This window comes from Chroicocephalus ridibundus, chromosome 14 (genome assembly GCF_963924245.1).
Source record: "Chroicocephalus ridibundus chromosome 14, bChrRid1.1, whole genome shotgun sequence".
NCBI lineage: Eukaryota > Metazoa > Chordata > Aves > Charadriiformes > Laridae > Chroicocephalus > Chroicocephalus ridibundus.
Window position 1 is genome coordinate 10,162,500 of NC_086297.1, and position 243,793 is coordinate 10,406,292.

The following is a 243,793-nucleotide window of genomic DNA, read 5'->3' on the forward strand; positions in this document are numbered from 1 at the left end:
CTGACGTGCCCAGAGCAGGTGATCATAAGGGGTTCATTTTCTTATGAAAAAAGTCTAAAGTGTGCCATTTTTCCTGGCAGTTCTGAGGACGTGTCATTTCAAGGAGGAGAAGCACAATTAATGATCAGAACACATCAATATTCTACATTCTGGTTCTCTTCCTTCTGGGCTGCAAATCTGGATAGCTTCACAGAGAGAGAAAGTGGCAACTGTGATAACGAGTAATCTGCCCTGGGTGTGCTGCCTCCTGCCTTTGCCAGCAGCCTGGGAGCATCTGCTGCCAGAGGAATTTTATTTATTTATTTATTTATTTATTTATTTAAGGAATGAGGATTCCCAAACTTCTTCCAGAATACACACATCTCTATTTCACACCGCTCCTTACGAGCAAGTCTTCCCCCTCTATCCCAGCTGTAAATTTAAGGTTGTAGTTATAGCGGGACTGTCAGCAACAGTGAAACACAGGCTATGTTCGATCATCTTCAAACTTAAAAGAAAAAAAAAAAAGAGAGAGAGACACTGATACCTTGCCATGCCCTCCAGTAAGATATTTTGTTACTTAAAAATCACAGGAACAAAGATTATACTAAAAGCAGCTCAGGCGCCAGGGAAACGTGGGAGTTTGTTGCCTGATTTATTATGACTAGATGAAGATTTATACAGCATCCGTGATACGTGTGCGTCTGTAGCAACAGGGGGAGTTAAGGGGAAATCAGGAGTTTCTGCAAAAACTGATGTCTTACTAGATGAGGAATGTGCAAAGGGATTGCAGGGCACTGGATGTGCTTGGGCAGATGTTATTCCCAAGCTCCTGCTTGGTTTGTCCTACCCTAAACCAGGCTGAATTACGCTTCTTCTCTAATGAAGTTTCCTAGGGAAAAAGCATTCGCACCACAACAGCACACCGCACACAATGGCATTCTGCACAGCAAAAGGGATGGAGTGCTTTTCCTCCAGTTCCAGAGTGAATTTTAAGGCAGGAGTGAAGCGCTGAGCTGGGTGACTCCTGCTGGCTTCCCTGCGAGATTCCTCCACAACAGAGTAATTTTTTAAAATACATTTCGTTCCCCAAACAGCAGTCCAAAACTAGCTGACGAGAGAAAAGCAGATTAATTAAAAAAAAAAAAAAAAAAAAAGAGAGAAAATAAAAAGAACCTAAGGCACAGATCCTGCTCCCCACAGGAAGGGAGGGGTGAGGGAACGGGCAGCTCTGCACGCTGCAGTAGATGAAGGCAAACACAGTATTTTCAGGTACAAAAACCAAAGCTGGCCCAGCGCAAACTCCACAGGCTCTTTGCACAAATCTCAAAGCACTCAGAAAAGCAGAGTTTCAGCAAAATATGTGCTTATTGGCTTTGGTAATTTAAGTTCCTTTCTCTGGCCAGACAATCTTGTCTTAATGGTATCCTATTGGAGCTCCTCAAACTGCAACACGGACACCCGCGTGTCTAATGGTGTAGCTAATGGTGTAGTTAATGAAAAGAGCTGACTTTCCCCATTTCACAGTCCTCACTGTATGCCTTAAGTTTCTGATGATTAAATTGAAATGCCTATTAAAAAGAGGACTTTCTAAACATCAGTGCTGCACATCTTCTGATGACACCCCTTGAAATTTGGACTAGCCAAAATACAAACTTTAAGGCTTAGTCAACTTCTATTCATTCTCCTGAACTGGTAAAAGGAAAAACAAAAAGACAAAAAAAGACAAAAATAAGGCTACAATTTCTTACAATATTTTAACTTTCCATAAAGAGAATTTTAGTTTGAAATTTTGGTCTTCAAACTTAAGATATCTTAATATCATTACTTCCTGCTAGCACATCAGACCAAAAGGACATTGTCTAAACTAATTCCTCGGAAAATATACTCTGAAAAATGGAAGTCTGTGCTCCTGCAAAACACTTGGATTTTTCTGAGCAAGCATTTCCTGAAAGAAAACAGTTCGAGACAATTTTCAATCAGATTTTCAAGATCAAATTGTCACCAAGAAAGAAGAATGCAAAAATCTCTAGAGAATTTATTTATTGTTTGTTTCTTTTTTACATTTTGGCATTGATGCACACAGACAAGCAGTGGCATATAACAGACTTTCTTCCTTTACGGATCCCGTCACCATATTTAAAGCCGCTGTACAGTGAAAAGAATAATCCACGCAAGTCTGAAGTGTGAATTAAAAGTTAACTGAGTAAGATTTTCTCACAAGAACAAGACTGTTAAATCTACTCCTCCACTTATTAAAAAATCAGATGCTGCAGTATAATTTTTCTCTTCATTCGCCCTCCTCATCTGATCAGTAATGAGACAGTTTAACACATTTCCCAGGAATCTCGCTGCCTGGAATGGGAACACAAAAGGTCATTTTGATTCTTTCAGCTGTTAAAAAAGGAACATGTCCATCAAAAATGATCCATTAGGTCAGAGGGAGAACTGGATTTAAGAGATTATCAGCGTATTGGTGTATTATGCTTGTTATGATTGTAGTATTCCCACTACAATAAGCAGTACTTTAAATAAATTAATAGCGAGAATCACATGTGTCATTTGAGTTATTCCTACAGTGAATTTCGTGCTGAGGAAAGTTGCTCTATAGCACATCCCAGTGAAGGACTAGGGAGGGATCATAAACAACCACCATCTCCATAGGGGCGCCACTTTGCCCCAAGCCCACCTTATGTCCCCAGGAGAGCCAAGGACCCAGCCCAATCCAGCCCAAAGCCTGAAATTTCATTTTTAGCCTCATCTGCATTAGAAAAGCTTTCCTACTGATGCTTTAAATATACAGCAATCTCTGTTCCTGCAGAGGCAGCATATGGCAGTAGTGATGACTTATACCAGGCTGCCAAATAAAATCTGTCAGGCTCACAAAATTATTTTTGCCTCTGCAGCCACAGGCAGAGGGAGGGTTTGCTAACCTTCAGCGGGTACCGAGACCTCCGCTCTTCCAACTCCTGACAGACATACTTACGCCAACAAACTTTTCCCCTAGTAAAGTTAGCACGCTCCTGGCATGACTTTTTTTTGTTTTTCACCTCCCCTTCAAGATTTCCTACCAGAGCAACCCCACCATCAGCATATCCATCTTGAACCCTTCCTGCCCTCGATAAATACAGCCAGAGAGAATCCCATCTTCGCAGGTTGCTATAGATGCACTGCTGGCAGTGACCTTTCCCTGGCAGTTCCTCTCATTGCTCCACAATGATAAAAAGAGAAGAAGGGATGATGATAAATTAAGCAATTCTTTATTGGTTTTCCCCAATTACTGTAATAACTGCTAAAGTGAAAAGATTAAAGAGAAGTATTCCTGTTCCATCACAATACAACCTCCTCCCCAAAGAAATTCCCCACTTTGATGATCATGTAACATTTCTTGACACCGATGTCTAGAAACTTAACACCTAACATCCATTTCCGAAGTATCTGTTTAAATTCCAAGCACAGCACACACATAGCTGCACACAGATGTCAAGGACAGAGAACTTAAAAAAAATAATAATTTTAAGCAAATTAAAGATCATGACATTTTCAGATGCATCAGTGGCGGTAACCACATAGAATGCGTTGGGTTGGAAGGGACCTCTCAAGGCCATCTAGTCCAACCCCCCTGCAGTCAGCAGGGACATCTTCAACTGGATCAGGTTGCTCAGAGCCTCATCCAGCCTGGCCTTGAATGTCTCCAGGGATGGGGCCTCCACCCCCTCTCTGGGCAACCTGGGCCAGGGTCTCACCACCCTCAGTGGAAAGAACTTCTCCCTAATGTCTGATCTAACCCTGCCCTGCTCTAGTTTAAACCATTGCCCCTCGTCCTGTCGCTACATGCCCTTGCAAACAGCCCCTCCCCAGCTTTCCTGGAGCCCCTTCAGGGACTGGAGGGGGCTCTAAGGTCTCCCTGGAGCCATAGGGTACCAGTTCGTCTATTTATGTGCTCCACTGTGCAGCAATAGCTCAGAGCTCTCTGCAGACCTTTAAAATAATTTACGTGGGCTTTTATCCATGAACATGTGCATCACGTTTCTTTAAAAAAAAAAAATCACAAGGAGCTATAACCGAAAACAGATCACGTTTCTCAGCAACTGGCACCCTCTTTTGCTGACAGGGAAAAACATAATCAGTGCTAACATTTTGTTTCTGAAACACGGCTTCTATTGTCATCACAGTTTGACTCACCACACATAGGATCAGCCTGTAGTTGGCAGTTTTAATTTCCTGGTAGTGCAAACACGCGGCCTGGTTCCAAGCCCACAACTTGTCTACCAACGTAACACGTGAAGTGTCGTAAGCTTATATTTCAATTAAATAAACAGTCCGGATTCTCCGCTTTCAAGAGCCACAAACAATGTGATATCCCTGAGCTAAGTTCTTCGTTTATCACGCCGAGAGGTAAGTTAAATCCAAAATGGTGATTTTACAAATTCCATTTTATTGTTCTCTTTTTAAGATATACGACAGGCAGAGGAAACACAAATACAGAAGACTATTGGGATGCTTGCAAAGCTGCTGCATCAACATGTTTATTTACATGCTGCTGCCACTGGTACAGCAGTGTACTGTAGGTCCTGTATTTTAATGGCAACAGAAAAAAAAAAAAAATGCCCCAAATTCATCAGCCCAGTAGAACTAACTTGCAGCGACGGCAACTGATCCGGAATCGACACCCTTTCTCCATAAGAGAAGCTCACCTGGCTAAAGGTTAATTTTTAAAACAATCGGCTAAATGACTAGGAATTATATGCTAACATCACCAACCTAAAGGCCCGATAGCTCAAAGCCTGGGCTAATTAGCCCAGACAGAGAGCGGAGAGAAGGTCAGGGCGGACAAGATCACCTCCTGATGAAAGGAAAGCAGGGACCAGGTCTCCACGTTAAGTGAGATGCTCAAGTTGCTTTTATACTTCCAGATATTGCCTGCTGTGTTTCCCCTGGCAGTCGGGTGCCCTCTGCAAGGAGATGGGGTCAGGACCAGCTTTCGCTCACCAGTGGCTGCTGCATGGTGGGTTGCATCAGCTGGAATCGTCCTTCCTCTGCTGCCCTTTCTCCAGCATCACCAGCACAGCGGGACAGCATCTGGCTTGATATCCACCTTGAGTTCTGGGAGACTCTTCACGGGCTGAAAATAAAAATGGGTTGGCATGAAGCTTTTTTGCACCACCTAGAAGTCTGAAGTTTGTAACCAGCCCCCCAGGAAAGCTTTCTGGTGGGCTAAGGCAGATGTCTCCCTCTTGGTGTTGCTAGGAGGATTTTCTTGCTTTTAAATTGCTAGGTATGGGTTACAGGAGGGAATGCAACATCTGTGCAAAAAAGGCTCTTCAGTTCTAGCTTTGTACATCATGCAACACTTTGCAGTCCTTGTTTGCGACAAGGTCTCCGAATTGTATGGTGGCGCGAGGACAACAGCTTAAAGACAGGCTGATACCTTTGTAACCACGCTTCAAGCTCTAGTCTGGTCTTTGGTGGCATGGCCCTGGGAGAAAACCTCCTGTTTTTTCTCTCCCGGTGTGTTTCTGCAAAACAAGTCACGTCACTGTGGAAGAGGAAATATATCGTGCCCATATATCAAAAGGCAGCACATTGAGATGAAGGACTTTTCACACTGCCTTGCAAGCCACAACTCCTCTTTCCCTATAACCACTTGGAAACATCACTCCAGCAACCCAGAAAGCACACAAAAAAAAACCCAAACAACCCATCAGTTAATGTTCTTCCTAATGATCTATACAAATCTGGAAAGCAGACCTTTTCAATCAGAATGCACACTGCAGAGACAAGAGACAGGATTACCCCTTCAAATGCCAAGAAAATGAAGATTTTCTTCACCCTTTTTTCTTTGCCCCTGGAAGTCTCTCTAAGAGTTCAAGCAGTTAAAGAGGTAAACATTTTGGCCTCAAAGAAGGATGAAGTGATATTTAATCAGTAAAAGACTTTATCTTTACTGCCGATTGATTCTACCCATTGATTTTCAACAGTCAAAATCTATTTCACTGGAGGTCTGTATGCAGTCTAATTAAACCCACTTTCTCCCTCAGTTACTTAACAGAGTGCACAGAGACAGAATAACACCACTTTGAAAGGTCTGCAAGCTGCGGACTCGTACTTGTTTTGCTGGGATTGCAAAGCTGCCAGAGACCAGCCATTGGGTCTGAGGAGCAATAATATGGACGACGCTTTTTTACGTATATTGAACAACCCAGTTATTTCACAATCGGCTGCGCTGTGTTGGTTTATTCACCTGTTCTGCTGTTTAAAAATACAAAGGACGCAGCACTTAAATGTCATTACATGTGCTGCCACCAAATGAGCTCCAGAATCCTTTCCCATCTTCTGAAAGATCCCACCACCACCCCGCGCATCACGGTCGCCCCAGGGTTTGACAGACAAACAGAGCAGATCTGCACTCGTATAGGAACACGCTCCTTGCTGGTCACTGAGCATCGCACCACGTAAATACATCATTTGTGTTTAGCAATAGCTGTAAAGGGGAAAAGACTAGGAGCAAAAGAGGAAGCGGGTACCCCGCCATATCCACAGTAGTGTTGTAAGGAGCCAGGCACGTGAGAGACCAAGAGACACCCGTAATTTGAGAAAGGATTTTGTGGTGATTCCAAGGGGGTGATTCCGAGGAGGTGAGGGAAGACACAGGTAGTGCTGGATGAAGCAAGCTGTATCCAGACCACCAAGAAAGAAGAGGTGTTTCGTTAAGACTTATGGCTATCATTTTACTTTCTAATCCTTCTTTTCCAATGATATTTTGGCTTTTACTGGGTTGTCTGGCTCTTGCTAAGAGACCCCTGAAAGAAGGGGCCTTGTCGGAGAGAACTATGAGATTTAATAGCCTAATATAATACACGAGGGGCAATTTCAAAATGCTCTTCCATGAGAGGGAGGTTAAAGCACTGCTAGCCCTGTAATAAAAACAGCCTGCTGTCAGCTCAGACTGGATTTGGTCTTCAGCGCGGACTTCAAGAGAGGTGAGACTTTGTACCCCCCCTAACAACGCATCTCCCAGTCTTGTCTTCAGCACAAAACAAGAAAAAGTAACTTCAAAGTGATCTCTTTTTTCCTTCCAAAACAAAATTCTTTCTCAAAGGATTTTGAGTGTTGAAGGACATCACAACCCAAGAGGCTAGAGTCAGAGCACAGGCTTTTTAATGCCGATTTGCAGCCAGTGCTCTGGAAACCTGCAGCGACGGAAAGATGAGCTCCTTTGACCTAAGGTCTGAAATTCTCCAATTCAGACCACCACAGAGCTGCACTGTCTAATAACAAGCAACTACAAACTACAGCTTAGCTGTCTAGGGGCAGTTTGTCATAAAACCTTATCAAGCTTTTACCTAGCTTCCATTGCATCAATAAAAAAAAAAAAATTGAAAACACTCATGTTCTACAGTTTAACCATCAACATTTCCAGGATTCGGAAGGTCACAGGAAGGCTCTAGTGCATGAAACTTTCTTACCTTAGCTAAAAAAATAATCTTATAGTTAATTAACGTTAGTTAAAACGAAGAAATTGACCATTTATCTATAATTGCTTTACTCCATAAAATCATAGTTGTACCACAGGAACACTTATATACTGAAGCTACTAGTCGGTGGTTGACTTTTTTTAATGCCCAGACATTTTTCCATCAGAAAGATGTGGTTTTAGTAAAATAAATATTTTTATATGGAAAATACCATTTAAAAGGATACTAAAGCTATATTTTTAATAAATTAAACTTCATGGAAAACTGAACGACTTTCTGTTTTTAATCTGAGAACATAAGCACTCCCTTGGGAGAAAGGGAAGAAACTTAAAAGGTGAAAGGGAACAAAATCCAGAGAAGGAAAATGGAAAACTCAATACTTGCATCGCCAAAGTGGCACTGGGATTTTATAGCAAGCATGCTTTTGTTTAGGGACTGCTCTGAGAAGTACAGAAGGTGGAAGCATTTGGTCCAAATCTACAAAGTCAGAGGATCAAAACTCGGGAAGGCTCCCCTCTGCTGGCAACAGCCGCCAGAAGGAACCGGCTTCAGAACGGCAAAGGTTCGGAGCCAAAAGTGGTTTCTCTTACTCTGTGTAGGACTGTTTCACATCAAAACTGTCGTAATAGTGGTAACACACACATTCCCCCAGCTGTTAACACTCATTCACTTGTGCAAGTTGGGAGAGTAATTTCAAGATGGTTTTAAAGCCCAAAATGAAAAGCGAGGGGGCAAAGTGCACCAATACCAGCCTTTAGTCCACATAGACACCTTAATGCTCAGGGGGAGCAATACGGAAAATATCCAGACCTGGGCTGCAGTTTCTTACTTATTTCTTTGAGGGTTCCTTTATGCTGGATATCATTATTGAGCTTGGTTAATGAAGAGTCGAGCCTTTGCCTCCACACTAGACTGCATTTCTAAGATTGTTCATGGGAAGAGTCTGCTTCAAAGTAGGGATGTACTTTGAAAAGCACCAGAATGCAAGACATCTCCATGGGCTGCCTTTGTTTGTCACCTCTCACAGGCCCCAGAACCTACTGGCTAAGTCAACAAGAGAGAGCATCACACGCAACAACCTTTGTCTCTCAGCTCTGACATCTTTGTGGCATCTGTAACCCAAGATCAGTCCTCCCTTGTTCCTAGAATAAGGCCAGAAGAGAGACAAGACAGATATATTCTTAAATTCACCTTAACTAATATTAAAATGCAACCTTGTGAGGTCAGAGATACTCCCAATGAGAATAAATCAGCCAGATTTCCTTAATTTGCAAACCAGGCAATTAGAAGACCGTTCTTGTTTGTACACAGCGAAACAGTAGAAGCAGTCGAGCACAACTGTTGAATTATGATCACTCTTTCCAAGGCAAAACCACACCGATTTCTACATCGTGATGATTCTTCCATTCATGAGAGCTCATTCATCCCACATGGCAGTGGTGAGAATAGCTGTAAATCTTGACACTTCTCCCAGAAATGACTACACTTACAGAAGAGCACGCTGAAGTGAAAGGATAGTGTATTTTTCCTCTTCTTAGGATTCCTTTCTGGCTCATCCCTTCCAGTACCAAGTTTCAACAAATCCAAGAATTTCTGACATTGCAATAGCTCATTTTCTATCCCTGCCCTCAGGTTCCAGATGAGGGTTTCATTACAAGCTCCGTCCTCCCGGTCTTATTTCTCAAGTTTCAAGAATTTGAATGGAGGTGTTTAAATGCACAACTTTGTAAGGGGGTGGAAGGGAAGAAAACAAAATTTAAAAAAGAATTATCTGCTCTACCATTCCATTTCATTCAGAGACATCTTGCAAGAGATAATGAATTTGGAATACCAGTAAGATTGCATAATCCAGCCACCCACTATCAGGCTGCTTAGCACGAATTTGGCTATATTTTTCCCCTCGCCAAACTGTTCCTGCAGCAGGCCCCTGACTTGGCAGAAACGCGGCCGCTATTCTGGCTGTAGAACACATTTAAGGGGAACACTTTGTTCCACTGTGTCGAATTTATTCTCGGCAAACTCTTCCTTCCTGCTCACGGTGTCCCCTACTCCGGATAAAGCCACTGACACTGGAGCAGCCCCAGCTCATCCATCACCCAACGCCACAGCTCCACCGCACCATCTTTTGTGGGGAGTCTCGAACAAGTGGCAGAGACCTGTTGATGGAACGACCTCTCCTGCAATAACTCCTCTCAACGGGCAGCATGAAAAATGCTCAGCACAGGACTCATTTCAGATGGAGTGACAGGAGCCGCGCTTAGAGGTGGACCACCCGGCCAATCTTGGGTTTCTTTACAACTGTGACAAAGTCTTGTGTCCTCCTTCTGCCTCAGTTCCCTCAATACAAACTGCACATAAAAAAATCCCTATGAAAGGAACTGCCGGACAGAATTAATGCGGGGTTTCTTCTCTTTTTTTATTTTTCCCCTCACCTCAGCTCATCAGACCTGGAGACTGCTTTAACAACCTGCTCCTCTCTTGTCCAAGTTATCCTCACCTCCATTGAGACACAGCAACTAAAAAGGCAGTGGGAGGCATTTTGAACCCAGATCTCCAAAAGGGATTTGTTTGTTTGTTTTCGAACTTGTCAGAAGTGCCTGTTAATTCCACCTAGGAATCAGTGAAGTTGCTCATTATTCCTCAAACAAAGCTAGAAGACAAAAGCTTAAATACCTACGTGCTAGTACCAGGCTGCAGGCCTTTAAAATGTCCAGCAGAACAGTACAGTCAAACACGCCGCTCCCAAACTCAGAGCTCTTTTATGAGACAAAATTTTCATTGAAATGAAAGAAACAGATGTGCTTTGCCACAAAAAATGGAATAACACAACGTGTAACATTATCAGTGCTTATATCTAACCTTGCCTTAAAATCATTAACTTTTCTATAGCTTGCTTTGTGGCTGAGCACTTTCTATTCCACATGATGTTCTTCTGAACAGAAGAGCACTCTCAAGGGAATTTAGCCTAACGAGAGGAGTCTGTGATGACACTTAAAATCATCCATTTATCTTTTGAGAAGAAACAGCATAAGTACACTCCCCATACTCACAAATTTGCTTCAAGTTTGTTCTCCAGAATAAATTCAATCCCAGGCCAGCTCCATTAGCTTTGACTTTGGTGGCTTTATACCATGCTTGGTTGTTCTTCGCGAATCGGTTTGAGATCCCCCAACGGCTTGCACCTGAGAGCCATGGGACAGTAATTAACTCAGGGTTAACATCAGCTGGGTTCACAAATGAACAAGGGATGCAAAGGTTAAAGGCTCCACATCAATTCTGATGATATATCCACACAGAGACTGCCTTAAAGTGATTTGCAGTGATTAATAGGTGTTATGAGCTGGCAGAACCCGATACAGGCACACGCCAGAGTTAGGCTTCAATAGGAGAGAGGAGACCTGATGGCTTGACACATATAAAAATAGAACTCTCTTACTACATCTTCACTACATTTTCTGAGCCTGGCAGAACGCAAACAGCAGCCTCACATCTCTAAGCCAAAAACCCACCGAGGACATAGAATTATGTTTGGCTTCTACAGGAATCAACTGTTTTAACACCCCCATCATTTTTACACTTGTATTACTTCGGTGAACATTACACTTGTTGCTGCTCCTGAATCTACCAGCCAGACTGGGTTTTGTTCAGGGCTACCTAAATTGAAATTTTAGTAAAATGGCGGGTTTTGTTGATGATATACAGCAATAAATCTTGCTGTTTGGAATAGCAAATTTGTATTTCTCTGTTGAGAAATAACATGATCAGGAGAGAAAATAACAGAAAGCTCAATATCTAGCCTTCATATTGCTAGTTATTAGGAAAAAAAGAGAGACGCAGTAACTTTAAAGGAAGCACAGAGCCATTCTGCCAAACAAATGTCTTGACTTGAAAAATTACTAGCACTCTCTTACCTTGTTGATGAAGTCTCAAGTGAGCCTCAGACCTAAATTGTCCTATAAATGCAGCACGGCTTGAGCTCAGACCAGCACCTTAGGAAAACGCTTTGCGAAGTGCTTGAACTTAGTTTCGTTACTTACCAGTGAAGATGATTTAGGTTGATTGGTTTCTGAATGAAAGCAAAGGAGCTGAAATCATCCATTTAAGGTATCACCAGCCTCAGAAATTAAAGGTGAAGTCCTTGAAAAATCAGTGAGGATAAACAAAGTAAGCGGAAGAGTAGGAAGTAAAACTCGCACTATCCTGATGCTGGAACCCGTACACAGTGCAACAAGTAACTGGGGAAGTTACAGGCACTTTAAAAAGGTGATAGTTTTACAAAGCATGAATGTACATGTTCCGAATAAGTTTCAGGCTGGTTCTCAGTTGTATGGAGTTTGGGGACATTTCTAGTGAGAGCAAATGCATCAGGACTTAGTAACTGCTGAAACTACGTGAAAGAAGTATTGAAGAAATGTCCATATACACAACAGAGGCTGCAGGAAAACCCTTAACTCTGTCACTGCCTACCTTCTGACTTGGGAACTCATAGAATTTGTGTAAAACAGATTTTTGCAACATTATTTCTTAACTTTAAAAAGAAAGAAAAGAAAAAATGGAGGGGAGAATACTTCGGCAATCCACCCCAGGGACCCTGTGTCTGCAGGACCCAGCCCCTGCCATCCCAAGCCAGGGAAGTGGTGGTTGGAGCCCAGGGAGCCCAGGGTGAACTGCATCCCTGGCAGCAGTCATCAGCTGTCATCCTTGCCCGCATCCGCCAGCCAAGGGGAACGGGGAGGCTCCTCTCCAGAGGGCTTTGCAGCTGTTTATGGACAAGTGTCAAAGGCAGGGATTCGGGAATCCTGATTAGGAGCCGGATACTGGGGGTGAACATGCCTCAGGAGCTGCAGACCCTTTTCGGGAGCTGTTGGGATAGGCACTAATGCTACTCCAGACCTCGTTACCCCATTCCTAACTGCACAGCATGCCAGTTCTTAATCACCTCCCTCATCCCTCCTGCTCTGCCTCCTTGTGCCCTGGTCGCCAGCACCTCAGCTGGCTTTGCCCTCCTTTCTGTTGGGGATGGCAGAGGAGCACCAAGAGCCTGACGCCACAGACGCTCCCGGGGAGTGAAGTGGGGTGATTTGGGGAAATCCCTGGTCAGGTGTCTCAGCCCTAATCCTGCCCAGCCCGGACGCAGGCAGAACCTTCCTGGCGTGTATGAGAGAGGTGGCCGGTGCAGTGGAGCACAGTACAAGTGGGCGCAGAAACAGGGATGCACCTCCTGCACCGCAGTGTGTCCTGGCCAAACCCTGCCCGGACCAAACTCTTTAATTAGTCCATTTCTTCATGGAGGAAACGGCTTCCAAGGCAAAACATAATCAAAAGCAAACACCTAGCCTGGCAAAAGCCTGGAAAAGATCCCCACAAGCCAAACCCCAGATCTGGTGGGAAGTATGGAGCCACCTCAACCATCTCACCTCCACCTGTAGCTACGCCCCTCTCTGCTTCTTCGCTTCCACAACTCCGACATGCCGCTGCCCTCTGCCACCCCAGGCGTCCTCAGGCAGAGGAGGACACGCGTGCTGTCCCCAGCAAGCACAGCTGCTGCTGTGAGGGTGACCAGGGACACCTTCACTTCAGTGTCCCGCTTGGCTGCGCCCTACAAGCCTTTCCGTTTGCTCATTATCCGTTCACCATTGGCAGCCGCCAGCATGTTCAGCTAATTTGGCTTGGACTTGTCCCCCCCAGGCCCATAACACAACTCTAAACTTGCAGCAGAAACTTATACCAGAGTCAGAGTGCACGAAAGCCTGCTTCTCGCTCTGGCAGCAGAAACTTTGAATGTTTCTTAAATCAGACGCATCAAATGCTCTCAGCTCCATGTGGACTTTGATTTTCTTCCGCAGAGTTTCTGAAGCCTGCAGATAAAGCGATGTAAGATATCCTGCCAGAGCCGTAAAGCTTCAAACATCTTCAAACTATACAAAGACGGACGACTGCTTTTCAGCAGCCTATCTGGATTGCCTGGCTGGATTAAGCATGAGTAAACCCCTCTACCTTGCAGGGTAACACTTAGTGAATTTGCACATTTTCTGATGGTTGAAACACGAACCAGCCCAGTGTGAACAGCTGGAAGCATTAATGCGCAATAATGTAAAAGGCAGTCAAATACATCATAATGACTGTCACTCAGTCAGCAGTAGCTGTGTAATGTGAATAAGAAACGCATTAAATCTGTTCGAAATAATTGGCACTATGTGTTTATATAGGACTAGAGTTGCATATTAAAACACACCTGATTTATTCTTCATAAGCAATGAGTATTTACTACATCTGTGATGGCTGTATAGATTCAAACCTCATTTTTTAAAATGATTAATTGGTATTTAATTAGCATGCATTACCATACCAGTTATAGACATCCTAGTTGTGAATGCAAATATAATTCTAATAATTACATAACTAGTTATGCTTTCAAGAGCCTAATCCATAATGCAGTGCAGACAGCTTCCCTTGCCAGAGAAAAATCGCACGTAACACATACAGAGTAACATTTAAAAAGTGCTTCAATTCTCTTTTCAAAATGGGCTTGGGTCTAACCCAAGAATTTTTAGGCTTTCTACTGCTCGAGTGCAAAATTTATGTGCCACCGCCCTTCTCAAACCCAGTTACACAGCCCCACAGGCATTTTTGTTCCTGCTGGTTGGCACGTGCAAGGCCACACAAGACCACACCAGACTGCTAAGGGCTTGGTCGGTGCCGTACCTCAAGCTGATCCCGTGAGGATCCAAGGTGGGGTTCCTCATCCAAGCGCTCCGGTTGGCGGTATCCAGGCGAGTACCTGCAGCCCGGGGCAGGTCGGACCATCCATCCCACCTGGCTCAAATGCTGCCTTAGGGGGTTTGCCATTCTGCTCCCTCCCCTCTGGGGCCTCATAACAGCAATGGGAAACTAAGACATGGGATCCCAGCAGCAGATGTGGCTTTGACAGCCAATAACAAGGGGTTTCACAGCCTGAGCAAAGGGAACTATGACAGGTCAGGACTTGTTGCTGACAAGATGACTACGATAATGTTCAACGCCTTTCCTGCCCTGTCATCGGCACCTCCTTTTTCAATCGCTGTCTGCAATACATACATAAACCTCCACCCATGCGGAGGTTGTCTAATGAGCCTGAGCACTGAACAAGGCGCTGGGAGCTGCACAGGGACACTGGAGGGTTGCACTCGGCATCTGTTTTACAGCTCGGACCCCCAAAATTGTTTCAGTACCTAAATCCCGGTGATTTTCAATCAAATGTATGATCCTACATGTCTAAGTCCTTTAAAAAAAACAAAATATAGCCTTTTAAAAGCACATTAGACAGCTTGGAAAGACCTTTACATTGGCACACGTTCTAGGAGCAATGAAATTGCCTGTCTGAGGATCATCACAGCGGCTGGAAAAGGCTCTTCCTTTCGCTAAGATAGGCCTTTGTTATACTATTTGTAAGGCAGCTGCCTCTTTCAAATGCCCAGTTGATGCGTGAGGTTCTGGAGACGCGTGTTTGAATCTCAGCTGAGTAGCAGTGCTGTGACACTTCAAGGGCTCAGCAGAGGTGGCCCCTTCAAGCGATGTGCCAGGACAACTGCCAAACGTGAGCCAACATCTCAGCACTTCTCCGGGAGACAAATGCTCATATAGTCTCCTTCCCTTTCCTGGTGTGCTAATTCAAAGAGGCAGCGCAGAGAACAACCCTGGGGCCACTGGCAGCACAAAGACTAGGTGAATCAAGTAATAACACTCAGTGCTTGCATTCATCATTTTACCAGTATCTAAGAAAAGTCTCTAATACCCACCCCGAATCCCAGTGGTTCTGTCAGATACTCTCCCAATGTCTTTCCACTCCCTGCTACCACCAGGGAGATGTTCCTGAATGGGCTAGGAAGGGGTAGGGGGGAAGAGAGCTCTTTGGGAAGTGAACACCACCACGTCTTCTTCTATTTCCTCCCACTTAGGGAAGATGCTCCAGCCCACAGCTCACCAACGTGGACCCTGAAAGAGAAAGTTGATTATTTCCCCGGCAGAGAATACCTATCTTCTACCTATCCCTCATCCAAGCCGTAAGGGGTACAATGTAAGACTCTTTTTCGGCAGCCAAATCTCCGCTGGTGCTGATAGGTAAAACTGCACGTCCTCCCTCTGAGCTCTGAGGATGGCAGAGAAATCCCAGCCCCCTTTCTGCATTCAGCAAAAAAATCCACCCCCTAATTCGTGGCTGTGAAGAAAAACCATCAGGTCCAATTCTTTACTCCAACACCACCTCCCATCCGTTCTTTCCGAAGTCCCACACCTCACACGCACATGTTTCTGGCCCCATTTTTGCCAACTTAGAGATATTTCTACTTCTACCTGTAGCTCAGGGTACGGGAACTCTCCTGCAACGCTGTACAGGACTAAACAACAACCCTGCTTCCAAGTCCAGGTACACCTCGCAAGAACATGAATACACTCTCTGTGTCTCTAATCAGAAGCCTAGAAAAACAGATTTCTGTAGCTCAGGCCAAAGACATACAACGTCCTTTCAACCTCCCTGCTGTTAGGTGGGAGCTTGCAGCTCGGTGGGAGGAAGAGGGGACGGGAGCCACTGGCCTCAGTGCACCCCAGAGCATCCTACAGCTGCAGCTAACGGGGGCGAAAAGGCTGCATTTGTCAGTCTGACAAAAACGACCCCGAGATGTGGCATTTTCTCCAAGTTCAGTGACTCCCCACGCGGAGCTTCCTCTCCCCGAGCGATGCTCCCGCAGCCCTTTATCCGGATCTCTCCGCTTCCCACCGACAGGAACAAAAAGCCCGAAGCTATTCAGCTGCGCTGACCAGGCTTTCCCTCCCCGGACTCTGCCTGTGACATGTTTATCTTTCATTTCTCCCGCTGAGCCCAGCGCAGGAAAAGCCTGCTGAAGATAAATCCCCTCTTTTTTAAATGTTAAATTTTAATAGAAGTAGTTTTTACTCGAAGCTTTGCTGATCACTCATGGAGAATCATAAAGCCTTTGGTTTATAAACAATTGCACTTGGATCGTCTGGTCTCTCTTTTTGTCATGCCTCGCTCTTTATCTTCTAGAGGTTACTGAAGTGGCTTCCGTCAGTTATCGCTCAAAAGAACCATTTGATTGTGCTTGTTCAATGCAGCCACACATCTCTCTATCATCGCTGCCAGAGTCGTCCCAACAGTCATTACCAAATAAATGCCTGACCATCATAAGCAGTAGCAAATTTACCGCAGGAAGGATGACGGAAGGTAGGAGAGCTCTTTATGGGTCCCGCATTCGTGCCGTACCACTCACCCAAATGGGGAAAAAGAGCTTTCACCCTATTTTGGCATGGCTGCAGGAATGCATTGACTCTGCAAATACTGACTCAGCCTTGGAGATACGTTCTTCGCATCAAACCCACCGCCCGGGGAAGCGCACATCAATAAAGTGTCTCTTCTGGAGACACCTAGACAATCCCAGTGCCCAGGACCAGCAACCCCCCCTGTACCCATCCTAGGTACATTTCATATTTAAAGGAAGCATTAACATTGCATGTTTTGAGAGCAAATGCCTATGAATTATTGCAGACAGTTAAAGCAAAGGCACGAATTCCCATCAGGAAGGAAGAAATAGTTTTATGGCTGTGAAGCTTTGTGGAGCCAGGAACATGCCCACTGCAATGTGAGCTGATCATACGGCACAGCAGATTTTGATGTTCTCTTTGCCATATGTCACGTACTTCAGAGCTTTTGTGCAAACTGCCAGGAGACAAGAAAAACATACTATTACTGGGGGAAAATTAAATATTCCATTTTCTAGACAAACTGTAGGGGCCTGAGCTCTGGGCTGTCTTCAGTAATAAAAGTATTAGTGTTTTTACATAAATATGCTGGTCCAGTTCCAGGCTGATTAGTAAAGAATTGTAAATGTACCTGGCTATCTGCAGCCTGCAGGGAAAAAGCTGTGCTCCTAGTGATTGTTCTTAAGTCTTTGAGTTTCTGAACACTGATTTTCTGATTGTCTACAAGTTGCCATGAAATTAAAAAAAATGGGTCCAACCCCCTCTGTTTGTAAACAAACAAACAGATCCCCCTGGTTCCTTTATCACTGTTCCTCTCCGGTGCTTCTGCTTATCCTCAGCATCCTCCAGCCGGCACGGTGACATGCAGGAGACAGTCCCTGGGGACCAAACCTCTCCAGCGCGGCGTGACCGAGGAGCTGGCAGCAGCTGGTGGCACACGGCCATGGCACCCTGCAGCTTCTCGGGCACGGTCCCTCTGCCCGGGGAGCCCGGCCGGCTCCCAGTCCCACGGGAGCTCCGGCAGCACAGCACTGGGTGGGAAAACGACTGGGGCGATGCGGTTTTGAAGATCATTTCAGGACTGGAAGTAGAGCACACGGAGTAAATCCTCTGCTCTGTTTGGTCAAGGCTTTTAAAAATCAAGTTTAACGCAGATCTAAAGAGAGACAAAGTCTGATCCAAAGGCAATGGAAAAATCAGAACAAAGCGACTTCATTGCTCTCACTAAAGCCTATGTAAGACCCCACCCAGCTGGAGTTTTCACTGGCTGAAATCCCCTTTCAGCAGCAACATCTGACAGTGACAGACTCTGACACGTACCCTCAAATAATTAAGCCAGAGAAACATTAGAATAAAAAAAAAATAACACATAGTTCTCAGCTTCCCCAGAAGCACTAAAATCTGGAGGCAAAACTCAGCTTACAGATAAAACTGGCAGCGATAAGAGTCCCCGGCTGGTGCTGCCAGGCCGCTCGTGGTCTCCTTTCCTGCATAACACCCCCCTGCACGGAGCATCCCTCCGAGGAGCTTGGGAGGAAGAAATCTATAGGAGGAGGCAGATAATGAGGAGAGAAATGAGTAAGCGGAGGCGAGTGGGTTTGAGTCACTCACACAGCCATCACCCTCACCCCGAGAGCTGTGCCAGGAGTCAAAGTGAGCTCTGGGTGCTGCCGTGCGATGCTCCGAGTGCAGTTACTGCTGGAAGAGGTTTAAATAATCCATCCTGAAAAGGATGCTGTGCTGCCAGCCTCCAAGGCAGACTCACCGCTCAGTTCAAACATCCCCAAAGCTGGACCCAGCTCTGGGCTGAACCTCTGTTCAGAGGAGGGGATAGAAGTTCCTGTTTGGTGTTTAATCGCCAGCTTCCTCCAAAACCCACTGAAATCCAGGGAAAAGCTCCCGCTGACTCAAGTGAGCTCTGACCCAGACACTAAGCAGGAGGCTTGACTGGGAATTGTTTCTCTGGCGAAAGGAGATTCCTCGGGCTTCCACCCTTTTCTCACATCTGTCAAGAGTTTTTATATAATTCTTATGAAACCAAGATGAAAAAACATCCGTTTTCCTATTAACCGTTCCTCCAAAAGCAAGCAGGAGTTTCCCTCTCAGCCGTGCAGGGTCGCCATCCCCGCAGCAGCCGCCTGCTCCCCATCAGCTCCTCCTGCGGCCGCTCTCCTGAAACGCAGACCGTTCACCTGAAGGTAATTTCTCTGTGTGGGCAGGGAAAAATTGCAGAAGCCAGGAAATAGAAGAGAGCTTCCAGTATCTGAAGCCCTTTATTCACAAGAGGCTGAGTTGTGGTGATGAAAGCAAGCCGAAGGTTTTGCATACTCCAAGTGGAGTTTAGACTGTAGAAAGAGCTGATCCTTCTTTGCATTTTTTTATAGAAAATATCTCTTTTTGTAGAAAGAGCTGGTCCTTCATTGCATCCTGGGCTGCATCAAAAGAAGCATGGCCAGCAGATCCAGAGAGGGGATTCTCCTCCTTTACTCTGGTGAGACCCCACCTGGAGCACTGTGTCCAGCTCCGGAGCCCCCCGGAGATGATCCAAGGGCTGGAGCCCCTCTGCTGTGAGGACAGGCTGAGAGAATTGGGGGGTTCAGCCTGGAGAAGAGAAGGCTCCGCGGAGACCTTCCAGTCCCTGAAGGGGCTCCAGGAAAGCTGGGGAGGGGCTGTTTGCAAGGGCATGTAGCGACAGGACGAGGGGCAATGGTTTAAACTAGAGCAGGGCAGGTTTAGATCAGACATTAGGAAGAAGTTTTTTCCACTGAGGGTGGTGAGACACTGGCCCAGGTTGCCCAGAGAGGTGGGGGAGGCCCCATCCCTGGAGACATTCAAGGCCAGGCTGGATGAGGCTCTGAGCAACCTGATCCAGTTGAAGATGTCCCTGCTGACTGCAGGGGGTTGGACTAGATGGCCTTGAGAGGTCCCTTCCAACCCAACACATTCTATCATTCTTTGGGGGAGAAATTCGCAGATACAAAGGCTGTAATTTTTCCCTCAGTAGAATGGGGTACTTGATGTGACTAAAAGCCTTCCTACCTTGAACGAAAACAAACCAAACACCAAGAGCAGCACTGCACAGAGCATGCAACTTCCAGAGCTTCTTCAGCAACACAAAAGGTATCTCAGGTTGCCAAATCAAACCTGCTGCTAGCCCTGGCCACGCCCCGTGCTCTTCGGGTCACATCTCTGCCAGCTGTTTGGCACCGTCACCGCAGTACAGATCCTGTGTTGTATAATAACAACAAAAAAAAAACCTCCAGGAGCCAGTACTGTCTCCTTTGTACTCGCATGCCTGGTGAAGAAGGATGATTTTTATTAAATTTTTTTTTCAGTGTGCAATTCTGTCTTTAAGGTGGGGGAGAAAAAGTTCAAATCTAAGGGTAATGGTGGTTTGAGTTTCCACAGGAAATGAGTTGGGGTTATTAACGTGTATTTTTTCCGTTGTAAAATGATCTCTTCTCAAATGCTCTAACACAAGAAGATCCTAAAAATCCTGCCAGAGCCCTTACTGCTCAAAGTCCCTATAATAGCATGCAATTTACACTCTTCCTCTCCTGCAAAAACCAAGGACAAAGCCTTTGATCTCCCGCCTTTTCTCGTGGCCCGCTGTAGTCTCTGCCAGGCATGATCTTCAGCACTGACGATCTCGGGCTTATTGCAGCATTCTGCAGAAGCTTTGATGGCTTTGGATGTACGAGAGGTGAGGAGCAGATTTTCTGGACTCAAATTTATTAGGTGGTTGCTTGCAGTTATATGAACTTGGACTCAGCAAGCCTGGCTGTGCCTTGCTGTAGGAAGCCTGCGGCGTGTCTCCTCGGGTAGCCAGCCCCACCGGCCAGATTCTCCGTGGGGGCAAATCCATGCGGCATCTCAGACCGTCCACTGCCAGTGACTCGACTCTTCACAGGTGGCAGCAGGGAAGAGAGCGTGACACATTTGCTCAGGAGCGCTGTGGTTGAGAGGTACAAGGGCAAGTCCCTCCTATGTCCCTTATGTCTGGGAGGGCTTTTAAAAACCCCACTCAGTGACATTGCTGAAATAACGCTGTCTGAAACCTGTGACGTAGCCTTCTTCAGAGATCTTGGAGAGGGTGCAGGTTCTCTCCAGTGACTCCTCCAGCGCTAGGACATTGGCCTCTTAAACATCTGAGTGGGGAGAGAGAACTCTATAATTAAATTATACCTGTAAATTTAAATTTAAGGGCATGATCAACTGTATAAGACAGATGTAAACCTAAGTGTTAATGACAAGCTTTCAGAAGCGGTGGATGAAGTTGGCTTTTGCTTATAGCTTTGCAGATCGGGAGTGACTCCGCTGAGCTCAGTGGGTGATGCTGTGCACGGCCCATGGTTTTAAATAATCCTTTGCACCTGAGTGACGGATCTGGTTCAGAAACAATTTCAAAGACAGATGAAGACCTGTACATATTATTGCAGAGCGTAAACATTGTTCCAATGAGATTCAATTGCCGAGCTGCAGAGATTATGTATTAGCGTGTTAGTAACTTGAGAAAAGGTTCTGCGTGGCGAACACTATTGAGTTAAGCAATGCAGCCAAATCCATCTCTGGGCATCCCATGGGATATTATGCTGCAGTTGCTTTCGATACCTCCTTGTCATCCACTTCCACTACAACATTACATTCCATTTACAGGCTCTAAACTAACAGATGATAACTTTGAGCCTCCAAATTCAGGATTAAGAAATGAATGTATGGATCTCATCTGACAGCACGTGTTTGGGATCTAACAAACCTCACCCTTGGGCTTCTCCGGAGCCGGCTCAGTCTCTGCCTTTCTCACGTGGATGCTGTATCAAGACCTCTCTGAACTTGGCCAAAGCTAAATACTTTCCTGATGCTTTGCCAAGTGACCGGTTAAGCCTTTTCACTTCCTGCTGAGCAGGAATCTGACGGGAAGGGCAGTGGCCGTGTGGTGACAGGGCACAAGAACCTCAGAAGAAACAGGGGTGCTCGCCTGGCCAGAATTAGCCCAACTAAAAGCAATCCCACCCAAAGGCTGGATCTGTGCACCACAGCATCGGTGCACTCGGAGCTGACGGATGCCGAGAAGGGGGCAAAGGCGGCATTTCACACGTTCCCTACCCTGAACTGCAAAATTCACTCTCGGCTCTAAAATTCCACCCAGAAGGCGCTTCAGGGGAACAAGAGCTTACGGTGACGGTCCCTAACAGGGAGCCTCTGCTTCCAAACACTCGCTGCCTCCCTCTTGCCCGGCCAGCACTTAGTTTTGAAGCCTGTCACAGCTGAACGGAGCAATGAGAGATGCCTTTCAATTCGCCAAGACTACAGCTTTCAGCCGCCCACATCTACGCTCTGACCTTCATACCCAAACAAAGGAACACCGGCTATTCACCCAGTAAACCAGGGCGTTTATAAAAAAAGACATTGGACATGGCTACTCAAGCAGCCCTCATCATCTAGGCTGCTATTATCTACTTCTTAATGAGCAGACAATTTTGTTAGGAAATTCAAAAATTAGGCACCGAGCACCTGAAAAAAATTCCTATTCAAAAACAGACAATAAAATGCAAAATGGAGCTATATTTTAAGACGGCTGGGTGTGGTTTTGTGCATTAGCACAAATGCCTCCAGAGGGGAAATTTTGCACACGAAATACATTATTAATCGTTTTCATATCAGCACTTTTTAGATATTCCAAGGAAAACCGCATGGGGATTAACAGATTTTGAGGTTCATAAAAGACAATTTGCTCCTTGATGGCTTGGCTTTGTGTGCAGTGTGTCCCTGAGGACTTATTCTGACAGTAAGTCTGCACCAAGCTCCACATTTCTATTTGATTAAAATGCGTCTTCCAGAAAGGCACTTGCAGTCTTTACTTAGGCATCTGGAGAAATGGAAAATCCACCACTTCTTCTGGTAGCTTGTCACCCACACTGCTGAAAAATGTGTATCTTCTGTACACAGACAAACAGAAAACATCAGTATTCCAAGCCTCCTGCGTGGTCCCCTTTCTAATTCTGATCGATGGCGGTTGTTGTACGCTCCAGACCCAATTCCACCAGGCATCGGGTGCTACGCCGCTTCTCGCGGGCGTGCAGAAAGGACTGGGTGCGCTGCGAGGGCAGAGCAGGGGAGGGGAGAAGCGCTGCTTGCTCAGAGAACAGGCTTCGCTCTGCTGCAGAACAACTTCAGGCAGCAAACTATTTTTTAAGAGTTTACCAGGAGTAAGTTCCCATGGCTACATGTGAGTATCCTATGTGTTTAAGAAAACAAGCGTCCCGCAGACCCACTAATGCTTCGTGCTGCTCAATTCAATATCCTTCTACTGGAAGGAAAAAAGGGAGGTTGAAATTAAGTTCTTTGTTTAGAAGAAGCACCGCCCTGCTTATCTCTACCATCTCCTGTGATCACCCAAAACAAATCAGGTAACATGGCCAGACAACAAAATATCTATTCTATTCCCTTTTGTCCTGGCCAAAAAACAAAACAGCACAGAGAAAAGCTTCAAAAAGCTTCAAAGAGGAGACTGGACTCTCTCTGCAAAAGTTGCGTGCAACCTAATTCTCAGAGACGATCTATTTATGCCAAGCCCGGATCTTACTCGGGGTCTGTGGCAGTCAGTCCCCCTGACTGCCATGCAGGCAGGATTTGGCCCCGGTAAAGCATCCGCCCGCATTCCCAGCTGCCGGGCCCAGCTGCCGCAGAGGAATGCAGGGCTGCCGAGGGCGCTGGCATGGGACGCAGCCCCAACTTCCAGTCAAAAAAAAAAAAAAAAAAAATCTCCATCTCAGCGCCTGGATCTAAACTTTGCGGTGCAATAGCTGAATCTGATAAAGCAAAGCCCTGCCTGACAATAATTCAATTTAGATTCTCCTCCCTCACCAGCATTCAAATCATGTTCGAACCAGCTACTTTATTGAATGTAGCTTTAAGCATTTGGAGAGTTTTGTAGAGATACACGTAAATTCATGAGCAGTATGAATAGGAAAGCAGAGTTACGCTTACGTGTGTTAATTTTGCCGCTAATTACAACCGAGTATTCAATACAATGTTTTTATAGGGCTGAATCCTGCTCCTACGAGTCAACAAGAGTTTCACCACTTTGCAGCATGCCACAGGGAATGAGATGACAGTTTGCACAAAAGCACTTTGAGGAGGGATTAAAACCAGCAAATAAACATATAGCAGTCATTTCAGCACTCTGGTATAAGCAGAAATGTTTGAAGGCATAAAAGCCAGTTAATTCCTATTGGAAATCAATGGGAGCTGAGGAAATACAGCACTCATACCCCTGAAAGCTGTCCTTTCACTATGGATTGCCCTAATCTCTGCTTTCTCTAAAGTAAGATTGAAACGTAAGGCTCTCATTGATTTTGCAACTGTCCCCAGATTTCTTATCTGTTTGGAAAAGTTGCCTCTAAACCTCATTCATCGAACGCTGTACTTCACCCTCTTCAGGTGCATCAGCCGTCACTAAAGCTCAAATTTAGATCTGACCATAGCATTGCTGTGCTATTCAGAGCAAAATCCAAAATACAAGCTATTTCCAGGAAGAAAAGAGGCTATTTCAGTGCCAGGTTTGTATCCAGCTCCACCTAAGCCTGTCTCCGGGTGTATCTGAAACACTACTGTTGTCTCCCTGAGACACCCGGGCTATCTCCAGTTCTCCTGGTTGCCCACCGAGATTTCTTCGACTGATGAAGCAAAGCACCGAGTTCCCATCGCCGAAGGGAAAAGCCAAAGGACGGCAGAGTGGCCGGGAAAACTTTTTAGGAAGCTCCCAGCGCCTACATCTGCCTGCCGGCTTCTGTTTCCCGGGGCGGGGGGGGGGGCGGGCAGGGGGCGGGGGGGTGGCATTGGGCACGGAGAGCTTCAAGTTTGTCCCCAGCTCGGGGACCGCGTCCCCCCCGGTCCGTTTATCCCCAGCTCGGGGAGCTCGTCCCCGCCGGGTTCCCCCCCCGATCCGTTTGCCTCCAGCTCGGGAAGCCCGTCCCCGCCGGGCCCCCAGCGGGGTGTCCTCCTCTTCCCACCGGGGTGTCCCCCCTCCCCGCTCCGGCCCCCTCCGCCCCGTCTCCGGAGCTGCCGCGGGGGCCCCGCACGGAACCGCCTCCTCCGGGACGGCACCTGCCCGCCCCGCTCCGCCCCGCCGGCCCCGCACCGGCTCGGGGGGTCCCCGCTCTCCCTCCGGAGGCGGCGGAGGGGGGAGCCCCGGCGGGGCGGGGGGCGGCGGCGGCCCTTCCCCCGAGGGCACCGCCCTGCCTCCCGCGGGGGGCGGAGCGGCCGCCGGCGGGGCCGGGAGCTGCGGGGCCGGTGCGAGGTTGCGGGGCCGCCGCCGCCGCCCATGGAGCCCAACGGGACGGCGGCGGCGGGGGGGGGCAACGCCTCGGCGGCGGCGGGGGGCGGCGGCGGCGGGGGTCCCCCCGGGGGCGGCCCGCTGCTCATCCCCTCGGCCTTCGGGACGGTGCTGTCGGTGATGTACGTGGCCGGGGTGGCGGGCAACGTCTACACGCTGGTGGTGATGTGCCACTCGGCGCGCTGCGCCGCCCCCATGTACAGCTCCATCGTCAGCCTGGCCCTGGCCGACCTCCTCTACCTCTCCACCATCCCCTTCATCGTCTGCACCTACCTGGCCCAGGACTGGTACTTCGGGGACCTGGGGTGCCGCATCCTGCTCAGCCTGGACCTGCTCACCATGCACGCCAGCATCTTCACCCTCACCCTCATGTGCACCGAGCGCTACCTGGCCGTCACCCGGCCCCTGGACACCCTGAAGCGGTCGCACGGCTACCGGAAGGTCACGGCGGGGGCCGTTTGGTCGGTCTCGCTGCTCCTTACTCTGCCCATGATGCTGATGGTCACCTTGACTGAGGGGGGCAAGGCAGAGGGCAAGGTGAAGAGGATGTGTGCGCCCACCTGGAGCGTGGACGCCTACCGGACCTACCTGACGGTGCTCTTCAGCACCAGCATCATGGCCCCGGGAATCATCATTGGCTTCCTCTACACGCGCCTGGCCAGGACCTACCTGGAATCCCAGAGGAACCCCCCCCACAAGGAGAAGAGCAAGAGATCCCCCCGGCAGAAGGTCCTCATCATGATTTTCAGCATCGTGCTGGTCTTCTGGGCCTGCTTCCTGCCATTTTGGATCTGGCAGCTGGTACGACTCTACAGCAGCTCCCTGCAGCTCACCACCCAAACCCAAAAGTGCATTAACTACCTGGTGACCTGCCTGACCTACAGCAACAGCTGCATCAACCCCTTCCTCTACACCTTGCTCACCAAAAACTACCGGGAGTACCTGCGCAACAGGCACCGCAACTTCTACAGGTTCACATCCTCCTTTCGCAAGAGGGGCTCCAACCTGCAGTGCTCCTGGGGACGGTCCATGTCCTCCAGCAACCAGTACGACTACAGCTCGGAGGCACTGGGCATGGCCACGCTGAAGGACAAGTGAGGGAGAGGAGGCGCTCCGGAGACACCGGGACCAGCAGAGCACCTGGCCAAGGTAGGGCTTTGGGACTCCTTAGCCTTGCAGGGTCCTCAAAACTCATTTCTGGTGGTGACTATGTAGTTAGGGGCAAGAAGTTGCCTACACCCAAGTCCTGTGAGATGCAGTTGAATTTCTGTCTGGCTTCGGGCTGTCAGGGGGGTTCTGCTGGGAGCCAGCAGCCAGCCAGGACAAATTCTTCTGGGTTTTGGGTGCAGAAGACGAGGTGGATGCTTTCTTCAGTTCCGCCGCAAATTCTTTTCACAGTTTGCTGAGTTTTGCCCAGCTCCAGCTCTGCACCGTTTCTCCTGTGTGGTTTCTCAGTGCTGTCCTCAGGCTACAGCTGGGTCAGATCCACAAAAGTCTGAAATTGTCCTGGTATTGCTTAATTTAGCTGCAAGCCTCGGGTTTCCCCTTTATATTGTCTGTTTCTAGAGTGTGTAAAGAGACCTTTAAGCCCCTTTTCCTATTTCCTGTTACATTATCGTGCACTACAGTTCCATCAAGCTTAAAGTCTCTATTTTAAAATTCATTGCAGCAGCACTTTGAACTCCAAGCATTCACAAACCACAAGGTAAGCTGTCAGAAACCACAGGATTACCTAAAAAAAACCCTTGTAATTTTTTAAGGTTTCTACCTAAGGTGATTTGAATTTGCCACTGATTTATTTTTTTTTTAAGTTGGTCCCTTTCTCAACAGGGCTTGAAAAACTGAAAATTTACCTGGGAAAGAAAGAACAATATCTTATGATCCGATCACTCAAAGACCTGAGGCTCTAAGAAAAATGACTGAGTCCTGTATCATGAGACTTACCATAAAAGGGACAAATTTATTCATGACATTTCATCAAAAGCTTTTTGCCTCAATGTATTTGTTCATTTTCTTCCCACTTAGCGTCTCATAGCAAACCTTCACCACAGATGCTAGGGATGCCTGTAAGCATCTAAACAATTGTAAGACCTCAATTTATAAAATAAATGCCCATTAAAAAGTGGACCGTCACCAGGTTTCCCCTGGCATGGTCTCTTCACCCAGCTCAGGGGGAGTGTATTTACCGGGGTATTTACAGCTGCCGTACCCAGCTGTTCCCTGGAGAGCTCACGTATGTGGGGATGAAGCTGGGTTCAATATTCCTCTTTCCTGCTCTGGGACAGACTCCGGGGATGAGTAAAGCATGGTACAAGGTGCATAAACTATTGCCAGCAGCTCGCGATGCCCAGGGACTTTGAAACAGCAGGCAGTTGCTTAAGGAACAGTCATTTCCACTTTCTTATGGCATGCCCTGACCCAATCCGCTCGAGAGGCGTCCCGCTCCGGCCCCGCAGTGTCACTGGGGTCCTGTGTCCTTGGGTGATCCTCTGCTGTCACGCGCCAAACTTTAGCGTACGTTTGTGCTACGGCGGAGACACGCGGCGCGGACACCGCAGCCAAGGGTTGGGAGCAGAGCACAGGGCGCAGCAGCAGGAAAACAAACTCTTCAGGGCACGTGTTGGATGGAGACCAGGGAAGCGTGTTCCTGTGCCGGCAGTCAGGCGTTCTTCTTATAAATGCAGTTGTTGGGATGCTGTTCAGGGAGGGGAAAGTAAGTGACGCCTTAGAATCGCTTGTATTGCTTTTAACCACAGGAATGCCTTCGGAACACTGGCGAGCACTTCGTCATGTTCCAGTATTGCGTATTGTGCCGAGCTGGGCAGTATAACTAGACCTATAAATAGCATAAATAGACCTAAGGGTGCCCATTTCCTTAGGAAACAGGGGGACTAACCCACAGTTCACGTTGGGAATTGGCAGGGAGAGCGGGCTTCGACAGTTTTTAGGAACAATTTTCAGGAACTAATTCACTTTTTAATTATTCATTCTGAAGTCATTGTTACTTTCCCTATGCTTCCCATTTCCGAGGCTGGAAGTCACTCCCCTGTAAGAATAACAAAGATAAGCCTGAACTCAAAAGGCGGTGTGGGAAGGCAGCAGTACGTGCGTCATCTGCGAGGGCTGCTCCACCATCCTGCTCTCGGGGGGCATCACCCTGCGGCCAGACAGACACGCTGGCAGAGCCCAGCATGGCTGCGTCCCTTCCAGGTGATGCACGTGCCATTTGCCCACCTCTGAGAGAAAACAAAATATTATTTCCTTATGGCTATAGAAAGAAAAACCCACCTTGATTTGGATCTTGACCTGACACCGTACTGATGTGTCTTGATTTCCATTGCCTGGCCTGAGGAGAAGGTCCTTGGAAAGCCACTTAGCCACCACGGTGCTACAAGGCTGCTATAGGATGGATGATTACGTATACCTATTGACAGGTGTGAAAGGAGAAGCAGATGATGGAAGAGCTGTAGAGGTATCAAAAAGAGTTAATGGGAATACTCTTTCTGCTTTAAAAAAACCCACATTAAAACATTGAAGGCCAAACAGTCTAAAAACATAGTTATTAATAAGAAAGGGAAGCTGACGAGGAGTCACGCCTAGGAAAAAAGGGATGAAAATGCAGAGCAGATGAGATCTACGCTCTAACCTAATGCGGGATAAGCAAACAGAAGGGTTTGATTTGCGGTACGCTTCCCAAGACGTCCCATCAGTCCCCAGAAGGGATTCTGCTGCTCTGCTCAGCGTCACAAGCGGCGCGTAGGGGATGTGCTTTCTGTGCCACATCATCAGAGCATTCAACATCAAAGGGTTGATGGAGGAGCATCCAGATGAAAGGCAAAATATTGGATATGTGTCACTCAACAGGTTTTTCAACCAGTACGTGCTTCAGCCCGGTGCCATCCCAGTGCTGCTCCTCTCTGCCATCAGGCTCTGAGAAACCCACACAAGGTTAACGAGGGAACCAGTGAATTTGATGACACCCACCAAGCATGTCGTTGGGGCAGAGGAGTGCCCATTTAACATGCAAAACTGGCCAGCAATCGGAAGATGCTGCTGTGTGTGATGAGTGACGGCTCCTCAGCACGACATGGTGCACAGCTTCGCAAACACGGCTCCTCAGCCGCCACTTGCACTCCTGGGGACCAGAGCTCAATTTAAAAGAGTAATTACATAAACAACATCCCTCTTATTGTCCCATCAGACCAGTTAAACTGCCAAAAGTCAGTAGGTTTGACCCACTTCATAAACATCCCGCAAGAGCAGATGTTTTAACTGAGTTCCTGGTGTCTGCAATTGGGCAAGCCTTGGCTCTTCTGGGTGTCCTCATGGCTTGGAAATGAGGAGACAGTCTCCATGGATCTTCCTTTAACAACAAAACCAAATTAATCTGGTAGTTGGCTTTGGAAGGGGATTGCTGCTGCCTGTCCATAGCACAGAGTCCTGTCCGGGGCTGACACAACCTTTAAGTTAACCCATAAACTTTGCCTGCGGCGGACCCAGTGTATTCCAGGGAGGGTGTTGGGTTGGCTTTGGTAGGATCTCAGCATTCATAACCACATCTCCCTGCGTACAGGCCACGCAAAACTGCGGTAGAGCAGCTTGGGCTATTTTCTACGCGAGGGAGAGGTATTACCTGTCCTCGACACTGGAAGGGATGAGTCAGGACTACCCAAAATAATGAGATGAAACCCACACCTTTCCGCCACAACCAGAGGCTGCCAAAGCGTCTGAAAATTGAGATAGACGCAAAACCAGAATCCAGATGATGGGACTTTGCAAACTCTACGTATCTTGTCACTTATGGTAAATCTGAAGCGTCTCAGGCCAGAGCTGAAATAACAACAGGAAAGTCAGTTGGGCTGTAACTGAGCAAAATGTGGTGATTTCCGTGAAAACAATTTTACTTTTGCTATTCTCCTGCATTCCAAGAAAGCAATCAATGTCTACCCTGGGATCATTTATCGTACCCAAATCATTGTAATCCCGGGGGTTTTAATGTGGTTTTTTTTTATTATAAATGATATTTTGCTGATTCAGTGACACAGGTAGTCCTTCAGCAAAATGGGAAATGGCAATTTTAGGGAAGGCGACAGCGTTTTGTTATTGGGGCAGCGGTTGTCACTGCAAAACTCCAGCCATGCTTTACCAGAAAGAAAATAGTTTAATCACTAGAAAATCTTTTCCAACACTCCTTAGGGTTTAGGTTTTATGACCAAAGAAAACGCAAACCCACAAACAACCCAGACTGTGAAGGAAACGCAGTTTCATCCTGAGTGCTCTTCCCTTCCTTTAATCTAAGGTAGCGGCTGCTGCAGCAATGGCAATTTTTCTGCTTTCACTTGAAAGGAGAAAACACTGTTTTTTTGCGGGACAAGTGAGAATGGTGGTTTTCCCCAGACACAGGAGAATCCATTTGAACCTTACTGAATTTTTGAAGCCTTTACATTCAATCACACATTTTTGATCATCTTTCTCCTCACTTTGTAAAACCAAATTTGCAATAAACGCTCGAAAGCCCCACATTACAATTTAACCATGAGCGCGGGCAAATCATTAACATTTTAGCTCCTATTTTAGCAGTCGTGTTTGGTGCTCAGCGTGTGATTGAATACCAGGGAAGCCAGTGAAATAAGGTGATTTTATGAGCACTTTGTACCTTGGGCGGCACGAACGGCACGGCTTGCGTTAAGCGCGGAGAACAGGCGGGATGCCTGAGTTCGTGACCTGTTCCCCATCAGCACGACGAGAGGAGAAAGTGCGTAAACCTCACATCCGCGCCCAGCCCTCGAGCCATGGGAGCAGATAACGCAGCGCCTGAGAAAATCCTCCAGGCAGCCCCAAAAAGTCTTCGCCGGGAAGTTTGACCGCTCCGGGGACGCTCGGCTCTTCCCGTCGTATTTCTGAGTCCCTCTGGTGGCAGCAGCAATCTTCCATCTGAGGAGGAAAATTGGCTTTTTAGTTTAAGCTTTTAAACAGAGCGGTTGGATGCAACTGGGGCACAACCAAACTATGTAACAGCGTTTAATGTCTTTAAAGTATAACGTTGCTACAACATATGAAGGGGAAAAGTCTGTTGTGAAGAGAAATCCTACTTAAAAGTGCTAACTTTCCTCTCCCTCCCTCTGTGACGAACCCCGAGTAACTTTATCCCCATCACTTTGCGCAGCATCCTCACTGCCAGCACCCACGGAAACACCCGGAGCCGGTGACTAAGGACAGTTTAGCCCCGCTGGGGTTTTTTGCCTTATAATATTGGTTGTTACTGTTAGTTTCAAGTTTTTCTGGGCAATTGGAGAGTTAATTGCTGTGGCTTATAAGAAATACATTGCTTTGTCTTCAAAATTGTAGCAGCAGCTTCACGGGATATATGTACCCTTTAAAGTAATTGCTATTCTTGTTACACGAGATTTTTGCCCTTGTTTGGGAATGTATTTAAAGCACAGCAGAGAGAAAGGATGCGCCGGTTGGTAGCAAGGTGTCGGGGTAGCACGGCATCAGCAAAATTGCTGCAACATTTTCCTTTTTTTCCCCACCCAAGAAAGGGACAATTAAAAGAGGAAAGGGAGAAATGAATCCTGAAGAATTCTTCTGGCATTTAGGCTCTACTTTTCTTGCTCCCTCCATTTATAATTTTAATTTAAATGAAACATTTTTGTGAACACTAGGAACGTTTCTACAGTGGGAAAAAAGGTGCAGAGTTAAGAAGCATTCATTGAATTTATTAGAGGAGGCTGAACTTCAGTATTGCGGAAGATCCCACCCAAACCCCTCCATCAAGATACCTGTAGGGAAAGTAGTAAATAAACTTGTGCAAAATCAAACGACCCAGCACTAGTAGCCGTGTTTAGCAGAGGGTACAGTTCTAAAACCAACGCGGTGCTAATGCTGGAGAAGTAAAATCTAAGTTTGTTTCAGCTTGTTTAGGCCAGTGTCTCTCTGAGATGTCGTTACCCTTTCCTAGTGCATTCCCGTCAGGATCTTGAATTCAGCTCCTGAATTCTTAACTAAAACCAAACATGATTTCATCCAAACAAAGCAAGGGAGATTCCTGAAGCTAAATGTGGTGTGTCCATAAACACAGCCTTTTGGAGACAGTTACCGCTTCATACATGGGCTCCCGCAAACCTCACCCTTTGGTGGGACATCCATCAAACGCACAACGCTTTCACGCCTTTTATGTTTTTGAAATATCAGGTTGACATTTGAGAAGCACAAGGCTGGCTCTTGCAAGAAGCCTCCCAGGAAAAGGCGTTACATAGCAATTACTTCTCAGGCTACGTTGAACTTCTCTTTCAAAAATCTGGAAGGATGGAGAAGGTAAATTAAGTGCAATGGAGTAATACTGAAAGGGGAGAGACAGCGGCACTCTTGAAGGCACATGTCGAGGGAGGACACCTAAACCTTCAGGGACACGCAGGTCCCACCAGAGAAGCTGAGCTCCCGCAGCATCCTCCCTCTGGGGAGCAGGGGCTGGCAGCCAGCTCCCAGCACCGCACCACTCAAAATCCCAGTAATCCCTCTGATTTAAATTGAGTTTCTGCTTTTTCGTTATAACAGGTTTGGTTTTTTTTTCCTTTCATTTTACACTGTAGAAGGGAATATCTCACAGAAATGGCATTATTATAAAATCAGATAGAGCCTTGATTACCTCTAGCCACTGCATTTTGAAAGCAGGTTTCAGCCCCTGGGCGGTGTTCAGATGAAGGAGCAGTAGCAGGATGAGACACGGACGAGACGGGGAGGCTGCAGCAGCACCCGCCTGCACCGTGCCTGGCGGTGGCAGCCGTTATCTGATCCCACCCAAGTGTGTGTATTTATCTTCCTTCACATCACCTGCTGGTGGGGACTCCCTGCCATTCATCCCAAAAGCACTAGTGCTGTTGATAAGTAACCCAGGCAGGCTTAGAGCAAGATAGCTAATAAAATCCAGAAGAGATTTACAAGGATTTCGATGTTGGAGATGCCTATCGAGGCAGCACTCGCCATTGGAGACGCAGAAAGAGATGATCTGAAATGGGGGAAGCTCAGAAGTCCTGGCTTCTCGTACAAAATCACTGCTGACTTGCACTGTGACCTCGGGGGAGACGCTTATTCTTGTGCTGCTGGTCATTAACTGCCTGAAAAACAGCGATGCCATTTCCATCGTCTGCACAAGTGTTTTAAGACATCGCTGATGTGCGTGAAATGTTTTGAGAGCCTTGGATGAGAGGTGCTACCTGCAGAAGGGAAAAGCTCTCCTCGTAGGGATAACTTGCGGTTCAGGTTAGCTGTTAGTGGTCGAACAGAGATGTTTGTGTGCCAGAAGAACAACTCTGGTTTTGATTAACGGCAGTGGGTTGGCAAATATGATCATGTAGCCCACGGCTGTGCTGGGCTGCCTTCGCTGGGAACACGGCTGAAATGAGTCTCCTGATAAAAGCATCATCGTTTCAGTGCATCAATACCCGCTCTAAAGCCCCTCCTCAGGGGGGAAATGATAGCAGGAGATACGGTAGAGAAGCAAAATCTTTCTTCTTTGCTTCCTGGGAGCCTCTTGTTCCCCGCGTTTCGGGCTGGGGTCAGTGGGGGTGAAGGCAGAGCATCCCTCCCCGGCAGAGCCCATGCCGCACCCTGCTCCAATGGCAGGATCTTGGTGCAGAGGAGGCTGAATAGAAGGAATTATCCCAACACTCGTCACCGATTGCTAAACACAGCAGAGCTTCCCTGTCATTTTGTCGTTGGCATCTTTTTAGAATGATTAAATCTGCCGAGGAACCTCCGCCTGCCTGAGGCACAGCACGAGTAATTCCCAACAACAGAAGCAGAGGAAACAGCAGCCCGGTGACTTTGCTTGGCTGTTTTCATTTGTTTGTTTGTTTTAATAGGAAGGCGAGTTTATTATGGCAAACATCTCGCAAACTTCAAAGGGCCGCCTCTATCTTTGCAGCAGCTTCTCTTAGGCAGGATGAGCAAGTGAAGCTCCACAGCCGACGGTGCCCAGTGTTTGGGGAGAAGCTGCTTTCAGAGCTGGTTCAAATGGGGGCGACCACAGTGGAGGGATGGGGACAGAGTTGGAGCATCGCTTGGTCTTTTACCTCCATGCATATCTGTGAATATTTTCTCTGCCAGGCGCTGTGTGCCCTGGGTATTCAGTATCTATCTCTGTTATTCAGAAGAAAAAAGCTGTAAGAAGTCTTGGGTTTAGTCAAATAAAAGACAAGAAAAAACTTTGTAACTTCATGGCCTCGGGAAACTGTTTGTGTCCCCCCCGACTCGAGTCCTCGTGTTCCCAGCCCCGGAGGGACAAGAATGGCCTTGGGCGTGGGGACAAGAAACTATGCTCCCTGCAAAATGCAAAAGGGAAATAGTGACCGTGTCACACTGATTTACTCATTAATCTTAACGTGAGCACAGAGAAATGGCTTTAGGCTGAGAGGAGGCCTAGGAAGGCAATACTACATCAGCTCCACGCTACCTCTAATAATAAGCCTTCGCACCTGGTGTGAGAAGGGGACGGGGAAGAGTCGGGCACCCCAAGGGGCTCCAGAGGAGAGCACGTGCCCCGCCACTGGCGGTTCCTCGAAATCTCGCCTCCCGTCAGGATCTCAGTGCAGAACCAGCATTCGGTCCGACAGCCGGACGCCTCCAGTCGAGACGCAGCCAAGTCCCAGCTTGACTTCCCCGCGAACCCTCCTCTGCTCTCGCGCCGCTACGGTGCTCGCAGGCGAAGGCGGAACGGGGGCTGCCGGCCCCGCTCACGGCACGGGGTGAGGGCTACGGACCAGAGCAGGCAACGGGACGGGGCATCTCTGCCCTTTGGGAGTGTCAGGGCCGGGAAAGAAAGAGAGGAGCTCGCTGGCACGAGCACGTTAGCTTAGATCTTGAAAAAAAGCATCAAAGCAGCATCTTAATAAGCATTTTTGTCTTCTGTCACATTCTTGAGTAAATGTTTATCTTGTGGAGCTCTGAGGCATGTGTTTCAGGCTGTCTGTGGAGGGTCTGTCTGTAATTACAGACTTCATCCCGGGACCTGCCTTAACGACTGCGCCTTCCCGTCGTTCTCCATAGACGGAGTCTCCTGCCCACGTCGAAGAGAGCTTTAACAGAAACATCATGGATCAAACGTGACTGTTTAGGTTATTTGTTCAGTAGAAATATGTGCTTGTTTTTAGCATGTTGCTGTCTTTGGCATTCTTACTTCAATGTTACCATTTTATTTTTCTTCTGTCTCCGCATGTTCTGTCCTTTCTTTGGGTTACGTTTCCTTCTCAGCAACAAGCTGCAGCCTCTCCCAGGGTCTCTGCTTCCACCTCGCTTTGCTCCAAAGCTGAAAGCACCACCCGTCGGACTCTGTAACAGCCCAGAGAGAGAGTTTCAAGGCTTTGGGGAAATTTTACACCTCTTGAATTTCAAATCTGCTGTGTCAGGTTGCCCGCAGAGAAGGCAGAAGTCTCTATTGATTTGCACGACCTAATCAGAGAGCGGGCATGTTCCCGCAAGTGTGTTTGCTATAAGCAAATCCTTCAACTACGTTAGAGGAGTTATGTTTATATAGCTAGGAGTATCATTTGACAAGCTTTTCCTTTACTGTTGCTCCAGCTTCAGCCTTCTCTCTCCCCTCATTTAGACTGGTACATCTGGTTTTGCAGCCTTATGGTTTTAAAGGATTAAGCCGTTTTACTTTATAGGGTTGGGTGGTGGATTTTTTTCCAATCCAGCCAAAAATAATTATTTCTTGTCCTGATCCGATTCACTGTCCACCCCCAGGCAGCTAAACCGATACAGCTGATGGGCCGTGAAAAGAAGTGCCTGTGAAGCATCATCTTCAAATCTGTTTTAAAAATCAGGACACGGGTGAAAAGCTTCGATGCACTTGAGCTTGTTCTTGCTTAAAATATTGCTCAGACCAGTAAATGGCTGGATTCACAATCCAACGTCGTGTACCCTGCCGCAACTAGAAATACCGTTAAGGCTTGTGTTCTCAGAGGATTTGGGCTTTACCTTCAGTTTTCTCCTTCCTGGTCAGTGCGTGAGGCAGCGGCTTCCCTCTCTCGAGATGCACATTCATCCGGGGGGAGGTTTTGTAAAGCCTTGTGAGGCAGGATAACCATCAGGAACCTTTACATCTTTGCCAGAGCACCCATGAAAACACATTCCTGCAGCTTCGATCCGCACCACTAACTTTTTATGGTGGATCTTCAGCCTGGAAGGGACTACACCCTTACGGACGCAGCGTGGGGAGCAGTTTTCCATACGTGGCCTCTGAACCTGCGGGGCTTTTTTTCCCTGTTCGGTTTTCAATTATTTGATTCATGGACTGCATTTCCCGGCACAGTAACAGCTGGTGGTTTCGGAGGCTGCAGTTGGCGAGGGCAGTGCCTGGGATGGATAGTAATTACTTGCTGAGCGCGTTACAATTGTTCAGTTATTGAATAATTTGGAAAGGCAAGCAGGGGGAATGTTTGGTTAATTAAGAGCTCGTTTAATGACTGCTAAATTTTGCCTTCCACAACAGTACTCACCTTCCCTGGATGTGGAAACCTTTGCGTACCCACGTTATTTACCTTCCGGGGGAAGCAGGAACGCTTTCTCTCCAGTCTTCGGCTTCAGTCACCGCGGTGGCACTGGCTCCTCACCTGGAGGTGCCACGGCTTTGGTCCTTGTTCCCTGCTAGCTGCGACAGGCGGCTTCATGGGCATTAAGATCTCTCTGAAGCTGCCACCAGACTCCAGTGAGATGTTTAATTAGACAGAGCTCATCTGTAAGCCCTCAGGCACAAATTCTCATCCGATGAAAAAAAGTGACATTACAGACCGGCCAGCAAAGTATGAGCATTTAACAGAGCCCAGCAGGTGCGAGCTGAACAGCTTTCGAGCCCTTGGCATTTGCCGGTGCTGCTGATTTAACACAGTTGCTGGGGACAGGTTTCTTCTGTTTGAGGTTTTTGATCATTTAGGGCTTAGGAAGCAAGTTTATCACCCAGAGGATGCTTTCTGGAGCCTGGACTAACTTCCAGGGGCTCTGGGGAGCCTGCAAGGCAGTGCTCAGGACAAAGAAAAAAGCACATACAGCTTATTGTCATGTCTTTACTGTTGCACCAAGAACATCAAGTATCTGCGTGAGAATTCAGGCAGGCTTGTAACTGAAAGGATTTTATTTGAGGACTTCTGAGGCGAGTTTTGACGGAAGAACTATTTGGGAAGTAGCATTTGACTCAAGATGAGTACAACTTAATTATAAACAATTAGTGAACAGATTTTAAAGAATCATTTTGCTTTGGGCTTTTATCCTTGATCTAGATTAATGTAACGCACGATACTCTTCACGCACAGCATCAGCCGGGTGTAACTACCACCGCAGATACGCCTGTGGGACGTGGCTGTCACTGGCACGTACTGGTGAGACGGGTCCCCTCCTCCCAGCGTGGAAATCAAGCCCCGATGTCCCGAAAGGAGAAAAAAGCAAAGCTTTGAAACCCTCGCTGACCACAGGCAGATTTATCCCCTTTGCACTTCCAAAGTGAAAAATGTTTAGAGCCTCCAAGAGCTAGCGGCTCCTCCAGTCCTGCCCGTAGCACGCACGAAAACAACGAGGAGGAAGAGTCTGTACTGACCCTCCTGCTCCACACTATGCTTCAGGACAAAGTAAACTTACTTTTTCTGCTAGGGAGAAGGCAGTACAATAAGCCAGATCTTGTACGTCTGGAGACATACCGGTCTTTTACAAAGGCATCCATGAACTTCTTGTATGTTGATTTTAGTTTAAATGCTGGGGAAAAAAAAAAAAAAAAAAAAAAAAAAAGGAAAATAATTTTTAATAGGCTTTTTAGAGCAAACTCTGCAAGGTAAATTCTGCAAAACAGAAGAGCTGTCAAAGCGGGTTGATTTTAAAACCTGACAACCTTGACAGCCCCCTTGCAGCAGCACGAAGCCACGTCGCTTCTGCAGTTACCCGTGGTTACAAAATTGTTGAACGAAATGGAATGCAAACCTGCCGGCGGCTGTAACTCTCAAACAGGCAGAACAAGTGATCTGGAACGATAACTAGTCGAGTGCTCCGCTGCATCCTTAATTGAATATTTAGCCAAACTGCTCCAAATTAGCGGAGCTCGTCCACTCTGAGTCTGGGCTGCTGAGGAGATGAGGAAGCTCCTGGTGGGATCTAGTAGATTTTAAATATTCTTTTCATTTTTTCCTTTAACAAGAGGGCAAGGCATAAGGCAGCTCTTCAAGAGATCTGTGATTGCGAGTAGAGAAGTGTTACGGGATATTCTCTCCCTGCTCCAAGGAAAAAGTCTCAAGTTAACATATGGGCTAGAATTAGTTTTTTTCTCTTCAATTAGTAATTTCTTCTAAATTAATAAGGCTGAGACATCTACTTTAGGAAAACAATTAAACAGTACATCAATAAAACAGCTACCTAAAACCAGGCAAAGTGGTTCCTTAATTGAAGTTTTTCTAACTGTTCTTCTTGAAATGTCCTTCTTTAAGGCTTTACGCAAAACATTTCTGCAAATTAGTTTATCAGGTTTCAGGGGAGCTTTAAATTTAAAAAAAAAAGTTTGTTTTAACTGTTCGGTCTTGCCTTTGCGCTTTCTGGCCCTTCCTGCTGGGCATCTCCGAGGTTTCTGTGGATTTGTGTCACTGAGGCAGCCACACGCTGATTCCGTTCCCCTAAGCTTTCTGCTGGATTTTGGCGGTACTGTGCTGGGAAGAGGGTGACAGCAATGCTGCCAGGAGCTTTTCTTCCTGCTAAGCATCCCTGCCAAAGCATCCTTCTGCAGCACACCAGGGCAGCGTGGATTTTCTGCCTCTCCTGTCAAGCCTCCTTTCCTTAACGGTACCCAAGAAGCTACAAAAAGTCAAAACTACGGAGTTCTCTCAGCAAAGGACGGCTGGAGAAGTGCTGCAAAATGATCTCAACTCTTGATACTACGTGAAATCTCTCTAAAAAACTATTTCAGTCTCTTCTTGTGAAGGGTTCCCACACTCCGCTGAAGTCCCTGGGCCATCAGTCAGTTTTACCTTTCCCCATCACGTGTAACCACATAATATCAGTCCCCATCAAGTGCCATTTGGGATGTTGGACCTTGCTGGTCAGCACTCGCTGTTACCCGGATTTAGCAGCTGCTCCTTCTCAGCACCTCTTCAGCAGCAGGTCTCATCCTTCCCATCGCCTGCAGTGTCTTGCTGGGTCCCACAAAAGAGCCCAAATATTATCTCCCGTTCCCCCGCAGAGCCTTTTCTGCCGCCACCCCCTCCTTAGAGTCTCCAGAGCTGGCAGATGTGTCCTCCCCGTCCCAGCTGCTGACTGCATTTTGGACTTGACAGCCAGAGCGCCCCATCCAGCCCTCACCATACCCTGAACCTCCTCCTGGGGTGGTCTCTACCGCCCGCCTTCTGAGGGGCCGAGGCACACGAGGGCTTTCTTGGCTTCCTACGTGGGAGCGTGTGCAGTCAGAATTCTTGAAAGCGGCGGTTTTACTGCTTCTTCCCAACATAAACCGGACAAATTGATGGAGTCCTGGCCCCCGAGGATAAACACCATCTCCGCTGTTTAGAGTAACTGTCTCCTGGAAGGGGGAAGGTGGCGCGGAGCTGACACCCTCGCTGCTGGGGAGCTGCCCCGGGGTAGCGGGAGGTGCCCATGGGCTGGTGGCTCTGCCCCAGCAGAAACCTGCCCCTGCTGTCAGGCATGAACCGGAGCAGTCCCTGAGGAGGATTACGACTAGAAGATGTCCACAGTTAACTCAGGTACCATAATAACAACCTTAAACTTCTTTTGCAGAAACGCAGAGGACTAGCAATCTGAGTCACTCATAAACGTTCCTGCCAAGGGCTGGTTTAAGCCTGTGCCCAAACACAGAGGTCTCAGCCCAGGGCCAGGGGGGTTGGAACTAGATGATCTTTAAGGTCCCTTCCAACCTAAACCATTCTGTGATTCTATGATTTTAGTTGCAATATACACGGTTTTATGGAGTTTTCATATTTCACATTAGTTTCAGCTTTTTAGCTGTTTAGGAATGGTAAATCCTCATGTGGTTAGGACGCATTCTTGGCTATTATCTCTGAAAAGAACTTTAATATTAGTGGTTGGGCTAGTACTTTTGAAGGAGACTAAGATTAGATAAGCTCATTAAGTCACGCATTCTTTCCACACCTGCATTCTTCCCAACCAAATAACATTTCTCGATTGCAAGGCAGCTAATTTAGAGACCAATTTTACTTGTCGCACTGATACGACCCGGAACCACTGGCGTGCTCCATGAGCAAAGCTGGCTCAGATGCACACATGCTGTCCTCACCTTTCAGGGCCTTGGACACGACTGGGAAACCGTTGTCTCCTAAGTGATGGAGTCTGGTGTGGCTGTACTACTTGGAACGTGTTCAGCGAGCATGCCGTCGCTCTTAGACAACTACAATCTTATCCATTTAAGACGATTTTGCAATATCCTAGTCCTGTCCCCACCTCTGTCTTCTCCGTACCCCGGGGAAGCCGCCCAGCGCTTCGGCAGCGGCCGTGGGTGTCCAGAGCAAGTGGAGGCCGCAGCCTTAGGAGGCAGGTTAACAACCAACCGAGTCTTCTCCCCTGCCGCAGGTCCATCCCCCGCGCGTCCGTCCACAGCTAGGAGGAAAGAAACAAGTTCAATAACCCCTGATGGGCAGGGGAGAGGCAGACAATGACATTTACTTTTGAAGTTAATTGATCCACGTGCTCATTCAGTCCATTTCATTTGTTTAAAACAAGGCTTTAAGGCTTTCTCTTGTGTTGTTTGGGTTTTTTTTCAGTTCTGTCAAATGGTCTAATAAGAGGCTACTCCTGTTCCTTGCGCCCCTTGCCATGTTTGTAACTTTAATACGTAAGCCATTCTAAGTGCACACACAGTTACAGCGCTATTACAGCTCTCAAACACCTTCACCGAGTCACAAAGCTGCCCTGACCAGAGGACAGAATAATTAATTTAGACCTGAACATCTCAAGAGCATCTCCCTGTACAATTCAGCTATGGAAAGGCTTTTGATTACTGCCCGCCTGTGCATGCTTTATGGCTGAAGTATTTAATTTAAGGAGAATTATTCGGAAGAGGACAAGTTTTAATGGCCGGCGCCAAAGCCTAAATAAAAGTCTGAGGTACAGAGTCGGAACGTGCTTAACTGGTATTGAAAGTGATAATTTTTGCAGCATGCTGGAATTCACTGACTCACAAACCATCTGGAGATGCTAAAAGCATTTAGAAAACAAAGTCAAGAAGTCTCCAGTTGTTGAGGTTCCAGTTGTTGAGGTGAAAACACCAAGGCTCAAAGGCAGCTGTGAAGATGGAAGACTCCGAGGCTCCTGGCACTAATAAGTGCGACGTGAGCGAGCGCCTTCCTCACCTCCCGAGCTGGGTGCTCTCAGCTGGGCGCTCTGGGAGAGGAGATCAGCCTTCCTGAGAAACCCACGTGCATTTATTCTGTGCCTCTGCTGAGGCGGAGAGATGAGATTCTTCCAGCCTGCACGTGGTCTGAACAGACAAAGATCTCCAGATTGTGTCTATAACTAGAAAGTGAGCAGGGAGGGACTAGATTTCGAGATACGGTGCAAGCATGAAACAGCAGAGCAGAACCTGAGTGGAGAGTACTGAGGAGCAGGTGCGTATCTCCTACACCTCAACTAAAGGATTACAAAATGAGTAAGACTTTGACCTTTCTTATGGTTCAAAAAACCCCACAGTTTTCAAACCTTTTCTTTTTTCTTTTCACCAAGGGGAAGATTTCTGCATACGTCTCTATATTTATGAATTCAGTCTTAATTTCTTCTTGGATTGTTTCTTATTTACAAGTTTAAATTCTGTCTAGTGCCAGAAAAGGTACAATAGATAGATGCTACACGTGGAGGACACCATCATCTAAAAAAGGCCGAGCTGATACACAAGGTACACACAGAAGAAAGCTTAATTTGCTATTTTTTAAATGGACGGATGCAGCATGACTTAACTTTTTGAGCATACTCAACCTTGACTATTAGTTCAAACAGAACACGGGCAGGATAAATAGCTGAAGTAAATGGTATCGAGGAAGAAAGTTCAAAGTTTTGTGAAGGGTTTTAACAGCAAGAGCGTTGCTGCCTGGGAGCTCCCAGTTCCCAGTTCTTTGTCTGATCTTCTAATGAAAGAATAAAGCAGGTGAAGGGAGGGGGGAAAACATCAGTTCAACATTGATACGGATGTTTCAGTGTGGGAGAAATCTCCTGTAGCTGCTCTCTGCCTAACACCATCTTAAATTTAACTTACCCCTTCTGTTGTATTTCTTTTTTCATACTAGTAAACGACAGTTTATTTTGATCATACTCCTCCCTGTGGAAAGGAATACCTGCCTAAGTAATTTCTGTCTCCCTTTAAAATGAAGAGACAAATGAGAAAAAACACATTTATGGCCACACAACTGTCATAGTAAAGTAGAAATAGTCCAAGTGCAAGATCACTTTTCTCACTTTTGTGTTGAGAAGCGCGAGGGCTAAATGGGCGTAGAGTTTGTCTGGTTTCACAGCAGTGGCAGCGTTTCAGGTTTTGAATCACCTGGTGAAACGTGACCTTCTTTTTACGGGGTTATTCAGTGAATCACATTTAAAGCCTTAATATGCAGAGAGGACACCCAGAACATGTATCTTCAGTAACATAAATCAGAAATAAAAACATTTGCCTGCTAGAGGGAATGGAAGAAACTACCACCCAGATCCAAGACATGCAGAACTGCTCCATTTATTCCCCCCAGATTTAACGGTCTGGCTGGGAAGTTAATATGGTGAGGAGGTCATCTCCAAGGTGTGAAGCCACCCAGAGACATTAACCTGGCAGTGAAGAGCAGTCTCAAAATAAAACATCAAGGTTTTTTTCTGTGGAGTCAGCAGCAAATCGTCCAGGTTTCTACATAAACAACTTAACATAATTGCATAAACTGAGCAATGAGGAGGAGACAAACTCTTAAGATATCTGTCCAGAAAATTCATGCCTCAATAACCTAGTTGGCTTTTTTTTGGTTGTTAACATAAGAATAGCAAGGGTATCCATTTCTAAAATTAGCTTTTTGAACACTGGAGGCCTCTTACAAGAAATTTCCAGAAACAAGTAACAGGAACGCTCCATAAATCTCAGCTTCTCTCTATAAATAAAATATTTCCTTCAAAAAAGTCACCATGGTTTCAGGCACACGCTCCTTCTGTACTTCTACACCACTGAGTCTTCAGCGTGAAGTCTCGGGTGAAGGTCTCAGTGAAATTCTTTATTAATAATATATCTCACCTGGCAGCTCATTGATTCAACCAGTCCAGAGTCCTTAGACAGCCTCGGGATTATCCAGCAGTAAACCTAGGTACTTTGAGGTTTTTTGCTTTGTTTGCATGCATCTAAAGGTTACAAAAATAAAGGAGATAATACTTCCAGGCTGCTTTATTGATTTCGCAAGGACAACTATCCAAGCGAGGCATTTCTTGTGATCCTGCGGTCGGATCTGCACGCGTAGCATCCCCTGCAGTCAATGAGCGTTCACAAAGGAGCAGCTCTACCAGCAGTTCCATAGTGCAGAACAGTCACTGGCAAAGCACAGAGAGAGAAAAAACCCCAGCAGTTTCTCTAGTATCTGTTTCCAAATTCAGGACTCGCTGTCCACAAGTTATCATGAACGACAAGAATTCTCAACAGCAGACAACGCTGATCCCTATATCTTGTCATTATTTCAGCTATACAGGAAAACAGGCAAGATGGAAATAAGTATCTCTGAAATAAAGGGTGTTGTTTCAAGTATGAATAACGCCTGTAATGGAAGAAAAATAAGGGAGCTTTTGGAAAAAATGAACGCTGAAAAATCTCAGAAATTGAGCAATGCTTGACATTTCCACCACTGTTAGAAATTCTTTTTTAATACACCACACGGCCTAAAAGGGTTATAGGAAAAAGCTAGCTCCTTTTCAGTTCTAACGAGCCAGTCTGTGAATAAATAACAGACTGAGCTTATGTACCCTACTCAATATTATGCTACAGGTAAAAGCATAAGTAGGCTGGGACACAACTGAGAGAAGAAATAAGTGATTTGAGGGGAGATGGTGGACGCAATCAAAGCAAGATGTGCAGTTTGGAAACAGGACAGTTATTTTCTTTGGACAGACTTACCTGAAAAGCTTTAGTACGAGTCACCAACACTCACATGGAAGATAAAAAAATGTCTACTCGGGTACTTTAGGGATAAATTGATGATCATTAGAAGAGAGCTGACTGGCAGGTCTCAGCAAACGTGACGTAAAATCAGCTTTCAGCTTCCTAAGAAGGTTTACAAGGACAGAGATAAGGCAGAGCGTGCTGTTGTTCTTCATGGTGTTTTACAAGGAGCAGTAGACGCTCACCGGAGAATCGCCCACCACTTTACGATGGCCGTCTGAGCCGCGCTTCCCGAGAAGACTGCCTTTCTGAATGAGGCTGAGGCCATCAACACATGCCAGAGCCATCTGCGGTTCAGAAGGGAAATAACTCTTCTGCTGCTCTTGGAATGCTCGCTTGGATTCCGCACAGGAGACTCAAAAAGGAGAGACAGGAGTTGAGATTTTTATTTTTTTTTCTTGGGTGAGGGAAGAGGAAGAGGCTGGCTGGTTGTATTTTTTATTTTTCCCCTCAAAGAGCCCTCCAGCAACATTTCCTGCTTTTCTTCCTAGAATTTACACAAGACAAAACTATCGCACAAAGGTACACATGAGCGTGTTGGAGAGATCCATTTCACGTGTAAACACTGTGTAAGGATAGCTGGATGTAGAAGGAATGTGAGGAACTCCATATTAAAAACAAAGTCATCTTTATTTACTGGGGAAAGGAAAGCTATAAAGGAGAAAATTCAAATGTATTAAGAATTGCAGTGGAAGAAGAAACAAACCCAGATTTTCTTGACAGCATAGTCATTACCAATGCTATTTCAGCTACGCTTCTATTATAATGTGCACATCATTATGTACTATAGCCTTGAAGAGTACCCTGCTGAGATGCTGACCTTATAAATAAAAATAAATAAGACATGAAGCTAAGTTTCTGCTAGCAGTCCAAATTAAAATCTTTTTGTAAACAGAGTGTCCTTATAAACATTTCTGGACTTGAAATTCATTAGGTGGAGCTCAGAATATTTCAGGTGGACAATACGTATTCAGGAAAATCTCAGCATAAAACGTACCTTTCCAAAACCTTCAGTTGATTTATGGGGAATTAAAAAACACAGTGATTCCACAACTGCTCACACAATGAAAATGTTATACACGAGAAATGCCAAGAAGTCGACTCAGTCCTTCTAGAATCATGTCATAGGGGATAAAAAATTAAAATAAAATGCATGGTACAGGACTGAAAGCTAGGTTTACACTAAAAACCGAATCTCATCACATACCCGTTAGTTTTACAAAAGTTCCTGATATTCCCCAAAACCTTTGAATGGAAAGATAGCTTAAAACGTAGTACAAGTTCACAGAAGTCCTCAGGAAGCTTCAGTCAGTCCCTTTGCAGGGATTCAGACTCTGGCTTGCTCTCCTGCCATGTTTTCTATTTCACCCTGGGCCTTTTCACACAAGGAGGCTTTACCTTTCCTTATAAATATTTTTTGCTTTCAAAATACAAATCAACATTCCCAGATACTTGTAACAAGTATGCTTTCAGGTACAAGGCTGTAAATTTAACTTCAGGACTTGGCCCCAATTCACGCTGAACATATACTGACCTTTCTTGACTTCGTTTGAACCGTGAGCGCTCTTTACAAAGGTTCTCACACGACTGGGAAACATCAAGGCAAATTCGGCCGTCACCATGTGCTCAATTAAAAGCACTTGTCTGCAGCAGCTTGTTGTCAGATTTATGCTAGTTTAACAGAACAAATCCTGTCCTCGGCGTAATTGGAGTTCTGGGAAACAGCCCTGCGTTTCCCAGTAGCAACAGACAGGCTGAACCTGAAAGAGGACAGACAGAAATTGAAGTATTTCCAATTCAGAATTATCTGTCCAGAACTGGGGAGAGATACCATTAATAAAAAGTTATTCGGGGTATTTCAGTGGACTAAAATAAATTAAGCCAAGTTTATTTCTAATCATCAGTGAATTCTGCAAATTCCACTTGGCCCCAGGAACATCAGCCCTTCTGCAATTACTGTTTTCCTGCTGGAGGCTACGTTCAGAATCTTTTAGATTGCACTGTATTTCCTAATTTGCTGTTTACTTTCTTCATAGATCAAGATATTGCTTTTAGTAGTCCGGATACTGAAGCTTCAAATAGAGAAATCCTGGTTGGTACTGAAACATCAAGTATAGCAAATTGTTGTACTTCTTTCAAAAGATGAATTCTCTTACCAGGTACAGCGCATGTGTTTTTCCACAAATTATATCTGACAGGTTTGGTGATCATATTGAACACATTACTGAAGCTTAAACACTCCAAAAGACAAATACCAACTTGATTTTATTTCTGAATGACAGTTCATAGCACGACAGACGCTCCGCGTTCAGGAGATATTGCAATACACGGGATCTTCAAAGGATGAAAATCTGGGGGAAGATGAGCTGAGATTTCCCCCACGGTCTAGCACGATCTTGTTAAGCAGTATTTTATAGAGGGCAGCTCCGAACGTGCCAGTTTCATTTAGTGCAACTCAAAGCCTGCATGACAGAAGTGACTAACAAACACTTTTAAAGGTGGCAAAGCCATTTATAAGCCCGTGCTGCAGAGTGGCGACAGGACTTGCAGTGAAGTTAAGATTTTGGAGCCTAGGACCTCAAGCTGGAGAACCCCAACCCAAACCCACACCAGTCCATTCATATTTAGATTTCACTGCTACCAGGTACTTTTGTGGAAAAGGCCCTACATTTAAATCTCAAGGGAATGGGAAACGAGTTTTAAGCCAGTAAAGCAGTTGCTGAGGGTCTTGGTCAGTGTTCTCACAGACTTACAACTTGGGTGTAATGCAAATTTCTTGGAATGAACAGGCTTTGAGGCAAATATTTAGATATGGAACCCAACTGACTTTATTATTTTTTTCCTAGCATCCAGCCATTTTAACAATTCTTCCTTGTTAGCACAGACAAGGAAGCCTTTTTCAGGTTTGAGAACAAAGAAATGAAATTACAGAAGACTAATCTTGCTGATGTGCCAAAGGAGAACACTCACAACTGAACGAGTTCAAGAATCCTGTCATCATTCCTCTTTATATTGAGCTTCAGTGTAATCCCCTCAATACTTATTATTTCCATAAAAGGATAGATAAAAAAGCGCACATTTCCAGATTTTCAAAGTGTTTCACAGAAATTATATAGACTATCAATAAAACAAATCAATATGTTTGCTTCAGAATTTGATTGAGAAAAAAAAATCAGGTTTCCTACCATTTACTTATCAACGTGCTGACCCACAAAGTCTTTGCTTGTAATAAGAAAGCAAGGTGGTTGGCAAGATTACACATTTGTTTGTTATTTTCTGTACTGCAGTGCAATCATCCCCTCTTCTCTGAAGTCCTTGCAATTTATTATTCAAGGAACACCACAGACTAATGGTCCTAGTTAATAGAAAAAACATCTTCATGCTAAACTGAAAGAGAGAAGTCCAAAAAGAGCTACTGAGAGACTTTCTGAAACAGATAAAACATTGCTTTGGACAAGATAAAACACAGTATTTCACAACAGAAGATCTGTAGTTGTGTCAACAATAACAAGAAAAACCAAGCTTCCTTCGACTTGGTCTTAAGATTACATTTCGGCCCAGTAAATAGATGTTTTCAAGTGTTTTACAATCAAGCTCCAGCTTCAGACCATATCAATTTAAAGCGTAGGTGGACACCAGCTTCCCTCAGACCCCACAGTCCAGGGGTCCGTGTGGTTTTGTCACCCAGCCTTCCACGCAGCCAGCCAGGGCTTACGGGATCGAGACTAAGGAAGCCAGAACTGGCCTATGGAAAAAACACAACAAAAGTAGCTTTTTCCTCAGCTGTGCCCCTCCCAAACCCCACTGCCCTTCCTGGCAATTAGGTATCGATGAACCCAGAGCAAGGACCCATTACCTCCACCCAGCTCTTTTTTAATATTTACTTAACATACAGGGTTACATCACCAAGCCATCTCCATAAAGAGCTCGTAATAACCCAGACACACCAGGCTTCCAACCAAGAGATGGATCATATTCATTAAGACCCAAAGAAAACGAGGTGAGTTGGGAATGCTGCGTTTTGATCAACGGGATCTAATGCAGTGCCATTCCCTAGCACAAAGCATCTGTAACCCAAAAGCAACAGGCTTTCTGGCCAACGAGGGAATTGTATTTCTGACTTTGTATTAACTAGTCCCCAGTTGTAGCAGAAAACATCTGTAGTAATTCAATAAAAAAAAGAAAAATTCAAGTAAGTACCAGCAGTCAAACCACAGGTGTATTGCCCACTAACGCCCACGCTAAGGAGAACGCACGCCTCTGAACAGTAGATACGTTCAAAAGAATAACTCTCATCCTGTAACTGAAGAGACTAAATAAACGGGCAGCAGCAGCATGGGGAGTCATATCAAGACATTGTCCAAAATATTGTTTGTATCTTTTAAACTGAAGAATTTAAAAAAATAATTGGAAAAAAAAAAAAAAAGAGAGCCCACTCTGGAACTTTTCTTTGTAGCCTATCCCTTTAGGACACGAAGGCAAACCATTTTCAGAATACACCAAATTCAAGATGGTCTTTAAGGCACCGTTTGCAACATTTATGGGAAAGGGCATGTGAAAACAAAGTGTGTTATAATATATTAATACAGCTGGGAAATTGTAATTGAATGTGAGGTTACAAGAGATGTTCTCTCCCTTTTTCCTCTCCTCTTGCAGGGCTTCTCTCATTCAATTTGACCTCGTATTCCATCCCTGGAGGAATTACGTCAAGACTGGATCCCCAATGCCATGGTCTGGGTTGCAAGTGAAGGAGATGGTGATGGCATAGCGAGTGCCCCAGTGAACCTTTTCCACCCGATGAAGGTTCTCCGATCCAGAGGTGAAAAAGGAAACCCGGCCTGCAAAGACAAGAGTATTTAATCAGTGACGTGGAGTTTGGCACTCTGCTATCAGCTCTCTCCACAGTTTTGCTGTTGTCTCAGTTCGACTGTTCCCCACCTACCTGAGAGCCCATAGGTCATCGCAAAGACAAACTGTTATGAGCTTATGCTGCACTCCAACAGCTTTATGTACTGTTTAAAACATACATTAATCCTTTGTGCTACAGAACTGGAGACATAATTCCACCATATCTCATAGTTTATAAAAGGCAGGAGGACGCAGAGAACATCTGAGGCCAGTTCTTAGTCACCTCAATTAAAAAAAGAAACTCTAGTGGCTGTCAGCAAAGCGTATTGATTTCCTCCCTGCTCCCCTTCTAGTCTGGGCTCTAATTTTAGACCAAAGGAGGAGGAAGTACTACCAAGGTGGCAAAAAGTCTTCAGTGAAAGAAATGCTCAGCAGGTTTACGAGCAGCTGTGGCAGCTTATCAGCATTGTACTAAGTATTTGCTAAAGCTTTTTGTGCAGTCTGATCACTCACTGTTCAGCCTGGTTAGAAAGGTACATATCAGACATATACAAATTAATTTTTGTTAGAAAGAGCCACTCCATGAATGCATTGGCTTGGAAATTCTTTTATAGATGCAAGTGCTCGCTTCTGTGCTTCATCCCCTCCAAGCATTGACCACCACCCCACCTGGTTCTCCAGGCCTGAGGTGGCATGAAGGTGAAATGCAGTTACTTTGATGACAGCGGAGGTACATTAGCATCCCACTTGATGAAACAGCAGAATGGAGCCCTCTACGCTTTGACATTTTCTGAGAACGTCGAAGTTCGACGTTTAGCAAGTAACTCAGAACTGACGCAACTCTGTAGGACTGCTCAAGTTCTCCTGGGAAAGCCCGTCATACTCATATGCACAGCTGGTTTAGCCCAATAGCATATGGTTTTCCTACTCAGGCTTCCCTCTCCCTGTTCAAATTAGATTAAAGTTTGTTAAAAAGCTTATCATAGGAAACTCCTATTGACAATCTAACTCCGCCTGGGACTCATTCACAATCAGGCAAAATCAAACACTTAGGTGCCTACTTAAAATTTGCACAACAACAAGATAAACTATTCCAGGTATTACATGATCTCCGCTGCAGAAAGAGGCACCAGACACGTAGCTGGTTTTCTCTTCTAAAAGTGATCCAAAAGATCCAGAAGTTCTTTTGCTTGCATACGGGAGCATTTGAACAAAACTGGACTGGCCTCATGGAGCTGAGTTTAGCCCCTGATCTCTGAGGTCCATCTGAGCAGCCTCTGTGTCCCTCGCACCTTCAGTTGCAGTTCACATTTAATCTCTTATAGTTGACATAGTCTCTCATAACTGCCAAGCAAAAGTCATATCATACTCTTCTCTGCCTGTGGCTGCACATCGGTAATTGGTAGTGCTATATATATATAAGTAGATTCATTCATATGCATAGTTCACTTACACCTTGGTGTGCCGCTTTCCTGGATGAAAGACTAAATGAAGGCAGTGTCCTATCCTGTGAGTGTTGCAATGAACAGCGCTGCCCTCAAGGATTTCGTACAGAGTCCCATTGTCATGAGTGTTTGTTGGGTTTTTGTTGTGGTTTTCTTTTTTTCTTTTAAATCTTATTTCAACATCATTCAAGTACTTTATTATCGGTCCCTTATTTACTCACCCAAAGCTTTGCCTTAAACTGATTTTCAGGCATTTTTGTTTGATCTCTTATTAGAAGTAGTAGTAATTCAGAGTTAGAGAAGTTTCAGTGTATTGTTTAAGCCAGTTAAATGGGATTTTTTTGGCTATACAGAATGTCTTTTAATTTCTTTCTTTAATAAATATGTCTTCACATATAAGGTATCTTATAGCTCCTTGTGCATCTGGTCCCATGTGTGTCAATTGGGGTCTCTGAAAACTGACTGCAGGCTTGCTCAGTGACTCGAAGATACTTCTTCCTCACTTGGAAACAATTTCTTTTAAACTAACTTCCACTGCAAAATTTTGAAGGAAAAGCACACTCTCCCCATGGTACACTCTTTTTAATAGTATAAATGTCTAAAATAGAGGGTAAAGAATGTTACCTCCCATCCCGTCTGACAAAACCTTCAAGGAATATTTGGCCATATCATTATCTGGAGACTCCTGGGGAAAGACACGAGTTAAAATCCCGCTGTACCATTACCAGATAGGATGACTTGTAGGACTTTCAAGCACACCAAGACTGGACCCTTCATAATCTTGCTTCAATACACAGTACATGGAAACCACTTCAAAAGTTAATCACTACAAGAAAGGAAGCAGGTCAGGACTAAGCAAGTTCCTTAAGAAATTGTCGACCTACTCCTAGGTTATAACCTGTCCTTGTTCTAGCCCGTTGTTTTGATCAATTTTGAGTTAAGATTTTAAACCTCAAAATTCCAAGCTGTTAACCACATTAGCAAGTTAGTAGGGTCCTATGCAATATAGGTCTGGTTTTAGCTGTGAGATCACATTTGAATTTTTTAAAGCAAACTTTTTTTTTTTTTTTTAAGAGTTACTTACCATCTCCTGATGAAACATTTTTGAGTGACAAAGGCTCAGGAGAAAGTGTGTAAAATTCTAATCCCATTTCCTTTCTCCTTTTCTTTTGTTATTTAACAACAGCCTCAAATCAGTCTTTTCCATTTTCTTCTCCCCTCCTCTGACCTGCCTGCACAGATTTTTCCAACATGCTTTTCTGCTCCACTAAGGAAACCTTGACTACTACCTCCTGGCACATAATTTCAGTTTGATTTATGAACACTTACTGTTAAAAGTGTAAGCTTTTTTGACATCACAAGCTACCACCCAATATATTTTTATAGTACATTTTCTAACCAGAAAAAGAAAGTGTTTAATCCCTGGTCCTCAAGGGACGAATTTTTAAGAGAGGAAGAAAAAGCAAAGGCATCATCTCCTGATTTGAGGCTGCTGCTTCGAAGCTTTTGGAAAGAGGCCAGCCTGAGCTACGTTCTGAAGGATGAAAATTGGAATGGAGGTGTCCTGGTGCTAGAAGTGATGCCAAGGGTAAAACACAAAGGATTTGAGTTTTGCCACTGAGATAAATCCATAGTCTGAAGAGTATTTCATCTTGATTGGGAACATTTGACTCATTTTCCCCAGTCACTGCAAGATGCTAAAACCCCCACTGCTTCTTTAGTTCCACGATGCTTTGAGCAGTACCTCTGCCTCAAGGAAGAGTTTCAGATCCGTAAGTTACAATGAACCATAGCCTGCCTTCTCACATCTACTGTTTATCATCTCCTCCTCACCTCCACCTTCCATTCCACAAGAAGTCCATCGGGCAGAGCACACCACAGCAATTAACTGCAGCACACCAGAGCATTTAGTGCTTTTAACACTTGGACATACAGCCCCCATGTTAGATAAAAATACATTTTGTGGGTACTTCTATCCATGCTCTTTCCTCTTTTCTGCCCACAAACACTTAACATTTCTTTATAGTTGTTCCCAAGTGGCTTCAAGATTTCCATCAGGCTGCCTAGTAATCGAGGCGTGAGCTGTACTCCAGCCTAGTCCCCACGGAAGAGTGCCACAATGGACTAGAGGAAGTTCCTCCCACACAAATGCACTTGTTCTGACCTTTCTTATTAGAAGAGCAAAACACCAAAGAATTGGAAAGATTTGCAGTGACCTCAGAGCTGCAGGAGCCTGTTTCTAAGTGATTAGCTTGCCTGCATATCTCTACAGGAACAGAAGTAATCAATCCTTGCCTTTCATCTCTGTTTGACAACAATACCTCAATCGACAGCTTGCTTTCTCTACTTTCCACGCTTGCTCTACTTTGCAGCATTAAGTGCTAGAAAGTGCATTTCAAGATGGAGTTTGGTCCAATAAAAGCTCAGCTGCTGAGCTGCTGTTCCTTGCAGACTGCAGGAAGTGTTCCTGTGATGCGGTCGGTCCCCTTCCCCGTTCACAGATACACCTCCAGCTCTGCTTCTGTATGAAGATTAGCCATGAGTTTCAGCCACAGGTGGAGCTGCTTCTCAGTCCCTTCTTTCTGCAGCCCTTAAGCATCCACACAAGTTTTTAAGACTTAAGAGTAAGCAAAGGATAAATTATATTGGGGATGAAAGAAGTAATGACGTGGAGAAGTCAGGTGCAAACTCATTTAAATACACCACTCTCTCACACTGATTCAGGACAAGAACTGCTAACAAGCTCAGCACCACAGCATCCATCCAAACTGCGCCCGGTCTTCCATGGCGCTGACACAAGTCAAGCTCTTAAACGCTGTCAGGCTGAGAAAGGCTTGTGATGTGAAAAACAGGAGAGGTCTCACTCCTCTCACAGGGAGCAAGACCTTAGTCCTATTAGAGGTAACCACTTATTGTCCTGATTTTTTGAGAGTCAGTTTTTGCACTGATCCATAGGAATCATTATTTCTGAAGACATGCAAGTGCCACTCACAAGCTCCACTGCTATGAATTTCATATGATCCTAATTTAGATGAAGCAACACCATTATTTTCAGGAATAATACTCTAACAAGCAGCAAAAACAACGGATACTTCAATTTGCAGCAATTATGTCCCATTTAATTACTCAAACAAAACCCCTGTATTAACCATGAGCTTTTGGTTTTCCCTGCTTTTGCTTTCCTAGGTTTTAATCACATCCATAATTGCCCCTTTAGCAATGAATTCTTTTTAGGTGTACTCACAAAATATAAGCGCTGGAAGAAGCAGCATACAGGTGAGAGAATTATGCATTCAGCTGTGCGTCGCAGTAAGTCGTCAGTATTTCCATAAGGTTTGCTCCCAGGAGATTTTATCCATGTTGAATTTTAACATCCAGTTGCACTTCCATAAACAAGCTGCCTACGATTTGCTACCTAACCCCAGTATACATGGGAGGAATATACAAAGGGAACAACTTTCAATAACAACTATGCCCTTGACACATAATTGTGACTTCAACAAAACCACTCTCCCATTTGTTTCCTTGTCTCCAAAATGAAGCTAGTACTGACCTATTCTAAAAAGGTTACTGCGAAAATTAATTAGTAAGCACCATTGCAATACTTTGTAGTTAACACACATTGTGTATTACAAGTATTGTAAAAAAAAAAAAATATCCTCTGTTGTCCTCATTCTGGCAAGAGAAAAAGTAGCAAGGCATGCCAGATGAAATTATAACACAATGGAGGGAATATATGAAAGGATTTTGAGATCCATACAAAATATTAACATACCACAATGCTTGTAAGAAAAAAATACTACAAGATTATTACACCTCTAATATTATAAATTAATTGCATAACTTAGGGAACTGGACCAGATGACATCCCAAGGTCTCTTTCAACCTTTCTCAAATCAAGGCCAACTGTTAAATTATATCCAACTTTGAGTTCTATCAGGTTGCTCAGGGTCATATCATTAGCACATACGAGTGCAGCATTCAGATACTGACGTTTCCCAGGTCTGTCTCAGACACGCATATTTTGCTACCCTCATGTCTCCTGTGCTTGATTTCTGGGCAGGGGGCATGGAGTAGATGACCTCCAGAGGTCCCCTCCAACCTCAGTTGTTCTGATTACTCATGGGACAGGCCATTCACATTAATATCATCTTTGGCAATCACTTTGTGCTTGCAGCTCGCCTGTTTTGCCACTGGATTCCAAGCCCCTTCACACTCCCATCCTTCACATGAGACTACCCCTTCTGCTTTCTTGGCAGCATCCTTCTGGCCCTTCCAGTTTAATTCGCTCCCAAGTTTCCTCATAAACATCTTGGGTCATGAGAACATCAAGGAGAAACCGCAAGTTACGTGTTAATTGCCTCAACCAACACTCAATCATGCAAGGGAACAATAACCGTCCCCTTGCTGCCCTTCCTGGTCTGCTTAAACTGCGCCTGGAGACCAGGGAAGGGCAGGGGCTGCCCCCGCCTGGTGCCAGGACAGGGAAGGGACACAAAGCAGGGCTGGGGGACCATAAGAGGTCTCACCTCCCATCATCCACGGCAGCTGGATGGGGGCACTGGGAAGACCGAGCTGCTGCTCAGAAGGAAATGAAGCAACTCATCTGCCTGATTAAAAAGGAAGCAGGAATGGTTTATTTGTCACTACAGATCTATTCAGCATCTTTCATCTTATGCACTGACAGCTTTGACTGTCTGCTTAACATTTATCAGTTGCAAATGTCGGTCGGTAAAGAAGGAAAAACCGCATCTGATCTGCTGAGTGACACCTAGACAGAAGCACTGTTGGGGAAACTGCACAAATACATTTCTGTTCTCATCCTTGTCATCTGTTGAGGCTGAATTAGCAATTAATCCTAATGTAAAGTGTCCAAGAAAAAAACACCATATCATTAGGCAAGTAACTGGATAATACTATTTTCTATAACTGCACAATAAAACTTATTTAACATATATACTTATTCAATTACTTATAAGTAAACGTTGAATGGGGAGAGCTTTAAGCAAGTCCTTACTTAAACCCCACAAAAGTAACCTGGAATGACAAGGGCGCTCATCTGGGGTGAAGAGAGGGCACAAGCTTCGATGAAGAATTATGCTACATGTATGCCAAGCACAGAAGCATAAAGAAGCCTGGGGCCTAAAAACACCCCAAGCCTGCAATGGGGATCTAATGAAGCCTAGTTACAAGTTTGTCCCAAATTTATTTACTAGACGTAGAAATTACTTGCTGTTATAAATAACAATCACTGATGCACACAGCGAATTCTCCCCCAGCCAGCTTGTCATTTGTAGAAGTGTTATCAATCCTTTTAAAAGTACTTGCCGCTATTTTAAATTCAGAAGCACCTGGACTGAAAAGTTCCAAATTACAGTTTCTAAAAGAAAAGAAGTGAACTTAATTATTTCCTACTAAAATTACATGAGCATTTTTAGACGACTTCAACAGAATCCCTGCCTGCTTCTCTCCTATCAGCGCAGTTGGTTGTTGAAAATAAAAGGAGTTCCTGCTCTGTACATTATGTTCAAAGGTGTGACAACCTAGCGAAGTATTTAGAGGTCTCTCCCCAAATCACAGTTAGAGTCTCACTGAGGCCTTTTGGCTCCATTTCTTCTCCCTGCAGCCAAGAGAAGGCAGGGACATCACCTCTGCTCTGCCTTCCAGGTCTCCCCTCTGCTCTCAGCCTCCCCCAGCTGATACTGCCGGCCCCGCTCTCCCACACCAGGGCACTCTGCGCACCTGCAGAAGGTTTCCAAGTCTGACTCCTACCAAAAGTTGTCACCAAGAGAGGCCTTTAAGAACAAAGCATTGCAATTCCAATCACATGAAACACCTCTGGATCATCTATTTTACTTTTCTTGGCCTTGCTAAGTGTGATACATTTAATAGAGTCAAATCACACAGGTGCCAGAATCCTAGGTTTTGGACTTTCAATGGAGGAATAATTCATCCTTACATTTAGTAAGTCACTGAAGCATAAACACAAGGGTAACTTCTGCTGCTCATTGCTTATTCAAAAAGTGGCCTTTAAACAAGAAGATGTCATGATAGCACCTACGGTGTGTGACGTTAACACTCACAAAGCTTAGGAACCAGGAACTGAAGCATCATTACCGAACTATACAGCGTAACACAGCTGAACCAGCAGTTAATTTGGTATTTTGTTTTACTTTATCTGTTACATCGCCTGAATTTCATCAAGCAACTGGCTGAAACTGATTTTCCTCTGCTCCCTCTTTATGCCTTCAACTTTGCTGCATATTTGTCTAGCAGTATCAAATCAAATTTGTGAAATATTGGCTTGCATAAGCTCTACATAAAACAAAGTCCTGTGCAGCAAGCAATGAAAAACAGATAAGGTGCATGCTACATGTGTTCATTTATAACTAAGTATTTTACACCAGGGAAAAAAGCCTTAGAGGCCAATTCTCAGTATTGCCAATGCTCTGTGGAACTGTAACACAAGACCTCTGTTTAGCTCCCCCGACACTCCTCAGTCCCTTCAACGGTCCAGGCAGTGTAAAGTCACCCTTACTGCCCTCAGTAACAGATGCCCTCAACAAAACGGTGTATTTTGTATGAAGAAGTTCATATAAGCAGCGTGTGACATGCAGGTCTGACCTGCACCTCCCAGGTACCCATTGCTTTATGGGCCCAGTTAAAAGATTATTTCATTTAACACCGTCATAAACCTACCATCAAGCACCACTGGAATACAAAACCAGAGTCTGGAAGACAGTTGTCTTTCCACAGAAGACAAAACACAAAGCAAAAGAAAACCTTCAGAGTTCTACAAAGAAATGAGGAGCTATTGAGCTATTTTCTGCGTGGTTTTGTCACAATTGCAACAAGTCCTCCTTTTTCTACCACTTTTCTTTGCAATCATCTTCCCAGTCCCAGACACAATTTGTGATTAGTGTTGCAAATCAGTAAGAATTGCTCTCCTACAACCTGCGAGCTTCACATAGCTCATTATGACTGCAGCTGCTAATGCCAGCTCCATTTATTTTTCTCTAGGACCAAAAGCTCCTTCTGTGGATTTTTTTTTTTTTTTAATCATTCTCAACTTTCAGTTTGATTTAACATCACGATGTGCTCTAGTTTTACTGACTGGAGCAAAACTAAACCTAGGAATGCTCAATTATCACGATCTAGACCGGATCTGGATGACGCAGATCGGATGTAGAGAAAAATCAGGCTACCTATACTCTAGGTGGGGAAAAAAAAAATCCCCTGTGCCATGATACAAGAGGGATTACTAAATATATGCCTTTAAACACATTTCTCACACCGTGTGTTAATGGTGTTGTAGGACTTCTGAATCTGGAAGTATTACTTTTCATGTCATTGCACTTTGTGTCACTCCCCTGCACTCCCTCACCCTTTAGTATTCAGTTCCTCCAAACTGATTTTTTTTTTAAAGACCACAATAAAATAAAGATATGACAAATTCCCACCATTTAAAGTACTGCAATTATTCTCATGATTACAGGATCTGACAGGCATGTGATATCTAACCACTGCAATAAAACTACACTTATCTCCGTGAACGTACACACAGACACCCTGAAACCCAGTCCTGCACTATGAGAGCGCTATTTGTGCATTCTTAAATGTATGCTTTTCCTTACCCCAGCAGAAAAACTAATGGCTCAGGCTTTGAGCATAGACTTTTTTCCATTCTAAATGAAGGATAACCCAAGTTCCCAAATAGCTCATACCTTCATCTCAAGTATTTTTACACTTTCAGAATCACACACTTCTGACAGCTATGAAAATATGCAAAGTTTGATATTCAAGGAAGAGTCACATTTCACTCTCCAATGCACAGAATTAATTTTGCACCATAAATTATTTGCTACCACAGACAGACAGAAGAAGTGATTGTGACCTTTCCTTCTACCCTTATATAATAAACAACTTGTATGGAGAACAAACACCTTTGTGAGTTGAAAATAAGTGCAGGAAAGCTGACCTTAAAATGCACATGCAAATAGGGAACACAAAACTTGTACTGAGATTTCATTCCAGCTGCAGGGTTTCATCTACCCTGTATCAAAAAGTGAGTGAAGTCTGTGACCTATCTAACATTGCCAGTCCCCAAATTCACACAAGACTCTCCAAAATTATGACGTTTTAAATACAATTTATACTGGCAAATTTAGTAGCAGCAGAAAGCATACCAATTTTATCACTGAATAAGGAATGCCTTGATGTCTGCCATTTATTCTTAACCCCCCTATATCTATCGAAGGTTATTAAACAAGGTCTCAGGCAGGTAAAGGTAAGTTTTATGTGGAAAGGGCCATGGGTTTCGTTTTGAAGGACCTCATTCTAAACATTTTGCCACTTGAACAGAGCTACCCATGGTGTAAAGGACAGAAGAAAATGCTAATATAACACTTTTGGAAATAAAATTCACTTAGACATTTAAAAGCAACAGATACAACTTCAGAACTGTTTCTTTGTCCAGAAAAAAAAAGTTTTCTTTTCAAAGTAGTATTTTACTTGGCATTAAGGATTCTCTTACTCATGGTACAGTGAGTGTCTTGCTGCAGACAGAGGTCCGGACTTAACTCAAAAGACACACAGATACTTCTGAAGCCCATCAGGACACAAGAAAAGTGTGTTCCTTAATGCCACATTTGGTTGAGGATTAGACAAAGGTCTGTACATGTGAATTGGCACCACAGTGGTGACTTGTTCACGTCCACTAAAGAAAAAATTCTCTTAGCCTTTAGGTTAATTCCTTCTTAAAGATAGAGGCATTTGTTAATAATTGAACTAGACAATTTTATAGCCCATGCTACAAATTATATTGAGATTTTCACTCATATATGTGAGAATTGGGACTTGCAGACTTTTTACACAATCCACCAGAGATACATTTTAGAGAAGTGATGCGTTTTAAAATTAGGCTCCACTTCTAACAAAATAGTTTTCCCTGTCCCCAACTGTCTGGTTAAGACTGATCCTTAAGCACTAAGTGCTATGGAAGCATTTGAAGCAGCAGCGGGACTTGCCTACGCAGCACTCCCAAACCTAGGAAATCCCAATGTTTTCTTTTTAATTGTCTTTTTTTTTTTTGTATTTCAAATTACTGCTTTTCTGCTCTGCTGCATCAGTAACAATGCCTTTCTGTTCCCTACTGTAAAGCCTGACCCTTTAACAAATTACTGCTTACAGAAAAAGGAACATGCTCATTTTGGCACACGGTACCAGGTTCCCAAAATGCAGACTAACTTTGAGACAACAAAGAAGTGCCAGGTTTTGGAAATGAAATGGCATTAGCAATATGGAGAAGCTAAGTTAGCTGTCATGCACTAAAACTGAACCAGCAATTACAACAGTCATCTCAAAAAAAGCCTGAATCTCCTACATGAAAAGGAGAAAAGCTTATCAATGCATGGTTTTAAAAGTGGGCTGGAGTGACAAGTGAAGCACAAGGGTTCAGAAGAAGCATAAAAAAACCCCACACCACGAAGAAAACAACACTGCAAAGGAACATTCTGTACATGAAAAATATATCAACTTGTACCAGCAACAGAAAACACCCTGGAGTCATTCCCTTGTTCACAAGCTGCATTTTATCAGCCAGAGGAAAACAGCCTTTATGTTGTGCTTCCCCTCTAAGGCTTTTCTCCTTGTCTCCCAGGACATCAGCAGTTATTCAGATCGCACCGCACGTACTGACACAACCATGGGATCCCCGAGAACTGTGTTTAGACAGAGGAGTGTGTTATGAAGGTGTAACTTGCATTAAACTTAAGTTTTCTGTTGTGTACATGTAGCACATCTGATCTTTCAAAACAGGCCATTCCGTACAAGCTTTGCATGGTTGGTTTAGAAGGTGTGTTGAGCCAGCTCTGTGGCACGCTCACTGTCACTGCAACCACCCGTGAAAGGGAAGGGCCAAAAGCAGGTGCTGGTAAAAGTTTTTCTGTACTTTATCTGCACCCCCTTCCTCCCCAAGAACGACAAAGAGCAAATACCTTGCAGCAGAGCCTGAAAATTAATCGGATGGGGCTGAACGTAAGCAATTTCACAGTTGCAGACTTTTCAAAATTAAGTCAGGGGCACACTGAATACAGCAATTGGACCGAGTGCCCCCGTAGTGTGCAAGGAGACAACTGTCCTCCCAGCCACGTAGAATTCAACGATGATTTCTACAGCTATAAAAACATATTAATCTTAGAATTGCACCTGGAAAGGAAATTGTTTAGTGTGGTCCCTTTCAAAATACTGTTGGCAGCATTTTGCTAAAGATGATACTTTCAGTTTAGGGTTTATTTCCAACCACAAAAGCCAAAAATAATCAAGCACAAAATTCTTGATACCAAACCCAGAATGCGGATAATCTCAGAGCTTATCAATGCTGGTGAGTGGATCGCTATGATCCGTAAGTCTAAAAACTCCACACTCATCTCCCATTTGCAGGCAGCAGTACTCCAAAGGCAGTTCTGCTTGGGGTTACGCCTGTCAGCAGACAATTACTGATCCTGTCTTTAAATGAGTACATTTCCATCTTTCTCTCTTGGAAGAGATGGAACACAGTAGGAATACAAAGTTGTCCTTGATTATTTTTTTCCTGCGGAAGCGTGACTGGTCTTGCATTACAAAAGGTTACACTGCTGTAAGCTCAGTACTCACCTGCCAGACAGATGAGTTGAAGCTGAGCTCTTTCTTCCTAAGCATATTGCCCCAAAATAATTCCAGTTTAAAATGATCCACATTAGAAAAATCTTAAACCAGCCGTAAGGAAAGGATTTATTATTTTTTTTTAAAGTATAACTGACAGCCATCAGAATGCTCATCCCTGTCAGATCCACTGAAAGCAGGTGTGGACTTATAACCAAGTTACTGTGGTTCATCATGTTACTGCAGGTTGGCAGGGCTGTGGTAATCAATCATCTTCACACCCAGCCCACTACCGTTACAGGGTATTAAGGCCCAACTTGAACAGCAAAGGAGTTTCCGGCTAGACAGTCTAAAGTAAGTCGCTTTATTTGGGATTTGCTGCAGTCACACAGTTATCTTTGCTCTTGAGACGTAGGGACCTGCTAAGCTGTCATAACTGGATTGCAGTTCTAAACCCTACAGCTTTCAAGGAAGTCACTTTGTGTGGCTTAACTCCAGATATTTCAAACTGTGGCCCCATTTTAACCTTTTTTAATCTTTACTTTCTATGTAATCAATCTAAAGACAAAATGCTACGTTATTCCACAGTTACTACTGACACAAAACAAAGTCCCACTACATCTGCCAGTCCACCCAGTTAATAAATGGCACAGTTTGGCTGGTCTCAAAGCAGCCAAACCAAGACTCTTACCTGCACGAGGCTCTATCGTCTTGTTGGAACCTGTGTCCATAAACACAAACCGTCCACCACCAAAATCTTCAGTGTAGTCCGAGAGATAGAGCAGTGAAGTATAGTCAAAAGAGCCATACGTCACCTAGGAATAAGACAACATCACCAAAAATTACCAATTTCTCCTCTCATCTCTGCAGAGCACAAATAATTAAGCAGATGGACCTGATGGGTTTTTCTAATGTTCCAGATCTCATATATTTAATAAAGGCATCTCAAAGTTGAGAACACTCTTTTCTAGAAAGGATATATGTTTACTAGTCTATTCTATTCACACACACCCTACATACAAGACTAGCACGTTAAGTTTATTATTACAGTTTCCATAATTAAAGAAGTGCTCCTATTGATTTCTGTCACCTTGTGTCTACTAAACAGCTAGCGAAACCCAACAGAGCATCAGAAGTTACACTTCTGCATTATATCAAACATACAGAAGGGCGCGGATCTATTTATCCTATTTCAAGATAAAATTTCACCATAAGGTTAACGACACCCAAGAACAGCCTTTGACTAATTATTGCCGCCCATTATCTCATCCTGGTTATAGGTTTTTGGAAACCTCACCTTTTACTCTTTCACCAACTACCACACAGGAGCTTCATGGTACCACTGAATCAGACCTTCCAAGTAAACACGCCTTTGTTGGGGGAACTTCTTTCCATAAAAGTTTTGTTTAAAAACCTTCAAATGTGACTTTCAAAGTCTCTGCTTCTTCTCAGCCTACAGACCAAACACCCTGTTTTTAAGTATAACAAGGTGATTTTCCTTCCTTTTAAAGTACTCTTTTTGCCTGATACATATGTTGAAGATGGAGAAAAGATATACTATATATTACTGCTCAGAGTGAAGCTATCTAAATATTCAACACTGAGTTTAGCTGATTCTGAAAATATTTCCTTTTCATATCTACATGTCACCAACGACTAAAAATATACTTAAAATCAATAGCTGTATTGTCCAGTTTCTTTACAGTATATCACAACTCGATCGAGTTCTGCCTTACACTGCCAAACAGTGAAATGCGCAGCACAGTAGTACTGTATAAATATATTGCAGAGTGTTTTGACTGACCTGGTGACTGTTAGAGGTAGGTGCTACTCCCAAACTTCAAAGTTTTCTAAATATTTTCAATTTTGTTCTAAGTTACATTCATTAGTGCCAGTTAAGTTTTGGCTCAACAGCAGTTGTACATATTATTCTGTAAGGGCAATGACTAAGAGAACATAGCAGCAGATGGAATAGGAAGACATTTTCGTTCTTCCTCATTTTATTATTTTGACCAAAAGGGCTTAAAGGAAAAAAGCCAAGTCTGGTGATATACTGCACTACACAGCTCAAATCACAAGAATGAAAGAAATGTTTTGGTGATCCCCTTCTCCTCATATTTACCCAACCCTTAGCAGGGTACCCAACCCTTAGTAGCAATACAAGGCAATAAGTGGGAATTAATGAGCACGTGGTACCGCAGCACCTCAAAACAGCCATTCTACAGCCCTCTGATCAGCCTGGCAAAGCTATTTCCACCTTCATTGATTTGGGAGTAAAACTTCCAGCCAAGTTTAAGGAAGTCTTTGGGGCAGCAAAGGCATCAGCATAGTGAAGAAGTTGGTTCAACTCATACTTGAAAGTCAAACGCATTAGACTTGTTTCTCTGAGTGCAGCAATCTTTGCTCCGTCAGTGCGCTCTCCATCCTCCCCAAGGAGGCTTTACCAACTCCGAACTGTCAGGATTGACTACAAACCATTTTAGCCTAACCAAACACATCTGATTTCTACAGATGATTAATTTGAGGAACCAAGTATGCTATGGAAAATGGCTTTTCTGTTCTTGTTCATTACCAACTCTCAGAAGGCAGCCAGGCCTGAGAAACACAATGCTATGGAAAGGAGGCACTAAGTTATACTCAGCTATTCATAATGCTAGAAGTCCCCTGTGTATATCAAATGTATTTGTTACCCTGGTAATGACTTCCAATACCAGCAAGGCTAATAATTGAACCAGAAGTTCAGACCATGTGAAAAAAAGCTGTCATTAAACCCAGGCAATAAGCCATGCAGGCACACTGCAGCAAATCAAGTTTCTAGAGCTCCTTATGAACAATTGATTCAAAATATACAGGCATTTCTATTCAGCCTGGTACTTCATACAGTTAGCATGCTCTTTTTGAGCACCCTTTACCCAAATAAGTCAAAACACGGCTAATATTTAATGGTAGATGCTTATAATGATATTTATATGATGCTTTTTTTAAAGGCTATTATAAATACAATTAATTGTCAGAATGAGCCAGCGACATTTTGCAGTAGGGCACCCATGGGTTTTTGAGTGACACATGTTTGTATGCAATTAAACAACTGCAGAACATACAATAGGCCTGCAGTTACTAAGAAAGATATGTAGGACAGCATCCTCTGCTTTCCATTGCAGAAGAAGATACAAACATATATTCGCTTTCCAATCAGCAAAGGTCTAACATGGTATCTTGCAGAAATAAGAGTCAAAACTGCTGTTTTCCTGTAAGCCTGTACCTATCTCTGTGCAGATAATCACAAAAATAGCCTTGATAGCAGCTTCCAGTGTTCCATATATTGGTCGTATATCCTTAGCAGACAATGTAAGACATCAATAGCATGTCTCTCAATTACAAGGGGCTGTAGGTGAGCCAAGGTAACAGGTTTGAGCAGAAAAGAATAAACTTCCTCGTATTTCAAAGACAATGCTGTCCTAAGGCAGAAGTGAGGCCTCTTGAGGTATTTCATTATATGTCTAACACTACAAGGGGTAGAAAAAGTAGAGTGAGAAGTCAGCTTGACCAGAGAGCAGCTGGTATCAGCAATGGCCTCGGAGGCAGCGGAGAGAGGCTGCCAGGAGGGTTAGGGAGATGGAGAACGTACGGCAGGGAAGGAGACTTGAAGGTTTGGCTTCTTCAGCTTAAACAAAGGCTGAAAGGGTATTGCTACCCATAAATACATGGGAATGGGAGAAGAGGGGGAAAAAAAATAGCTATAAACTGATCATGAACAAGTTTAGGCTAAAAAAAATTCTCAAGAAAATTTGCACTGAAGTCCTGGAACAGCTCTGATGTAAGAAATTCAAGGAAAACAAACCAAAATTGACCTTATGGCAGAGCCTGACAGTTCTGTGAAGGATGACAGGATCCTCGCCCAGGCAGGGGACTGCAGAAATCTTCAAGTCCTGCATCACTTCTATTAGAGAACATTATAAGACTATACCGCTGTCAGAGTTGGGCATGCAACAGCCATTCCATTATAAATCAGACATTTGAAAGGCTCAGTTCCAAACAAATTCCATGCAAGATGAAACTCCATATCTTAAGCCAACACTCCGTTTGATTTAGATGCTTATAAATTCAACAAGATTAAATGAGTCATTTGGGTGATTTCAGGGTTTCCATTCCTATGTAATAAAACCCAAATACGTTTTAGGGAAAAAAAACTAAGCCTCAGGGAAACACAATAGATCTGTGCTACTCTATTATGCAGTTAAAATATTCCAAACCAAGGAGACATCCAGATTGAAAAAAATATAACTGCAATAGACTCTGCAATACAGGGAAAAAGGCAAGAGTGACATATAGAAGCCTATAAGTGACAAGAAGCCTATAACTTTGAACCAACAGTGTCAGACTTTGAAATAAAGAATGTGTCAGATTCATTTTCCAAAGGCTTGATTTTTACCTTTCTTTTGGAAAGAGTAAAGGGGGAAAAAATTCTGAAGTCTTCTAGGAACAACCTTCACTGTTCAGTTATTATGCAGAAATACGTGAAGTGGTTTGTCCTATCCCAAAGGGAAAGCATAAATAATGATACAACGCAAAAGCATCCAACAAACTGGCAAGTTTTTTTTAACATGCTCAGTTTTACTGATTTTTCTTCAGCTCCCTAGTATTCACACTTAGTTTGGAGGCCACATACTTCCCTAATCTGAAAAGTATTTCCTACCTCAGATCAATAGCAACGCATTTTTTTCCCTTGCTTTCAACTGGAAAGTCTGGAAGTGGTAAGTGAAACTTAGTTTGTTGGAGAAATTAAAATAGGAGGCAGGCTGACTGCCCTGAAGACAACCTGTGAAGACGACAACTTCTATCTTATTTAGCCTTCTCCAAAATATTTTCTGACCTACTGACCTTCTACTTGAATTCTGTCTCCTGCACAGCCCGATTAACTATAAATACTTTTTTACCTCCTTCTAAACACATAGCAATATAGATACAGATATACATGATGTACACCTACAGTAGGCTAAAATTAAACGTAGATATATTCCACACATACTGTAACGTCTTCTCTAAGCCATGATCTGGCAAACACGTACGTGAATGCTGCATCCCCAGATAGCTCCGTTCCAATTGCACTGAAGGGGAAAATGATGCCAGACTTTTTGACACAAACACAAGTTCGAGAAGAGAGAGGAGTTAGAGGCTTGTTTGTGCAGCAAGGAAAGCATTCAAATTAACCCCTTGATGCCAGTTCGAGTGAGCGATGTACAGACATGAAGGCAGACAGCATCCAGTAGCATTGATGCGTGATGATGTAATTTGGACTTTCATGATGGACATGAAGTGAACGGGATCAAGGATGTATCTCTACCAGACCCTATTTAAAGCATCATTAGCCTCATCCAAACTCTCAATTTTCAACCAGGCAACACAAACAACTAGCATTTAAACCCAAGAAGTAACTGTATTATCTGGCAATAGCTGAAGTCCTTTATCCTAGATAAGGGATGAGCCACTGAGCTGGAGCAGTTTCCACACGAATGATCCCAGCTCATAGTGCCTTGTCCATCTCTCTCCAACACCCTCTGCGCTGGCAACAGCATTTGCTCCATGTGAAGACCAAAGAGTGAGAAATGGACCCCCAAACCATGAGCTCAAGAAGCACTTACAAGTCTGCTCTAGGTCTGGATTCCACAGCACCCACAAAGCCCCTTCTCTGTGGCTGGGGACCAAGGAAGTTCTGTTCCCTTGCGGTCCCCCCCAAAAAATGAAAGGGAATTGATCCACACAGGGCTCCCAGCTCAGCATGCAATGTTGTGTCACGACAGCACAGACAGCAGCCCAACTTTGGCACACTCACATGCAATCCTTACTGCAAGAACATTCTTGAACAAGAATGCTAATAACCACACTAAAATATATTCAAACCTGAAATATAAGTTTAAGGCGCAGACACAGAGCACTGCCATGGTTTGAATGCTTTCGCTTTACCTGTACTGGCAACTCACTGCAGAAGTCAGCCACTATAGAAATGAAAAATGGTCAAGCTACTTACATAAAATAAACAGGACAAGCTACAGTTTTAACTCCCGGTGTGCTCTAAACAATACTTCTCTCAAAAAATACCTTGAAATTTAGCATGTCATATCTTCATATTTTGGGGGGCCAAGTTCTACACGATTACAAACACGGTGTTTGGTAACTGCCCCAAGTGGAATAATTATCTCTTCACTGCTGTCATAAATCAGACTACTCAATTATTCAGTATAGAAACTATTAAGGTTTAGGTTACACATAGCAAGTTTAAGAGCCCACATTTTGTGTTTGTTTTGTTTTTGAAGGTGAGGGTGGGTTAGAAAAAGCCAAGGCCAATCAGTTGATGTATGTGGTCCCTGAGCAGACAGCCTGCGAGATAAACAAAGTGTGGACAAAACAGATGGATAAAACCAGCAAAATGTCTAGCCTGCTGTCCATCATGTACAGGCAATGTCAGGATGCCATAACAGAGAAGCAGCTTCTACAAAGGAAATAAATTATCTTCATGGAAACAGATCGGCTTCTGAATGACAAAATAACTTGTACATTAAAGGAGAAATTCAGGTAGAAACACCTAACCGTAAGGTTATCCAGCGCCTTATTCATTTACCATGCAAAATGCATGCACGAAATAGTAAAGGGAATATTGGCAAGCCTAATGCTTGTGCAGACACAAATCTCATTATAGGAATAAATCCCAGTCTAACATTCTAAAATACGCTTTTTTGGGCTGAAATAAAAAAGTGGAGAAAATAGCCATCAGCTACTGAAATTTACTGCTTTCTTTTCTCTTGTGGCAGTCAAATTCAGTTCTCTGACAGAGTGGAAACACTATGAGGAACGTATGAATTTACTGCACTGTACACAGACAGAATCCCTAGTTTATCTGGCATCTCTTGGAAAGGAGGGCAACGCGTGATGGAATTCTTATGAACCCCCCCAGCACAATTTGCTCCCTACAACCAGTTCCCACCAGCACTTAGTCAAAAGAAACTGTATCTCAAAACTAGTTCTCTGGTTCTAGGTCCACTCCTATTCAACGGTTACATCGCAGCTTTTTAAACAAGAAGCATCCAAAAGCTGCTCTCATCTTTAGGACTGCAAATTACACCCTGCATTACTTTCTTCTTTCAAAGAGTGGCTGTATCAGTTACCACTGTCACCACATTTTCTAAATGTAAGTGGCTTCTGCCTACATGACACGAAAGGGCACAGGACCTTACACTAATGTTACGAGCAACGGCAGACATTGTTCTTCTCTCAGACTGACTTTTTCCAGGAAATATTTTCAAAGCAAGGAATATTTCTCCGATTTTTGATCTAGATGATTCAGGTCATAAACTTCATGAGTACACTGCCCACATACAGACTCTAGCACTGAGGCGTTAACTTAGATTTTGATGGGATAAGTTTTGGCTCCATCTTGGTTGATCCATGACTCTAGAGTGACTCTGATTTTTAAATCCTGAAGACATGAAATGTGGGTATTCTGGTGAGGGGTTTTTTTTGATTGTTTGGGTGGTTTTGTTTAGGTTTTTTCCTATTTGATTCTGCTACACTGCGTGGAACCTTTGAACTCAGTTAAATTCAGAAATAAATGATTTGGGATTGGCATTGAGTTTAAGTCCATTGAGAAATGCGAAGTATTAAGCTACGAGCCTACAGGTAGAAGACTGTGCAGTTAAAAGAAAGTTGCAATACTTCCATTCTAAAAACAAAAAACCATCCAATTATTGAAAGAGGGTTCCACATCCCCATTGAAGAACATGCAGTAAAAGTGCCTCAATTCACATATGAACAAAATATAAGTCTTAAGCATTTATCAAGAGGCGCAGATCAACTAACAGACCACTTGAAATAGCTCCCGCTAGACCTAGCTGAAAGTGATACCCTAACTGGAAACGTAGGTTTGATGAAATGGAAACACTTTGTAGGTGCAGGTCGATTTAATTAATGTTTCTGACAAAAAAGATTCCCGAGTAGTCGCTCATGCAATTTATTAATTCTAGTAGAACTAAAGTAGAGAAAATAAGATAAAAAGGAATGTAATGGCCTATGTTTCTAAAACTCACTTACCCTTCCATTAGCTTTATCCTCCAAAGGATTTTTACAAGCACCAGTTTTCAAACATGTTTGACTGATTGTTTAATGTAAAATGACTTCCAAACAATCTAATAATAACAGGAAACATTTGCATCCCATCTCAGCCTCCTACTTACCTTGTCAACGTGTGGGTGCCAGTATTCATCGTGTGTTGTCTTGGCTTCTGTGTTGTTTATTCTCGAGAAGAACGTTGGCTTAGTCAGGTACATGGAAGCAGAGCTGATACCAAATGCCTGAGCAATCCTCTGTTGAATTCTCTGTCTCACATCGCTGCAAAGAACACAACATGCTACGTGACACCCCTCTCCTGCTGCTTCTGTATTCTCCTTCATTCACCATTATCACTTCTTTAGAGCTCGGCTTCGTCCTCAGATGATAAACCCTGGGGAACATATACCCATACTCTCTCTCTTATTTTGCCTTAATACAGCAGATCTACTACATAAGAAAAAAACCAAACAAAAAACCCCAGTGTTTTGGGTTGGTGTTTGTTGTTTTGCCTTTTTTTAAGTCTCAGAATATCAAGAACAGTAAACTATCTGTCTCCTGTGGCCTAGATTTTAAAATTTCTTTGTTAAGCAGTCTGTTTTCCTGAAAAACTCCATGCATATCTCACTGTTTATTAACTACTGAAAAGATTAAAAACTCTTTCACATATATATTTTTAATCCAAAGCCAGTAACTAGAAAGTTGTATTTTCAAAAAGGGTTGCCTCTGAAGAGCCTTCAACTATTTTTACACTAATTTTAACTAACCAATGAAGTCCCTGGTACCATGAAACTCAGGGTTCTCTGTCAACATACATATTGGTATCACAACCAGGTTTTCCTTAAAAATGAATACAAGATGACTTTCCCAACTATTTTTAAAACATTTAACCAAACTATTCCTATCTGGGCTATTCCTGTGTTTCTTGGGATACAGGAAGAACAGGATTTTTATTTTTAAGATAATTAAAGTAGAAGTCTAGTAATGACATATGTGTTACTATACAGAACTGCTTATGTAGCAACATACATCTTTCAGGACAAATATTGCTGCATACAGGGCTATCGAGGACTGCCAGCCCTAGTTCAGTCAACAGCACTTTTAAAGAGGAAAAAAATTTGTGATTAATGAGAAATACCACTGGCAAATCCACCAGTAAACACATACGGCTAGTATTTAACTTTGAGGGAATTTAAAAGACAGCAAAGAATGCAATAACACAATGAGAGGAAACTAAAACATTGTTTGGTTTTTTTTTTTAAATGTAGTCCTCTATGCTTCTTAAAATCTTTATACTGTTTTCTCCCAAGTTTAACACATTCTTAGCTATTGCATTAGCTTTCCTTTTCTTCTGTGCCAGGTGCTTCAAAAGCAGCCCACAAATGAGATACTCTGAGTAAGCACACTTCTGAAGTTGTGCATAGAATAACATTAGTAGTTTTGCATCTTTTCTGCATCAGACATTTCTCCACCGGGTAGTACTGAACTTCACCATAATTGTCAAAAAAAGTTTTTCCCCAAGTATTTCTCTAGGGAACTTAAACAGTGACTAAGCAAAAGTGATAGAACTAAAGCCAAACCTACAGTGTTAGGTTGTGAAAGTCACCTCTTAAAAAAAAGCTATTTCCACAAGTACTAAAAAAATCCTAAATAGTCATTCTGTTCACATCTTGTCCCTCACAAATATTTAAAAAAAAAAAAACACATACAGATTTGATTTTTAACCTGTCTCACTTTACATTTCTAGGGCTCTAAGCTTTAGGAGTCAAACCAAACTATTTCACATGTGAAGTATCAAAACCATTAAACCAAGTTAGAGGTGAGCTCTTCAGGTGTTTACATGGCTGCATGAACCGAGGCTTCAAGTTGAGAGCTACACAGTGGGAGAGTCTGTACAACTGACCTCAGGAAAGGATCTACAGGTCCTTCCTCATGCCAGTGGGAGCCTGATCTCTGTCTTCTTTCTTTCCAAGAGACAGGATTTCAACAGAGGCTGCCTTATGTTTCCCAAAAAGCATTAAATGTAATTACTCATTTCACCTCATGATGAATTGAGGGCAGCTGGCACTTTGAACAACCCAACGCAAGAATTAATAGCCTAACCCACAAATACTAAAGCAGCATATTCCCTGGCTCTGAGACCGGGCGACCACTCACACCAGCCAGCTGGAACAGATCTACTCTGGAGTACTTGGGCCACAGTCTTGACATAACTTTAAATCTCCAGTAGTTGTATTGCTCTCTAAGCAGCACCGCTTCCTCTTTCTGCCTGATTCCTTTTCCACTTTTAAAAGTTTTCTATTAAGCCTGGATGTCTGGTGTTTATAAGGCTCCGTTAAAGCTTCACTCCTCTTCGAGACTTACATGCAATGGCTTTGGGCAAGACCACATGTTTTGCAAACCAAGTAAGAAGAAAAGCTACTCAACTCTTCCCGAAAGACAACAACAGCAGCCAGAAGTCTACTGGTTTGGACCAGCCAATGGGTTATCAGAAGAAAAGGAAAATAAACTCAGTTTAAGTATGCTGCCAAGAGAAAATAAGCATATCTTTCATAAGACAAGTTTGTTTTTTCCTGTTTATAAATCAAGTAGGCAGGGAAAGTAATGGAAGACAGAGTAATGAAGCAGTTGAGGTCTAAAAGCATGAGTTTAGGTGCTACCCTGGTCTCATGCAAGCAGTTGCCTTCAGCTGACCGAGGTAGCTGGGTTTTGGGTATGTAAACGTACCGCTGGCCTCTTGCTTCCCTGTGTCCTATTGGCTTTAAGTATAACTTTTACTCACAGTAGCTTCAAGTGCATGAGGTGCCAACCTTGCGTTTCTTCAATTGACTCGTGTGCTCCTGCTTCCCTAGGAGCTGTCATCCTCCATATCACAGCATCACTCAAAAACTTAAGACAATCATGGCACATATAGCAGACTAACATGAATTTTATGCACATAATTTGCCATTCAAGAAAACAAATGGTAAGCTATCAAAGAGTCCCACTGATTGTAACTTCTTGGACTAGGCTTCAAAAAGCAGGTGTTTCCCCTTTGCACTTAGAGCTGTGCTAACACGTAATACAGACACACCACGGCAGCACAGCAAGCTTATAGCAACAGCCTTTTCCTCCAAGAAAGGGATCAACAGGCAAAAGAATACTGACTATTCACACCGGAGCTCAATGAGCAAGAGAGGTTAACTTGTCTGTAATAAAAAGTTGAAAGTAACGAAGCAAAAGTTTTTTTCCTTTGATGTGCAAGGCTGCAAAGTCAGAAAAGAGTTAAGTCTCAGGGGGAGAAGACACTTAATCTTCTAGCTTGCCTTCAGTGCTCTCAAACATATTTGTGAGAGCTGATGAACAACCAGATTATTTTTTTAGGGCCTAATCCAGCATATGCTGAAGTCAGTAGGAAGTCATTTATTAATTTCAATGAACTCCACATCCAACATGGAAAAAACAAGCAAAGTAACCTAAACTCATATACTGGTCACTAGAAACAAGACCCCTTTCCCACAAGCTTTGTCCTTAAGGAAAGCCCTTCACAGGATGGCCTTTCTAAAGGGAAATGGTAGGGACAGAATGGAAATATTCAATCCTGGATTTTTTTTTTTTCATTCCTATTGTACACACAACAAAAAATACATGTCATCTACATTGCTGTAAATTGGGTATGCCCAAAGTTCAGGCTTGAATAAGAGGTAGAACAGAAACCTATGTAACATACGATAGAGCAAAGAGTGACAGGCCATCTCAGCCTCCTTATTTCTTCACATCCTGTGGATGCTCTTAAATTTTTCAGCATGAAATACTATCCTGACACACAAAGTGCCATCCGATACACCTCCAACAAATGCCCAAGCAGTTTATATTTAATACAAACTATTAAACTGGAAAAACTGTGCCTACAAATATGCACAACATTTATTACACTGTGATGCAGTGCAATAAATAACCCAATTATAACTAAACTAAAAAAGGCACATCAGTCATGAATAAACTGCAGATTTCCACTGATGTTTGAATGAATAACCCATATGGCAGAGATTTGCTGGAAACAAGCTCCAAAGAGCGTTACCTTTAAGTGCCTAAATGCTTTTTCTTACTTAAGTATGTACCATACTGCTCAAAAGCTCCGGAAACTCCATGAAATTGCTAGTTGAGTCAGCACACACATTATTTCTACACATACATGGTGTTTAATACCTACTTTCTAATAATGTGACATCAGTCAAGTCAACTATGTAGGCACTATAACCTAGAGAAGAAAATGTAAAATATGCAAGGGAAGACTTGTTTCTCAGTGCATGTGAATAACAACCAGGACTTCTGACTTTGTCATAGGTAAGTGGCTGCTGTTCAAAATAAGTTTGAGAAAGCCACACGAAATATAAAATAATTTAATGCTTAATGTAAGGGGTGGGGGAGAATTAAGGTGCAGAATACTGATCTTATTAGAAAATATTGCATTGCACTACTTTGACTAATGACAAGTAGATCTTGGCTTGTAGCTGCCATAAGAACGTGTAAAAAACATCCATTTACAAGTTTGGCACCAAAGGCAAAGATAACTGTGTGCTGCAGAAAGTATGTTTTGCAGGGTTCTTCGCAATGATCTTGGGTGCCCTTCGTTCCACACGGTCACATTTACCGCTTGCAGGAGTCACCAACAGGTTGACGAACTTGTCAGTGCAAACACGAACTCTGCTTCGAGCTCCATAAGATGTCTTGTGTCCCTCTTCGCGACAGCGAATTAAACACTACACATAGGCATGACATGTTTACCTTGCAGTACGAGCAGAGGCATGACTTCTTTTAGAGACCAGCGTGTTCCTTAGAATCCTACAAAGCACGTATCTGAACACATGCGTCTGTGTACTCTAGCTCATTCTGTGCCCAGCATGTGCCAAATACAGCACTTAGCTGTTTTCAAAACTAGCATAAAGTCACTTTTTAGCCTACAAAAAAAAAAACCCAACCACTCTTCTGTACAGCCTGCTTTCCATTGACTTGGCCATTTCAACAGTTACCAATACCACGACTGCACGTTTTTCTTTCGCTTACCTGCTATTCCAGATGCAGCCTATTGGTAAAATATTTAAGGACAAACATGTTGTACTTCACGTGTAAATCATGTGACAAGATAAGGCACATTTCAGCTTAGAAGGTGCTATCAAGGAAGGAATGAATGAGCCCAGGAACTCTGGCTACCTTGGATCTGGTACAGTAAAAGCCACAGTGTTCCCTCAGCCACTCCTGATACGCACCCAGCAGAATCAGGAGGCTCAGGCGGGAGCATCCCCTCCCTTCTTGATCCTGACCCACTCATTCTTCATACTTTTTCCTCCATGTCCCCCATATATCAAAAACTGTCAGGAGAGCTCTGGCATACTATAGCAAGCCAGGAAGTACTTCTTCACGCTGGAGAATATAAGCATTCATTTTCATAAACACAGCAACTATTCTATCACTCATGCCGCTTAGGGCATACACTGGCTCTGAGCAGATGTCCTAAACAGAGCTCTGCTACGGCAATAAATATATGAGTACAGCACCCAAGTCAACAGTGTAAGTGACAAATGGATCCCTCCCAGAACCCGTCAGTAGCAGCCACTGGATATTTCATATTATCCAGTGACTCGGTTCACAGCGCACAGGCCAGACTCAGGGAAAGGCAGAGGAGAACTCCCTGAAAAAGTCATATCATCACCTATAAAAGCAGATACTGAAGTCTGTTTTGGAGTCAGGGTGATGAGGAAGAAAAAAAAAAGCCAATGAAGTAGCTACAAGTCTAAGGAAGATACAACTTAAGAGAAAGGATGTTCGCTAACTTGTGAAGTTGCCAGCTTAATGGATCAGCGGCAGCATAAAGGACTGAGTAAGAGAACTAAAAGTGCCACAGAAAAGTTTCTGTAAGATACAAGCTCTGCCAAACCAGCAAAAAAAATGCACTGTTAGAAGTCACTTGCAAAGTGTGATTCAAGTATGGTGACAGGAACGCTCAAAGCTTTGCAAAACCACACAACTTCTCCAGCCCCCTGGTGAGCATCTCTGCACTGCTCCGGAGAAAAGCACCAAAGGCAGCAGAAGCAGACAAAGCAACAATCTCCTGCAGCCAGGAAGTTTTAACAGAAATCACACATGCAGAATAAATGAAGGGAGAAAGCAAACTATCAGCTCTTCCTCTGCTCTTTCTATGCCTCTATCTTTATAAGTTGTAAAACTCTTGGAATAAATCTTTGATAGTGCCATTTGCCACTGAAGTCACAAGCCTTAAACCAAGCCTCCAGATTTAAAGGTCTTTCTTCTGGATAAAGACACTTCTATTATGTGAAACAAGAGGAATTGCTGTAATATGCCTGGCAGATGGTGGTTAAAGCATCAGACTACAAACCGTAATTGATTCTGAAGCAACATAATTTTGACAGAGACAGTTTAGAAACCAGCCTCCTGGCTCAGAATGCCTACTCGGATTTGTTATTATTGCAATCAGTAACACTTAGACATGAATTACGTTTAGTTATTTCTCTCCAGAGTGTAGTTTTAAACTGACCCTGGTAGGTAAGTGAAAGTAATGAAGATAAATGCTCCCAAGAATAGCATAAAATCATTCATTAAGGACATACAGTCCATGTTAAAGCACTTAATAATATATTTTGTATGAGATTCATATCCAGCAGACTAAAACATTCCCTATATTGGCCTGAAATACCAAAGGAATATTGATATTGCCTAGCAGCTGTCTCATCTTACAGTGTAAGGATGAGAAATCCATAAAAATTAGTGAAAATCTGAATGTTTGTTTTCATGTGAAACAAATATTCTTTGGCAATACACTCCCTACACACACACTTCTACAGATTCTTTAATCTTCTACAGAATGTTAGGCAAAATAAAGACTGTTTTCAAAGTATTCTCTGCTATTTTGGTGAGGCAGAAACCATGTATTTTCTTTATATAGTCAAAGTTCAAAAATAATCAAGGAAGTGTCTCATTTTTTGTGATTTTGGGGGCAGAAGTAAACGCGTTTTAAAGAAGTTAATCTATAAAGACAACAGTATCTAAAAATGGTTATTGAATACAAATAAGCTTCGAAGTGGTGGATATTTAAAGACAAATAAAATTACTACACTAATAAAACTAATAAACATATTTGGCTACTTAATATTACTTCCACCACTAGAGGGAGGTCATATTCCTTCACAAAAGCAAGAAAAAAAGGCAAAAAGAGTTAAAATGCTCAAGGCAGGTACATTTTAAATTATGAGAAAGCAACTGAAATGTATAACTAAAGATTTATTGTGTCTAGTCAACAAAGAATGCTTGTTCCTAAACTTTGGCCACACACCTTCACAGACACATGGAACTCATTACATTTGTTGTCTTCGTTAAGTATATGAGCAGGTCTCCAGGAAAGCTCAAAGGATCAGATGCCAAAGCTATTACATTATAGCACTATTTCATATTCTGAGTTCTTAAGGGGAAAGTATGCTCTGCTTCTCCAGCCAGAACATTAGTAATTTGAAGTCCTTCCACTTCCTGCTTTAGCATTTTTAATGCTTTGCTGCACTTCACCCAAAAAACCACCAAGTTCCTAACGCAGTAATAGTATAGGATTGTCTTTACCGTCTAGCACAACATCTCTTGGATAACATGTGTGCTGCTACCATCATTCTGGTTATGCTTACACCATCAACACTGTCCTGACACTGGCAATGCAGCTAAGTTCAAAGCAACAAATGTTATTTATCAGGTAGCCACCAAAAGGTCCTTTTACTTATTTTCCTCAAGGCATCTTCATTCTCACAGAGATCACTATTTTGAGCTGCAAATTCAATTGTATGTCTGAATCCAAAGCATAATTCCCTCCCAACCTGCACTCTACGAAAAAAAACCCCATAAAGTTATGTTTTGTGGTTCAGTCAGCAATTACTGAAAATCTTTACCGATATAATGCAAAATCCTCTTCTGTGAAGATGTCTTGAATTTTGTCCCCAAAGTACCTGAAAAATTAAACAACAGTCTAAAAGAGGAATTGCTGAATCAGACAGCCATCTGTGCTGCACCCACAATCAATACATGAAAACACAATACAAAAGAAATCCTACAAACGTTTTTGAGCGTGATGTTTCCAAAGCATTGCTCAAAGATTAAATGTTAAAAAGATTAAAGGATCAAGATGCAGCAACTGATAATGGAATTCCCCAGGCGCGAAGAGTCCCCTCCCACACCATGAAATAAGCACATGGATTCAAGTTTTTAAGAGTTCAGACTATTTGATTTTTTCCACCGCTGACAAACTACATTATAACCATGAAAAAAATACTATTATTTACTGATGCAAGAAGAACTCTGAAAATAAAGGTAATGGTAGCTTTCAAAGAGCCCAGTTCAACAAAAGATCAGTTTTCACGCCACAGAAGTTTTTTTTAACTGGTCATGGAAACTGGTGAATCTAACCAACTCCTCCAGTTTGTCATTACTAACTCCAGCCCACAGGGCTTGAGGAATCTGAAGAGGCAATGAGCCCTGAAGTGTAGGATAACAAGAGAGGCAGCAAGCCACCCTCCCGTTTTACCTGTACAGATTAACAAAATGCTTCCCCAGTGACAGAGCTCCAGAGTGCAAGTCCAAAATTGATGCCTGCAAAAAGAAACAAAAAAAATGTAGGAAAGAGAGCATGAAAAGGTTTTATCGTTATTTAGCTATGACCTTTAATAACTGTCCCAAGTTGGCTCTCACTTTCCCCAGCCTACCAAGTAAAAATATTAGTTTCTAGCATTTGGGTTCACAATACTAACGCTTACTTTCAACTACAGACCTCCCCCAGTTTGCTGTATGGATGCACAAAAGATTAAAGCAATATGAAGAAAGCACAGGACTGCTATTCCCAAGATTCAAGTCTGACACAGAGATTTGCCAGAGTCTTCCTCCATGGGCTGGGAGTAAGACACCGGGTACCTGGATCCCTTCTTGAAGGCATTTCCCTTCCACACAAAGATGACTAATTTTCCAATATTTGTGAAGCGCTCAAATAGCAGCACTAATATTTATCTTGCCCAACATTTGTTATTAAAACTTCTCCTTCACCATGAGTTCCTGTGTACTTCTCATATTTAATACGGCCATAAAAGTCTGTTTAAAAGAACAATTCTAATTCTAAGGCTTACTAAAGCCAAACTTTCTTCTCCCCAATTTCTAAACCGCTGTAAAAGAAAACCAAAGAGTAAAGAGTTTTTACATATGACAATTCAATCCACTTCATCCAATTCAGGCCAAACACTTCTGCTGAGCTCCAGACCAAGCTAAAGAGATTAGTATTCAGATTTGCCAGGACAGAGCACTACTCTAAATTATTTCTCTAAATTGAATAAAGTACACTTTTGTATCTCAATCACTGTCCACAAAATACACGTTTGTTTTGCATCAGTTAAACAGTATTTAAAAATATGACTGCTTAGTAATATTTTTTTTTATACACAGAACTATCACGTAGCAAACAGTTAATTAACCTGACCAGCACCAAAGTAATGACACCTTTGATATACAATATCCAGGCAAAAGCACTCATCTTGGAATTTAGCATTTCGTGAAGCACCACATACCATTCACATTATTCTAACAAAATCCAAACAACAATAATACCACTAGGTGAGCTGCCTGGAAAGAACGATAACTTCCATCTTACCAGCAAGAAGAATTCCTGGGCATGGTTGGAACAGCACCGTTAGAAGCCACTTTCTGTCTTTACCCAGAGGCAGACCGGGTAGGGAATGAGCTGCAGAACTCATCAGTGCCTGGCCACGTCAGAGCTGCAATGCCAGGCTGGGGACATGGCTGCACCTCCACCCTGGTCCCAAAGCACCCTTCTTCCTCCTCCTCTGGGTCAATTTGGAGGAGGACACCCATGACCATCTCTCAGCAAAAGAAAATTGCTGCAGGCTCAGTTGCTCTGAGCTTCAGAGCTAAATGAGAACTCCACTAAAATCTCATTTTAAAAGGAATAACGTCAGCCTTCTTTTAATAACACACACAAATCATTTTAATGACCCTTGAACAACGCTTTAAAAATACATAAAGTAACAAGCTATTCAAGTGGACATAGCATGAGCTTTTCAGACCTCCCCTTCCCATTGAAGTCCTCCAAAAGCTCCAGAGGACTGTTCGGGAAACAGGTAATCTCACACTTCATGCAAGAGCAGCTCTTGTAATAAGCTTTACTCAAGCTTCAGAAGCAAAATATTTTTATTAATTGGTTTCTGGTTCTGTACCATAATCTAAGCTACAGCTAGAAGTATAAAACTGCTCCTGTGTAGCTTCAAAAATATACTTGTGATCACACTGAAGCAGATTATAAGGAGAAGTAGCAGGACATGTCTGAAAAGATGAATTTAATTTTTTTTAAAATTGCCTTTCAAATACATTCCATATGCTTTCCAAACATACACATTTCTTCTTACTCTTCAAGCACCAGATGATTACAGTTGGGAAGATCCAAAGTGACCAAATGAATCAATAAGAGACACCCCCAAGAACTATAGATACTCATAGCTGAAGAGATAACAGCTACAATACAAAGCCTAGAAAGGCCAGATGAAGACAACTGAAAAGGGAATCTGACAAAAAAATAATGTTTTTCAGGGTTGTTTCAGACAGGGGGAAACAACTGAGTGCCAAACATCGACAGGGACTTGATTACGCACGAGCACAGAGCTATTTGTTTAACAGCTACCTTGGAGAGAAACTGAAACACATTTACTTTGGCCACTGCCACTTCAGAACATTACGCATTTTCAGCATCATTTCCTACACTGAGACAAATACCTTGGTGGAAGCCTGTGTCAACACCGTTACTTCACGTTCAGCTATCTGATGAAGCGTCAGCCCGCAAGCCAGGCCAGCGTTCCCAGGCTGAAAGCTCTACAAGGTTTATCTACAGATGGCAGGAACACTGCAATCACACATACCCACACACCTGTTTCCGAGACAGTGCTTAACAGAACTGCCACAATATCCTTGTTTACAGAACTCTATGGAAAGGAAGTTGAACTTCCTTTAAAAAAAAAGTACATGTTCTTTTGGACCTTCAACCTTGCCAGTCCCACATTCTCCACCCTCTCACTGCTAAAATGTTTCAAAGAGAACATGCAAATAACCACCGTTTCTCAGCCTGTGGTAAAAGGATGATTTTCCCCATCTTACAAAGCAGGAGGCCCTGCCTTTGATCCTCACTAAAAAGGACTCCCAACCATTAAATATGCATTTACTTCTACAGCAATTCCTCCACCCCTTGAAAAGTTTTAAGTGATACTTGTAAAGGAAACAGCACACCGCCCAAAAGAAAAAAAAAAAGCAAAAAAACCCTTACTTCTACTTGCCTATAGAGGAGCTGGCAGCACTCAGAACCATCCCCATTCCTCCTGGGGGAACGCTCACACACTCGAGCTAAGAGGGAAGAGCAATGGAGGTTCTACATGGCCACCAACTCCCAGGCAGCATCAAACTGGCCGTCACTGCAGGCAGTCTTACGGACCCTCGAAACAATCCCACCTGGAAATACCCTTCCCTACCTGAATCTTGAGAGCAGACAGACAAGGGTTACGTTCTTAGGGTAATGCCTCTTAAAAGTTACACTGAGTAATTATGAGACACAAGAGTAACCAATCTAATTTATGCATCATTCAGATTGCAGGAGGCAGAGATTATTACTGTGGAAATTAAATGCACTATTTGGCTCTGGAATCCAGTACAAGTTCACACTAAACTCAGACTAGCCACAGCCAGCTCCTGTGGAGTTAAGTCCAGTTACCCACACCAACACACCGCGGTGGGCAAGCTGAAAGGCCGCTGCCAAGCATGTCTTTCACTCTCACACGCACGTGTTTCCTAAGGGCTATCAGGAGGCTAATTAGGAAGGAAGAAAACCGTGCAGCCTGTTGTGGAGGTATAACCACAGGACAAGTATTAGGCAGAGGCTTTCTCTTCCCCCTGGAAAGGCAGAGCCGACAGCGGTTTGAGGACGGCAGAGTTGGGTTGGGAGGGCTGAAAGCAGAATAAGGAGGGATGCGGTCTGCAGAACCACTGTTCTGTGCACAGCTCAGCGGGCCCACAACAGAAACCCTTTGGTGGCATCACAGCTACACAGGTTGTTTGAGTCTCCCAGAGATTCAGAAATTTAATTTTCCCCCTGCAAGAGGGAGCTCTGGGCAGCTACTCCTGGCAATTCCGCCACCACCCAGGAGACAGACTACAGCTGGCTGCACCAAGGGAGTGCTTTTCTGGGGCTTCTAAATAAACACCAATAGACCTGATAGTAAACGAGTCGTTTCATTTACACTGAAGAGATGTTATGACGGCAGCACCTACAAAGACGTGAATGAGTGAGTCATGACTAAAGTGGGAACGCCAGCAGCGGCAGCGTGCAAGAAAATATTAGGTAGGGGAGAAAGGGAAAGGTCATTATCTTTATACAGAGGAAAAAAACCTTAAGCTGAGGCAAACATCAAGAGAACTAATGTGATTTATACTCTGTTCCTCATCACAGAATGTGAAACTATTTCACAGAGACATACAAAGGAAAGCAGGATACCGGTGGAGAAGATGCTCCTGTTTGGATTCTGTTCAAAGTTAAAGTAGAATATTACAATGGCCTCTTCTAGCCTCACTCTATGTGTGTGTAAATAAAAATAAACCTAGGAAAAATTACAAAGAAAAATAAGAAAGCAAGCTCAGCATGACAACTGGGGCATGACTCCTGGGAGACTTCAATAATTCAGATGTTTGCCAGGACTTTCTCAACACAAAAGGATGGAAAGGGAAACAAGGTTTATTGCTATACTTCAGTGCTCCAGGGAAGCAGAAAAGGCAGCAAGCAAAGGGGGGAGAGAATTTACAGTCACAAACTGCAAGTTTAGGTCTTTAATAAATTATATCCAAACACACAGACACAAATCCACTTCTGCGAGTTCAAAAATATAACAGGAAAAAAAATACCAGATGTTGCTTAAAAAGGGGCTAAGAAGAAATCAGAGAGAATGAAAATGCAGTCTGTACCCCAGTAGAAATCTGAAGAAGTTTTATTTGGAACAGTAGAGAGATCAAAGCGGCTAAAGAAAGAATTAAACAGAAACAAGGAGTTATTTAAGGAATTTTTAAGGAAAAAAGTAGTCTTAGAATAACAGATATAATTGGACAGAATTATCCAAACACTCTAAAGCCTAAGAAATTTAAAGCAACAAGCCAGACCTAACCCAACAGGCTTGAAGCTTGAGAGGCAGACAGGCAGAGTAGGTAGATGAAGTAAGACTTGGAACATTTTGTATGCTATGCACATAAGAGATTTGAGAAGATAAAAGGCTCAAATGAAGAAAGACAGTTTCATCTGTACTTCATCAGCACACATCCATCAGTATTTAATGATATCTGAGAGCCAAGATAGCACTATTGGGATAAAGTTCACTCCACAACACAGGGAATACAAGCACGCACATCGAAAAAGAAAGAAGAAAACGGGGAACAGGCATAAAAGAATCTAAGTAAAGAGACTGTATTTAAAGGCTTCTCCTAAACGCGATCTCCCAGAAACACTGGTCAGCTCTTGTTTTTAGCTTCTTTCAGTGTTTATCCACTATTTTGGATAAGGCCTCAATGCAAAAATACACAACTTTTCTTCTTGCAGCTTTCCCTAAGGGGTAACAGCACGCAATAACTTTTTCACGTTTACAGATTATAAGAAATGTGAGAAGGCTTGGATGAGAGCCCAGACCTCTCAAAGGACATCAGATTCCTTAACACGCTTACTTTATTGCAGCCATACAGTCATCTCCCCACTAACACCCCCACTTTAAAAAACCTCACAGTGATGTTTCCAAAATGATGGATGGATTTATATTTGTCTGATATTCTGGCTTATTGTCCAGTAAGCCAGCGCAGGACCTCTGCCCAGCTCTGTGCATTGGGCAGCAAGTTTACCTCCCCTCACGTCTCTTCCAAGCTTTCTCTGCCTCAGTTTCCCCAGTTCCCTGACCCCCAGCTGGACATTAGCTTTCTGCAGTTGAAATCCATGAAGCTGTCTGTGTTATACACTGCCCTTCTAATCCCCTCTTTGTGGAAGTCTAAGAAATAAAAAAAAATAAATCACATATAGGTCCTAAAAGAACAGGATCGGAAACCCACTCGATAGCATGAGTGACAGGAGTTAAGCCGGAGCTCCCGAGAGGCAGAGTAATCTAGGCAAAATGGCAGATTATGCAACCACAGAACTGAAAAAAAGCCAAGGGACTCTGACAGAACATGCTAAATCTTTTAAATATATTGTTTCAGATGGTCAGCACTGCTTAAATTTCTCAGGTTATATTTTTTGCAGGTCTTCCTCACCAAGCATAAGGACAATAAAGTCTTATTTTATTTTTTTTTCATTGAAACCTTTCTCCTTTTCCGCTAATGTATGTCCTAATTCAGCAGATGCCTAAAAAAGCAATTGTGTTTACAAACACTCAAGAAACAGTTTCTGTTCATACACAAAAACATCCTGAGAACAAAGAAGTGGGAAAGAAATTAAAACAAACGTGCTTGTTAAAGAAGCGGGCTTGTTTTTGTTTAATGAATATTATTCAAAAGTCCACTTAAGACTTACGTGTCATTTTTTGTCACTACACCAGACCAACGTTTACGTGATGCTGTGAACCACTGATTTAGTTTCAGAAGCTAAACTTGAACAGTTCTGCTATAGTAACTGTTTCCAGATGGAGAAGACAAAAATCAGTTCAAGAGAGGCGCTAGAAATAACTAAATTGAATAACAGGAAATGTCAACTGTATTGTAGAAGTCACAAATTACACTGCTAGCAGAAGTAGTAATAGGAGATAAAATAACCTTCCAAACAATTTCTTTTTTTCCCAAGTCTGAATGGAAAGAAAAATTCTCCGTCTCCTCTCCTCAAGCCCCAAAAATGCATTTATAATCTTGCCTTGGCAGTAAAAGAATGTAAGAAGTAACAGGACACTGCTCACCCCTCCATCAGATCCTCCCAAGGACAGTCCCCTCTCTGCTATTCTGCAGGCAAAACAATAACCTCAATGAGAACTGAAGTCTGATTACTTTGTCCTTTAATGTCATTATTTACAACTTGTAACTCTTCAGTAAGTGGTATTTGATGCATCAGATATAACCTGATTGAGTTAATAGAAGCTGCCATTTATTTGAGACCAAATCTTGCAGCCTATCATAAAATCAAAGCATCTATGTTGCAGAACGCTTCAGAGCTTGTAGCCCCCCTTCCATAAACCTCCCAAAAACATTGTCTTTCGAATACATTCTGGTCAAGATTAAACATTAAAAAACCCAAACAACAGATCATGTTTCTTAGGGGAAGTAAAAGTAAACTTGTCCAACGCAGAAATGATCTACCAAAATCAGGAGCCCGACTGAATTTGAAATCAGAGTGGCCAGCCCGACTAGTGAACAAAGCACTTGTACTTCGCCTATCGCTTTGAGCATTGCCGTGATATTCCCCACTTATATGATTATCAAGTGCAAATCACACTCAAAGAGGCTGATAACTTTAACTGCATAATTTGGCAGTGTCCCCTACTATTTGATTAAAACTCACCACTTAATGTTTATAGAGAACAACAGGGTCAGCACTAGCTCCTAATTACCCAGAAAGACTCAGCTGAAAGGAGGCTTATGTTGTTTTGTTCTGTTTTTAAAGGCCAAGTGGAACAGAGGGCCAAGTGAAAATCCTTTAAAACTTATTATTTTCCTTGTTTTCTCTACAACACTCATGCCCCACAGAGCTAGGCAGGCTCTGTATGAAAGAGACCTGCCTCCACTACAGCAAAAAATGCAAAATAGCTTCAAAAAAGTTTAGCGTTTTAACCAGTTTAACCCATCCTCCGTCAGCTAATGAGCTTTGTGCTACACCTTAGACACTGGCGCACTGTCATTAAAGTAAGCGCTTGTAAAAGTTAAGAGCTAAAAGACAATTACCTACGGATTCTTTCAGCTTCTTCCCTTGTGATTACTGTGTCAGTCACACCTCTTCCACACCTTCTAGGAGTGCACCCTGGAACATACAGAGAAAGAGAAAAAAAGAAGCGATCATCTTTCAAACAGAGTTCAAAACAAGTCTCTATTAATATTCTCCTACTCCCCTTTCAGATTCACAACATTCAGAAGGGATATTGGCAATCTTTTTAGAGCACCTAAACTACAAGAAAGTGACACCTCCATTTTGATGTGTTCTGCACTGCAGTTATCAGAGGAAAGACTAACCAGCCAGCGTCACTGTTGCCTCCGCACAGACTCAAGTCCCCAGGACTCATCTAAGCTGCATCACTTTCCCTGCTATGGCTGGTTGGTATAATTCAGGGGAATTACACCAACTAAGCTGACAAGTTATCTCCTCCTATGTCCATCACGCAATCCAACAGAATGCGGATGATCTGAAAGGAATGAATCCCAAAGCCCACAGCAGCACAGCCACTGGAGATGCGGCTGTCACACACATATCCCAGAGCCTCCAGTGCTGAGGTTAGGCAGAATGCACGGCAGTCCTGTGCCTTTAAGAACAAGCTACTTTTCCTGTTGATCTGAAAATAATTCCTAGAAACCTTAAGTTTGTAACAAATTCTGGGATTACAATTCACTTACTGATGTTCCTTTGCACTTCTGCCACTTCAAGCTAGAGAAGACTGCCTTTTTTAGCTAGGTGCTGTCAGACACACGTGTATCTCAGTGCACATGCAGCAAGACAGATAGACCCAGTGATTTTTCCCTTCTGCCCAAGGCCAGTAGAGAAAACAAAAGTTCCTGTTCATATAACAGGACTTTAAAAGGAGGATGATCTAAAATGATTTAATCTTACACTCTATTCTAGCCTCCAAACAGGCAAGGCAAGAACTGGAAAGCTCAACAGTGCCACATGGATCCTTCCATCTCAGGCTGGCAGTTCCAAAATCAGCCAGGATCTCTAGCAACTAAACCCCCTTAATATCATGTGTCCATATACAAAGTGTTCTCTATTACAGTCCAAGTAAGTCTTCAACTCAGACAAAGGTCCAGTACAGACCACTCCTCAGTACAATACAACAACATGAAAAGAGTTCCGCCCCAAAACCACAGAGTCTTAACAGGATAAAGAAACTCAATTGTCCTGGAGAAAAAGTGAGCTGCAGAAGACAAGACATACTTGGATGCAGACTGCAGTGGACGTAACAGAGCACCACCATGCTAATAACAGAAAAGAGAGAATGTCACTCAGACAGGGGCGAGATCACTACTTGACAAAAGAAAAAACTGGAAGAAATGGCTAGAACACAAATAGTTCAAGCCCTGAAGAAGATACTACTAATAACAAGGGCTCCTGAATAGGTATAGGATCTTTATGTAGTATCAATACATGCTAGTTCACGTATTAACACAAAGAACTGATTTTAACTTATCTTTCAGCGTTCAACCCTAAATCATGCAGGTTATTAACAGATTCCTGTAGTCAAGCACTAAGAACTAATGTATTTGTCCACTGGAAGTCACTGGGAAAAGCAATGGTAACAAAAAAAAAAAGCAATGAATTTGAACGTTCCGACCATACTGCCAGGAGAATAAAAGCATCTTATTTCAGACTCGCTCAACCTTCTTTCCCCCAAACACAAGTCAAAAGGAAACAAATAACATTCTGTATGGGGTGTCTATACAAATATACCTTGAAGGGCAGCTTTTTAATATGAGACATTGCACAAAATTGTCTTGAAGCACACAGCTTAGACATACATAATAAAAAAAGTCTCTTAAAATTCACCACTAAGAAATCCAACATTCAATTTTAAAGGCTCATGGGAAAAAGCCAGCAGTAAGAGTTCCAGGTGATGAATATATGAAAGTTCTTATAAAATCAGAAGTCTGGACCACAAAAGTCTTTAGGCAAGAAGATCAATTCTGAGCCACCAGAGACCTTGGGTTGTCACAGCCGGCACTTAATGGGGAAGCTCCATATATAGATGTAAAGCCACAGAAAAGTTGGGATGAGTGTATTTTCTGACATCTGCCAATACACTTACTGTTGCTGAACTGAGCTCCTCTTCAAGGATTATTTGCTCATTAGAACATAAGAGAGGGGGTGAAAAACTCCTGGAAAGAAATCAATCAAATCACCCATGCAAGTCAAAAGCTCTGATCAAAAGCAACTAATGATAACAACGACCACAGACTGACAGAAAGAGAAATTTTGCCACAGCAAGCACTGATGATTTGGAGGAATTTCCACTCCATCTTACTGGATATATCCTGACACAGCTCCAATTATACCACTGTTTCAAGAAGAGAGAGAAGCAATGAGAGATGTGTGGGTGAATGGGCTGAGTACTGACAATATACGGAATTACACACACAGTTTCCTTGCTTGGGAAGAGGAGTCCCGTGTTTGATGTATGCTTAAATTGAAGTCAAAGGCACCCACACCAAGCAGACTTTAAACACAGATAAAGGTCAGGAAACCAACTGGATTATAACCCCGATAAGTCATTGTGTTTTCTGACTACCCAGCAACAATTCACTCAAGCTGGCTCAAGATTCAGATTCCAGGGAGCACACACTGAGCTATTTGAAGATGACCTAGGAAAATAGCAGTCCAAAACAGCGCTAGAGATTACATTCTTAAGCATTCATTTATCAGTGCCAGCACAGAACCCAGTGACAAGAATGAACCAGAACCACTGCTCCCACACCTCACTTTGCTCTTCTTGACCCTGCAAGCAAAAGAAACAAGTAGAATCAAAACATACCATTCATCAGAAACCATAGTGGCTTGATATTAAAAAAAGCACCATAAAAATTACAAATTCTGGCAGCAGCCCAAAGTTGCTTTGCATATTAAAGAACAACACTTCGCAATAAAGTACCAGTTCCAAAGGTACAGAATTCAAACCAACAAGGGCTTTACAGGCAGAAAATTGTTCTAAATTACAAATCTGGGAGGGAGCGGAGAGAGGGGGAGCTTCTGTGCCATGTTTCAGACACACTGTAAATACTCCCCTCTGCAACCAGAAAGGCTAGGCAAAGTTTTTGTGGAAGTTCTTGCATTTTTCAGTCTCAGTTCCAGGAACCGACAATTTGCAAGTTAAACGCTGCAGATCTTGCAATAAACATGCAAGCATTGGAAATGCCCTGTTCCTCTGGAGCCTATGACCCAGCGGTTCTGAAAAGCAACAAGTAGTAGCCAGCAAACACTGCAAACTATTTCTTGTCTGCCCTAACAAAAAAGTATACATTTTATATTGCTATGTCTTAAAGGCTCCATCATATGTTCAGCAGCGGCAGATTAAAATCAGTTATTCACTGCTGAATGCCAGGCTGAAGAGCATCTCAGAAGCCCATCGACAATTGATGAGACATCTCTGCCTCCAGGCCAACAAATACTCACCCAAAGAGCGAGACAGATGGCTGAGGCAATAACAGCTTCCAGCACCCAATTCTAAACTCAGATGCATATAAAAAAAACAGCCAAAGAGGGACCAATTTGGGTTCCCATAACTGAAAAAACTTTAGCAAACATTTTGTTAGTACCTGTAAGATCCACTCAACAATTTGCAGAACAATAATCATCGGTCACAAATCATGTAACAAACTCCACACTGTACCCAATGTTCCCTTGGGTATAAAGACGCAAACAATGTTACGAAGCACAAGTTTGCATACTGGCAGTACACTTTTTTATAGTCCTGTTAAAAAATAGGATTAAAAAAGGCTGAGGTAACAGGCTGATAGAAAAAATGAGATTTTAAGGGGTCTGGAGAAAGCTGAACACAGAAAAACAAGAAAGTTCTCTTGGCTAATAGAGACAGGAAAAGGGGAATGACTTTCCTTCTGCCATTGAAAAGGTCTCTAATGCTTGAATAGCAAATAAAATTGTCTTAGACATGAGGGAAAGCTGGCGTTCAAGGAGAGAACAGGTAGGAAAGTATAAATTCAATGGAATATTTCAATACTCCAGGACAAACGGGTCTAAACAGAATTTTCTTGTACAACATTCTGCAAAAAGGACACTAGCAAAGACTTCTGATTCCAGAAAAGACTGGTGCTCGCTATTTCCAGCCACAAACAACAGCACAGATCTTAACCTTTTGGAAACGTTGGTACTGGAGAGTTCAGATTTGTCAGAACTACAGTTATGTGTCTAGGGCCTCTGACAAAGAGCTGGCAAAGACAGTACTGGAAGCAGGAGGCGTTCTGAAGGCAACTGCAGCAGCTTTTCCAAACTGAGTAGAAAAACAAGAAAAAGATAGTCCAGCATAAAGTCAGGCAGGTACCAACAGTACGGCACAAACACTGGATGAATGCTAAGGAAAAATGAGAACAGTCTGTTTGTTTGAAAACAATTTTAGCATTAAGAAATGCATCATCTTTGTCTAAGACACCATGGAACATGGAAGCACTGAAGTACTAAAAGCAAACTCAGAGAATCTGCACTCAGGAGAAATTCAGTAATGTTAAGTACCCAGTAGCTTCCACAAATTTGTGCCTAACAGACACAAAATCATTCACTTATTAGATAAGGCACTTGGCTTTGGATCCAAGAGTTGTATTTTTTCAACCAAGGTAAAGGAGGAACATACCAAAACATGGAAAAACACTGTGGCCCCCACAGCCCCAGTGCTCCTGTTCAGTGCACAGAAAACAGATGGTAAGTGCCTAAACTGCAGCTTTGTCTTCCACTCAGAGTGGTACTTGGCCAAGAACAACACACTGCCAAGACCAGGATGATTCACTTGAGAAAAAAAGCCCCATCATGATGCTCCCCTAATGCAATCCATCTGAAAGCAGGACAAGAGGAGGCAAGGATTTATTGTATGCTATTCCTATAACCACACCAGCAGTCTAGGTGCTAGACCTTTTCCTCCACTGCTCACAGACTTTTCTGCTTTCCACATTCACCGATCCAGTCTCCGGAAAAGCATCCTAAAGCTGTCTCCTGGGCAGTGAGCATGGATACTTCATGAACTGACACAGCATGTCAACACACATAAGAGACTGGGCAGGAGTTTCATCAGACACACCAGTAGCCACAGTAGTTGTAAAGTAGTTAACCATGTCTCCAGACAGTAGAAATAGTCAAGATCTGGCCACAGAGTTCAGAACACAGATGAGACTGTGCTCACAGAACACCCTATCTTCTGCAAATATAACAAGTGCTTGGCCTCCGAAAAATAACACATTTTATTTCTGTGTGAAGCATGTTTACTGGCAGGCAGTGCTATGGAAATAAAACCACTGCTCTGACACCAACTATCCTATCATTTGAAGCAAACTAGAAGCTCGGTTGCACTAATTCAGTTGGAAGCAAGGACAGGTGCATAAATAAAAAGCTCATCTTAGCTGTGGAAACTTTACAGCTGAACATCAGACACCTAGTGATGACAGGAATGTGCCTCCTTCGGACACAGAGCCAGCACCTGCGGATGTCAAGCCAGAGTAAAGACAGAAGACGAAGAGCTATTGAGTGACAGAAAGCTATTTCAAACAAAGTGACTAAAGCTTCGGTGCTCAATCAGGTTTGGCAGAGAACCCTAATCCACATTTACTGTCTCACTAAGCTATGGGTAACACCCGCATGGAGCGAGGAGCTCAGCTTTGAGGGGCGAGCAAGGCTCAGCAGCTCACCACCACCCTCTTGCGGGCACCGAGCTGGAGACAAGAGGTAAAAAACCAAGAGCGAAGTTCAGTATCACAGCACGGTTTCAATTAACCTTTTAAAACAGATGTTCACACATTTCTCATACCACTGATCTCCTTCTGAAAGCATAGCATAGGGAAACACATGTGAAAACATCTGCTAAAAACCAAAATCAATGGCATAAGTTAAGAAACAGGAGCAAGCAAACATCCGATTAGAACAGCAGAACACAAACTCACAGAACATGACTCCCCTTTGCTCCTCCTGGGTTGATGCCAGCTGTGCCAACCATCCTCATATAAAGCCGAGAGAGGTCATACTTCACCCTGCAGTTCGCATTTGCAGAGCTTGCTCCCCACAGCATCACGAGATTAGAGAACACATTCATTCCTCTTCACAGGCACTTCCTTGAAGTTCCTGCCTTCCTTATGACGGAAAGAATAACTGATGGAATTGCCCAGACCACAAGTCCACAGCTCAGAAAATTCCTCTTGCAAACCAGGGAAGGGAAAAATAAGGTTCTGTTGGTTTGGGGGATTTCTTTTGAAAAGCAAAAGCTCTAGTAGCAGAATGCAGTTTTAGCCTTAGTTTTAGCCTTAGCCACAACTACCAAATCTAGGGCAACACTGGCTGCGCAGTTTTCTCTGGCCTTGGCACTATGCAAATAAAGGTAGAAGCAGTTTCTCCTTATAGTAACTATGAAAAGTTAGAGCACGTGCTTTTATGCGTTCAGTCAAAAAACCCTACTGAGGAAGATTTCTTGCTGGTAGCTTCCTGACAGCATTTTCTCGTCCTCAATAACACTTGGGATGCATCTTCTAAAAAGGATACTTCAGTAGCAGCACTGGGGAACAGCTGTCTGACCACACACCTTTTGACCAACAGAACCAGGACCAGCCACCTGAACAGGACAGGGGAAATTACCTCCACATCTTTATGGCACCACACCCAGGCTGCAGTTTGATGAACACTTTCTACCAAAATTGGCACTGGAAGAAAGTTAGAAATCATAAAGTCATAGAACAGCCCAGGTTGGAAGGGACCTCGAAAGATCATCTGATTCAGCCTCTTACAGGGCTTGGATGAGATTATTAGCACCATGTTCAATCACATCTTGAAAGTCTCCAGTCATAGGGACGCTACCACATCCCCAGGGAGGTTGTTCTCTCTGTAAAAAAATTTTATCTTCTATCAAGATGAACCTTGCCCAGTGCAACTTGTACCCACTGCCCCATCTTTCTCCATGTGGCTCCTTGTGAAGGAGCCTCTTTGTGGCTGCCCTTTAAGTACTGGAATACTGTGATGTGGTCCCCTCTGAGCCCTCTCTTCTCCAGGAGAAAGGGACCAGACTCCTCCAGTCTTTCCTCACAGGGCAGGTTCTCCAGCCCCTTGACCATCTTTGTTCTTCCTCAGCTCCAAGCAGCTTCTTCCAGCCTCCAGCTTTGTGTCAGCAAGTGTTTTGTCAGCCACATAATGAACAACATAAGACAACTGATTTGGCTAAAAGCTAACTCAGAAATATTTTTTTTTGATACAATAGCTTATCAGCCAACACACAGCTAGACATACAGGTATGCTGACAAAAAGCAAGAGCAGAGGTGCTTTCTGGCAGCAGTACCACCTCAAAATGCTCATCAAGATACACTTTGCAAACCTGAAAGAGGACAGCAGCATAGTTCAGCCATGCAAACTGCAAGTTAGTCTCACTACTCTTCACCACTCTTTCTCTAGAGGATCCAACATCAACACTCCAAAGAAATAAGTGCCAGGTGAAACAAATACCAATTTGGCAGAAAACAGGCTCAGCTGAAAGACATAAAGACAGAGAAGTACTCTGCAGCAGAATCAAAAGCTGCCAGCATACACCCACCCTCAAAACAAGCATATCAGAATCTGGTATTTGTGCCATTACCGTATGCTAGCAGTACAGACAATATCCTAAATCAGTTCTGTTCCACACCCTGCATGGTGTTTACCAGTAACAAACTCACCCACAAGCCTATCACAGGAATCAACAGAATATGAGAAGACACTAGAAACAGGTTTAGCAAAAGGTTTATTTCATACAGCCTAGGCAAAGCAGCTTCAGAAGAAGATTATGTAGGAATGACAGAAAAACCTCTCAGATGCAACAACTGCTGGGCTGGCCCAAGAGGCATGAATATTTGGGGATTTAAACAATGCACCCAGGGACCAGGTGTTAGAAACACAGGAGTTTTGCAATACAAATGTGGTTTAACAGACTCAGACAGCAGTCAGCCCGCTATGGTCCCCTGAAGACTACTTCACCCCACTTCAGGCAATCCTACCCAAATACCTTCAAATCTTTTGTGGCTGTCATAGTCCTCAGAGCAGGGGACCTCAATGAACTTGTCCTGCAGGCTGTCCCTGTGATGAGCCAGCACCTCCGTGACCCCATCCTCAGTGCTCAGGTAGCTCCAGCTCAGGAGGCCACCGACAGCAGCAGAGGAGAGGAGCAACGCTGCCTTCAGCCACCTCCACCACGACTCTTGCTGGCCTTTGCTCTTCTTGGCACTAGGGAGGGAGCAGAGCGACAGCCCCAGGTAAGCAAACGACTTCACCACCCCCCAGCCACCGAGGAGCGGCTTCACCCCACCTGATACCAGGGGGACCCGGTCATGGGCCAGCACCCGTACAACTGACCGCTCCTTTTGAATATACACGCACGTATTTACAAATACACGCAACATTTGTTCCTCTTTCACGCCCGGGCGTTACAGGCCGCCTTCCCACAGGAGCTCCCGCAGGCCGCTCTCTCAGCCCGCCGGGCCCGGGCACAGCCACCCCCAGGGACAGCGGCCACCACTGCCGGCGGGGGGTGCCTGCTGCCGCCCCCGGCCGCTGCCCCCAGCCCCGGCCGGTACCTGCCGTGGCGGCGGCCCCCGCGGCCCGGCCCCGCCGCCGTCCCGCCGCCCTCGGGGCCGCGCGGCGCCGCCCGCCGCTGTGCAGCCATCGCGCCCGCCGACACGGAGCGATGCGCTCGGCCCGCCTCTCCCGCCTGCCAGGCGAAAGCAGTCGGCGGCCGAGCACAGACGCGTCAGACAAACAGGCAAGGCCAATCCATCACAGCCCCGATGCGGAAGCAGCAGCGGGGCCTCACTGGGACGGAGGGACAACCCTCGGACACAAGAGCCAGTACAGAGGGACGCGGACGAGTGCTTTATACCGGGGTACCGCGGCGGCGGCGGCAGGCCAAAGCAATCGATGCGGACCGGCGGTGCGGCGGCCGGCCTTGGTGGGCGCAGTCGTGAGCAATCGAGGCCAGAGCGACGGCATGCAGCGAACATGGCGGCAGACATGACGACGGGCGGGCCCCGGCGGCGCCTGGTACACCTGGACCTGAAGGGCGCCCCTCCCCGCGCCGCCTACCTGGCGGAGGTGAGGGGGTGTGAGGGGACGTGAGGGAGTGTGAGGGAGCGGCGGGGGCTCTCCGGCCCTCCCCGGTCCGGCCCCACCGCCCGTCTTCCCTCCCGCCCCTCAGGTACTGCCGCTGCTCCGCGCCTTGGGCGCCAGCGGGCTGCTGCTGGAGTACGAGGACACCTTCCCTTACGCGGGGCCGCTGGGGCCGCTGCGGGCCCCGCACGCCTACAGGTACCGGCCGTGGGGGGGCCTGGGGGGATCCGCCGGGCCGGGCCGGGCCCTGAGGTCTCGCTCTTCCCCGCAGCCCCGGGGAGGTGAGGGCGGTGCTGAGCCAGGCCCGGGCGCAGGGGCTGGAGGTGGTGCCGCTGGTGCAGACCTTCGGGCACATGGAGGTGAGCAGCGGCCGGGCAGCAGCGTGCCTTCGACGCCTGGGAGCGCTGGGGGGGTGAGGGGGGGGGATTTGCTGGGAAATTTCTGTCATAACTCCCGGTGCCCCCATTATCCAGCTCCCCACGGTCTGGACAGCAGGATGATACTGCACTGAGTGCTCCGTTTCCCTCACCTCGTGAGGTGCTTCGTGGTCAGAGACCCGTGCGGCGCTGTGAAGCAGCATCTGTGCCCCTCCTAGCCGTACCACCCCCCCACAGCCCCAGCGAGAGGCCTTGTGCAGCCCCCCGTGCTCACACACAGACAACAGCCAGGTTTTGGCAGAACAACTCTTGGCAGAGCCCTGGTGACACAAGAGGACACTGCTGTCGCCTTCAGTTTGCGGTTGTTCCCCGAGCTCTCCTTTCTCTTGCAGTTCGTGCTGAAGCACAAAGAGTTCGCTCATCTCCGGGAGGTGAAGGTGTTTCCCAATGCCCTCAACCCGCACAAGGAGGAGTCGTTGGCCCTGGTCAAAGCCATGATTGACCAAGTCATGGCACTGCACAAAGACTTGAAATGGTTTCACATCGGATGTGATGAGGTGGGACTTCTCTTGAGCCAGGAGTTTTTTTCTGTTGAGGAATGATGGTAAGGGCCGAGGCATCTGCATTTCAGTGGTATCCAGGCCATGCTTGGTAGGATTTGAGGGACAGAAAACACCAACGCAAGCCAGTGTAGAAAAGTCTTTTTGACAATAAATTATTCTAGTAGCACAGAATGTCATTTCTGTTGATGTGAGTGTAATATTGAAAGTATTGAAAGCAGTTTCTTAATGCTAACTCAGCATTTGGGTTTAGGTCAAATGAGTGTTTAAAGTGAGATATCAATTGGAGGCATTCATTAAGAATCATGTGAGTTTGGATGTAAGATGTTGGCTCATTGTTCTGGACAACTTATTCAAAGTAAGCCCTTTTGTGGTGGCAAGTGTTGGGTTTTATCTCTTGGTAGTTCATCTCCTTCAGGAGGAGAACCTTGAGTTTCTATAGCCATCCCTATGTCACGCAGATGCCTAAAATTCTTTGTGATCACCTTAACTGCACAGATATTAGTTTAGTAATTTGTATCCTGTTGTGTGGGAACTGATAGCAAGGTTAGATAGGGATCTGCAAGCTTTTATAAAGCAAAATACTATTTATGTAGACTAAATGTGTCTTAGATAAAACCTGCTCTAAAGCAGCAAAGAGTTCTAAATGCATATCCAGCTTAACAGGCCCAGGTCCACTCTGTATAGGACCAAGTATGCCGAGGCCACTCTTGGACATGCCCCCAAGTCACTTCTATATTCAGGTACAAATGATCTCCTCCAAGTCGGGAACTTCATTTTATGTAATTCAGGACTTTCTGAGTTGCTAGATTTGAACTGAGCAAATCTGGTGAGAGCTATTTCCAAGGACAAACCTTGCAAAGCCAAATACAGCAAGCATTAATTATTAATTGTAGTTTCTGTAGGAAAATTCCCTTACGTGATGCATTTATTCCTGGCCACAGTCTCCTGCAGACTGGTAGAAATGCTTGCAGTGTCTTCAGCACCAAGAGATGCTTTTAAATACGTCCGCTCAGCGTCTCACATCTGTGCAATAGGTTTTGAATATTGTATGATTTCATGATACTGGGTCCAACTCGTTCCCCCTATTCCTAAACAAGAAGTCAGGATTATTTGCTTGACATTTCAGGTCTACTACCTCGGCGAAGGAGAGGAGTCAAAGCAGTGGCTGCAGCAACAAGACAACACTCCGGAGAAGCTGTGCTTATCCCACATAAAAGCAGTTGCAAGTTGTGTGGCCTCATCGTACCCCAGCGTGACGCCCATCGTGTGGGATGATATGCTGAGAGGGATAAGTGAGGAAACACTGGCAGGTGTGTGATCAATGAGGGGGTGAGTCATATTTTGTAGCATACAAAAAAGTTTACACAACCGGTTAAAACACATTTTTTGGCAGCTGAAAATAATGAAAACAACAAATCTGAGAATAGTTGAGATATGATCCATTTGACGTGACAGTAGAGACGTTTAGTCCTTGGCTGTGGCACAGACTTTCTGTATGACTCTGGGCAAGTCTCAACACATACACTTTGGTTTTCCATCTGGTAATACACAGCGACAAACAAAACAGTCATCGTGCAGTGGTTGCCATCAATTCTACTTTCTTTACACATTAAAAAAACCCCAACTATTAGCATTTGTGGTCTCAGTCTAAATTTCTGTGCCTCTCACCACCTTCTAATGTTAGTTCTTGCTCTGTGCAGCATCTGGTTCCAGCTGTGCAGGCTCCCACGGAGAAGCTGTGACCCTGTGAGCATCTTTGACGGTGTATGTGATGATAGGGCACATCATGAGGAGCTCTGATACTGAATTGTGGGGTATCACCAAGACCTTGACGTCACAAGTCTTGTTTGTTGAAAAATATGAAACCACTGCAAAAATTTGACTAAGTCCCAGCACAGAGTTCCAGCATTTTCAGAGCCACCTTATGTGTCTGCTCTAAACTGATGTAGACAAGACCATGAAGAGCTGTGTAGCTCCTCCAGCAGTGACTGACCTATTCGTGGTTTTAATGGTAGGAAATCATGCCAAAAAATGCAGATGGGACACATGCAGTTTCCGCAAGAGCAGCACAGCGTCTAGCTAAGTGCACTCTACTGCCACAGGCAATAACAGACTAAACAAATTAAAATGGGATCCTGTTAAAACTAGTTATAAAGGGAACTGAAACTAAACCTATATCTTTATTTGTACTTCAAAGGCATCTTGAAAAGCTAAGTTCTGTGCAATCACAGCTGAGACAATCTCTAACTTAAAAGCTTGAATATTTTCTTTGAATTTAGCTGAAATCTTGGGCGTACAGTTTGCAGCTCCACCAGTTCAACCCAGCAGGTGTACAGATAGATTCAAGGGACTAAGAATGAGATGGGCTTGGGGTGGGTGGGTTCTCCGATTAAGTGTCGCTGCTGATCCACATTAGTGGTTTCAAGATGTCTAAGGACATCGTGGCCACTGGCATGTGAACACGTGTGTTCAAAGCCCTGGCCAGGCTGAAAATGCCCAGGGGCACTTCATCTGTAAATGAAGAATTCTAGTGACAAGCCATAGTTCTAGTCACGTGCTACTGCACCAATAGTATGTACTTAATTCTGACTTTTAACTGCCTGTTTTCCATTACTTAGAAGAACTCTGTTCCTTTCAGAGTCTGGGGTCCCGCAGCTTGTGCAGCCGATGATCTGGGACTATGCAGCAGACCTGGACGTGGAGGGCAAAGGTTTGTACTTCCCTGCTGAGCTGCTTATAAGAAGCAAAGAGCTCTGGTACCTGTTAAGCGAAATAGCCAAAATAGTATGATTAAAACATACTTAGTTGGACACCAAAAAATTCTATTTTTGGTGAATTGCTTTTTATTGCTTTAGTAGAATAAACATAGTCCTTGTTTGATTTCACAGAACAGTTGCTATTATTTATCTTCTTTTTCTATTTATGCTTCTCCTGTGAAGCACTTGCATTGTCTGCTGCTTAATTCTTTTCAAACGGGCTATGGAATCACTGATGGGAGGCTGAGAGGTTTTTCACAAGCACTGTTACATTAACTCTCCTTGCATTAAAACCAGTGGGAGCAGGTAGCTCCCTGTTGAACAGCTCTGCAAAAGAAGCTTCAAGGCTTCAGACGTTTATAGGATTCAAAGGAAGAACTCCTAAGGGCTCCAGTTGCGCATCTAACATGCATACAAGTTATTTCTTTGTTGAAAGAAGAATCAGTTGTCAGATGTTGTGCATGCTTGTTGCACGCCCACAGTAATTTAGCAATTCAAGGGAATGGAATATAGTAACTGGGCACATGAAAATAGGAGGGCAGCCACCGAGACGGGTTGCTCAGAGAGCATGTCAAATCTCCTCTCCTTGCTGATGCTCAAAACTTGACGAGACAAGGCTCAGCCTGTTGTAACTGGACCCGGGTTCCTGTTAATTGGAGCGTTACAGTCAAGGCTGAAAATGGAGACAAACTTGTCCTGTAAGTGTTCTTTTGTGTCTTATTGCAGTGCATCTCATAGAGAAGTATCGTAGATGTGGCTTCTCCAAGGTGTGGTTTGCTAGTGCTTTTAAAGGAGCTACGGGAGTGAATCAGTCTCTAACGCTTATTGGACACCACTTAAAAAACCATCTTCAGTGGCTGAAGGTGGCAAGCAATAGCCCCGCTGATGTCCTTGAAGGTATCGCCCTGACCGGCTGGCAAAGGTAAGGAACATCTTTTTAAATGGTTCCGAGGATCACGTGGAAGCAAACTTCCACCCCAAAAACTCCCTGAGAGGTACAAGGTGGCTGGGGATTCAGAAGGGAACTTTGCAGCCCTGCAGTCCTCCTTGTCGGCTACTGCTGGGCCTCACGCACTGACTGTGGAGGGCGATTTCAGAGTTCCAGTCGGCTGCCGTGGCGTTAATCAGCCGGAGCAATTGTTTTGGCAGATGCCAACAGCAGCAGATTGGGTTTGAAGGCTTGAATGTACTTTGTGCCACCTTGAGCTGCTTGTAGACAGCGTAGTTAATGGATGGTGTACATCTGAATGTCTAAAGTGAATTCAAATAGAATGATGTTGCATAAGAGAGAAGAACTTGTTAATGTGGTGAAGAAATAAAAGGTTTTTATGCAGCAGTCAGGAGGTCTAAGGGAATACCAGAGAACTGAATTCCAATTTCTGACCCTAATTTGGCTTGTGGAAGTAATTTGCTTTGTATCTGTTCTTATTCCTAAAACAGGAATAGTGTTTCAGAGATAGAAGGTCCCTTCTCTGAGACAGAAACCGATATTTCTAGAAGTCTTTGAATTTTAATGATTGAAGTATTAAAACTTCCCACTTGTTTAGCATGTTCTATCAGTAAAATGTCTAATTAATGAATATGTTCTTATTTAGGTATGATCACTTCTCTGTTTTGTGTGAGCTTCTCCCTGTGGCAATTCCGTCCCTGGCTGTGTGTCTGCAGGCACTGGAGAACGGTACAATGACAACCTTATTCTCTCTCAGCTAATGCCTAGCACAAGAGGGAAGTGACCTTGCCCTAAGGTTGGCACAGGCTTCTTATATTTTGAGGTGGTGTGACTCTCTGATTGTGGTCTGAATTATGAACAATAAATTATGCATCTTTCACGTTTGCGATACAAGATTTAGATCTCATTTACATGTAAACAATTAGTTTTAACTAATCAATTTTCTTATAATTGGTCTAGGTAGCACAGTCTGGTGAAATACTTCCTTTAGTTTCTGGTTTCTTTACAGGCGGTTGCCAATAGAATTTTTATTTTTGTCTTTCTGCGTTTCTTAGTTTCAAAATAAAACCCCCACAACCTACTTGTTCTTAACTACGGCACTAAAAATATTCAGCACGCTGAATGGCAAGCCCGTAGCTAGGAAGTGCTTTCCCTAGCACAAGACAGTTGTGTGAAAGACAACGTACTCCTCCCACTCTCAAGTTTTTTTCCTTGCTCTATTTCCATTTTACCTTTTAAAAAATCTTCATCCAAGGAGAACTACTGAGCCAATGCTGAGTACTCCAGAAAAAAACACTTCAATGAACGTTTTTGGTTATTTAGGTTCCTTTTACTTATTTCCACTGTCTTCTAGGTGGCTATTCTGAAAAGACTAAAGAAAATGTGGAAAAGCTCCTGGGAATGTCCAACCTGGAAACTGAAACTTTCATGAGGTAAAATTCCAGCTGTGGGATTCGGATGCTTCTTGTTGTGTGGTAAGTTCAGACAGTAACGGATCCTCTTTGGACAGCACGAGCCTGGGCACCTTTCCTGGGAGCGATATCCTTACGCTTGTGACGCAAGTTAGTTTCTACCTCAAGTCATCAGTGGATGAACTTCTAGAGAGGAACAGGTGAGAGGCGGCTTACGTTGATTCTGGGGCTGTCTGCAGGGGTGTGGGGGCTCTGTCATCTCCAAATGGGGCATTCGTTCATGGAATTCCCTCAAGGTGATTAGTCACCGAAACATCAAGCTCTGCATTTCAGGCATCGCATCCCGATACACTGGCGCCTCAGCAGAACGTAATGCTTAGATGCAAATGTATAGTGTTTCAGCAAAATGCCTAAACACTATGTGCTGCCTTATTTCAAGAATCAAGTTCCTTGCCGAATTAAATCTTAACTGTTATTTAAAGTTAAAATGATTTTTTTTTAAAAGGCGCAGTTACAAAAAAAGGAGCTTGAAATGAAATTTACATTGCAACAGGTGATCAGCTATTCTCATCTGCCAGGGACAGCCTTTTACAAGCTAGTTCCAAAGATATGTTCAATTTAGAAGAGTTAAATTTACTTTTTCCTTAAGCATCGTCTCTGGGCAGTTCAGCTAACGCCCTATCGCCGCCCTGTCAGCTTACAAACACGTATTTCACTGCTGTTTCACGCAGTGCTCGTACTAACACCCGTTTTCAGATACGTCACAGGCTGGTTCAGCCCCTACCACAGAAAAAGGAAGATTATTCATCCTATAATAATGCACCACTTCCAGCCGGATGCAGTAAGGTAACACCACTTATTTTGCATTATAGAGGAAATACAGTCTGTCGTGTTTTGGGTGCTCAAGTACATATAGTTTTGAGTCCTTGCCTCTTTCTATAATTAATTCTGAAGCAATACAAACTATTTGTAATGTGGTTTTAAACAGAAGAACGTGTTTATCTTTGCCTTCTGTTGAGCAAGTTCTTTGAGTACAAGGACAAAATTGGTCTCGGAAAAGCTCTCCCTTGTACACGGCATCACTCCAATACAGAGCTGCTGCCTCTGCAGAGGCGTTGGCCTCACGTAGGAGCTGCCCGTGGGCCAGGCAGGGCTTGGAATAAAACCTGTCCCCTTTCCCCTGCTCCCTTGATCTCTTTATGCTTTTCAGATTCATGCTAATTCACAATAAATGGCCAATTTATACATTTTTTTTGCTGTGATAAGGTGAATATCCAACTGCATCCACTCTTCCTGATTAAAAACCAGAATTAAATTCCCAACAAGTCTCACCGTGGGTTTCAGTTACACTTAAAATGTTTATAGTGGTTTTTTGAGCTCACATTTCAGTACTTTAAAAGTCAATGCACAAGAAAAGTGCCAAGATTCATGGTACTTAAACACAAACAGCATCAACCTTTTGCCATCTGCACAAAACCAAGTCCTTTGAGCTTTTGTAATAGATGCTTCTTTTCCTGTAAAGACATTTTAAGGCCCGTACTCACTTTAAAAAGCGCAGTAAGGTGTCCTCCCTCGAGGCAGAGCAGAGCTGCAGATGTGATTGTTTCTTCCTTCTGCGCAGTCTCCTCTCCAAGTGGAACGCCGTGGTGCAAGACCTCCAGGCAGCCATGCAGCAAGTTTTCCACGACTGCACTGTGGAGGAGTGGATGGAGGAGAACGTCCACCCCAGCCTCCAGAAGCTGCAGCAAGTGGTGGATGATTTAGATAAAGCAATAAAAGCACAAAATTAGGGGCGTTTCAACTCCTCTGTCTTATTCCGTGGGAAAACGTGGCTACCGGAAATCTGCAACTAGGCATGTAGCAAGAGTTTGTCATCTTGAGAGTTGAATCAAGAACTGTGATTAAAGAAAAGTGACCTGAAGGCATAAAGGAATTTATTAGCGTAGTAGGCTTCAACTCTGTTTTAATTTTCCTGTCTTAACACGTTGCTGAGCCTTAAATCACCTGCCCTGTAAGTCAGATTTACTCCTTGTGCATAACAGCACAGGAGTGAGTCAGAACTCAGCTGTATTACAAGGCAGGAGAAAAAAAGTTTCTTCCAAATCAAGTGTTTGTAGTAATAGACTTTCTTAAATTATGGTGACCTGGAGAAGTTCCACAAGTTCTACTCTAGTCAGTAGCCAGCGTGTCCTCCCTTTGCAATTTTGAAATGCATAAAGCCATTGGGCCTAAATCACGCTTTGATTAGCTTCCGATCAGGAAATCACCATCCGGCTTTTGGCCGAAGTCGGAGCAAGGACCTGCTGCCTGGATGCTCCCTGGGGTGCAGCAGACTCTGACAGTGACAGCACAGCGCGAGGGAGCTCCAGAAAAGGGGCTTGTTACCAACAGTGAAGGGGAGACCTGGACTTTGAGGGAAAACTGCCTCAGCACATGGGGCTGCTCGGCCGTTCCCCAAAGCACCACCCAAGCCAAGCCCAGTTTCACGCCCACAGAGAAGCCCCATCCCAGTCACTTCATGGCATCTACTTTGCTCTGCAAACCCTGCCTGAGACCACAGGTCTGTCCACATCTGAAGCACGACTGAAGTCTACTGAATATGAGGAAAAAGTGATGGTTTATTCTGCTTTAATGATGAACTTTTAATAGTGCATAGCAATATATTTTGTGGACTTAACTGGAGCGTTAAGATAATCACAATGGAAAATCATTCCAGGCTGGTGAAGTACACTACTTTGCCATGACTAATAAAAACGTTCTTTACTTGTTTGCTTCATTTATTGCTTTCTTAAAAGCCTTATTTCGGAAGCACAAGTACCAATATTTTCTTGGAACAATCTATTATAAAGAGAACAGGTGTAAATACAGAAAGTACAAGTAGTGCAGCATAAGACAAATTTTAACTTGTTTAATGAGAGCTACAGGAGTTAGGTCCACATGCAAGTTTTTATCTAAAAAAGAATCAATTGCTATGTACACTTTAGTGACAAAATTCACATACCTTGAACTAAACAGGATCTTAATTTATTTTACTTTAATAAATCCTTTGATACTCAAAATGTTGTGGTAACTTTGGTTGGTTGGTTATTTTGCATGTGGCAGTTGGTTTGGTTTAAAGGGGCAAAATTGCAAATATATTCCCCAGTGGAGAGTTGGATATATCGGCTTATAAACCGAGAGCTGGACTGCTGTAAAAGTGAAAGCAGGGTCAGTAATGAGCTAAGTATTTGGGCTTCATCTACTCCGTCCTCCCCCCCATTAACTCCTTCAGTAGGTCTGTGCCAAGCAGTAATTTAGACAGCCATTAATATTTTAAAACATTTTAATTAAAAACAATATAAAAGACTACAGTGACAAAAAACAAGTTATCAAAGTTCATTTTATCAATGGACTTTTTTTTTTAAAAAAAAAGACAATAAACAAGCCCTTGCTGAAATTCTACTTGCAATTTTCAAGTAGAAAAGCAACTTCTAAACATTTTGAGAAGTATTTTTGCCTCTCAGCAATCTACTGCAGTGTCAGAACTAGCGCACTCTATGTAAGCCAGCTTAGCTTTTGGTATCTGCGTAACTTCATAAATACAGTACACGAGTCACATCCCACCTATAGAGTATAAATACTTCCATTTTCTTTTGAGACTTGTACAGTTGATCCTAGTTACTGGAATACCTCATTTTGTGAGCCAGCAGAATATTAGATTATGGCTTAGATAATGCAGCTTCCTCCCTTTGTACAGCTGCAGCGCAGTGTGAGAGCCGAGGCCGTGATCCCACCTAACCACAGACATGCAGGTAACGGCGAACACGCTACTGGGGTTTAAGCTGAAGCATCTGCCAAACGGCGTTTAACATACACTTAGATTAAGGGAGATAAAGTGTTGGCTTCATGGAGCAGGGGGGTGATCAAACTTAAAGATCTTTTATGCAGGTTTTCAAGTAATTTGTAAGGCAAACTACAACTGTCTAGTCTCAAGGTACTAGACAGCCTGAGATGCAAAAACCTTAACAAATACATCTGTACTACTCTTCTAGGAGCGTCTCATTTCCTAACCAAAACTAGTTTTTCACATCATTGCTTTTAGTACAAGCCACACTGCATCAGGCAGACAAGGCTACGTTTACTGGGCCTTTCCATATGCTAGGCCCAGGAGAAGTGAGGAAAACCATCCAAAAAAGCCCTCAGCAAAATGGTAAAAAGCAGCAAGAGGCTGAGAGAAAGGACTAGTGGAAGAGGGAAGAACAGAACCTGTCCCCAGTTGGCACCTGCTGTTCCCAGCCGTTCCTTCAAGCTGCATCGCACCACTGAGGAGTCTGCAGACTCTGACGTAACCAAATCCATGTTAACAGCAATTTGCAAATTTAATTTTCCATGCACACAGTTACTGCAAAACATGAAAATCTGGATATGTCTTCAAGTACAAAAGACAAACAGTTTTTGAAGATGGGAAGCTCAAAACCTAGATCAAGAGAAATACACATCAGCCTGTGATACACATTCCCGTGAGGCCTGCGGGCGCCAGGCTGTGCCAGCCTTCGCCCGCACTGTGGGTCAGAACCACCGTGAGCTCCCGGTTGTACGGGCCAGCCAGCAGCACCCGGCACTCGGCCTGTGGCCAGGACACGCTGCACAGGAATTTACTGACTCCCCGGTTGTTTGATCAGCCAGCAGTGTCAGACACACAGCACGCAGCCGGGACCCACCAAACTTGAAGAATTTACTCACTCAGCCTTCGCATCAGCTCAGTCCAGGGAACTCCGGCTCCCGTTTGGAACTGTACCGGTTTGTACCGTGACAGTGCCACAAGAGGCAAAATGGAAACAGCACAAGAGAGGAGTGCACCAGCAGTTCCACAGGAAAGGCCGAGGAGTCTAAATATTCCTCCCAGACACACAGCACATGCCAGCAGCCATCCCTCTCCCCACTACCTGTCTATAGGGCAACACTATAGAACACCTCTAAAGAGATGATCATCTGACATCAACTCAAAACACAACTTACTCCACAGAATGTATTTTAAGCTATGTTATATCTTACTATAGGTTATTCCCCCTTCTAGGGATTCTGAATTTTCCTCATATTGCTTTGGGCTTTGTATAATGATATTGCATAGTCCATACGCACACACATTACTAACGTGAAGGATGTAGAGCAAGCTAGAGGCACAGAAGAGCTCAGCAGAAGCAGGGCACATGATGCAGTGCAGGGTTAGATCCACAGTCGTACCTTTCTAAAGCTGATTTTTAACTGGAAAAAAACACAGCATGGCAGTATCTTCCACAGAATGTTAGCTCTCATAGAAATACAAAAGAAATCCAGTGCAGCCAAGATTGCGCACAGGTAGTTTTGTCCGTTTCCTCCATGGCCAAATCCGCAGGCTCAGAATGTAAGTGCAATGCGCGTCCGTACCATGGGCTCCCTCTGAAGAGCCTTGCTACAAAGCAGCGGGTACCTGCAGGCTGAGCTCTTTTGCTTACGTTGTCCCATTAAATACTCTTCCCGTATTTCTTACTGGAAGTCCTCACAACACCTGACATTCTCATTTTACACAGTGCTGGGGGGAAGAAGAGTTCTCCAAATTCCCAATCTCGTTCTCCTCTCTCTAAAATGAGTGTCACCCAGGGTACGTATTACAGTAGATTTAAATGAAGAACTCTACGAAGTGTTACACCCTGCAATATTTTTTTTTTAAGCAGGATTGATATTATTCTTAGCTTACAGCTGTGCTTCAGAATAAAGGCCGAATTTAGCTAATTGCCTGCAATCTCATTTTCCCACATTTGTACACAGCAGCTTCCCAATTCCAGTGATGGTGGGATGGAGATTGAAAGCCACATGATTAGCCCCCCCAACTCAGAGGGCTTCACAAGCAGCTCTATCAGCAGAGGTCTGCTTTGACACCTGATGTGATTACAAGTTTCTTTCTTATTTAACAGAAATAGACCCACTTCTGTGCTGCAGTCAAGCTGCATCAACAGCTACCTCCCTGCGACAGTCCAATGACCCTTTCAAAGCGACAGTAAGAGCACTTTGTCTCACGGTTCCCATACTGGGTCTAAGTGGCTGGAGGAGAAATCTCAGTACAACCCGTTCTTGGGTGAGATAAGCACATACTTAGTTTCCGATACAGCCATAACACAGCACACAACAAGACACAACTTCTGCTGAAATCTTTTTAGAGCTTTCTCTTCTGTAGAGGTAGAGCGCTTTGAAACAAGAATACAGGTTAAGTCCCAAAGAAGCTGCTGCCAGAAGACATTTGCTGCTGGCCAAACGTGAAAGGGGAACACAGTTACTTTGTACCCCCTTCAGATCTCCTAGAAGTAACAGCTTAAATATTTTCTAATTCAGGTCTTAAGACCATATAACTCCTAAATAAAACCTAGTGAACTTTAAGACAAGCAGTTTTAGCACGTTGAAGGCATTTTCATCTCTTTAAAACTTTTTTCTTGTACTGACAAGTTGATACAGGCACGATGAAGTTTTAGTTTCTAGACAGAACATGTTGGCTAATGGAGGTAGCTTTTACTTCAAAAAATATCTTGGAAAATTCATATTTCAACCATTTGTGAAACCGTTTGTCAAAACAGACAATACTACACACCCCTGGAGTAAAACTTGGATGCAAGTCAAACATTGGATCTATCCCAGCTATCTTAAAAATTATTTAGCACTTTGGTACCATTTCAAGTGAGGAAATACTAAACAAATCTAGGCTGCCACATTGTTTGACGTCAGTTTTCTCCCTACCTAAAGTAACAGATGGTCTTTCCTTCCTTTCTAAATACACAGTTAAAATAGTAAATGTTGAGGTCTAGAAATAGGTTCTTTTATCTTGGGGTAGTCTATGCTTAGAAGTTAAGCAGAATAGAATTAAGCTAGAACACCCCAAAGATGTTGAATCATCAACATGATCAGTTTTTGTTTACTGTTTATGGCTCCTTGGCAAGCACAAGAGAAGTAAGACAGTGTAACAAGTTGATCAGCCTGGTGTTTCTAATTCCAAGACAGTAACTGCAACTTTAATTTCCACTGGTATCTTAGTGGCGAGTCAGTAGTAGAGAATGTAAAAGTGCCACTATCCCGCATCACCTAATTGCATATATTAAGCTGCTTAAAACCAATTTCACAATATACTCAGTCATTTATAACATCTCAAGAAAAACCTCAAAGCATTGTGTTATGCATTACAAATTCAACTCTTCTGCATTTGTATACTGTACCTGCAGCAGATGTTTACATCTGTATCGCCACTTCATTAATGGCAAAGCAATAAGTGATTTCAAACCCATTCATTAATAAATAACTATTCCTAGACAAGTTGGATGAGCTGACAAAGTTCAAAAGCCAGCAGTGTCCACATGCAGGAACTGAGGCAAAGGAACAAATAAACCAGAATTTGCTTTGGACCCTACAATGGCAATACCAGGAGCGTGGATCTTGAAGCAGTTTATCACTAAAAAAGGTGCCCTAGGACAAATTCCTCCCATTACACATGCACATGTAGAGAAATGCCCAGGTCAAGATTGTGAGGATTTCTTTTTCTGAAGAACGATCAGTGTATTTTCCAGATGTTTGAACGCCTCTGCTTTCTTCAGCTCATGACGACTATTAATATTTATCCTGTGGTTCATCTGCATCACTAGCCTCTGTTTCGCTACTCTGAGAGAGATCTTGTTGGCTCTCTACTCTGTCCAGTTCCAGAAAACTAGTAATGAGTTTGGCAATTGCTTCCACATCACTGTGGAAAAGAAAAAACAACGTAAGGGTTAGTGGAACTGTGGGGTTGACAAGGACAGGACATTGATTCTTGAGAATAACTGCATGAAGGGCCAGTCAACATATGGAATAGAGTATGACTGACAGCATCCCACTTGCGAAGGCACACCAAGCCAAGCCATTACTTCCACATCGCAACCAGTCAATCCTTTTCCCCACAGTCCCTACTGCAAGATTTCTGATTATCGATGCTTAAAATAAATCCTGTTAACTGATAAATACACTGAATGTTTGCAAAATAGAATTAATCACCTCTGCCTTTGCACAGCTGAGCTAGTGAAGGTAACTACAGCAGACTTGCAACACTAAAGGGTTCTTAGATATCTAAATATGATCAGTCTCCTGATGAGAGATGGTGTTACCCAAATGTCTGCAACTGAAAGCATTAAAGGATTTTTAAAAGTTAAACTGAGTAACACAAAGTCATATCAGCAAGTATGAAAATGGATCTGAGTCAATACCTGACAATTACTGATCAACATGATTGGTATTTCCCACCTTACACATTCTAATTAAAAAAAAAAGTCCACACTGCACCTTCTACAGCCCAGCACTGCACTCTGAGTCAGTGGGTGTGAAAATCCAGTGGCAAATCGCAGCACAACCAGGTAACCCTTCCCAAAATACCGCACAGTCTCCTCTTCCACGTTCACATCTCGGATCTCATTCAGTAGAGCCACTACTGTAAACAGATGTGGAAAACAAAGTAATCTATTAGCATTACAGTAAACTCTCAGCTCTGCTGAGACTCCATACTCTTGAGTACTATTGCTCTGATCCCATACAACCGGGGCAGTCCTGCAATAGCAAATACCTGAGCGATTCATATCGAACAAACAAGGAGGGACTACAGCACACACTAGCTGGTATAGGCCCTAACGAACAAGAAACACTGCCCCCAGAAATTGGGGACCACTAGTTTATTACTTATGTTTCCCACTTTAATGACAGTTTTAACTATTTTTCTGTACAGAGCAGGTAAGTGTGTTAAGTTTACTGAGACTGAACAAATACTAAAAGATTTAACTGTTTGAACATCTGCAGATCTCTGGGTCCCCACATTAACAGTACTTGAAACAGATATTACCAAATAACCTCTTGGGAAGAGACATGCTCAGCTCCCCAACATATAAACACACCCTACAGAAAAGTTCAGAAATATTAAACAGCCTTCTCTCCACATCTCTTATCTTCCATCTCCAAAATGGACTGTTTAAAAAACCAATTCAACTTAAGGACATTCCAAATTTTGTCAGTGGTCTAAGCATATTGAGAGTTGGTTTGATTTAGACTAGCAAGTAGAATAAAAAACATCTGCCATTGAAAAGGATCCTACTTTAGTTTGCAATAAAGCTCCCGTCTCACAGTGACTCAGCCAAGTCACACATTATACCTCAACTTTTGTTACTCCCACAGGAAGCTCCGAAGAAATTAGATGCTGCATTAAGATGAGCCTACTGAATATGCTGGCTTAAATACATATTATATATCTGCAAGATATAACATGCCTGCTTGCACATGATATCTAAAGATTCGCCTGCTACCAAAACCAGATTAGAATATAGAAGTCTCAACTCCTGAATCCACAAAGTTTAAGTTTTTCACCAGTCCCACCTGCAAAGCAGGCTAGCCAAGGGAAATACAAACCTGCACATTAACATCCCAAAGGAATGGCTAAGACTATAATGGAAAGCAATGTGTAAACCTAATTACTCTGGATTAAAATAACTAACAAGATGCATTCAGCACCCTAACCTGAAAAAGCAGTTGGGTCCTGAGAGGTAAATTACATCTGCTGCTTGGGAACAAAAGTGATCTGGAAACAGATGTGACTAATTTGAGTACAGAACTCCAGAGAAGCTTATTAAATGGGCACGTATGCTTTTCTTCTGTCTGCTCACCACATTTGCTACCACAGATACTGCTTTCTCACCTTGTTCATTGCCTCCTTTTGAGAAGGTCAGTATTTTTTTGTAAAGATTGAATGTTTTTAGGCAGACTGTTCCCTTGTTCTTATCAAATACAGCTTCCTGTAAAATTGAAAAACAAAAAAAAAAAAATCAAGATTTTCTTAAAAACACCATCAGTAGCTATGCTTCAAAGTAAAATAAAAATAGTTACAAAGGAAAACACAGTAACACAGAAAAATACAGCTATTTTAGAGATGTTCCGCTATTACTAGACTGTGAAAATCACAATCTTGCTCCTGGCTTTAATAGAGACTTTTCCAGAACTCCCACATTACTTCTAAAAGGAAGTCAAAGCTGGTTTCATTGCCCACCTTGCCACATTCCTTACATAGGAAAAAACTTGCCTGGAGTCAGATGTGAACACTAACTTGGAGCTCCTTTAATTTTCACTTTTGATGTACACATTTGGCCTACAGTATAAGCATAGAGTGAACATAAATTCTAGCTACACTTTTCACTAACACAGTAACTAACACCAAAGTTCCAGTGTTGGAACTACATGGGCCAGGCTGACACTAGATTTAAAATATCCCTATCGATGAAAAGAAGCTGTCTCATATGTGTGGGTTGCTTATTCCAATAACAACTCAGGTGAGTAAGGTGACAAGCCTATATAGCAGGTTATTGGTCTCAGTCCAACTCCCAACAAATCAGCATCCACAAGATTATAAACCAGCTCCAAACGCACCACTCTTTTCCCAGTGGAAAACAGCTGAGCAGCCTGAAAGGTTAGAGCTACCCCGGTTTGTCATTAACTGGCACAGTAAGTACAAATCACATTGCAGCAGCTGAATGTGACATTCTTTCTCCCTTTTTTATATAAGAGGAACAAAAGGCCACAAAATAGTTTAGGGCAAATCTCCCCTTAAAGAACACTCTTGTATTTCACATCACATTTTCACACTTGCGTAGTGAAAGAATTACTGCCCTAATTCTAGTCCTAGTACAGCAACCCCAAAGGGTTTCCTCAAAACCAAAAGCATAACTCATCTGTTTGGACTGAGCAAAGGCACAGGGCTGCTGGAATCAGCATCTGACAACTGGTCCCAAACTTGCACGACCTCATTTCCCTGAGTTCAGCGTCTTACCTCCCACTGCTCCAGATTCTGCGCTGCCACAAAGAAACACCCGGCCATATAGAAGAGCTTCCATGCCAAGCTGTCTGAACAATGCAAAAAAAATGCACAAATTCAGAGTGGTTTTTGCCTTCTTTAGTATTCAAACAGTTAGCCTTAAAAGCAACATGCTCCCTTGAAAGACAGCAAAAGAAAAAAGGTTTCTCTGATGCAACATTTTTGCCTTTAGTTGTAAAGCAAGCTATTTTACAGTGCTCTCCCAGGATAAAAATACAGAAAATCTTCACATATTTTTCAAAGACTCCATCTACACTGGACTCCAAACTGTGCAGAATTATAACCATATGTATTATTGGCAAGGTTGTAACATCACTACACGCCTTTCTCTTCCCTAAAAGCACAGGCATCTTAAAAGGCATCCACAAAACTCTCAACCTGCTCCCAACTATCATATATTTCTGCTGCAGAGGACAAAGGTAAGGGACAATGGAAATTCATTGAAGCAAACATGTTTCTTCATAAAAGGAAGCAGTCAGCCCTCTTGACAAACAAATATTTGCATTTTATGTCCTGGAAATGTTAACATATAGCAGCCTAATCAATTTGCTTACTCAGACTTTTACTGAAAGCAGAATAGAACTGTGATAAGTATTGTTTCAGAAAACTTTGTTGCAATATCTTAAGAAAAAAAAGGCTGATATAGCTGGCATCTCAAGCAGCTTTCACTGGACTTTGCTCTTGAAGTAAAAATACATTGATTATATTGGTAGTATACTCCTACACACTATTAATTTTAAAATTTGATGTTAATAGGACACAGCAAGAGAATCACAGGACAGCCTGCAGGACAAATTCCGCAGATGGAAGGACACCTGACATTTGGTTCCATGCACTCTATTGCAGGGGGGAAGGAAGCAGCAGTAGCTGTCTGTTCCCTAAAGGTGTTTTCATGAGTAATCTCTGCCAGTGATGATTTAACAGTTTCCAGAGAAATAGAGCACTTCCATCAAAGGCAAGGTAATCATTTCATTATGGTGGCAAATAATCATTATCTGTCTTCCCAGGAGAGCCGTGAGGACCAGCTAATCACATTTATAAAACACTCTGAAAGTACAAAATACCAGAGAGTACTAAATATCATTATTAAAAATACTCTTGCAAATGGAAAGGGAGGCTGAGTAAGAAATAGAGCATTAAAGCACAGTAAGTCATACACAGGCAACAATTATTATTGGATTTTAATATTCACACCACAAAGCTGATAGGTACCTATCAGCTACCCTTAAGGCAGCTGATAGGTACCTATCAGCTACCCTTAAGGCCAGACAGAAGCTGCAGAGAGGAGTCATCAGCATGAAAAACAGATCAACGGGAAATAAACAATTCCTAAAAAAAAAAAAGATAGGCCATTACCTGCACTATAATAAGCGGCAGCCAAACCTATGGAGGCTATTCCTAGGATGAAAGGGGAGAGAATTAAGATAAACAAGTAGCTCGAACCATCTAAAATTCCTTGATGAAAAACATATGAATATTCACAAGTTCATCACTTTTCAAAAAAGGGACAAATGTGATTACAACATTGATCACTGTATAAGAGAGTCAGTTATTTTTCTCTGAACTCAGTATAAAAACCCTCCCATTCTGCAAAGACACTCAAGAGCACAGGAGCTGAGATCTGAAATAAAAGGTCATGACAGAATCAGGAACGGAACTTCGGAGGGACTCTCAACATAACCATTACACCATACTTCCTCTTGAGTGCAATACAACTTTGAGCATGCTAACATAAACACTACAACAGTTATTTTTCCCCTCTAAGTGCTCTGTGGAGCCAGGAGAACGCTTCTGCAATAAAGTTGTGTCCTCCTGTTGAGGAAGCAGCAGTGGAAGAGTGCCTCTTGCCCCAGAGTGGTGCTGCAACTGCAAAGATCTTGTCTCGATGAGAGTGTGACAAGACAGCATCACTGAACGCAATGACAACGTTGTGGTGATACTGCAACGGGATCTACTCAGCTGGAAAGCAGGATATGCCACATTTTCCCCACCAATGCTCTCAGTGTGGTCCTAAGTAGTACCACTCCCTATGTTTTTTTCCCGCATATTCAGTAGAGTTTAAAAAAAGATGCCCTTCAGAACATCCTGTATGACTTCCTATTTCATACACACAGTACCGTTAAGAGTTCACTGTCAACCACACACAAGATCTAACCCCAGCACCGCTCTACTGAAGATTTTTCCATTTCTGAAAGCCTGTATTTTTTTCAACATAAGTATGCATCCCCTTCAGAAGCTTCACATTTATATTGCTATATAGCATTATAATAAGCTTTCTTTTCTTCATCTTCCAGGACTCCCTTAAAATTCTGTCCATGAGCCTCTGAGGCGCTGCAGATGACAGACTGAAAAGTTACCAGTCTCACAGCAAAACTGCCACACTGAGGAGGAGACTTCAGACTGACTGAGCGGCTACGCTAAAGGAGACTTTCAAGGCATGATGATTCCTCTTCTTCAAAGAAAAATGCCTAAAGACAGGCATCTCAGAGGCTCTTTCAGGAATTTATTCTGTGACCCCCTTCCTTTAAAACAAGCTCTGAAATAAACTGAGGAATATTACAGTCTTACCAACAAAGAGAGACCAGGATCGGATGCCAGGTGACCTCTTCAGATGAAGATAGGAACTTGTGCGGTTTTCAACCAGCATGTACATCTTCGGAAGAAACTGTCAACAGCCCAGTCTGACTCATGAAACCTCAATAACAAAAAAAAAAGAAGATAATTAAGAATTTAAAATCATTGCTGACTCCAACACTCTCCCTTCTTAGCATTCGTCAGGACTTATCAAGTCTTAATCTAGACTACAAAAGATGTTCAGGGTAAGAAGATAGTCTTTTTTTCACAGGAAAAGCAATATGCACACTTAAAAACTGCAAAGAAAAACTGCCATGCAGAGACTTGCACAACAACAGGAATTTGAACTCTTTGAGAAACTTGTCATTTTGGGAATAAAAGCCTCTTCCTTTCTATCACACCAACATTCCAGAAGAAAATGTGAAAAACAAGAACCCAGAACAATGTTGTTGCTAATTCATGCACACTTAAAACAAATAGAACAGCAAGAGCAACAGAAAGTTCTTTGACAGCATTTTTCCTGCTAACTGCAAAGGCTGCCGTGAGGGGCCAGCCTGGCAGGCGAGGCAGGACAGCACAGCCTTCTGCAACACAGACCTTGGGCCTCTCATCTCTGAAGGCAGACCATCAAGGGTTACAGCCTCTGCCTAGCAGTGCCACTGTCACATAATGCCATATACAGCATCCCCATCTTTCAAGACAACTCAAGAACAAAACCAGGACCTTCCAACAAGTCTGTTTGTCTCTCACCAATAAGACTGGACCTTCAGCCTAGTCAGAAAGTAATAGTAGAGATTAAAAAGACAGGTACTAATTAAAAACAGTAAGAGCTGGGCAATCCCAGCCAGCATTTTCAGCAAGTTCTTACTACTTACAGCACAAAATTGTTTGAATTCTGGCATGATTGCGAGCTCCACTGGAAAACTCAGTCCTACCCTAACACACTCAGCACAAGCATAAAGACCAATTTGTACAAGATGCCAGAAACATAAGAGGACCCAGCTGACCTCTCAGAATTGTCACTAGAGAAAGGGACAGGCTGCTTACTGCTTCTCTTGCACCAATTGGTAGAGATGCACATAAATACAGTAAAAGTAAATGGGAAATGAAAGCATGCGCTAAGCATTGCGTCATAGTGTTTGCAGGGCATAATCAAGAATATCTACTGTTTTGCTCTTTTGTGTTACAGTCTTCATACGACTTAAGATACGGGGTTTAAGCGGACTTCCTCAAAAGGTATTTCTAAAAAGGAACTTTTCTGATCAGTGTGATGAAGCAAAATGCCTGGGAAGCATTCTGGGAACTGCTTGAGCACTAAAGTGAAAACAATGAACACCAACCCCTTCTATTGACTTGGCACTTTAATGATTCAATAGCCAACTCTTCTGCCCACTGAACCAGCTCGTAGGAGGCTGGCATTAAGCTGTTGTTGGCTGCCCATGATAACAGGCTTCCAGAAGAATGCCAACATTCAATGGGTTTTTGAATAACCACGAAAAACACCTAGAGAGCAGGCCCAAGCACATCCAGGTTATTACAGAGGAAAAGTATGCAATTTTTAGTCCTTAAGTCATCTCGTTGTTCTTAGATACTACCTGACACTCCTGCAATTCTGCACTGACTGGCTAGTTTAGATATAGACCTCCAGGGGATTATTTTTTTTTTCCCCATTTAATAAAGCAGATTTAGACAAGTCTTTTCAGTTAAATAAAGAGTACATATGACTTTGGTTTTAATCTCTTAGCCACACATCTGAGAGAATCTGAAACCAAGCAACAAAACCACTTGTGCATAAGGCATGCTCCATCTCCTCCGGATGTCAAGCATCAAATTTTAATTTTCATATGACTCCTGTGACTTGCTCTCAATATACCGGAAAGTATTTCAGTACATACAAAGCCTTCTCCTGCCTGCAACCTAAAAAATATCAACAAGTCCTCAAATACATAAAGACGACTGCAGAAACCTGTCCTTATTTCACAAACAGCACATCCTACTTAAAACACAATTTGCATACATGCCCGTTCAATCCATTAACATGAACTTCAATATTCACATACCATATTTATTCAGTGAACTCCAATCATGCAAATGCCAGTGTCAGCTTAATGTTGGACACTCAAAGTCAATGACAGCTGCTTGCGAGATAGGTGCCTCAGGGAATAAAAAGCACCAAAGCAGCTTCTTAAGTTTACACTTGATAAAGTCGGTCATAAATGTGCCTTTATGTGAACACAAAGGTTTTACTATGACAATTTTACGATTACAGAGAGAGAGGGGTATCTTTGGGCTGCTAATTTTGCTTGAATTTGTTGAGTTTTACATTAAACCAAGGCCAGGCTGGATGAGGCTTTCAGCAACTTGGTCCAGCGTCCCTCCCCAGGGTAGCGGGTGGGACTTGGTGATCTTTAAGGTCCCTTCTGACCCGAACCATTCTGTGATTCTATTATTCAGCACCGAAATAAACACTCATATACTTCCTCCAAGCTCTGCACTGAGGGTGAGCTACCCTCAAACAAGCACCCCAAAAGCTTCACTGCAACCGTCGATCGAGCTAGGGCCGTGCCCTGGGCTGAGCTTCCTGTACTTCCCCCCGCTCCCAGCGCCCGCCTCCCCCAGGAGACCCCAGCACCAACCGCTCTCCCCTCACCGCGCGTCCCGCCACCAGGGGACGGGGCTACAGCTACTGCCCAACGCCGAACAACCCGCAGGGTGAGCCGGGTCTCGGCGCCAGCGGCCCTCAACAGGCCGACGGGGCAACGGCCCCCGGCCGACACAACGGCTCCTCAGGCGCTCCCGAGCACGGGCAGCCCGGGAGGGGCCGCCGGCGGCTCCCTGAAGGACGGCGCGGCTCTCCACAGCGCTAGGTCCCCACCACCCCTTCCGCGGACAGACCCGCCTACAGCCTACGCCTCAGCCCACCCCGGGACAGACCAGCACGCCTTCAAGCCTGCCCCAGTACCTACCCGGGCGCGCTGTGAGTGGGATAGAACGGCCCCGCACCTCCGCCTCCTGCAGCCCTAGAGCTGAGCGGCCACTGGAGCGCGCCGGCGCGACGCCTAGCTGAAGGAGGAGCGGATGCGCCGACGGCCATTTTGAGTGAGGGCAGAGAGGCGGGTAAATAATCCGCCCCGCCTCCCGCGGCTTTATGTGGGAGTGGGACAGGAAGAGCCTCACCCAAGATGGCGGCGCGCTGCCCCCATTCAAGATGGTGGACAGGCCTGTGGATGCTGCCTAAGTAAGAGTGTCGACGTTTCCTTAGGTTGTATGCTTTAACTGTATCGTAAAAGTTATTCCAAATAGGACTTTTGATACTTAGGGGGGGGGGTTTGCTGTCAGGGTTTTTTTTTTTTTTTAAATAGTAGTAAATTGCATTAGTGTTGCTACTTGATGTTAGTTTTATCACAAGTTTTGTGGAAGAATAGGCAACTTCAAACAAAGGGGACAGCTCTCTGCTTACACGTATTAGTTATTCACAGGGATACATACCCATAAATAAACACATACACACATGAGTTTCTTATTTCACTCTATTTCAATTGAATGCAATGCATTTTGGGGTAACTGTTTGTTAACAGAATCCTGGAAAAAGAACTAATGCCGTTGTTCAAAAACCGGGGGGGGGGGGGGGGGGGGAATTACAAAGCAGAAATAACAGTGATAATCTTACAGGTTTAACATTGATGTGACTTTCTGTGAATTGTATGTCAACTGATGGCTTGGGTTTGGAAAACTTGTTGGTTGGGGAGGAAAGGTTCTCATTCACTTGAAATAATGATTTTCCTGTTGTGGACCATAGGTTACGTTTTAAAAGACCTTTGTGTTTGTAGCTCAGTTAAACATCATTCACATGTCAAAGCTGTTCCTGTTCAATCCATTAGAGCAACTACTCATGTCATCTTTGGGACAAAATGGGTAAAATGTGGACATCTGTAGTTTAGCTTAACTGCTTAAATTCCCTTTATGTAAGCCAATGCGTAACTTCATCTATAAATAATATTTGGTCCTCTCTCAGTTGCACAGGAATAGGGTCCTTCCTGAATGACATACTTAATTTTTGTTTTTTTTCCTAATGTGAACCCAGATATTCCAGAGTGTTTGCTCAAGGCCATAGTAGAAGTTTGTTCAGCTGCTCCTGAACATCATTGTTGGTGAATAGTAACGGAGTTTTTGATCAGTGTTTTTCATAATAGCCCAAAGTGAACTATCTGAAGATAGGGGAAAAAAACTCACACCCCATGGTATGGACTTAAGTAGTGGAAAATACAAACTGATGTGTAATTTCCATAACTATCTTAATGAGAAAAGGCCATGAGGAACTGCAAGAATGAATTGGCATGGTTGTGAGTCATGAGGTACCAGCTGCTGGATTTGGATGAGAAATGGGAAGTAATAAGCATCACGTGTTCTCAACCCAAACAAGCAGCTGACTGAGTCTTCTGCGAAGAAATTTAAGTATAAGCAGTTGGTCAGTCAGCTTTTATAAGCAACCAGTTTCTCTGGAAACCAAGTGTTAAGCCATTTTGAGTGATAGAAGACAAAAGATTTCTTGTGTCTAGAGTAGAAAGAAATAAGAACCTCTGCTCAATATAAACCATACAGCATATCACTCTGTTTTATTCTTGTTACTATTTGCAAAAATATTAGCAACTGTATAGTTCTCCAGTTCTGCAAAGACCACAGTAGGATAACCTGATATGACAATTTAATTATGAAATTAGAGAGAAATTATTTCAGCTATGGGAAATACATGCACGCAAAGTCAAGCATTTGTCCAAACTGGAATATGGCAAAGATCCTTGGAAGCTTCTGGTATTGATCAATGGTTCTTATAACCCTTTTCCTGCAATTACCTGGGGATTTTACACCACCGCTTTGAAGTAGGTAAGTGTCGTTATGCCTACCAATTGAAAAAAGGAAGAAGAAATACACTTTAAAAGCCTGATCTTGGATTTAAAGAACAGCATGAATTCCAAAACACGTTGTTGCAGAAACACACACTATTTGCCAGAAGAAACATTCAGAAATATGTAATTGACTATTTGTAGACTTTTTGCTTGATAATATAAAAATAGATTTCTGTAAGGCATTGTATAGTAAATACACCTGTAACTTTTTTGTCATTGATCTAAAACCAAGAACATGCAGATATAACAGAACTGGCCTTTATTTTACATTAGTTTGACACTACTTATATTTCTGCTCCTTTTTCCTAATTTCAGACCATTTTCATAAATACTCTTTTCTAGCTCCTTGTACTTTTTTTTCCCCCTGAGGTCTTAAACTTAAAATTTCAGCTGTGCAGTAAGCATGTGATCTTATTAGCATGCCAGGATGAAATTCCTAGTGTGCTTGATTTTAAGCAGTTGGTTGGCAACCGTCACCAAAGCGGTGTTGTTTTGGGCAGGGCTGAATTAGCTGTGGTCCCTGTTAAGAATGAGATCATCCCATTGAGCTCTGTGTGGTGCCCCACTGACCTCTATGGGAACAGTGTGTATGAAGCCTGGGGAGAACTAATTTCATGGAATACATGTTTACCAGCTGTAACTAAGATTTATTGCCTAATTCTGACAGCTGTTGAGTGGCATATGCTGTCACTGACTTGAGGAGGTGTTTACAGCCTGCAATATCTTGCTGGACCAATGCATAACCTTTAAAGCTTGCTGAAGTTGTTTGCAGCATACTGTTTTCATAGAGAAATACTTAGTTTTCTATTTCATTCTTGGTGTAAATGCCTTAGGTGCAGGTATAAATGTTAAATGTAGCAATGGAGGCCAAATACATCAAGAGAGGCCATAAAAGCAAGTAACACTTATAAGTACTACCTACTGTTGACATAGCAAAGCTGTTATTTTGTGGTTTTTTTTGGAAATAGCCTTTGCAAAGGTACTGTTACCTCCCCAGGGGCAGATTAAAACAGGATGGTGCTTTCTTTTCTCAGGTTGTCAGGCACCGGTGCTGATGGTGATTGATCTGATGCACTGTGGGAAAATGGCATAAATAGCTAATGGAGAGCAGAAATTGCTCTTGGCAAAAAAATAAATGGGACATCTAATTAACTAATGATTACACAAGTATAATCTTATACCATGCATTGAAACATTGATTCTTTGCACGCTCTTCAGTTTGTACAAGTTTTTGCTCTTTTTTTGTTTGAATTCTTAAATTGAAATTAATTCAGTCCAGGTATTCCTAAAGCAGAGGATGAAGTAGGTATACTTAACTTGTGTACCTAAGATGTCCTCAATGTTTCAGTGTTTCTGCAAGTGTTTCAATTTTCACTTAGTTATCTGTTTTTCATTGTGAATGTAAAGAAATATGAGGGAAACCAAAATATTTTAAATATGATCTGTGCAGAGTTACAGAAATATCCAAAACTGTCATGTCTTTTGAAGAGTCACTATATCAAGTTTAGATAATAAATGTAAGCATAATCATCAAAGTGTGAAACAGAAGGATTTTTGCGGTGCCTTTAAGTGCAAATCTCAACACATTCCTAATTTAGAACTGTCATCTGTGCTATTGCTGTATTTCTCAATGCAACTATGCCTATTGTATCCTTGTGGAATATGTTGCGAGATTGCAGTTTTTTTAGCATGAAAATATTCATCCAAGGGAACAGGCAACAAGATGTCAGCTAATGCTGCATTCCAGCTATTCTGTAGGAAACCTGGATTCTCACGTTGCACAGGGATTGCTCTAGAGTGATTGTAGTGCCTTTAAAAAAACTTGCATTAATGTACAAATGTGAAATGTGAAAGCATTTTGAATGAAGATAGCAGAAGCACAGAAAATTATTACCAAAGCTATTACATTTTTTTTTACCTCAAGCCAGGATTAGTGATATTTTTCCAGGGTATATGTAAAGCAGTATCAGCTTATTTTTCTTTAAATGGGCAGTAAGAAAGTGTTTCTGTTTGCTTTCATTATGGTAAAACTAAGGAATTCCTGGTTTTCTTGACCTCAATGATAACTCACCTGTCTGTAAATTAAAAAAAAAATTATTTTTACATTCTGCTCTGAGGTTATCTTAAAACACTAATTAATTTGATTGTGAAATCTTTAACAGCCAAATCCACAAACATTTGCCTCTCTGGACTGTGATGTCTGTTACAGAGAGTTGCAGTGAAAGAAGCATTTAGAGTTATGTCCTTGGGCAACCAACTTCTGCAGCCGTGACTGTCTCTGGTTCCTGTACAGCGCTGCCATTTGTGCTGGAAAAAACCTTGTCTCTGGATTAGAGTGTTAGACCTTGCCCGTGACAGGAGGGGATTTACCCACTGCACTAGATAAAGGAAAGTTGCACTTCAGACAGGAAACTGCATCTCTGCTGGAAGTTCTGTGTTTTAACTTCTAAAATGTCATTTTCTACTTGAAAAACTTCTCTGTGCAGCTGTAGGTGTGCGCTTCTATGTGTCTGTTCAAATGGATGGGGGGGCGGGTTAAACGAGTGAGCAAAATGTGGATTAAATCTTTCTGTTTAAATGTTATAACCCGAGGTTTAGAAAGACAGCTGGTCTGACATAAATCGTAAGCATCTTGATAATTTGGGGCCTGTGATGTTGTGGAAGGCTGATGTGTATGTTTAATAGCGCTGAACATAAGGATTTATACCTGCCTGGGAACGGCATCACTGATAACTTGGATTTTGTTACAGAAATGGGAAATCACGGCATATTAGTTAAATAAAATGGTAACGATACTGTATTTAGTAACTTCCATGGTGTTATTTTATTTAAAAGGGACTGAGAGAAAACAAAAATCAGGGGAAAATATCTTTATATGCTCTTAACTGCAGAGTATGTTTTAAAAAATATGCAAAGAAGCTAGAGAGCAGCCTCAAACCTTTGGCGAACGCCGCACAGAGCTGCCGTCCGTGGCGTTATTCCCCTCCTCTGCAGGGAGGCCAAGCCCGGACCCGCCGTGCATCACCACCGGGGGCCGGGGCGGTGCCTGGGGGTCACACCCGCCCGCTCCCCGTTTTCCTACCGGAGATTCAGGGCCCGTGGAGGAGGGGGGTTCCCCGCCGTGGGGTGGCTCCGCGGCGGCGCGCTGCCGGCGGCGGCTACGTGCCGAGGCGCAGGTCCGCAGCGAGCGCCGCCGGGCGGGGGGCGGGGAGGCGGCGTCGGGCCCAGCCGGGGACCTGCCGGCGGGGAGGCGGCGGTGGGCGCGGCGCGGCCCGCCCCGCCCGCCGCTGCGGCCAGCTCGGCGACTGCCCGCCTCCGCCTGCCGGGGACGCCACTCACCGCGGCGGCGAGGTAGGGTGTGCGGCTCTCCGTCCCCCGGTTTGGGCTGGTTCCCCCTCCCCCGTGGAGCCGGTGAGCTGCAGTTTGTGGCCGCTCTCCCGTCACCCCTGTGTCGGTGGCGAGCCCCGCTCTGCCCGGGACGGCGCTCGGTGCCTCCCCCCCAACCCCCAGCTCCACGTAACGGGCCGGGGCGATGGGGGCCCGCGGGGTAGGGACGGCGGCGCTTGTTGGTTAATTACAGGCTAGTAAATTGCGGAGCACGTGAGGGGCGCGGCGGGGCCGCCCCCGCCCCAGGGGCCGTACTGGCGGCGGGGGCGATAAGAGGGGCGGGAGGCGGGCACGGCAACAAAGGGCGGCGGGGAGGGGAGGGAGAGAGGGGGGGTTGGCGGTTGTCCGCGGGGGACTCACCTGCCCGCCCCGCTTTGCTCCTGTCCCGCAGCCCCGGCGGCGAGGAGCGCTCGGTGGCCGCGCCAGGGCCGGGCCGCGCCGGCGGGACCGCAAATGAAGTGCGAGAATTGCACCAAAAAGGTGAGTGCGGCGGGGACGGGGCCTCGGGCGGCGGAGCGCGGTGTTTGACCACCCCGTCCCGGTTTGCGGCTGCCGGCTCCAAGGTCAGCGGCCTGCCCGGCGGCCGGAGCCGACAGGACTCCCTCATGCCGGGCCGGCCGCGGCAGCGCCCCGGGCAGCCCTATCGTCGGGACGGTGTCGCCATGGAGCCACCCGGTCGGGACAGTATCGTCCCGGTCGCGACCTGAACGCACGGGTTCTGCTGCGCTTTGTGTAATCTTCCCCTGGGCATTAACAAAAAACCTCTCAGAACTGTAAAACTGATGAAGCAAGTGCATTTCTGAGGAATTATTTTCCCGTCCTTTGAAAACAAGGCGTTGTGTGTAAGGATGTCGATTTAACGCTGCCAAAAACTGTAAAAGAGCTGTGTTAGCTTCTGATGATACAAACAGTTCTGCAAAGATGTTCTTACTCAACGGTGATCATATTTAGTGTAATACATATATTTTATGCTTTGTTTCAGGAATGCAGTAAAAAACAGAAAAATGATGATACGCAAAGTACGTCTGTTGATCCATTGAGTTCAAATGATGGTTTTGAAGAGGTAACATTCCTTCTAAAAACTGTAATATATTCTTTATTTGTTGTCTTTTTTTGTTGTGTATCCCAAAGGACATTCTAAGTGGAGAACTCTCAAGTACTAAATATAACGCTAATCGACAAGCAGTTGTAAGTAATTATGAATGCTTCGAGGCATCTTACAGTGTGTGAATCAAGAATCTTTAAAAAAGATTAAATAACCCCCCCTTACTATGCAAATGCAAAACAGAAATTAAAGTTCTAAAAAAGTATATTTTTTTTTTAGTGTCAGAAATCTTACATCAGGCCTTCAAAACAGAGACAGGGCTGGTAAGGAAAAAAGAAGGGGATTGACAGCAAAAGTGCACAAAATGTCTTATTTTTTTATATTAGACAGATCAGCTACTGTTCTTCAACACATAACTGTTTCCCTGAGGGTGGGGGTTTAATTGAGGGATTTTTGTATAGGTTTTTTGCAAGTAGCCTGGTTATATTGAGCTTCTGTCCAAGTATTCCTTCTTCCCACAGAGCAGCTGCCAGTGGTATCATAAGCACAAAACTCTTGATCTTACAGTATATGGTCAGTGTAATTGTGGCACTGCATCCTGTTTGGTTTACCTCATGGTAAAAAGCCATCTTGTGGTTACAGACGCATCTGGCTATTAAAGACGTTTAATAGTTCAAGTAAAAGTTTTCTCAGTTGCTTGGTGGGTTGCTGGGGGCTGTTACTAGAACGTGGCAAAAGCAGGGGGTTGGAACTAGGTGATCTTTAAGGTCCCTTCCAACCCGAACCGTTCTGCGTGAACTAGAGGGCTAAGTTTAGTTCTATGTTTACACTTAAACATTTTGCAGTTTCATGGTAATAATAGGAGCAGAGCCATGAAGAAGGATGGAACAAATTATTTTGATTACTTCTAAATAATCGTGGATGTTATGCAAGTGTCACGGATTGGCTTGTTTTAAATGAAACAGTGACAGCATGTTTGCCTTCAGCTGGGTCATTGCAGAGGTCTTGAAAATTGGTCGATCATTATTAAATACTCGTTTACCTTTCTTTTCCCCCCCCAGAAAGATGAGTTTCATACATTGGCTAATGCTAAAACACTCCTTAGCGACTGCCTAGCTTGTGACAATTGTATGACATCAGAAGAAGGAGCCAGAGTTTTCCAACAGAATCAGAAGGAGCTCTTTCGTATTCTTAACCTTAATAAGGTAAAGTGACACAAACAATAACACTCTGTTTTCTGTGAGGAGGAGGAAATTACAGAATCACTAAGCAGCTTGGCTTCCCAAGGCAGATACTGTGAAGATTTGCCAGGATATACTTTGTCCAAAGAGGAAGTGAAAACTTCAGGCAAGATGAACACTGAAGTGCTTAAAATAATTTTGCAGTAGAGATGCAAGATCATGGCACTTAACCTAAATTCTAGAGGAAAGTTACTGCACCTGCAGAAGCAATATTTTTTTGAAAATGTAACTACCTCATTGCTGTAATAACAAATTAGTCTGTGGTTCAGTGTTTATACTCATACCTTTGTTACTGGGACTGTTCTGGGTGTTCCTGGTGACAATATGTCCACATAATATAAAGTTTTCAAGGCAAGTTTTTGAAAGTAGAATTGTTTTTAATATATGTTTGAGCTGACTGTATTTGCGACAGAATTTTTTTGTACAAATTCTTAGCAAGAAGTGTTCTACTCCTGTCTTATTTTCTGCTGAGATCTGGATTTCCTGGAAGCTAGTTGCTATGTACGGTGCTCAGATTATTAGATCTTGGTAGCGATTTAATTATTTTAGTTCTGCTCCAGACTTCTGTGTTCTTGTTTAGCATGCAAAAGCTACTAGAATTGATGTTTTTTCTTAATCTGTACATAAGTGTCATACACAAGAGGATTCATTACATAGTGATTCAGTTTTCTTACAACTACTTTAACTCTCCATATAGTATAATGTTATCGTACGTGAGAAAAAGAGAAGAAAAGGAGGAAAAAAAAATCTTTTGGGTTGCGCAGGTCCTATTAAGAGAGAGCCTGAAGTCTATAATAGGGAGGCAGCCAGGTGCCTTGATCAGAAAGTTGGGGGTCCGATGTAAGCAAGTTGGACCTGGGGACGACAGTGAGCAAGGGAGATGCTTTGCAGGCTTGAAGGGCCATTATATGGCATTTAGGGTGTGTAAGTATGGTCCATGTAAACTGTGGTCCCTGATGTTTTGAGGGTGAGACTTGTCTGTACGATAGTCCTGGTTTGTCTTCCAGGGGTTCCACTGGTGTGAAAAACATCCCAACTAAAACACAAGATTCATCTTCAAATAAATGTCACAGTAATGAGAGCTTTACAGTTGCACACCATCATGGGTATTTCCAAAGGGTTCTTCAGTGCAACCAACATGGGTTTGTTGTGGGTCTGATCTTACCAGTTTCCCTCAACAGCTTTAATGATAGAGACACAGGAGCCTTAACAAAGGATCAGATCTGTAATTTGCTGGGTTAGATTTGTAACTTCAAATGCACATGCTCCTGTAAACATTAGTTTATTTATTAATATTTAAACATACAGCTTTTTTCATATTTGCTAGAATGTCATAGGTGCTGAATGTCTCTTAAGTTTCCTTGTGCCATTAGGAGACTAGCCACACAATTGTCCTAGGAGGGATGGATTTCCATGAGTATAGAACAGAAACATCACCAGATGATTAGCCTTGAAGACTGCCAGGATCAGAGGAACATCCTGTCCTGCCCTTGGGAAGCTCGCTAGTTTTTTCATAGGGATTCTAATGATACGGCCTACTGAAGCATAGGACACTGAGGAATAATTCCAGGAGTTGAAAAGGGAGGGAAAGTAGGGAGCCTTATCCTGTTGTAATAACATACCTTGTTTCTTTCGTTTTTGTTTTGTTTACCAGAAATGTGATACCTCAAAACACAAAGTGTTGGTAGTGTCTATATGCCCTCAGTCATTGCCTTATTTTGCTGCTAAATTCAATCTCTCTGTGAATGATGCAGCCAAGAGACTCTGTGGTTTCCTCAAAAGTCTCGGTAAGTTTGGGTTTGTTATGATGGTGGAGCAGAAAGGGGAGATTATTTTAGGATTTTGCTTCCTCAGCAGAATTCTTTGTTAGGCAGTCATAAAGTGCCATTGCACAATCTAGTTTAGAGTTTGAAACGTGTGCTCAGTGATATTAATGACAGTGCACCAGTATGACACACGCCGGTTGCAGAAATGGCGGCATTATCCTGTTGGTAGTAAAGGTCACAGAACAGAAAGGCGTTACAGAGCTGTATTAAAAACCTTTGCTACCAAGAAACCAAGGAGGGTTTGGTCATGAGCTTCAAGATGATTTCCCCTTGTTTTGTAACTTGAGAGAGGAGGGCGTTGTTATCCTAAATGCTTTCCAGTCCGTTTGACACACTATATCTCTAGAAGATTGACAGTTCTGTTTTTTCTGCAACTTGAAATGACATGCAAGAACTGTTGTACCTGTCTATTTCATGTTAAAGCTGTATTTCCTTTGTTCTTGCTATATATATATGCTATATATACAAAGTTTTAGTTAAAAAACAAACAAAAAACCCACTTTGCCTATAGGTTTGGGGTTTTTTATGTACTTGAGGGAAGACAGAAAAGGAGAGGAATAAACCTAAAATAAAAAAGTTTATACTCTTTCCTCTCTAATATATGTATATATTTTTTCATTTCTCATAGGTTTTGTGCATCTCAGTACACGGTATATTTTCTTCATCTAAAAGGAACGCTAAGTTCTGGTGGGCCCTAGTTTTCTTAGAATGCGTTCATTATCTATGCTTCACTTGCTGCAGGGACGTGCTCGCTATTACGTAGGCCAAGGGGGAGTATGTCGCTAAACAGGCAGACAAAAGGTCTCTGCTGCGTTGGTGATAGGCTCATGTACCTTGGCAGACAACTTCAGCAGTGGAACATATGCCTCTTAGCTGATATATTTCCTGTGGATAATGATATGTGACTTCAGCACGTCTGGAAAAGAATGCTCCTTTTCAAGAGTCACTGCATATAGCCCAGGAGCTGTGACATCCCACTCCATTAAATAAAAAGCCAGTATGCGCTGAATGGGAAGCTTCTTGTAAAGAGGCAGACAACTATTTGAAGTGTTGCTAGTCAGCATTAGCAAGCTGGTGGTCCTTTTAAATTCAGGACATAGAAGATAGCTTTTCAATATATGGCTTTTATTCTTGACTCTACTGTTTGTGAAAATTTGGAGAGGGGAAGGAATATACTCGTTAACCCCAGAAGATTTTTTGTAGACCTGGAACTTGGGAAGAAGCCTGTGAGATGGAAAGTGTTCTAGTAATTCACTTTTCCTTACTGTTTTTTTTTTTTTCATAGGGGTGCATTATGTATTTGACACCACTATAGCTGCTGACTTCAGTATCCTGGAGAGCCAGAGGGAATTTGTGCAGCGGTATCAACGGAGGAACCAGGAGGAGCATGCCTTACCAATGTTTGCCTCTGCTTGCCCTGGTGAGAACTGGTTTCTCCAACCTTCAGCACTTCAGCCTAGTCTCATTGGAACTACCAGGGAACTAAGGAAGGGGTGGTTTCATCTGGGAGCCTTACATAACTTACAGCATTTTAGCTTTGCTTTTGGGAGATACCAAATATTGCACACAGTACTTGTTACCAGTAGCACTGATCGTCCTTGGTGCATTGCTAGATGGGCTTGTTTTTCATGGGCTGTTGGGAGAGCAGAATTTCTTTCCAACAAGCATCAGCAGCTTTCTCATATGCAAGTGAGGTGCCACAGCTGTAAATGTGAACCATGCAGACAAAGAACGGGTGTAGTCATGCTGGATAAGGCACATGCTAATTCAGTGTAGGGCATTACCCAGCCAGATATAAAGGTTGCAGTAAATCAGTAAATTCCCTATCTGCATCTTACAGTTGTTTGGAGCTCTGTAAAAGGTGAGGGCTGTAAATTCTATTGTTGCTCTTCAAAAAAAAAAAAAAACCCACCAAAAAAACCCCTTGCTGTAGTCCATGACTTCTGATAAACCAAAGAACCTGAACTGATGATTTCCTGTGCTAGCGGTTATATGTGGTATTTATTAGTCAGTTGTATTTCCTGTCACTTCTATAAAATAAGCATATATCACATAGGAATCTCTGGATAATGAAGCTATGGTACAGAAGCACTGAGGGTTTTAGCGCTTTGTGTAAGACCTTAGGAGAAATTAATCGTAAGTGGAATTGAGGAGCTGGGGCTGCTGCTTGTGCATCCAGACTGCAGAGTTTAAGGTGGTGTTTCCCTATTGAAAAGAGTCTTTAAGGAACTTTGCTCGCTGATATAATTAAACCACAGCCACTGTTATCTTAAGCAAAGCTTTGCCGCTTAAGCCTAGGGGAAAGTAGCAAGTGGCATTGCTCTTAATGACTGTGAGATGGTTATATCTAACACTTGCAAAATAATTCTCACTTGAAGTGTCACAGACTTGACTCACTAAATGTCTTGTTTCTGAGAATTTTGCACCTGATGCTCTTTTATGAACAGAACCTGCACTTATCACAACTGGAAAGATGTAGAATGTTCAGTCATTGTTTACTTTTTCCATTTGTTAGCACACTGTCATTTCAGCTTAAGTATGATAAGTCACATTCCTAAGAAAGAAGTATCAAAAAGGAGGCAAAAGTAACTCCTTTGCTTAATATCCCCCTCAACTTCACCCTAAAGCTCATGGTGTTGCTTTTCAAAAGCCTAATAAAAATACAAAAATATTTCTTTCTAGCTTTGAAATAACTTAAGTGGATTGCATTCTTGAAAGAAACATTACAGTGACAAGAGAGTGAGTTAGAGTTGTATTTAGCGATCCTCAGAATCTGCTGTTGTCATTGATTTAAAGTTTAAATACTGTTATTTTAATTGTACTTCTGTTTGTTCTGTGTATTCTGTAGTAGAGGTATCTGGGTTACGCTTTAGGAACTACATATAAGAGGAAAAGCCTCTTCCCCCCCGCCCCATCCGTACTGTTATCTTGGTGTTGCCTCCTATCTTCAGGAGCAGACATACTGTATGTTGCTTTTTTTTTATGTAAAACCTCTGAAGTTGAAACAACCCCCTATTACTTGGCTTTGTCTTGTTTGTGGTTTATTGAAAATTCAAAACCTCAGGATTTCTTCTAGAACTTTTTCTGAGATCATGTTAATTTTCTTCATCTTGAATCAGAACTCAGATTATCTGCTGCTCCCATGGGAAATATTTTTAAATAGTTAATGGAGTACTTTTCTTTTCCTTGTCTGTTCTACAAAAGATTGTGTTTTCAGTGCTAGCTATGGTGTTAGCTGTCAGCTGTGGTACAGATGTTAGCAGAATCACGGGTGCTTTTCATTTCTGGAAAACTGAACTGAAACATCACTGTAAACCCATTCTGAAAGCATATGGTATTTCATTCCCATTGACAGCAATTACAGGGGAAAAAAAATCATGATCAGTCGTTTTTAAAGTAACATTGTTTGCTGTGTTTCCTGACATTAACTGTCTGAGTGCATTTTCTGTTCCTCATTCTCCTTCCTCTCTACCCCTAGATGACATAAATTTGTCCCAGAAATGTTGTTTACTGGGTGTGTTTATCACCAAATTTTTTTTTTTTTATATAGCTCTGTCGATACAAGGTCAACATGAACTCAAGTATAACTGCTTTGCTCTTACTTATCTTTGAGTGTAACTTTGCCTAAAAATATCACCCTCTGCAGGAGTGGTGTGTGGTGTAAAATCTACCACGAGCAAAAGAGCGTAGCCCGTATAGTCCCAGAACCTGATAAAAGGGCAGTTTATTGTCTCAGTCTTAATTCTTCTTACCTTCTCCTGCTGCTCTCTTAAAAGAAAGTGAGGTAATTTAGGGGGAGTTTGTTTCCTGTTGAAAGTCCAACCGTGTAACTACCGATTGTATATGTAGTATCTCATAAGTAATCAGTTCTGTTCCTTAATTTACTGAACTGGTAAGCAACACGAAGCACTTGCTCTGGGAACCGGCCAGCATTTTTCATGCCTTGCCAGCCTCGGTGAACTGCTAGAACAGGTCAGCAGCTTACAGCTTTAGTAGGAAGAGCGTAACTATTGAGGATTCAAACGCCTCTGTCCCGGTCAACTAAAGTAATTCCCTTTTACAGGAATGGGGTTTTATAGTAGTGAAAGTTTTCTTAGTTTTTCTGCACTTCGTACTAATGCATAGCTATTCATAGCATGCATCTTTGTGATCTACTCACAATAAGCTACTAAAAATAACATTTTGAAGTACATCTGTAAGAATTTATACAGTGATTTGTAGGGGTTGTTGTCCTTTGATGCTAACACAAGCGAGCAAACGGCCGAGAATCTGAATGAATTTATGCAGGGTGTAGTTGGGTACGGATGTTCATTGATATAAGAACTGGGTATCTTTGGCTTCCTGTAACTGTGGCGCTGGAATTCATCCCTGTCAGTGAGTAGGCAGAAGCAGCCAGCACATATGTGACGTGCAGATAAATGCCCCGTGTTGCTCATTCACTAAGGCTGCTTAGATAATTAAACAGTGACTAATGGTCGTTGTGGAGCTGGAACTACTAGACGCTTGTTCTGCCTACTGCAAGGAAAGAAACAATTTAAGAAATTGCTTTGGGCAATACCTGCCAGACATCTCTTGGGATTTAGTGGAATTTCCTTACAGTTCGTGACTACAATACCTACATCGTTCCAATTCTGAAACTGCCCTCATGGCAGGAGTGCTGTGGTGATTAATGGTAATCACAGTTGCAGTTTAAGGGAAGGACCTTCCAGAAATGCTGCTAATGTACAAGGCAGAATGTTTTTAAAAATTGCCCTTGTTTTGTTTGAAGCAGTTTTTGTTCTATTTTGACATCACTTGAGACTAAAGCCATTTAAGAAATAGGATATACATATCACGCAGAGGATGCTAATACGGCCTTTGTACCAAGCACCAATAAATTAAGTCCTTGGCTGCAGGTAATATCTTGGACTTAAAATCCTAGTTGAGGTTGGACATTAAACAAACTTCCTATTCAGAGTCTAGTAATTCAGCCCAGCTCTGACATGTAAATCTATAGTCCCTTGCTTTTTCTACAACAGAAATGAAAGCTCGTTGAGGATTATATATGTTTTTGAGATTTTCTGTGGAGACCAGTTATCTGTTAATCTTGAAGCCTGTACTTTAACAAGAATTGTGAATATTTAAATAGCTGGAGGATCCTCATGTTTCCCTAATACTTTTTCATTTTCATCAGTAAAACTTTATTACTGGGAAAACGACTTCTGTGCCATATAGAGACAAACGATCTGAACATGGCTTGGATCCAGTTTTGTGCTGTTGTTGGCCTGTGTGGCAGTGTTCTGACTTAAACATTACCAGGTGTTTATACATCTGTGTTCATTTCAAGCTTAAGCATTAACCTACAGGTTTTACCTTTCCTGGGCAGCATGTACTTCACAGCAATTTTTCTCTTTTATGTCTTTTTAGTCTGAAGATAAAAGGCTTCAGTGCAATATCTTTCACTATTTCTTAGCACCAAAGGTAGCACGCTTCCCTAGAAGGCTGTCCCTAACACTTCTGCATGATTTGGGTTCACAGTTCACGTAGATGAAGCAAAAAGTTCAGAATCCTTGCTGTGAAAGACTCTGGGCTGTTTTCTGTAGGAGTTACCGTGCCTAAGAAAGAATTGCACCCCCTGAATATCTTAATCTGTTCATTTGTCAGTTCCTGGAAGGTGGGGAATAATAGAAGGGCTGTGGCTATTGGGGGTGGTGTGAACATACATAGCTTGTCATAGCAGAGGTGCTGAAGGAGTCTGGTGAAAGGGAGGGTGACTCTTGAGTAACTAAGAATGTTGAATACAGAGAGATTTCAGTTGATTGCTCTGTGTGTGGTTGAGTGTGGGGGTGTGTCTGAAGAAGGTGTGGCTACTCTAACAATAGTAAAAGAAGCCATTTTTTTCCAGGCTTAATCCATGTGCATCTTGTGATAATGCTTTCATGTGACTCCTGTTCTAGAGGAGGCAAGCTGGGGGCACAGGTACTAAATCTCAGGAAACAGAAGGTTACAGTTAAGCAGCTGAACAGAGCACACTTGTTGTAGTATCTGGTGATCCAAGGGCTGAGGTGTAGAAAGTCAACTTACTCTTTGTTAGCTGGGGTCCTGGTCTTTCTACTGTGTTAAATCTATGTGTTAGAAAGGCTGTAATAGGTCATGAAGTTCACAGTGGCTTCTAGGTCTAGAATTGATGACACAGTCAATTATTGATAGCCAACTGTAAAACATTATTAACAGAGCCTTGAGGTTTCCTGCAGTTTCCAAGGTGGGGCTTCCAGCCTATGCAGAAATGTCCTACTGTGAAGGTGTCTTCATTTTTAAAAGTTGTTCTATAACTGCTGCCACTTTACTATGCTTATGTGCCACTTCACCATATAAGTGCGATTTCTGTCATTCTAGGTTGGATCCGGTATGCTGAAAGGGTACTTACCAATCTTGTGACCTCTCACATTTGCACTGCAAAGTCTCCACAGCAGATCATGGGCTCCCTGGTGAAAGGCTACTTTGCCAGGCAGCAGGTTTGATTTATTTTTACCACTATACTCTTCTAAAAAGATGGGCTAGTAGGTTTCAATACTGAAATACGGATCTTAGTGTACTATAAAGTGATAAAGCATCTCCCTGAATTGTTTGTCCTTTACTTGAAGAATAAATGGTGCTCAGTTGCTACACAAGTGCCCATGATAAGAAGAATGTACAAAGAACTTCATTTCATGCAGTGCGGTGTGAGCTGGCAGCAATTCTTGTGCTCCCAGTGCTACATGGATTTAGGTATTTATGGATAAAATTAAATCCAGGGTAGCTAAAGAGAGTCTTGTTAAATGCTGCCTGTGTCGTTCTATAGCACAGCCAAAACAGGAGTGGAGGAGAACAATGTAGAAATTGCCCTGTTGTCTGGGATCAGTAAAAGCGTTGTGTCCTAGAAACTAACCTTTGTATCTTCCCAATTTTGTATGTTGAAAAAGTCACAGTTCTTTTTACGTACCATACTTAAATTTAACTGCATCCACATTATATAGAGAACTACTGCTATGTCGACATAGATACAGAAATATTGATGGGCTTGCTGTGGATGAAAGTAAATGACTGATGGCTGAAAAGCTGAATTCCGAAGACCTGACTTGAATTCACTTTCTAAGGTGATCAAAAGCTGCAGAAAATGTGATCTGAAGGAATAAGTTGAAGTTTCATCCAGAAGTCTGACTTTGGATGTTTGTTGCTGATGCTTTGTGACTTCTGGCAAGTCACTTCATCTGTGTGCAGCAGCCTTTCAACTTAATTGTTAGGGATTGATTACTAGTATTACCTGCATAGGGTTTATGATGATGTTTTCATCCCTGTTGTCCTTCAAGCTGTCTTTTGCTCTTCATGAAGTTCTCTCTTATATTCCACAGAACTTGTCTCCTGATAAAATCTTCCATGTAATTGTGGCGCCTTGTTATGACAAAAAACTGGAAGCCTTGCGGGAAGACTTCTACACTGCCTTGTATAATTCGCAAGAAGTTGATTGTGTTCTGACATCAGGTTAAATCTTCTTTAAACTTACTATTTATAAAGATATAAGTGGATCACTGTTGTTAGAATAGCCTTTATGTCGGACTTTCCTTTTTTTTCAACTATGCTTTAATTGTAAGGTTGGCTTTTTTCTGCTTTAAAATGAAGTACAGGTTTTTGTGCTACTGGTAGTATAGGTATTGTATGGGGAATTCAAAGCGAAAAATACTTCCCTTCCAAGTTGATGTTCACCTGAAAACGAGGTTCAGGTATTGGTTTTTGTCAGCCTCTTGAGAAAGGTAAGAGTTACGCAAATCTATTAAAAATCACTGTCTTGTTTGTCTGTGGTCATTATTTAATTTCCACTGGGATTATTCGTAACATCCCAAAGGCATAGCACCAGTGGTTTCTGGTGTGGCTCTTGTCTTTAGGCTTAATGTCCAAACTACGTATCCTCCTTTTTCCCCTGCGGTGTAGAAATGTCTTCCAAACTTCACCTAACAGAAAGGCTAAGGATAGCACTATGCAAAATTTGGAGTGAGCTGAAGGCCCTTTTCTTCAGGGCTGGAAGTGTCTTGGTCAGTGGAGGGAACTGACTCTAGTAAGAATTGGAGAGTGTGACTGTAAGCACATGTGTTGGGATATTGATCTCTCTAACAGAGGCACAGCATGTGCATTTTGCTTTGTGTTGAAAGTAAAATGTCATATGTTTTCCTACAGGTGAAATTGTCCAAATAATGGAACAGAAAAATGTGTCTATGAAAGATGTGACTGAAGTAGCTGTAGATAGTTTGTAAGTAGTTTTGTTGTGGATTGCTTCCTTATTTTGATGATAAACGATAACACCTTTGAGTATATTCAACATAAATGTAAAACTCCTCAAAAGAGTGTTTTTTTCTTTTTAAAGAAAAAAAGCCTGCATCAAAGCCTGAGTATACTAAAGCCTCATCCTTTATACAGTGGCCAAAAAAACCTGAAAGTATTCTCTTAGGTGTTTGTTGCTATATATAAAAGTAATATGAAACAGATAATATAAAACTCTATATACTGTCTTGATACAAAGCAGATAATTGGAGGTAATGACCTCTACCTAGTGACTCCTTTAAAATTTATGATTTTTGAAGCTTTGTGTAGCTCCTTATTTATATCTTAATGCAGTAATTACAGATTTGACTATATCAAGTTCACGACTTGCTAGTGAGTGTGTCAGGGTGCCGACCCCATTCAGAGCTCTCCTGTGCTGGAGCTCATGTAAAGCTGAACAGTCTCATCTGCCCCCCTCCAACTGTCTGGCCTCGCACAAAGATGCTGGGATGCAATCATGGGCTTGACCATCTGTTCTGTGCTTCCCTCATTCAGAGCAGCATCTTGACAGTAAATTTCCACTTCCCCTAATATGTTAATGTAAAATTGGTAGAAGTAGCAGCCTTTCAGGAGATGGTAATTTATTTTTTTTCATACTGAAGACACCAGTTAGTTTTTCAAGATTAAAGTTGAAACATGCTTTAGATGAAAATCACACAAAGCATCGAAGAGATTTTGTTTACTCGCTGTCTGGCTGCTCAGAAAGCAGCATGCATGTTGTTTTAATTCTCAGGCTTAGTTACAAAGGCTGGTCTCGCTGCTCACGGATCTTTGCTCAAGTGTGACAGATGTTACTTGGTATCTTTACAAAGTGGTGGTAGTGGAGCAATGAACATGCTTTCTTGCACAAAACAGAAAGCTCTCCTGGAAATTTTCTAAAATTGCTTTTCACTTGGCTTGGTGTCCTGCTTGGACCTTGCCTAGGCTGGAGAAAGGTAAGTGGTACACTACTGGTTTTGTAGTGTAGCTCCTATGATTACTTCTACCAATGATTGCCTCACATAATGAGAATTACGTAAATCAGGTTCTTAAGGACATCATCACTTAGGGATGGCCATTTATTTCTAAATCAGGCTGTCCAATGAAAGAACAAGCTCTTACTCAGAATATACCTGCTTTATTGGATGAATTTATATTGGAAAATAATGTTAGATTTTCAAAGGACTAATCTGATAATACCAGTTCAAGCTGTGAGACCTGATGACAGTTTTTGCTCTTCTGGGGTCTTAAAAGTAGATTTTGTAGAGAAATTTACGTAACTTCTCAAAACAAGTTCTAGCACAGAAGCAATTTGTGGTGAAGTACTCAGTATTAAAAAAGTGGTGTGAACAAAGTAACTTGTGTTTGAGTTCTCAACTCACTTTTGTAGCTGGAGAATGCTAACAAATAGCTGGCTAAAATTAGGAGGCGCATCATGAAGCAAGATCATCCAAGGTTATAAAAAAAGTTGCAGTACTTATTAAGTAAATGCAATGGCGTGGCATAGAGGGACAGACATACTGAATTTATAAACTGCAGCTCTTTAGTGATTAAAATACTTCTCTGTCATTAGTACAACTTCAGCATTCGGTTTTTAGTAAGGTGTTTGCTGTGGTAATTTTCACTTTGGTTTTGTGGTTGAGTGCTGTGCCCAGGCTGCTGCTCAGGCAAGAGCTAGCAATGTAGGCCAGGAAAGGTCATGTCTGGAGGTTCTGGGAAGAAGGTAATAAGACTACATCTAGAGAGGCTTTTACATGTAAAAGCAAAGGACATAATCTGTCCATTGGCTGAACAAAGATTAATATCTCTTCCTGAAATCAGCATTACACCACACCCCTATCAATTTCTGCTTTGCCGGAAAGGAACACGAGCCTGGAGAGCTGCAGTCTTCGGCCGTCAGCGGGACGCAGCCCAGTACGGTTTATGCTACAGCCACTCGTGCCTGTCAGTACTCTGTTTTTAACTGAGGCACAGGTCAACCTCCAGGTGAATGCTATGCCCACGGGATATGATTTCACTGACTTTCTTTCCTGAACTATAGCATTTTACATTAAAGGTAGAGTGTTCTAGCCTGGTTGCAACTGCACTGATTCGGTCGTATTTTAGTGGTACAGTGTTCTAGACTCACAAACAGTTCCTGGAGCACAAGTGTTTGTGAGCGGAGGCTTAGAACTTCTCTTTTACGTTCTTGGGGTCTAAAAATGATTTTTTTTTTTTCCCCAAAATGTCTCCTGAGCGGTGTGAATGGCTGTTAACCAAGCGTTTAGGCTGTGCTGAGTGTGCATTCTTATAAACTACTGTTGCTTGAGGTTTCTAAAAATGGAAAGCCCTACGTCCTTTTATATTTTTATTTTATTTTTTCCTGCATCTTACTAAACAGTTTAATTTTTTTTAAGATGTAACATATAAAAATCTTACTATGTTCTCAATCACTGCTATAAAACGTTTTTGAGGGGGGGAGAGATAGAGAAGGGGAAAAACATACTACTTAAGTGAAGGAATGAAATTTTGGAGTTGATCTCTCTTTCTGGTTTTTCCTAAGGTTTGATGAAATAAAGGAGGGAGATGTAGTAAGGCATGACGGGAAGAGATCCGATGGTTACTTGGAGCACATCTTTAAACATGCTGCGAAGGAGCTTTTTGGTGTGGATGTCAAAGAAATCACCTACAAAGCATTAAAGTAAGCTAGAGTTTTATATCCTTGTTATGTAGGATGGGGTAGTTTGCACTAGAGTGAACCCTAATGCAGTTATTGCTAACCTGGTTCATTTGCTGATACGCAATTACATATTATAAACCTGTAAATTTGTGGCTGTAAAGTAGCTCTTGAAAACTTCAGTTTTTATTGGTAACTTACCTGCCCTTAAAAATTAAGTATAATTGTATTCTGAAAATGCCACCCCAACTTCTGCTTAACTTGTTTTAGAAATTGGAAGAGTTCACCTTAATCTCACTGTTATCCTTGTTCTGTTCTCTTTGGAGCATCTGAACACAAACTGACGCAGTTGGATCATCCCTTTGGTAATGCAGGGGTTTAAAATGCTCTCTGTGTTATCTTTATAGGAACAAGGACTTTCAAGAAGTTACTCTTGAAAAGGATGGTGAGACAGTGCTGCGTTTTGCAGCAGCGTATGGCTTTAGAAATATCCAAAACATGGTTCTGAAGTTGAAAAAAGGAAAGTTTTTGTACCATTTTGTAGAAGTCCTTGCCTGCCCAGGAGGTAAGAATAATTGTGGATCCACAGTCGTTCCGCATGCGTATCTTGAATCTCAAAGGAAGGTTTTCTTACGGAGAGGCATTTAATTTTATTCCCTCTTAATTCTCTTCGTAATAATCTAAAATGTGTACTATTTAGTGAATGGTCCAGAACACCAATTACATGTGTGGGGTTGGCTCAGAAATTGATTGGGTTTTCTAAAATTAACCACAATGTTTCTTGTTCTTTTCTGACCTATAAATAAGTGACAGCATGGCTCTTGCAATTATGTCAAACCTCAGAGGAAATACTCTGAAATGGTGTTGTCAAGGGCAAGAAAAGACAAGGAACATAATTAAGATCATAAAACCGTGAAGAAGGCAGAGAAAGGTTGTTGATACAGAAACCTCACTTACATTAAGATGTTGTTGATGTTTGAGTCACTTTAAGTAAATACAAATAGCAGCTTGGGGTGGGTAGTTTATATAAACAGACGTTTTTTCTTTAGAGAAGTATGAAAAAAAAATCCAAGCTAATATAATCTTTTTCTTCATATCAAATCTTCATCATCCCTGTGGCTTTTTTCTCCACCCCCCACCCCACCCACCCCCACCCTAAGGGTGCCTAAATGGAAAAGGTCAGGCACAAACTGAAGATGGAAAACCGGACAAAGCACTGCTTAACCAGATGGAAGAAGTGTATGCTGCAATACCTGTTAGACTTCCAGAAACCAACATGCACGTACAACAGATGTACCAGGACTGGCTGGAAGGCATGGACTCTAAGAAGGTCCAGGAAACTTTGCACACCAAATACAGCGCAGTAAATCAAACAGCAAGCAATCTGGATATCAAATGGTAATAAATCAAACTTGCAAAAGATTTGCTTAGGTTAGTTACAGATTCAGCACTGGAAACATTCTATGCAATCGCAGATGCTATGCACTAGCCGAGTGTACGAATGAGACGCTTCCTAATCGTGGATTATTACTTGTGAAGAACCATTGCTTTTTGAAAACAGAAAGAGAAGTCTCCGAAAGCCCTGGTTCCTGCCATTGTCCTTTAACTTTTACTGTGTGTAATCTCCTGTGTATAATGGATTTCTTTATTCAAAAATGTGATCTTGCAAGGTACATAAGCACTTTCTGCCAGGTGCAGGGGGTGTATTTCCTGATGAAGCTACTCCCTACAAAGCTACAAAATGGGCTTCCCCAAGAAGGCGAGATTATTTTACTCCTACTCCTAGATATGCAAACCCTTTCATCGTAGGAAAACAGTCATGATGAATTTCAATGTTGTTGCAGTTGTTTTGAAGTAACTTGAGATTGATTTGCCTCGTTAACAAAAAAAACCCTTTACAGGCACGAGTGTATATATGGAAAAGTGTAATGAATTTAAGTATGCCTTCTATCCAGATTTTAACAAAAACTATTCGGTTCCAAACTAGAGCTACTGTTCCTTACTGATGCAGTATTTTGTAAGGAACAGGATGCTTCATATAAACTGATCTTGGGAAACTAATGCTAAATGGTTATAATGCAATCTGTCATTAAAAATAGTTCCAAATACGTTGGCTGATACAAAAAGAGAACTTTTCTTTCCTTGTAAGTTTTCTTAGAAACTTGCAGCTAGGAAGAGTGGTGCTGCTTTCTGTGTCTGGCTTTATGAGAGTGAAACATGCACGTGCACTGTCAGGTGAGCACATGCATGCTACAACTTTGCTAGATTTGCCGAGCCAGACTTAACAGCACTTTAGTAGTTCGGTACACAGAATAACAGATTGGGGTTTTTTTTAATTTATCTCCTCGTTGACAGACTTCTGTAAAAATAACTTTCATGGAGTGCCTCTGAAAAAAATACTTAGCAATGCTTCTGAGCCCATCAGAGTTACTATGTATTGGCATCATGAATTTGATGCACTTATTTTTAAATATGCTTTAGAGGTTTCATTTAACAGACATCTTAAAGCTTGCATGCAAATACCACTTTTCTGCAACTTCATGAGTTGTCAGAGGGTTATTCAAGAATGTGATGGACACAAAAAAAAAATCAAACTACTGCCAAACTTCAGATTTTCTTAGTAGCATCAAATTTGTTCACGATTAGTGGCTGTTTGAAGGTAGCAAAGTTTAAGGTTTCCTTTTCCAGTCTGAAAGAGTGGATGGGCTTTTTTAATTATTTCAGGCAGTGTTTGAATGAATCTCCTTGTATTATTACAGCTGCTTGTGTGAGTAAGATCTAATACTGCGAAAACCTGTGTATGTTTGAAATCTGCGTTTAACTTGAACACAGTGGATGGGATAAAGGCATCGGTGAAAGCAATGCAAGTTCTTGCATTGGCTGAACAACAGAGGCTCAAATGGAGAGAGACAGCGTTAAATATGTTACCCTGATGACAAGAGATAGTTCTCTTCATGGGAAGCTGTTAATAGAATTGCAGCTTTCAGTTGGACCTCCACCTAAATAACAAAACACTTTCACTTTGAGGGATGTTTTCTTTCAAGTGCAAATGAATTTGATTACTGTGCTACCTGAATGCACACAGCGAGATTATACCCACCAATTAGCCTTTGTAAGTCGTTCCTTGTTGTAATAAAAACATACTTACTTGGTGCAATATCAGAACATCTACAGAAATCTACCTCTGTACAGGAAGGGAGTCCAGAAATCGTGGGAAGACGTATGTATAGCTGAAACTAATAAATGTCTGCTAAAGAAAGATGGTGGTGTTGCATGAAATTACTTCTAGAAGCAACATCCAGCTCCTTTAGTCTGATTTTTTTCTTCATCTGTCATGATCTTCTCCAAAAACTTCAGCAGAATTACCTTGTAATAAAGTGGTCTTGTTCTGTTTGTATAGACGTATGTTTCTATGTATATATGGTTTATAGTTTGATGGCATGTTTAAATTATATTGCTTCAGTCCTTTGTATAGTACGCTTATTTTTTTATGTGCATATACTAGATGAAATGGTACAAGAAGAGTTGTTTGCTTTTCTGATGAAATCTTCACTAAACTACACAAGAGCTGCCTTGCTATTCTGAAATGATACCCTTGAACTGTTTGTATGACTTGAAAAATACTCATCTTGTGTAGGTGGCATTGCTGTACATGTTCTCTTTTGCCGTTATGCTTGCCTGGTCACTGGAGAGCCTCACTCTTCCCGTGCCGGTGGGAACCCTGGGAACAGGCCAGTAGATGAAATAAATCTGTCTACAATACACTGCGGTGCGCTCCCACTACAAGGGACATGGGTGACTCAGTGCATAAAATAAACTTTTTTTTTCAGTTGAACCCACCATTTCTTCTATCTACTAAAGTGTTTTAACCTATATTGAGATAGTAGGAATGTAAAAAATCTATTAGAGTATTTGTCTACTGCAGTAGTCTTTTTTTAAAGACAAGGCAGGCATCTAACTGGGCAGTTTTTAGCAGCTTAGGTGGAATGTATGTATTATAACTAGTGACTTACAGTGACTGATGCTTGTCTTTTTTTGGTCAGTTTTTGTTTTATGAGACTTTTTGGAGTAAAACTGATTTTAAGTTTTTAAAGCCCTTTTTTTTAAAGTGCCAGCTTAGTGAAAAAAAAAAAAAAAAAGTTTTTTTTTCCCTTAACTGTAATAAGTCTTTCCCCCTCTACCTTCTTTCACTAAAATTTTAACATATATCAGAAAACCCTGTTGCAACTTCATATATAGTGAAATACTTGCTTAAGATTTGATTCTGGCTATCAAATCTGCAGTTGGGAAGTCTGTCATTGTAGACAATGTGTGTTTCTAGCCACACTTTCTGAAACTACAGCATTGTTTAGTTCCCTGATAGGATTTTGGCAACGAATAATTTTCACTGCTACTGCCTTTTCAGCAGTGGGAAAGTTCCTTGTGTGGTCACAGCCATAGTGCTTTACTTCTCTGTTGAATATTGTGCCGAGACAATCTTGTCTCTAGATGATTTTTAGAAAAGACTAAATTGGAGGGATTGCAGGAAAGTAATTGGAAGCGTTAAATTAATTTGGAAATGGCCTTAGGGTATTATTGGCTTGAGCACGTCAAGTGCTTGATGCCTTGGGTTCCAGTACTTTATTCTGAGGCTGCTACAACAAGGGATACGTGTTGTGAAGTATTTTTGCTATGCCTTCTCCAGTAAGTTTGCCTCAGCCACAGCACCTTGTGTTTGTCCACTATAGTTAATGAACATGGGCAGACATGGGCTATGCCATCACTTAGAATAATGGATATATCTGTATGCCGCAGTCTCAACTGGATTATATTTGGACAATGTTCAGTTACCAAAATTTTGGTGCTTTGTATTCAAATGGAGCATGACCATGAATTGTCCTAAATAAATCTTGATACTGAATTATGTATTGATTCTGTCTCATTCCATATAAAAGCTTAGCTCTTTAGGTATACCTTTGTTTTAACATAGATGTTTGTCTGCTGAATTTAGCATGAATACCTAGTAAGTCTGTAACTAATACTCTATCAGCTATTCGTGAGTATTCTGGATTCCAGCTACACTTCAAACTGTGATAAATGGAAGGAAATGTTGCTGGATAGCAGTAGGAAATGGTAATTTGCTCTCTTGGATTGTAAAATAATATATTGAATTGTTGCAAGGCAGACAAGTATCTAGTGGCTTTAAGGCTCTCTTAACCTGTGAAGGATGGTGTTGCTGCATGAAGCCAATCTATAGAAGTCAACTAGTTATGCTGAAGTTTGCTATATACAGTTATTTAAAACACTGGTGCACAAGAAACAGTAAAGATAACGTGTTTGTGTGTAGCCTGATACTTAAAAAGACAGTTAAGGGAAAGGCATAGAACAGAGACGTTGTTGTGTAAACAAATGACTAGTAAGGACAGGTTTTGAGGAGGGGTGCCGAGATGTTAGTATGTCCTTAGCTATTCTTGAAATGTAAATTAAATAATGAGGATTTGTGTCAGCAAAGCAGACGTTTAAATTGTGCAGAGTTCAATCTGTGAGATTATACCCACTGTGAAACAATTCCATTTCTGTCCCTGTCTTCCAAGTGAATAGTTGGGCAAACCTGAAAACTAATGTCCAAATTTTGCACATTAATCTACTGAAAATCAGATTCTCCTCAGTGTGAATGACTTTTTTTTCCCCCTCAAAAAAGACTTAAGGTAGATGATATAAAACAATGGTAAAGTGTCACGAAAGACCAAATTAAATTGTAGTACAAACTATTTAAAAATTAAAGTAATCATCTTTGATCTTTTTGTCAAATGTATAGCTATTCATTCAATTTAAGAAAATCAGGAATAATGTGATACGTAGTCCAGGTCAAGGAAAAAGCCTTTGGCGTTCAGCTCCTGGAGCTTTACCCCCATTTTGGTCTGTACCCTGCTGTGCTGCGCTGTCACCTCGCAGTTTGTCCCTGGGACGGTTTATAATTGATGCTGTGGGTGCAGAAGTGCGTACCTTCTACAGCCAGCGCAGGCCCGGCGAAAAAGTGAAGGCCGATATTCAGGTTCTACCGAGATTTGAACTCGGATCGCTGGATTCAAAGTCCAGAGTGCTAACCATTACACCATAGAACCGCGTGGTGGCACTCGTTTCCGCGAGGCTGGAGAATAAATCTATAGCAAACAAACCTCCTTGGGAAAACCCTTGCTGTGCTTCCTGAGCATCTTAGATGGCTGGCCGAGAGCTTAATGCAACCTAAAGATTCGTATTTATTCTGCCTTTCTGCAACATTAATTATCTTCGTGGTATAATGACGATTATGATAATAATAATAATATTGGTGGTATGATAATAAGATGCAACATCAGAAAGCGAATACAAACAGCAGGAGAACATCTTTCAGGCACATAAACCGAGTCCTCACATGTGCACCTGAGTTGAGCGGGCTGCATCGTGCTTTTCTGATGCGTAATTCAGAATTATGTTTCCACACAGGTCATTCAGTGTAGAAATAAATTACTTACGTTTCAGTATACTATGACATGTCTGAAATTTTTCGGATAAAACACAAACAATTAGCATAATTCTATGCTTTCTGTGTCTTTGACTTTAAATACGTTTTTCAGGTAGCACGGCACGTCAGTAGGTTATGGCAATCCAAAAGCCCATGAAAAACACAGCTTCCCTTAAACTCATTCTCCATGATCAATTGCCAGTAAAAGCATCTCCCCCTGCACAAAAGCTTTAGGTTCCACCGAGATTTGAACTCGGATCGCTGGATTCAGAGTCCAGAGTGCTAACCATTACACCATGGAACCGCTGAAAGTGACCCCCGGAACCGCTCCTATTCACCGCATCTTACACGAAAGAAATCAAAACTCTTCTTTCTGCGAGTTCATAAATACACTCTTTGATTGACTTCTCTGCTATGTATTCTGCATGTATAAATTCTATGCACGAATTCCATTCTTCCTTTATCACAACATTTTACAGCACTGAAAATAACGCACATTTAGAGGTACTTTAACATTTCTCAGATCATGCGACTTAAAGCTTCAATATAGACTTTCAATACAATGTGCACTGACTTTTACTTCATATTTGTATACTCGTTTTGTTTTCATGCATTTTGGGCTGGGCATTTGCCTGCTATATTAGAGAAGAAGCAGGGGCCATTGTCACAACTGTTGTTTTAGTTTGACAGGTTTTTTTCCTCTCTTGGCATTACTTGACCAGTGCATAGGTAATAATTAAACAGGCAAAACATCGAAAAACCACAAACATATGCAAGGAGCTTTTTATGCATAATTAAAGGCATGGATCTGTTGGAGCGGGTCCAGAGGAGGCCACAAAGATGCTGGGAGGGCTGGAGCCCCTCTGCTGTGAGGACACGCTGAGAGAGTTGGGAGGGTTCAGCCTGGAGAAGAGAAGGCTCCGGGGAGACCTCAGAGCCCCTTCCAGTCCCTAAAGGGGCTCCAGGAAAGCTGGGGAGGGACTCTGGATCAGGGAGGGGAGCCATAGGACAAGGGGGAACGGTTTTAAACTGGAAGAGGAGAGATTTAGATGAAATCTCAGGAAGAAATTCTTTCCTGTGAGGGTGGTGAGACACTGAGTTTAAAACTAAAAGAGGCGAGATTCAGACTAGATGTAAGGAAGAAATTTGTTATGATGAGGGTGATAAGACACTGGCCCAGGTTGCTCAGAGAAGCTGTGGATGCTCCATCCCTGGAAACATTCCAGGTCAGTTTGGACAGGGGTTTGAGCAACCTGATCTGGTGGAAGACGTCCCTGCTCATTGCAGTTGGGTCGCACTAGTTGGCCTTTAAATGTCCCTTACAACCCTACTATTCTGTGATTCTGTGAAATCACCAAATCACACTAGAAGAAAATGTTGTTGTCATCATACCACGGGGTGTCTTGTGCTTCCTTCACTTGCACCCGCTACACTACATGTTGCCAGCACGGTTTGGGAAAAATAAGTATTTACAACACCAACCAAATGAGCACCCATAAACACGCAACCAGCAGAAAATGAACAAAATGAACCAAATGAACCAGCTAGCAGAGGATGGTTTCGATCCATCGACCTCTGGGTTATGGGCCCAGCACGCTTCCGCTGCGCCACTCTGCTGCTTAACAAAAAACAGTGGTCCCGCCCAGCCTTAACCCTACCCGAGCCGCCCTGCCGCCCCTGCTCACCGTCCCCAGAGTGCTTTGCGCGTATTTGCATGCAGTGGGGTCACAGTCTCCGCTGGCTGCGCCCCCCCCCGCCGACCGCCCCCCGCCCCGCCGGGGCAGCAGGGACGCGGGATACCGCGGTACGGCCCCTGCGCAAACCCACCGCCGCGGCTCCCCGGACACCGGGGTCACCCTGTCCGGCAGGGACTGAGATCCTGGGGTTATAAATAGTCCAGGACAAGGAGTAGCATTTGTGCTCGCTTCGGCAGCACATATACTAAAATTGGAACGATACAGAGAAGATTAGCATGGCCCCTGCGCAAGGATGACACGCAAATTCGTGAAGCGTTCCATATTTTTCACCGCCCTATTAGCCCTCCAACACGCCCCGCAGAGCACAGTTCCATAGTTTTTTCCCACCCTTTAACCCTCCAACACCCCCCGCAGAGCACAGTCAGCATGGTAGGGACTGCTCTGGTTCGTGTCTCCTTCCTTTCATACTCCTGCCCTGTGCCCGCTGACCTGGAAGGACAGGGACTGCAGCCCAGGTACTCCTGTCAGGGCACCTTACCTGACTCCACATCCTCCCTGCGCTGTGTGGGGCTCCTCCTCATGCCGAGCTCCTCAGGCTCAGGGCTAAACACACAGCTTGCTCCACAAGCTTTCTTTAGCCCCTGCACCAACTGCACTACTACGTCACAAATTTACTATGGTTGCTGCAGACAAATCACTCAGAACATTAGAAAGTCTCTCATGAGCTTTTTGGCCCTCCAAGGACTTGCCTCAGGACTCAAAGGACATTGATGCCACTGGCCACCACCTTTTTGTATTTTATCAAGTTTTGTTTCCCATGTTCCATTCTCTCTCATTCTTTTCTCTGGACACGGCACAGTGTGGGTCCTGGCACTGAAAAGCCTCTCCTGCTCGCTGGATGCCACATGTTGCAAAGAGCCTTCTCTCTCTCTGTTCCCCACTCCTACCATCACAGTCCGTGCTGGATTCAGCGCTGACTCAGCTCATGCTGTCACTGAGAAAATCCGTGTCACTCTCCGCCTCAACTATGCACACGTGCTCTGTTTTACTTCTCATTCTGTTTGTAAATAATTGCAGGCCTCTTCCCATAAAACGGTTTAGGTTAGAAGGGACCTTAAAGATCACCTAGTTCCAATTCCATCTGCCTCACTGAGTGAATCTGGACGTTTGCGAGACGGACCCCGGAGTCTCGGCCCTGAAGGAGCGCCGGCTGGGCCGGGGCCGTCCCGAGACCCGCGTCCGCGCGCCCGCCACCGCCTCAGTGCTGTCAGGCGCGCGGCCCTTCCCGCCTCAGGCGGGGGCGGGAGGAGCGGCTCTGTGGCGTCATCAGCGCTGCGCCTACTCCCGTGTCACGTGGCGGGGGCGGCCCGGCCTCATGAGGGCGGGAAGCGCCAGACCGAGGCTGGGTGCTGAGGCGGTGTCGGCCCGCTCCGGGGCTCGGCTCTCCCGCTCCTGACTCGCCGGGGTGTGGGCAGCGGGTATCGGTGCGAGGCTGCCGCCCCGTGGGTCTGGGGGAGCTCCACAGGCGGAGCTGCGGCCTCCTCAGGCCCTGTTGCGCATCCCTGTCAGGATTTTTGCCCCCAAATGTTTTTATTTTTGTGCGGGTCTTCTTAAGCAAAGCAAGCCCTCTCGCTGTCTTGAATTTTGTAACCAGAAGTGGTATTGCGGTGTAGTTAACCAAGTAATCTCTGCTCACGTGTTGACAGAAGTGGGATCCTGCTCCATCAAACTAGCGGTGTGACAGCATAAAGAGGTGGAAGTATTGTGTTGGTGCAGTAAATAGTACTTTTACATTTAGTTAGAACCGTTGTAAAAACAGCAAAAAGCTTTAGCTGCTTGCTAAACTGTTAGAACAGGGGAGGATTTGGCAAAAATGGCAGCACTGAAGGCAGAAGTACAATCCAAAGGTACCGATGGCCAAATACCTCAACTTCCCTTGTTTAAAGATGTGTGTAGCAAAGCATTGAATCCATGGGCTATTTATCTTAAAGACAGAAAATTACTGTAAGAAAAATGAATTATTTTTAAAAGGCCTTTTACGAATAGGCAGTGCTTTTTTGGTTTTGGCATTAGGAATTTTGTTTCTATTCAATCTGAATTCTGTGATGGGGTGAGTGAAGCTAAATGAGGTGGATGGATGCTTTTTGGAAGAAAAAGCAGAACAGAAGCAGATGGTGAGGGGGAGAAAGTAAAAATAGGAAACATGAAGCAAATTATTGTTAGAGATGGTGTTTTGCTGTAGTGAAAATGTGCTACCTTATTGGTTTGATTACTCTGCTTGTGCTGTTCCAGTTCTGGGTTCTTTACCCAGTGTGCAAGAAACCTATCAACACACAGAGTTGAGATAGTTGTTTACTTCATGTCTGCATGGAGATGCACAAAACTAGCACACCCAGCTAAAATCGTGGTTGGTATTTATACAGTTAAATGCAACAGCTGTATCTAATATTCACCTCCCAGCTAGCCATTGGCTAGCTTCTTTCTTGCCTCAACTTAAAACAGCTCCTTTTAAATTCACTGTGATGTTCAGAAAGCAAGAGGCTTATTTGGATAGGGGGCTTTTTCTAGCTAGGAGGTGTGGTTTTCACATTGTAATGAGATTATAATGAGACAGTTCAACTTCAGTGCACAAATTTGGGGGACTTGGCTAATTAGGGTGAAAATGATACTGGTTCTCAAGGATGCATGTGACACTTTTCAATGATCTGTGTGATATATGTCTGTAACTTCCAACCTTCTTCCGTCCTTCCTTGAGACTCCCACTAGGTTTCATTATCTCAGTACGCTCTCTCTTAAACATTGTCACCATAACCTTAAACCATTATTCCTCACTTGTTTGACTGTTCCTTCAAACTTTTTTTTTTACTTCAAGTTTTCTGCATGAAAGTTTTTATTGTGTTAGGTGCTATGCAGCATCATTTAGTTGCTTTTTAATATAAAAAATATTGTTAATTTTTTGCAGATATGACAACTTTGATGAAAGACTGAAGATGTGAAGCTCGTGTGAAAGAACTGAGATGTGATGAATCATCTTCAGCAGTGATTGATAAACGTAAGAAATTCTACTTTTGTATTAGCTTGTTCACACAGATCAAGATGCATTGAGAATGCAGGTCTTGCTAGACTTCTGTACAGCTAATTTTTCTTAAATATACTTAGAATATACTAGTTCCTATTTTGTATCATGAAGGCCCAAATGACTGAGAAGTCATTTTTGAAAATGAACATGCTTTCTGAAAGTCTACACCTTAAACCTTTGTGTCAATCTATCTTTTGTATCCTGTTCTTAATAAATTGTGTTGTTATGAGAGCATTAAGGATTTTAACACAAGCAAAGAGTCTTGTGGAATGAATTGTGTAGTGATAAATCTTGTGCTTTTCCATCGTATTCTTAGTTTTCTCTTTATATAGTTGCCACTGATTCTGTTTCAGGTTAGAAGGGAAACAGACCGGTTAAAGCTCTTGATGATGAGAGACTTGGTCTTTGTGGGGGGGCTAATTAATGTCACTGCTGTGCTCTATTTTTTAAAGGGGTATCAGTATTGCACTGGAACATCGAAATACATGACTTTGTGCTAGGGTCATAAATCAATTTTTGTCTAGGAATAACATTTTTGTAAAAACTGGCTCAAAAAGTAAAGTAAAGAATCACTGTAGTATGATATTATAAAACCCAAAATATTAAGTGGGATCTAAAAGGGATTCAGTTCATGGAGCACATGTCTTTCCATGCCTGCTTAACGTAATGGTTTGGATCCACCTTCTTGTTTTCAAAGTCTTTAATTCACTGATAACTGGAAACTGGGAGAATATACCAGATCAAGCATCCCCATGCATTCTGGAAATGGGATACTTAGCTAGATAAACTTGGTCTCTGCATGATTTTTATTCTATATAAATTACTTACTATATGAAGAAGTCTGTATTTGCATTTCCAGGGAGCAGTTTTTCAATTCTGTCTCACAAATATATATATAAAACATGAAATAAATGGGGTATTTTAACATATTGCTGGGTTTACTGATTACTCTTATAGCAAAATAGGGCATTTTATATTGAAAATTACATGCTTCAGGAGCCAGTGGGCTTCATAAGGTTTTAAGGTACATTACTGCTGTGCTTACATTTGGAAGCTAAATATGCAGGGGCTCAAAGAGCAGAAGTTTGCTCTGGAAACTAATAAAGCACAGTAAAATATTTATCAGCAGGAAGGTGACAGTATAGCCAGGATTTTCAGTGAGAAGCTGATGATAAGAGGAGTGAGTGAGTTTAACTAATGTAGCGGAGAGACTGCTATGAACTATATAAACCTCTTAAATTCTTTCCTGTGTGACCGCAGTTGCGGTTCAGGAGGAGGCAGCATGCTGCACCTGGTGCCTTCAGATACATTTCTTTGCATTGCTGTGGAATGCTTAACCTTTGCTGAGCCTGGGGTATCGGCTTTGAAATTTCATTCCTAAGTGGCAGCTGCTGCTGCTGCTTTTTAACATACACTTCATTGTACTGGGAATGCATGTTTATTAAAGGACTTGGGTGAAACAGTTCAGGGGCAAAATATTAACCTTACTGACATGCACATCCAAGTGGTAAAATCAGCATTAATGGAAATATTGATGGGATTAAAAGCATTCCCATGCTGTCTCTCACACAGCCAGAATCGGCTGAAGTAGGAGAAATTAATACTGACCAGCAGGCTTCCTTAATGAGAGGAACAGAAAAAAACACATATATGGCAAGATACATTAACTTAAAAAGCTTTGGTTTTTTTTTTTATCAATTTATTCATTATTGAGAACACAGACGTGCACCTTTACTTTTAAATGCTGTTTTTAACTTTACAAGCATAACAGCAGTAGCTTGCTTAACTTACTAACTTAGCATAAAAGGTGAGTCGGGGCATACTTCCTTTTGTTTCAAAATGACTTGGTGGAAGTAAACATTGTTAGTACCTCCTTGCTTCTCCCAGCAGCTTTGTGATTTCAAGATAAACAGAAATTTATAAGCACACAACAGCTTTTAGTGGTTAACACAGTTCCAGTATTTGGAATGTTTATCTACTTATGCAGACGATAACTATATTTGTGAAGGCAGTCAGAAGAAGCTAAGTATGAAAAGCCCCATAAATAGTCATATTTACTTGGAAACAGTATGACCATGTGTATATTTTACAGAAATAATGGTGATAGAGGAGGAATTATCTCATATTTAAATGAAAACAGTAAAATACAAGGAATTACTTTTATGTACGTGTATCACTAAGAATTTGTGCTATTTTGAGAGAATGTTTAATTATGAAATTCTTTTAGAACTTACTTCTCTATTAATTCACACACTAAAATGTATCATGAAAATCTGCTCACATACTGTTGTTGTAAATCATAAAAGACAGTGAAATGTATTTCAGGGCATGGTGGCCTTTTTTCTTCAGTTCTTTATTTTCAAGCTATGTAAATGTTGGACAAAAACCAAACAAAAGATTTTGTTTCGGTCATTCAGCTGATTCGGCAAATGCAAATAAATATTTCGGTAAGTCTCCAGTCATCTACTAGTTCTTGAACTTGTTTGACTCGTTCCTGTGAGTCTACCAAAATTGGCAGTAGAAATAATAAAAAAAAAAATTGGCAGGTATGATTGTAGCTCTTGTTGTTTAGATAAAATTATCCATGAATTTTGCTAGCGACCTTGGTCTGTCTTTTTAGTCATTTATTTAAAAATGCAGTTTATGTAAGCAGAAGTGTGTGGAAGCGCTAAGAAACTGGCAGAACGCATGCTGTGTGCAGTGTCATTATTAGAATACACAGATTCCAAACTTATGTTCCAAATTTTTCCTTGTGTTACTGATTTAGTATTTCCTTTCCAACAGGAAATCCAGATTTCCAACGTTTTCTGCTCTGCAGAGGAAGACTCTGGTTTTGTCTCCAAATCCACGGCCTTTCAGAAGGTAAAATTGTAATATCGTATTTTGGCAATTCGTGCTGGGAATTGTTGGCTGGAAGACCAGTGTGGTTTTATTGTTCGTAGCACATTTACTGGAGTTTGTTGTTAAATGAATATTTAAAAAGTGCGTTGGCGTTACCTGCTTCCCCGCGGCTCCCGTGACCCGCAGCAGCAGGTGTTACCTCACGCTCCCTTTCGGCTGTAGTGAATTGCGTGGTCTAACACTTCACACAGGCTTTGAGCCGCTTTCCTTAGCACCGGTGCGGGACCATCACGGAGCGCGCCTTGCCGACGTCAGCGTGACGCAATACTAAAGGAGGCCGTTCCTCGCGCGGGGCGGGACTAAGCTGTGACGCCGTCAGCTCCGGTGCCGCTGTCGCTGCTGCGTCATCAGCGCGCGCCGGTCACGTGCCCCGTATTTATTTTCCCCCTCGTCGCTGCCGGTGCGGCGGGGCCGGTGAGTGGCCGACTTCAGCGGCCTCCCCGGGGGCAAGGGGCGGAAGGCGGCGGGGCCTGCCTGGAAGCGCGCGCGTCCCCAGCCGCCTCCGTGGAGAGACGGGGCGGGAGCGGGCCGAGCCCCCGGCGGGGCGGGGGGCAGGTGCCGCCGGGCCTTCCTTCGGGCGCGGGGCCGGGAGCGGGCGGGAGCCGCTCTCATCTCTAGCGGTTTGGGTTCTCATCGCCGTGATGATTCCGAGCGCTGAGGTGCAGCCCGCTGCTCCGAGCCGCGTCTCACTAAACAGTCTGCTCGTTACTCCTAGGCTTACAATGTCGCTGCCGGCAAAGAGATGTGGAAGGCCGCCTGTCTTGTCTTTTCTGGAAAAGAAAAAGAGAAAACAAAGCCTTGATAGGAGAAGGGGGAAAACGAGGATTTATGTGGGGAGTCATATTGACCGCTGGTTGACACTTAAAGAAAAGCTGGATTTCAGAAATGATGCAGAAGTGGCGGGGTTTTTACTGGATTTGTGAGTAGACTGTCACAATGCTCCCCTGTTTGCTAATGCCAAGTAAATAATTCTTAGCATTAATACCAACTGTGTATTTTCTTTCTAGGTATGACAGCTATGACCCATTGTCAAAAGCTCCGATCCGTTCCCTTCCCCAGGGCGTGAGAAGACTTACTGTGAAAGAGGAGCAAGTGTTGTCAGGCAGCACTTCTTTAATAGCAGCTGACGGAACGTTAGTAGCTCTCTTTGTATGTGAAGGGTGGATGAAATGTTTTTCTTGATAGTACTTTAAAAGACTGTAGCTGACATTTCAAGGAAGTGGGGCAGACCTTTTATAAGTAAGGGGAAAGCATACAGCTAATTTTATTAAAATGGAAGATTATTTGATAGCCTTTGTAGAACAGCTTATGTATTTCTTTTGTTATTTGTATCACTGAGCACATAATACTAGTCCAGATGAAATAGAAACAAAAGTTTTTTGCAGAGAAAATGTTTCAATTAACAATTTGGGTTGAATTTGCAGGTATGACAATGATGACCAGTTGTCTAAAGAATCTGCTTGTTCTGCACTCGGAGATGTGAGAATTGTAACTGTGAAAGAAGAGAGAGAGATGCCGCATGGCTGCTTGTCAACAGAGACAGATGACACGTTAGTGATACTATGGTTTTTTTTTCCTGTTTTGCATTTGAAAATATTTTGCATTGATTTTGATTATCACTTTTAATTTTGTGTATTAGAAACTCACATCATTCATGCTCTCATTCATTATCTAAAAACATCTTGGTACATACTGGTTGGTCCAGTCCTTCTGAGGCAAGAATCTGAGAGAGATTTTGGAAAAGTTGCAAGACTCTTAGGAGTACACACAGCAAACTTGCTTGTTCAGTGACTGCCATCCTTAATTGTGTACAAGATTCATAGTGGAACAAGAAAATAGCCAGTACTTTACACATATCCCAGTCACTTTAGTAAGCAGTTAGATTTTTACAGTAGTACAGTCTCCAGCCAAGTGCAATTGCATGTGCTTTAACCTTTCTCAAAAGAAAAATGTTTCATTGTTGACTGAGTGATATTACATACCAAGTGACGTGTTAACCTATCTAAAAATAGTGCCGCGCTCAACGAGGCAACTACACCATCAGTCGACTGCTGATTTCTTTTACTGCAGTGTCATCAGTAACTGAGGCATTCACAGTTGAGATCAGAGGAGCCTCAAATAGGTATGCTTGTCCATTACTCTTTATTTAGGTTTCAATTATCCACATCAGTGTTACTGAATAATTGTAATTTTGTCCATGTCTTAGTTATCTGACCTTTAAAAAAATGTATCTTTTAATGTGTGCAGGGGGCCACTGAGAAGCTAGGACATTGCATTGGCATTGCATGGTGTGTCCAAACCCCTCGCTAATACGGTGAAGTATGTAACGTGTGTAGCATGTTTGTCTGAATCTTGTTTTTCCACTGTGTGTTTGCTTGTGACTTTCCTAATTCTTCTTACTTTTGATTTTAGTAGGTGAACAAGTTGGGGTTCTGAAAGGAATTCTGTGGCACAGAAGAATTCTTGGAAGCTAGGTCAGGAGAAAATAAATACCAGTGCTGATGAAGCTGACAAATACAAGTACATTCTTCAAAATAGCATTTTTTTTCTGGCAATATAATTTAGTTTGGAGTGCAACAATAAGTGAACTCCTGGGACTGACTTGATACAGGTGAGACAGAGGATTTGTTCTTAATAGATTGCTTATTTCAGCCTCTGAGATGTGAGAAATACTGTGAAAAGTTGTTTGGTATGAGAGAAACTTTCTGCTTCCCTAAAAGGTAAGGTATATGATGCTTTGCTATAGTCTCACGATATCTATGTGAAGAGGCTGGACAAATGACCAGGCATGTATGCAGTGGTAATTGTATAAAGCTAAGAAATGACAGTTGTATAAGAATAGAGATTAAAAAGCTAGAAGGCTTTCATGGGACGGACTTCCTAGGGCATACCGCGTTATTCTAGGGAATATTTACTTACCAGGAGTAGTTGTATGACCTCTCTATGAGGAAAATAATTGTTTTGTGTTTCAGTGTTTGAACACCACAGTACAGCAGCGCGGTAGAGTGATGATGTTATAGAGGGATTCTTACTAGCTGTGGGATATCCATACAGTGCTCGAGTGATTTGCCCACAGTCATGTTGGTAGCTGAACTTTGGGTCTTAAAAGTAAGACTAAGCTCGAATTATTGATTCAGTGTTTTAGATGTGTGGGCAAAATTCTTAACTGTTGTAGAAGATAGTGGTTTTCCTTTGGAAAGGAACAGTGGTTATGTTAATGTATACTTTTATTTTAATTCTTGTTTTTTAAAGGTGTGGTACTGCACTTCCTATTGAAGGGTGGAGATGAAGGCAGGTATTTCCTGCTTTCCAGGCATCTGGGTGTTATATTTTCCCATCGCTGTTATTGTTTTGGGCCTGACGGAGTACATCTCTTCATGTACTGGGGCCAGTACATGAAAGGCCAGGAAAAGAACAAGGTCTCGTTGAAGGGGCTTTATTAACAACTTCTGAATTACTAGTTATAAAGCAGCTGTTGTACTCTAGGCCTTCTGCTATCTAGTCTAGTTTAGGTTGGCTAAACACTAACCATTGAGGAACTGCAAATCTCAAAGATAACGGAGCAAGAACACCATTGATGAAGCAGGTGAATTTAAGTGTTAATGTTTGGTTTCTGTGTTGTTTATGGAGCCTTGCCTGATGGTGTTAGCTTTCAGAGGAGGTGGAGAAACAGTGAGGGAGTCAAGTCGCAGGGATTTCAAGATTCCTACCAGGTGAAATGGCACGGAGTTTTTGAACTCTGGCTTTTGGGAAGAGTTGGAATGTTGAAATAACACAGGAAGAGAAGAATGTATGGAAATCTTATTTAAAGTATTATTAGCAGGGCATAGCCAAAGGGAAGTGTTACTGAGCCATGTCCAGTTAGGTTCCTGAATACCTTCAGTTCTTCTCTAATGTTTCTGTTATTAACTTCCAACTTTAACATTTAGAATACTAACCAAGCTTGATTCAAATTATTTTTCTGGGTTACGTGTAACAAGTGCAAAACTGTCAAAGCAGATAATAAACAATTTATTGTTTTTTCTTTAATGTTTCTTACTTACTCTGACATTAAAATTGAAGAATGATGAGTCGAAGTAGTTGAATAGGGTTTTTTGAGAAGGCTTTAGGGGATTTGGGATTCTTTTACTTCTGCATTATTCTGAGTGATGGTTATTCAAAAACTCCTTTAGCTGGACCTTTATCAATGGGACAGATTCTCCTGATAGAACTGACTTTCCTGGGATTTGGTTACGGAATGTGTCTTTTTGCCTTGGTTCACTAAGAAATGAAACAGAATACAAATACGCAATAAATACTTGAAAGTGTCACAGCAGTTTGGTGAGGAAAACTGAAACCTGTCAGATGAGTTGGTGTCAGTCAGTAGTAAAGGATTAGTTGGGAAGCCCCTACTTTGAAGGTAGGCTTCAGCTTCAGCCTCTCCTAAAATGAGTAGCAACTCCTTTTATAACAATTTTTGCGACGTAATTTTTCTCACAGTCATGGGATCTTGCAGGAGTCTGTATTGCAGAACCTCTATTTATCTTAACTAGTCTACTGTCTGAAAAGTTGTACAATTGCTGTCCAGTCAAGGCAGTTGTAAAGTGTAATTCCCTAACTTGGGAAGAAAATAATCTTGAGGAAACATCCAGCAAACTGTAAACGCTGAAGACTTACCATGACACTAGTGTGAACAGCTGAGGAGTTTCTTGAGAAGCAGGAAAGTAAAACTTAAATTCCATTTAAAAGAAAAAGGGAGGTGGGGGGGAAATAACCTGCGTCATAGGACGGCTTCCTGTGCTCTACCAACAAATTGATTTTCAATGCTTTGTTTTGAATAGTCTGCATTCAAACTAAGTCTGGCCAAAGTATAAAATAATTATTAATTGAACTAAAAGACTCTGCATGTATTGGTTTTGATCTTCAGCATTCACAGTTTGTTTTTAATTAAAAAAAAAAAACCACACACATGCCACCACCACCCCCTGACAAACCACAATCTGTGGTTACTTCACTGATGTAACTTGAAAGTGAATGTGTAACACTGCTTTTCCTTACAGAAAATTGAGTGCTTAGTCTAAGACACTTAATTAAATAATTTACTTTATTGTAATGCTAAATGTTGATCTGTATTTCACTATAGTGGAAACCTATGTATATGCATCATAAAAGCAGAAGATGTTGGTCTGATTATATGTATTACACATACAAAAGCACAATGGAATTATTGTAATATTTTCCATTATTTCAAAGTTAAAAGGTTATATTAGGGGAATGTACTTGCCTAGACATACTGTGTGAAACAAGGCAAACATATTTCATATTGAGATATTTAAATGTCACACGGTAACTGTTACCATTGTGTTACTTTTCAGGGTGACCAGCAAGAAGAAAATCGAGCTCTTGCATAACAGTACTGGGGCAGGTTTTGTTCCCTTTTGATTTTGCTGTGAGAGTATTGTGAACTATAAAGAACTACTGTAAGTTGTATGAAATCATGTTACTTGTTGAACAGCACATTAAACTTAATTACCTAAAGTTTTGTTGTGTTATGTTAACATTAATAAAGTGCGTGGAGCGGATTATTTCACTGTGAGAGTCTGTATGTAGTTCTCGGAAGGGCAACAAGAAACAACAAGCCAAAATGCTAAAAGGTATTGTTCAAGCTTATTCAGAATTTATTAACTTTCTGTAGGTTGCCTTAATGAAGGAGTTCCTCACATTTTGTTTAAAACTCAAAAGGCTAAAATAAAAACAACATTCTAATAGCAGTTGCAGCATCAAGCATGCTTCCATCCTGATTGCCTTTCTGGGAATGCTTTTTCTTAGGAAACAAACTTAACATATCCCACATACCGGAAGGTATTCTTGCAGGTTAATGATGCACTTAAAAATGATGGGTAAAAATACTGGACTACATAGCATGTTGTGTCAGTGCCTTCTAAAAAATGAGTAATCGAGATCAGATATTACGTCGTTTATCTAAATGTATTTTCATTACTGGATAATGTGATCTCTTGTTTTGGCTTTGGATACTACTTAAGCTGATTAATGATGCCTCTTAATTTTTTCTTTTCTTAACAAAGATGAAATAAGTGTGGAGTAGTTTCAGTAACCGAAGTTCAACAGAATAGCGTTGGCAGTTCTGAATTTGTTTTGTAGTTACTAAGTATGAGTAATCCTGGAAAGTTTTTAACTGAGAAACTGTGAAATTAGTATGGTTGTATTCAATATATGTTTGTCAGAAGGACAGAAACTCCCAGTCTTCTGATTTTTTTTTTTCCCATTAACTATACACTTTCATAAGTGTTTAGGTCTTGATCTTACAGTATTCAAGCCAGCTGGGTTTTCCCACCAACTTACATTAGAACAGCCTCTCTCTATAGAGGAATTCCCCTAATTAGGTCATTACACTCAACACTCAGTTTTTTTAATGAGCTGCTTCACTTCGCCTGCTGTAAGAACCTGCTTCTCCTAAATATTCTTTTGTTGCTTTCGAAGTATAAAAATTCAACATTATCTTATTAACAATATCTCTTTTGCCAAGTGTTGCAGAGGTAGCTGCTTTTTTTTTAATTGTTGAAGATCATTTGTTGATGCTGTCTCAAAATGGAAACACCACTTCCCATGTCTGTGTTCTCTCTTTGCTCTGTAGCTTTCAGATTTTTCTTTGACTGCCAAGCAGTCGTTCATGGAAATGACTCAGTTTGGCTCACAGAAAAAGTACGACTAGTGACAGCAGTTCTCACTGAAGTGTCCTTCAGTGCTCTCGGATTTTCTGTTGTCAGTGTCATCACACTGAAAAGGGAAGAAGACTCTGCCTTTAGTATAATCAGTTACACTTTCCTCCAAAGTCTACACGATCAGCAGAAGAATCTGCAACTGGAGCAGCTTATTGCAGTGAGGAGCTCTGCCCTTCTGTGGCATTTGAGCACCATCTCGTCAGTCTGTTCAGTCTCATTCTTGTGCCTTTATAAAAGCACACTAAAAATATTTATTTAATGACTTATTCTTGTGGAAGTAAACTGATACTGCAAATGCATGATATTTTAAGGTGTGCTCACTACATGAAATTACTGCTAGAATGATTATTCTGGTGCATAGTACTTGAATATAGTATGATTCAGCCCATACTAATGTGCTTCCCCCAAAACCTCCCATTAGACTTTTCAAGAGAAAAGTAGACTTTTTAAAATGTCCTTTTGTAATGTTATAATATGCATGGATGGTATATTTTTGGGTTCTTACATCAACATGTGCTTTTGAATATCTGACTTCTGTAGAGTAGAATATTATCATTAGTATTTTCCAGTAAATTTTGCAGAATAGTGAATGGTGATGATTCTGAAACAAAGTTCTTGCTTCTGCCAAGAATGTGACAAGAGCAAGGGCTATGCTTTTGTCAAAACAGCTGAGTAAGTGTTTCTGCACCCATGGGTCTATGGGAATTGCTGAACTTGAATATGTTCAAATGTCAGCACTCAATCTATAAAAATTGTTTACGCTGTTGTTCCAATGTTACATTAAGAATATACACTTAGAAGAATTGCTTTAAGCAAAATATCCAGTTGGGTTCTTGGCAATACTGAGTATAGGTTCTGACCTAAGTAATGTGAAAATGAGAATAATTTTCTATATGGGTTTGTAGTGAAAGGTAAACAGTAAAAACACTGATTTTTTTTTTTTTTTTTTTCATTTTGTGCTTGTAATGTGGCTTTACTGTCCCGGTTGGTGTCCCTAGGACTGTGGTTCTGTCAAATCTTTTGAAATGTGAGTGTTTAAGTATGTAAACTGGGAAACCCAAATAAGAACGGGTTCTGTGTTGGAACGTACATTTCAAACCATTATCTAAAGAACTTAAGTTACAATGCAGCAGTTTTCATACTACTAATGGAAACTTCCTAGTCCATTATTTTACCTTTACAAGAAGTAATTTTCTAAAACCACAATAATTACAATTGTGCTCTTAGTTCAATTAACTTAGTATTACATGAAAACTTAATATGTTTTGTTCAGGAAAGGTGATTTGTTCTATATTGTGACTTGCTTGTGTAGTAAAAAAACCTACAACACTTGTTTTTTAAAAAAAAACACACCAAAAAAAACCAAAAAAAAAAAAAACACCAAAAAAACCCCACCCAGCTCTTGTAGCTTTCTTTGTGAAAAAAATAGTTTTGTAGATTGTCACCTACACCACTTGGGGAGGAGGAGAGTGGAGCTGAGGTGAGACAGACTGGCGTATGTTACTCCAGAAAGTAATAGTGCTTCAACACCCTATTTTCTTGTCATTTAGAATGGCTGTTTAATTCTTCAGCTCTTTTCTTATTCGGAATGCCTGTCTGTAAGGCTTGGTCATACAGTCAAAAGGTCAGGAGGCAGCTGAATGCTGTACCTATACACATTATTTAAGAATGTAACAAGGATGGAGGAATCTGGTTTTATTCTGAATTCTTCAGGCTTAGTAGATCATCTTGTTCAAGTTGCTTCTCTTTCCTCTTTTTTATCTTGTGTTAAAATAGGAGTGAGTTCCAAATGTAACTTCTATAAGGCATGATTGCTTGCCTGTAAAAAAGATTTAATAGTATGAAATACTATCATAAGTGTGTTGATACTTGTCATTACTTTTTCAAGAAATGTTTATGTCCTGTGTCTGTTAGTGACATGTCCTTTGGGCTTCTAACTCAAGGCATCCTGAAGGAGTTTCAACACCGTGTCATGCTCAGCACATTCTCATGAGTCACTGCTGAAAATACTGAGCAGTGGATGTCAGAAGGGAAAATGCATCAAAGGAGGAATTCTGAAGGTAGGAGTAGTGGAGTTTCAGTTTGAGATGTGTAAATTAAATGTGGGTTAGAGAGGAATGGTGAACCTGAACGTTTTTTGTGGTTTGGGTGGTTACCTGTCTCAGGACAAACCTACTTCCTCTCTCTTCTGATGTCTCAGCAGAAGCAATTAATACTTCATCCCTTTGTAATTCCAGAGAGATTCCTCACCGCTACAGGAGTCAAAGATCTGGGTAGTGAGGACTGTGTTTTCATGAAGCTGAGGATTCAGCAGATAAACTGGATACTTGTGAGATCAGATAGAGCTGGTGAGAAGTTTTACGTCTTTGCCACCTCACTTAGGTCATAAAGCAATACTTTCTTCTGTACTTCTTATGTATAAATGTAAAACTGGTGTGTATTTAAGGTATCAAAATCCGTCTACCACTCAGTGATGTTGGTAATCTTGCTTCGCATGCAGTATTCAGTGTAGGTTTATCTATAGACTCGCTAGGGCATCTAGAATGAAAGAGGGCAGGTGTGTTTGAGTGTATGTATGTGTATACAAACACACTCCCACTCTCTGTTTTATTTTATAAAACCATAAAGTAACATGGATTGGAAGTGACCTCTGAAGGTCATCTCATCCATCCTTCTGCTCCAAGCAGGGCTGATGTTGGGTTTGGATCAGGTTACTCGGGCCTTGGCGAGCTGAGTTTTGATAATCTCCAAGTATTTTGTAGAATTTTGAAATGTTTAATAGAACACAGGACCCAGAATGTAAGATCCATCTTGCATTACTGTTTCCCATTTTTCTTTATTTACTGTTATTGTGGTAGTCAAAGTCCTGATTCACAGTTTTTAAGGTATGTGACCTGACAGTATGGGGATGCTTAAAATATGTTTATGTGGACACCTAAATTATACAACTACAGCCAATTACTGATTTTAATAGTTTTGTGCTAAATGTGCAGGTGGAGAACATTTTAAGATGTATCACAAAGACCCTACTTTCTCTGGCTTTAAGAGAGCATGTAGTCTGAAGTGAAATGACCACAGATAACGTGTTAAGTATTCTTTCTTATATGATTATTATTATGTTTGGTGTTTGTAATCAGCTTGCGTTTATATTAGTGAAAAAACTTTGCTGAATAGGCTCTGAATATGGAGTAGGTAAAGACATTGAAAAATCAAGGTATCTCCTATGGAGATACAATGCCACTTAAAAAGTTAAGCTTGATTTCAGCTACATTGGTTCTCTGGCTTTTAATAGGCAAAAACTGCGTATGTGTATCTCTTGACAGAAAAATGGTTTTTAGATATTTTAAAGCTAACTAAAGAAGTAATTGTTTTTCTTGATAGGCTGTTGTACCTTTCTGATGTTAGTGTGTTTTCCTGTTCTTTATCTCAACCCTCAGTAGTAAAATATCCTCGGGATATCTGTGAAATCTTCAAATAGGAGGAACCTTGCCAGCTGAAGTGATGGGTTAAGTTTGGGGTCTGGAACTAAACTGGAGTGGAGAAGGTCTTCTGTAATAGATGATGAAAAACTACTCATGGATAATAGAGTGCAACATATTTAATATATCCCAATATATTTAATATATCCCAATGACTTGTCCTTCCTTTTCTTATCCAGAAAGACAGATGAAAGTACAGGTTGCAGTAGATGATTCTCAAAGGTGAAAATGATTCTTGTCTTCTAACATCCCGATTCAGTATGTTAGTGAGGTCTCACAACTATGAGCTTGGAGAACATTTGAGCACAAATGCCTCAATAGATTGCATTTTTGTTGTGAACTTGGATATACAGACAGCCGTGGAGGTAGCAACAGGTGTGTTTTTATGTACGTGTAAAAAACATAACTGTTCTTGTAATTAGTTGTATCTGTTGTCTACCTATATCTAAAGTAGTCCTAAATGAGCATTTTTTTTTTTTAAAGTCTGGTCATAAGATAAAGATTTGCATAACTTTATTTCAAGATCGATGAATTTGGTGCAAACATACATACCTACAGGGATAAGGTATTTTTTATCTTTTTAAGATAGCTTCCAAAAGCCATAGCCAGAAGACGACCCCTAATCAAAGTCTAGAAATGCTCTAGTGAGTGTGCATAGTGTTCCTGTCAGCTTTTTATACCGAGACTGCTTATTGCCAGGCTATCTATTCAGGGTAACGGGAACACCGGGGAGTCTGCGGGGTGTTTGCGAGGGGAGGCCAGGGCTCGCGTTTCAGCAGCGGGGCTCGGGCAGCTGCTCTTCTGGGCGTTTATTCTGGTCTCACCACGGCCTGTCCCCCTGAGAGCACACACTCTGCGAGTCCCTCTGGTCAGCTGGGTACAGGAACTCCTCTGGCTACAAAAACTCACCCTCAAAATGGTGTTGTCATTTTTCTTCATTCCTGTCATTTCCTTAATCTGGTTTGTTGCTTAGTCATACAAACATCTGCTGGCGCAACGGGCGGTGCTGTGGGGACGGGAACTAGTGGCAAGCACAGGAAATGACAATACCATTGTGAGCTTGCTAGTGAACTGTTGGCTAAATATTTATCTGTGACACAAAATACCTTTTAACCTTGTAGTCGTTCATAAATGTATTGAGGAAAACACTGATCCAGTTACTTAAACTATTACGTGAAATTATTCTGGGATTTTAGGCAAATAATACCTACTTTCAGTGACAAATTAAAAACCTATTGAGCATTAGAAATAGAATATTAAGGGTTTAACTTAAAATTATGAGCTTCCAGAATGCTGTTTTTAAGAAGTTTTTTCTTCATTTGCCCACTTTGCCTCATCCCATTCTTAAAAAAATATAAAACCAAAACCCAAAACAAACTGACATGGGGCGGGGGGGTGGTGGTGTGGAGTTTGTGAGGATACTTAGTAGACGTTTTAAATTCACTTATTTCAAATTCTGATTACTTCCTGATATCAGATCTTTTTTTTTTTGTTGTGTAAAATGGCAAAGGTAGATTCCAGAAAGCAATGTAGTGTTGATGCAGTTAATGGTGTAGTGAAACCGTGAGTTCTCAAAGAGGGTAAGTTTTCTATTTAAAGTTCTGTGTTGGGAATTGGAGGGGGGGGTGTGTGTGTGGAGATCATTAGATACAAATGTGTTCCTGTTTTGGATGTCCAGGGATTCTTTCTTGTCTCCTGCATACCTCCATTCTCATCTTGTTTTATTCCATCACGGTTTCTGGGTGATGAATAGTAGTACACTGTATGCATCTGTATTGTGGTGTGGTTTTTTTCTTCCCATTTTGTGTACTAAAACCCTGCCTGGGGAATTACTGAAACTCTTATATGGGAAATAATAGCCTTTCAGTCTTTTCTTACAAAGGAAGAAAAACAATGGAGGATGACTTTCAGCTACACGTACATTTTTAGGTTTGTGTTAAGGCGGACAGATTCACAGATGTCTCATTTTTCAGAAAAAGTTGAAAATCTGTGAATGAAAAAAGGTATCTGTAGAAATAACTGAAGACTGTTGCTGGTGTTAACTACAGGAAGCATGTTCTTACCTGTATTTATTTGGTTTTTTGTTTAATCAAAATAGAGGAGAAATGAAAGAATAAGAATGTATAACATCATGTGACATTACAGAAACGCGCTTTGCTTGTACAGGGACTATTAGAATGGGAGACTTAAAAAGCCTCTGAGGTAGTATGTTACCAAATGCAGTACTGACAGGTGTTCTCATACTAACACAAACTAAATTCATAACGCTGCCTTCAAAGCTTGTCCAACCTGAGAGTGGGCCAAAGTTCCCCCCTTTGAAATTAAAAAATACGCATTTATATTGATTGTTTCTATTAAAAGCTAGAGGAAGTAAAACACACAAAAAACCCCACCCAAAGGTCAGTCAGACAGGAAGACCATCACTGATCCCGAACTTACAAATAAAATCATTACTGGAGATCTCTGTATAGGACAAAGTAAATGCATTGAGTTACTTGTCACAGGTCAGTTTGCATAATTGTGCTTACATCAGTAATCAGTTTGATTCCTGCAAATGGCTTCTTACTAAGTGTTTTCTGGGGAGGAAAAAAAAAAAGCTTTATTAAGCAAAATAAAGGCATTTTGAATGAATAGTGCCATTAGGGATGTGATGGGAGAAAATACAAATAGACACTTGAAACTGATTGGTAGAAAGTTGAATCCATGAAGCCTGCCAACACACTAATTAAACCATTGTGTTGCTGGTTTTATATTAATTGAACTTTTCAAGTTATCTACCAGCACTGACCAACCACAAGGAAGTGAAAGCAGTCTGCAGTGTAGGATTTGTGTAGCAGCTCTATTTATAGACATGTTCTAAAATTAATATCCTTATGGGGAGAAGTGTTTTGCAAAAATATTTTGAATTAGAAAAGTTAATGGTGGTGTGTGAAAGTTGACTGATTTGAATTGTAAGTTTGTGCGTGTGGGAGAAAGGGAAATGCGTATACTTTAGCTGCAGCCTACTAATATTTCAACTCAACTTCTACTCCCAGTTTTTAGTTTTGTTTATATCTTAGGATCCTGTTAGAAAATGGCTAGGTTTTTTTCCCCATGATTAGGTTTTACGGTTGCTATATTAGCATGTTGTATTTTCAGTAGTAAACTGCAAAGCTTTTCTACTCAGCAAGTTTCAGGTTGCATAAACAGCTTATGATAAGACCAGAAAGTCTCACAGCTGATGCTATGGTTTATGCTATGCAGTTGATGCATCTTGCTTTTTTTTTCTCTAGTGCTGTTGTCCGTCCTCAGAAAAGCTTCATTTTTTATGTGTGTGTATCTATATATTACATGTATATAAATGCTTCTGTTCGTGTTAGCTTTCCACGACTTCTGCTGAGAAAACTTTTTTCAGTTTTTTTCTGAGCAACGTGTTCATTTTTCCTTGACCCATCTTTGCATCTTACTCAGTTATTTAGTAATAAGCAATGAAGTTCCTCTTGGCAACAGGGCTGGCTTACAAAATGCTGTGTAATAAATGTCACTCAAGAATATCGGTAAGAAACTTCAGATCCTAGTCACAAGGGGGGTTGTTTATTTGCTGGTTGGAATGTCGCATCATTCCTTTTCTGAGAATGAAATGCAAATAGAAGAGTCTCATCTCAAATTAACCGCAGAGTAATTCAATTAGCAAAATAAATTGAGGTAGAGTAGGATGTGAGCTTTGAAGAACTTGAGTCCTCAGAGGAGAGATTTATTCCTCTGTCTGTTGGACATCTGTCAGCAATTACTATCTCTGAGCATCAGTGGCTTTTTGATTACAGACTTGCTGGCTGGCTGCTCTCTTACACACCTTCTGTAGTGGGCTTTCTGACTGCTAAGAATCATCTTCATTTTTCTGCTCCTGATCTTGATATTTCAGTGACTCTGTGTTGGTATTCTGAATATCCGCGGAAGGGAACCATTTTTCTCATGTGTTGCTCTGTTCTTCCCTGAGGGACTGACCTTTACAGTGGTTACTGTACATGACCCAGGTGAAAATTTAGAAGTGATATCTTTCTGCCTCAACATTCTTTTCTCTTTGTAGTAGATGTAAATCGGGTTTTGGTGGGGTTTTTTTTGATATTTGTACAACTTTTTTTTCAGACCAGTCTCTGCTACCCTTCATGTATTGCCAGGCATGTTAAGATCTCGTGAATCTTGAAGACTCCTGTCTGTCCTGTCAGAAATGCTTGTAGTTCTCCCCCCTCTTTTGGAGGTTGCTTGAACACTTCATGATTTGCAAGGGACTCAAACATAATCTGTCCAGCACAGCATTTGTTTACATTTTTTTCTAAATTATTTTAAAGTGCTTTTTCTTGTTCAGATCTCTTCTGTAGTCTTTCAGTTTTATCATCATCCAGTTTGGGAGAAAATAATCAGTTAATTCCACCACATTCAGATTTCTGTAGATCTGTTTTCTTTCTCTGGCTGCCCACGAAGAAATTGGTTTACAAGAAGAAACTTTTCAAGTGTTCCTCTCCCCAAAAGTTCATAGTGTGACTTTCTCTCCCATCTATCGAATCTTTAAATTACTTATGTTTTGAAGATTAGGTGCAAACTTACATAAGTTTCACTGAAAAAGACATTAAATACAACCATCGTTCTGAATATTTTGAGATTTATTAGGAACATAAGAAAATCTATTGGGCCAGTCCCAAGGCGTACGTACTTCAGCATCTTGTTTCTGTGTTCAGGAAAAAGAGATTTGCAAGCAGCTCCATCTTATGCCACTGTTATAAATGCAATTGCAGCAAGACCAATTCTTGCTAGGTTTTGTATAAGTGGAGAAAAGAGGTGGTCCTTGTATTTTAATACATTCTAATAGTGATGGAAAACTTACTATTTTAAGTTGTTCAGGCTTTGGCTATGCAATTAAAAATACTAATAATGTTAAATACTTTGTATGGATATAAAAAATACTGCTGCTATCATCATATTCCTTACAGGATCTTTCTTTGTGTTTTGAATTCAGACAATTTTCTTTCTTAGAGATAGAAATATCTGTTTATGGAACATGATGTTGTTCTCACTGTGCTTGTGCCTCCTTATATTATTTCAATAACATTTGTCTCTACTGAAAACAATTGCAATTCCTTAACCTTTGTGTAATAGTGTTTTCATACCTCACCATCTCAGAAACTCTTCTCTGAACTTTGCTTAGTTCTGTAGTTATCCTTTTGGACAGAGTAAGAAGTATTTCAGAGAAGACAGACACAAAGAAAAATATGTCTCTCTTTTTCACTGTTCTTTTCTTTTTGGCTTTCTGTTGGCTGAGAGAATGGCATTGATTTTAAAAAACAAAAACCAGACCGGTTTTGATAAAAGCTTCATTCCTCTCCTCCTGAAATGACGAATCTCAATAAGAATGCTCAGTCATGAAAAGAGTATTTTAAAGTATGTTTTTCTTATTGATGCTTATTACTTTACACTTGGGTTTAATTTGCCTTTGGTTATCTCTTTCATTTAACTTAGTCACATTTCTGTAATTCCTGTCTGGTTTTGATTAATGTAAATCATTTTCTCATTTGCCTATCCTGTCTTACACTCCCCACTCCCACTTGTCTGCTATTTTCTGCCAACCGAAGTACGACTTCTATTACTGTTTTTGTAGAACTTGCACCTGCCATGTACAATCGTGGTAGCACTGCAGTTACAACCTTCAGATGCCTGAAACATCTTTTCCAGATAAAATGGACGTTGGCAGCTTAATCTCCTTTTTTTTGGTTTTTTGCAAGGTTTAGTTTGTTTATGATACCATCTCATAAGTTACGTGACATGGGAGTGCTAAAAGGAGACTGAAAAAGAATTCAGCTCAAAATTAAGGAAGAGTAAAAACTCTGTCGTGGTGAATAGACTTGATGTGTTCTAGTGAGGCTGTTCCTCTAAAGGCAAGTGCAAGCCTTAGTTTTTGTAGAAGGCTACCTCATGTTATTCAAATACGTACAGCTGTGTATGCGTAGAAAATATTCAATACAATTTGAGCTCTCGAAGAATTAAAAAGCCACAAAGATGCTTCCCACAGTGATGTTGCAGGACTGACCTATTCTGACAGCAAAAATGGAAAAGTCAGTTAGGTCTCAGTATGTTTTAACAGGTACTTGTCAGTGTTTACTTAAAACAGTTGTTATACATCCGTTGATCAAGCAAAGAGATAGGATGAACATACAGTGGCAAAGAAAATGGCAAATTAACTTTTCAAGTGAATTCAAGTCAATTCAAGGCCAAGTTGGACAGGGCAGCGTGGTCTAGTGGGAGGTGTCCCTGCCCAGGGCAGGGGGGGTGGAACTGGGTGATCTTTAAGGTCCCTTCCAATCCAAACCATTCTGTGATTCTATAAACTTGAAGAAAAATCGTATGGTAGAATTGTGCTTAAATGGGGTTGTAACTTATAGCAGTAACTCATGATCAACATTAAATACAGTTAGGTGTTGCAACTGGGAAATTTCAGTTTCTCCAATTATGCTTCATGACTTCATAGTGGTAGAACTCTTGTTGTTTCAAAGTGGTTAACAAAACATGAAAAATGCTTTTGAATGATCAGGTCCAATTTTAAACACAAAATAGAAGCATGAAGATTGATTATCTACTTATTTAGGAGAGATGATACATCACACAAGGCCAAACGGCAAAGTAATGGGCGTTTCGCATTTTTACTTAACGTAGAGTAATGCCGTGGCGGCTTTTAAAAACCCTTCTGTGGTGTCGGATTTAGAGCTGCTTCATGCTTTTACCTCAGCTTCGCGCTGATGCTTTTTTCCTCACAGGAGACACCGGGGCCGCGCTCCCGACGCCGCCCACGGCCCCGCTGTGTTTACAAACACTTGTCACCGGCAAAGCGGAGCTGGGCTCCGCCCGCATCCCCGGGCGGCTCGATCGGCGGCACCCCGCAGAGCCCGCCGCCCTCTGCCGCTCTTAACCCGCCGCCGCCATCAGCCGTTGGGGGCGCGGGGCAGGCTGGGTAGAAGGGCGGGAAGCGCGCGGCGGGCTGAGGGGAGCGAGGGGTTCCTGTCAGGCGGGGGGCGGCCTTCTCCTGTCCCGCTCCTCCCGGTAAAATGACTGGTTTTTGACTTGTACGGCAGTGATTTGCATTCTCTCCGAGGTCAGTAGTAGGCTAACAAGCGACTGGTCGAGGTTAAAGGCTTTTTTTGCCATCCTCCCTGTTCCCCCTCCAAAAAAAGCCTGTTAATCTGGGATGTTTTAGGCATTTTTATGAGTATTACTTTTTCCATTCTTCATTACTTAAAGAGATCCTTAACAAAGAAAAACCAAAACAACCCTATAAAAGTAACTTTTGAGGTATAACTATTTTCTCCTGTAATTTTTAAAGTCAACTCAGGAATTCTCTGGGTATGTAAGTAGGGAGCTTCACACCATCCCGACCGTTCACTATTTTTAGTATTTTGCAGAAATTACATGCTTTTTTAACAGTTTCCCCTTGACCAAAATGCATTTGTAAGGAAGATTACTAAATCGCAGCACGAGTGCTACTAAGTTTTACACACGCCATTAAATTTAAGCATGTAAAGAGCTCCAGTATGGTTATCGGGATTACCGTGTGTAAAATGTGGTTGTACATGGCAGTGGTTTTGAGGCTGCAATGGAGGAAGTTGTTACCGCTTTCAGGGGGCTTCTCACCTAGTAAATAGCAAAAAACGTGCACTTGTCAGGTGCGGGATATCAATATGTGAAATCTTTCTTCACTTGGTTGTGCAGGTTTTGGTATTTGAAGTGCTTGTCTTGTTAAATCGCATATGAATGTTACTGAGAAGTGACTTTGCGAATCTACTTTGTAGGATTTTGTTTAACAAAAATCAAATCTTACTGAAAGCTTGTGACACTGGCTGTAATAAAAAAATTATTGATAACTCCTAATGGCTTTTAAAAGCTGTTTAATGCTGGTTGTGTCAAAGTAAGTAATTAGGGTCATTTAATCTACTTGATCATTCATCAAGTTCCTCCGGTAGTATTCCATGCTTTTGGAACTGTGAAAATGTTCATCTTGAGAAGGCTGCTTCACCACTTCGTAGCCCTCAGTATAGAGCACATATATATGTAATAAGAAAACTGAAGAAAGCAAGCTTGATTACATGACAGTTTACAAGTACAAGCAGACTGTAAAGGAACGCCCTTGTGTTGCTATAGCATGAGCTTCAAGAAAAAAAGAACACATCTAAAAATATGAAGTCATTTAAGGGAAGTTTGGTCAAATAAAATGGTATTAATAGATTAGACCTTGCGTAGTACTTTGACATTTATATTAAATTTAGATTGTTTTAAGTTTAGATGATGGAGATAAAGTCTGCTGAGTCTTAATTTCTGTGATGCAGTCAAGTGCTGCTGTGTAATTTGATGTAGACTGAGTAACATAGGGCTACTTAGCTCAAAGCACCAGAAGTGTGGAATTACACTGAGTGCTTTGAGACCTTGTTTAGCATCAGTGGCAATTGCAGTAACTCGGTGCCACAGAAGATTGAGTTTTGGTCAGTAACTTGTAGCCCTAGTTCTGTCCTGAATGGTTAAGGTGGACCCAAAGCAGACAGAGGAAAAGAATGTCTTGTGCTTGCCCTCAATTGGCAGGGGAAAAAAAAAAGTGTGGAATAGTACGTATCTGCTAGGCAGCTCCAACATCAGGACCAGGTTATGTTCAAGGAGTGGATTTCTGGGGAACCCAGACACCCAGAACAGCACTGGAGAATTCTGTGTAAGCATGAGTCGTTCCACCGCGTCTAGCTGCTCTGTTTCGTGCTCTATACAAGAGAGAACAGAACTGCAAGTGGGCAGGTTGGAATGACCTGTAACTGTGCAATTTTCTATGGTCACAAAGAAAGTGACTAAATCTGCACCAATTTAGAGAAACATGGGCAGAAAGATCTCAGCTGCCCTCCTAAAATGAATATAGCTTCTGACAATGGGATTTGCTGTTCTACAGTGTTGGTAATACAAAGTAAGTAAACAGACTTTCTGCTGGTGTTCAGTCACTTCTTATAGAGTAACATACAGATCGTTGGATGCTTGAAAAGTGGTTTCAGTGTATATTAGAAAACTTGGCCCAGCATTCTATGTCAATAGCTGTGTTCTCTATGCTGTGCCATTATGAAAAGAACAGGAAGGCGTATTAGCTTTGTGAATTTCGTACTGGATGTTATTAATAAATTAATGCAAATTAACAAAGTTATGATCCACATAACGGAAAACGTTAAAGTGGCATTAATGCCTTTAGCTTTTGCAAACTGAGCAACCATAAGAGTGGTGGAAAGTACTGCTGGCCTGATGGGAATCCACCTGGCTGCTCTCCCAAGCTGCCTGTTTTCTGTCTCTCTGTGGGGGTGTGTTAGGAGATGGAAATCCATTGGTAATTTTCAGCCGGCATACCCCTCAGGATCCCTAACCGATTGTTAGCCAAGCAGGCACAACATTTCCATAGTCGCAGCAGAGCCAAGAGATAAAAAAAAAAAGCTGAGAATCAGGGAGTCGTAACTGGCTCTCTGATGCTCCACATTTTCTGTGCCAAACATATGTTGGTATAAAAGAAAGTCTGATTCTAAATACCAAAGTGTGGGCAAGATTTAACTAAAGTTTTCTGTAAAAGAAACCAAAGCTCTAAATTGTTGCTATATTTTACTGCATCTGACATGCGTATGTATAAATGGACTTACAGACAGTATGGAATTATGTTGTTTCTGCTTATAACAAGTGCTGATACAATCACAAGGGTAAAAATAAGGTTTGCTGTAACTTTGCAGGTAGCAGGCACCGTGTTCTGTTCCTAAACACACAAAATATTTCTACAGTTAAAAATCTGTTGCCTCAAAACAGATGTTTGAATTTCAAATTTACTATTATGTGTTTGTTAGCGAGTTGATTGTTTTTGTCCAGAGCATAAAAATGTTTTTAAAGATTATTTTCAGTTCCTGCAGAGCATGTGTACGCCACTGAAGAAAGTACTTAAATGTCTTCTGGATTAATAAATAGTAGTGAACTTCAATACAGTAAAAAAAAAAAACCCAAAACTCAATTAAACAACAAAAAACCCTTTCTAAATGAAAAATGCTTGAAAATACAGTACGGCTATCTGGGCTGTTACAATGAAGTGTTTGCAATGTTTATATTTGTATATAGGCATAAATATGTTTTAGCATCCTCTTCACAGTTTATAGCCAGGAGTGTTTTCTTAATTGTTTACTCCTCAATTCTGACAGAGTGCCTGCTCCCTGTCGCGGGTAGAGAGGAGCACGCAGACACTTCTAGAAGATTTTGCTCAGGTGGAACATTCTCATTGCAGATGCTGTTTGACAAACAGAGCACAATTAATGTTGTCTTTTCGGTAACCTGTAGTATTTTAAAGTCAGAGCCACTGCTGTGCGTTCTTGACCCGTTTATCCCCTGCCTCTGACATGTCCCACCTGTGCCACTTTCTCTCCTGTGTGCTGTGACCCTTGGGCAGCAGTGCCAGGCTGCAGCAGCAGTTGGGTTTTGTTGTGCGAGATTGCTTGCTTTTACTCTTTTGTGCCCTAGTTCCTATGAGAAAACTAGGACTGAGCCGAGTGAGGTGCGTGCACAAGTACACAGCCTGACTTACCTGAAACTTTTAAATTTAGAGCACTGTACTTGTTTCACGTCAAGATGGGGCGTTACCTCTAGTTTAACATAACCCTTAAAAAGCCATCAGATGTGTATGATGTGTCTTTTGTCATTGTATGTGTATGCTGTCTTTTGAGGCTAAATTTGAGGAGTTACAAACTACCTTGCAGGTGGCAGCCTACTCTCTAGCAACGTTTGGGTTCTTGTGTTTATTTTATCCTTAATAATTCCCCCCTCTCTCCCCTGTGGCACTCTCCGCCGGGCGAAAAAAAAGGTGTCCGTGGGCTGCGGTGGGTGCCGGCGGCCTCCTCCCGGGGGTGCCAGTGGGAGCGGGCGGCAGCCGCCCGGCCTCTCCCGCAGGTGCCCGGAGCCCCGCCGCCGCCCCGGCCCTGCGGGAGCAAGGCGGTGTGGGGAGGAAGATGGCAGGCCGGCCAGCCCCGCTGGGCTGAGCGGGCAGCTCCGTGCTGCCCTGCCCTGCCTTCCTCCCCGCCGCTCTGCTAGGGCCCGGCGCAGCCCTTCTCCCGCCGCCGGGGGCACGAGGGCCGCTCCGCTCCGCCGCGCGCGGCTCTGCTCCGTGTTTTCCGGGCCTTTCCCGTGTTCTCGGGCCCCGACAGTCGAACGTGCTGCGCGGCGCTGGCCTCGGCGCCGCTCGCCATTGGCCGCGCCGCCATAGCCCCATGGGCGTGCGGGCCGCGCATTGGCCCGGCGCCGCCGTCCATCAGCCGGCGGTGGACTGCGTCAGGTTGGGTTGAGCGGCGTCCCCTTCCCTGCCTGTGTCTGGCGGCGGCTGCGGCTGCGGGGCCGGTGCGGGCGGAGGGGCGCAGCGGAGGGCGGCCCGCTCCCTCGCTCGCTAAGATGGCGGCGGCGGCGGCGGCGGCGGCCGTGGCGCGGCTGGAGGGCCGGGAGTTCGAGTACCTCATGAAGAAGCGCTCGGTGACCATCGGCCGCAACTCGTCGCAGGGCTCGGTGGACGTGAGCATGGGCCACTCCAGCTTCATCTCCCGGCGCCACCTGGAGATCTTCACCGCCGCTCCCCCGCCGCCGCCACCGGCCGGCGCGGACGGGCCACCGCCTCCGCCTCAGGCGGACCCCGCAGCTGCCGCCGGCGGCGGCGGAGGGGACTTCTACCTGCGCTGCCTCGGCAAGAACGGCGTCTTCGTGGACGGCGTGTTCCAGAGGCGGGGGGCGCCGCCGCTGCAGCTGCCCCGAGTGTGAGTAAAGCGGGGGCTGGGCCTGCTGTCCTCCCCCGTCACATCGGGGCCCGCCGGGCCGGGCCCGGGCCCGGGCCCGGGCCCACCCGCCGGCGCCTCGCCGCGCCGGGCTGCCCCGTCCTCCCCGGGAGGACTGGCTGCCGCGGCGGGGATGGTGCCATTGCTCATCCGCGCCGGTTGTCCCCGTTGCCGTTTGGCCGGCACATGGTGTGTGACAGGCGGGGAACCGACCCCATCCTGGCGACACACGCGAGCGGTGCCTGAGGCCTCCTTCCCTGGCAGCCCTTCTCCCGGGCACCGGCGCCTCTGCTTGCTGCCCTCGGATGTGTCCTTCCTCCGGTGGCTCGGGCCCCGCCGGCACATCCACCTCCCACTCCAGCCCCTCCGGCAGCCGGTGGTACAGGTGGGAAGCGTGAGACCCCGGCAGCGCCGGGGCTGCTGGTTGACAAATGGTCACCCCGCTCCTGTGCTGTGTCTCACACGTAGCAGTATCTGTTGTGAGTTTGGGAGCAAATCCGTCAGCAGCAGTGCTTGGAGGTATTGTAATTAACAAATAGAATTGGATACACCCTTGAGTATTGTTTACGTGCTTCAAAGGAAACCAGTCAAGTGGTTATCCACATATCTGGGATTTCTGAATTTAAGATCAGTGCCAAGTAAATCTTGTAACACCCTTGATGCTTTTGGAGAGTGTAGGGGGTTGTTTTGTGCATGTGATTGCCTTCTGATTTTGTGCCTGATTTTCTTGCCTCTTTGGCTAATTGTAACGTTTATTTGTATGGGTAAACAGAATCATCCACGTGAAATACTTCTGCTAGTCTTAGTGTTTTAAAATGTGTTTCCTTACTTGACAACAAATGTATTAAGAGTTTGTAAATAATAATACATTCCTTTACCATTACCAAACATTAACTGTCTTCGCAAAATAATTTTCTAGGGCAGTACGTAAGGTCTACCTAATATGATTAAGGATATGTCAAACTGTAAATAAGTAGTCTTTATGTTTTGAGGAGTCGCATGTAGGAAAAGTGAAGGCGTTTTAGTTTAGAGTATTTTAGCTGTCTTGACTAAGAAATGTCCAAAAGGTTATGAGTGTTTTAGCTTTATAAAACATGTGCCATTAATGACACAGTCTTAGTGGCCTTACAGGTTTTTAAAGTGTGTTTAGGACATTGATGATGTGTATTTTCCACTTTGACATATTAATGTTAGTTTCCCTGCCTGGTTCCTCTGTGAAAATCAAATTGTCTTACCTTTCTGCTTTCTAGGAAATGCTCATTCTGAAAGGGTTTAACAGTGCCAGTATGTGTGGAGTTGTATAATCATGAATACAGTTGGATGACTTGTTTGACCTTTAACTGTAGCTTCTATTTTTGCTTTCTGCTTTTTAATATTAATAATCACTTGGCGTGTGGTTAATCTATATTTTAATCTAACGCATTTATGAAATATAGATCAAATACTTTTTTCTTTGTAAAGAGTCTGGTATAATACGCTAATTGCAAGCAAGTCATTGTGCATTTTATATGTTGATTGCAAACAGTCTAGAACTAGTTCGAGTAATTTAGTCAGTAGCATTCAGTTAAATGCTTAAGACTTCAGGAAAAGTACCGAAGAAAATCTGAAGGATTTTTTGTGTGCCGCTTTTTTATTGAACAATGATGAAAACTTCTGTGCAGTTACAATTTCTTTGTGAGCGTATGTGGGTGGTGTTACAGAAACTAGCATTTGCTTGAAACTGCCTGTGTTTAGTGATCACAGCATTTCTTAGACTGCACACTAGTAGCCTTCAGTTTCAAGATCTGTAAGCTGGTTGAAGTAGTTATCTCCTGGTTACAAAATGTAGGTGTGATCTCCATCAAGCCTTGTAAATAAAGGGTGGCATACCTTCAGTCCTGGCTAGAAACAATGGAGCAGTGTGTACACTGGGCGAACTGGGGTTTCTTTAGTCAACAGGCGTAGGGATGAGTTTTATCTTGAAGGGCAGGCAAAATCTACAGGGTCATAGATTAGTGATTAAGATCAAATTCTGCTTTATTGCTTTTTTTTAAAAAAATAATCTTTTTATAAAAGGAAAGTCTTATTGGAGTTTTATAGGGAAATAGTTTCATTATTTGCAGAGCTTTTTTTTTCTTTTTTTCTTTTTTTCCTTATACACAGGAGTCTTCAGGCAAATTCAAAGCAGACGTTATCTGCTTATAGCAAGTCATTACTGTGAATTACTGATGACTAATATTGTTTGTAGCAGTGTTCTTGAGTTTCATTGTAGATTTAACTGGTCACACTGAAGATGATCTCCTGGATTTTAAGAATCAAAACTTAGTTATTTCAGCATAATGTAAACATCAATTAACCATTGAAACATTATTGGAAATAAAGTAATTTTGGTGTGAGTTCAAGATTGATGATTGCTAACCTCCAGCTCAAGTAATCTCTAGATCTATTTTTGTTGTTGTTGTTTAAGCCTACTATGTTGCCAGTAATATGCTTTGCCTATGACTGCACAATCATGTGAAATTTTCATGGCAGGTGAAGTTTAAAAAAATCAGGATGGCCTGTTCCTTCTGTTTGTTTTGAAATGATCTTGGAAGCCAAGAATGGAGGGTCCATCTCTGTTTTGTCTAATTAATAGTGACTTACAGATGACTCCAAGCAAAATATTGTTACAGACTTGAAATGTCTTATTTAATTGTTGGTAATTAATTGTATGTAGTTCCAGGGTCCTTGGCCTTTTTTTTTTTTTCTTTATTTCAGCACAGTGTTTAAATATGATTGCATTAATAAGGTTATTGAACTTCCTGGTTTTGGAAGGGAAAAACAGAAATACAACTTTGTAGTCTCCTGGAGAACACATGTTTTTAAGATCTGGGGAAATTAAGTTAGTAATGTTAGAGTATACTTTATCTGTAATAAAGGCATCTTTCTTTCTACAGGTATACATGCCATGAAACATGGAATTACTGTGCATTAAGATAACTGTTCTGGTTGCTATTTTTAATGCTTCCCTGGAAGCCTCACTCACAATTCAAATGTTTAAGTTATCAAGCAGGAGGTAGTAGCAGTGGGAAGTGTGTTTTTGTTTTTCCAATTCTTGACAGACTCACATACGTACTTGTGTATATACAACCCAGCTGTCATCTTGTTAGATGAATAAAATAGGGGCTGGGGGGAAAATAGCAATTTTTTTGTTCATGTCCAGTAAGTAACTCTCCTGTTAATGTCATAGCACACTGGGATGAAAGAGGTTTTAGAGTCTCCTGTTAAATACACACAAATCAAAGCAGTTCAATTAGTCTTTTACAGCCGCCTTTAAGATGTGTGGACTATCACTCTCCAGTTCATAAAGTTCTTGTTCTTTAATTGGTTGCATTTGATGCTTGTCAGATTTCCCCCGACTTCAGTGAAAGCATTGATGGGATATATTGCTAGGTAAACAATAACATTAATATTTGACTTTTGAGGTACTTGGCTTGAAAAATACCTTTTGCGCTGGGCAGGGCAGCAGTTGTTGACAGAGCTCTTGTAGGCAGCTTTTGGAGAGGCGGTATTCCAGACAGATGTAATTGATGCAGCTGGAAAAAGCAGACTGACTTCTGGGTACAACTTGTCTCTGAATAAGTTTTTTTTGTTTTATTACTACTTCTGGGTTTCTTGGATGTTTGTTGTCTACTAGCGTTTTGAATTCATGAAGATCCTGACATCTCGGGCTTGACCGCTTCAAGACAATGTCTTGTTCATTTTGACAAAACCATATACTGATTTGTGAATCATAAACAAGATACCATTAACATAAAAACAGCATTTCTGAGACAAAGCAAAGATGCATCTCATCCATTACCTGCCCCCAAGAGTAGTCAGTAGCAGGTGCCTAGGGAGGAGCATAAAAATGGGTAAAGGCAAATGGTTGCGTTTCCCTTGTTTTTTCTTTTGTATGCCAGAGTCAGAGTTGATATCTTTTTGCGTTAAAGCCATTTACTGTTTGCATTTTTTCTCTCTTTTTTAAAAAACAATTTTTTTTTTAAATCCCCGTGAACTTCTTGTATCTATAGCATCCTTGGGCAGTGAGTTCCGCAACATAATTGGAGCCCGCGCTGGGAAAAATATCCCTTTTTGCTGAGTTTTTTGAACTTGACACGTAGTAATTTCATTTGATGCAACTTAAGTTAGCTCTTTTATAATAAGAGGCAGTAAATAATTCTCCCATTCTGCCATTTATTTTGCAGACTTCTTTACATTACTAAGTATGGGAGCTCTTACGGTAAACCATGTCGAATATGTTATGCTTAACATCTACTAACTAATCCGAAGTCAAGACTATATGGCTGCAAACTAAAAATTTCTTTGTTGTTCTCATGCTTCTCCTCCTAGTATACAGAGGGCTGAATCAATATTCTTAGTTTGGTCTTGTGGTATGGATCTACAAAGTGGGGTTATTATTGCCTTTTAAGTAGTAGATGTTTTTCTGCCATTGAAAGCCATTAGATTCTGAGCAAGGATCGAGGATGTCTGTTCACTAAGTAAATTCCTTGGAAAAGTTTATTGTGTTCGGCATTACCTGAGCAGGAAATAGCACAACAGATTGTAGAGAATGTCTGATGTATCAGTTCACTTCTTTCTATCCTCTTATTGCAGTTACTTAAATTACATGCAAAGTTGTGATTGCTGGATGAGTTAGAGCTGTGGCTGCATGCGTGCTCAATGAAAATTTCTCACTGGAAACAACTGAGGTTTGGCTTAACAGTTGGGGTGAATGGATCATAACATCTCCTTAGGTAATGTTCCTTGCCTAGCTCAGGAAGAATGTTCTTTGCTTGTTTATAGCTTATGGTTTATGTCTTAAAGATTTTCTTTATGAATATAAGTGTTAGATACTTGAAGAAATCAAACACGCTTTTTTCAAGGAATATATTTGTAAGTATAGATTAATACCTCAGTCCAGATTGGCACCTGCTTTTTCCCTTTCTTGACAACGCTTTTGGTAGATACAGTTGCTCTTAAGGAAGACAGCTGGCTGAAATGTTTTTGAGACCTTGTGATTGATTTGTATTCAGAGGAGTATTTTGGAGTTCCGTACTGGTTGTATTAAAACTATGATTTACTTACAAATTATCTCTAAGCATAAAACTAAGAAATGTTGGACTTGGCCTTGACTTATGAATCAGGCTCCAGAAACTTTTATTTACTTTCTTTAGCAGACACCATGCCCCATGCTGTAATGACTAATAAGGTTAATTCGGTTGTGTTTATAGGTGTTTTTTTGGCTACTTTAAAGTAGGATTTGCAAATGTCAAGCTCAGTAGCAGTAGTGTCTCATGTAAGCAGATCTGATTGAAAAGGAACGTGGGAGTAAGAAGGTAGAGCACATATTATTTGAAATGAAAATAAGAGAGATGAGTGTAAAGTTTCTATAGTCATAATTTGTGTTACAGTTGTTTCTGTCATCTCATTTTTTTTGTATTTCCCTCTCAATTGCACACACCTTATGAGTGATTTTTTTTTTCTTTTTAATTTTTGCTACTGAAACAGCATTACAAATTGTCATACACCAGTCAGATAGTTGAGGTAAAGCTTGAACATTTTGAACAATTTATATTTGAATTCATTTGCACTTGCCCTGCTTTTTCTGTTGGTATGGTTGATATGTATATGAAACTTCATTACCCAATTCTACAGTTTTACTGATCTTACAAATGTCCTTACATCTGTAGTTAGTAATACATTCTTTCTATAGTTATATGAAATCCTATAAACTGGGAAATCATCTTAAAAATTGGTGATTTCTTTGTCATCTGTTACGTTCCAGTTCTATAACAGAAGCAAGATTACTGTTGTTGTGGTTTAAAGGTGCAAAGTCAGTGTTAAAACTGTCTGTTCCAAGAATCTCTAGTGGTAAGAGTTTTGAGATTCTTACCTTCAATTATAATAATGAGGTAAGAGATACGTAACTCAACTATTCTTTGCTTTGCACTGTTTAAATGAAAATACAATACTGATCTTTGGTCGTGAAATGCACTATGTTTGAGTAGGAAGAGACGACTTTTGCTATTGGATAAGTTAATAAAGAAATAAGTTAATCTTTCACCCTTGCTCTTCAAAATAAATGTGTATGATTAATTTCCTTATAATTAGGAAATGACATTGTCCTGTTAATATTAGTCCTTCATGAAGGTAGATGTGTTTTAGAGAATAATTCTGCTGTGGAAGAGTTCTGCTGTTGGTTTTGTTTTGGGATTTGTTTGTTGGGGTTTTTTTTTGAGCATGTATAATTATCATGCACAAAGCAAAAGATTTTTTCACGGTCATGCCTAAGCTATTCAAAATAACGTGATTGTGCATCTCACTCGCTGTATTTTTCAGTAAATTCAGCAGTGCCTTCAAGACCTCACAAGTCACTTTAACTTATGTAAAATTATGTAAAAACGCTAAAAAAAATTACAAAGAAAATTACAAGTTTGTCATGTGTTAGTGGAGGCCATCTCTTTTGCAGCCTTTAAGGAGTTTTCACAACAGTCCTGTGTTTACTAATAAGCTGTTGTCTTTCATGGAACTTCCTACTGAAATATTGGGAAGGTGGTGGTTTTATCTACTGTCTTGCTTGTTTTCATGATAAAAAGTTGATATGTAGTGACATTTGTTTCCTGCGACTTCCTGCCTTTAAGGAGTTTTTTGACCTAGATAAAGCAGTCGGAGGGGAGGAACCGTGTTTATTCTGCAGCTATTCCACATTGGATGGCATAGAAAATAAACGTTACATTCTTCAGTTAAGATTTCATAACTACTGTTTTATCACTGTAGGGTGCTGAGGCTTTAGTAAGTTACTTGAAGAGCTAGTGCAAATCTTTGTAATTTTCTAATACATCATTTTTTTATAGGGCTAAAGAAGGTCTATACATGATTGGAGTCTGTTTCTTTGCATTTGTTTGCATGATTGTGCTGCAGCTACTGCATGGGCTTCTGTGCTGTTCTGTCCTCATTAGTACTGCGAATCGTAAACTTTTACAAAGCATCATCTTCATGTATGCTGTACAGTTGAGTATTTGTGGGAGTGAAATTTTCGTTATTCAAAATTTCAGAATGTCTTAATGAATATTTATTTGAACACATCACCTTTTTGTTTGTCCATGTGCACCAAATAAAATGAAAAACATGAGCAGATTGACAAACAGTTATGTCCGTGCTAAACTAAACATTCCTGTTGACTTCAGCAAGACAGCTCATGTGGATAAAGATGCATATGGAGTTGAGCATTTGTAGAATCAGAGCTGTAAAATAAAAAAGCCAGAGACATGTCATTATCTGAGCTTTATGAAGCATTGCAAAGTTAGTATAAAGTTGTTTGGAATTAATTTTAATTCAGTGTTAATTTAAGGTTTTACTTTAAGAATTATGGAAGGGACCTCTAGCCAAACTCCTGCTGCAAGCAAAGTGACTTTTAGATCAGACTGCTCAGGACTTTGTCCGTTGGAATTCTGGGTATGTCCAGGGATGGAGAAGTTCTAACTATAAAATCCTTCGTGTAACTTCAACCCCATATTGAAAAAAAAAATTATCTGTATTTCCAACAGAAGAATTTTGGGAATGCACAGTCTGGTTAGCATAATGTGCGCTACATCGTGAAAAAACTACTTAAATCACTACTTGGTATTGCTACTTGATACCATTGGTGGTGGTCTGAAGTAAATACAGGTGCTGATAAGTATTTACAGATGACATCATAGCTGGTAAATACTGTCCTCACAAATAATAAGGACAAAAAAATGGACTTGGTCAATCTATTTAAAAATAAAACAAAAAACGCAGAAGCATCTCAAAAGCTATGCAGGCCGGATCTGCAGGGTAGGAAACTGTTCTGAAAAGTAGTAGTAGCGTGCATTTGAAAGTCATGACTGTAGAGAAATGATTGGATGCCTGTACTGAGGTGATGTGTCAAAGCAGAGTGATGTGATGATTGTGGAAATAGGGGAGCTGTGTCAAGGAGTAGAGAGGTGCTGGAGCTTTATGTGGTTCTGGAATCAAAATTTGTGTTAAAGAATCTCACAAAACTGCAAGGGTTTATGGGGATGTTTGCTAAAAAGAGTTGAAGGCTGGAGGAAATCCCAAATAGTGAGGGACGTAAGGAGTTCAGTATGTTTGTCTTACCAAAAAGTAGTCCAGGATGGCTGGGTTGGTGTATATACACTTTTATGGGGATGAACTGGAGTACTGAAAAGCTTGCTAATGGATCACTCACAGGTATAAAAACCCGAAGGCTGTAAGTTAAACTCTCAAGGTTTGAACTGAGCACGTATTTTTAGCAGTGTTGGAACAGCTTACTAAGAAGAATGGTTGTATCTCTATTTCACCATCTTCTGCTGATCAAAAATAGATACCTTCTTGGAAAAAGTGCTTTAAAGAAAAAAATAAATCTTGATGTAGTCAGACCTGGTGACTAGATGCAGTGTAGGTATGTTTGGATGAAATTTCATAGCTTAGGGCTAGAATAGGTACAAGTAGGTGAAGTTTCTTAGCTGTTCAGCCTTTACTTCCTCTGCAAGTCCTTTTTTAATAATCTCTCATTGGGTTACAGCAAGAGACTTTTTTATTGTGTGCATTAATAAGGAGTCAGTACTTGGCTTGGTTTTTAATTAAAATTGCTTCTAGAGCATCTGACATCTAGTTGGGCATTGGTTTATTTACGCTTGCCAGAAGTGTTCTTGCATGCAAATGATTTTGATTATTTTGTTCATTATCATCTTACTCTTCATATTGCAGTACACCGTAAAGTTTGAAAGATAATTTTCATATAATATACAGTGATTCTTCAAAAATTCTTGTTCTGCAAGTAAGTCTTAGATATAGCTCATGAGGTATAAGACTCTTAGTTCTCGTGTTGATAAAAAGTCAAATTAGCATGTAATAGAAATTGTTTACACCTTGTACTGAAATTAAATCCAGGTTTTCTAAATCACTTAAATGCAGATGAATGTGTGGTTTTGGTTCAGAGATGATACGGATGAACTAATGTGTTGATAGAAGTTGCTTTTAAATTCTGGTTTTTACTAACATATTGCAGAATGGGAGCGGATAAGTTGCTTACCCTTTTCCTTTTTTTTTTTTGTTTTCTTCCTTTTTTTCCTGTCACAGCTGGGAAAAAATAGTTTATCTTCCTTTGAAGCATCAATTCCATCAGAAAAAAGTACCTGAAATGTTAGTGTCTTAGCACAGTGTACGATACATTGTTTTACTACATGTAAGGTAAAAGTCTGATTTTTTTTTTTTTTTTTTTTTATGAAGATACAACGCATGATTATCTGGGGACTTTTTTTTGGTTTTGTTGTTTATTTTTTTCCTTTTTTTAAAGACTGGGAGTACATGAAAAATTTGATTTATCACTTTGTATTGTCCTAGAAACATATTTGGTGTGTTCTAGGCAGAATATAATTTGAGCAGACAAAGCATATACGCACAGTTTATATACTTTAGTAGTAGGCGGGCTTGTTGGTTACAATATCAGTGCAGTAAACACACAAGGAAAGTAGCTGGAAAGTGTAAATTATGGAAGCAGACTCTTAAATTTCCCTCCTTAGGTGATACTGCTTTCTTCTGGTCTTTCTAGATAGGTGAAGGCGGCCTGCGTAGCTGCAAGGGCAGGCAGAGACTTTAAGATTAAAAAGAGTAAGGCTTAGACAAGAGAAGGATGAGTGTACTCATGCAAAATTCTTTCTGGGGATAACTTCAAATTTAAACCACAGCAAGTTGATTATTTAAGCAATCAAAGAAACTGTAAGAATAATGGTAGAGAGGATGATTTTAGCATTATGCCACGTACAGATTAGAAGAATGGAAGAGGAGAATTCGGTTTCTGTATGGGAAAGATGAGGACATACGCCAGTGTGTTTTGCTTTAGGGTATGGACAGGCTGTTACGGGGTTTGTAGTTGTTACGTGAGGAGAAATGAAAGGGTTCACTGGGAGGCTTGAAAAAAAGATTGGAAAAAGTTAAAGATCATCTCAAGTTTAAGAGCTGAGACTGAGAAGTAATACAATTGTTATCCTTACAGAATGTAAGGAGGCTCTGACTTTGATATTTAATTTGGGAAATGTGATTCAGAAGAATCTGGGGTCTCACTTTTTAAAAACATAGGCTGTGCTTTCATGAGCATCTGAGCTCATCTGGTGTTCCACTGCAGCTGAAATGGAGCATGGGAGGGGAAGGTCTTGTTTTATGCAGTGCTCCACACTGCAGGTTGTGCTGGCCTTGAAGCTCATCAGATGTTCTGTAAGCCGCTGATGTCTGCTTTTTTTGCTATTTTTGGGTGGTTTTCTGTTGCATTGAAGTGGCTTACAGAGAGGTCTGGCAAGCAGTGGAGCTGGAATGAAGGATGTGGGGGGCCTGCACAGACTTTCAGCAGCACTCAGCTTGCTGTGTCTTGTGGAATCCTACATTAAGGAATTGCAGTTATAAGAGCCGTTATGCTCTATGAAATAAAAATAGAAAGGAAAAAAAAAAGATTCAAAACAGTAGAAGGGGAGAACCAAAGATAGTTTTGGTGTATTAAAAAAAGCACTTACAATTTAATATAAAAATGTTTAAATCCTGAAGGTTCTTGAGACAGCATGCTTTTTTTGATAAAGGGGTATGCTAAGTATTTAAGTTAAAAAATAAAAAAAAATTAATCGAAGTAGACTGGATGCTGAGATGACTCAGTTGTGTCATGCCTTTGGATAATATGTGCTTTCTGGCCCTTTTTTTAAATCTCTGCATAAATGTGAATACATAGAGAAAACCACCAGAGAAAAAGGGATACAAGTTCCTTGGCTGTGGATCATCTCATAGCAGAGGACAGCATTAATGTATGGTCTTCATTCCATATGCGAAGTCATTGTGTCTCCTGCTCCATAGGTCATTAGTCCAGTTGGTGGTTTTAGTATATTGTAGACTGGGGAAGTTGCAAGATTTAGGGAAGATGGAACATTAAGGATATAGTGGAAGTAGATGTCCCTTTTTAAAAATTTTATGTATTGTTTTTGTTTGTAGTCTCCCCCCCCCCGCCCTCAAGCCCTTTTATCTCAGAAAGCAGACTTCTCTACCTGTAAGACAGGTGACTGACTGGAGTTTGTGCAGCATTCTATCATCTACCTGAAAGAAAAATTTTGAAGAAAATAGTAAAAACCTTTCTGTTTTTTACATATCCTTTGTTGCAGGGGCTGCATATATCCGTAGTATTTTTTCAGGAAGTACATAAATCTGCTGAAGCCGACTATGCAGGTAGATGATTTGGATTACTTACATTGTCTTTTGAGGGTCTCTGCTTGATAGGATGCAGAAACGTCTCAAACAAAAAAAAAGTTTTCATTTGAGAGAGAGCTTTTTCTGCTCCTTCTTTATGCAGGATAGTAAAACCAGAGTGCTATTTAAGGCAAATGTGCTAGTAGTCAATAAATAAGTTTAGTTGATCCAGCCTTCCAAAACTGTAGCAGGCTTGCAAGTAGCTGTGCATTTGCGCCCTGTTCTGATTTAACTGATTTCTCACTGTCAGTCTGAGACTTCAGAGGGGATCAGGTGAAACATTTAAGAAAAACAATCATTTGGAGGAGGAACGGATTATAACAAAAAGTGTTCTTCATTTCCAGTGTGGTATTCAGTGGACTTGGATGCTGACAAAAGTTAGTAGGAGTAAATTATATAAATTATCATCAATCAAAATCCTGTTTATAACTTCCACAGATGTAAGCATTAAATAACGTATTGAGCAAAGATGTGTTAAAGGAAGCAAGTTATTTCCTTTCCTTACACATGTGAATATTCTGGGTGTGGCTGGGTTAGGTTCAGATAAGATTTCTACTCGGTATTCTGTTTGATCTGTCTTACTTGGTTATTGGCTGATACTCTTGTTTTGGGGTAACCAACTGAAGCGCTTTCGTGCGTGTGTGTAGATCTGACCCAGGATGTGCTTTTTTCAGGTAAAGGGGGTTGATGGCTTTAGTTCTTTCTGCCTTTTCATTTTGCTAAACGTACTTGCTTTTTAGTAGCATTAGGGGCTGCAAGCCAAATAATGAACTGTTACGCTCTTCAAATGATATGAAAACATTACTTTGAAGAGTGTGCAATCTATTCTTAAGTAACTTTATTAAAATTACTAGATTGGGTAATAAGATTCTCATAGAATGATGAAATTCATCCTCATGCAGTCCTACTTCCAATGATACTATCAAGAGTTAGAGTACAGCCTTTTTCCTGGCAGCACTTTTGTAGCTACATCACTGAGTTGAAGAATAAATGCAGTAGTTTGAGGTGGTTACCCTCTGCTATGAATGTGTGTTCTGAAATGAATGCAGTGCTGAAATCTGAGTTTAGGGTGGGCTCCACAGTTTATGGTTGATTATGGTATTATTCATTCAGCTTTCTAGATATTGATAATCACTATAAACATTTTGGGCCTGGAAACCACAGTGTGTATGTCAGTTGAAATGTTAGATGACAGGCACATTTAGCAAGACAGGAAAGAGACGCAATAGGTAAAAAACCACAGTAAAACTTCAGTTGTTTGTTTATCCTCTTGAATTGAAATTCAAGCCTTTGTTTTTAAAACCTTTTCCTGGTACTGGTCTGTCCATAAAGCTGAGAAATGCAACTAGTCTGTATTATCAGCAAATTCCAGAGCCGTTTAACAGTGCTCAAATGCCTTGTGAACCCCTGGCAAGACAAAATAACCTTCTGCAGTGAATGGTACAAAGCTGTATCATTCCTTGCCTGTTTCATTACTTAGCTCTCGACTAGCTGCATCCCTTCTCTTTTTTTCTTTCCTCCTGAAGGACTGCTGGCCTCCGAGCAGTGCTGCTGTTAGAGCAGAATCATGTAGTGACTTCAGAAGTTCTTGTGAGCGGATTGAACTGTGCAAGTTCTTGTGAGTGGTTAAGCAGAGGAATGGAGTGAGATGGAGGTAACAGTGAGCAGCAAACTGGCAATAAAACAGGCTTTTCTGGAATCGTTTCATTTTTACTTGTCGTCTTTCCTTGAATATCCAATTCTATGAATGTCCAGGCTTTCTGTAACAAAACTTTCTTCATTATAACAGAGATTCTGCCAGAATTCTCTTTGAAGTTTTAAAAAATTTTTCTCAGCTCTTCTCTGTTTTGAAGACTTTTTTCTGTGGGCTAAGGTGCTGCTGTTTTCTCATACAGTAATTTTCCCTTAACTGCATCATGGGATATAAGGAATATTACCTGTTTCAGATAGAAAAATTTGGCACTAACTAAATGTTAAAGACACTTGTCCAAAGATGCAGTGGGAAACCTCCGTCACAGCTGGGAGAAAAATTCAAATCCTTCCACCTGTCTCTGTTTTAAAAATGCAGTTAAATTTTGAAAGCGATTTATGATCAAGATTTTAAGTTTCCTTCATGAATTTTGGCCTGTTGTGAATAGTTTTTACTGTCTGCTGCAGCACAGGCAGCCAGAGCAATCATCTGCAAGCACACCCTAGTACACAAATGTTTACTTTTCTGTCAGTAGTGGAATAACCCTGCTTGTTTTATGGTGTGGTTATTCTGAGGTTGGAAGATTGTTGAGCCTGGAAGAGATCACTAACCCCAGCTTGCTACTTAGCTATAAATAAGTTTGGCCTGCTGTGGGCTAGTAAGTACTCAAGATTTGTATGTGAGGTTATTCACTATTATCTAAGGTTATCAGCAAAATGGGTGTTTTTAAGCTTTTAAAGAAAAGAAGCATGCAAACCATGCAAAAAAAAAAAAAAAAGCACGTGAATGTATGAATAATTCAGCCCTCAATCAGAAGGATAAAATAAAATACTATAAAAGTGTTAAGTGTGGGGTTAGTGTTTTAAAGTTATTTTGGCTTAGTAGTAGCTGAAGAGAACATTACTCATGTTTGTGTATGCCTTTTCTTTGTGTTAGGGGGTGTGTAGCTGAGAAGTGTGCCATAAAATAATTGAACTTCATCTGAAAAGCTTAAAAGCATGGTTATATAGAATAGAAAATAACCATAATGTGAGAGAGTGTGAGTTTTGGCTACTTGGAGAAATAACAGGATAGTGGACAGGGAGAATAGACTGAGGAAAGTGTTTCTGAGGAATCAAATTTGGTAGTTTAATCAGAAATGTTGGTTGTAAAAATCAGGCTTTTCTACAGTTTTTGAAATTAAGAAAAAAAACAACCCTGCAGTTGTGGAAATGAACATGGGAGATGGCAATGTGGAAATGTGTTGCCCAAGTCTCTTTTTGTTTAGGGAGACTTGAGAAGGCAGGATGTATTTCTTGGTAATTTTCATAATACTTACTCTGATTCCATTCTTGTACCTAAATGTGTTTACGTGCCGTATCTGCAGGGTAAACTATTGTGTCTACAACTTTTTCGTTTTGTAACAACATTTGATATTAGAGGGTTAGGTGGTTTTCCGGTTCTTCCAGTTAAATTTCTTATCTTGAAGGTCTGAGTAGTTTAGGGTTAATTACTTTCAGATAAATATAGGTAAGTACCAGGGGGGTTGGGTGCCTGTTGCAGTGACATTGCATTTCAACTTGGAGATCCCTGGGCTCCGATTAAGGAAGTGTTGGTTACTGGATGTGTTGCACTAATGCAATTTTGTCCTGCTTAGGACTGTTTTGCCTTTGTGGTAGCTGCTTTTTCAAACTTTCCCCCAGAGAACTAAAGAAGAGAATATATGTGACTGCCCTGTGTTTTTATAGGGACATTTTGTGGTAAATGATTTGCTGACTGAGAACATACTTGACAGCATTTGATACAGAGAGAGCAAGAAGTTGGTCTGATAAAGTTCTTCACTGAGTGAAGGAGACTTTTATTTTTAAATCTGAAAGGGCCTTAGATACTTGTATTGTGATGGTTCACACCATCTTCAAGTCATTAGAATAACCCTCTTAAAGATGTTCTAAATGGAGACAGGATTTGACTTGTACAGGTAATACAAAAATACAAAGGACAGAGAAAGCGCTCTAGGGGATTTAAAATTAAAATACTACAGGATGGATATTTAAAAGGAAGTAAATAGATCTAATCGTAGCCACTGGTTTGAAAGCAGAAGGGGTTGATACGGTCAGAAATTAGCATACAGTAGTGAGGTGGTGATCCTTTCTCAAGCGATCTGTGTGTCAGCACTGGAAGCAGCTTTCTTGGTATAACTTCCACAGAAATGGAAATGACTGTAGAGTGGGGAGGCAGAGCTGGCTGTTACAGAAAGCAGGTATTTGAAGTTACATGTGTGTACTCCAACTGAATTCGTTTTTTTCCACTATGTTTTGGAGCCTTTAAACTACACCATTGCATTTAATTGTCATCTGGGCAGAGGGCTGTATCGTGTTACATATTGCTGTGTTTGAGACTGTGAATGCGTAAAATTGTGCACGACTTCAAAGAGTGTTGCTGTTCTGAAGTTTAAAAGCATGCACATAGAATCTGTAGCATGGATCCAAGCAGAAAGTTGCCTCTAAGAGTCACAGACAGAATAATAATTTTATATAATCTTACATAAACTGAGTCTACTGGTTTTAAAAGTTGCTTCACAGTACCACTGGTTATATTTAATATAAGCTCTTCAAATGAGTTAGTGCCAAGCAAAGCATTGTTTGGAGTATGGAGAAATAACCTGCAAGCCAAAATTAGCATGTATTCATTTTAAGTGGTGTGTGTTTCGTCAGGGCTGCCCAGATCATGTCGTCCCTGAAGGCAGTGCATTTCAAATTTAAATGTTTAAGCTATTACAACATGGAACATGCTGGTGAATGGTGCCAATAACATACGCTGAACATATGACCAGCACATGCCCCCTCTTCAGCATAGGCAATGAATTATTTAGTTTGTGTTCCAAGCTGTTTATTTTTGAGAGTTTTTTCCCCCCGTCAGTGTCAAGCACTGAGCCTTTTGTTTCTTTTTTTCCCCCCCTTCTTTTCTGTTGTTGCTATTGATTCTGTATTTCTAAAATTTTCTGCTGTGTTTACCCCCCCCCCTGCTATTTTGTGCTAGTTCTTTCAGGATGCGGTCCTTGGTATGTCATAGAAACTGTGGAGACGAGTCTGAATTCAACTTGAAAGTGAGACATGAAATGACCTTATACTTAAATCTTTTGGGACTTGCTCTATATTCATTAGTTAGCTGCGGTATCTCTTTTTTGTGTAATTTTTTTTTACCGTTATTTTTAACATCTGTGGAATGGCAGGGGTTTTTTTTCTCATCCCTTGTCATCCTTGGTTAGATAAATGGTGTTAAGGATACACTCCGTGGGCCTGTTCTGATCTTTAAAACCGTTTTGATCACAGCTCAAGTTCATGGACTGCTTGTGACTCTTCCGTTGCAGCAACTTTGTGCTGTGGATTCTGGTACAGAACGTCGTAAGTGAGCCCTGACCCAGACTGGTAGTTTAGGAAGTACTGTGGAGCAACAGTCAATAAAACATTAGTGTACATACAAATATATTGTTATAAAATGCACCGCAAAGATGCGTTTTAGGGAGTATTACTTCTCTGATGGGGTCAGGCTTGACACAAAATTAATTAGACTTGGTGAGCTTTTCAGAATGCATTATCTGATAATTAGTTATGTGCATAGCAGGTAAAGTGTTTAACACTGCATACTTCTTTATATAGATTATTCTCTTAAATTCTGTTTTTTCCTGAGAGTGCTTTGAGTTAAAGGATACACTGTTACAGAAGGCTTTTGCGTCTCATGTTAAGTATATTAGTAAACTTCATTTTTCAAGCATTTGCAGTAATTGAAAGTATCTTTCTCATTTTTTAAGGGATTTTTTTTTTTAATCTTCACATTAGATTTATACAGTAGTATAGTTTTATTAAAATATGAACAGCACTTCCATCTTGTCGTTTTAAGCATACCTGTATATAAGATTCAGGCCATGAAGATAAACTGTAACTGACCCTTTGGTTTCAAGGTTAGTTAAAACAAGCTAATTGGGAGTTAGAGCTGAAAGAACTGTCCTGTTCTGTTGCGTGTGTTAGCTCTGGCGTTCACATTGTGTGCTCAAGTCAGATTAGTTTACTGGTAGGCCTGAAAAACAATCCATTGGAATAGAAGGAGAGAGGCAGGCTCAGGATTAGTTTTCTGTCAAGTCAGAAGTGCAGTTTTTTCCATTAGCAGATGGGAAGAAATTATTGAGATTGATAAAGTGTCTTCACAGTTTCTTACATGGCAGTTTTATCAGCATTTGAATCAATGTAAAGGTTCTCTGCTCTTGAAAGGTCTTGGTCATTCTTTCTAATTCCTGATCCTGGCCCCATGGGTCCAGCCACCCCCTTACACTGGCTCTGGCACCACAGGGTCCCGTGTTAGCCGGTTCTCTCACTAACCCCAGAGAATACGATTTTCCTCTTAAAAATTTTGTTTTGCTGGGTTAGTTGGTGCTGCATTAGTGAGTTGAATCAGCTTATTGAGGCGCCTAACAAGCCCTACACTTAGCCAGCAAGTCTCTGGCCTCCTACTCCATGGGCAAAACAGCTATCTAATGTTTCTGGACACTGCTTCTGTGAGGAGTGTAAGTTCATAGTCAAAGATGCTATCCGCATACCTCAGAAGAAGAAGAAGAAAAAAAAAAAACGGTGACCACAGTGGACAATGAAGTTGGACTGGAAAAGCAACAAAACTGTGCTTTTAGTAGTTTCCAAAATGTTCGTATGATTGATGGTCCTCATTTTGCACTTCACCACAGAAATATCTTCAAACACAGGTATTTGATAACTAGTTTCTCGTAGCCTGTCTTAACCTTTGTGTTGTGTTTTTTGAACGGTGATGAAGAGTTTAAGGGGTTCATATTGCCTTTCAAGCTTTCTGCATCAGGTGATCGTGTCCTGTCTCATTTCTCATTACATTTACCGTACTTAAGGGAGAAGTCACTGATCCTTGTGACACTTTCATATAAACTGACTGTTGTTTTCTCAGGAGAGAGAGCAAAACTGATTGTAAGAAATAATTTTGTAACTGAACTAATTAGTGCTCTTGAAGTCTTCCTGATGTGATTCCTGATGATCATTAAAGGAGTGATAGTTTAAAAATATCTAGTGAATCTTTTTGACTCTTTCTAAAAACCATAACAAACTTGTGCATTAAAGTTAACATTTAATGAAAAACTTGTAATATGTGGAGGGAAAAAATCTTGGTTCCTTTTTTGGGGAAGGATGTTAAAAAACGTGGTTTTATACAGATTAATTTTAATCATCTAAGATGTCTGTTATCTTAGGTTTTAGCTTTTCTGACTTAAAGCCTGTACGTTTTTCTCTATATGCGGGAAAAGTGTGTTTAGAGTACAGGGTAAGGCCATGGTCATGCCCTCCAGAATTGTTAAAATTTCTCTTAGATCTTCATATTTTAATCTTTTTCCTCTTGTCCATTTTTGCTTTGTTGTTTGTTTTTTTTTTTCCCCAAATAGAATTTAAAATCAGAAATATTAGTCATTTTACTTTTCCAGATAGTGTTTCTAAGATCATAAAGTAATTTGATGTATGAATTAAAAATGAGGGAAATGGCTTTCAAATATGTGGTAGTATTTGTTGCTACTTCTGAATTTATGGTAACTTTAAGTTTGGGGCCACCTTGGATATAATGGTAGATGCCACATTTTTTATGGTGCTTCCTCTACTAACATACAGATTTAAAAAAAAATACATTCTCAGGATAAAAGGTTTTTTTTGTCATTATTGAAGCAAGTATAGTATAATGCTTTACATTTTCTGTAGCTAGGGATTAACATTTCATTTCAACGTAGTATATCTTTCTGAAAATCTGAATCTTTCAGATATTGGTTAGTTTTCATGTCTAAGTGGAAACACGTTAATTTAAGTACTGTGAAAATTAGAGTTTGCAGTTTTTTGGTTTTTTTTTTTTGCAGTAGCATATGCATGGAACTCATTTGCATCTTCAGCTTTGCTATACAAGTGGATTCTGCAGTGGAATTTTGAAGAAATCACATCACTGATGAAATTGTTCATAAATATACAATCCTACATTTGAATTTCACTACAGAAATTTATTATTTTGTAGCAGTCAACATTTGTGCATGACAGAAATTAAATACTAACAGCAAATGATCTTCTGATATAGGGAAAGTCCAGCAGATAGATATGTGGGGAAAGGAAGGTGTGGAGTTTTTGATTGATAGTTTGGAAGATTTTTTATATGACAGTTTTGACAGCCCCATTCAGAGAAGAATGTTTTAAGTTGATGAGCTGGGGAAGCCTTACTTGAACAATTGCTTTTTCAGGAGGATGAAAGTAAGACACAATGTTTTTATTTTTTTATGTATATATCTCTCTCTAGGAAAGCTTTGCAGATTTCAGCAGAATGTTCCTAAGTGTAGCTCTGTAAGAACCTCTTTGGAGTTGATTGCAGCTTGATTTTCTTCAACACTTCAAAGCATTTTACAAACTTAACTATATCAGTTTGGTTGCCCAAGAGGAAGAGAAGACTGGACTCAACATTAATTTTTATTCTGGAAGATTTTAGCTAATATCGTGTCAGTTACTACCTACGAAGTTGGTTTGGCTCTAACATATCTCGAAGAAGGACCAGAGTTTAAAGCAGGGCGATGTATAGTGAAATAGTGCATTGTGTATCAGGACCAGTTTTTTTCCATTTTGATGTTTTGTTTTTAGAAAATTTAATAGTCTGGAAAAGCTAAATTACAGAATAATAATAAAAAAAGTTCTGGAACTTGAAGCTAAACCGAAAGAAACCCCTCTCAAGGCATGGTTGTTTTAGTATCGGAAAACCTCAGGTAGGGTTTGGTTTACACAACCAAACTATATGCTTTTTGTTGTTACCCTCCCAGAGTATTCTTTGTTGTATGGGATCGATCCAGTTATTGTGAACTCTGCCACCTGTCTGTAGGAATGCAGTTAAAGTAAAACCAAGTGGAACAGTGTACAGTAGCGCTCTTTATTTAAATGGGACCAGAAATGAAAAGGGAAGCTACTACTTGCCATATATTTCCCTCTCTAAAACAGTTCAGTTATTGCAAAAAAGAATTAGTAATCTGGTTTTTCTTGGCCAGTGAAAGCTTTTGCAATTTCATTACAATGGTATGGGGCAATGTAGGAGTACGATTAATTAAAAATAGCAGATATAACATAGATAAACAAGATTAAAGTAAGTCCTTCAATATTGCAGGCAGGTAGGACGTACTCTTACTTTTCAGCACCTCCAGCTGTGTGTTGCTGGAACATGTGTAGGATGTTCTGCAGTGGTACAAGTAACAGGCATGAATGAGTAACAGTTTTAGTACGTTGACAACTATTTGTCATCTTGAATGAGGAGCTAGTCTTTATTACTAAAACAAAGCAAATGGAGAGTCCTTTTCCCATAGGTATTTTTCAATATTTATAATATGAATATTAGCTTTTTCTGCTTTATTTTTGTTTCTTAAATTACTTGAAATACTGTTTTAATATTTTTCTGTTTGATATTGGGAAAAAAAAATCCTGCTTCTCATAGATACATAGGAGATGAGGTTTGTGTAGCTTGACATCTTCAAATTGTTCAGTATGTGCTGTATAGATTTTAATTAGACTGTATGCATTTAATGTGTGGTTTTCACTGTGTAGCAGTAAAGGACTGGTGAAATGAAAATTCCTTTAGCTCTGTTTGGGAGGACGTGATACATTGCTTCAGATACACGTGCATGTTTTGCTTTTTACCATGTAGGCTTCACAGGAGTTACAGTTTCACCTGGTGTTCTGCCTCTTGAAGTGATTGTAGGAGAGAGAAGACTTAAGGGATGATCCAGTGGTTTAAACAAAGATTGGGTGTTGGGGAAAAATATGTTCTGTTCCCAGCTCTGTTGCACGCTTGCCAAAATGACTTGGCCAAGTCACAAATCTGTTTAATCTGTTTTTAAAAATGGGGATAATACTTCATGGGCGGAGGCAGGGGGGATGATGAAATTTCAGTGCTATTTTCTAGCACTTCTTATCAAGAGCTATGCCTTGCCTTTTAAAATTGATTCCTTGGGTTTTGAAGTGGCTTACTTTGTCTGCAGTGCAAACACCCTGGTTCTCTCCCTTTCCACCTTGCCTCCTCTCTCCCTGTTTTTGAGGACTATTGGTTCTGTTCTTGCCAGTGCTCCAGGCTTTCTTACATACGCTGTTCCTGCACAAATGCTACTATCCCTCAACTTTCCTGTGTCTAGGAGTGCAAAGAACACTGGCTCTAATGTGTTCTGCTGATGTGCCTTCGCTATTTCAGTGTTTTCTAATGAAAGGTGTTACAGAAATACAGAACAGTATGTTTATTCAATTATAGTTGAGACCTTGAAAGTAGAATATATGGGAACATATATACTATATATAAATATATATATGTATATAAATATAGCATGTATATATGTATTTATATATAAATATATAAATGCTTTAGTTACTAATACATGATACATAATTGCCATTACTCCAACAAGTTTTGTTCCTAGCGTAGTGTCTAGTACATGCACATCTTTAGAGTTGTAGAAATTTTGTGAGGAATGCTTGACTTAAGTGGTCGTAATCAATTCTGTTAAGAGTATCTGCAGTCGAAATACTGACTTTCTTGGTCAAGCTAAAAGGTCCCAAGTTAACCAAACTTTATTCTGTTGAAAAGCATTGAACATGCTTTTTTTGTTTTCAAATGGAGTTATGCACTCCCTTTCAGGATTAGTAACTTCTGGAAGCTTAATTTTCTGTGTTAGTTCAAATTTCAACCTTTGAAAGAAAATTGTTAGAACAGTTGCATAAGAAAACAGGGTTTTATGTAGTAAGTACAGTACAGCTTTTAAATTAAGGTGTCATGGTGGTTTTACTTCACCTTTTTGAAGAGACATTAGACTGTGAGATGACTTAAACTTACTAAAACATCACCAAACTTCTACATTTCAGCTAGAGTAGTTTTCTGCTGGGTTCCTAAATTATCTCGAGATACGAGCAGCTCCTGGGAGCAGGTAAGAAGATTAATCGTGGCTGGGAACAGAACTGGTGCAAGAGGCAGGGAAGAGCCTGCCCCGTTTGGTAGTGCTGAGCTGTTCCGTTGCCGTATCCCAGTAAAACATCCCTAGAATCAAGCTTTTATTGCAAAGAGCCTGGTTGGTACCTATGCTTCAGGAGTCTTGGCTTCTATTTTCCGCTACTTCACTAGCTCTGAGTGGGTTTCATCTTGCTTAATATTAGGGGCAGTTGTGAGTGAGTTACAGTGTGTGTGTGTGTCTACGCATAGACTGCCTTTAAATTCAATGAAAAATAGGCATCCCTAACCTGATTTCCTCAAACCAGTTTAGGCTTTTCCCTTCTATGGGATGTACACCATTAAGTGTCTGTTAATTTTCGCTCACTATAGAGACAGATGACTAACACAGGTATAGGTTTACGCTTGGAGAAATTAATCGCATGCGTCATGATTGCATGCTATACCCTTTCCTTGCCTATGCTGTTGTTCCTTTATCAGTACAGTGACAATGGTTAACATATATTCTGATGAAGACTTTTATTTAGTCTGCTATTTTATTCTTGGACAGATTTCCACTTGCATGACTATCTGACTTGTTCAATCATGTCTGTTATTTTTATTTGTTTTTATCCTTCTGCACTTTCCTGCTGCCCCTTGCAACAGCCCACAATTTGAGAACTTGGCATGATCTTAGAAGAATAGCTCAGGAGGAGTGCTTCTTGAGGAATATTTTCCAATAACAATGTGTTTGTTGTAGATGAAATAGTTTCTTTACTTTGCAGCTTTCAGACTCTTTGCAGTCTTGATTGGTTCTTGAGTGCGCACACAAGTGATTAAGGAAAGTAAGTTTGTGTACGCTGTGGAACAGTTCATGCATATAAAACTTCTAGAGGGTCTGCACCCTCACTAGAAGTTCTAGGAATTTGTAAATAGAAGAAAAATTGAAAATTGATTTGGACAAACGTTCTGCAGAGTACAGTTGGTTAAAAAACCTGATCTCTCTCAAAAATCTTGATTTCCGTTGAGATACCCAGCCCAGCAGTATCACCGAAGTGAATCAAGCATAGAATGGCCCTTGACCATCAAACATCTTTAGGTAGGTAATTGTGAAATGTAATTTATGCCCATAGCTTTTTGAGAGGAGTCTGAAAAAAGTCTGTTCTTTAACTAGACAGGCAGATTTAAGGGGGAAATTAAACACTGCTGTCTATTCAAAATTAGAGTTGGTAGGAAGCAGTTTTTGTCACTTTTCAATGGCCTGAGTTAGTCATCAATTTCTGTGTGAAATAAAGGACTGTTCTGCTCTTGGAAGCAAAGTTCTGTCTTGAAAAGCCCATCTTAAAATAAACTTTGCTTCCTTGATTCAGGAATACTCTTTTTTTCTGGCAGCCTTGCCTCTGTGGGTAACTCTTCTTTTGGTAATGACTAGGGAGTTCTGGCATAATTTTGTAATAGAATGCAGGTCTCTGATGAGGTAATAAGTGAAGTCTTCTGTTACTAAAGTTATGTGTGAGTCATAAGTGCCTTTTTACGATTATGCTTGCGTCAAAACACATCATGACAGCACTTGTTCACTGTCCTTCCGCCTGTTACTGTTTTAATTGTAAGGAATAGTAAAATGCCAAGTGCTGTATGTGTGGCTCTAAGCAGTTTTGTGTGGTTTGCTGATAGCTTTTTATTTCGCACTGAATAACGTTATTATAACTTCAGTGTTTCCATATGAACTTTTGCATCCCTGTGAATACCCTACAACTGAGGGTGAAATGGCAGGAACCTCTGTAACTAGCTAACGTGGTAATACAGGATACAGTGGGTTTGGTTCGTCTGCTTCAGCTCCGATATGATTGTAAATTGTATTCTTTATGAAAAGTTTTGGAATGGTATTTACTGTCATGGTGAAAGTTTCAGCTTGCATATTTAATAATAAGAAACCACTGTTAAATGCAGTTATCTGGAAGGAAGAAGAAATGATGATTGATTTTTACTTTACTGTTGCAAGTGTTTTGTTTCTGTTTTTTAAACAGGAAACTATTGTATTATAGAGTTATGTATGCTATGTTGGGACTTGAAATAGCAATTTGAAATTTGGCAAAGATAGAGGTACACCATCTTTTGGACAAATTTTAATTTGTTTTTATAGTTTAAAACAAAATTTAGGCATAGAGACCACACAACCTGACTCTGCATAGGGCTTTTGTGTACATAGATGCTAAATACCCGAAAATGCAGTGTTTCCATAGGCGGAGTTTCTTTTGTATTCACAGGCTGGGGAGCCTCAAATTCCAGAGGCATTACATGAGCAGTTTTAATGAATTAGTGTCTGGTTTTCCTGCAGCAGATGTGACAAGCAGCTTTATAAGCTGCTTCCCATCGATCGCTGTTTTCCAGCTCTTTTGTGTCTTTCTTCTGCTTAGAGAAAAGCAACGAAGAGCTTGGTTTCTACAGTAACTGCTGCCTACATTCTTGCCTGCAGGCCAATTTCTTTCTCAGTTCCTGCAGCCTGTGCAGGACTACTGTATTGAATTTCTTTAGATTATTTTTTTTTTCCTTCTTGCTGGTTTAAATATTTCACCCTTTAAGAAAAGAGGAGAATGCAGTGGGAATTTGTGATTTTGAGATATGTATTTTTAATTAACTGTAGCACATTTCCACAACTGTAGGGTAACCTAAATGTTTTTGCTGCTGGTCAATACCAATGTTTGTGTGGTTGGTAAATAAAGAAAATGAAATGTTTGACTGCTAAAACAAGAAGCTTTGAAAATTTGCATTAGCACTTTTGTTGATGCTTGTTTCTGTAGCATAATAATGCAGGGGAGGAGTGAGATCAGCTTTAAGTTGTTTAATAGAACTTTTTCTATTCATCTTTTTCAGTCTCAACTCTTAAATGCCCGTAGAGAAATTGTTGTGAACGTTGGGTTAAAAATGCATTGTTTCTTACGAAGTTAGCTTTCTAAGTGGGAAAGAAGAACTGAATGCCATTTCAAACAAGAACATGTTTATTAGTCAGTTGGTATTTGCTGTGAGTAATTCAGGAATGTTCCTGTTGTCGTCATCAATACTGTGTTGTCATAGGATTATTTTTTGACGCAGACAGGCTTGTTCCAGATCCTTCTGGAAGTGGGTTAGCACCATTCCTGTAATGAATACCAGCAGCTTTACATACTTCTTGGGCACTTGCTAAAACACGAGTGGGAAAGTATGTAACCCAGGTTTCCTATGGTGAAGCCATTAGTTTACAGCTACATCCTATTTTGCTTAGAATTTGGTAGAAGTGTTTTGATGGCCAACTTGAATTAACATGAGGCTACAGCAATATGTCATTACTTCTAATGATGCATAGGTCTTCGCTTTTGAATCTTAAGCTAACTGAGTGTAAAGATAGATCAGTGATCATCTTCTTTAGGGTGTTTTTTCATACTGCTTTATGTCACTGTGTAGGCAGTGATGGCACACCTGAAAAAACACACAGATACCTGTGAGAAGCATGCCCAGCACTCAGAATAAAAAGTCTTAATTGCTGGTTTAAAAATCTTAGGGTGTTTTGTTCCTTATGGTATTGAGCTTGAGCTTGCTGTAGAGCCCTCACATTTTCTGTTTGTAGAGGACATGCTTTGCAACTATTGATCTTTGGTCAAGAGGAATCAATTGCAAAGGATACAGAGAATTAAGGGGAACACGCATGAGGTCACGATTAGCTCCCCAGAGGAAAAAGCTGCCACTTTTTAAAGGGCAGTTGCTTTTTGGGTAACCTCTAGAAGTGTCCTGACTAGTAAAGGCCAGACATAATTGAATGTAAATTTATGGTAAATTGGCCAAATCAAGACTTAGTTTAAAACCGTGGAGGCAGGGAGGAGGAGGAATCCATCCTAACAGAACGTGTATGTGTACATGTACTTGTAAGAAGTGATGCCGTGTTCCTGCTGGGGTAGTTTCTCACGTTGCTGCACAGGGTGTGGTCAACTGCAAGCAGAAAGCATTAACAACTTTTTTAAAAAGCTAGTAGGGGAGTTAGGCTTTATGTTTCTTTAACATAAATTTTAAAGTAAATTTTTTTCCACTTTTTTTTTTTCCCTAAAAGCTGATAGAGAAAAATGGATACTCCTTTTGTCTATTACCAACAATGTAGAAAGTTTTACAAATGTAATGTTGAAGCTAAAATTTCTGATAGGAGCATAAGGTTATACCTCATGTACCTAAACAAGCAGCTATATAAAAAATTGCCTATGAATAAAGTTCTCTCTGTTTTTGACAGTAAGAAAATAATTATAATCTGGTAAGTATTATGATATACTGGATCACCCTTTTTCAGTGTATTCATTATAAAATTTCCGATATTACTAGCATTTTTCTTATTATGGGTAAGTTTTACAGCAGCACTTTTTAATGTAATCCTAGAAAAGACTTTGTAAGACAGATCTCTAATCAGTGTGTTTAAAGAGTCAAGGAGAAGCTTACTACAAAAAAATGTGTAATTTTTTTTCTAATAACCTATACTTTATTAGTAATTATTTAGTGCTGGGAGTTTTCAGGTGGCTGTTTGATATTGTGAATATTTGGATGGATTTATATATCTACTTTCATTATTAGTTTGGAAACCCGTATTTTTAACTGTTGGGTACTTTAAGATTATCTTAAAATTCTGATTCTGCTTTGAAGCAGCTCAGTTCAATTTGTCTGTTTAATAAGTTCTGCTTTTGTTGATTCTGTTTAGGTCTAAAGATGATGATTCTATTCTGGAAATGGACTCAGTATTGACTTCCAGTTCAATTAAACACAGCCCAAAGTCTTAAAAGTAAATTCTGGATGTGAATAATTTAGTATGCCTGCTCTTGGTGTTGAACAATCAGAAGCGTTTTGGTATAAAATTCAGAAGATGAGGAAGTTAGAAGAAGTAATTATGTTTCTTTTGGAAAAGGGTAGGCTGAGTGAAGCAGCTCCTTCCTCCTTGGTACAGGAATTGATGCTTTTCTCCAAGTTAACAGAAGTTACTTCTTTCAGGTATCTCTAAGACATGGAGTTGCATCTCTTCTTACAGGTTCCCTGGTGTTTTGTGTGTGTCAGTTTGATCCGAGCTCTTCAGAGATGCACCTTTTCTCTCAGGACATAAAGGCAAAATCCATGGATTTCACAAAGGCTGAAATTATATATAATTGTACTTCAGCTTTTTGAGCTTTTTTTTTTTTTACCTCTATGGGATTTCTAGTTGTTTTTGTAAAGACTCATCTTTTAAGTCTTATTTATTTAAAAATCAGTTAAAAAACAATAGCTATGTCTATTTTTAATTTATATTTCCTAATATCCATTGTGATGAAATCAATAATAAATGAAGCAGCAAATGGAGAAAAGGTGAAATTGTGGTCCTTGTTCTTTCATACTGAAATTTACCCACAAGCAGGAAGTGATACAAATTGTAATTTCCAAATGCTGTGTTCCTATGGGCGTTTGAATGCTGCCCAGTTTTGACATGCTGGTCTTAAATTTCATTTACAGATGTGACGTAGAACAGTGCAGAAGCAGCCTTGTGTGGCTTTCTGACCTTGTAGAATTAGGGTCAGTGCTGCTGTTTGTCAGTGACCTGGGATATGGGACAGAGAGTACCCGGAGCGGGTTGCAGATAATGCCGGATTGGGGGTGGGGAATGGTTAATATGCTGGAGGGCAGGGCTGTCATCGAGAGGGACACTGACAAGCTGGAGAAATGGACTGCCAGGAACCTTGTGAAGTTGAGCAAAGAGAAATGTAAAATCCTGCATCTGGGGTGGGTAAAGGCCAGCTGTGACTGGGGGATCCTGGAGGAGAGGGTGGTGTGTGTTTCAGCAGGGCACCCTTGTGATGATGGAGGCTGGCTTCATACTCATGTCTGGTTTTGGGCCCCACATACAAACAAAACTGGTGACAAACAGGAGAGGGGAGGGAGGAGCTGCTGAGATGCTTAGGGAACTGGCACATATGGCATATGAGGAGAGGCTAAAAGACCTCAATTTTATTTTATTTTACTTTTTTTTTTTTGCCTGGGGAAGCCCAAAGGTGGATAATTTGCAGTCTTCCCCTGCCTAAAGAGTGTTTATGGAAAAGATGGAGCCAGGCTGTGCTGAGAGGCTCACAGTTTGAGGATGAGCATCTGTATCAAGTTGCAACTAAGAAATTATACCTGGAAAAATGAGAAAACCCTTTCACTGTTAAGTGGCTAATTACAGGACTGAATTGGCCAATTCTGTCCTTGGAAGGCTTCAAAATTTGATTAGACAAGGCCCTGAGCAACCTGGTCTAACTTGGAAGTTAGCCCTGCTTTGAGCAGCAGAATTGGGCTAGAGACCTGCAGAAGTCCCTTCCAAACTCAGTTTCTCTGGTTCTAGTTGAATGATGTAAAAAGAACAATTTTTGCTTGACTTTTAAAATATAATTGAATCAGAAGTGGGCCTGGAAATGTGCACTGTAGTATCTTACTGGTGACTTAAGCTTCCAAGCCTGCATGTCTTCTACCAGAAGTATAAATAAATAAATTGGCCGTGAGGATCATTTTTACTGAAGTGATGGGAAAAGAGCAGTTGGGGGGTGAGTCATAAGTAGGTAGGTAAGAGGAATTAGAAGAAGGATTAGTTTTAAATCTCCCTTCTATGGAAAGGAGGGCATATTTAGAAGTATGGTGATTTCCGTGGTTTTTTTTGTTAGTTCACTGATCAAAATAGGGGAGAAGGAAGTAAAAGTAGCATCATCTTAGCCTGCTGTACTGTCAGAGAAAACCTAAATTGAAAAAAGTCTCTTTAGTGGTCCAGATGTTGTTAATTACCTCAGTTTCTCTTTGAGGTGAGTTACACTGTTGCCCATGCTTGTGTTTTTAAAGTATTTGAAGTCAAAAATCAACAAATGCAACCTCCCAGATGCTGACTGCGTTCTTTTTTGCGGGTCTTACCTTTTTAATGGTGCAAGTTGGAGCTCTCCTTGGCTCTCAGTGAATCAACAAGGGTTTGAAAACTCTCACTTTTTTATTCTTTTAGATCTGTTTAAAATACAGAAAGATCCTTAAGTTAACTGGTGTTCGGTGTCATAGTCAATGAAAAATAATTGAACTGTACAGTTGTAAGTACCATGACTCAGGGGGTTATTAGTGCCGAACCCCTATAATCTATTTGAATGTAGAACCTGGAGGTGCTGATATAACAGTATGATGGAAGCTTCTGTCCAGTATCTGTTCCAGTTCTTAAAAGACAATTAAAACGGACTAATTTGAAGGATACTGAGGCAGTGAGTTTCATAGCAAGGTTTATATATAGAGAGGAAACAGAATTCCTACTTCTATGTTTTGGATCCCCAGATGGAGATAGGACAGAATTCCTCATTTTCAATCAGATGGTATTTTCATATAGGCAGAATTACAAATTTATGATTAGCTTTTCCCTGCAGTACAGACAGAACCACTAAGGGGAAGTGAGAAAATATTAGAAATACAGATGTGACAAAACTAGACTTTTTCCAACGTTTTCCCATGTTTTCCCACACGTTTTCCCACAAGACACTTTTCTGGCACCCTGCAAAGTTGCTAAACTCTTCAGACGTAGTGCCTAGGTCAGCACCTCTCCGTTTTGCTGGGAGCTGTAGAGATAGTAGGAGTTTTCTAGGGAATAGTTTGAAATGATCTGATGATGCTTGTCTGTTTTCCAGTAGTCAACCCAGAATGAACTTTTTAAAAAAAGAGTAATTAGGATCATGATTTGCATTTTAGTTTTGACACCTCTGCTGCAGTTTCCTAGATTGCATGCTGCCCTTCTTTGTAATGCTCTGTGCAAGGCAAACACAAGTACTGGTCATAATCAGTAAGCGTACAAAATTATTTAAGTGTGGATCCTGTAAATGGTTGTTTGAAATACATAAGATACAATGCCAGCACACCAGCTAAATAGTGCTATTTGTTTTTATCGCTTACATACCTCATACACTTTTCAGCATGTAGCTGTTTAAACGTGCATGTTGTCTAAACTTTTTTTCAATTGTATCTGTTGAATCGATCTTGGTGGCTCTGTCTGATTTCCTGCTCCGAATGGCATCATCCTATAAAGGAAGAATCTTAGTTGAGTCGATGAAGTAGAGTGACAGCTTGCAAAACTACTCTTTCCTTTAAGTGGGTCGTATAGAGGAGTTTCTTCTATAGCAACTGTCCTGTGGTAGCACATCACGAAGCTATTGTAAACACTTTAAACAGTGAGTAAAATCAAATTCAGCTTGCTATAGACTAAATGTTTGATCAGGTCTCTCCCTCTGGGTGTGCTGGGGTTTTTGTTTTAGTTCATTGTATAACTAAAGAATATGCCTAAACCAACTTGATTCTGATCAAAGTAGAACATGTTTCTTACTTTGATTTTGGAAGTAAATGTAATACACTTGTGTTAATGCCATTTATTCAGAAGATCTGTTGTTTAATGTACACTCTTTATTCTGCTTTTTGGCTGAATTCCAGCTATAAAAAATACACTTCTATTAAAAAAACCTCTGTTTACAAATATGAATCAATTGACAGATGTGATCTTTTGATAATATTCAGGTGTTTGCAAGTTCTAACTAGATGTGATTTGTAAGTATATTGTGTATTCCTTGATAACACCATCCTTTCAGCATCAGCACGTGAATATTGTAAAATGTAACAGTAACACTTCTAGGCGTTAATATAGTTCCTGACTATAAGTTCCAGGGTTGTTTTTTGGTGTATTTATAACCTATATAGTACCACTGAATATTCAGAGCTCCTGATTTTGCGGCTGGTTTTTGGTTTTGTTTTTTTTTTTTTTTTTTTTCCAAACTCGATCAACATTTGAGAGCACCACATCTCCGCTGTGCTTTGAAATCTGTGCTTTAGTCTTATCTGAGTAAGCTGCCCTTACCTTTTTTTTGTGAAAGATGCCTACGGGGGAGATAATGCATTAAGGTACTGCAGTAGTGTAAGAAGGGAGATGTTTTAGTATGAATATTTACATGGAATATTGGAGGAACTGTTGAGTATATGTTTTATGTGTTTCCGTATTTCTGGTACTTGTGTCCAAGTTGTGAAGATCTGCATCCTGCCCATCCTTACCCCACCCCAGCATTGTAGGACTCTGGTTTCCCATTATTATGTACGGGTTCGGTTTTTTTACTGGGCAATAAGACATCCAACCAGTGAATGAGCAACTAAAGCTGTGTCTGGTTGTTACCATGTTTTTCTTAAATTGAAATAAGTTTGGTCTGAAAAGCATTAAGTTAAACTTGCAGGTACGAATAGTCTCATAAAATATATAGAACAGGTGACTAAATTTTAAACCTGTCTCTATGTCAAACAGGTATTGTTGTTTACTTTCTCACAGGGATTTTTATTTAATCTTTAGCAAAAAGGATGCCTTTGGCTGTCCTCTTTGCATACACTAGAGGAGCAGCGTTGTCATTATTGCTGATTAACTGAAATGTTTAGAAAACATTTTTATTAGCAAAACAGCTCAGACCTCTTTCAATTGTTGCTAAAACAATATAAGCAAAAAATACTTTCTACTGGGAAAAGCAAATAAATGAGTTGTTACTGAAGATATTAAGAAAAAAAAGAAAACAAACCAAAAAACAACAAAACAAAAAAAATGCAAAACAAACCAAAAGAACCCAACCCAGAAACTGGTCCATTTAACTTTCTTGCTGAAATGCATGTGCAGTTTTTTGGCATAGATTCTGTTCCTAATTTAGTACATTGAGCATGTTTCAGAAATAGGTCGTCTGTTAAATTCGGACACGGTCCATACTGAGAAGTAAGACTGAGAGAAAAGGAAGGTCATTGTCGATGCTTTCGCTTTTTCCTGATCCTTGGGGTGTGTATTGTAGGAAAAAAAGAATCACTGCGGTGCATGCGGCAAAAATCGTAGTGAAAATCAAATGCTGCCTTTATTCTATAAACATTCTTAGATTAATTTTAAGAAATGAAAACCAAAACACATGAGAGTGAGTGTTTTTAAGGCTACTCCACAGCGAGTGTTCTTTCCAATTGTACATCATTTTTATGTTTAATATATTTTTCCAGAGAAATTATCGCTTTTGTTTACAGTCTGTATCTTGCATTCATGGCTGCGTTTCTTAGGCCTGTTCCAGCAGGCTATTGTTTCCTTTCTTTATAAAACTAGATCTACCTAGAATCGCTTAAAACCCCTCAACATTTTCTAAGGTTTGTTTCTGGGTATTATCTCATTGGGAAGTCCTTTTCATCATCTGGCAGAGGTGTGTAAATGTAATTGTGGGTTTAGTGCAGAGAGTAGTCTAACCGCTTAAGAAAGAGGAGATAGTGAAGTTATTTGAACTGTATTTTTATAGGTGCTTTTGTTGAGAGAAAATTAAGTTTCTTGTTTGCTCAATCTGTTTGTTTACTAAGAAGTTATAAATAGCCTGTTCTGTTTAATGGGGTTAACTTCTAAATGCTGTATACAGAGACGTAGAAGGGGAAATACTCTAAGGTGCATGAATTGTATTTTATTTTCCAAATTTTTAAACAATTGCATATTGTTAATTTATTGTTAGTCTTTAAATTTGGGCATGCAATCTTTGGTAATATATGAAAATCGGCAGCTTATTGAAATTGGCTCTTAAATTCAACTCTGAAAGAAAATATTTGAATGTAGTACTACAACAGCAATGTACTCTGTAAATTATGAGAATTAGGATTGGTATGTGTTTAATTTAATAATTATTTTAAGAGAAAAGAAACCAAATCTTTTAGTTAGACTCTGAAACTGGGTAGACCTCAAATTGGCCAACATTTATGCCCCTGATTAATTTTGACATCATGGACCTACTTCATTTGCCAAAGCTGTTCTTTGGCATCATAAAATAATCGTCTTTTGTATTCAAAATAGTACTTCTTTTAGGGATAGTTGCAAGATCAGGATGAACCTTAAGAAATTTAGAGACAACACATAAACTGCCCTTGTTACAAAGAATTGCATTTGCTTATATTTCTTTCCAAATTTCAGAATTGCTTACTTGGGGATCTTTTTCTGACCACATCGATCTTTCCATATAATCTATAAAATGAAGATGGTTGTAGGTAATTACATAAGATACCGTACCTTTTGATTTTTTAAATAGGGTTGTGATACATGCAAGTTACACAGCAGGTCTTACATTCTGTAAACAGGTGGCTTATATATTTGTTTTTTACTTTTCAGCTGTACTTTCAGGTTTCCCAGCACAAACATCAAGATAACATTCACAGCTCTGTCCAATGAAAAGAGAGAAAAACAGGAGGCCCCGGAGTCCCCAGTGAAGCCTGTGCAACCCCAGATCTCTCCCTTAACAATAAACATTCCAGACAACATGGCTCACCTGATCAGCCCGCTCCCTTCTCCCACAGGAACTATCAGGTATTTAAACATTGCAGATTGGGTATAGGGCAATGGATGGTTACAGGCTTCAGACAATGTTCTAATTAATTTTAAGTATTTTGCTTTTGTGGTAAAAGCTTAGTTGAAGCTAAGCGTAACCTGCCTTGGAGAAAACCACCATTCTGCTAACTAATAAGGTAGTTGCATGAACAGCCTTTCATATTCGAATTTAATATGTTAAATGTGTAGCAATTTGCTCAGGAGCCTGGCATTCTCCGAACAGCAAAGGAGCCTGTCTTTTTCTTGCATCCCAGATTATTTAGATTGCTTTTTACTCTTGCATGCTTATGGCAACACTTTAAATGAGATAAGTCTAAATTTTACCGTTTTTAAACATTCTGATGGTCACTATTGCCCTGAAGTTTATCATCAGAAAGTATGATTTTTAGGTATCATTAGTGTGGCAAATAGAGTGATCTCTTACTCCAGAAGATCTATTATTGATTAGTCATTGCTGGAAGTAAACAGATGTTTTACTAAAAATCTAGTGTAAGATGAGGAGTTCAGCGTAGAGAAGTTTTCTGCAGGGGAGGTTAATCTGTGTTCTTTACTTGCTGTGCTGCTTAATTTGGCGATTGTAGCTGTTGTCTGACTTGGTATTTGGGACCAAACTCAATTAAACATACGCAAGTTGTCCTCACAAACTGGTAAAATTAGTTTAGATACAGTTTTTAAAATTCGTAGAAAGTTCAGGAGCAAAAATTTTATTTGAAGGCCCTGGAAGTTGTGTTTCAAAGTCACATACATGCTTTTGAAAGTTTCCCACCCCCCCACCCCAATTGAGTGAAGGACCGTTAATGCTTGATTTTCAAAAATGTAGATCTTGTTAATGAAATTTGAATGTAAGGATAATTGACTTCTTTCATGCTTGCCAAGATCTTGATCTCAATATTGTAGTGTTTAATGAGATCTGTATAGATGGTGGAAGTAGAGAGAAAAAAGATCTAGACTTGACTGTATAACAGGTTTGCTTTCTTATTAAAATTCAGGGAAAACATATCTTGCCCAAGAAATGACAGAGCAGCTCATAAATATTTCAGATAATATCACATATATCACCACAGTCTTTGCCTCACTATGAATTTTGTAATTCTCTTCAGGGCTTTCATGCACCTGTTGAGTATAGTTTATTACAAAAAAAAAAAAGGACGACAGTTCTGAGTCTATTTTGAGAGCAAAGCTTGACAGTTTCTCTTCAAATCATCCTGTTTTGTAGAAGACTTGTAAACTTGCTTTGATTATACCATATGTGTCGCTTTGTCAATATATGCTAAAGTGAGCACAGTAGAGGGATGTTGTCAGTTGATATGTGAAAACATAGAACAGCAATGACCTATATTTAAAAAAATTAGTTAGTATACACGTTTTGTCTCTAATCAAGGATTCTTCCATACAGTGCTTTAAAAATCCAATCTCCCTTGTATAATATATCATAGTAGCAAATTGTTGGTGGATTTCTTGTGATGCGAAACTTGAAGAACATTTTTTATATGTTTGCCCAATCTACATTGCCTGCTTTCTTCTGTACATAAAAAGGGAGGTAGCAAAAAACTTGAGAGGCCACGCAGACAGACAAAACTTGGCAGATGTGAATTCACTAAAGCTTTATTATATAAATCTAAATAACATTCTCTAGCTTTGTTTTGAACCATAAGTTCAAGTTAGGTTAAGGACTGCCTTTGGAGAGAAGGCTGGTTCTGGGGGCTTAGCAGGCTTTGTCATTCTAATTTTTAGTTAACTTTTTTTGTATTTCTGAGGACTGTGTTGAAATCAGTTACAGTATGAATTGCTGAGAAATACGTGTCCTTTTAGACATCTACCAAAATTTTTGGGGGGGAGAAGTGAACAGACTGATTGTCTCTTCTCTGTTGGCTAAATGGAAATTACAGAAGAAAACTGCCTTTGTGCAGCTGTGGTTCCTGTGGACTGTGCAAGGCAGAGGGACAGCCGTTAGAAAGATGTTACAGTGGACTTAGATACAATTTTATCTTTGTCTTTCTGTGATGGATAGTAAAATGTGAGGTATCAATAGCCCCTTCTTTCGTTTGGCACTATTTTTTGGTTTGTAATAGTGTTATCTGCTCTGTTGGCGTAATACTGCGTTAAATTGGATGAATCTGTGTTGGAGCATCCCATTTATGGATAAGTTTAGGATTTTTGTACGTGCGTGTGTGTGTGTGTATGTGCACATACCTGTAAACACTTAAAATAAGGTTGGATTAGATCTAAATGAGAATCAAAACTTTTTTTTCCTCACCACTTGGTGTATTTTCTCAAACGCGCAAAAATACTGCGCAGGGGAGATGATCTTTTTTTGAGCAGACTGAATACAAGCATATGGCAGAAATTTCATGCAAGATGTGTTTCTTGTTTCAGATGAGTGTCTTAAAATTTGTGGTTGCTTATTTAGTTCAAGTGGACTTTTCTGTTGACAAGTCTTAGACAAATACAATATAACCTAATAAATCAGTTAATCCTTTTTCCTTTGAGGAGGAAAGCTTGAGCTTTGTTTGACAGGTTTCTTCCTGCAGTGATTTTAATTCCCATGGATGAGTTAGGAAGGCTTGGAAGATGGAGTTTATAATGGAAATACTGACAGACCCTAAACTGTAGTCTAGAAGCTCTGGTAGTGGGCTTTTCTGCAATAAGAGCTTTTTGATTAGACATAATGTGGTGATATACTGTATAACAAAATAGTAGGATCTTCTTTTTATGCTCTACAGTGCTGCAAATTCCTGCCCATCTAGCCCCCGTGGTGCAGGCTCTTCAGGGTACAAAATGAGTCGTGTAATACCATCTGACCTACATTTAATGGCTGACAACTCACAGTCAGAAAATGACAAGGAAGCATCGGGTGGAGATAGCCCAAAGGTAAACATTGCTTGAAATCAATCTCATAAATTACATGAAAGTGAATGTAAGACTTCTGAGATTTTGTTTGCTAAGGTATAAGCACTAAGTCATAATTTAACATTACAGACTTTAAAAACAGTTTATAGGGTTTTGTGACAAGATGTGAGATTTATTTATTTATTTACCTGTCTTCCCTTTGAGGGAGGGTCTGTATGTATTTTCAGTTATGTATCTGTTTATAGGCCATTGAAAATGCTTTACCTTTGTATGTTTCTCCAAATTTTTAATGTTAACTTAGAATCTGCTAATTGGAAGAGCAAAATTGTCTTTAGTTTCTTTTCTGCCTCAAGATTTTGGTCGTCCAAAAGTGCCTTAATTTAATTGTGTTTTGTAACTTTTAATGTAGAAAGTGGTATATATAAATCTTTAAAGTTTATTGATGCAAACTTTTTCTTTTCTTGTACAGGACGACTCTAAGCCACCTTATTCCTATGCACAGTTAATAGTACAAGCAATTACAATGGCACCTGATAAGCAGCTTACACTAAATGGAATTTATACGCACATAACTAAAAATTATCCATACTACAGGACAGCAGACAAGGGCTGGCAGGTAAATTTGATTTCTGGAATGTTTTATTTTAGTTTTGAGTAATACTGGCAGCTATAAATGGTCATAAGAAGGCAATTGGTGAGCTTAACAGCCCTTCATAAATAGAATTTGTCAAATGAGTGTGTTGTCTTTTTCCTGGTTGTAAGTTCTGCAACAAAGTAGGCAATTTACATAATAATGTATTTGAAACACTGCTTTATTCATTGAATGGTATTCTCTAAACCTCTAGGAGCAACACTTACAGTGACACTTTCCTTCCCTTTTTGGGAAGGAAAGTACAGTTGGCATTGTGGAGTTAAATATATATATGCTATCTAGGATTGTAATTGGGTTCTGTAACTTATAATTGTGTAAACATCCGTATTGTTATCTTGAGATAAAATTAAGATATTAAATGTTACAAGTTCAGTTTTATTTGAAAACAGTATCTTGACCATGCAATACAGTGAAGGAACAAGCGTGTGTTTTCTGTTGTTATCTTGCACTATTATGTGCCCTTTTTTTATTGATGCAACATAATCTATTTGTGAATTTAGCTTTTTTTTTTTTTGTACTGAGTTAGACCAAACCCGTCAATTCTGTAGAATTAATTTCTGCTTTCTTTTCATTTTTAAAGAGACCAACCTCGGCATTTGCCAGGATGACTAACCGAGTATGAATCAGTCTGGCACAGTCTTTCCAGATACGCATAAAGGTTCAATGCCTTTGCTGCTGTTTTTAGCTTCAGCAAAGGACAGAAGAGCACAATTAGCAGGACTGGCCAGTTTGCCCATATAACATTCAGTCTGCACTGTCGATCATGGAGTATCCATTTCACTGTGGTGCTGCTTAGTACAGCCATGATCTGCAGCAGAGGCATGCTCTGAAGTTATTTTCAGGGAAGTAAAATTTGGAGAGACTGGGGGAGGGGAAAAGCGAGGAAGTGTTAATACTCTACTTGCTGTCCAAGTCGAATACTAAAGAATACATGCCTTCTCAGTAGAGGAATAGATTTTAAATATTAATCGCATACTTATTTGTCATAGGGCCTATAGGAAAGTTGAATCACTCTTAGAGGAATTCCAAGGTTAGTGGGGAATGTAACTGTTCCTGGCGTTTTGCTAATGGTTTGGCTAGTAAAGGACTTAGCTGTTGTTGCGGCTAGGAAGTCTCTTAAAGAATGTTGTTTCTGTTTCACACATAAGCAATGCAGAATCCTGGCTGCAGTCATACTAGCAGATATGTTTTAGCAACAAGATTCTGTTTATAAAATGTTAATGTGCTTTTTGCTCCCCATTCTGAAATACCTCAAATATCTGTGTGTATAGTGCTGCTTTATGTAAGTATCATGGAACCAAACATGCGCGTACATTGTAAAGCATGGTTAAAGAATTCTGCCTTAGAACAGTGTATGTATTTAGATGTATAATACTTCACAAAACCAAGGTGGTAGACACAGCAGACATATATGTTCTGGAATAATTAATTAACACCTATTCATAAAAACAATTGGAAAAGCTGAAAATTAGATGCTGTTCACTCAGTAGCCATATAAAGCACTGCTCTAACACTTAACAATGTACATCATGTATGAATAGCTTTGCTAGCTTTTATCCATCAGGTATTAGATTACAGTTAGGATGACTTATATAATAGATGTTTTAAATAATATTTGAGGCTATATATTTGCATATTATTCAAAACATAGAGTATCTACATGTGTATAGTATCCAAATCTTATACCTTAATAAGTAGTATTGAGGTATTTATATCCTTTATTATATAAAGGTCTCATTTTGTTGGGGACTTGAAGTCTCCTCTTCATAAACTTATTTTAGCAGGTACTTTTGGATCTACTCTTTTATTCTAGCATATGGAGAAATAAATACAATTTATAAACATGTTCTTGGCATCCTTCTAGTTCTGTTTCAATTTTTGGCAGGGAAAACCATTTCTGGTTTCATCAGCTTGCATTTTAGAAACCGTACATGGTTATCATTGCTTTAAATTTTCCAAAGTTGCCATCAAGGTCATGAACTCAGACATTTGAGCAGGATTTGCATTTTATTTTTGCAAATTTTGAAGAGCTTTTGTTAACGTAAAGCTTTTTCTCCATTTTTTCCCCTGTTTACTCCACAAGTATTTCAGCATGTATGCTTATCTTTATTTTCTTCTTGATCAGTGACAATATTTAGAGAGATTTTGGCTTTATATCTCTTCAGACAAAAAAAAAAAAAATCTACAAAGCCAGGGATAGATACAGCCTCTTCAGGGTGTTAGCATTTTTCTACATCTCTCTGATTGAGGATTGCGTGTGTTACATCAAAGTTGAGGATAAAGTAATGTGTGAACTAGAGTGCAGTAATGAAGATCTTGCTGAAGGGCTGTTTTAGGACCTACTGCCATTTGTTGTTTTTCTAGACACGCTAAACCCTTGGATCCTTTGTTGAGACACACTGGACTGTGGGTGAACTCCCAACAATCTAGCTGCATTTGGAACTTGTGTAATTTAACCTGCTCTTTCTGTATTGTGGAACAGTAACAGGATTATCATATAAGATCAGAATCAGTATATGCTGTATTTTACTGGCCCTCCTAGAATGAACTGACATTTTCTTTGACACCTGGGGAAGGGTGGTGTATGAAGACTGGTAATTTTTTTTTTTTAACACTGCATTATGCACAAGTGTTTGTAGTGTTCTAACAGTATGTTGCAATCACCATGTTTCTCATTAGAGAATTAAACGAGATTTCCGTTATTGCCGCAGTAGTATACTTGGGTTTTTTAATTGTTGGGAAAGATTTGAAAAATGCCAGAGTCCTTTCAGGTTTATGGCACTGCCTTTGTAGTGCTCTGAGTTCTGTTGAATTAAGGAATTAAAGAGCTGAACCCCGAGTCTCCTATAGCACGAACTGCTGCAGTAGGCCACATTCTGACTTGGAAAAGTTATATGAATTCTACATATTTTTTTATGTTCCATAGAATTCAATACGTCACAATCTCTCTCTGAATCGTTATTTCATCAAAGTACCACGTTCCCAGGAAGAACCAGGCAAAGGCTCATTCTGGAGGATAGACCCTGCCTCTGAAAGCAAATTAATAGAGCAGGCTTTTAGGAAAAGGCGGCCTAGGGGAGTACCTTGCTTTAGAACCCCTCTGGGACCACTCTCTTCTAGGTAAGGAAAAACAGATGATCAAAAAGACTATGGCTGTTGTTTAATCTTCAGGCTAATACAGACTTGATAGTTTTGGATACAGTCACAAGTTTAGTAATTTAATTTCATCCAGACTCAGTATTTGAATTCTGTATGATTTACTAGGAGGCTGCCCCATACACTAGGCTTGTTTTTACTGCTTGTTTTTAGTGTTAAAGAACTGACTCGGTTTGCGTAACTATCAGATGGTTAATGTAAGCAAGCCTTGCCATACCTTTGGGGTTTTTTTTACAGAATTATAATTTTAATTTCTAACTGCCATCTACTGCATTTTAAAACTGCAAAGAAAATTATCAAATACCAGCTACCCTTTTTTTGAACTTAGAGATGACAATTGTGTATTTAGTCTGATAATGTTCAAGCAGAATTCATGATGGAGAAATGCATGGGTTTAAATTATTCCCTCTGTAAAGTTACGGCCTTTCTGCTGGTGCAGATCTTTTATTACTTGCGTTGTAGACTGAGATTTGCTCATCATTCTTCTCCACCAGAAGAAACGTTCATGTTTCACAGATTGTTTAGAGAGTCTCTCTAAGAAGGCATCCAGCCACTACTTCTCCATTAACTGTACCTGAAATTTGCTTTTAAATTTTGTCGCTGTTTAACAGAAGCGTTGTAAAAGATCATCAGCTGCTTTGGGTTGTAACTGTATTTGCCAGAAGGCAGAGGTGCCCTCCTGTGGCCAGTGTGTGTTAATGGCCTCTTTAGAGGAAGGTCACTGTCTTTCACAGTTCAGAAGTTAAACCACATCAGCTGCTGCTTTCATTTTTAAATACAGAAGTGCCCCAGCTTCTCCTAATCACTCTGGAGTGCTGTCTGCGCACTCCAGTGGAGTCCAGACCCCCGAGAGTCTGTCCAGGGAAGGATCTCCAGTCCCAATGGAACCTGAGCCTAGTGCTATCCAGCCCAAACTAGCGGTAATACAAGAAGCGCGATTTGCACAGAGTGCCCCAGGTGAGGAATCCTGAAATCAGCATTTGGGGGTTGGAGGGGGAGAGGGATAATATATAAATACTACCAAGACTTCACGGGTACGCTAAAAAAAAAAGGTAAACATTTAACCTGTTAACGTGGACAGCAAATCTTGGATAAACGTGTAAACGTGCCGGGTAAATTCTGTTTGCATGCGTAAGGACTGTCATCTGTGTGCTGTTCCACTTTGTTACTAAGCAGGGATTGTGCTTCTGTCTTGTATAGGACTGTATTGTCTTGTAAGAGTTGTCTTTTTCTTTCAAACTGTATTCTTTCTGGTTTAGAAAAAAACTCAAAAACTTTAGTTTACGTGGGTTACAGAAATAAGCAAAGGTCTTGCACGCATCTGTGATCATGTCATCCTTTCAAAAGTAGGCATAAAAAGAATTGAAAGGATAAAGAGAGAAAGAATAAATTTGCGCGATAAGCATTTTCCTATTTAAAAAAGAGCATAAAGCATGATGCGATAAGGATGTATTTGTTTAATTACTTTAGCTTATATACTTTTGCCATCTCTTTTCTTGGTGATATTCTGGTACTGCGGAAGTGCCAGTGACCATTCTGTGGCGAAGGCAAGCGTGGCCTGAAGCAGAGGCACCAGGCTTTCCCCAGCTTAGGAAGCTGAGGGTTTTGCCAATGCAGACACGCAACACACAATGCCTGAAGCACTTGTATGTTCCCATCTATGGAAAGGAGTTTTACTAAATGAGTACTAAACATAGCTTTGGTAGAATAGCTGCATTTGGGAGAAGGCAGGAGTGGCTGGTGCCCAAATGGTGTATGGGTCTTACTGAGCTAATGTAGCACTTACCTAGAGTATGTGGCTTGGAATAGCCATGTGTCATAATCTTCATTGTCCGGTTTTATCTTTTGGATAATTCAAGTATTGGTGAAGGAGGTTGTTAATTCTCTGAGGCTTTAGTGTTAAAAGGATGGCTGTCTTAAAAGAAATAATTAAAATTGGCAGACTGATTTTTCTCTCTTTCTTGGTAGGATCACCTCTATCTAGCCAACCAGTTTTAATTACTGTACAACGGCAGCTACCACAAACTATTAAACCCGTCACCTACACTGTTGCAACTCCTGTGACAACATCGACATCCCAGCAGCCTGTAGTTCAGACAGTTCATGTTGTCCACCAGATACCAGCTGTGTCTGTCACAAATGTGACTGGATTAGCACCAGCAAACACTTACACTGTAGCTGGACAGGCAGTAGTCACGCAAGCTGCGATGGTAACCCAGCCCAAGGTAGAACCTCAAGAGAATGGAGACCACAAGGAAGTAAAAGGTGAGAACCTGTGGGGTTAGTTGTTTTGCTAGCTCTTCTATACAGAAGGATTATTATTTGAAACTTACTTCCAGATGAACGCTTGACATGGTTGGCTAAAACTGAAGATTTTGCATCATCATAAGTTGGACCTAGTAATAAAAACAATATACTTTTTCACTGAGGGCTGATTGAGTAAAAAAATGGTTCTTTAATACTTTCTTGTTTTTAACAATGTTTTATCTTCTGTTTTTCAGTTAAAGTGGAGCCTATACCTGCTATTAGTCATGCTACAATAGGAGCTGCTAGTCGTATCATTCAGACATCTCAGACCACACCCTTACAGACAGTTACTATAGTGCAACAGGCACCTCTAGGTCAACACCAGCTACCAATAAAAACTGTAACGCAGAACGGAACGCACATAGTACCTATCACCACTGCGATACAAGGACAGGGCAATGCTGGTACGTATTATGTCATAGTATTTTGTTGCTTTGTACGTGTTAAAAACTCAATGTGACTGGTGCTGAATTCTTGAATTCTGGTCTCATGTCTCTTGGAGTTATACTGAAAACTAAGTTGACAAAAACCTTAGATTACAGTCTTGTAAGGGATTGTTCCCTCCTTGTTGGAAAGAACCAGTGTTTCTCTTAATTGATGATTACCTGAACAGCTATTTATTCTCTTTGTGGTCATTATAGGGATGTACTTAGTGGTGACAACCCATCCTCCCTCCTCATTAAACCCAGGATATAAACAAGTTTTAAAAGAAGTTCCTGTAGAACAGTGCCATTAAAACGGTAACTGCTCCCCACATGATTTGTCAAGAACCAACCAACAGGAAAACAAGACCGAAGTTGCTCGTGGGTTAGCTTTTTGAACTGTTACTTTTTATTCTGTTTTTATTGAACCTGTACCTAACAAAAATTCTGTAAGATTTTGAGATTATTCTTGTCTGAATACCATCTTTCCCCTCTCAGACTCAGCAGTCTGAGTGGGTAGCCGTACTTCTTCATAATTTTCATATATTCACACTTGTTTACAGACTGTTCGGTTTTGGTTTGCTTTGCAGGTGCATACAGCTTGTTTTAACAGTTTCACTTTGAGATGTTATCTGATACTGAAGTAGCTTTTTTTGTCATAAAATATATTTACGGAAATAGTTTTAGGCTATCTTATATCAATTTATTACCTGCATTTCTCTTCTGAAGTCTTTCTAATGGAGTGCAATATATGCTTTGTTTCCTTTTTACTCTCCATCCATCACTGACATTTATAGGTCAGTGTTCTGTCTGCTTCCACTTCATTTCCAGCTTAAGTAAAGGAAAAGCAATCGCTGTCAGACTTCACATGCACTTTTTTTGGCAGAAGGGGACGTATGAATTGAGACGAGAGTCATGTGAAATATACTGAAAAGTTATTTTTAAAAGTAAGAAATAATTCTTTTTGTCTTTTTCCTGGACTCTGAAAGCTCATCTCGTTTCAACATGTTTTCCTTGGTAGGGAAACCTAATGGCTGCTAGGGGTATTTAAGAAATGTGTCTGAATGTAGGAGTAGAATTGTGGTGCTTCTCACTGTTTCACTCTGTGTGATAGGGGTGCGCTTGCAGTGATGGGAGTTTTCGCTCTGAGATTCCTGGGCTTAAATACCTTATGAGATGTTCACATTTTGAACAGCAAGTGAAGTGTATTCCGGTCCTGGTCTCTCAGTTACAGTAACTCCTAAACCAGCAAGAAACAATTCTCAGACAAAGCATCTGAAGGGGGAAATAGGTCTCCAGAAGTACAGATGTGTTTGTACATGTCTGCAAATATGTCTGCATTCACACACGTACATCTACATATGTCTGTGTTCACGTGCATACATCTGTATTTACACACACATTTCTCTGTGTGTGTTTGTCTTTGGAGAAAGAAGATTTGTGCAATCTGAAAGCTAAGAAATCCAGAGCAACTACCGTTCTTCTGACATCTTCTATTTGTAGTAGAAGGTGCTTTCAGATCTTATTCTCAGCAAAACAGTTTGTCAGTGCTTTTTACTACCTGTCAGTCTAACTGAAAGCTGTGAAGTCCAAAATAAATTCAAGCCTCTTATTGCAGAATAAAATTACATAACTAGATAGTCTTTATTTCAACTTTCAGTGTAGATTTCAAACATCATTGTTCTTTTTTGTGTTTCATACTTCCACGTATTGGTTGTGGCTGCAGCCAGCAAGTCTTTCTACTACAGAGACCCCAGAGTGAATAATGCAGTAATAGTCTTAATGCACGTTTGAAAATCAGGGGTAAACTTCTTGTTTTTATTTAAGCAACAATAAATTTTCAGTAAAGCATTTTATTCAGAACTAACTGTATGGCGTCTATTCAGAAATTGTAGAAAGAATAGCTTTTCTAATAGAAGCTGAAGGACTGTTGAGATCCAAGGACCAATTATTTTACAGTTGCAGCAGAGCTTTTGGCATCAGGTAAATATCTTCTGAAGTATTTGTTCTACCAGTAAACACTAAGTACAAGAACAGTTTGGGTACATGCAGAGGTGATATTCCAGGTATTCTCTAGGACAGCTTGTTAAGAACGAATACAACAAGTTTAGCAAATAAGATAGACTTCATGTTTAAACTCCACTAGCAGGTAATACAGTAATGTCAGCAAATCAGTGGTGCTGAAGAAAGGGAGCTTGTGTGTAAAAGAGCAAGTGATTTGATAATATTTAGATAAATTTTCATGAAACACGGTGGAACAAGTAAATAAATAATTAGTATTTTGCATTATTTCCAAAGACATTTGAATTTGGTTTAATAAAGTCAGTGTCAATACTGAGAAGGGGACTGCTAACAAGTAGAGGGAAGGAAACCTTGGATGTCTCAGAAGGTTTAAAGGACTGTATTTGCCCATTAATGGTGACTTGTACTATCTCTTCCATGGAATGAGAAAGATTAAAATCTTGTGTAGGGTGTTGAACTATATACATTTCTGTTGATCTAATTCAGTTGTGCACTTGAATCTAGTCCAGTGCGTTATTTCTTAATACTACTACTACTGGTTAAAGCATTGTCTTTTCCGTATGCTGTGGGTAAATGCCTCATTATTTGTCGAAGAGGAATTGCTGTTTGAGTTGTCTGCATCTCATGGCTGTGTGAATTGTGTAGCTTTTATTAAGTAACTTATGTCTGCAGATGAATATGACATGGTGGTGCTCTCCGTCCAGGCCAAGTAGCGTGTCCTCCAGTGATCCATAGACATGGCCAGATCCTACTGAAAGGGGACTTTGAATTCGCTTCCCAGTTTTGTCACAAATTATGGCGTAGATTGGCTTTCAGTCATTTAATCCTCTGTCTTCAGGTCCCCATAGACAAAATGGAGATACTTCCAGTTTTTCCACCTTTGTCCAAATCTGCATAAATGTTGAGTGATTTGGGAAAATGTCCTTCAGGTTTGTACAAAGAGTGAACATTTGTGCCTGAATCTCAACTGGGATTGCTAATACCCCACGTAGAACTGATAAACGACTTCATCATTTTAATGAAAATGCAAGTTTTGCTTTCGGTATCGTCTGTTTCCACAAGGATTGGGGTTCTGAAGTTTTTATTATCTTTTTACAGCTGCTGCAAGTCCTTTGCATATGTTAGCAACCCATGCATCTGCATCGGCATCTCTTCCAACAAAGCGGCAGAACGGAGACCAGTCAGAACAGCAGGAACTCAAACGTATCAAAACGGAAGATGGAGAGAGCATAGTCATAGCTGTTAACGTGGACACCCCATCTGTGGCAGTGAGTGATAAAGGCAGCCAGAACTAGAAACTTAGGGGAGTTTTCTTTTTTTTTTTTTTAAAAAAATAAACTCCATGGTGCCAAAAGGAGACACTTAAATATAACACCTAAAATGTTGGAACATGTTCTCACGCAGTGGGGAAAGGGGCCCTGTGATCAGACTTCAACTTTCAGCACTGAAAAAAAAAACCAACACAGGTGGCCTTAAAACTTGGTAATTTAAAGTCAAACTGCAAAACATCTTGTTCCAGAGGCTGTGACCCCCGCTCCTCCCTGCCCCCTACTGAACTGTGTACACTGAGAAATACAGTGTTGGGGAGGGCTGCAGCTTTAAAAAAATCTTTATCAGATTATTTTAAGGACTGAGTATCTCAGTGTAACGGCAGCATGATAAGCGCTTAGTGTGAACTGGTTTCAAACGATTGTATATTCCTTAAAGGGAACAGAGGCAAGGAGCCATTTCCTACATCTTGGCAGCTAGCCTTTCATAATGACCTACCCGATGCAGTTGTTGGTAGATATGCAGTATTTTGTTGTTCACATGTGGAATTAGAAATTTTTGAGGTGTATTTTCATTTCTTTGCAAAAATAATGGGGTCTTTGACATTTCAAATCACTCCATTTCTACTCCGGAAACTTTGGAATCACACAATACTTTTCATGTGAAATTTTGTTTGGTAAAAAACTGAATGTAGGGTTTTTTTAACCAATGGAATGATTTACTTTTGTCTGTCCTGTTAAAGTTCAGATAAAGCTACTTTATTACATCTGCAAATTTTCATATTTTAGCAGTTGCCTGATAAATTTAATCAAATTTTATTACCATGTGTAGTGATCAAATGCTTCTTTGGGCTTGCATGTAACTGATTAGAAATTACAATGTAAATGAGCCGTTAACTGACGTAAAGAACTGCTATGAATTTGACCAGAGCTGCACTTATCTGTTTCTCTTTCTGCTACCTTTTGCTGTTTGTTACTTTGTGTTGACTTTGACTGTCCCTGGCATATTTTTCCAGTCTAAAGTAAAACAAGAGTCTCGCTTAATATTGTGTATGTTTAAGATAACAGACTGTTCTTCATTTAGAAAGATGAAATTCTTTATCACAAGTCCTTTTAAAAAGAGAGTAAAATTATCTTGTCAGAGGTATATTCGATATTTTTAAGCTTAAGCACCCATCAGTAGAAATTAATCTGACCAGTTTCTCCGTAACACTTTTGATGTCATACACTGACCTTTTGGGGTCTCCATTAAGAGTAGCTGTTGTGGTTTTCTAACAGTGGCTACCATATTATTATTATAATATTTTTTTTAAGTGTGTGTTCTGCAGTTGAACATTTTAAAATGTATTGGTAATTTCTCACTTTAATTGTGGTAATAGATTCCACTTTACATTTCAAAATTAAATTTAAACGTAAGGCTGCTGTTCAGTCTTTAATTCACATAACGTCTTATTTCCTCATGCAGTAAGGTGAGTGAAAGCTAGATAGTTGGCTTAATTTGAATCTGATTTTTTGTCATTTTCTGTAATAATGATGCATTATTTATATTTCCTTTCCCGCTACGAAAGGAAAAACTGTATTTTCATGGTGGACTGAACAGTTTGGAGTGGTTTATTTAGGCAGCTTTTGGGAACTATTTACCTAAAGACCAAATACGAGAAATCTGTACAAGTTTTGTGTTCATCCACAAAATGGAACTGTTACAATGTCTCTGCAGATAATACATATTAAAAAACTACGAAAAAAACTCTACACAAGCTGAATTTATAACAGGCATTTAAAAAAAAGCATAACCTGAAAAGAAACATTTCTGTAAAATTGCAACATTTTCTTTAGAGGTTTTAAAAATAAAAAAGTAAAGTTTTAACATACTTTTTTTAAGAAAAAAATCCAGTACTAGTAATTTAATTTGGTGTTGAATGAATTGACTAGAATGTGGTTTATTTTCAGAAGTGAGAATCTGTTCACAACTAGGGCTAGGTGAATAATAGTGTATAAGATTTTTTAAATAAAATTAAATTTTATTCAGCAAATTAACTAAGTTGAAATTACTCAACAAGTGTGTTTGAAATATTTATGTATATATTGGGGTGATTAATCCGATTTATGTTGGCAGTGCCGCAGGAAACAGTATCAGACCAAAGAAGCCAAGGTGATGAGTTAACGGTAGGGAATCTGTACGTGGTGCCCTCCTGGGCAGAGGGGGAGATGAGAATGTGGCTGGGTCCCGATGCTGTAACGTGGTGGTGTTTTACACTTTTTGACGCATGTGGAATTTGGCACAAGAACGCGCCTTCGTTCAGATGGATAAACCCTTTGAAAAAGCCGTGTGATGTGAGAAAACTGCTAACGGTCTTACATAAAAATTACATACGCTTATCCATGCTTTTAGTGATGCCGAAGAATGCTCATGTGGGATAATCTCCACTGCTTTTGACTAGTGGAGACTCCTCTGTCTTATGTGTCAGACCTTACTGAAGCGAGTTGTTGGGTTGTTTCAGCCAGAACTGTTCCCTGGTTTGTCCATGTATTTCTGTGCCTCCCGCTATTAATACAGTGACGGTTACTGCATGATGGCAGAGGCTGAACGGGACTCCTGTCACGCTGCTGCTTCCGAGGTGATGCTCGTGACCTTTCTTAAATTGGCCCTAGGCGCCGATCATCCTGGACTCCCATGATCAATGTGATCTTTCTTCTGCAAATGGAAAATGTCTTCCGGTGATTCATGTGCCTAGAGATTTGACCTCTCTTTAGGAACTGATGGAACCTTTCCCGTTACCTTTTGTGTTTTATGATGCACGGTATTATTTCCTTTTGTGCTCCCTCTGGGCTGCCTGTTCAGTGTTCTTTCTGTTAAGAGGCAGCTTTTGTGTAGACTTTAAAATTACTTTGAAAAAGACCCAGAATTCTAACATACGGAAGACCTAAGCGTGCATTTGCGTCCAGTGACGGAAGCGTTCATCTCCACTGCCAGCGTGTTCTGTCCTCCTTGCATGAGATCCCTCTCCCTGTCCTTACGCCAGCTTTGTTTTTGATGCAGCTGCGTGTGGCAGCGGCCCCGTGTCCCAGAAGGTTTGGGAAGGCAGCAGCACAGTCTCTGGGGTGGTGGGATATTCTTACCTTTGGACAGAACAGTCCTGCCTCCGTGCTGGCCGCTGTAGCAGCAGCCGTAGGGGTATGGCATGGTCCAGAAAGTGACACCGAGTCTTCAGAACAGAGGGGACTGTGGATGGAGTGGTGTGAAGGTCTAATTCTTTTTGATCGGTGTGCTTAGTCTCAGTTCTGAGCTGCTGCTTCCCCCTGCCCACGTTACGACGTATTTACCACAATAGTAGCGGTCTTTATGATGCCATTTTTAATTGAGCCAATTTAGGTGAATACCTGTACTGTGCTAATTCCAAAAGATACAAAAGCACTTCTGCTTCATAAACCACTTGACAGTACAGATTGCTGTACAGGAGGCAAAACTGGGAAGCCTTTGCCTTTACTTGCATGGTTGTTACAATACAGGTTTATTTTAAAATGCTGGTTTTTAGAATTACTTAAATCCAAAAGTGGAACTTGAAGTTTCAGCGATCTGTGCTTCATATCTTGATTTAATTTTCCCCCAAAAGGTAATTTTGAGGGGTTGGTAGTCATTAATACAGGTTGTGATTCTATATAGCGTGTGATTTTATATATATATATCTATCTGTGTGGGTGATAGATATTTATCTAAATATATATATTTTTTCTTTTTTTTATATATATGTATCTCATTTATACTAAATTGAGTGCTGCTTTCTACTAACCTGATTGACCCCTTTCTATACATGTCTCTTAACTACATAGTTTAACATTCTCACTAACAATCCTACAGTGTGTCTGACAAAGTTTATAACGGGAATGTCTGAAGTTAGTAAGTGCACAGGTTGCTTTTAACCATCAGGTTGTTCTTGATCTTATTTGTGGGCTGGCAGGTGAAAACAAGCTTTACTCCTGCTTCTACTTGTTTTCTTTCCTAACTATTAATCAAGCCAGACTTTGAATTAAGAATTATTTTTTGTATCAGAGAGTCTCATTCTTCTAGAAGTTGTGTTGGCATTTGGGGCTGATTTCAGGCACGTAGCCAGGGATTTGCATTAGTTCACTGATTTGGCTTTAAAAAAACATTGGCCACAAATGTATTGATTTAGCACAGAGTGCCATACTAACAGAGAGATTATTATTTTTTGTAATAAGTTTAATGAGCTGTGCACTTTCTGGAATAATTTTCATTAACGGTGGGTTGGTTTCTGATCTTCTTTTTATATGTTAGTTACGTTCTTTTTGTTTCTCATCAGAGCTGGAGAAATGGTTTTGTCTATAGCACTAGAAAAAATTACTAGAATGCTGGGTCTGGTTTTCATGTCAGTACTTCCAAGAGCTGGGGAGAAATCAAAGGAGGGCTACGAAACTACTGTAAAAGGCTGAAAGAGCACAACCTCTTCCTTTAACAGAAAGAATGGACTATTGTGAGAAATTCCACAGGATCTCTTACAGACCAGACTGAACAGAGTCATTGGCTTGTTTAAAAAAAACACAACCTTTGGGGAAGAAGAGGAAAAAAAAAAGCAGTAAAATGGATGCATGGAAATGGCTAAATAAGACAGAGGTAGATTCACTGGTGCGTGACTCCAGAACAAGACTGTCTTTCTGAAGCGCGCATTATTCCGTAGCCTTTGTATTTCAGTCCGCGCCGTCTGCCACAGCCCTGTTGGCTGACATATGTAAAAACTAGTCGCGTGTCTCGCTTTTCTAACTTTACTGATTATTCCTGTGTTTTCTACTTTAATGTGCATACTTAAAGGTTCTGAAAGAAATACTCGTATTGCGTGGCTCCTCCTGGCAAACACCTGGAATTACCATTGAATTTATTGCACTGGCTAATCTTTTAGTTTTCCTTTCAGGATTTTGAACTGTGACACAGCTGCTGCGGAAAGAGACAGCAAAATAGGGGGAGAGAAGGTGTTCAGATATTTTTAAATACAAAATAAATTAATAATCCATATAGTTAAGTAGCTGGTGCTGGTGGAAATACATTGTTTTTCAGGAATCGTCATTTCATCACAGATTAACGCAGTCTGCACCGCTGGCCTGTGTCCCTTCCAGTCAGCGATGCGCTCTGCCGAGCAGGGCTGTCTCCCAAAGCCACGTGTTTCTAGCTAGGAGTTAAGACAACTGTACTTAAAGGAATAAATACTATTGGACCTCTGGACTGTAATACTCATCTTAAGCTAATAACTTGACATTTTTAAATCAATTTAATCCTCTTTTGACACATAAAGTAGACTTCTGACAGCTTGCCTTGGCCCCCTTTTACTCTGCAGCCTCCTGTAGAGCAGGACTATGTTCGAAAGGCGACTGGTTGCTTATTCAGGCCTTTTAAACCTTGCCTTCTGTTGAGTGTGAGCTCCTCTCTGAGGAAAGCGCTTCTTTAACATCCTGCCCAGGAAGACCGGGCCTTTGTGAGAGGCCGAAAAGGTGGGTGAGCATTACTGCTGTATACCTGGGCGCTGCAGCCATGCAGTATCATAAATAAATCAACGTGGTGGATATGCGGTCTATCGAATACTTAAAATACTATTTATTTTCCAAAAAAGTGACTAACTAAAATACTGTTCTGTTCCATTGTTGAGGTATGTTTATCTACTATCCCACGTAATGCAAAGTTTGCATTAAAATTACCCGCATGATGCAGTACAGCAGAAAGTGATGTGATGGAGTATGGCAGAGCAACCTGGAGCCAACACCAGCTGGGAAGACACATTCCTTTACCTAATTTTTGATCCCTGTAAAATAGCCTATATACTTAAAGATAAGATTTGCAAGTAGTACAAGAAGAAGGAATTTGAGATTAAATACATTTAGGTATGTATTAATGGATACCATCATTAGTACAGCACCGTTGTCTGCATGTGTAGTTAAGTGTGATTTTCATTCTTTTTGTCACACTAGAACAGATGTTTAGGGGAAGTTTTACAAGTTCAGTAGAATTTCAATCAAGCAAGCAATATGCTCTAGTATCCCTGGTCAACTATAGGATGACTTTAATGGGAGGACAGGGCAGGGAGGGTGCTTTAGCAGATTAAGATATGTAAAACCTTCAAAACACTGTGCAGAAGGCTTAATGTTTTAGTTAAAGTAGTTTCTTTGCTATTTAAAGTGAGCGCAGCTGACTGGATCATAAACAGCTTACAGCTGCCCCAGAGAGAGGATTTAAATCATCCTTGGAGAACAGTTTCTAATGCTTTCCTGCGCACGCACTTCGCTGGGGAGATGGTGGTTTCCACTGCCTCAGTCAACCGACACAGCTGGTAAAAGGTAAGAAGCTTCAGAACAGCAGCAGTGGCGAGCAGAGCTGAACAAGGCCTGGTTGGTTTGCACTGGAAGTTGTACTTGTTTTGGTATAAATACCACCCCACATGTCCCCGGCCGTAACTTGCGTTCTTGCTGTCCTGTGTTTGCATGGCAGGGGCAGCGTCATTCAATTTCTGTCCTTCAACAACCACCGCTTCCTCAGTTAAACAGTTATTTCCCAAAACCTATGGCAATAGGAACTTTGGCGGTGATCATCAGTGAATACAGCAAAATTAGTCACTTTTATTTAAAAGAAATAACATAGTACAAATAAGTGTGCAAAACAATTTCTGTGATTAAATACACATAAAAGCAACATGCAACCTTGACATCAAAATCGGCGTAGAAGTTAGTCCTTAGTATGTTAATGTGACACTAAAAGAAACTTGTCAAATTTAGAGAGTTTGCAGCTAAATCTTAGAGTGAACAGGCATCTCAGATTTGAAGCATCTGTGAAATTAAATTTCAGAAGAGCAAGACTTCCCTCCCCCAGGTAGTTAGTGCTATGAACGGAGAGCTTGTGTCTATTTCAGTTTCTAGTTTAGTATCTTGTGCCTTAGTTTAGCAGAAAATATTAATTGCCATATAACAATTTTGGGACAGAGTTTACAAGTCAGTCGGTTTAGTTTAACCTAACTGTCCCTAGGCCAACAGGATTTAGTATGCAACATCTCAAATAAAAAAGAAAGAAAAGTTTGCAAGTTTAAAGCCATTGCAGAGATCTGTACTTCATGCCACTTTGCTCCTTTATTGTACTGGCTGTGGAAGTGGCCTGTCCAGTCCTCCAGCTGAAGCAGAGCAGTTCTGGAAGCACTCGGTACAGCTGTCACACCGGTACCAAGGGTGGTTTTTAAACCTGGAATCACTGTTTTGTTGCAGAAGGAATCGCCTCTACAAATACAGGAGCTCTGTGTGCCCCGGCTGCCTGCGCCACGCACCAAGGAGAGGTCAGTTGGGTCAGCTAGTGCCTAAATGTGCCTTCAGCTACTATGTACAGTTTGGCACCTCTGACAGTTAGTGCTGATCGCTCAACCACCGTCGGTACGTGTATGTGAGCTGCAGCCTGTGGCCACAGGACTACCACCACCCGAGCCCCTGCACCAGCTCAGAGGATGAGCATGGTTCAAGCTACAGTGTACGGCTACGCGCTTGTCATCTCCTCTCCTCTGTTGCTCCAAGATGTGCGCAGGGGAGGGGAGAAGGCAGCACTCCTGCTCCTAGCCAAGCCCGTGGAGTTTTATTGGCATGACCCACAGTATTTCCCCCACTCCCAGCCATTCAGTGGAAGTAAAGCAATGCCTAAAGTCTTCTGTTTTCACATCCCTTTTTCTAAGGCTAGTTGTACATTTGTACAGCCCCCTGCAGATCGTTTAGTGTGGCAGGCACTCGTGTTTCATCTAAAGTCATTTCACAGTTTAGATTAAGAGAAACCCAATAGGCACAAGCTTGTTGAAAGCCACATCTTGAAAACTTGAGTTGATGACAGTAACCCAAAGAGATTTTAATGATGAATACTTGCAGAAATGAGAATAAACATACGTAGTCCACTACTGCAGAGCTTCTTCTGATCATGTTGGGCCAGGCTTCTCAGTGAGGTCTGCTAAACTTCTTGATCAGTATTGGACATTCATATACTGTCCTTCCAAAGATGTGGAATAGCCGAGGCAGTACTTTGACCCATGCACTCCCTCAACTCAGTCAGAGCTTGTCGTCTGTCATTTCTAGAAACTGAGCATAGACATCCCTTGAGCATTCCCCTTTTTGGTTGAATAAGAACTTGTAGTAGCTGCCATCCGCACATATTGCTGAAACAGAAACAAAGTCATGTTACGTTCAGCTGTTCCAGAGGTACAGTTCCGTTCCTTCAGCTATAGCTTAAGCTGACCCTCCAAGCCAATGGAACACGCAGAGTTGCTCTGGAGGAACCTGCGGGAAGCCAGTCCTCATGCAGTGCCAGTCAGCCCAGCACTGCACCCACCCAGGGCGCTGCTGGCTCTCACTCCCCCACAGTGCCGAGCAGTGAGAGCTGCTCTTCTCAGCTGACAGGGACAGGCAACGTCCCATCTCAGCACTCCCTTCAGCTCGGAGCCAGCGTAGGTCAAAACCTGGTCCTCCAGACAGAACCTGGGGAAGCCTCCAGTACCTACCTATGACAGCGTTTGGCTCTGTTCCAAAGGCACAAATGCACGGAGAGCCTGAGGGAACCTGAAATTTGGAAAAACTCCATTTGGAACTGAAGTATTTGGGGAGAAAGCTGGCAGAGGCCAAACTGAAAGAGAGAGAAAAAAACAGCTTAGTAAGGTGTTAACTAGAGCTGATTCAGAACTTCTGGCGTGTTTGAACAAGTCGCAGGGTTCACGCTAACTGCTATTTTTGATTGGCTTTTTATTTTCTTTTACTAAGTATCAGGTAATATGTATGATTCCCCTTCTAGGGAAGGGGACCCTACAACCACCTTTCTGACTTCAAAAGTGACTGCAAAAACTGCCTAAAGGGTTGATTTTTTTTAGTAGAGATTGCTTTATGTGAAGCATCTACAACATATGTTCGTGCTAAGGCATAGCCACTAAATAATCCCACCCTAACCTTCTGCTGGAACTGTACAGCCCCACAAGAGACAGCAGAAACTTGGCAGCTGCTCTTAGTCCTAAATCTGCAACTTCTCTCAAGCACAGCAGATTAATATTACTACCTCCAGTAGTGCAGGTATTAGCTACTGCTTGACAAGACCGGTGTTTTAAACTATTAGGAGGGCACACCACACCCCTTAGCCCCCCCAAAGGCTTCAGAAAGGCTCAAACCCTACCTTGACTGCTTATTTCTTTTAGGGTCTTCTGCAGCAAAAATATGGACTGTGCCGTGGTCGCTGGATACGCAGATTAGGGAAGCATCCTGATTGAAGTTAATACTGTAGAGAACACAGAGTTGTAGTATCTACTGGAACACAGCCACAGCTTCCGGTGTACGCGATTCCCTCCTGCAGTTGCCTAGAGCAGCTGCCAGGCGAGGCGTTAACAGCTCCTCACCGGGAGCAGCTGAGTCCCCTCCAGCTCAGCTTTACTGACAGGATGAACAGCCCCTGGGGGGGCGAGGACCTGGTTTATCAGGACCAGCCATGCAGCAGATTGCCCTGACCTGCACACCATCCGTGTGGGCCATTCTGCCAGAACAAAGTGCACGACCTCTGCTGCGAGGAGTAGACAGGTACTGGATAAAACATGCACCACCACCAGCAGAATGGAACCTTCCCCTCTCCTGGGATAATGCTTCCAGCAGTGGATTAGTCAAACCTCTGCCTTGGGCGCTCTCATGCAGAGCGGCGCTGTGTTGCAATAAACACTCCACTCGCCCCTGGGTACTTATCCTGTCTCTCAGGGAAGTGTTAGACTGCATCATTGCATTCCCTGTAGTTCAGTGTGAAGGTGAAGTATCTCCCCAGCTACCCTTTGTTCTCTGCAGAGAAGCAGGCTTATCAATATACATGTTTTTGCCCCAAGCCCTGTAAATCTGTGCCAGGCTCACACAGCTGGCGGCTGCTGCCCTCTCCTCGCCAGCACCGAGGAGGCCCAGTGCAGCCCTGGGACCTCCAGCTGCTCAGAGAGTTCTGCCTTGTGCCCGTGGCAGCCTAGCGCTGCTTTGCTGTTTGAAGATGACTCGGGTGCCCTTTACCAGGCTGCCTCAGCACAACGCTACCCACCAGAAGACAAAGCAAAAGTAGTTAAACATACCAGTATATATTGGCTGCCTGTGATCCTCTTCGTAGCTCCTGGATTAAATGCCCTGATGAAGTATCAAATATTCTTATGAGGGTCCCCTTGAAAAGGAATCAAGCATTATATTAGGAAAGGCAGAACACTCTTTACACCTGTGAGCGCATCCTAAAATTCTATCTGCCCAGCACGCCCCTACATACACAATCGGGGTTTTCATTTCAGTAGATTTGAGAGAACCTCTCTTAATGATTTGGGAAGAATATCGATTTCCGCGCCCCCACAACGCTATAATGCTTTAGTATACAGTCGTGTTACTTAACTACTCAATTAAGGAAGTGTCATCCAAGTTATGTTCTAAAGCACTGGTGCAGCCCTGGCATTGCTTTGCGAACATTAGAGCACACTTGTGTACAGCCTCCTCTGCCCGGGTTCTGCAAGTCATTTCTTCCTTGCACCCAGTCAGTACTCGGTTTTGATTGGTACTGTGCAATTTTTATTTTTTTTTTTTCCATTAAAGTATAATTAGGCTGTGATGGTCTTGCCTTGCAATTAGTTCAGTTGAAGTAATCTAGAAGAATTAGTTACTTATCGCATGCTCATTATCTGTATTGATCCAAATCTGAGAGACGCCACAGATGAGTCGGGTTACAGGCAGAATACTGCATTAGAAAACTGTACTTCGTTTAGACTAAATCAAGCCTGACACCAGCGACGTAAAACAAGTTAGTGTGTCCCAAATAAAGCGATCAGTAGTACTTTCATCTGATGAAGAGTGGGTACACATTGTCACATTGTCACCTTCAACTTGCGTTATACACCTGGTTAGCGAATGCAGCTCTCCAGTCGCACACCAGTAAAGAAGAGAGCCCAGCAGAGAAAGATTTGGGTGTCAGCTTAGTTTTGATTCAAGACACGAGCTTGAGCTGTACGCTCACTATGGCAGCTTGTCGCTACCCCGATTTCTGTCTGACAGTGCTGCTTGAACCTTGTCTCTACACAAAGAAAGGAATGTCTCAGTACAAATTTAGCAGATTATTATGCTATTTAGCAATGGAGCTGGCAGTTTTAAGAGCTTTCTTTAGAAGACATACAGTAATTAAGCTTAGCTAAGAGAGACTATGGCTGCGTTTTCTTTTTTCAGCTTTTTGAGCTATAGGCTGTGCAGTAGAAACTCTTCTAAACAGAGACCAGTTGGATTAATTTAGCTTGTCCTCGAGAACCTCGTTTCAGTTGAGTGGAAGAAGGTAGCGAGTATTCAGCTTGCTTCGTACCCATCTACCTCACAGTGCTGGGGCCAGTGGAACCTCCTTTGGGCGATGAAGCTCCCTAGCAGCCTTCCCCGAAGGTCCCCGGGAGAAGGCAGGTCTGGGACATGCTCCGCATTCTTTCTACGTCTCTGCATCAGCCCAGCCCAAAGGGGTTCGTACTATGCAGGTTTTTGTCACTGTATTGCATTCTTTAGCCCTATGTAATATGCAACCGCACAGAATTTGGTAATTAGTCCGAGAATCATTTTATCATTTACACTCTGCAGGAAACCATCTGCAGTGCGTGTATGAGAAGAATGGAGGCAGTGCACCTCCCTCCTGGTCTGTAACAGGAGTTAAGCCAGAGCAGAACCAGCTCCTCCAGTATGACAGACCTGTTCGCAAGTATTTCTTTAGCCAGTGGTTTTAAAGTCAATTTAAGCAGAAAATAATAAAGGTGAAAGAATGCAAATAAGCCCCCCCCCCTTTTTAAAATTAATAGTATTTATTGAAAAACATATGAAACACGTGAATTGCTTGGGCCAGATCTCATTCAAATGTCACTGAAGAGTGACTGCTACAGTCAGCTAAAACACAAACACTGAATTTGGATTGGTGTTTGGGTATCCCAAAGAAGCAGGGAGGAAAGACTGCGAATGCCTATTTCAGTGACAAATTTCCCAGTTAGTTATTTCTGCATCTTTCCTACAAAGGGATGTGACTTCCAATTTTAGAGGGAGTTCCTACACTAGAACGCATAGTAAGTCAGAGGTAGGAGGAGATTATTCTTACTTTTTCTGATGCTGTCGCAATTCTTGTTCCCTGCAGGTTTAAAGCTATACAGCTCAAGACTCCTTCGTGAGCCGGTATGTCGACAGGAGGCTTTTCTGTATTAGCGAGATCCACTATCTGCACATGCCCAGTATGTGTTCCAGGAAATGCAAGAAGAGAATTATTACTATTTGGACAAAGGACACAAAGACCTAAAAGACAGAAAGAAAAAAAAAAAAACAACAGTAAGAGAATAACTGTGCAGTTCCCACAATCTAATAAAGTTCTCAAACATAAGCTTCTAAGATATCAGTAATTTCAGAATAAACAAACATACACGTAGTAAATCAGAATTTCATTTTAATGGCTATTGTGGTATCCCAAAACACGATCCATCCATAGGTGCAGAGCACAGAGAAGTAAGGGAGTAGCGTAATTTTAACTTTCTGTCATCACTTTATTTCAAAGAAATCTAGTTGTGGTTATCCAAAATCTGGATGTTTTCAGAGATCAGCTCCATCAGTCTGTTACAGCAAAGCTATTTTAAAAAAAAAAAAAAGTCTCCTTAGCAGCTCAGAAAAGCTAAGAGTTTATAATGGGTGATAGTTTAGTTTCTCCTCCATCAGTAAAACTGATTATTATTAATTCATGTTTGAACTTGGTTCTTATGGCACTTGCACTTTTTTTTTCTTCGTAACTTTTTGCAGACCATTTACAGTAAATCACAGCTCTCCCAGGTGTTCTGCGGATACCAAGTAAATTCCTGCAAACTCAACCTGCAGCTGGCAGAGCAACGGGTGGGTGTCACAAGGAACAGCATACTTCTACCGCCGTAAGCCCAGCAGCCTGTGGGTAAGTCAGGACACCGAACGTGCAGCTGGGCTGGGCTGCCCTGAACGCAGCCACCAGGTCCGCATTCACCTGTAACAGGCTTCAGAACCTCCCAAGATGGGGACCCCGAGGCTGAGGAACCTCCCCGTGGTGAAAACATCTTCCTGAAGTACAAGCTGATCCTCCCTAGATATCAAGCGCAGCCAACACCCTTGTTCTCCTGTCTGGGACTATCACGAAGAGTTTGGCTCCGTCGTTCCTGTAACTGTCCTTCAGTCCCTCCCCCGCCTACCTGGAGCCTCGCGCTGGCATCACTGCACCAGACAGTACAGTTGGTGGCACTACTACGTGGCTTGGTTCAGGATATCTTCTTGTTTCAACAAAAGACAAAGCTCTACCTTGCTATTTAAAAAGAACAGTATCAGTTTGCTAATTGGGCTCTTTTTGACACCGTAGAGAATAGTTTGCTAGCCAGTTCTAGCTCTATTAGAAATGAGGAATGATGCACTTCAATAGAGTTTGTAATTAAGATTTCAGCACAAAATACGTCAAGTTTACAGGTTCTTTACAGAAGAAAGCATATAGCCCTTATAGAAATCAAATCTATAACAGGAGTACATGAAAAGGCTTTTTTGTGCCAAGTATTAATAAATTTTAATAACCATTTTATAAACACAAAAGCATCTCCAAAGGGCATGACTATAGTGCAGTATGTAAACTGTTTAATGATTTACTAAACAAAACTGATTCTGGCAGCTAAAGATAAATAGCATGTCAAGACCAGAATAAACTTGCTCCCGTTCCCCAGCCCGCACATTCAACTCACCTTTAGGGTTGTAGCAGGTTTCAAAGACGTGCAACTGGTGGGGATTGTGTGTGAATGTGAAAACTTTAATCATCGAGTCCAAGACTACCACAATTCTGAAACAGACAAGAAGTTCCTATGACTTGGGGAAAACAGGGACATACATATCAGTTCAGATCTGCAAAGGCTTTCAACTGATTTAATGGCTATATTCTTTTGCCCTCTCCCCCGGACAGACTCCCAGCCTTGCAAAAAAAATATACAACTCTGAGCCTGCAAAGCACTTTTATCCAAAGCTGTGACAGCAGAACCCCTCCGCCCACACATACACAGACTCCGGCTGACTAATAGATGCTCTTGCTCTAGAGATCCACTTGAATTCCCTTCACGCTCCTCCATACCTAGAAAAAGCAGTAGCCAGGAGAACACTGCCCTGCATTAGGGGGCCAGAAAGTCTTACAGGCTTTTCACCAAGGTGTCAGATACCAGTATACCTGAGCTGTGATCTGCTAACACCTAATGCTTGCCCCCAAAAGCCTGATGTACCTTTAGTTGCTGGTGGTGTTTATCTAGGTGTTAAAGCAGGATCTTTTTCCTTTCTACAAACAGCTGGAAATGAATAAGAACAGCGTCCAAAGCCAAGCCGCGCATTTGGAACACGTTTGTTGTACCTACCTGTCTCGTCGCAGCTTAACTGCTTTGACTTCTGTAGAAAACTCTATCTCGATGACAGTCTTCTTCTTCAGGTCGTCCCAGATCATTACTACAACAGTGCAGAGATTGCGTTAGATCATCAAGGCATATCCAAAGATCCACATTATCTCCATTATAACAACTTCTAGTTTCCGAGAAGGCTAATAAAGAGGAGCATCCAGTAGCTAAGCGGTTACAGACTGGCATCCTGCTCAGCAGAAGGTATTTAGCTACTACATAGCAACCCAGGCTTTACGCTATGACTCCTGCGGGTAGGAGCTCGTAAACTCTAACTGCAAAAGCTGACAATAAAAATACATTTTTCTAAAGACAGTCAACTTTTTTGTTTTGCTCTGAGGACTATCAAAGAAATAAAGCAGCAGGCAAAACACAAGTAGCATATTTTCATACAAAGCTTGCCAGGCAGGGACCTTCTCCCGCGCAGGTTGCTGAGCCATAGAGTGTCTGCAAAGCTGCCTGTGGGGAGTACAGGCTTTGTCACTAGGTCTCAGAGACTGGTCACTGCAGGGAGCTGCCTGGTGACACTGCCACAGCAGCAGCGCAATGCATTTCACCACCTTTACTTAAACCTGCTGCCACATCCCCTTCACGCACACACAGAGCCAACCTTCAGAACGCCCAACCCCAGCTCAAGGCAGCTGGTTTGGGAGCTCTTTGGGCAGTTTCACACAGACACCAAGGCAAACACTTACAAGGTTTGTTCCTCAAGACTCACCTTTGTTAGGTGGGTACTTCGGTTTTTTTCCTCCACCTACTAATGCTAAATAGTTGCAACGAAACAACATTTCGACGTGGCCAACACCACCTTCTAGAAATTCTGAAAGACAAATATATTTTATTTAAAAGCGTCAGAATCCATTAAAATGCCATCTCATTTTTACCACTGTTACAAGAAAAGCTCACCTTATCCAGCACTTCTCAGACACCTGAGAAGAATCATATCTTCCTGCCCTGGCTGACCTTAAAACACAGAAAATCTTCTAAGAGTAAGGGGTTTGTGTTGGGTTTTTTTTCCCCCCATTTGATTGATTTTTTTTGTGCTTGTTTAAGATTAGGATCAGATCTTTTTTCTTTTTAAGAATCTCAACTGTAGAAGAAGCAGAATAAGATGCTGTGCTTATGGTGCAAGTGGAGGAACAAAATATCAACAAGGGGATTTTATAATAAAAGATTTTTTCTATTTGATGACATTTGAGTGGGGGCTTGGCTTTGTTTACACTCCCTTTGTTTAGAGGGATGCTTGGCTTTCCACTGGGGAGAGGGCACTGAACTGTCAGGAGCGGAGGCTGTAACTGGGGCTTTCAAGGTTAATGAGCAGAGTTAAAAACAAGCTTCTCCTTCTAAGACTGTCCAACACCCCCCCACACTGGCAGGCTGCGATGGGAAAGGTGGACGTAGCTAGTAAACCATCTCAAAGCTAGAGGGAAAGCTGCAACTTCACAAGGACTCAAGAGAGACCTGCTGTCAGAAACAGGGATGGGAGAAAACAGCAAAAACAGCCGAGGAGCTGGGACCAAGCCCTGCAATGGAGAGACGTGGACTGAAGGATAGGACGAGGGAGATGCAGTTAGACAGGAAGAAGCACTGCAGTATGTCTGGATGAGGAATTTATGTTGGGACTTGACTACGCAACGCTGAAGGTAGATGCCTGGAAAGGTATTCACACTGGAGCAGGAGAGCCTTGGATTTCATACAAGTCCTTGTGGTTTCTTCAATAACACTTCTGACTGACGTGGTTCCTTCCTGAACAATTATATTTGGACACTCCCCCCTTCCGCACCAGGTCCTCCTCTTAAGTCCATTAAAGCATTTCAAGCACGACAGCGCATTTTGATATGAAGAGGTATTATCACCATGACAGAAAGTCTTAAAATATTTACAAATGATAACCTGAGACAATTTAAGAATGTGCAGTGTGTTCTGAATCTATGTTAGAACAGACACTTTAACCATTATCTTTGCAGTTCTGACAGGTGATGCTCAGATGGGGAACTCCACGAACTCCTGGATGTAGGACAGACAAGCCAGGGCCTAAGAGTTAAGACTTGGTTTCATACTGGGTTACAGAAATCAATCAGACAGACAAGCTCCAACTGAGGTTATCTCAGGTAGGTTTAAACATACACAAAAGATGAACAAGATTTCTCTGTGTGCCTCTGCAGCCAGTACAGCCTGACCTCTCAAATCCACAGGGGAAAGGCAATCTGACTGATAAGAAACATCTCTGGAAGTACATCCAGACCTACTGGCAGGGAGAGTTTTGACAAGGAACTCAACAGGACTTCAACCTGAATTCTGATCCTTTTAGCACACTATCATAGTGTGCTAGTCTCAATGGAGACTTATGGAAGAATTTAGTACTAAGAATAGAAAATAGTTTGTCGGCTTTGGCCACGTGAACAGTGACTGAAATCTCTTACAGCACTAGAAAGTGAAAGCATGCCTAGTTTCTGGTTTCATAGGAATTGCTTTAAATACATTTTTCTTCTTATTAAATAATTTCTATCACCACAGACTGGATGTGCTGGGAAACCTGTTTAGCATGGCAGCGTTCTTCCTATATTTAAGGGTTAGAATCACATGGCTAGGTTTCACTTTCCCTTATTTTGACTCAGTTATGTTTGCTTTCTGATAAAAAGCCCCACTACCTGTTAATATACCTCACCTAGTCATTTCTGTTAAGATACGACACTAGGTTTAACGCCTTAAGATCCTCCCCAGTTTTTTAAGCACACAGAGAATATAAAATTTAGAGTATTAGAGGTCTGAGCTCACAGTACTCTCGCAAGCAATACTCTAAGCAAGTACAAGAAATGTTGTGTCCAGGTCTCCAGCAAAAAGGCAGCAGTTCTATTGCTACACTAGATCATCCAGATTACTGCACAAGAACAGAACAACTTCTCTTGCTGATACATAATACCACTGCAGCGAGCAATTCTTCTCCCACTTGTGAATAACCAGGCAACTTAGCTCCTATTCAGGACTACAAACATCAGCAGCTGCCAACACAATTCAGCCTCTGCAAGAAGGTGAGGCAAATTCATCATCAGCCAGCTTTATGCAAATTAATAGCATATAAAGATCTGACAAGGCAGAGGCATAAGTGAGAGTCCCTTTGGGACCGGCATGGACTTCCTTTTCTGAGGCTTTATTCAAAGCCCTCCAGTGATGGAATGGTGAAAGCTAAGCAAGAATCTTACAGAAAAAAACCGAGGAGGCTGAGCTTCCAACACAGAACTAGCATGGTATAATAAGTAAGCATTTTACCTTGTTTCTCTTTTTCTTTGAGTGGATCTGCATTATAAACTCGGAATCCATTTTCCATTCCACATGCAAAGCATCCTGTAGTAAAAAGCACATATATATACACATATATAGTAATTGTGAGATATGCTCCAGAACTGAGCGAGAGCCAGAGGGTTAAGAGAGCATTACTCGGTAACTGCATTGTTAAACTCAAGCTGAAAACCACTTGCAGGCTTTGTTAGTGATTGCAAGTGAAAACTGTTTGGAGAAGTTGTCCTCTACCCTGGCCCCTATTGGAAGTGAAAAGTTCTCAGTATTCTTTCTAGACAGGTGAGAAAACAATAGAAGGAAAGGAGAGCAATTCCCAACCCATCTGTATCCTATGCCATGCGCTACAGAGGGAAGGAAACCTGCATTTTAACTTCTATGGTCCAAGAGGCATTACGAAGCAAACCCCCCTTTTCTTATTAGATCCAGCTTTACACCGTGACTACGACTATATGAAGCATGATCCATTGTTCATACTTCCACAGCAGAGAGCTTCTCAAACACAGTTTTTACAAATACTCTAACAAGAGCCTACCGCTGCCAGATGCCAATAATTACGTGCCAATAGCTTAAGTCTAAACTAGCGAATGAGTAGAAGCCAGATTAAAATACTCTGGAAAATTATTTTAGTTACTTTTATGTACAGAATTATGCATGTGCCTTTTTAGTGGAATCCATCAAACCACCAGTATCCTGTCTTGCTGTTTTACTCACTAATGAGTGAATGCAGTTGTTACTACTAAGAAACGCCAGTGTGAAGTTAGAGCAATTACAAGTCATTAAGAAGCAGCTACCGTCACTAGAGGCAGACTGACAGAAGATTAGCTGCTACCCAATTTATATGCACTATAACCCAGTTAACATCTTCAAGGTACTGGAACAAAGATACTCAAATTAGTCTGGTGGTTTTATTCTTATGCACTGCGGGGACTGCAACGATTTGAACCCACCAAATAAAAAAATGAGGAGCTGTGTCTAAATGCACCCCTTCCCCAAACTGAATACCCCAAAATCACAGGGTGAGGGGGGGAAGGAAGTCTTCACCCTAAACATCGGGTCTCCAAACCATTTCCCCACAGCCAGGTGACCCAGGATTTCCTCCCCACAAGACCAGAATGTTTCACTGGGGAGCGGTGGCTCAGACTGCGGCAGAAAGGCTCAGACTGCAAGAGGGTGTCTCAGGCGTTTCAGGCATTCCTGGCATTAACGGTTCACCAACCACCAGCACTGGTCCCCACTACACACGGGGCGAGCTGGCTGTGTGGTTTTTGTACTATTAGCTTAATATAAGCTCAATTAAAAAAAGGCATATGTTCCCTGAAAAGCAAGCGAGCAACATTCAATACAAGTCTTCCATGGCTCATATCTTGATGCAAGTTAAGATGTCAGAACAAACAATACAATTTTATTTGTTTGTTATAACCCAGAACAAAATCACTATTCTCACATAACAATACAAAAACTTATAATAAACTTGATCTTGACAGCAGTGTTAGTTTAAAAACTCCATAATTTGGGAAAAATAATGCAGCCAATTTGAGATTCCTTTTTAATACTTCAAGAGTTCCATTTTAACTAGGACCATTTAAAAAAAAAAAAACAAACCAACAACAAAACAAAACATGACAAAAAAACCCAACTAACAACAGACCAAAAAAAGACAACCAACCCAAAACACAACAGCCAAACACAAACCCCTCAACTGACAAAACCCAACAGCAAAAACAACAAGAAAAAAGGCATCACACACATCCTCTGCTTTACAGACCAGTATCTTATGAGGGGGGCTGCGTATGTTTGGCAGCATCCTCCGGGTTCCTATTCACTGAACTCACACATACAAAGGAAAAACGAGTATACAAGACTCATCTCTGCACCCTCCAATGTAAAAAGGAAACAAATTAACCCACTTATTTTACATATACTCACGAAGAGCAGAGTCACAGCCCCAATATACTGGGCTGTTCCGACAGTACAACAGTTAGTTAACGGTGAAGAAAACACCACACACAAAACCCTACTCCCCCAACCCAAAAGACTCGCAAGCTCAGCTTCACCCTGTCCAAGATTTTGTAACAAATTAAATGCAAAAAGTACTTGTTTACATATGGAAACACAGACAGAGAATGGTTAACAAGAATATAGTACTTATAGAAAGATTAGTAGACATATTGAAATAGATGCTTTTAAATTAACTATATTCATTTTACCTCCTCCCGTCTCAGTGCATCACTCTCTAGTTTGCTCTGTCAGTTGACTACGTAAGAATGCACTGTGTTGAAATGACAGCACTAATAAGCTGTGACCTTGTGCAGTATACTTTATTGGGATAATTAGAAAGCAAATTACAATGGAAACATTTCTCTCTATATAAAATAACACCATACAGGATGAGAACTAATCTGTTTCTGGTAGCTGCAGTGTGTTATCTATACAATTATTTTTCCAGCGACTGTTTTCTAACACAATATTGGAATTCCAGGAGAGATGGAGAGGGATGCTGAAACTGTTCTATAGTAAGAGAGCACTGTGAAGTTTTACTTGTGTTAATATCAGCACCACCCAAACAGAGCGCTCCTAATGCAATAAGACACAGACATTACATTTCCTGTAGCATCACTACAGCTCTTCCGCAGGACTGACCTCGTGACTAAGATGTGGGCTGCTTTTAATGTCTCGGGAATATCTATACTTTAAACTGGAGACAATACACCAGAACTGGGGGAACGTGAGTAACAGCTATATTCCCCATAGCTCATTACTGAGAGATACGAAGTTCTGAGTCACAGCAACCCCCGAGCCAAACAAGAGAAAACCATAGAGGAAGATTACTGCTACTCGTTCAATTCCAGATTACAGGAACAGCTTTGGAGCCCAGTGTTTCCCATCTGATCCCAGCGTTTACCAGTGGGATCACAAGTTGGACAGTTCAGCTACAGCTTGGAAGCTCTTGTGTAGGAGAGAGCTGGGGAAGGGCTGCCAGAGCCGGGAGCTGCAACAGTGACAGGCACGCTTCCTTCGCTTCCTTCCACGGGAGGTTCACATCGCATTTTGAGAAGGGACAGACGTGCTGTCAAAGAGCCGCTGACAGAAGACAACTCAGATCTATCTATGGTTTTTTTTAGTAAATTAATTATTACAGAATTATTACCCTAACCCACAGTTGTGCTTCTTTCTACAGTAAAAGTACTATTTGCCAACAGTCTCAGTGAGGCCACAGTGAGTTTTTTCTTTTGGTTTTAGAAAAACAAACAAAGGAAGGGTTAAATGAATGACTGTCCTGGAAGATACCACAAGCTGAAGGGGACATGCTGACATAAAGTAGTCTGCAGGCTTTGGGGCCCAAGATCCAGAAATTGCAATAGAGAAGTCTGGGGAAGTGACCATGGCAGGCGCAATTCCTAGCACATCAGTCTTCCTCGCCACAGCAAATTTTGTCTAAAGCCGTAAGGGAGCACAGAATCCTGATACCATTTACGGGGACCTATAGTGAAACATTTCAGTCCACTAAAGGAGATCAGATGAATAAGCCAAGTGTTTCAACACCAAAACAAGTCCACACCTCAGTTTTCAAACTAGCTTTAGACTACAACAGTGACGAAAGAGAAACTTGTCAGTAATTTACACATATACTTTCGGGTATGGTAATTTATGATGATGTTTTGTCTGTTCATTTCTGTAAAGCACTTCCACGTCCTTCTGAAAGCATTAGAAAAGTGCCTGAAATCAGGAGCATACCAGCTTGAAATTAAGAACCTAAAGTCAGAGTATTCTGTTTTAAAACAATGGAGAACAACTTGCAATATGACCCTTACATTTTGGGGGGTTATATTGTTTCTTTATTTTTTAATTTAGAAACAAAAAGTGGCAAAGGCACCCAATATAAAAATTGAGTATCACTCAAAACAGAGTAAGGGAAGCCCATTTCAGAAATACTGCAGATGCTTACTTTATCACTTGTCGGTCATGGAAGTTACGACTGGGAGAGGCTTATTAGATCATTCCTCCCATCTTCCCATCGTTACGGGATCGGCTAGTCTTAAATTACTAAGAAATTAGGTTATTGTGACAATATATGCAGACACCCACACTACTAAGCTTCGGCACTCAAGTGACTCATATTTCTATTTTTGGGAGAAGCAAGAAGGAAGAAGTGAGCTTTTCCTCTTGTCTACTCTTCTTTGAGCAGACAGAGAATTACCTTTCCTTTAACACTTTACAAGTTTAGGGCCTTTTGGAAAAGTTGCATGCTACCTACGGTTCAAAGGTCGTCACACCTAAGCAGGAAGAGCTCCAGGAGCCTGCAAATGAAAGCCAAATACGGGTTTTGTTCAAGGTTTTTGTTGTTATTCAGTCGTCTTGCCAGGCTGGGTAGGGCGGGACTGGAATACTGTTAGGAATAAGCTGCTCAGTTTAAGATTCCCAAAACAAATCCATTAACATACTCGGGATATGACATTATTCAAAAAAGTGTTTATGTTGCATTTACTGCTACAGAATTTAAGGAAGCCTTTGCAACAAAGAACAAGTTCTATGTACTAAAAGGATGTTCTAAAGGCATTGTGCAGTAAAAGAGAAACTTCGCTTCTTACGCAGTTCTTTCTATAACCCAGCCCTGTCACAGGCCAAGCATCAAACGCTACTGCTTCATTACAGACCCCTGCAGATGGGAAATGAAGCACATCCACACAAATCTCTTTTTCCATCTCTGTTGCAAATGCAAGATGAAGACAAGTGCAGAGTTGCTGAAAAACAGATTATTCTGTTGTTTTCAAGCCAACAGGATAGCATGAAGAGAGCTACCAAGAAGGTCGCTTCATTAACAGCTTGAAATACTACTGACAAAACATCATCAGAAATGTTAGACTAGAATCAACAGAATAATTTGTGTTTACACACGACTTCAACAGCATCAGCAACAGGTACATGAACTGCAGTCTGCAGTGACAGAAGTTGCAAGACTGTCTTAGGCAAGAGTATTATTTGTTAAGACAAAAGGACATTACAAAATTATGACCTTCTACTCCTTGTTCCACAAAAATGACACTTACGCATAAGACTGGGGCTATTTTTATATTGCAAAAGCACGACGAGGCATATGCACCCCCTTGCTAGAAAAGGGCTTCCCCTTTCTAACACAGAGAAAAAAACCAAACCAAGCCGCCAGCTCTGAAGCTTTTCAGTGGTCCACGTACCTGTACTTAGATGTCTGCCAATACGATTAGTAGTTTTAATCATAATTTTAAAAATACAAATCGGGCAAAAAAAAGCTACACCCCTAATTTTGAATGCAAAGTACTTAGTTACACTAACAAAGTGACATTTTGCGAGTTACCTTTTCAGTAAGGCGGTTTCAAAAGCACCCCCCTTTGAGCACAGGACTTAAGGCAGCCTCACACGAGGCAGGCCGCCCAATTTGAAGCGGCGCAACTTGCGGCAAGTACCGAAGCGCCATCCAAGCGGCAGATGTATTTGAAGGTGCACGTTAAACACGGCTGTTCCTCTGCTCTCCCCCCGCTCCCCGCGGCCGATCCTCTCCAAGGCGGCCGGTACCCGCGCACCCCAGCTACGACAAGAGGACGGTGAATTCACCCCCCTGCGAAAAGCCTCCCGGCTGGGACGATGTAACCGCGGCAGCTACAGCCACCAGACGGCGGGGATCCTGTCAGCCGCAGCGGGGGCGAGCAGGGGACACACAGACAGGAAGGGACCCCGCCTGCCCGCCGCCCCCGAGGCCGGGATCGCAGCTCCGGGATCGCGGCTCCGGGCCGCCGCCGAGGCCGCCCCCCGGCTACTCACCGCTGCCGGGCGCGGCGGCGGGCCCAGATCCAGGGCGGGGGCCGCACTCCCCTCACCGGCCCCGGGCGGCGACCTCCGCCGGGCTCCTGACTGCCACAGACCGGCTGCCAAGGACCGGGCCCTACGGAGAGGGGACCCGCCGCCGGCCGGCCCCGCGCCCCGCCCGCTCCCCTCACGGAGGCGCGCTCCCCCCGCACCCCGGCCCAGCCCGGCCCCGCCACCTCACCGTGGTCCTGGTTGAAGCCGGCATAGAGCAGCCCGTTGCCGTGCGGGTTAGCCGGGAGCAGGTTCATGGCTCCTGCCCGTTCGCGTTCGCCTCCGCCCGCCGCCCTTTAAACCATGGCGGCGCCCGCCCGCCTCAGCCCCGCCGCCGGAGCCCGCCCGGGCCGAACCGAACCGGGCCGCGCCGCGGCGGACAGGCCGGCGGCTGCTTCCGACCCTGCCAGGCAGCGCCGCCGAGCGCCGAGCACATCCACCCGCCAGCGGGAGAAGCGCCGAGCAATCGAGCGGCGCCACGCCACGCCCCCGCGGGCGGGCGGGAATGGCGCGCGCGCGGCCGGCTGTGAGGGAGGGAGCGGAGCCGGTGGTGGGGGTGTGTTGCCGCTGGGCAGGAGGAGGAAGAGGAGGAGGATCGGCGGCAGCTCGGTGCGTGTCTGAGGACGAGGGGTTTTCGCGGGGCTGGCTGGAGGAGTATATGGCCCGAGGGTAGCGCGGGCACAGGCTGCGGGCGCCTGAGGAGGACAGGCCTGTCGCTGCCCGCCTCCGACCCTGCCCGGGCTGGGCGCGCCCGCGGGGATCCCCCGCCTCACAGGGGGCTGCCGGGATCAAACCCAGAGTCTGGCGGGGGACGGGGCATTGGGTGAAAGCCC

The 243,793-nt window shown here is 41.9% G+C and overlaps 7 protein-coding genes and 4 non-coding genes across 24 annotated transcripts; 5 read left to right on the forward strand and 6 right to left on the reverse strand.

The window, feature by feature from the left end:
* The first annotated feature begins 24,995 nt into the window (after positions 1–24,995).
* On the forward strand, positions 24,996–49,015 carry LOC134523368 (urotensin-2 receptor-like). Of its 3 annotated transcripts, XM_063352240.1 has the most exons (3): positions 24,996–26,199; positions 26,720–26,755; positions 26,881–27,112. In XM_063352240.1, exon 1 carries the CDS (start codon positions 25,039–25,041, stop codon positions 26,146–26,148), a length of 1,110 nt encoding a protein of 369 aa, XP_063208310.1. In that variant the 5' UTR covers positions 24,996–25,038; the 3' UTR covers positions 26,149–26,199; positions 26,720–26,755; positions 26,881–27,112. The 3 variants fall into 3 exon arrangements, with proteins under 3 accessions (XP_063208310.1, XP_063208309.1, XP_063208311.1); XM_063352239.1 differs by lacking the exons at positions 26,720–26,755; positions 26,881–27,112 and adding an exon at positions 48,878–49,015; XM_063352241.1 differs by lacking the exons at positions 26,720–26,755; positions 26,881–27,112 and adding an exon at positions 40,341–40,640.
* Positions 48,923–93,958, reverse strand: OGFOD3 (2-oxoglutarate and iron dependent oxygenase domain containing 3). Of its 2 annotated transcripts, XM_063352243.1 has the most exons (9): positions 93,793–93,958; positions 93,225–93,442; positions 85,228–85,303; positions 84,249–84,291; positions 77,816–77,880; positions 77,184–77,240; positions 69,384–69,537; positions 61,847–61,970; positions 48,923–49,059 (listed from the first exon to the last, which is right to left on the reverse strand). In XM_063352243.1, exons 1-9 carry the CDS (start codon positions 93,879–93,881, stop codon positions 48,923–48,925), a joined length of 963 nt encoding a protein of 320 aa, XP_063208313.1. In that variant the 5' UTR covers positions 93,882–93,958. The 2 variants fall into 2 exon arrangements, with proteins under 2 accessions (XP_063208313.1, XP_063208312.1); XM_063352242.1 differs by lacking the exon at positions 93,793–93,958 and having other exon boundaries at positions 93,225–93,756.
* A 129-nt stretch (positions 93,959–94,087) lies between these two features.
* Positions 94,088–103,387, forward strand: HEXD (hexosaminidase D). 3 transcript variants are annotated; one of them, XM_063352235.1, is made up of 12 exons: positions 94,088–94,306; positions 94,410–94,519; positions 94,593–94,680; positions 95,091–95,255; positions 96,388–96,571; positions 97,900–97,971; positions 98,744–98,939; positions 99,613–99,695; positions 100,321–100,399; positions 100,477–100,578; positions 101,135–101,224; positions 102,000–103,386. In XM_063352235.1, exons 1-12 carry the CDS (start codon positions 94,133–94,135, stop codon positions 102,166–102,168), a joined length of 1,512 nt encoding a protein of 503 aa, XP_063208305.1. In that variant the 5' UTR covers positions 94,088–94,132; the 3' UTR covers positions 102,169–103,386. The 3 variants fall into 3 exon arrangements, with proteins under 3 accessions (XP_063208305.1, XP_063208306.1, XP_063208307.1); XM_063352236.1 differs by lacking the exon at positions 101,135–101,224 and having other exon boundaries at positions 102,000–103,387; XM_063352237.1 differs by lacking the exons at positions 94,410–94,519; positions 94,593–94,680 and having other exon boundaries at positions 102,000–103,387.
* A 295-nt stretch (positions 103,388–103,682) lies between these two features.
* LOC134523370 (cytochrome b-245 chaperone 1) lies at positions 103,683–117,079 on the reverse strand. Of its 4 annotated transcripts, none has more exons than XM_063352246.1 (7): positions 116,798–117,079; positions 113,826–113,952; positions 112,614–112,655; positions 111,213–111,286; positions 110,088–110,184; positions 108,692–108,833; positions 103,683–108,116 (listed from the first exon to the last, which is right to left on the reverse strand). In XM_063352246.1, the coding sequence occupies exons 2-7, from the start codon at positions 113,908–113,910 to the stop codon at positions 107,987–107,989; spliced, it is 570 nt and encodes a 189-aa protein (XP_063208316.1). In that variant the 5' UTR covers positions 113,911–113,952; positions 116,798–117,079; the 3' UTR covers positions 103,683–107,986. The 4 variants fall into 4 exon arrangements, with proteins under 4 accessions (XP_063208316.1, XP_063208314.1, XP_063208315.1 ...); XM_063352244.1 differs by having other exon boundaries at positions 108,692–108,836; positions 116,798–117,046; XM_063352245.1 differs by lacking the exon at positions 116,798–117,079 and adding an exon at positions 116,482–116,720 and having other exon boundaries at positions 108,692–108,836.
* Positions 117,080–121,955: 4,876 nt separating this feature from the next.
* Positions 121,956–142,109, forward strand: NARF (nuclear prelamin A recognition factor). 3 transcript variants are annotated; one of them, XM_063351676.1, is made up of 12 exons: positions 121,956–122,089; positions 122,517–122,605; positions 123,108–123,188; positions 124,232–124,375; positions 126,066–126,198; positions 127,523–127,657; positions 132,613–132,731; positions 133,608–133,737; positions 134,428–134,500; positions 137,093–137,230; positions 137,614–137,771; positions 138,367–142,109. In XM_063351676.1, exons 2-12 carry the CDS (start codon positions 122,579–122,581, stop codon positions 138,606–138,608), a joined length of 1,380 nt encoding a protein of 459 aa, XP_063207746.1. In that variant the 5' UTR covers positions 121,956–122,089; positions 122,517–122,578; the 3' UTR covers positions 138,609–142,109. The 3 variants fall into 3 exon arrangements, with proteins under 3 accessions (XP_063207746.1, XP_063207748.1, XP_063207745.1); XM_063351678.1 differs by having other exon boundaries at positions 122,069–122,149; XM_063351675.1 differs by lacking the exon at positions 121,956–122,089 and adding an exon at positions 122,206–122,318.
* A 1,129-nt stretch (positions 142,110–143,238) lies between these two features.
* On the reverse strand, positions 143,239–143,310 carry TRNAQ-UUG (transfer RNA glutamine (anticodon UUG)). Its single transcript has one exon. It is a non-coding gene; the product is annotated as a tRNA-Gln (tRNA).
* A 612-nt stretch (positions 143,311–143,922) lies between these two features.
* On the reverse strand, positions 143,923–143,994 carry TRNAQ-CUG (transfer RNA glutamine (anticodon CUG)). Its single transcript has one exon. It is a non-coding gene; the product is annotated as a tRNA-Gln (tRNA).
* Positions 143,995–145,235: 1,241 nt separating this feature from the next.
* Positions 145,236–145,307, reverse strand: TRNAM-CAU (transfer RNA methionine (anticodon CAU)). The gene has a single exon. It is a non-coding gene; the product is annotated as a tRNA-Met (tRNA).
* Positions 145,308–145,607: 300 nt separating this feature from the next.
* LOC134523574 (U6 spliceosomal RNA) lies at positions 145,608–145,714 on the forward strand. The gene has a single exon (XR_010073351.1). It is a non-coding gene; the product is annotated as a U6 spliceosomal RNA (small nuclear RNA).
* A 1,294-nt stretch (positions 145,715–147,008) lies between these two features.
* Positions 147,009–223,063, forward strand: FOXK2 (forkhead box K2). Of its 3 annotated transcripts, XM_063351902.1 has the most exons (14): positions 147,009–147,140; positions 148,350–148,439; positions 151,251–151,328; positions 152,083–152,286; positions 152,375–152,500; positions 152,792–152,917; positions 206,480–206,674; positions 209,419–209,566; positions 210,015–210,161; positions 213,124–213,317; positions 214,135–214,310; positions 215,322–215,618; positions 215,855–216,064; positions 219,203–223,063. In XM_063351902.1, exons 4-14 carry the CDS (start codon positions 152,090–152,092, stop codon positions 219,397–219,399), a joined length of 2,013 nt encoding a protein of 670 aa, XP_063207972.1. In that variant the 5' UTR covers positions 147,009–147,140; positions 148,350–148,439; positions 151,251–151,328; positions 152,083–152,089; the 3' UTR covers positions 219,400–223,063. The 3 variants fall into 3 exon arrangements, with proteins under 3 accessions (XP_063207972.1, XP_063207971.1, XP_063207970.1); XM_063351901.1 differs by lacking the exons at positions 147,009–147,140; positions 148,350–148,439; positions 151,251–151,328 and adding an exon at positions 151,656–151,781 and having other exon boundaries at positions 219,203–223,062; XM_063351900.1 differs by lacking the exons at positions 147,009–147,140; positions 148,350–148,439; positions 151,251–151,328 and having other exon boundaries at positions 151,789–152,286.
* Positions 223,064–225,973: 2,910 nt separating this feature from the next.
* On the reverse strand, positions 225,974–243,378 carry WDR45B (WD repeat domain 45B). Of its 2 annotated transcripts, XM_063351903.1 has the most exons (10): positions 243,151–243,377; positions 237,099–237,173; positions 234,547–234,648; positions 233,793–233,880; positions 233,139–233,233; positions 231,503–231,693; positions 229,479–229,564; positions 228,557–228,658; positions 227,898–228,019; positions 225,974–227,555 (listed from the first exon to the last, which is right to left on the reverse strand). In XM_063351903.1, the coding sequence occupies exons 1-10, from the start codon at positions 243,215–243,217 to the stop codon at positions 227,449–227,451; spliced, it is 1,035 nt and encodes a 344-aa protein (XP_063207973.1). In that variant the 5' UTR covers positions 243,218–243,377; the 3' UTR covers positions 225,974–227,448. The 2 variants fall into 2 exon arrangements, with proteins under 2 accessions (XP_063207973.1, XP_063207975.1); XM_063351905.1 differs by lacking the exon at positions 237,099–237,173 and having other exon boundaries at positions 243,151–243,378.
* Between the last annotated feature and the right edge of the window lie 415 nt (positions 243,379–243,793).

Coding starts and splice junctions, on each gene's coding strand:
- OGFOD3 (XM_063352242.1), bottom strand. CDS start 93,618: ATGTTGCGTGTATTTGTAAATACGTGCGTGTATATTCAAAAGGAGCGG. Junction 77,881..84,248: donor TGGGAGGATCTGATGGAGGG/GTGAGCAGTGTC, acceptor TTCTTTTTGCAG/GCATCAATTTTGGACTTGCA. Junction 69,538..77,183: donor GAGGATTTTGCATTATATCG/GTAAAGATTTTC, acceptor TGTTCTTTGCAG/CGATGTGAGACAGAGAATTC.
- HEXD (XM_063352235.1), top strand. CDS start 94,133: ATGCGGACCGGCGGTGCGGCGGCCGGCCTTGGTGGGCGCAGTCGTGAG. Junction 94,307..94,409: donor GCGCCGCCTACCTGGCGGAG/GTGAGGGGGTGT, acceptor CCCGCCCCTCAG/GTACTGCCGCTGCTCCGCGC. Junction 94,681..95,090: donor AGACCTTCGGGCACATGGAG/GTGAGCAGCGGC, acceptor TTTCTCTTGCAG/TTCGTGCTGAAGCACAAAGA.
- LOC134523370 (XM_063352244.1), bottom strand. CDS start 113,910: ATGTACATGCTGGTTGAAAACCGCACAAGTTCCTATCTTCATCTGAAG. Junction 111,287..112,613: donor TGCCGCTTATTATAGTGCAG/GTAATGGCCTAT, acceptor TGCATTGTTCAG/ACAGCTTGGCATGGAAGCTC. Junction 108,117..108,691: donor GCAGTGCTGGGCTGTAGAAG/GTGCAGTGTGGA, acceptor TCTTTTCCACAG/TGATGTGGAAGCAATTGCCA.
- NARF (XM_063351676.1), top strand. CDS start 122,579: ATGAAGTGCGAGAATTGCACCAAAAAG. Junction 124,376..126,065: donor GTATTCTTAACCTTAATAAG/GTAAAGTGACAC, acceptor TTTGTTTACCAG/AAATGTGATACCTCAAAACA. Junction 132,732..133,607: donor GCTACTTTGCCAGGCAGCAG/GTTTGATTTATT, acceptor TATATTCCACAG/AACTTGTCTCCTGATAAAAT.
- LOC134523368 (XM_063352239.1), top strand. CDS start 25,039: ATGGAGCCCAACGGGACGGCGGCGGCGGGGGGGGGCAACGCCTCGGCG.
- FOXK2 (XM_063351900.1), top strand. CDS start 152,009: ATGATTCCGAGCGCTGAGGTGCAGCCCGCTGCTCCGAGCCGCGTCTCA. Junction 152,287..152,374: donor GCGGGGTTTTTACTGGATTT/GTGAGTAGACTG, acceptor TTTTCTTTCTAG/GTATGACAGCTATGACCCAT. Junction 214,311..215,321: donor ATTTGCACAGAGTGCCCCAG/GTGAGGAATCCT, acceptor CTTTCTTGGTAG/GATCACCTCTATCTAGCCAA.
- WDR45B (XM_063351903.1), bottom strand. CDS start 243,217: ATGAACCTGCTCCCGGCTAACCCGCACGGCAACGGGCTGCTCTATGCC. Junction 234,649..237,098: donor CAAAGAAAAAGAGAAACAAG/GTAAAATGCTTA, acceptor TTTGTCTTTCAG/AATTTCTAGAAGGTGGTGTT. Junction 233,234..233,792: donor GTTAAGCTGCGACGAGACAG/GTAGGTACAACA, acceptor TGTCTGTTTCAG/AATTGTGGTAGTCTTGGACT.